This window comes from Balaenoptera ricei, chromosome 20, assembly GCF_028023285.1.
Source record: "Balaenoptera ricei isolate mBalRic1 chromosome 20, mBalRic1.hap2, whole genome shotgun sequence".
Taxonomy (NCBI): Eukaryota; Metazoa; Chordata; class Mammalia; order Artiodactyla; family Balaenopteridae; genus Balaenoptera; species Balaenoptera ricei.
In genome coordinates, this window is record NC_082658.1 from 11,068,094 (window position 1) to 11,320,127 (window position 252,034).

At 49.2% G+C, this 252,034-nt stretch overlaps 6 protein-coding genes and 1 long non-coding RNA gene across 37 annotated transcripts; 5 read left to right on the plus strand and 2 right to left on the minus strand.

The window, feature by feature from the left end:
* Positions 1-1,611: 1,611 nt before the first annotated feature.
* On the minus strand, positions 1,612-14,249 carry EIF4A3 (eukaryotic translation initiation factor 4A3). Its single transcript, XM_059906557.1, has 12 exons — positions 14,003-14,249; positions 11,881-11,953; positions 11,195-11,261; positions 10,453-10,515; positions 9,480-9,612; positions 9,200-9,280; positions 7,092-7,233; positions 6,492-6,630; positions 5,404-5,519; positions 2,251-2,358; positions 2,023-2,150; positions 1,612-1,837 (listed from the first exon to the last, which is right to left on the minus strand). The coding sequence occupies exons 1-12, from the start codon at positions 14,169-14,171 to the stop codon at positions 1,821-1,823; spliced, it is 1,236 nt and encodes a 411-aa protein (XP_059762540.1). The 5' UTR covers positions 14,172-14,249; the 3' UTR covers positions 1,612-1,820.
* Positions 14,250-14,350: 101 nt separating this feature from the next.
* On the plus strand, positions 14,351-17,882 carry LOC132354900 (uncharacterized). The gene is made up of 2 exons (XR_009499454.1): positions 14,351-15,076; positions 16,741-17,882. It is a non-coding gene; the product is annotated as an uncharacterized LOC132354900 (long non-coding RNA).
* An 11,249-nt stretch (positions 17,883-29,131) lies between these two features.
* CARD14 (caspase recruitment domain family member 14) lies at positions 29,132-52,652 on the plus strand. Of its 4 annotated transcripts, XM_059908707.1 has the most exons (21): positions 29,132-29,247; positions 30,699-30,926; positions 32,178-32,315; positions 33,246-33,571; positions 36,556-36,723; positions 37,717-37,836; positions 38,458-38,583; positions 39,093-39,248; positions 40,293-40,400; positions 40,932-41,074; positions 41,165-41,259; positions 42,902-42,962; positions 43,154-43,346; positions 44,898-45,024; positions 45,197-45,434; positions 46,474-46,537; positions 47,253-47,376; positions 48,246-48,419; positions 50,448-50,569; positions 51,636-51,751; positions 52,378-52,652. In XM_059908707.1, the coding sequence occupies exons 2-21, from the start codon at positions 30,716-30,718 to the stop codon at positions 52,571-52,573; spliced, it is 3,006 nt and encodes a 1,001-aa protein (XP_059764690.1). In that variant the 5' UTR covers positions 29,132-29,247; positions 30,699-30,715; the 3' UTR covers positions 52,574-52,652. The 4 variants fall into 4 exon arrangements, with proteins under 4 accessions (XP_059764690.1, XP_059764687.1, XP_059764688.1 ...); XM_059908704.1 differs by lacking the exons at positions 40,932-41,074; positions 41,165-41,259; positions 42,902-42,962; positions 44,898-45,024 and having other exon boundaries at positions 47,253-47,367; XM_059908705.1 differs by lacking the exons at positions 40,932-41,074; positions 41,165-41,259; positions 42,902-42,962; positions 44,898-45,024 and having other exon boundaries at positions 47,256-47,367.
* SGSH (N-sulfoglucosamine sulfohydrolase) lies at positions 52,617-60,236 on the minus strand. Of its 3 annotated transcripts, none has more exons than XM_059908713.1 (8): positions 60,096-60,236; positions 58,772-58,932; positions 57,210-57,315; positions 56,776-56,926; positions 56,270-56,426; positions 55,824-55,905; positions 54,766-54,969; positions 52,617-53,953 (listed from the first exon to the last, which is right to left on the minus strand). In XM_059908713.1, the coding sequence occupies exons 1-8, from the start codon at positions 60,190-60,192 to the stop codon at positions 53,394-53,396; spliced, it is 1,518 nt and encodes a 505-aa protein (XP_059764696.1). In that variant the 5' UTR covers positions 60,193-60,236; the 3' UTR covers positions 52,617-53,393. The 3 variants fall into 3 exon arrangements, with proteins under 3 accessions (XP_059764696.1, XP_059764698.1, XP_059764697.1); XM_059908715.1 differs by having other exon boundaries at positions 53,497-53,675; XM_059908714.1 differs by having other exon boundaries at positions 53,497-53,702.
* On the plus strand, positions 60,186-81,224 carry SLC26A11 (solute carrier family 26 member 11). Of its 8 annotated transcripts, none has more exons than XR_009499738.1 (18): positions 60,187-60,380; positions 61,551-61,765; positions 62,328-62,520; positions 62,913-62,998; positions 65,000-65,079; positions 66,188-66,330; positions 70,776-70,951; positions 71,394-71,466; positions 73,753-73,803; positions 74,917-74,977; positions 77,048-77,103; positions 77,300-77,440; positions 78,058-78,185; positions 78,515-78,614; positions 79,066-79,199; positions 79,536-79,608; positions 79,964-80,214; positions 80,389-80,477. XR_009499738.1 is itself a non-coding variant. In XM_059908709.1 (17 exons), the coding sequence occupies exons 2-17, from the start codon at positions 61,553-61,555 to the stop codon at positions 80,017-80,019; spliced, it is 1,764 nt and encodes a 587-aa protein (XP_059764692.1). In that variant the 5' UTR covers positions 60,187-60,380; positions 61,551-61,552; the 3' UTR covers positions 80,020-80,382. The 8 variants fall into 8 exon arrangements, 5 of the variants coding, with proteins under 5 accessions (XP_059764695.1, XP_059764692.1, XP_059764693.1 ...); XR_009499739.1 differs by having other exon boundaries at positions 79,964-80,219; positions 80,389-80,466; XR_009499740.1 differs by having other exon boundaries at positions 79,964-80,184; positions 80,389-80,453.
* A 7,288-nt stretch (positions 81,225-88,512) lies between these two features.
* Positions 88,513-203,680, plus strand: RNF213 (ring finger protein 213). Of its 5 annotated transcripts, none has more exons than XM_059908490.1 (69): positions 88,513-88,601; positions 90,944-91,085; positions 100,798-100,958; positions 105,700-105,849; positions 115,259-115,774; positions 116,054-116,176; positions 116,762-116,910; positions 117,504-117,662; positions 117,997-118,199; positions 123,205-123,488; positions 124,444-124,700; positions 125,858-126,055; positions 129,495-129,717; positions 130,517-130,572; positions 131,723-131,876; positions 134,578-134,748; positions 139,441-139,530; positions 140,673-140,795; positions 141,642-141,822; positions 143,773-143,946; positions 144,325-144,474; positions 146,998-147,587; positions 148,455-148,617; positions 149,759-149,976; positions 150,930-151,070; positions 151,188-151,355; positions 152,317-153,472; positions 154,160-154,353; positions 154,571-154,723; positions 155,372-158,977; positions 160,575-160,711; positions 161,125-161,220; positions 162,113-162,231; positions 163,549-163,668; positions 164,180-164,322; positions 164,875-165,010; positions 165,279-165,417; positions 167,871-168,062; positions 168,822-168,967; positions 170,025-170,179; positions 171,381-171,587; positions 171,928-172,109; positions 172,678-172,798; positions 175,230-175,330; positions 175,444-175,626; positions 176,370-176,539; positions 176,639-176,738; positions 180,359-180,470; positions 181,047-181,260; positions 181,507-181,697; positions 182,737-182,859; positions 183,656-183,766; positions 185,130-185,369; positions 185,698-185,779; positions 186,605-186,639; positions 187,982-188,076; positions 189,895-190,054; positions 191,927-192,095; positions 193,363-193,454; positions 194,220-194,471; positions 195,691-195,823; positions 196,174-196,257; positions 196,667-196,847; positions 197,118-197,319; positions 198,445-198,522; positions 199,466-199,660; positions 200,096-200,185; positions 200,279-200,457; positions 201,701-203,680. In XM_059908490.1, exons 2-69 carry the CDS (start codon positions 90,956-90,958, stop codon positions 201,852-201,854), a joined length of 15,660 nt encoding a protein of 5,219 aa, XP_059764473.1. In that variant the 5' UTR covers positions 88,513-88,601; positions 90,944-90,955; the 3' UTR covers positions 201,855-203,680. The 5 variants fall into 5 exon arrangements, with proteins under 5 accessions (XP_059764473.1, XP_059764470.1, XP_059764469.1 ...); XM_059908487.1 differs by having other exon boundaries at positions 88,551-88,653; XM_059908486.1 differs by lacking the exon at positions 88,513-88,601 and adding an exon at positions 88,964-89,014.
* Positions 203,681-206,880: 3,200 nt separating this feature from the next.
* ENDOV (endonuclease V) lies at positions 206,881-243,470 on the plus strand. Of its 15 annotated transcripts, none has more exons than XM_059909160.1 (10): positions 206,881-206,987; positions 207,305-207,476; positions 216,870-217,004; positions 217,213-217,252; positions 218,265-218,377; positions 219,254-219,322; positions 219,667-219,795; positions 222,309-222,382; positions 223,225-223,283; positions 238,788-239,053. In XM_059909160.1, the coding sequence occupies exons 1-10, from the start codon at positions 206,932-206,934 to the stop codon at positions 239,051-239,053; spliced, it is 1,113 nt and encodes a 370-aa protein (XP_059765143.1). In that variant the 5' UTR covers positions 206,881-206,931. The 15 variants fall into 15 exon arrangements, with proteins under 15 accessions (XP_059765143.1, XP_059765140.1, XP_059765144.1 ...); XM_059909157.1 differs by lacking the exon at positions 238,788-239,053 and adding an exon at positions 241,429-243,460 and having other exon boundaries at positions 206,897-206,987; positions 216,922-217,004; positions 217,213-217,400; XM_059909161.1 differs by lacking the exon at positions 238,788-239,053 and adding an exon at positions 241,429-243,459 and having other exon boundaries at positions 206,897-206,987; positions 218,301-218,377.
* The last annotated feature ends 8,564 nt before the right edge of the window (positions 243,471-252,034 follow it).

A 252,034-nucleotide genomic window follows, 5' to 3' on the forward strand; every position in this document is an offset into this window, starting at 1 on the left:
ACCACACAATTTTACCACTTTAAAATGTACAATTCAGTACTTTTTAGTACATTCACAGAATTGTGCAACCCTTACCTCTGTCTAGTTCCAGAACATTTTCATCACCCCCAAAGAAGCCCTGTACCCTTTAGCAGTCACTCCCTATTTCCACCTCTCAGCCCCCAGAAAACCACTAATCTGGGCTTCCCTGGTGGCGCAGTGGTTGAGAACCTGCCTGCCAATGCAGGGGACACGGGTTCGAGCCCTGGTTTGGGAAGATCCCACATGCCGCGGAGCAACTAGGCCCGTGAACCACAATTACTGAGCCTGCGCGTCTGGAGACTGTGCTCCGCAACAAGAGAGGCCGCGACGGTGAGAGGCCCCCGCTCGCCACAACTAGAGAAAGCCCTGGCACAGAAACGAAGACCCAACACAGCCATCAATCAATCAATCAATCAATCAATCAATCAATAAACAAACCACTAATCTGCTTTCTGTCCTATGGATTTACCCATTTGGGACATTTCGCAGAAACAAACATTCTGGCCTTTTGTGACTAGCTTCTTCCAGTTAGCCTATTTTCAAGGTTCATCCATATTGCAACGTGTCAGCACTTCATTCTTTCCTATTGTCAAATAATATTCATGTGTACTTACCATATCTTTCAGTCGATGGGCACTTGGGTTATTTCCACTTTTCGGCTATTATGAATAATGCTGTGAACATTTCTGTCTAACCTGACACACCAGCCCCTTGTTTCAACACTTAGCCACCATGGGTTACAGCTGAACCCACCTGACCTGTGACGCTAGTGGCCCCAAGCACCTGCCCAAGAACCTCTACCCATGTGCGTCAGTGCCAATGTCCCATCGCTTCCCTCCCCGAGCCCCCAGTGATGCGCACTCCTTTCCTGGTGCTGGAGGACACTGGTGAGCTCACCTGTGCAGTCTGCACTCCAGACTACTGCCTACGCAGATGGACGCCCTCAAAGGGAAGTATTCTGATTGCTCCTACTGCCCAAGAGCCAGGCTGCTTTCCAAAGTCTGTACCTACTGACGCCACCATCACGCCCCCCACACCTTCACCAACACTCAAGAGTTAATGGTTATGAAAACATAACACTTCTGAATCACCCCCAAGGATACACTTTTCCGTGGATGTTTGCATTTCTTTGTTACCTTACTTGACAGCCATCTCAATTAGGTTAAGTTTCTCAGGTGTCTTACCTTCTGGCTTGTTTCCTGCTTGCCCCTCCCTGAATCACCGATGGTGCCCTGTGCACAACCCCTCCTCAGCCGTGACTTGTGGGCTCATTAGTCCAGAGGAAGACTGGCTGGTGAATCCTTCCTCCCGGTTATCTGCCCAGGGCGCCATCCTGCCCCTCTGCATCTGGGCACACAGACCCAGGCCAACCCAGAGAAAAGTATTTATGGTCTCAACTCCCCCACCTGCCGTCCATAAGAAATGGGATTGGGTACCAATCTGGGTAAGTGTGGAGAGGCCAGGCAGCTTACCACTTCCATTTCACCATCTTAAAGATCAAAAAAGAGTGAAATGACTGCCCAAGATCATACAGACAGCAGGTTACTAGAAAAGCTGGGGGCAAACAAAAATTAGAAATACAAATTAGAGTTTATGGGAAAAGTTTTAAATGTTTAATGAAAAAGACTTAAAGCAATGCATTATTTACATGTGGGTAAGAAAAGGTGGCAGAATCTCCAAAGTTTGTCGTGGGGGGGCTTTGAGAAGGGAGTTCACATAAAACCCATTAAATAGAAACTGCCCCTAAATATTTCCAAATTGATACAAAATAGGTGAACAGGCTCCAGCAAGCAGATTGTTCAAATCAGATCAGCAACTGAAAGAGAAGATAAACAAGAAGGAATAATACAAACAAAGTGAAAATTTGTAAATTTAACTAAAGGCTCACAAAAGACTTCTCGAAAACAAAAGAAAAAAAAGCGGGAAAAACCTCAAGTGCCCCAAACCAGGAACCAGGAAGCTCTCTCTAAAACAATCACAAATACGGATTTACTGTCTTACCGTTCATGGGCATCTCGTCAATCTGAGTGGAGTAGTACTGCTCAATGTCTCTGAGGATTCGGATATCATCATTCTTCACAAAATTAATGGCCACACCCTTTCGGCCATATCGACCTGATCGCCCAATTCTTCAACAATAAAGCAAAATCACTTCAGTAAACATAGCAAAAAAGGTTTCAGTAAATCCATCAACAAGAGTGAAACCAAAGAAAAGCTTGTGCTGCCTACCTGTGTATGTACAGCTCTCTGTTGTTGGGCAGGTCGTAATTAATGATGAGGGACACCTGGGGCACGTCCAGCCCCCGGGCCCAGACGTCTGTAGAAATGAGCACTCGGCTGCACAAAGAAAAAGGGTCAGACCGGCTACGAACACATCAGGGCCCCTCACACTGGCCCCTCTGCAGGCTGAAGCACAAGGGACAGCACCAGAAAGCCCCGTTCAGAAGGCACGTTTGGTATATTTCATTACTTAGGTCATGTGTGCTGATAAAAAAAAAAAAAAAAATTGGCTATCCTTTACACTACTACATTTAATTTGTTTAGAACCAGTCCCATACCAATAATTGGGAAGGACATTTTACTTTTGTCTAGCAAAAACTCAAGTACAGCGGCCTCACTGATTTTGGTGGTGTTTACAGTATCTTCAAATTAGAAATGCAACTCACACCTCTCTGTCCTTCACACAGGACAGAATTTGACACACCACAGACCCACACTATCCAATGCTGAGGCCACCAACCCACCAAGCACCGGAGTGGCTGGTCTGAAATGAGATTGTCTTACAGTGTAAAATTCACACTCGATTTGAATACTTAGTACAAAAAAAATGCAAAAAACCTCATTAATATTTTTAATGTTGATTACATGTTGAAGTGATATGATATACTGGGTTAAATGACATATGTTTACTTGAATTATACTTCTATTGGACGTCGCTGGTCTAGAAGCATTCAAAGTCTGAAGGGACAGCAGAACAGGAGAAAATAATCCTGCCAGATAATCACATATAACTGGAGCCCTAGAGGAAGAAGAAAGGATGGAGCCAAAGCACCAACAGAGGGGTAAGGCCAAGAGTCACAAGTGCCAAACGGAAGGAATAAGACTGAATCAATCACACATGGACCCATCAGCGTGAAACCACAGAAACAAAACACAAACAAAACAGACCTAAGAAGCAGCCTGCAGAGAAGACACTGTTTTACATAAGCAGCAGCAGGTGACATCCCCACAGGACCAACACAACCAGGAAACACCAAATACAGAGGGCCGACTGCATAGGCCTCTTCATATAAGGGATTAGAATGTCTGCAGAGTTTGGTGTCCACAGGACTTCTGGGACCGATCCCGCTTGCATTGCCTCCTTCAACACGTCAGAAGGAGGTGTTTCAAGATGAAGCAGACATTTCCAAAGAAACTAAAACAGACATTTTGTTACCAGCAGACCCAAACTAAATACAGAAAGACATCCTTCAAGCACAAGGAAATGCATCCCTGGGACTTCCCTGATGGTCTAGTGGGTAAGACTGCACTCTCAATGCAGGGGGCCCAGGTTTGATCCCTGGTCGGGGAACTAGATCCTGCATGCATGCCGCAACTAAAGATCCCACGTGCCACAACTAAGACCTGGTGCAGCCAAAATAAATAAACAAATATGTATATATATGTATATATTAAAAAAAAAAAAAGAAATGCATCCCTGATGGAAGCTCAGAGATAAAGGAAAGACAGAAGAGTAACAAGTATGGTCAATATGCAGCATTCATTATATAAGTTTCATTATATAAAGCAAAAATTTCTTGTTGAGGTTGAAATATATGTAAATTAAAAAACATGACAACAGTGACAGAAGTCTGGGGGGGTCACTGAAGTCAGGGTTTCAAGTTCTCTGTGCTCTCAGGGGAGATGGTAAAAGTACCAAGCAACCACAGCTGCTGATGACTTTTCAGGGCGACCACTAAATAACATAAAGAAATAAACATTTTCCAAAATAAAAAGTGGGGAAAAGGAATAACAACAACAACAACAAAAAATCCAAACTAAAGAAAGAAAAAAGAACCACAGAAGAGAAATGACAAGTAAGATACACTTATAAGATGCTCAATTTAAAACCAAATATATCAGTATTTACATTAAACGAAACTGGACTAAATGTTCCAGTTAAAAGACAATTATGGGCTTCCCTTGTGGGGTAGTGGTTAAGAATCTGCCTACCAATGCAGGGGACACAAGTTCGAGCTCTGGTCCAGGAAGATTCCACATGCCGCGGAGCAACTAAGCCTGTGTACCACAACTACTGAGCCTGCGCTCTAGAGCCCGTGCGCCACAACTACTGAGCCTGTGCTCTAGAGCCCGCGCTCTAGAGCCCATGAGCCACAACTACTGAGCCCACGTGCCACAACTACTGAAGCCCACACGCCTCGAGCCCGTACTCTGCAACAAGAGAAGACACCACAATGAGAAGCCCGTGCACCGCAACGAATAGTAGCCCCCGCTCACCGCAACTAGAGAAAGCCCCCGCGCAGCAATGAAGACCCAACACAGCCAAAAATAAATAAAATAAATTTTAAAAAAAAGACAGCAATTATCATTAAATTAAAAGAGAAGGAAAAATAAAACCCAACCATATGCTGGTTGCATGAAATCCATCTAAAGCTTAAGTCTACAAACCAGACGTGAAGGAAGAAGGGTAGTACTAAGGAGACACCAAACGTTCAGAGCCGGTGCGGCTGGTCAGACAGAGCAGGATTCAGGACAAAAGCCCTAGTAGAGAAGGGCAGACACTTCCACAGCAAAAGCTAAATCCTCCAGAAATCTAGTAATTCTGAACTTGTACACTCAGGTGTCTGGACACATAACGCAAGAATGGACAGAACTCCCAAGAGGAAAACCAGCACTCTCAACACTGATGAAACAAGACTTAAGGGCAAAAGGGTAATGATGCAGGTTTGAGAAATACAGCTAGCAACTGAAATCCAACACCACACAGCACCCATCTTGTCCAAGCACAGAGAACGTTTGTAAAACGACCCCGTGCTGGGCCACAAAGCAAGTCTGAATACACACTGAGGGGATGAAATCACACAAAGCAGGTTCTCTGGCCACAGTGGGATTAAGCTAAAACCAATACAAAAAGATAAATAGAAAATCTCCATTTATTTGGAAACAGAAAAATACGCTTCTAAACAAGGCAACCGACCTACACAGTTAAGGCTAGTTCTCATCTCAGCCTAACCTATCACACCAGCAGCGGCTGCCCTGCTCACCAGCAAGTTGGTGACCTGCCCGAGCTCAACTGTGGGGGGGAAAACTCGGGTAACACCCCATAAATGCTGGCCCACAGCACCAGCACCAGGACCACAGCAGAGAGCTCAGCAAACCCACCTGGCGCCCGACCGGAACTCCTTCATGATGGACTCGCGCTCCTTCTGGGGCATGTCCCCGTGCATGGATGACACGGTGAAGTTGGCTTCCCTCATCTTCTCCGTCAGCCAGTCAACCTACAGATGGAATCAATAGATGCTGCCATAAGCTCACAAACCAGAGACTGTATACAGGATTTCACGTCAATTCCCTGCAGAACCAATTCGAATATTCATAAACAAGTGCTCTTAAAACTCAGGCTAGGGACTTCCCTAGTGGCGCAGTGGTTAAGAACCCGCCTGCCAATGCGGGGGACAGGGGTTCGAGCCCTGGTCTGGGAAGATCCCACATGTCACGGAGCAACTAAGCCCGTGCGCCACAACTACTGAGCCTGCGCTCTAGAGCCTGCGAGCCACAACTCCTGAGCCTGTGTGCTGCAACTACCGAAGTCCGTGCGCTTAGAGCCCTTGCTCTGTAACAAGAGAAGCCACCACAATGAGAAGCCTGCGCACCACAACGAAGAGTAGCCCCCGCTCGCCACAACTAGAGAAAGTCCACGCACAACAACGAAGACCCAGCACAGCCAAAAAATAAATATATATATATATATATATATATATATATAAACAAAACTCAGGCTAATCCTCACTGGCTGTGTAGAAAACTTAATTTTGCCCAGCAAATATTGGGGCAAAAATTCTCTTAAAAGACAATATGTCACTGTTCTCATTTGAAATTTAAGTTTGAATCTTTTTTGGAATGTGGTCCAAATCTTCTTCCTATTCCAAGGAGAGCTGCCAGGGTTCTCAGCTCTGCCGGCACATCAGCATCACCTGGGAGCTCAAAGAACACGTGTCCGGGCCCCACCTGAACCAATGACCCGGAGCCTTCAGTCAAGGGACCAGATCAACACCCTGCACATGTTCCCTGGATACACCCGCTTGTCCGCTCATCGTCCAGGGTGACTTTGAGCTAAAGGGCAGAGCCCAGTGGCTGCCCGAGGAGACCATGTACCCAGAGCCTAAAGCATGTAATTCTGGTCCTCAACAGAAAATACCTGACCTAAGTTCTATGAAAACCAACATTAAAGAGCCAGGATGGCCACGCACCTTCCTCTTGGTGTTACAGAAGATAACAGCCTGAGTGATGGTCAGCGTGTCATAGAGGTCACACAGCGTGTCGAACTTCCACTCTTCTCTCTCCACAGCCACAAAAAACTGCTTGATGCCTTCTAGAGTCAGTTCATCACTGGAGGACAAACACAATCCTGTCAACTCATCCTTCCAACCAAAACTTGAGGACGTGCGCAGGCCAGGCGCTGTTCCAGGCACAGGCCCGACCCCCAGCGGCCCAGGAGCCTGGGCATTAAACTCCCGCCCCTCCCGCCAGCCACATCCTCCTAGGAGTCGCCACTTCCACCGCAGGGGCCCAAGCCCTGGATCAGTATGAACCTTTAACCACACCTTATATATGGTTCTAAACAAAATGTTTGGCTGTTCAATAGTATACACATTTTACTGCCAATGGTAAATAATTCCATTGATAAGTAAATACTATCAGCAAATTTTTAAATTGGAATTACTGGATCAAAGGAGACTATATAAAAGCTGGCTTTTCAAAAGAGAAAATTAAAAAGAACTTTCATGTTTTAAAACCCAAATACAACTATGCTGTGTTTTAGTCCCACCTGAGAAGTAGGGCATCCTCACCGTTTCACCAAAATGCGGATAGGGTCGGTCATGAACTTGTTGGTCATCTCCAGGATCTCATGGGGCAGTGTGGCACTGATGAGCACCACCTGAGTGGCCGGGGGCAAGTACCTGTACACATCGTAGATCTGTTCTTTGAAACCTGGGATGAGGAATGAGACACATGGGGAATTTTTAAGGCTGCACATTTTGAAACAGAAGTTGCACATCAACTGTTCACATTTAACTGGATGCAGCACTGTGACTCTAAGGTGCAAGATTTCACAAGGAATCTTCTTACAGAGCTGAACCAAATTCTTGCATCCCCTCTCCTCTCCCTGGTGTACTCTAGGGATCAGAGCCCCACCCAAGAGTCCTGGATGCCAACAGGTAAAAGCAACAGAAACCTGAGCCCTGAGCCCACAGCCTCAGACCCCTGCAGGTAGCTTCACATCTCAGTTCCAGCTGCTGCTGCCCTGTGAGGGTATGCATCCACTGTGGCCAGATCTGCCACATTTTAAATAAACCCAGAGATCTAGATTTTCACCAAAAAAATCTCCACTTAAAAAAAAATCTCCCACAGATAATGACCCATGTTGTACACCTGAAAATGTTACATGTCAATTATACCTTAATTTAAAAACCTCCCAATTAAATAATTCAACTAGTTTACATTATTTCATATGGGACAGGCTGAATAAAACCCGCTGGCAAGGGCTTCCCTGGTGGCGCAGTGGTTGAGAATCTGCCTGCTAATGCAGGGGACACGGGTTCAAGCCCTGGTCTGGGAAGATCCCACATGCCGCAGAGCAACTAGGCCCGTGAGCCACAACTACTGAGCCTGCGCGTCTGGAGCCTGTGCTCCGCAACAAGAGAGGCCGCGATAGTGAGAGGCCCGTGCACCGCCATGAAGAGTGGCCCCCGCTTGCCACAACTAGAGAAAGCCCTCGCACAGAAACGAAGACCCAACACAGCCAAAAATAAATAAATTACTTAAAAAAAAAAAAAAAACCCCGCTGGCAAGCAGGACCTGGCCCCCGGGTCACCACACCACCACACCTGCAGGACGGGTTAGGAGGCCGGTGTGTGAGAAGGGGACAGGTGGCTGCGAGGTTCTGACTGCAGAGATCAGGGGGCCAGAAGCTACATTGCCGACACATTCCCAGTTGACATAGATGCCACTGGTTCTGGAGACCTCACTTTGTAGTAACTGTACCTTTAACTTAGCTGAAGAGCAGGGCCTCCAGGTAAGGGGCCCAAGATGGAGGTGGGGTGGAGGGCTGCTCCAAGGGGTGGCATCAGCCTCTAGGTTCCTGAGAGAACTGCTCAAGAACCAGGGAACAGGAAAACGCTTGGGAAGAACCCCATGAGTTACTGGTGACTCCTGAGAAGCAAAATATTCCCTTCACACCAGGCGACCCCAATGTCTAAGGGGACGACCCACCCGACCCCCTGGTATGGAAGTAAGACTGGAGAGGGGGTGTGCAGGGAGGGGAGGCGTGAAGACACCGTGAGGTACTGCCCGCAGCTGTTACTGAACCAAGGTGACAGCCGTCATTATGCATTTCCTAGTTGCTGTGCTAAGAGCACAACTGCTATGACTTACGGGTCCTCACATATTTGTCCTCATATGTTTTGGTAGAAATACATGAAATACAACCCAATTCTAGAAATTTATCTTGAAAAATAACCGATAAAAGAGTAAAAACAACCTGGACAACCAATAAAAAACAACTAGTGAAATAAATTATGGAACATCCAAACCACAAAATACCCTACTGCCATGAAACAAGATTTATTCAGCTGTCTGTTCCACACCTTCACCACCACCAAGCATCTCTGCACCACATCCCAGCTCCACGCCTCAGCCATCTGTGCTCACCCACCACACAACGAGCAGTACCCCATCAGTTTGGCTGAAATGCTGTTGTTCTGGTTGTCATCAGTCTTACAAACCACTACCATAAAAAAACCAGAGTTTTATGTTCCTAAGTGCACCCAGGGCATAACTGTTTTCCACAAAGAATATACTACTTACACTGAGTTCATTAGCTCCACATTTCAATTTTACACTGTGAAAATTTAAGAATTTTACATCAACAGAAAATGAATTCTTTTGTTACTCATACCTTTATTCAACATTTCATCAGCCTCATCCAAAACCAACATCTTGATAGCACGTGTCCTCAAACTTCTGCGACGAATCATATCTATAAAATCAGATTTCGAAATAAGTAGACCTCAGGCTATAAGTAAAGAGCCAGCCATTTCAACCAGTTTTCACAGCATTTCAGGGACCTTCCCTCCACTTCTTACAAGTTACTCAAATGCAAAAATCCACCATGTTGCATATCAAATTGAAAATGGTCCTCTATTGTTTAAGCACTTTTTATAGACAAAAGCAATTACCAAAGACACGCCCAGGTGTGCCAGCGACAACATGCTGTCCATAATCCAGTTTCCTGATGTCCTCCCCCACGTTGGTGCCCCCAATGCAGGCATGGCACTGGACGTTCATGTAGTCACCCAAAGCAAGCAGGCCCTGAATTAAAACACAGATTCATGTTCAAGGTCTGCCCCAAGACCGCTATGAAGTCTGAAACATCTGAGTTTCCCCAAAATGAAGATTGTTTCTGTTCTAGTTTAAGATGACCACCTGGTATTGTTTATGCCATTATTTCTATCATAAAACTACAGAGAGCCCAAGTCTCCTCCTTCCACTCTTTTCTGCGCCAGAATGAAGTCAGTTTTACTGTTTTCTCATTATAAAAACAGTATGTATTAACTACAGAAAAATAAGAAAATATATAAAATTCATAATCCCATCCACCCACAAATGCTATTAACATCTTAATAGATACACTTCCAAAATGTTTATACTATGAAAACAAAATAGTTACAATTATTTTTTACAATTATTTTTAATTTTTTTGAAAGTACAATCCTAAGATTGCAAAAAACTATTGGAATCACACAAGCTACACTAAAAATGACTTCATACAAACCAGCAACTCATATATGTGATTTATCACAAAATGTTAGGAATCAGGGGAAAAAAACCTGACAGAACAGAAAAACTGGATTAGATTAAGTCAATCAGTAGTTGGCTTGAACAGCGTGGGGGTTAGGGAGGGAGGTTAGGTATGCCGGCCTACCTACCGACTGCATACACCCCTCAACCCCAGCCTAGTCAGATATCCACACAGACTTTACAATCAGCCCTCCCTAACCTTGGATCCAACCAACTTCACATCATGTAGTGTTGTAGTACATATTCATTTTTTTAAAACCTGCAAATAAATGGATCCATGCAGTTCAAACCTGTGTTGTTTAGGGTCAACTGTACCTGCAAATACGACAGTGCCATCTTTAACTGTCTTACCTTCTGGATCTGTACAGCTAACTCTCTCGTTGGAGCCAAGATCAAAGCTTGGGTTTCACGAACCTGGTAAAGTAATTTGTCAGAAAATAGAGAATCTCAGTATCTTCAAGGTAGACTGCACTAATTCAGACTCAGATCTATTTTGAATATTATCTCAAGTTAACCACACATCTGATTTCAGGTAAGCGAACCTGAATGTTACTAAATTGCATATCCAGTGATAATGGGTATACTGGTCAGGATTCTTGTTTACAGACAAGAATTTCCACTAGTTAAAAAAATCTCCCAGTTTACAGACACAGAAAACAAACTTATGGTTACCAAAGGGGAAAGGGTGGAGGGAGGCATAAATTAGGAGTCTGCGATTAAAATATACACACTACTATGTAAAAAGAGAGATAACCAAAAAGGACCTACTGTATAGCACAGGGAAATATATATATATACATACATACACACACACACACATATATATCTGAATCACTTTGCTATACACCTGAAACTAACACAGCATTGTAAATCAGCTAAATTTCGATAAAAATTTTTAAAAAGACTATCAGTTTAAATAAAAAGGAATTTATGACAGAATATTAGCTCAGATATTAGTGTGCACTTAAGATTCTCTTTAAAAATGTGTTTAATCAGTACAACTAGATATATTTAAGAACTGTACTTCTTGAACACTGTAGTTACAGAAGGTAAAGGAAGTATTTCCTAGGATTAAAGAGAAGTTTAAGATTACCTGAATATCCAAACACTGGAGGACAGAAATACTGAAGGTGGCTGTTTTGCCTGTACCAGACTGAGATCTAGTAAAGAAAACAAAGATAAATGGGATTCAGAGTGATGGGCTACATGCCACTGCTCCCATTCATGTAACCCCCGCCCCAGCAGTGCTCTGAGGAGATGAGCTGCAGAAGCACTGGGCAGCTTCTTCCAAGTCGATTCCCCCCCACCCCGACCAATATCTTAACTGCAAGGTGGTGGGACTCAGGCATAACATCACAACTTTTAAATCACTGGTGATAAGAACAGTAAATGTGGCCTTTGCATCAGGGGGTGATAGAGCTGCAGAATCTATAGAATGGGTGTTATAGGCGGCAAAAAAAAGATTCCCCTTTATATAATTCTTTTCTATGATTTCAGACTTTTTTTTTTTGTAAATGAGTGTTTAAAAATTAGGCAAATAGGGAATAATGCTATTAAAAGAGTATTATATACAATTCCATATGCCAAATAATAGGTTAAGTAAAGCTGGCTTAAAAAAAAAAGAAAGCTTTCTAGAGTGGAGGATGCAAAACTAAAAACAAACAGCCCATAGCTAAAGTCAAGGCAAGAGTTGGTAACGGCATCTGAATGAAGAAGCACTGAACTACACACTGCTGTGCTAACTAGCACCTGACTCCGCCTATGCATGAGCAGACTTACTGTGCAATGACATCTCTCCCTTTAATTATCTGCTTAATAGCTCGCTGCTGGATTGCTGATGGTTTTTCAAAACCTGTAAATTAAAACAGAAAAAATGAGCTCTAACCACTAGGACAGCATACTTGCAACCATACACTGGAGCTCCTTGTGCCGAGGATGTTATCTTTTTAAAATCCCCCACCCCCTCCTAACCCAATGTCCAACATACTGAGCTCTCAAGAAACAGCTGCTGAATGAAGTAGGCTGAAGTGGATTTTTATACTAACATACCACCTTATTTATACAGACACAATCTCTAAGGAACACTGTTGCAAAATATAGACACCCCAGTTAGGTTAAAAAAATGTTGGTGGTTACTCTTGGGGAATGGGGTGAGGGAGGCTCATATTTTACTCCAATTACTTGTGTATTGTTTGACTATATTACAATAATCTGCACTAATGGGGTTTTTTTGGTATTACTTTTTAAGTTAAAAAAAGGAATATAAACCCATCAGTGCTGTAGTCACCACTCCCCACCAGCAGTAAGTCTGCAGGTTGTTTGTTATCACCTACAACCCCATTTCATCTACTCCTCCTGCCTTGATGCAGCTACATGAACTACAACACCACACCGCTACTGTCCAAGTAAACAAACAAAACTTTACATACAAATAATGTACTTTAATTAATTTTTGGTAGTCTTTTAAAATGTAGTACAATTTCCCATCTAACACAAAAGCAAATATAGCAGATGACTTAAACCCCTCAGGATGACTCAGCAAGTAGACGGGAAACTAAAAACAGTGTTTTAGGGCAGGGACGTCCCGGGTGCCAAGAGGCAGGCAGGGCTGTCGGCCACACTACGAGGGCCAGCTGTAATGGTTCTTCACCTCCCATTCCCTCCGCACCTTCTCTGTGCTAGACTGTCATGACATCAAGGACTGTTGGATAAAAAAGATGTCCGTCCCAGTCCCAGGCATTAAGCACAGATGCTGATCACGCCCGTCTACATCCTCAGCCCGACCTCTTCCCAACTGCCTCCTTGACATCTCCTACTGGATGGTTTACAAGTCCTTCAAGCTCTCCTCATTCAAGAAGAGCTCCCTCGAGTGCTCCCCGCCTGAGGAGAGGGCATCATCACCTGCCCAGTTACTCACACATCCAGGACTTTCGTCTCCTGCTCACATTCAACCCATCAGCAAACCCTGTTAGTACTCCATCTCCACCACAATACCATCATCACTCCCCTGGACTGGAGCAAAAGCCTCCTAACATCTCCCTGCTTCCTCTCCTGCCTCACCTCCCCCCATATCCAGACACCCAGGACCACCTCTGTGACTGTATATCTGATCCCATCATTTCGCTGCTTAAAACCCTCCAATGGCCTCCCACCGCACTTAGAAATAAAATTCAAACTCCATCACCTCGCACCATGCTTTTCAACATCTGCGCCCCCCCCCCCCAAAACTCGCCCCTAGGCTCCCAGGACAGGGAGATTCTTTCTGTTCCTGGAATGCATAAGGCTCCCGGCTGCAGGGCCCTGGCACCAGCTGCCCAGTTCTACCATAATCTTCTCATAACGGGTTCCTTAGTCCAGATCTCAGCTCAAATGCCAGCCCCTCCTGGGAGCCCCCTTACCTATGTGCTCTACTAGTTTAACTCTCGCCTCCCACCAATCACTCTTGATTCCGTTATCCCGCTTTATTTTCTTCGTAGCCATTACCACTGACTATATAATCCTTCTCCCAAACATAACAAGCTCCCTAAGGCCTGCCTGGTTCACTACTAAGCCGCTAGTGCCTAGAGCCGCGCACGTTCCTAGCACCTGGCAGGTGCAAGACAATCATCCGCTGAATGAGTGACTCCGGGGTGCAAGGAGGACCCTGCAGACCTCGCTGGACCCTGCAGCCCTCGCGGGACCCAGCACGGCGCCCCGCCGGGAGAACAACACCCAAACCGGCCGACACAGACGGGGGTGGGGACACGTGCTGGGGGCGGGGGTCGCCCTTCAGGGCCCCCGGGCTCGGCCTCAGCCCCGACCCCCAGCCCCGGAGCGGCCGCACTCCCAGTCTCGGGAACCACCCCCGGCCGGGCCCCCCCCTCCCCGCGGGCGCCCCAGCCCGCGGCCCGAGCTCACCGACCGTAGGCGTAGATGCCGCGCAGCAGGTCCTCCCGCAGGCCCATGGTGTCGAACGTGGGGGTCACGTCCACCTCCTCACTGGTCTCGAATTCCACTTTGGTCATGTCTTCCTCTTTGAGCAGCCGCTTCCGCGCCGAGCCCGAGGTCGCCATTGTGGCCGTAGCCGCCATAATGCCGAGCAGGCTGAGACCCAAGCCCGCGCCTCAGAAGAAAGCGGAAGCAGGGCCCCGCGCCGCTGCTGCCCGGAACTGACGACATAGCACGCGCGTGCGTGCGTGCGTGCGTACGAGCGTGCGTCTGGGCCAAGCCTCGGAAGGGGCGGGGAGCTCCTGGTCACGTGAAAGGGGAAAGGGCGCCTGCTGCAGGGAAAGGGGCGGTGCTGCGGCTCTTCCGCGGGAGGGGCTCCCGCGGGATCTCGCGGATTCGGACTTCGCCCACCCCTACAAACGGTGCGGAGGCGGTAGGGTGCAGGGATTCGTACTGGGTGTGGTACTCCCGGCCTGGCTCTCTGGCTGAGGTAGTCCTTTCCAGTTAATGGATCTTCCGCGCGGGACGGTAGACCTGGCGCCCCTGCAGACGGGCTGCGGACCGCGCCATGGCGACCCTGCTCCGGGCGGGGTCTCTAGGCGGCCCTGCTTCGAGTGGGAACCTGGGCGCGGGTCCCCACCTGTGCCCATTCTTTCGTGTGTACGCATGTTCCAACGTTGTCGCCGGCCGGGGACGCCGGCAAACGCATTACTACTCGTTATCACTGCCGCCCGATGGAAATCCTCACTGCACATCGTCTGCTTTTGGAAAGTCTGGAATCTTTAACTGCCTGCTTGTCAGCTCTCACTTTAACACCCCCAGGCCGGTTTTTAACCCCCTAATGGAAAAGCCCCTACCCGGGGTCGAGTGTGTTGGGAGAGTAAGGGTCCTGCGACGGCCCCCGGCACCAGGACCCCCAGAACTGGCCGCGTGACCTTGGGCCGCGCCTTGCTGGACTGTGCGTCTGTCTGTTCATTAAGGCCCTGGATTCCGCGTGTCTGGCGGAGGTGCTGATAAATCCCGCCCTGCAGAAAAGATGACCCTGGAGGTGATGGCTTTCGGTTGACCTGCAGAATATTTCCAGTTATGCCATGTTACCCTAAACTTCTTTAAGTGCCTCTAAAAATCTGGCTCCTGAACCACCGTCACCACCTGACGTGCGTTCATCTGTGTTGTGTGAAAATAGCGTTTTTAACTTTGTGAAACTTACACTTGCCCAAGTGCAAGCTCTGTCCTTTCTCATTGTTTGCTTGTCTCGCATCACTGGGCACATCTTTAATCTCTTAACAGCCTCTTTCCAGGACTGCTTGAACGCTCTCCTGTTGTGAAGGTTAATTTAGTGAAAACTTTTAGCAGTAATCATTTTATCCACTAAACCAGGCACACTTAGAATGCAGAGGTTTGCAGTATGTTGACAGCAAACAAGGAAATGAAGGGTCTTACTTGCCCTGAAGCTCTTGCCCTGACTTTGGAATATGTCCAGACCTTACAAGATAATTGACCTGATAAACATGCCTGATAAGGATGCCAGTATCAGTCAAATATTTATAAATTTGAATTTCTTTCTTAGACTTTAAAGTAAATAAAATGCAAATATAAGTTCTTATGTCTTCTCACTCCACAAAGAGTTATCCAGTACCCTCTCTGAAGTTGCCCACACTCTGTTTTGCAAGCTGTGCCCTAGGGCTGTGTTGTAAAATGCACACAGGTTTCAGACTTAGTATAAGAAAAGAATGTGAAAGACCTCATTAATCATTTTTATACTGATTATGTGTTGAAATGTCCATATTTTAGATACACTGAGTTAAAATGTTATTTAAATTAATTTCACCCATTTCTTTTTACTTTTTAAAATATGGCTACTAGAAACATTTTAATTATATGTGGTATTCCTATTGGATGGTGCTGCTCTAGGTACTAAACAGCATGTGAAATAACCTTGCCAAGGGTATGGGGAAAGAGTAAACTGAAGATCGCTGACTTTATGAATCTGATATCAATGGGGAGGGGATGAAATTATTGCACTCTTCTACTAAGTTTGAAGAGGATGATTGCCTCTTTTGTACTTATTGAGAGATTTTTGATCTTATTGATGATCCCCCTGGACTTGTCTCTTGCCTTCACACATTTATGATATTTTATGCCATTTTCCTGGCAATGTCCCTTTTGCTCAATGTCTGAATACACATCTTAAGGCCCTCTTCCTTTTGTTTGGCACCAATAACTTTTTAGGCCAGAGTCCATGAAGATGACAGGAGTCGGGTGGGCATGGGCGTGCAGTGTCAGGGAACAAAGGTCTCGAGCGAAACAGTGGCAACCAAGCAGACTTGGCCTTAGTACTCCTTGAGGTTCCTCTAATCAAAGGGGCTGACCCCTCCCCCAAGATAACGACAGAAGGGGCAGGTCCACCGGGAGGCCTCTTTGGGATGATAAGGAGTGTACCTTCACTCTTCCAGGAACTAGGAGCTGGCAGTGGGCACAATAGGTCATAGAGAGCCATGTTTTTATTACACAGGAAAGAGGGCTCTGGGTAATTGCAACCAGGATAAGAGCTCCTCTCAGAAGAGGTTTTGCTCTTTTTTTCTCAGACTCGGTGCCAATTTTCACAAGGCCTTTACGATGCTCACCAAAGGTCTCAGTGTCACTAAGATCTGAGATCCGAAATGCACTTTGCTTTTTTTTTTTTTTTTTCCTTTTTTTTGACCTCACCAGGCGGCATGCAGGATCTTAGTTCCCCGACCAGGTATCGAAGCCAGGGCCCCCCCACTCCCCGCAGTGAATGGATGCATGGAGTCCTAACCACTGGACCACCAGGGAATTCCCTGAAACGCGCTTTGCTTTATCAACAGCAGGTGAGAATAACCTAGGCAGTCGTGTGTTGGAACATGCCTGGCTCTTTGCCCTATTTGTTAAAATACTTGCTCTGCGTAGCTATGTTATGCTGGACCTAAGCCTCCACAGTTGACCCTTGAGCAACATGGGGGTTGGGGGCGCCAACTCCCTGCATACTCGAAAATCCAAGTATAACCTTTGACTCCCCAAAAACTTAACTACTAATAGCCTACTGTTGACCGGAAGCCTTACCCATAACATACAGTCGATTAACACATGTTGTATTTATATGTATTATACACTGTATTCTTACAATAAAGTAAGCTAGAGAAAAGAAAATGTCTTTGAAGAAAATCATAAGGAAGAGAAAATACATTTACGATACTGTACTGTAATGATCGATACTCCAAGTTTACATTGTCTGTTTGAAACAGAGCAGGACACAATGGTCCTTCCCCTCTGTCCTCCACCTGCCTTTTGTCTGTGGTAAAACTTTAGCTAAAGAATAAGTTAAGTCAGAGAAGTGGGAAAATGCAGAAACAAAAGAAAATTGTCCAAGACTAAATAATAAAAGTTTAGGCACTAAGCAAAGTCAAGGACCTTTTGTTCCTCCTCAAGGGCTATAGATAGTATTCTGAGCCGTGTCCTGTGAGCTGTCTTATAGATACTGAAACCCCCACCAGGTGGAAGAAGTTACATGATGACCAGACTGTAGCCATGACAGAAGCTGCCACAATCCTGAGAATTGGCCTCAAGGAAGTGGGAACAAACCAACCATGGAACTGAAGATTAACTGTACTTAAAACTATCAAGATGATGCTGGTCAGACCACCAATGACCAATTTCAAGATGATTGTCAGAGCTGACTGTGCTGCTTCTACACGTAGTCCCCTCCCTCTGCCTATAAAAACTCTTGCCCCCTGATTGTCAGGTGGGGGGAGTTGGCCTTTGGACAGGTGTCCGCCTCCCCCCCCCACCCCATTCTCAGCATCCAAAATAAAGCAAACTTTCCTTTCCACCAACCTTGCCTCTTTATTGGCCATTGAGCGGTGAGCAGCCGGACCCCACTTTCAGTTACATGTTTACAAGATGAATCATCCGTCTCTCAGTACCTACATCAATATTGTCTTATATGATATAAAACACTGTAGATGTTACCCGCACAGTTCAAACTCCTGTTGTTCAAGTGTCAACTGTGACTAGGTTCATCAGTACCACTTTTTAAAATTCCATATATATACATTGGCATACAGTATTTGTTTTTATCTTTCTGACTTCACTCTGTATGACAGATCCTAGGTCTATCCACCTCACCACAAGTAGCTCAATTTCATTCCTTTTTAGGGCAGGAATAAAGATACAGACGTAGAGAACAGACTTGAGGGCATGGTGGTGGGGAAAGGGGAAGCTGGGATGAAGTGAGAGAGTAGCATTGACATATATACACTACCAAATGTAAAACGGATGGCTAGTGGGAAGCTGCTGCATAGCACAAGGAGATCAACTCTATGCTGTGTGACGATCCAGAGGGATGAGATAGGGAGGGAGGGAGGCTCAAGAGGGAGGGGATATGGGGATATATGGCTGATTCACTTTGTTGTACAGCAGAAACTAACACAACACTGTAAAGCATTTATACTCCAATAAAGATGTGAAAGAAAAAGCTATCTCCTAGAAACTTCTGATCAGAAAAAAAAAAAAAAAAAAAGTCAAGTGTACTTACAAAGCAAGAACTGACAGCCCACATCAGCTGTCAGTACATAATTCCACTGCTTAAATGTCCAGATTAATGTTTTAATTTTTATCAGAAACCTCCATTACAATTTCAACTAAGGAGTGCAGGCATATATCTTGTCTTAATCATTTTACTGCTGGGAAAACTAATGCCCAGCCTGTTAAGTTATAAGTAACTTCCAGCGCAGCAAGGGGTAGAAGCTGCCCCACTCTGAGTCCCCGAAAAAGTGTGTCTATATGGCTTACCATGCCTGCATCCTTTGTCCCAGGGCTCTGGGGCACCCAGATGGACCTGCCTGTTACGTCTGGGCACAGCCCTCTGTCTCCTGCACCTCACTTCCCATGCTTTCCAAATCTGTGGGAGGGAGGTTATCTCTCCTGATTAGACTAATCTCAAGGAGGGCAGGCCCATGTCTGTTTTGTTCCCCAGCGCTGCCCTAGTACAGCGTGGTGTGCCTGGATGTCCAACGCAAGAGGGGAGGAGGAGCACAGGAACTCTCCCAGCTCACGCCGGAGTGGTGGGCAAGACAGGAGAAGCTCAGCGGGCTGCACCTGAGGAGCTGACCTGCCTCTTCCCTGAACCCTTACTGGACTCAGGGTGTACGCAATCAAGTCAGCTCGTCTTGTCTGGGATGGGTGGAAGTTTGGGTGTAGTGCTGCTGGGCTGGGCTGGGTTTCCATGAATCATCACCACAGGAGTTGATGTCCTGGATCCTAGGGGCTGTCTCCAAAGAGCGACTTCCTGCCAGAAACCTCACCTATCACCTGGTATTAAATGACAAACACTGTTCCTTTGTAGGCACAGCCACCTCTAACCCACCCAGCCAGGCAGGGCACCTTACTAAACATCACCAGATCCCACCCAGCTGGACCCGGGACTCCACACTGCTGGCATCTGACATTTTGGCCACAGATGTGCCTGGAGCATCTTCCTGGTGCAGGCGCTGTTCCAGGGGCTGTACTGGGCGGCAAACAGGACAGACAGTGCTGTCCTCATGGAGCTTGTGTTCCAGAGGAGGGCAATAAAATAATTGTAGGCTTTGTAATTTCTGTGCTAAAATGAGGCAAAGTGGCAGACTTAATGGGTTGCAGATTTACCAGGTGACTGGAGGAAGGTTCCACGTGAATTGCGAGAAGAGGTGGCTGTGGTAACGCCCCAGGTTCCAGGAAGAAGGCACAGGGAGTGTGGAGACCCCCAGGTGGACCGGGGATTGACACAATCAAGGGACAGAAAGCCAGCATGGTTGCAGCATCGAGAGTGTGGGCAAGAGGGGGAGTGGGAGAAGGGGTGAACAGGGCCAGATCATAAAAGGTCTTACAGACTGTGAAATAGAGTTTAAATGCATCATGGTTGCCGTAGGAGCCACTTCAGGGTTGTCTTTCTTTGTGGGGAGAGGATTCATTCTGATAAACAGTTTGGGAAGATGACCTGGCTTATCACTTTTCACCCTTTTGACTAAGATCAAGTGGAGAAAGATGACCTGGCTGCAGCAAGAGGTTGAAAGGTTGACGTGAAGGGGCCAGAGAGGGGCTGGGAGACCCGTTGGAGAGGTGGTGGTGGCTGCTGGAGCTGATGCAGTGGAGATGGTGAGAGGAGGGCTCAGGAGACATTCAGGACAGGGCTGACACATGGGATAGAGGGGGCTGTTAGGGTTTAAAGGATGAAAATTGACTCCTGGGTTTCAGGTGTGAGCATCTGGGTGGTACCATCGTGAGATGGGGAAGCCATGGGCAGCAGTGTTGTGTGGTTTGAGGGCAAAACCAACAGATCCAACAAACACATGTGCCCATGTGTTCATAGCGACAGGACTCACAACAGCCAAAAGGCAGGAACAACCCAGTGTCCACCGACAGATGAATGGATAAACACAACGTGGTCCACCCACACAATGGGACGTTATTCAGCCATTATGCTACATGAAAGAAGCCAGACCTCCAAGGTCACATATGTATGATTCCATTGATGTGAAATGCCCAAAATAGGCAAGTCCATAGAGACAGAAAGCAGCTTAGTGGTTACCAGGGAATGGGGGGAGGGGCTGCTTGATGGGCACAGGTTTTCTTTTTGGAGTGACAAAAATATTTTGGAACTAGATAGAGGAGATGGTTTCACAGCATTGTGAATGTACTAAATGCTACTGAATTGTTCACTTTAAAATGGTTAATTTTATGTTATGTGAATTTCACCTCGATTAACAAACATTTTTTAATAATAGATCTGTGCTTGAGCCCAGGATTTCATAGCACGCTATGCCAATCAAGTGTCCGCACTAAGTTCAGCATCAATATGGTGACCTCCCAGGAGCAGGGGACCACCAGGTTGTCTAAGGAGGGGTGAACTGGCCCAGGTCAGAAACGGAGCAGGTCAAAACTCCCGTGCTGATGAGTACTGGGATTGCTCCTGTGAATAACCATTGCACTCCAGCCTGGGCAACTTAGCAAGACCCTGTCTCTTAAAAAAAAAGGAAAAAAAAGGATCTGAGGGGCTTCCCTGGTGGCGCAGTGGTTAAGAATCCGCCTGCTAATGCAGGGGACACGGGTTCGAGCCCTGCTCTGGGAAGATCCCACATGCCACGGAGCAACTAAGCCCGTGCGCCACAACTACTGAGCCTGAGCTGTAGAGCCCGTGAGCCACAACTACTGAGCCCACGTGCCACAACTACTGAAGCCCACGCACCTAGAGCCCGTGCTCCACAACAAGAGAAGCCACCGCAATGAGAAGCCCGCGCGACACAACGAAGAGTAGCCCCCGCTCGCCGCAACTAGAGAAAGCCAGCGCGCAGCAACAAAAGACCCAACTCAGCCAAAAATAAATAAATAAATAAAATTAAAAAAAAAAAAAAAAAAGGGTCTGATTTCCATGGGTTAAATTTGAGATGCCTAAGTATCCAAGGGGAGTTGTCAGGTAGGCAGTTGCATGTTCAAATGTGAGAAGCAGCAGGGAATGACCGGTCTCACCTGTTCCTGTGGAAATTGCTGCTTCCCGACTTCCCCTGGTCCACTCCCCGCTTTGGTGCAGGCCGGGGTGGGTGTGTGGGGTGGGGGGGTCCGTGCTCCCATGCAGAGGCCAGCGAGCCACACCTCAGCCTGGAACCCTGTCCCCGGTTGCTCTCTGCTGCGAGTCTGAACTTTATTCCTACAGGGCCTTCCCTGTAGCACCTGCATCCGCAAGTGGTGTTAACATCTTGATTCCAAGGCAAACCCAGAACCCCCCACCAACTCCCTACATTTTATGGATAAGGTAGCACCCAGAGGCCCTCCACACAGTGCCCAGGGCGTTCACAATGACCGTCTATCGCTCACTCCTTGATCCTTTATTGATTGCTGCTGGGGGCTGTGCTCACCAGGTGGTGCTATCCTGGTGCCCCCTGGGGCTTGGGAGTTTCTCCAGGACATACTCTTCCCATTGAGCCAGGTTACCAAAATGCTGTTTGATTGACCCTAGAATTGTGTACACAGCTATAGTCCCGTGTCATACAGAATAACTGTCAGTCGGGGTCCTCCTGAAGACCCAGTGGTGACTAAGAAACAGTTTTTGCCCTCAGAAAGCTCACGGACCTTGGGGGTCTGGGGCTTTCTCAACTCTGGTCCTATAACGCTCGGAATTTCTGTTCTTAACAGAGGCTTAGTGAGGCTCTGGCCCCCTCTTTTACCTGCAAGGACAGCAATTTGAGTTTTTCATAACTATCTAGAACTTTCTATGCACCAGGCACAGAGAGAAGTGCTTTCCCACCATGAAGCAGGTGCCACTATTAGCCCCACTGGAGAAGTAAGAAAGCTGAGGCTTAGGGGTTTAAATAACCTGCCCCAGAGGGTAGCTGATGTGCAGCAGGGCTGGGGCTCTGGTCCAAGAACTTGTTTTCTTATCTGAGCTCGGACCTGTGTTCTTACCTACTCTGCCCCGAGCGGCCACAGCCCCATCCCTCTCACTCACCAGGAGGAAGAGACTTGGGTTCTGGTTGCTCTTCCTCCATCAGTTAGCTGTGTGACCTTGGGAACCTGCCTTTGTCAGGAGGATAATCCTTAAGGTCCTTCCTACTCATGTAGGCCATGGAACTATGATTGTCCCTTCTTTCTTGAGTAGTATATGCATCAGTGGGAACCAGACACCCAACCAATGCTTATTGATTCACCCAACTAGTATGCATGGAGCATCACTCTTCACAGGTGGGGGACACAGCAGAAAACAAGAAAGGCAAGAATTCTTGTCCTCTGGAAGTTTCAGGCTTGTCATGGGGAGGCAGGCAAGAGACAGATAAATAATTAGAATATATAATATGTTGGGGAGCAGTGCGTCCAATAGAGAAAAATGAAATAGGGAAAGGGGGATGGGGAGCCGTGTGGGAAGTCTACGATTTTATTTATTTATTTTTTTAAATGAGACCTTTTATTTATTTAATTTATTTTGGCTGTGTTGGGTCTTCATTGCTGTGCATAGGCTTTCTCTAGTTGCGGTGAGTGGGGGTTACTCTTCGTTGTGGTGTGTGGGCTTCTCACTGCGGTGGCTTGTCTTGTTGCGGAGCACGGGCTCTAGGCACGCGGGCTTCAGTAGTTGTGGCTCGCAGGCTCTAGAGTGCAGGCTCAGTAGTTGTGGCGCATGGGCTTAGTTGCTCCGCGGCATGTGGGATCTTCCCGGACCAGGGCTCGAACCCGTGTCCCCTGCATTGGCAGGCGGATTCTTAACCACTGCACCACCAGGGAAGCCCAGTCCTACGATTTTAAATAGAATGGCTAGAAAGGCCTCTCTAGGAAGGTGGCCCTTGAGTGGAGTCCTGAAGGAGATGGAGGAAAGACCATTGCAGGTAGAGGCAAGTACAAAGGCCCTGGGACCGGCATGTGCCTGGAGCAGTCAAAGACTAGCAAGGAGGCCCCATATGTGGAGCAGATAAATGCAAATGTGGTCAGCAAGTACCAGGAAATCAGAGTCTCACCTGTGAGGCATGGTTAGTCCTCGAGGATTTGTAGAGCAAAGGAAATGACATGACCTGACTCATCCTTTAGCAGGGAGGCCCTGTCTGCTGTGTTGAGAACCTGCCTCAGGAGGCATGGAGAAAGCATCTAGGAGGTCATTGCAGAGGTCTGGGTAGGCGCTGATCAGATCCCAGGAGTGCAAAGGGCGAGAGTGATCACATTCTGGATATATCTTAACATAGAAGAACCAAGACTTTCATTCAAATCTAAATAGTAATTATCAAATGTTGATTTTAGATGGATCTATTGGAACTATTTAGATACTTCCCAGAATTGCTCATGAGAACCAAAGAAGAGGTCCAGAATTTATCCTAAACTTCTTAGGACTTTTCTGAAGGATCTATGGGCTGACTGTTCACATAGAAGAGAAGATTCTATCCACTCCAAGATTTTCCATCATCTTCTCAATCACCGTCTTCTGTGGGTTGACCAGATACACGGGCAGTTCTCGGAAGGTTCCTGTGGTTCTCACAAAGGCAAAACAAACCCTTCACACCCATCCTCCCTGCTGTGGGAATGTGTTGGCGTTTCACTGATGCATGGAGGCTCGAGTGAGGCGCAGCTCCTGTGGGCAGGGCCCAGACGGACGCGTCTGTCAAACCTGCTTGTCTGCGGCTGCTCAGCCAAGACTGTGGCTGGTCAGCCATCGCTTCTCAAGGACAAGGAAGGCAAGTACACGGAGTCTGTCCCCAGGAGAGCAGGTCGTCATACCCAGGGAGGGTGGGTAGGCCAAGAATGGGGTCCAAGAGCTGCCTACAGGGGAATGAGAGGAGCCGGCTTCCTCCTTATAAGGCGTGGAGGGGGTGCCTGGTTTGGGTACGAGAGGAGAAAGCAGCTCGTCCCGTTTTGCTTGGTTAAATTACTTGAACATTCTCTGGCTGCTAAGTACCACCTTAAGACAGCGTGGGCCATGCTGGGTGAAAGGAATGCTCTGTTTAGTACTCTTATCTCTGCATCGTTGCCCAGGACAAAAGAAAAGGAAGGAAGGTTTCTAAGTTCAGGTATAAAGTGAGTAAGACCAGCTGCCTCCTATCTGCGGTAAGGGCATAGCTGGACATTTACAATGGCACTTCGGTGCCAGATTTTAGCTGAGGGGTGCAAGGGAGCACCCCTTTTGTGCTTGGTGAACTTCTGCCTCACTCACCATATTTGTGGGTCATCAATTCCCTTAAGCTTCCTCTAACTCATTCCCCCTATTCTGGAGTACTGTGCATGCCTCTGTGTGTGTGTGTGTGTGTGTGTGTGTGTGTGTGTGTGTGTGTGCGCGCGCGCGCGCGCGTTTATCCTTCTCCCCTACTTCACAGGCAAGGGAAGATCTGCACCTTGGGGTCTGAGAAGAATGCTGACATGGGAAAGGGTCAAATAGGAGGACCCACATCTTAGAGGCTCAGGGGTCTTATAATCTAAGACTCCCTCTAGAATTGCTGTAGGGTGAAAAGAGGATTTTATAGAGTTTAAAATATCCTTAGGGATCTCTGGGCTAAATTTTCTTTACTGTTAGGACTAACCCCTATTTACATTGGGGCTGAGTTGCAAAGAAACTCCCACATTTTAAATTCCCATTTGGGGACCTGTCTTAAGCTGCTTCACTGCATGAAGCAGGGACTAGCATGGCTTCTACTCAGCTACGCCCACTTATACTCAAACCCTGGTGTGGCTGACAGGTCCCAGGAGCCAGGGGTAGTCGGTTGAGGTTTAGAGAGTCCTAGAGAGACCTGTCTTCAGCTGTCCTGGTAAGGCAGCTTGTCGCTTGAGCTGGCCCTGATTTTCTGAGTTCACTTTGATGGGAGTGGGAGTCTGTGAGCAGTCAGGTGTTCCTTGGGAGTCCTGTGATGCTACGGTAGGCGGGGTCAGGGGTGGCAGTCGGACTAGAAGACGCTCCCAGGGCAGGCTGTCACCCCCTGTGACCCAGCCCAGGGAAGGCTTTCCAGCCAGTCCTGGTCGTCAGGGCATCCACGGAGACCTGGGCATCTGGAGCTCCCAGAGTTTGAGCTGCAGGCTGGAGATGTGCTCCCCGACCCAGACCCTTGGCAGCCATATCATATAATACCAGACAGCACGCCAGGGTGTAATCTACTAAAAATAAAAGTTAATATTCCGTGAGCCCAAGTTTTTGGGTCACTGTCTCCTTTGAGCCAACTAATCCAGGGCCATTGACCCCAGTCAAAGGAAGGCATTTAGGTTCACCATTCAGGGCCAGTGTATTTATTTCCCATCTGTTTTTGAATCTTCAGGCTCAGGCTTGATGCATATTAAGGTGGATATTTTATGAGAGATTTGTGGGGAACACAGGGTTTTATAAATGTGCTCCCCTCTCCTTTATTAAGTGGAAGGTTAAGAAATCCCGTCCTGGTGGTAAGAAGCAGTTCCCTTCCCCACTGATGCAGGACTGGGCCAATCAAGTCTTCTTCCCCCACGCCCCTGCCTTTTCCAGAATTTCCCCTCTTCAGCCAGCACCTGTCAACCTGGTCCGCTCCCACCATCTCTGTGCCCAGCACACATGAGGGTTGGCTCTTCCTTGCAGGACTGAGGGAAAAGCAAGAGAGGGGACGCCTCTACTGGTCTCTGATAGTTGGTCACCCAAACCATGTCACTTGTGAGAGAGAAAGGGGGGCACGGTGAATAATCATGCTTGGACAGGAAGTATCCCGGGTGCTCCAAGACTGATGGGCACCTTATCTGTGATGACTTCCCTCTCCGTTTGATCAACTGAGTTAATTTGATTGTTTTCTGAAACAATGAGTTTATGGTTGTTATTGAACCCATGCTTGCTCATTCTAAAAAGTTTAACTAATAGAAAGAAAGAAAGCAACAGATTTCCTAAAATTCTACCACCACAAATAACGAGTATTAGCATCAGGGAACAGCATTCCAGAATCTACCTGCTCTCTTTCTCTGTTTCTCTGTTTCTATCTCTTTGTGTTTCTCTCTCTCTCTGTCTCTCTCCCACACAATCAAGTGCACACACAAACACACATACACACACACTGAACAATAGACAGATGGACAGATTACACGGATGGATGGATAAGTATATGGATTGAGGGACTGCTAGAGAGATAGATACACTAACATCATTCAATAAAAATGAGATCCACATGTTTTCAAAGTAAAATTTTAGCTTTAGTTAATTTAAAATTAAATTATGATGAAATAGTTGAATGTAGTATAAGTGTTTTTCAACTCCAAGAACCATTACTTCCCTAAAAGTTCCCACTAAGGTTAAGAGATTATGATAACCACGACAAGGTAGAGGCTTTACATAAAATCGACATGCCTCCGTTGAGACCTGGTTTTGTCACTGGCGGCCCCGAGCCCCTTGACACCACTCCACCCATTGCGGGGCTCGTCTGATATTATGACATTTCTCAACGTTTGGGGGAAAAACTTGTTTATCTTTCCATCGTTCCTATTTTGTGGCTGCTGCAGCTTTTTTTTTTTTTTTTTTTTTTTTTTTTTACATTTTTTGGCTCATTTTGCGAGGCACTGGGGAAGAGAGACTCTGTGAGTCTGCTTCATTCAGCACCTTTCCCATTTGGACTGGTTCTATGTGTAGAATCTGACCCAGAACCTTTGAGATGGATGTGGCAGGAGTGGCTGCACTCATGACGTTGTCATCTGAGAAGGCGCAAGGGGAACACTTAGATGCCTCGGCACACGTGGCAATGCATTCCTGGGGGTCATGGGATCAGCTGAGGGGAACAGGATGCTGGGATGAGCGAGTGTAGGGATGGAACAGAGGAGGCCAGGAGGGAATGCAAAGCTTCCCAAGGGCAAAAGCACTCAGCTCCACTCAGGGCCTCCTGGGCAGGGGATGGATCTTGGCTGGGGGCGCTGGGCCATCAGGTGCCGGCAGGCCCCGCCTCCTTGGCCATGCACTGGGGCTGGGCACCTGAGATCTTATTGCTGCCCCACTGGTTTCCAGAAGGACAGGCAGGGCCTGAGAAAGCAAAGACCATGGCCTTCACCAGGCAGGGCCGGACGGGGCTTGGAAGGGCTGCTCCCGGAGTTGATTCTCTGTCCTGGGTCCTTGGGTGGTTGGCTAGTTAAAATCCTCTGCTATGAAGGTTGACCAGTTAGAATCCTGTCAGGGCCCCCAAGCCACCAGCCTGGCAGCTATGGAGAAAGTGGGTCCCATTTGGCCCTCCACCTCTTGACAAGCCCACTCGCACCTAGGTGCCAGGAGTGAATGTTTATTCCCCCAGGGGTATTTAAAAGAGAACCTCACAGAAGGGCAATGATCATCACAAAAGAATCACTTGGTCAAGACAGAGATTTAGGCATAAATTACTTAGTGGGGGCCTGGAGACCACTTGATCATGCAAAGCAGGGCCAGCTTCATAGGTGTAACCTGTCCCCAGGGCCCCGCACTTGGTTTAATGCTCTGCTGTCACTGTCTAGAAATTCTGGATACTTTTTAAACAAGGGGCCCATATTTTCACTTTGTACTGGGCTCTGTGGATTGTATAGCTGGTCCTAATGCAAGGTAGAAGGTCATCCTGATTTGGAGGGCCACACCCCAGTGATGCAAACTTCTACTGGGTAGAGATCCCAGGAGCTTGAGAGCCTTCCATTCAAGTGTGTGGTTGACAGCTTGGACGTGGCTGGGCACTCCAGGACTTGGGCAAGTTTCCAAATCCCCTTTGCCCCTATGTATTAGTTTCCCAGGGCTGACATAATACATTACCACAACAGAAATGTATTTGCCCTCAGTTCTGAAAGCTAGAAATCCAAAATCCAGGTGCCAGCAGGTCCAGTCTCCCTCTGAAGGTGTAGGGGAGAATCTGTTCCATGCCTTTCTCCGAGCCTTGGGTGTTGCTGGCAATCCTTGGCGTCCCTTGGCTTCTATGAGCATCGCTCCGATCTCTGACTCGGTTGTCACATGGCTTCTCCCTGTGTGTCTGTCTCTGGGCCTCTTCTCTTCTTATAAGGTCACTAGTCATATGGGATTCAAGGCCCCACCCTAATGACCTTATCTTGATCACATCTGCAATGATCCTATTTCCAAATAAAGTCACATTCACAGGTACTGGGGGTGAGGACTTCAGCATATCTTTTAAGGGGACACAATTCAGCCTATAAAGCCCTGATTCATGAGCATCCATTGACTGTTCCCTGAAGAAACCAGGAATGAACCGCCTAAGGACAGAACTCCTGTCCTCAGCTTGCTCCCCATCCTCCCTCAGCCAGTAAGACCCCTGGGCCCTTTCCCACCCACACCCCTCCTGGCAGATCCATCTCTCTGAGTACAAGACTTAGGGGAAGGGTGTCAGTGAATTCGGCCCCATGGTGACCAAGACGCACTGGGTAGCTATTGCACCTGCCCACTCTCCTTGGTATTCCAGGGTTCAAAGTTCAGTTTCCTTCTAGAAACCTGCTTCCAAGCCCCAAGGAAGCTTTTATAGTTACTGAATAAACAGTAAGGGTCAAAGATCTGTCGAATTATTTCCTGGATCAGAGTTTGCTTTTTTTTCTCCCCCTTGCATTAGTCTTCGGTGCCCAATCTTTGAGTTTTGGTACAAGTCACATGGCTTGAAATAGATATGAGATCATCTTAGCACTGGTCTTCGGGCTCTCCCCATCCAGCCCCGTCCTGCCAGCACCACACTTGGCCTCGGAGAGAACACGGGATCGCATCCCACTGTGAGGAGTGCCTGCAAAAACGAATGTGAGCAGCTTTTGGTGAGTCCTTGCTAAAGACTGGGCCCCTCGCGTGGATTGTGGGGGGCTGTTCATGGGGACAGGACCTCCAACAACCATCTCCTCTTTTTCTTAGTTTACAAGGGTTGATTTTCTCTGGTTTTCAAGCATTTTTCGTGTACAGGCCTCTTCAAGAGGTATTTGACTCCAGCGAGTCCAGCTTGTCATTCCAGATGAAAAGAACCAAATCATAGGAATTCGCGAGTCTGAGTGAAATGCTCCCAGCTGTGCCCAAGATAATGCACAAGGACGGTCACTGCGGCAGTGTGTTGGAGTAAAAGGCGAAATGCCCTAATGCCTGCCCACAGGAGCACCAACTATGGTTTCTTAGTATAATTGAATCCAGTAGTCAGTTAAAAAATATCTCAAGCTGCACATATCCATTTGCTAAACCTCAAAAACGGGCAGAGTGTAGGGCCATGCCCAGCACCACACTGTTTATGAGGTTCCTGTTGGCACAAAGAATCATGCAGAGGTGCCCTGCATTGTTTTAGACACGCTCATATACGGCACGTGGCCCAGCAGTTACCTGTGGGCAGAGAGCGAGGGGCAGGACGAGGAGACAACAGGACCGGGCTGTCACGAACTGCACTTCCTTAAAAAGGAGGCCAGGTGCAAAGTGTTAAGACAGGTTGAATCTGCATGGAAGGTACATGGATATTTTATATCATTTGCAGGACTTTTTTAGTATGCTTGAAACAGGCTACAGGTTAAAAGCATCTTAGGGTTATTTAGATGGCTCAATGGGCTAATGACCTTGTGCCAGGGCTGGAGGGAGGAGGGGCTCAGGCGGGGCAAAGTTGTGGAGGTGGCTCATTACAAAGCCGGGGGTGGGGGGTGTGTTCTGTGGCTGGCAGGCTGGGAAGGGGCCCCCTGAGGTCCTCTTAACAGAAGGTCTTGTATCTTAGACGTGATTGTGCCTACCCCCTCCCTAATCACCCTTTCATAAGATATTAACATCACAGGTACACTGTGTATCTGTTTATGCACACCTGTGCTTTATACACAGAAGAGTAAGAATTTTTGCTCAAGAATCCATTTTTGACCCCTTGGAAGCTCTGTCACTCCTGTTAAGAATGCACGTTCTAGATCCATCTGGTTTTTAATGTCACCCTCATTTGGTAAACCAATTCCCCAGGCCAGGGGCAGCTTCCTGAGTTTTAGAGGCAAATCCAGTCTCCTGAATCCAAAAGAAACCCAGTTCTTCTTGTTCTGCCCCAGGTAGAGGAATCGACTTGATATCAACAGTAAGAATCGATGGTGTCCTCTTGCTGGTCACGGGACACTAGGGCCGAATCGGGTGTCATGTCCTCTCCGAATTGGTCATTTCCTCCCTACTGGTGACGTGGGGAAGAGGGTTTGGATGGAAAGGTCCTCTGTACAGGAAGCTGTGTCCCTGATCCCAGCCCTCCATGGCTGCTCTTCCCATCCAGGGTGCTCAGGCCCAGCCATGGCAGAACTGTGCCGCACGGACTCCTCGCTGACCGCCCTGGAGGAGGAGATGCTGTGGGAGATGATGGAGGACCACCGCTGCAGGATCGTGCGCAGCATCTGCCCCAGCCGCCTCACCCCCTACCTGCGCCAGGCAAAGGTGCTGGACCAGCTGGACGAGGAGGAGGTGCTGCACAGCCCCAGGTTCACAAACACGGCCATGAGAGTTGGTGAGGACCTGCATCCCGGCCACTGTGGCCCCAGCAGGCCGTTTCTGCAGAGCCAGCTCAGTGCAGGTTGCACCGGGAAGGCCCGTGTGAGGGCATGGAGTGCAGGACTTTAAGGAACAACACCAAGGGGACCCGAGATCCAGTCATGGGGACTGTATTAGTGTCCCAGAGCTGCCACAACAAATGATCACAAACCAGGTGGCTTAAAACAGCCGAAATGTCTTCTCTCACAGTCTGGAGGCCAAAAGTCTGAAATCAAGGTGTCAGCAGGGCTGTGCTCCCTCTGAAGGCTCTAGGGGAGAAAATTTATTGCCTCTTTCTGCTTCTGGTGGTCCCAGCATCCTTGGTTTGTGGCCATATCACTCCAATCTCTGCCTCTATTTTCACGTGGCTTTCTTCTTTGCATCTTCTCCTCTTCTGTCTCTTATAAGGACACTTGTGATTGGATTTAGGGCTCACCTGGGTAACACAGGAGGATCTCATCTTGAGATCCTTACCTTAATTACATCTGCAAAGCCTTTTCCAAAAAAGGTCCCATTGGTATGTTCCTAGTGGACATAACTTTGGGACCCATGACTCAACCCACTCTAGATGTCTTTGGAGCTGATTCTGATTGTCTGGTTAGCTGTGTTTATTCGTTCAAAAACAGGGAAGCTAATAGTTTCATCAAATAAGGTTGTTAGGAGAATTGAATGGGTTACAATTTATCAGATACTCATCTCAAAGCCTGGGCCATGGAAAGCAGGCAGTAAGTGGTAGCTATCAATATGACACTATTTGTGCCTGTTGCCTTATGACCATTCAAGGAGAAATGAATTCAAGCTACTAATTCAAGCTGAGAGTGATGGGATCTGGGTGGGCTGGGAAGGCCCAAGTTTCTCTGGGACCCGGGCCCTGGGGCGCTGCTCTTTGCTTCTTTCCTCCCACCTGCTTTGTATACATGTGTCTGCATGTGTCCACCAACAAACCTGGGAAGTCTTGAGAGCAAAGATCATCCTCCTGAGTCTTTTATCCCCAACTCTTAGCACTTGGGTTGTAGCAGTTCCTCAATAAATATCAGCCTGGCCCTTCTCGAGACTGACCACCATCATGGGAATAAATGGAGCAGTGAGGGCCCCACCCCGGGACCCCTGGAAAACTGCTTTGACCTCCTGATCCCTAGATGTGCAAGGATGCCCTTCCCTGCACCCTGCTCCGCTCATGGGAAGCCCGCCTCGCACCTGGTCAGCTAACACTGTTCTCCCTCCAAAGGGCACTTGCTGGATTTGCTGAAGACTCGCGGGAAGAACGGGGCCATCGCCTTCCTGGAGAGCCTGAAATTCCACAACCCTGACGTCTACACCCTGGTCACTGGGCTACAGCCCAGCGTGGACTTCACAAACTTCAGTGGTGAGAGCTGGGTCTTTGATGTAACCCGGGGTGAGGGGGTGTCCCGCCTTGACTGCAGGCCGTTCCAGACATTCCCTGCTCCCTTCAGGCAGACATTCCTGTCCCTGTGCTCTGCACCCCCCCAACCCCGCACTCTGGGGGTGAGGAGACCCCCTACACACACACTAACCATAGTGGGGGTGGGTAGGCGGAGCCCATGACCTTGGGTTCTAAAAGAAAAAGTTTGTCCCTAACTATCCAACACCAAGAGAAGAACCCTCACAGGTCATGGAATCTGCATTTGAGAGGTGCAGGCAAAGAGGAAGTGTGTCATTTCCTAGAAAACCTTTACTTGGTGCTTGAGGTGGAGGGGAGCCCAGTCGCACCCTGTCCCACCTGGCTCTGGCTCTCAGGAGGGGCCGCCAGAGGGGAAAAGGAGAGGAGCTGCTAAGTAAAGGTTTACACCGGCTGGGTGGGAGATGAGGCCATGTTTATTAATTGAGTAATTTTAGGCTTCTCTGGAGGAGTTGCTGAAAGATTTAGGTATTCAAAGGAGCAGGCAACATCACTCAAAACCGTGGCTAGGAAAACGTTTCTGCCTGTTTGGCATCACAGGCAATATTTATGTGATTCAGAGTTCTGTTATACAGATTCTTTGCTATGTCTTCCTTAGGATGACATGAGAATGAGCGTCAAGCACGGCTCAGCTGACTGGGGGGAAGTTGGGTCTGAACAGCAGGGTCCCACAGGGAAGCCAAGAATGGGTAGTCCTTGTACCAGAATCGCCTGTCACGCTATTTATTTCACCAAAATATTCAGTCCTGTTGACCCTGGAAGCGTTTAAGGCGACCAACAGATTAGGGTGTGGGGGGGTCCTGCTTGAGAGTCTGGGCACAGGAAGCAAGACCCTGTTGGATGAGGAGCCCCTGGGCCCACTGCCCTGTCCCACAGGGCTCATGGAGACGTCCAAGCTGACCGAGTGCCTGGCCGGGGCCATCGGCAGCCTGCAGGAGGAGCTGAGCCAGGAGAAGGGGCAGAAGGAGGCACTGCTGCGGCGGTGCCAGCAGCTGCAGGAGCACCTGGGCCAGGCCGAGGCCCGTGCCGAGGGCTTGCGCCAGCTGGAGGCTGACCACAGCCGCATGAAGCGCGAGGTCAGTGCCCACTTCCACGAGGTGCTGAAACTGAAGGATGAGATGCTGAGTCTCTCGCTGCACTACAGCAACGCGCTGCAGGAGAAGGATCTGGCCGCCACGCGCTGCCGCGGCCTGCAAGAGGAGGTATCGGGGATGCCGCCCGGGGTGCCCATCCTGACCTGCTGCTCCCCACCCCGTGCCTCTGCACTCGCTGGTCCATCTCCTGGAACTCCCATCCCCACTCCCTGCGACGCCCCTGCAGGAAGCTGACCTTTCTCCTCCACCAGCGCCCCCTTGCATAGGCTATGTGGCCTCGAGCCCGCCCTGCCCTGTAACTGCCTGGTCTGCGAAGTACCCACCATGGGGACCCCGCCTGCCTATGTCTGGAGGCCCATCTGGCTATTCTGGGAGTGGTGGACCCACCCAGACCCCACTCCCCTCCGGCAGTGTCAGTAACCATGGGGACAGTGGACCTCTATGGGCCCCTACTTTGTCTTTCTCATCTGGTCCTGGATTCAGGTGGGAGAAAAGGAGTGTTGTTATCTAGGCCCCCTTAGACCCCAGCAGTCTTTCACTCATTTTTCTGTTGGGGATAATCATCTTCTTATTGACCTACAAGAGTTCTTTATGGAGGATATTCATTCCTTGTCATTTTCGCATTTGCTTTTGCTTTTAACTATGGCATTGTTTGATTTTAGTTTTTTAAACTTTATTTAGAAAGAATTTCTAATTTGCCCAAAAATATACACATAAAAATACAAAGGACTCCCACATACCCTTACTTCATCACTTGCGCTCTCTCTCTCTGTCGCTCTCTCTCCACACATACACATGCTTTTTCCTGAACCACTTGAGTTGCGTACATCATGGCCCTTTACCCCTAAACATTTCAGAGACTATTTCCTAAAAATAAAATATTCTCTTATATAACCGTAGTACAGTTATCAACTTCATAAAATTACATTGATACAATCCTTTAATCTAATCTACTGTACGTGTTCCAGTTTTATCAGTTGACCTAAATTACATCGTTGATGGCATTTTCCCTCCAGTCCAGGATCCAGATCAGGATCAGGTATTGTACCAAAATCGGCAGTCACACTATTACTCCCTGTAGCTAGTAAGCAATCCGGGGGTCAGGGGGAGGCGTTTTGAGGCCAGCAAGCACCCCTGCTCCTTGTCGACACTTCCCTCTGGACTTAGCCTCACCAGGGATTCTTGCTCGAGCATGTCTTTACTCTAGTGGCTGCAGAATGATGAGCCCCATCTCCAGTGTTTTCTCCAGTGACCAGTTTACCCTCGGCATCCTGACTGTGAGAAGGAGCCTTTCCTTTTCCCCACTTATGCATCTGTTATTGGCATAGACATGTGGATTCCTATTTCCAGTGATCTATAACATATTATTGTCCTAAGCGAGTTTGGAGCTCAAAGCATCCTAGATTTGGCTGTGGGAGCCCCATCAATCTGCTCTGCGTCCTGGGACATGCCCCCGCATTTTCTTAGCACTGACTTTCTTTGCATCATCACAAGATATTCCAGGATCATCTCGTACCCACCATGCCTCAGCTCCAGGGTCAGCCATTTCTCCAAGGAGCCCCAGTTCCTTTTAGAGACCAAGATCCGGTGTGCTCATTGCTACTGGGGTGTCTTTGCTTCTCGGCCCTTTCAGTGGACAGGGCTAGGAAACGTGCACGTAGATACACAAGTATACATACACATACAAATATGCATAGGCACATATGCACGCAAGTATGCATATACACGTACATGCACATGTTTTAGAAATCATGAGTTCACGCCCAAACCTCTAGTTCCAGTAGATCCTCCAGGGTTTCTTCTTGCTGTGCCCCACTCCATACTGTGTGCCCTTTCCTCAGTGAGAACCCTAGCTCCCACTTTAACACATTCCTCTCTTGCTCAGTCCTGTAATACATCTGAAATAGATTCAGAATTGCTTTGCCCATACCAGTACAGTGGACTAGACTAGGATTTGTAATTCTCTCCCTGCCACCACGCAACCCTGCCCAAGGCTGAGGGTCTGTAGTTAAATACTGTGTTCGTAAGTTATTGTGGCTGCCCTCCATCTTCTCTTTCTCTGCCTCTGCCTCACCCCCTTCTCTCTCTCCCTTCATGTGGTTACGGTATTAGCTTGAAATATAATTAGGTTCATTTGTTTGGTTTACTTTCAGTTTTAGGTCTCCTCCTTCCAGATCTTAATGATTTAATTTTACTTTTTGAATCTGGAGAATATGATATGCCTAACCTAGTTATTAGCCCATAGCAGGAACTTGGTAATTGCTTATGGAAAGTTTGCTAACTAGATGACAGAGGGAAAAAGTCCAAGCCCAAATGTTCTTCCTTCTCTGCTTGACCCCAACCCTGGAGTGAGTGCTGAACTCCACCCTGACATCCAGACCTCCTGGGTTTGCCTTACAGGGAAACTCCCCTCTTCCCAGGGATACCACACCTGAGATGGGGAGAGGCCAGGCCCATCAGCTCAAGGTGCAAGTTTCTCTTGGACCACTACCCAGCAGGACCGAGGCCAGCAGGACCTGGCCAGGTCGTTTACAGAGCTCATAGCCCTGGACATGCAGCCCACTGGGTGGGAGGCGGCTCAGATTAGCACACAGAGTTCAAGTGTGTCTGAATAGACCGGGTCCTGTATTCCCAGGCATCTCTGCTCTATTTGACTTGACTTTCCTCTTTTTTACTTACTGATTTTCATGAATCCAATTTCCCTTCATCTGATATGTTTAGCAGATTGTGGAAAGGCAGAGAAGCAGGGCCATGCTGGAGGAGGCTTACTGGACATTCATTCCCGGCTGTGCTGGCTGTCAGATCCAAGAGCTGGTGGCCAGAGCTCCTTGTTCTGTTCCTGGGGACCCCAGCCCAGTGATTTAACCCCTACACCTCATCTATAAAATAAAGCTAAAATGCCTTCCCGTCCCGCACGGACTGGAACTATTCATTAGGTAAAATCCTTTACTGGATTTTGAAATCTCGGGAGAGGGACCTCTTTGAGTATGAACAGCAACATCCTTAAGGAGAAAGGTTGAGAACCACAGCTGGCTCCTGGTCTAGTGGAGAAACAGCAGTTACATTCTCCCCCTTGATCTCCATCCTGGCAGCTGTATCTGATGAAGCAAGAGCTGCAGCGAGAGAAGATGTCTTCTTCATGTGAGCGGGAATTTCGAGAGCGGTCCCTGAAGATGACGAATGACCTGGAGCCTGGAGACGAGGAGCTGAGCCGCCTGAAGGAGGAGAATGAGAAGCTCCGCTCCCTGACCTTCAGCCTGGTGGGTCCTGGTGCCTCCAAGGGTCAGCTTCCTGCCCTGATCCCCTCAAGGTTCAGCTTCCTTCCCTGGTGGCCAGCGGGGAGTGTCCTTGACCTTGGCCTGTGGCCTCCAGACTGTGGGATTTCGGACAAGTGGTTCTATTGAGGTGTGGCTAAGGCCTGGGTGAGATGAAACCTAGTGACTCATCTCCACCGCTCCTTCTCACATCCCTCCTTCCTGCTCTTCCCAGCCCCCAAATGTTGGCAGAATTGATAGCTGTTGCACACATATTCAAAAGTCTTACTCAGCTGGTTTGCTGCTGCCCTGTTGTTTGGAATAGATGAGGCTGATTATAAATGATGGGATTAGCTTAAGGTTGTGGGAGCAGGGCAACGTTTCTGCCTGCAAAATATTCTGCCGTCCTGCCCATGCAGGCATGAGGGAGTGGGGAATGGTAGGATGCAGAGAAGTTAGTGACGCCAAAGCCCTGGAATTATGCAAGCCCTCTGCCTCTCCTCTCCAATCCCTTTCAATCAATAGATATCTATTTTTTGAACTAGTCCTTCAATAGACGTTCATGGGGTGTGGGGCAGGCCGCCGCCTGGCACTGCCATCCCACGGCCTGAACTGTGCCACCGCTCATAAAAGTGAGCGTGAGGAGAGAATGACCCACCCGTTGGTGTTCCCCCTCCTGGAAGCTCTGCTTGTGGATTTGTTGAAGGAGCAGCCTGAAGCTGCCTAAACGGTGGAGGTGCTATGCTACCCTCAGAGGCTTTCAGCTTCCTGTACTGTTTCCTAGCCATGCACACTTGGAGCTGAAATGTATGTTCTCCATTTTGATTGCTGACCTTGCCTTTTTTCCTGCCTGATGTGCAGTAATAAGGCTAAATCCATCCACACACCATCCTTGAAGCTTCCTGCCTCCTATCCTTGGGACGAGATGATGGGGATGCTTCCCCAGGGGCAGGCCTCTGGGGAGGTCAGGGTCCCTGGGCTGACCTCTCTTTGCACCAGGCGGAGAAGGACATTCTGGAGCAGAACCTGGACGAGGCCCTGGAGAGCAGGCAGGAGCTGGTGAACCGCATCCACTCTCTGAGGGAGCAGGCCATGGCCGCTGAGAGACAGCGAAAGCAGGTGACCCTTCTGGGCCGTGTTTAGGGGCCGGGCTGCCTGGGTGAGGAAGCAGATTCTTTAATCCACGCTGAGCTTAAAACCAGCTTTGCCTAACGAATGCATGGGCCTGTTCATTGATTCCTTTGTCAAAACTAGAGTGGGCACCAACTCACAGTCAAAGACTAGAGGTCACGTCTACTTTGCGGGGTGGGGAGAAAACATGTCAGGCAAACAAGTGATTAAAACACAGAGTGATTTCAAGTGCATAGGGGCCCCAGGGTGAGAGCCAGGGATTTCTTTAGTTGCTATAAAAGGCAAGGGGAGGGTGAGAGAAAGGAGACGGTGGAAGAGAATGAGGCAGGTAGAGGGAAAATATTTATGCATTTGGGACATGGAATAAACAAAACACAGATAGACATGCAGCACCCATGCACATTTTGATGACCAAATTAAAATATAATCAACACAGCAACTCTGTAGATGCACCTGGAATCTAGCACTTAAGAAATGAGCGTGAATTCACCTTATTTCCCCTCCAGAACCACCTCCCTCCCTCTCCCCGAGGCTCCCCCACCACCCATCCTCAGCCCCACCCTCACAGCCGCTGACCTTCATGGGCCATGTTTGTCCCCCTCTGTCCAGTACTGGGAAGAGAAGGAGCAGACCCTGCTCCAGTTCCAGAAAACCAAGGTGGACTGTGAAATCTACAAGGAGAAGATGAACGTCCTGCAGAGCCAAGTGGTCGAGCTGCAGAAGGAGCGGGACCAGGTACCCGGGAGAGGCAAGAGGCCGGCCTGGGTGCCGGGCTGAGGGGCTCGGAGAACAGAAGGTGCTGCCCCCGCGGAGTCTCGGGAGGTCGGGAGGCTCGGGAAGGCCCCGCCCCTCTGGGTGTGGCCGAGGGCTGGCCGGCCAGGTCACCGCCCTTGATGGCAGCAGGTTCCAGACTCGGGGTCTCTCTCCTGGTCCCTGGGAGGTTTCTTGACTCCCCTCGACTGTCATCTCCTGCCATGCCTGCTGTACAGCGTCCTCCCTCCTTTCATTTCTAGCAGGGGGTGCTTGTGTGCACCCCACCTATTGGGTGTTACTAAAACTACACACATTTACGTGAACTGTAAATGGAGGTAAGCTGCAGAATGAGCTGTGTATGGTGCGCAGCGGGGAAGTCCAGGATAACCGCAGGCCAGAAATGGGGGGGCTTTCTCTAGCTGGACTTCTGCGTGGTGGCGGCACAGCCTCTTTATCCTCTGGGCATCGGTCTGTTCTATCTCGGCTCGCAGGCCTACTCGGCGAGGGATGGATCCCAGCTGGAGATGTCTCAGAACCTGGCAGAGAAGGACGCTCTCCGCAGGAAGGTGTTTGAGCTGACAGACCAGGTCTGCGAACTGCGCCAGCAGGTCCAGCGGCTACAAGCGCAGGCCGAGTCGCTGCCAGGGGTGAGCTCTGCTGCTGCTCGGGTGGGGTGGTGGGGGGAGGGGAATGCAGGGTGTGCTCAGGGTGGGACCGAGCCGGCCGCATGGGCCCTGCTGGCACCACCGGATTCAGCTCCATACACCATGCTGGCTCCCGTGAGCAGACCATGTGGTCAGAGGTTGAAGGTACCCAGCTGGGCAGGTTGAGTCTCCTTCTACATTTCCTTTTATGGTAATACTATGCACGTCGTAGAAGGGGTAGCTTAGTGGAAGGTTCTGGAGTCTGTAATGTGTGGTGTTTGATGAAGAAAGAAAGCAGCGTATGAAGCTGTGCAGGCAGCCACTTGCTCTGGTGGATGATGCCTTCCTGGGATGCTTGAAAGTCAACTATCGGAGAGCTGAGTGATAGACACAGAGGGAGCTATGTTCTCAAAGAACTAAAATTACTGTAAAACCTCTGATTATGGTCTTGCCGGCAGCTCCAGCTCCAAGGCACCCTGGTGGGTGGGCGAGACTCTTCAGAGGTGCCCAGGGACCTGGGTGGGAAGGCACAACTAGACCCTCCCCTCCCTATGCAGGGGCCCTAGCCCTTCCTTCCTACACACTTACCACATCAAACATGTTCAAAAAATATACATATGTATAGAAAAAAGACTGATGGACAGATAGCAAACTGCTAGCTCTTCTATTGCTGAGTGTGGGAGGACGGGTCAATTTTATTTTCTTCTCTAATCAGCCTGTTCCTCCCCACCAATATTCTTTGTGGAGTATGTTTAGATATATTATACATATAGTATATATTATTTGTATAACCAGGAAAGAATAACAGATATTATCCAAAAGGAATAAAATGCAGTCACCAAGCTGGTTGCTGCATGTCCCCTTGGTGGCCAGCTCCCTCAGTGCTGGGTGTCCTAGGCTGGGAGGAGGGGACATAAATGTTTTGCCTTGAAGCCAATGAAAGGAAACCACTCGGGAGTCTGGAAACAGGGGTTGGGACTTGGTAGAACCCCAAGAGCAACCAAAGGACATTCCCTGAATTAACCAGCCTATCTGGGTCTTTGGCAGCCCAAGCAGGAGGTGGGAGCCAGGGAGCCCTGTCTGAAGAGGAAGCAGCAGCTGGTGCGCATGTTTGCCCTCTGCCCGTGGGACGACAGCGACGGCAGCTCCTCTGAGGTATGCCAGTGCCTCTGCCACTGCTGGGGCCAGACCAGGTGCACCCTCGTCTACTGGGACAGAAGAGGGTCTGGCACATAGTAGATGCTACAGAAATGCTTATTAGGTGAACCGAGGGGCTACACCTGGATCTACACATTTCACCTGCATCCTCCAATGCCACACTCTGCATCTTGCATGTTTACACCCTGTCAGCACGTGACCCTCAGTAGCCAGTAATTTGGCCTCTCTGGGGCTCAGTTGCTTTATATGTAAAGTGGGACAACGCTACCCACTGTATAGATTTATCATAAGAACTAAGCAATATAAAATATAGAAAGTAGTTAATAGAGTGCCCAGCACATAGTAGGTGCTCAATTAATGTGGCCTGGCTCTTTGCTCCTCCCTCCCTTCCCTCTTGCCTCCTCTGCCCTGTCAGTGGGAGGCTATGGTTTATCATCATTATACTCTTTACACAGTATGGCAGCAGGAGAGGTGTCCCAGGGGTCCCCCTGAGAGCCCCGTGGTGACTTCTGCCCCGTCCTCCTCCAGTCTCAGCTCTGGTCCGACCTGAGCGCCAGGTCCAGCCGAGAGCTGGTGGATAGCTTCCACTCCAGCAGCCCTGTGCCTCCCAGCCAGCAGTCCCTGTACAAGCGGGCCGCAGAGGACTTCTGGGAAGACCCCTTGTCTTTCAGGTAGAGAGGGACTGGTAAAGGGATTGGATGACTCCAGTCCCTGGCAGCTCACTGGGACATTGGCTTCCATCTTCTTCTTATGCTTTTCAGTGGCTGCCCCAAAACCCTGGAGGTGGACCAGGGAGGCTCCCTGGGTGCTAAGAAGGGTGATGCAGATTTGGATTATGAGATTGTAGACAGGGCAGGTGAGCATACCCCCCAACCTCTGCAGCCACCCCACCACCCCTGGGCTGGGCTGGCAGAGCCAGGCGGGGAAGTGAAGACAGGGATCTTCAGGGAGTCAGATGAGACACCCCAGTTTCTGTCCAGGGGATGGGCAGAGAGGAGTGAACTTGACTACTGCCCTGCCCTGGGCCTCTGGGAAAATCCAGACTAGCTGGCAGTTCAAACCAGTGTCCAGATGTGCTGTGCTTACTGGGTGTTCTTTTGTTTTCACCTGGAGCCTAAGGGAGTTGCATTCACCTCCACATCCAGCTCGGCATAAATGTTCAGACAGCTCCAGACACACACCTCATCTCTCTGTCCCTCCCTGCTCCAACCCATGGACACTTGGGCCTCCCAGTGATATCAGAGGGCAACAGGCTTCCATCCTCACTGTTCCTGGCCGAGGCACCTGCTAGGAACATTTCTCCTGGGTGTTGGCACCTGAGACATTCCCATTTCTCCTGTGGCTTATTCCTCATATTTGTCACTTAACTGGTCCTCCCTCCTTCTCAAGGCACAGGCCCCTCACGGGCAGCCTCCTTACTTTGCCACCACTGCACATCTGCCTCCAGCCTTGGGCCTTGCACACAGTAGGTGCTTAGCACCCTCTAGATTTCATCCTACGGCCACCAAGGGGCGCGCGTACCCCACGCTGTTCTGCCTAGCGGCACCTTCAGGACAGACGGCCCCAGGCTTTCTGTGAGTCACATGACCAGAAACCTTGCCTTTTGCAAATTCATTGCCATGTTTATTTATATTGGTGATCAGCTGAGAGGATCCACCCCAGGTATAATCAACCAGGATGTAAGAGCACGAACAGGAAGAGTCATTGCTCTTTTTTTTTTTCCTTTTGTCATTATTCCGCATAATGTCCTGGTTCATATAACTTTAGTGGAATTGACCTCAAATACATCAGGAGTGTATAATTTCACTTGGCTTTGAATGTAAGCACAAGTGGCTGTTTGCCTGTGAGCTGGGCACAGGCTGCCTGCAGCCGGCAACTCTTAGCTCTCTGTTGGCCCTCTGGTTCTTGTGAGCGGCTCAGGAGGTGAGAAGGGCAGCCTCACCTGGGCTGGGAGAGGTGTGCCATCTGCCTCACAGGACACATATAAAATACAGGCCTTGGAGAGACTCTGGGGACATCTAGTCCTAGGAGATTGCCAACTCAGAGGCCTGCCATGGCCAGCTGGGCAGCAGCGTGGCCTGGGGAGACAGGAGGCAGCCGATGGCCAGTGCCAGCGATGGCTGCCACACAGAAATACACACCCAGGGTTATGCCAGATTTGATTTCTCAAGTGAAGCCAGAAATCCAGATTCCAGATTCCCTATCTTGTAAAATGCTAGCAACTCATTCAAAGATCACAAAAGGAAACAATGTAGGTTAAACTCTGGCAGATGCAGCTCTCCACCAGCTACTCCTATTTTAGGGGAGGTGAATCAAGGTTCTAGGCATCAAGGAAGGGAGGGGCAAGAGAAGGTTCAGCCTCAGCAAAAGACAGAACAGGTAGGGGGTGCCTGTGGTGGCGGCACTGAGGTTGCACGGGTGAGCCAAAGCTCCTTCAGAAGGGTGATGACATTGAGGGGTAGGCTGGCTCGAGGCCTAAGCCCGTGGCTTCCTCCTAGACCTCCCTGAGTCCGAGAACAGCCTGCAGCTGTCTTCCGGGGGCCTCCACCTCTCCGCCAGGTGAGCAGAGGGCGGGGGCCAGGGCCAGCAGGTGGCAGAGCAGAGTGAGGACTGGGTCCTCACTATCAGCCTTTCTGAGGCCGGGGAGGGAGAATTCCAGAGCGATGGGACTAGGGGGGGCAGATGGGGAGATGGCCTGGCCCGACCTCTTGCTCTAGGATGCATGAGCTCTGTCCCCTCCCTTTCTGCAGCAGTGTCCCGGTGAGGCGGAGGCCAGCCCGCAAGATCCTGGGCCAGGTCACGGTGCTGGCCTTCCAGGGGGACGCGCTGCTGGAGCAGATAAGCGTTATTGGCGGGAACCTCACGGGCATCTACATTCATCGGGTCACCCCGGGCTCCGCGGCAGACGAGATGGCGTTGTGCCCCGGCACCCAGATTATGATGGTGAGTGTGTCACCAACCCCTCGAGACCCCAGGATCCTCTCAGGGGTGGGGTCAGTGGGAGGGGCAGGTAACCCAGGCAGCCACAGATTCAACTTGACAAAGATGTATTATTGGATAGGCCCGCACTCCTTCTTGGGCTGATGTAAAGCAGAGCGTCACACTTGTTTAGAGGAGAGTCCTGGTGATTCTCATCAAAACCCTGCACCCTTCTCCACCTTGACATCCTTGAACTCTGGAGGGTGAGCCTGTGAGCTGTTGTAGTCTGGACTATGCACCAGTTGAGAGGGCTTTGGGGATGCGGCAGTCTTGACCCAGGGATCTTCTGATAAAGGTTACATAAGATTCTGATGTGGGGCTTTTTTTTTTTTTTTACTGTAATGATCTTACCGTCACTTTGTGTGTATGCGTTAAAATACACATAATAAAATTCACCGTTTTAACCATTGGGGGCATCTAAAAATTTTTTTTACTGTAAAATATTCATTAAACTGCAAAAAACATAAATGTACAACCTAATTATTATTAAGTGAACATATGGGCAGGGAGGTGACTTTGATGTAGCCTAAAAGCAGAATTATTAAACATCAGGCCCTTTAAGAACGGCAAGAAATTCTCGAAACAGGTGTCACCCATTCCTCCCAGGGTAGGGGTGTGTAGGGTGTGAAGGCAAGCGCTGAGAGGGAGAGGGAGGGGCTGAGCCCTCAGTCAGGACTCCCTCGGACCCCATGGCTTCTCTCTCGCTGTCTGTGTGCTGAGCTGAGTTCTCATGTGTCTCGAATGACCACACACATAGCTCCTGACGTAAGCATCAGCCCACCCAATATGAAAGCCCTTCCCCATGGCTTCTCTCTCGCTGTCTGTGTGCTGAGCTGAGTTCTCATGTGTCTCGAATGACCACACACATAGCTCCTGACGTAAGCATCAGCCCACCCAATATGAAAGCCCTTCGTCACACTTCTAACAGTCCTCGTGAGATTCTCAGTTATCAGCTCATGTTGTGCTTAAAGCAACGGATCCCCTTTATGAGACAGTCCTGATATCCAAATGGGGCCAATTCAGTTCTAATAGCGTTAAAAACATATCTCATTTTTTTTTCTCATTATAAAAATATCTACTCTCCTAAACCAAAACAACACCGGGAATAAATGAATGGATGCGAGCCCTGCGGATTTCACAGCTGGGGAAAGGGTGGCGTGAGGGGTGCCCTGGCATCTGGTGGGTGGAGGCCAGAGATGCCACAAAACATCCTGCAGGGCCCAGGACAGCACCAAATGTCAATAGTCCCAAGCTGAGGACTCTGCTGCAGAAGGCTCTAGAATGGAGCATGTTGGAGAGCAGGCACTCAATGCCCAGTGGCGATCTCAATACATGATCCGGGGCAGGAATGTGTGTAACCAGGAGGCGCTGCACCAAGATGTCCCGACACAGGGCTCTGATGGGTGTGGGTGGGTGTCTGGGAAGGAGTGGGTCTCCTGCAGGGCACACGCCTGCACTCAGATCACAGCTGCAGAACCCTGGTCAACAGAGGTGACCCTCATGATTTGCCCTCAGGTGGATTATGAGGCAACAGAGCCCTTGTCCAAGGCTGTCCTGGAGGGCATGACCCTGGATCGGGCCGTCAGACTTCTCCAGAGGGTGAACGGCTTCTGCTGTCTATCTGTGAAGGTCAACATGGAGGGTACACACTCCCCTGTCCTGTCCTACCTCCCCCAGAGGCCACCGATGCCAGTGCTCCCAGCCCACTGCAGAGCCAGGCTGAGCCCCAAGTCTGCAGAGGCCCCCCAGGCAGAACTGTTCTCGTGGGGGATCACAGCCCTGGACTTACCTGTCCTCACGTCCTCTTTGATCAGGTTATAAGAAGCTGGTCCAGGACCTAAAGGCCAAAGTGGCCACGTCAGGGGACTCCTTCTACATCCGGGTCAACCTTGCCCTGGAGAGGCGGGCAGAGGGAGAGCTGCAGGTGCACTGCAACGACATCCTGCACGTCACAGACACCCTGTTCCAGGGCGGCAGCTGCTGGCACGCCCACCGTGTTGGCCCCTACAGCACCAAGGGCACCGAACAGGGCACCATCCCCAACTATGCACAGTGAGCAGCTGTTGTGGGCTCCCACACTCCAGAGAGGGCCCGGGGAGCTCCCCGGGGTGGGGGACATTGCCTGGCCTCACTTAGTGAGGAGGCCCCCTCCTGCCCAGGAGAAACAGCCTTCCTGAGGCTCCCTCTACTGCCCAGGGATACAGGGTGGGGCACCTCAAAGAAGTGGAATCCCCAACGTGCTACCCACCAAGTTCACTGCTTGGATGGGATTTCTCTGTGAAACGGGATGGACCTCAGTCCTAGAGCATTCTAGAGTATTTGGGACCAGTTCCTCATCCTCAGCACTATTGACATTTGGGGCTGGCTCACTGTTTGTCGTGGGGGACCCTCCTGGGCACTGTAGGATGTTGAGCAGCATCTTGGCCTCCACCCGCTGGAGACCGGTAGTGCCCCTGCCCCCCTAGTTGTGACAACCAAAAATCTCCAGACATTGCCAGTGCACCCTGAGGATAGGTGACTCATCGTGCTGGTGTGTCCAGGACTGCCTTGGTTTTAGCACAGAAAGTCCCATGTCCTGGGGAACCCCTCAGTCCTGGGCCAGATGGGACAGCTGGTCACCCTCCCTGGGAGCAACAGCACCGCTGCTCAGAACCATGTTCTAGATCAACCATAGGGCACAAAGCATGGTGTCTCATCCGGCTCCTCTCAAGCCTCATGGCAAATTCTGTCACCTGGAGATCAGACTCAGCAGGTGCAGGGAGAGGCCTGAGACTCTGCATTTCCAACCCCCTCCCTGGGTGATGCCAGGTTGAAGTCCTCGGGCCACACTGGGAGTGACGAGGTTCTGGAGCGGTGGCCTCGACCCCACTCACACTGTGTCGCCCGGATCCCGCCTGGGACAATTCAGTTAGCGTCTCCAGGGGTGGGCTGAGGCTCTGCAGGTTTTTAAAACCCCAGGGGACTATCATGGCTGCTGGGGTGGAGAACTGCAGTGGGGGCAGTGAGGGTCTCCCAGAGCACTGAGCAGGGGGCCCACCTCTCCTGTCCAGCCCTCCCTGCAGCTGGGCCGGGGCCTTCCTCCTCTGCGCAGGGCTCAGCAGCTGCTCATCGCCCTCATCCAGGACATGGCTCATCGGAGCACCATGGCCCGCAAGGTGAGGACCAGTCAGCCCAGGTCCTAGATGCGGGGTCCCCCTCAGGTGGGCCCTGCCTCTCTCCCCCAGCTCACATCATCTGGAGGGAGGGGCCCAATCAACCCCTCCTTCCACCCAGAGGGTCCCAACCCCACCTGGCGTGGGCTGGAAGACAGGTGGGTACTGGCTGAGGGTCCCAGGTGGAGAGTGTAGGCTGCTAACCTGAGGGAGGTGACCGGCGTGTCTCTCCCCCGGGCCCTCCAAACCTTCACCTGGGTCTGTGTGCCACCCAGCCTGCAAGCTCCTCTACCGCGTGCAGATACGTCATGTATGATCCCTCCATCTTGCTCCCTCCCTCACCCCATTTGCCTACCATCTGCCCCCCATCCTTATTCCCCACTGAGACCAGGCACTGTTGGGTTCTCCCGACATAGAGCACTCAGCTGTCCCTGAGCAAGGCGCTAGGGCAGCCCCCTGGATCATGGCAGGGCTAGGCTGGGGGCCCCTACTCTTCCCTCTTGCTTCCCACGGATGCCCTGCTCGGGAAGGGGGCTGGGGGGCTCAGCCTGAGGACCCTCTCCTGCCACCCTCTGTCACCTACCCCCTGGCAGGGGGTCTGGGCCTGCTGGCTGTTCAGCAGGCACAGCCTGGGAGTCCAGGGACCACCCTGGATTTGCCGGCGGGGGTGTGGTGCCAGCCCCCCAGCCCCGTGGGACATCCCTTCTCCCTCGTCCAGCAGCCTTCTGCGGGAGCCCAGAAGCTGGTCCGCATCGTCAGTATGGACAGAACAAAGGCCAGCCCTCTGTGGTCATCCTTTGACGGGGGCCAGTCGGACCCAAGCCAGGTAGAAGGTGAGGAGGGTGGAGCTGGTGGAGGGTCTTTGGAGGCTGCTGTGGTTGGTGAGCTGGGTCAGGGTGATGCCACTCATCTAAGCCAGAATCTGTCTTTAAGAACCATAACTGATGTCTACCTGCCCTTCTGGAGAGCAGCTGAGCTACACACCTTTAATGTCCTTTAACTGACACTCCTACTTCTGTAACCTGCCCCAATAAGACGGTCTGGAGCCACTGGTACAGTCATCTGGACAGCAGTCCTTTTAGAATATTAAAGTCTGAACACTCTCCAAATGCCCAACACTGCACAAACCAGTGGACCCTCAGACAACTGCTGAGTGACTGGTGTGGGCATGAGGCCGTGACAGAGGCCGGCATAGCACAGACCCCTGAGCAGGTAAAACTGTGCAATGAGATAAGCAGAAGTGAATTTAGAGAAAGGTAAATCGTTTTGAGTTTATTTTCTTCTTGAAAAGTGTTCTGAGTGCCTAATATAACCTGAATGACCAGGAGAGGAGATCAGGGACCAGGGAGGGAGGGTAGGACTGGGATCACGTGTCCCTTGAGGCTGAGGGAGGAGACACAGGAAGCTTCCAGATCGTTTGCAAGGATGAACATGGTTTCTCTATCCTCCCTGTGAGCCAAACAAGGAAAAGGTTTTAAACTGCAGCCTATGAAGCTGATCCTAGAGAAGCACAGGGAATAATCAACAGGTACAAAGGAATCAGCCAGAGCAGGTGTGGAGGGCATGGTGCATCGTGTGGGAGCCCAGCGTGCCCTGTGTTACTGCAGGTGCCAGGGCTGCAGTGGCGAGCAAAACAGACACAGGCCTTCCTGGGGGTGGGGGGCTGCTGCAGCCTGGCGCCCGGCCCGCTCACGGCTCCTTCCTCCCACAGACCCCTCCACCGTGTGCTTCTGGGCCGAGAGCTACTTCACCCTGGTGCCCTACACCCTGGTGCACAGCCACAGGCCCAGCCGGCCCCGGCCCGTGCTCTTCGTGCCCAGGGTGGTCGGGAAGATCCTGATGGAGAAGCTGTGCCTCCTCCAAGGGTATAAGAAATGCCCAGCAGGTACGCTGTCTCCTGGGAGTCCCACCTGACTGTCAGGTGGCAAGGCGAGGTATCTGCTTTCAGGAGGGCGGCACGACCAGAGGAGTGTCCTGGGGCTGCCGAAACAAAGGACCACAAACTTGGTGGGGGGCCTTAAAACAGCAGAGATGTGTACTCTCACAGTTCTGAAGGCCAGAAGTCTGAAGTCAAGATGTCTTTGCAGGCTGCACTTCCTCCAAAGGCTCCAGGGGGGAGTCCTTCCTGCCTTTTCCTGCTCTGGTGGCTGCTGGTGGCTTGTGACTGCATTACTTCCATCTCTGCCTCCTCGTCTGTGTGTCCCTCTGTCTTCACGTTACTTTCTTACAAGGAGCCAGTCGTGGGATTTAGGGCCACCCTACTCCAGTGCGACCTCACCTTAACTAACCACATCTGCAAAGACCTTATTTCCAAATAAAGTCATGTTCTGAGATTTCAGATGAACATGGATTTGGGGGGTGTGTTATTCCACCCAGTGCAGCTCTGCTGGCAGACAGGTTTGTACTTAACTGGAGTCATACAACCAAAGGGCTCCATCCACCTGCCCAAAGCCACTCAGCGTACAGCCATGGAGATGGACTGGCCAGTGGGAATCTTGGGTCCCAGTGGCCCTGCTCAGCAGGAAAGGTGGCTCAGCTGGTTGGAGAGTGGAGAGCAGGAGTTAGCTCCTTGGCTTTCTTCCATCCACCCATCACTGGTCGGTGGCTGCCACAGAGAGTTAGGCTACAAGCTGAGAGTGAATAGGGCCCTGTCCTTCTCCCCTGGAGTTCACAGAGGGGACAGAGAGAAGCAAGTGTGGCCCACGCTGTTCCTCCAGTGAGCACCTGCTGTGTGCTAGGCTCTGTGCAGCGGGCTAGAGAGTCCAAGAGGCCCTCAGGGTCTACTCTGCTCCTCTGGAGACAGACACCTAAAGACGTGGCAGACTGACCCATCTTAGCTCCACAAGTGATCCAGAGAGGGATTCTTTGGAGGGGGTGGAAGTGGGGCTGCAGTCTGACGGCAAGACAGGACAGGAGTTTGTGAGCAGAACCAGGAAGTCCAGGCTGAGGGAGCAGAGTGTACAAAGGCACCAAGGCACAGACGGCACCATGGGGAGGCGGTGGGTGCCCAGACGTGCCGTGTTCTGTGGTAGGCAAGGGGACACGATCAAGCCTGATCTTTGAACGCCCGTTTTCAAAGCAGAATAGAAGACGGACTGGAGAAGGGCTTGGCTAGGGGCTGGGCCAGAAGTGGTACAGCAAAGCCACAGTAGGGAGAAGAGGGCAGCCCCAAGAGCTGTCTGCCAGCTGTCTGCAGGATCTGGTGATGCTTTGGAGGGTGGAGGCTAGCAGGAGAGCACGTGCAGTTCTCACTTGGGAGACTGGGTGCTATTCAGGAAGAAGGGAAAAGTCAGGGTGTGTTTTGACATGTTTATACAGGGCAGAAGTTCTCAGCCTGGGCACGACATTTAGGCCTGGATCATCCTCTGTTGTGGGCTGTCCTGTGCATCACAGATAAGCAACATACCTGGGCCTCAACCCATTGGATGCCAGGAGCATACCCCCTTCCCAGCAGTTGTGACAGTCAGAAATGTCTCCAGACATTGCCAAGTGTACCTTGGGGGTAAAATTGCTCCTGGTTGAGAACCACTGATTTAAGGGATTGAAGGGATTTCTGGGCGTAAGAAGTTGCATATGTAAGTTCGGAGCTTGGGAAGTGATGGGAGAAGGGTTTATCTACATTTGTCCATCCTTTCTTCTTTCCCTCCACTCTTCCCTCGACCCAACCTTCCATCCATCCAGCCACATCCTGGCACTGACTAGGCACCTGCTGTGTCCAGTGGTTTAGGGTGAATGTGCAGGGCATGCACTCTTCCAAGCAGGAAGAGCAGGGTCAGGTTTATAAAGAGGACACCCTAGGAAGAACTTGCCCCAGAGCTGGTGGGGGTCCGTGGGGGCAGACCCATGGGTGTTCAGCATGGGCTCCTGGGGGAGCAGCTGGGTGGGTGACATCCCCATCAACTGTCACCTTCAGCATACTTGAGCCAGGAGGAGTACGATGCCTCCAGCCAGAGAGGGGACATCATCCAGGAGAGGGAGGCGTCTGGTGGTCGCTACTGTGTCACCTGCAGCGCAGTCGAGTCCCTCATGGGAAAGGTAAGGGGTGGGGTGGGGGCTGCGAGGAACTCCATCTCCAGAGGACGGCAGTGGGAGAAGGCAGGAAGTGCCAACCTCCAGGGCCCCCTGGACACCCCAGGTTGGTGCTCAGCTTGTCTCTGGCTCCATCATGGAAAGACCAAACCCCGTTTCTGCCATTTGGGGTCCATGTGACCTCGGGATGGACTTTTTTTTTTTTTTTTAACATTCTTTTTCCTTTAAACTGAAAGTTCTTTTTTTTTTTTTAAATTAATTTATTTATTTATTTTTGGCTGTGTTGGGTCTTCGTTTCTGCGCGAGGGCTTTCTCTAGTTGCGGCGAGTGGGGTCCACTCTTCAACGCGGTGCGCGGGCCTCTCGCTATCGTGGCCTCTCTTGTTGCGGAGCACAGGCTCCAGACGCGCAGGCTCAGTAGCTGTGGCACACGGGCTTAGTTGCTCCGCGGCATGTGGGAATCTTCCCAGACCAGGGCTCGAACCCGCGTCCCCTGCATTGGCAGGCAGATTCTCAACCACTGCGCCACCAGGGAAGCCCTCGGGCGGGACTTTTAACTCCCCTGAGCCTGTTTCCTCAACGCAGGAGATGTTTAATAAACATTTGCTAAATCAGTAAAATGGAGATAACAATCCATGTTTTAAGGCTCAAACAAATATATGAAAAGAAGCTCACTGTGAACTGTAAAGTTTTGTGTTGATACAAAGCAGCCAGGAACAGCCGTGAGTCAGAGGCACAATGGCCCCCCCATCCTTCACAACCCCAAAGAGGTTGATGGAGCCATCCAACTCCTAGGATTTGAGCTCCACGCAGTCTCCCTCAATCCCGATGGCCTATGATTTCTAAATTTCCCAGGCAAAAAATCAAACGGATGGAAACTTTTAAAACTGTACAGCCAGCAACCTCGTATACAAAAGGGCATTCCCGAATTCTTCTCCCCACCTCCTTTACAAACTTCAGTCTTGCCTGCACCCTTCTCACCCTTTTCTCCCTTCTCTCAGCGTCACTCCTGGGTGTGGGCTCCGCTCGCTTCCTCTAAGGCTGAGGCTCACTCCCCTCCCCTCTCCCCCCAGAACACCCACGCCCTCCTGGACGTCCAGCTGGACAGTGTCCGCGTCCTGCACAAGATGGAGATCTTCCCCATCATTATCTACATCTCCATCAATGAGAAGGTGGCAAAGAAATTCAAGTAGGTGCACCCCTGGGGGCTGGTGGTGAGGTTTGAATGGGCACCAGAAATCCCCATAAGGCCCATGGCGACCACGTCCAGAGCCCGTGATGGGGTTTCCAGGATCTCACCTCGTGCCAGCCTTGGAAGTGTCACAGGGCAGTTCCCCTAAAACATCCAGGACAGAGGTCCTGCAGCCCACCCCCAGGGAGCAACCCCGAGGACAGTAAGGTGAGACCCTAGAACCTGACTGACCTCGGCTGAGGCCACGTTTCCTGGGGTAGAGTTAACAGTCCATCTGTGTTAGGTAAGGACAGAGACTGAAAAACACTACTTGGTCCATTGCTGGGACAAGCCCAGATATCCTGCTGCCCCCTTTATAATTTGAGAACCAAAGTTGTAAACTAGATCCGCCATCCCACCCCCCCACCCCCGTTAGTGCAATGTCATCTAGGGCCCCAGTCACATCTTCTTCACAAGGCACTGGTCCCCTCGAAGCAGGCCATCTGTGTCTAGGGGCATCTGTTGCATCATTGGTCTATCCAGGTCCCTAGAATTCCAAGCTGGCAGCTGATTTCTGGGGCTCTGTGCTGGGAGGCTGGTGCAAGGCTCTCCCTGAGCCACCCTCCCATCTCCGGCTCTGGCAGGAAGGCTCTGCAGCAGCTCGGCACCACAGAGGACCAGCTCCTGGAAGCTGCCAGGCAAGAGGAGGGTGAGCTGGATAAAGTGCCCTGTCTGTACAGCAGCCTGGCCCCTGACAGCTGGAGCGACCTACATGCCCTGCTCGGCTGTGTCCGCCTGGCCATTGCAGATGAGCAGAAGAAGGTTGTGTGGACCGAGTAGAGGCCTTGCTGATGGCCCCTGTGTCATAAACAAATTCAGAAAATGAACTTGGTATATTTTACTAAAATAAAAAGCTTTTACAACGCTCTGGCCTGTGGCTTCCCCACCATGTCCTCCAGGATGGAGTTGACGGGGGTGGGAAGGGTGATGGGAGCCCATCCACTTGAAGGAGAATGCCCCCTTTCTGGGTTTTCCAGGCAGGCGGAGGCAGGGCAGGTCTGGAGCATTCCATGGGTACTGTCTGTGCTACAGACTTGTGTTCACCCGAAAAGAATTCACCCAACCAGAGGATGGGGCGGCTTCAGGCCTTGAGCAGAGACATCTTCATCCTTGGACACTCTCAAAAAGAAGGGCAAGCTCTGCCCATACAGACCCCAGGATGAAACTCGTCACTTAGGGAGCCTGCCAAGAATCAGTGGTTTCATGGAAACCCAGCCCGGGGCTCGGGAGCCTGATGGTGAACAAAGTGAAGAAAGAAGACAAGCCCAAGTTTCCTTCAAAGGCTCCCTCCAGACCAGGACTGACAAACAGACGCTGTCCCCACATGGAGTGCGGTTTGCACTCACCCACCACCCTCATGGCACACAGAAGCCCATCTCCTCTCAGGTGAAGGGCACAAGAACGTCTGTGGGTTCCAGAGAACCAAGAGGGACTGAAGCCCCATGTCCCAGACCCTTCTTCCTGCTGTTCCCCAGACCACCCTCACCTTGTCACAGGCTGGGGATCCTGCACCATCCTGGGTACCCCCCAGGGAATTCCTGTGCCAGGACACAGCTCAGACACAGGACAGTGGTCCCCCACTGTGGGGGTGGGGAGGGCCTCACAGTTCGTTGTGGAGTGGCCGGCACTGGGGAGAGAGCTTCTCCTCCAGCACCCCATTGGGAGCACATACCCAGGGGTCGTGGGTCTCCCACTGCCACTTGACCAGTTGGGTCTGAAGCAGTTCCAGAACCTGGGCATAGCGGGGGTCAGTGGCCAGGTTCTGGGTCTCGTGGGGGTCCTGGCTCCTGTCAAAGAGCTCCCAGCGCTCCCGGTAGTAGTAGTGATGCAGGTCCTTGTACCAGCCCGTGCGCCGGCCGGCTGTGGTGCGATTCAGGAGGTCCTGGAAGGTTGGCGAGATGTAGAAGTCCTGGTCAATGGGAAAGGGCATCTTGAAATGGAGGTTGTGCACAAGGTGGAAGTTCTGGTGGTGCACGGAGCGCATGGGGTAGGACATGGTGACCTCATGGTGGCTCTGGCTGCCAAAAACCGTGGTCCAAGGAGGCTCCGCCTCCAGCGCTGGGAGGAGGGACCGCCCAGCGAGCTGGACATTCTTTGAGCCAAAGATGGCATAGCTGGGGTAGGGGATAGAGAACCAATCCAAGATGGTGGGCGTGAGATCTGGAAAGGAGATGACATCTCAGCAGGGCGGGCCCTCCAGGGCACCAGGCCCACCCCCGTGCAAGGGCTGAATCCAGGCCACTCTGGAAGCTGGTGAGCCGCCTTGCACATCAAATCACCAACAGGAAAAAGCTGCTACAGGCCAACTCATCACTGCTGCGTCACCCTCTGGGCTGTCATGCTTTCAATGCCATGACAAGAGCCCCCAACTTGGTGACACCCAGGATCCTTCTAAAATCCTTCAGACCAGCGAGGAAGCCCCCACACAGGGCCCTATTCCTGTTCTGTGCTGTGGCCAGAACGCTTCCTGACCTTGGGGCCAAAGGGAGATGTGAGCCCTGAGGCACAGGGGGCCCACGCATGCTGCTGCCCTGACCCCTCAAAGTGGGGTCAAGGGGCATCAATATCACCTGGGAACTTGTCAGAAATGCAAATTTTGGGGCATCACCCCAGACCTACTGAATCAGACACTCTGGGGTGGGATATGTGGATACGAGCAAGTGCTCCAGGTGACTGATGCTCACCAGTGGGCCAGTGGAAAAATGACTGGCTTGAAGGCAGTGAGACCCAAACTAGAATCCAAGCTTGGTGCTTACAAGCTGTGTGACCTTGGGCTCCTAACTTCATGTCTCTGAGCCTCATTTCTGCATCTGTAGAATGGGGCTGACCATCCTTTCCTCACTGAGGTGGTGTGGCAACCGCATAAGGTAGTGGGTGAGGAGCTACGCCTGGTCGTGGTGGTCCCACTAAATGTCCTCTTCCTCCCCCACTCCCCCTCCTCGATCCCTGCTGCATGGAATGCAGAGTCATACCTAGAAGGCTCACGTAGGCCTCGCTGACCTGGCCCCAGCGTTTTGGGTGCTCTGGGGATGACACCAGCATGGGCTCAGCAGTGCCCGGCCAGTAGAGGTTGGTCCTGCCGCTGGGGAAGGGGATACCATTGTCAGATGTGAAGATCACCAGGGTGTCATTCAGGACACCTGCTCCACGCAGCTCCTGGAGCACGAGTCCAATCCCTGCAGGGTGTGGAGGGGATAGCAGAGCTCAGCCGCAGGCAGATGCGCAGTTGTGGGAATGCGTGTGCACTAAAGCATTTCTTCATCCGGCTGCTGAACCCTGCACCGTCATTTCCTTCAATCACCCCAGCCCTCCTTCCCACCAGCCAGGCCTCCCGCCCAGCACTCTGCCCAGGGCCCTGTCCTGGAGCAGGACTTGCACGGCCTCCACCTGAGTGCACCCCTCCAGGGACACTGGCCAACCTTGGCAGTTCCGTGTCACCCCTATGCAGCTGCTACCTGCCATGCAGTGGTTTCTGTGTTTCCTGGAATCTCCCCGTGGAGGTAATAAGGATGGTCTTGGGTGGGGCCAGAAGATAGGATTCTCTCTACACCCACCCCCTTCCCAAGTCCCCATGAACTAATGGTACCATCAGGGAAATGATAAAGGCACCAACCTCTCAGACTGGGTTGAATGGTGGTTCCCCTAAAAGATATGTCCACACAGAACCTGTGAATGTAACCTTATTTGGAAAGAAGGTCTTTGCAGATACAATTAAGTCAAGGATCTTGAGATGAGATCATCCTGAAATACCTAGGTGGTCCTTAAATCGAATGACAAGTGTCTTTAAAAGAAGAGGAGGGCCACAGACTAAAGAGAAAACACAGGGAAGGAGCTCATGTGACAACAGAGGCAGAGACTGGAGTAATGCTGCACAAGCCAAGGAACACTTGCGGCCACCAGAAACTGGAAGAGGCAGGAAGGACTCTCCCCCAGAGGGGACATGGCCCTGCGGCACTGTGATTTCTGGCTCTGGCCCAAGATAGGGGCCCAAGCTGTACCCTATCCCACCACCTGGTCTCCTTGAACCCACCTTGGTCCATGCGGCTGATGGTGGTGTACTGAGCGGCCAAGTCAGCTCGGGCAGCCGGTGTGTCAGGGACGAAGTAAGGCACCTGGATGGGGCAGGTGGGTGGAAAGTCAAGGTTAGAACAGATAGGTTGGGTGGAGGGGGCAAAGTGGCCAGCGCTTGAATTAGGGTGGGAGATACAGATGCCAGCCTTCCTCCCAGGGCCCAAAATCATCTCTCTTCCTGAATGGATTATCCCAGAACACCCACGCTTCTGGGTACATCATTCCATGTCTTTATGCTTCTCTCTGCCACCCCACGGATGGGGACCTGGCTCCAGTGAGTCAGAGGGTTTCTTCTTACACACCTGGGGCCAGAGCTGCAAACCCACGAGAGGGGCACAGGTCCCCAGATTTATAAGGTGGAGGAAGAAGGGTAGTTCTCGGAAACGTGGTGAGGGGTCCTCCTACCTGCACATCCTTCGGGTTGTAGGTCTGTGGGGTCCAGTCTGGGATCTGCCCCATGCCACTCTCCCCATTGCCAAACTTCTCGCAGAAGGCCCCGTACTGTGGCTGGGAGTGCCCGCAGCGGTGGGGGTCGTGGAAGGCGACATAGAGGAAGAAAGGCCTGCAGATGGAGGGACGGGCTTGAGCGTTGAGGTCAAGGTCAGATGGCTGACCCACCACTTGGCTTCCACCCTGGGGAGCCTCATCCTTTGGGAAGGAACACCCCTCAGCTTTGCCTACTCCCTTATAACTGAGAGCCTCCCCGTGATCCACACTGCCTCAGTTTCCCCATGTCCCCTCTTCTTCTGACCAGATCAACTTGAGCATCTGGAACCTTCTCCTCCACCCACACCCCAGCTGTTTGGGGACTCCAAGAATCCCAACCAAAGACTCTGGGATCTGCATCCAGTATTAACTGTCCAGAGGTCTGGCTGTGTGAGGACAGTAAGGGGGAGGGACCCTCCTCGCACCTGTTGTCCCGAGTCTGCAGGAATTTCCGGACCAGCAGTTTAATTCTAGTGATGTTCCGCCCCACCTGGAGGACAGAGCCATTCTCCTCCGTGTACGCAAAATCAAATGGGTACACCGTCTCCGGCCCCACGTGCTTCTTCCCAATGATGCCTGGAGTGGGGGAAATAGGCCTGTCCAGAGCCCCTTCGGTCTCCCACTCCCCTCTGCCCCCTTCTCTGCTCCCCAGGCCCTGTGTCTTGCTGTGGCCTCCAGGAGGGCAGCCGGGCCCTTGTTCTCGTGTGCCCATGGCCCAGCCAGGAGGCCCAGATTCCTTGGGGTCAAGTGCTCAGAGCAGGCAACACAGGGCCCATGGTGGCTCGGGACAAGGCCTTGCCCCTCTGGGGCAGGGAGGTAAGTTGCTGTCCTGCCCCTGTGGCTACACAAAGCCCCTCACCTGTGAGAACACCAGCTCGGCCCAACAGCAAAGGCAGGCTCTGCACCCGGTCGAAGGAGTTGAAGTGGTGGACATCCTGGTGCAAGCCATACATTCCGTTCTGATGCTGCCGGCAGAGATGCTGTGAGGCCGGGCGCCTCCTGGCAGCCAGGGTCCTGTCCCCCACCCCACCCCCAACGCTTCTGCTCTCCCAGGCTCACCAGCCTGGCCCTTTGTAGGCCCCTGATTTAGAGTCCTCAGAGAGGTTTTCTCCATCTCTCACTCCCCGCCCAACAGGCCCACAGGTCCCTGCCATGGGACCACAGCAGGAAATACAATAGACTGGGAGAATGTACACTAAAATTAGGGGTGGCTTTTATTTTCTTCTTTTCGTGTATCTGTACTTTTCAATTTTTCTATCAAGAGCACACATCGTAGAGTGAAAACCACACCAACAGGCATCTTTTTATTAGCTGACTTTATTTTAGAGTGTAAAAAAAATTGTTGTACGTGTTGCAAACTCAAACAGACTAGAGAGATGTAAGAAGGAAAAACCCTGTCCTTATTCCTGTGGCTCACTGCCCAGAGGTGAGCGTAGCCTACAGCTGCCTGATTAACCTTTCAGGAAGCTTCTGTGTACAGGCCACAGTCTCCTCTTTATGTAGGCCTCCTACTCACAGCCTCAGTCTCTCAGAAAGGGACGTACAGAGCATCCCCCCGATAAAATAACGCTGTGAGATAATACATCAGAAGTGCCCATGTACACCCAGGTTCACAGCAGCATTATTCCAACAACCAAAGGTGGAAGAAACCCAAGTGTCCACTAATAGAGAAATAGATAAACAAAATACGCTCTATCCACACCATGGAACATTATTCAGCCTTGAGAAGTAGTGAGGTATTGATGTGCTCGGGTGAAGCTTGGGGACATTATGCTCGGTGAAACCAGCCAGCCACAAAAAAGCAAATACTATATGATTCACAGAGACAGAAAGTTGAATGGTGGTTGCCAGAGGCTGGCGGAGCAGCGGGAATAGGGAGTTAGTGTTTAATGGGGACAGAGTTTGGGGTGATAAAAAAGTCCTGGAGATGGATGGTGGTGATGGTTGCACAACAATGCGAATGTACTTAACGCCACTGAACTGCAGCCTTAAAATAGTTAAAATGGTAAATCTTTCATTACATATACATTAGCACAATAGAGTAAGTGCCTTAAATGGCAGCTTTTATTGTCACAAAAGCTCCTGGGACAATATCATGAAAAGAGTTAACACTGGGCTGTGCAAGTACCTGCCAGGCACCTTGCTGTGAGCTTTACCTATAGAGAGTTAACTTGGCCAATCCTATAGTAATCCCAGGAGTGAGGTATTACTATCACTCCATCTTACAGGTGAGGAAATTGAGGCACACAGAGATAAGTGATTTGCTCACAGTCACACAGTGGTGGAGCAGGGCTGCACTTGGACCATTTGGCTGGGGGTGGGGGAGGGAAGGTGGGCACATCCCCAGGGAGATCAGGGAGGGGTTCCCAGCAGCAGAGGCCTTGGGGGCTCTCCCTCCTCCTGAACCCCTGCTGCCCTCACCTGAGGCAGGCCAGTGAGGAGGCTGGCCCGGCTGGGAGAGCAGCTGCTCACGGAGGTGAAGGCATTGCGGAAGACAAGGCTCCGGCGGGCCAAGGCATCCAGGTGAGGGGTGGTGATGGCACTGTTGTTGTAGGCACCACTCTCAAAGCCTCCGTCGTCCGCTGAGGAAGGAGGGAGACATAGAGGACCTGATGAGCTGGGCTCAGAAAGAGCAGCATGTGGGAGTGAGAGAGACCTGGGTCCTGCTGCAGTGGCCTGGCAGTGATGCCCAGGCGGGTATGATACCTCTGTAGACTTGATATCACAAAGGTGTGATTCCCAAGTGGGAATGACCCAGTGGGCATGATATTCAGCAGGCTTGTTACTTGAGTGGGAATGCCACCAGGCATGTATGAAAACTGGGTGAACATGTTAGTAGGCAGGCATAAAACTCAGGGGAGCATGAGATCCAAGCAGGCATGATTCGGCAGTCCTGGGCTCTGCAGACATGCCTGAGGATGTGGATCCACGTGCCGGTTCTCTGCCAATGCCCCTGAGATAGGGGGATTTGAAGGGAGCCGCTCTGTAGAGTGCTGTTTAAGTTACAATTAGCAGAAGGACCTGCCCCAGACCACAAAGTTAATCAGAAAGAGTGGCCCTGGCAGACAGCCAGACCTCAAAAGAGGAAAAAATCAGGTTGCCTTGTGATAGCTGGGCTCTGGTTACCCAAGCAGGAAGTCTCGTGAACAACAGGGCGCTAGAGGAACTTGGGGTTTCACGGAGGTGGGGAGGGCCGGGGGAGAAGGCAGGCAGGCGGGCGGGCGGGTGGGTGGGTGGGGGCTGCTCCCTTCAGCCAGGAGAAAGAAAGTTGAGCCACAGTGCTCTGGGGTCTGAAAAGGGAAGGGAAACGGGGTTATCACTGCTGGGGAGAAGATGAGAGATCCAGGGCACCCTGCTGGTCTCTGAGGACTTGGGCACCAGCCACTCTTCTGGCATCCCCTCTGCGATATGTGGAAAGCCGCCCAGCCTCCCGAGGTGAGTGGGGACCGCAGGCTTAGCCCTGGCTGTTCTGGTCACGGTTCGGGGTACAGGGTCAGGACCGGGGGCAGGAATGGGGTGTGAATGCTGGGGCCGACCCCTCCAGACCCCACAGTGGACAGGGCCGCCTCTGCTTGCCTCTACAAGCAGCCGACCACGAAGAGTCTGGGGCCAGCAAAAAGAGGAGTCGGGGAATGAACGGCAATGGGGCCTGCAGGGCACGGAGGGTTAGCGCTGGCCGCTTCTGGGCTTGACAGCCGGCGGCGGTGGAGGGCGGTGCCCGGGGTGCCGGCGGGTCGGAACTTACCGAGGATCAGCAGCACGTTTCGGGGGCGCGCCCGGTGCACACAACAGAGACCCACTACGAGGAGCAACACCCAGCAGGCCGGCCCGGAGCTGCACATAGCGGCGGCTCCGGCCGGGCGCCGCCCCGCGGTCACGTGAGCACTAGCTCTCCCGCCCCCACCCTCGGTCACGTGCACATCAGGACCCGCCCAGGACCCGCCCCGGCTCCGGCTCCCGCTCCCCCTACCTCTGCGGTTCTTGCAGACCCGCTGCGGAGACGACGGGAGACCCCGAGCTGTGGTGTCCGGTGAGTGCGTGGCTGACGGCGGCGGGGCCCGGGGTCGAGTGCTCAAGTTGCCAGGGCACGGGCCGGGGTCGCTGGTGGGCGGCCGACGTGGGGGGGGCGGCAAGTGGTCCGAGGGTACGGGCGCGTCCCGCGGGGACCCCGCTCCCTACCCACCTCATCCCCACCCAGGTCCCCGCCATCGTCCGCCTTGCTGGGGCCGGCAGGTCACGGACCGGCAGACGGTGTGGGGTCCCCGCCCGTAGACCCCAGCGTCCGGGGCAAGCGGCTTCGGGGGTGGGGGGCCGGTTCTGTGCAGAGCAGCCCCACCGGGGCTGGGGGTGGTTTGGGACGGGCTTTGCGCGCCAGGAGCACCAGGACCCTAGAGGATGAGCACCAGGACCCTAGAGGATGCGCGCCGTGAATTACTGGGGGAGCCTCTGACGTTCTTTCAGAACCAACTAGAATATCTAAGGCTCCTCTAAGGATATAGACGCCACAGGTGGGGGTTGGGGTGATGCGCAGCTTCAGGATGGGAGCCCTCCCACCACCGCAGCGCCGCAGTCTGCCGTAGTGGGTGGAGCCTGCTCTGCTGCGCACTTGGAAAACCTCAGGGCCTCCAGTCACCCCACCCACTCCTCGCCGGCTACGTGTGGGTATCTCCGTGGGCCTGCTTTTCTCTGCACTGCTCCCCGTTAAATTTCCTGGGGGGGGGAATAAAAAAAGGAAACAGATTCTCTTGGGAGGAGAAACCTTGAGTCTAATTAGTGATTAGTGTTTGAATTTCTCAGTGAGAAATCATTAGTGTTTGAATTTCTCAGTGAGAAATCATTAGTGATTAGTGTTTGAATTTCTCAGTGAGAAATCATTTATTTTTTCTGGCCAGAGTCGATGGAGGAAGAGAAGGCACCTAGGGTCTGGGCAGGTGGGGTTCAGGGAGAGCAGTCGGTGGCGGGGGGCACTCCACCTTTGGTTGACGCCTTCTCTGCACAGGCTGTTGGCTTCCTGACTCAGATCAGCAAGGTGAGGGGAGATTTAACGCATCTAGCTCCACCCCCCTGGGTGAGAAGAGACCGATTGCGCATCTCCTGATGTCCCTGGACCTCACCCTCACTCTCACCCTATTGCTGGGTTTTCTGAAGCCCAGGCACTGACTGCTGGTCTGTGTCCCCCCCCAACCCCGACTCTTCCTAGACATGTCATCTACTATGAAGCCGCCCAAGGGCTTTGCCCCGATGTCCTGCTGCTGGTCCACTGCGACCATGCAGAAGAGGCTGCCTTTCCTGGCCTGGCTGCCTGACTACACCTGGCACGCACTGAAGATGGACTTCATCGCTGGGATCTCAGTCGGGCTCACAGTCATTCCCCAGGCTCTGGCCTATGCCGAGGTGGCTGGACTCCCTCCCCAGGTGAGATGTGTGCCCTTGCTGCCCACCACATCCCTTCGCCTTAGCCTGACCCCACTCCAGGCCTTAGTGCTCACCCAGGAGCAGAGTAGAAATGCATGCATAGTGTTCCCTCCAGACAAGGGGGCACCCTGGGCTCCAGTCCCATGGGGCCCAAGAAGCCTTAGTTTACAACCTGGAGCGTGTGACTGCCTTTGGGCAGACGCGTGCTCCTGTAACCCCTCTTGTCATGCTTGTCACACACAGGCACCAAGCTAGTTCTGGACTGCCTGATGGGGCCAGTGGGATGACTCACTCTGGCTTTAAGAATGCTTTCTCAGAATCACAGACTCAGACATAAGGACACGAGGCCCCAGTTGGGTGTGGGTAGAAAAGAGGCCCCGTAGTCACTGTAAGTCCACAACCTTGGGTAACAGAGGGTGAGCAGTTCACCCCGCCTGTATGTGCTGCTGTGCCCAGAATACACAATGGACCACACAGATCCCTGTGCTTAACCAGCTACACCAGGGACCCTGTGCGGGTGCCGTGTGCCTCCTGGATATTCATTGCTTTCTTTGCCCAACAGTACGGCCTCTACTCTGCCTTCATGGGGTGCTTCGTATATTTCTTTCTGGGTACCTCCCGAGATGTGACTCTGGGCCCCACGGCCATCATGTCCCTCCTGGTCTCCTTCTACACCTTCCACGAGCCTGCCTATGCTGTGCTGCTGGCCTTTCTGTCGGGCTGCATCCAGTTAGGCATGGGGTTCCTGCGCTTGGGTAAGGCACTCAGACCTTCCTGTCATGGGGATGGGGGGTTGCAGTTCTGCTCTTCCTGGGGTACTGAGGCACCTCATTCTGGGGATGCCCTGCCTTCAGCGTTTCCTTCTTTGCCTTCCAAGGGCTATCCGTGTGTGTGTGTGTGTGTGTGTGTGTGTGTGTGTGTGTGTGAAAGAAGAGGGGTGGCTCTCAGCTCTCTATTGTGCTCAGAGGCCAGGACACTTGGAGAAGTGCCCCGGGCCTCAGTCCCTAGTCTCTTTCCTGCTCTCCAAACCAGCCCAAACAGGGTATGCCACTAGTCTTTAGACCCAATCCCACCTATACCACCTCTCCCAGCCCACACTGACCCAGTGGGGCTGGGACCAGCCTGGTCTTCCCTCTTGGCTGTCCAGGGTTCCTGCTGGACTTCATCTCCTGTCCCGTCATTAAAGGTTTCACCTCGGCTGCCGCCATCATCATCGGATTTGGGCAGATTAAGGTAGGCACCCTAGTTGGCCCTGGGGCATCTGCTGGCTAGCAGGACCAAGGCCAGGTCCTGATATGTGTGGGTCAAACTCTTGCTCTTTGGGGGCTCAGAGCCTGTCGTGCTGGCATGAGTCTCCATTAATAAAATCATCCTTTGGGAGAGATATTGAGTGATGGCCAAGTTCTATAACAGGTAATTTGGGGGACCAGTAATGACAGCCCCTGCTCTTGCTGGAGTCTTCATGCCTGAGTGCTTGGTTCACCTCACAGAGTCCTGCCCCTACTACATATTGAACCATTGGGCCTTTACAAGTCACGAGTGTACTGCCAAAATTCCGACAAGCAAATTGCTCCCCAAGCTAATTTAGCTAGGTGATTTCACTTTTATGTCTTTCTTTTCCAAGTTTTTGTTTAATGTTTCTCAAATATCGTGCTTTTTTATGTTTCTGTTTAAATACCTATGAGAAATATTGGAATCAGTGATCATCGGTTATCTGAGGATATCATTTATTCTCCTTCCATTGGGTTCTGCATACCGGGAAGGCAGGCACTGTTTTACTTCCAACGTGGTCGCCCGGAGCTGTGCTTGGGTGTGCAGAATGAAACTGAGCTGAATTGTACAGATTCAGGGAGACACACATACACACACACACACACACACACACACACACACACACACACACACGCCTCTCCATGGTGTGGTTCCCACAGTCAGGCTCTGCTTCAGTGTGGCCCGTGACAGTCTTCGCGGATGGAGGCCGAATGAGAAAGTAAGAACATGAAGCCTAAGAGGGTACGTGTGAGAGAGAATAAAGTAGTTGACACGTCACTGGGTGCTGGGTTAAACTCTCCCTATGTTTAGTTCTCAGAAGTTCTCTGGGAGGTAGGCTTATTATTATCTCCACTTATAGAGGAGGAAACAGCCTAGAACAATGTAGGTAAATTCGAACTATAGATTATGTACACACATATGTCAGGGTAAGCTTGGCAAGTGCTGTTTCGTGGGATGCTCTGTCCTTTATTCTGGAAACATTATCTTTCATTTTTAGTGTCAAGAATGTTCTTTTTTCATAACACAGTGAGAGGGTAGCTTCTTTATGCATTCGTATTTGGCAACCCTAGGCCCCTGTCTTCAAAACCTTGACTAGGTCATGACAGTCATCTGAGAGCCTCTAGGCTGGGGTGGGGGTCCTCTTGACCTGCCCACGCAGGAGTCCCTGTCCAGGACAGAAGCCGCTGTCCATGTCTGCCCTTCCCCTTCGGGGGCTGTGTACACGGTGGGTTTTGGGGTCCTTGGAGCCTGATTGCCTTGGGAGTCTGGGCCTCGACCTCCCCTTCTGAGCCTAACCAGATAAAGAACTAAAGTACAGAGTGGCGCCCTTTCTCCCAGCCGAGGACCCCCGACCTGGCGGGGTCCCCTCAGCGCTCCTCCCTGGAGAACCTCGGCACCCCCTCGACCCCCGGCCGTGCAGGTCTGCCCACCTCATGGCGAGACTTTCCCTTCCGACAGGGGGCGGTCCCCGATGGGCGGGCCTCCGAGTGACGGACGCGGCCTCAGGCCAATGGCGGTGAGGTCTGCGCTGTGGAGGGCGGGCCGCTGAGTGATGGACGGGATCGCGAACAGATGGCAGCCGGGCCTGAGGGGGCGGGCCGGGCCCCAGACCAGGGAGCAGTTGAACCAGTCTCCTTGGTTTGAGGTCGCCCAGACTGATTTTCCTCAGGAAAGTAATTTGCAAAGACGTGGGACAACATGAACATTGTGAAATACCGTCAGTACCCCCACTTCCCCCCGGGAGGGATAACTTTGATCTTCTGCCCTTGGGGACTTTGGGAATGGACAGATAGGCCCGGGAGAGCCAGGAGATGTTTTCCCCCAGGAAGGGCCCTTGTCGGGGGGGGGGGGGGGGGGGGGGGAGGGGTTCCAGGTTTGGAACAGTATTGAGATGCTGCAAGGGATGAGTTTCAGGCCTTTATATCGCAGAAGGCTGTCTAATCAGAATCTCTTGTTTGACAGAACCTGCTGGGACTGCAGCACATCTCCAGGCAGTTTTTTCTGCAAGTGTATTACACTTTCCACAACATCGGAGAGACCAGGTACCGGCTGGCTGTGTTTCTCCCCCCCGTCCCCATAAGTAAGCTCTTCCTTTTAGATCCCTCTCCCGGTTCCCTCCCCATTTCCACTCCCAGGTGACATTTATTCCAATTCTCTGGGATCTTGCTGCTCAAACAGGGGTCCCGCGAGCAGCACCATCGGCATCACCTGGGAGCTGGTTAGAAACACAGTCTGGCCGGCCCAGACCTGCTGAATCAGTCGGCTTAATAAGAGGCCCAGGTGGCACATTGAAGCTTGAGAAGCTCTGCTCTGGTCAGTCCAGTGTGCCAGTCAGCGTGGCCCCATGCAGGGCTTTCTCCTGTGGTCGAAGTGAGAAGAGACCATATGAAGGAAGGGCAGGTGGTCTCTCGTTCAAAGAGTTCATAGTTCAGTGAGCAAGAGAACCACAGGGCAAGGGAAGGCAGAGGCCAACAGACATGCAGGTGCCAGGGGACGGGCGGCAGGTGGAGAGAGTTCCTACCGCAAGCACATCACTCAAATGGAGGGGCTTCTCTCAGAGAGCAAGCAGGTTAAAGGGACAAATAGGAGATGCAGCTCGATGAGCCCAGCTGGAGGCCAGAGCACCTCTCTGGCTGGAGGAGCAAGAGGAAGAAGTGACCTGGGGGGAGCTGTAGGGGGAGCTGCCTGGAGGGAGTGGGGGAGACCCTGTGACCATTCTGTCCTCCCCTTTTGATCTGCTGCTGAGGTTTCCTGGCCCATAAGATGCACCTGGTGGGGGTCAGCCACGTGGGGGGTAGTGGAGATGGAGATGGACCGGTCAGAGAGCATCATAGGCAGTCAGGAGTGAATCTCCCAGTCAGGAGTGAATCTCCCTGAACTGACGAGACGTGTAGCCCAGAGAGCTATGTGACTAAAAACGTGAGCTGGTAGCGTGCCTACGGCTACCACTGTCATCTGGGCTTCAGCTCCCAGGGCCTGTGTACCTACTAAGTTTCAAATAAAGTTTTGAAATGGAACAGGGACACAGGTTACTTAGGGAAAAACAAAAAGAGCATTCGAGAGAGAAAGTTTTCCAGCAGAAGCAGCAACCAAAGGCCAGAAGGCCTGTGCTATCAGCAGGTTTGGGCGGTGACTGGTGTCTGTCTGCAGGGTGGGCGACGCAGTGCTGGGACTGGTCTGCATGGTGCTGCTGCTCGTGCTAAAGCTGATGCGGGACCACGTGCCTCCCGTCCATCCCGAGATGCCCACTGGCGTGCGGCTCAGCCATGGGTTGGTTTGGACTGCCACCACAGGTGAGGGGGCCTTCTGCCTGAGGGACCATTTCCAGATTTGTCCTACACAACCTGGCCCCACATTGTAGTCACCCCAGGAACCCGAATTCCACCCGGAGAGATCTTTACGTCACTCGCTAAGTGGTTCTGATGTGCATCCAGGGCTGAGAGCTCTGTTTAGCAGCAGAAGTTCTCAGCTGGGGATGATTTTGTCCCCCCCCCACCCCCGGGGGACATTTGGCAATGTTCAGAGACATTTTTGGTTGACACTACTGGGCAAGACTGTTTCTGGCTTCTGATGGGTGGAGGCCAGAGATTTTATTAAACATCCTGCAATGTACAGTCTCCCATGGCAAAAAAATGATCTGGCCCAAGATGTCAGCAGTGCTAAGGTTGAGAAGCTCTGGCAGGTCTCTGGAAGAGAAAACAAGTTCCACTGAGACAAACTGGTCCTGTTTTAATTGTGCAGCTGCAAAGGGTAAACATTTTGCTTCAGGCCTGGAATCAACAGGTTGAGTTGCAGTTAACCAGAGGATCTGTAAAGAAAGGCTGAAGTAAAAGGTGGCAAGATGAGGAGAGTTAGTGGAACCATTGGCTGGTTGAAGGGCCATCTCGGGGTGGGGGTGGGGATGGACATCTCTCCACTGAGCTGCCAGTAGGTGACACAGAGATAGAATGGCAGGTACAGCAAAGCAAGGAAGCATTGATATCTACTGAGCTTTTCCAGAGCTGAGGGGAATGGAAATCACCCCGCTTGGCCCTACTCCGCAGCCATGAAATCCAGCCAGTTGTGGGAGGGAGGAAGTGGCTAGATTTCAGCCCTTGAGTCACTTCCAGCTTCTCCGGCTGTCCCCAGTCCCAAGAGTCACTCACCAGACCCCATTCTGCAGCCCGGAGGCCATGGGTAAACGCTGAGCGCTTGGGAGGGTGGAAGAGCACTGGGTTTATGGTGAAACTACTGGTTTCAAGTCCTAGTTTAGCTACTTACCTGGCACTTGGCATGAGCCACTTGTCAAAATTTTATGAGCTTTAGTACAGTCATCTGTAAAATAGTGAAAACAGGCTCTATTGCCTAAAACGTGACACTCAAAGTGTGGCCTCTGACCAGCAGCACAGGCATCCCCTGGGAGCTTGTTGGAAATGCAGGTTCTTAGGCCCACCCAGACCTCTGGTGCAGAATCTGCACGTTAACATGCTTGTCAGGTGACGTGTGGGCACACTGAGGTCTGAGAAATGCTGTTCCAAAACCCTGTAGGCTTCTCAGGGACTACTGTCTTCTTTCTCTCCAGAATATGTGGTGTGTCCTTAGGAAACTAGTTACTGAACTCCCAACTATGTTTGTTAAAAAGTCACCGTTTCAGCTTGTATTTTAGCTGAGTGAGGACAGGTTAACCTATAGTAGTACCTTGTGTTTGTTTAGCAATTTGTAGAGAATTTGTTTAGCCCCAGAACACTATTGTGGGGTAGGTGGAACAGTTGTCATTTCTCCCCTTTTGCAGATGAAAAAGTAGAGACTTGCAGAAATTGAATGAGCTGTAATCTGACATACAGTGATGGATGATTTATAAAGCATTTTACAAACATCACTTCTTTTTTTTTTTTTTTTTTAATTTTATTTATTTATTTATTTATTTATGGCTGTGTTGGGTCTTCGTTTCTGTGTGAGGACTTTCTCTAGTTGCGGCAAGTGGGGGCCACTCTTCATCGCGGTGCGCGGGCCTCTCACTATCGTGGCCTCTCCCGTTGTGGAGCACAGGTTCCAGACGCGCAGGCTCAGCAATTGTGGCTCACGGGCTTAGTCGCTCCGCGGCATGTGGGATCTTCCCAGACCAGGGCTCTAACCCGTGTCCCCTGCATTGGCAGGCAGGTTCTCAACCACTGTGCCACCAGGGAAGCCCAAACATCACTTCTTTTGATTCTCATAGCAGCCTTGAGGGTGGGATATTATTTTCCCTGTGTTGCCAGTGAGGAAAATGAGGCTCTGAAAGGTAAAACAGACAAACCAAATAAGACTTCTCAAAGTCACAGAGCTAGGAGCAGGCAGAGTGAGGACTTGCTCCCAGGTCACTTGCCCTTTTTCCTGATCAATTGATCGAGAAGGGTATCGATTTTATTTATCTCACAGAAGCAACTTTTGATTGCATTGATCTTTCTGTTGCTTTTGTTTTCTCATTAGTAGATTTTGCTCTGATCTTTATTATTTCCTCGCATTGGCTGATTTTGAATTTACGTTTCTTTTTCAAATTCTTAAGGCGGAAGCTGAGGTCTTTGAGACCTTCCTTCTTTTCCAGTATAGTGATTTGGGTCATAAATTTCCCACTGAGCACTGCTTTAGCTGCATCCCACAATTTTGATAGGTTGTGTTTTCATTTTCACTTAGTTCTAAATACTTTCTAATTTCCATTTTGACTTCTCTTTTGAATTGTGGATTATTTACCCTTTGAACCAGGAGCCTTTTAGGAATTAGTTTCCAAATATTCAGGGATTTTTTAGTTAGTATTTTGCTACTGGTTTCTAACATAATTCCATTACGGTCAGAGAACAAACGTTGTATGTACATACATATGTAGGATTATAATTTTCTCTGGAAATGACCCCCTTTATCCTGGTAACATTCTTTGCTCTGAACTCTACTTTCATGTAGAGCTGCTCCAGCTTTCTTTTGGTTAGTATTAGCATATGTTTTCCCATCCTTTTACTTTGAACCTATTTAACTTATTTGTGTCTTTATGTTTAAAGTGTGTTTTTTGTAGGAAGCATATAGACGGGTTTTGTTTTTTAATACAATCTGATGATCTCTGCCTTTTCATTGGGGGGTGGGGTAATGTTTACATTCCATGTGATGATTGATGTAGCTAGCTTTAGATCTACCATATTGCTCTTTGTTTCCTATTGTCTCATTTCTTCTTTGTTCCCTTTTCCCTCTCTTTCTACCGTCTTTTGGATTGAGTATTTTTTGCTGATTCCTTTTTTTGTTCCCTTTATTGACTTATTGGCTCTAACTGCTGTGTGTGTGTTTTTGTTTTTGTTTTTGCTTGTTTGTTTTTGGTGGTTGCTTTAGGGTTTATCGTATACATCTGTATCTTAATACAGTATACATTCCAACTTCACGTTGATATAAGAACCTTATGATCAGATACATCCATTTCTCCTCTTCTAGCCTTTGTGCTATAGTTGTCATATATTTTTCTTCAACATGTGTTTTAAATCCCTCAGTCATTATTGTTTCCACTTTAAATATGTAGTTACTTCTAAAGATGTATAAGTAATGAGAACAAAGTCTGTTATATCTTCCCACATCATACATCTTTCTGGTGCTTTTCATTCCTTTGTGTAGATGCAGATTTCCATCTGTATCATTTTCCTTCTGCCTGGAGAACCTTCTATATTGTTTCCTGTAGTGCAGGCCTGTTGGTGATGAATTCTTTCAGCTTTTGTATGTCCAAAATAGTCAGTGTTTTACTTTCATTTTGGAGGGTAGCTTTGCTGGATATAGAATTCTAGATAGTTTTTTTCCTCCTCCACACTTCAAAAATGCTGTTCTCCTGTCTTCTGGCCTGCTTTGTTTCCTACAAGAAGTCTGCTGTCATTCTTTCATTCCTCTAGATGTGACCTTTTTCTCTGGCTGCTTTTAAGATATTCTCTTTATCATTGGCTTTAGGCAATTTGATTATGATGTGCCTTGTTGTAGTTTCTTTTTGTTTTTTTTCCATGTGTCTTGTCCTTGGAATTCACTGAGCTTCTTGGTTATGCAGGTTTGCAGTTTTTATCAAATTTGGAAAAATACTCAGCCATTATTTCTTCAAATCCTTGTGCTGTCTCCCCATGCCACTCCACGGTCTTTCTTTGTGGACTCTGACACATGTTAGGTTACTTGAAATTGTTCCACAGCTACTGACGCTTAGTACAATTTTTCAATCTTTCTTTTCTTCTGTGTGTTTCATTTTGATATTCTATTGCTACATCATCAGTTTCACTAGTCTTTTCCCTGTAATATCTAATCTGTCTTTAATCCATTCAGTGTATTTTTTGCCTCAGACATTACGGTTTTCATTTCTAGAAGGTCAGTTTGGGAGATATTTGGGTATATATACACAGACACTGTTGTTCCATATATTTTGTCCAGTTTTTAGTTGTTTTAGGCAGCAGAGTAAACCTGCTCTGTTTCTCCATCTTCAAAGTGGCATCACCTTGGGAGATCTGATCTCAAAGTCTTTCCAGCTCTGCCTTTGACCGTGCAGTCACTGGTGACCAGTAGATGATACGCGTGCTGGCCCTGTGTGTCACCACTCCTCTGTTTCCCCATTGTGCGTTTTTCATGGTGTCATGTGTTCATGCCTGCCATACGGTTGCTTGTATCCATGCTGTTTCCCAGGCTGGGGAGGGGTCTTCCACCTCCTGAGGTGTATTTGCCCCAGTTACCCAGACGATCCAGGTTTCACTGACAGTCTCTCCCCCTGTCCTAGCTCGCAACGCCCTGGTGGTCTCCTTTGCTGCCCTGGTCGCATACTCCTTCCAGGTGACTGGATACCAGCCTTTTGTTCTAACTGGGAAGACACCCGAGGGGCTCCCTGATGCCCACATCCCTCCCTTCTCAGTGACCACTGCCAACGGGACGATCTCCTTCACTGAGATGGTACAGGTGGGTAGAGACAGGGAGCCAGGCCAGCTTGGCTGAGGCCGCAGCGGCCCCTGGGCCTGGGTCTATCTCGTAATGCATTCGCTTAGTGACGGGCAGCTCTGAACTCAGCTAGGACTGCTGTCCTCAGGAAGGGGCGTCTCTAGTGCAGGGACAGGTAGGAATGAATTCCAGATTAGGCACAACCTCAAAGGACACCACATTTATTTTTCTACCTTGAGCCCAGGGGTGTTTCTGCCATCGTGGACGCTGGCAGAGCAGGAATTTGTTGTGTTCTGCTGTGTGTCGTGTTCCTTGCAGTGTGAGCTCACAGCCCTGCAGCTGAAGTATGTTTGCTTCTGTCAGACATAGACGAGTCAGTGCTTACCTTGTCAGGTCACTGACTGGTCAGACCTCTTCTGTCCTTTCCCGGAGGGTCACTCACCATCCCTGTCTCCTCTCTCAGGGCATGGGGGCCGGGCTGGCTGTGGTGCCCCTGATGGGTCTCCTGGAGAGCATCGCAGTGGCCAAATCCTTTGGTAAGATGCTCACCACCCACGCCCTCCCTGGCATCTCAACCCGGAGCCCAACCTGCCTTGCTTGTCTGCCCTCCTGCTTGCTTTTTATCTGCTTTGATTTTTAAAACTTTGATTTTTTATCCGAGTAATACATGCTTTTTTTAAAAAAAAAAAAAATCTACAGTAAAAATAGATTGTCAATGAAAACTCTTCCTGTGGCTGGAAATGTTTGACAGTCCGCTCTCTGTGGACATAAAAGGTCCTGCATTTAGCCTTTGCCAGTTGAACTTTCTGTGCATGGTGTAAACACTCCTCCTGCCAGGTGATTGCAAGCTGAATGTGGAGTTTGAGCATTCAAATCTTGTGGTAACATATGAAACAGCTACCATCCACTGTACAGATACAGCTAAATAACCTCATCAGTCAGAATGAAAGGTAAAAATAAATTAGAAACCGATACATTTTAAGTATTATCTTTGTTTTTAATATAATTTATTTAATTGACAGTTTTCATTTAATTGGTAATAATAGCTGTATTTGATACCGTGTTAGCAGAATTCCTAAAAATTTGACAAGGTGACCTTTCCAAGTGTCTGAGCACACCTGACCTGTCCCCTCCCAACCCCTGGGGAGGCTGGGAAGCGTTAATCTACTTATATGTTTGCTGCTCAATACTGATTCCTTCCACCTGAGCTGAGGCTGCCAAACCTTTCATGTGTCCCTGCTTCTGTCTTAGGTCCCTGGACTTTTGTTCTGTGTTGTCCATGAGCATGATGTGTTTCTTCTGTTCTATAAGAGGGTTAAGTCCTTTGTTTGGATTTAATTTGACTCTAAAGGTTAAAATTCAGATATATGACATGTATGTTACTATGACTACCTGAACTGTGTTCACTGCCCAGCCCAGGTTGTGCCAGGATTATGTTTCCTTCTCTGAAGTTCCAGCATCTGGATCCTTAGACCACTCCCAGGAGACTATAAACCAGTGTTCATTCTAAAGGGTTTTCCTTTCTAAACGCCAGCAGTTGCTCAAGACCACGCTGCATTTCAGTTTGCGACCTGTTCAGCTCACATCTTTCTTGTTCAGTTTCTATTTTTCTGATCCTTTTTTTTTTCTTTTTTTAATTTGGAGGGGCGTATCTCAGAATCTGCATGTGACAGATTTTACTCATCTATTATTAGAAAACTCTCCATTTTCTTTTTTTTTTTAAACTTATTTATTTTTGGCTGTGTCTTTGTTGCTGTGCGTGGGCTTTCTCTAGTTGCAGCGAGCGGGGGGCTACTCTTCGTTGTGGTGTACAGGCTTCTCATTGCGGTGGCTTCTCTTGTTGTGGAGCACAGGCTGTAGAGTGCACGGGCTTCAGTAGATGCGGCACGTGGGCTCAGTAGTTGTGGCTCATGGGCTTAGATGCTCTGCAGCATGTGGGACCTTCCTGGACCAGGGCTTGAACCCTTGTCCCCTGCATTGGCAGGCGGATTCTTAACCACTGTGCCACCAGGGAAGCCCTCCATTTTCTTTTGAAGTCAGCTGACTGCCTGTGCTCATTTGTAAAGCTTGTCATGCTTTTAAATCAAGGCTTAGTAAACCACAGCCTGCTGCCCATCACCTGCGAATGGCTTTTGCATTTTTAAATGTTTGAAAAAAAATCTAAAGACGATTTGGATTTGATGACACATGAAAAGTATATGAAATTTGTATTGCAGTTCACAAGTAAGGTTTTATTGGAAGATGGTCTCTTGTTCACTTGTTTCATGTTGTATGGTTGCTTTGTGCTATAACGGGGAGCTGAGCAGTTGTGACAGAGGGTGTGACCCTCAAAACCTAAAATATTGACAGTCTGGCCCTTTACAGAAAGTTTACCAACCACTGTTAAGATTCATGCCGCTCCATAGTTTCTCCCTAAATCTTCCCGCTTATGTCTCTGGGCCTCATCTGAGACTTTCTAGTCATCTTGACTTGCAACCAGAGAGCTTTTTAGTTTAAAACATCTTTCCCTTATTATAAAAGCAATACATGTTTGTTGCACAAGATATTGAAAGTTCAGAAATGGATTAAAAAAAACGAATCACTTGTAATGTCCTTCACTACCCCAATTAACATTTCGCTGTACGTCTACTTTTTTTTTGGTAAACACACGAAGACGTGTATACATTTGCATATATGTGTATATTTTATCTGTGTTTATACCTTCTATTTACAATCATAGACAATGCTGTAGGGAGAAATTGGTGGCCTGTTTTATCATTTCATGGACAGTTTCCTGATGATATATATCTAGTGACAGTGTTTTTATTGTCTGTTCTCTTTAGCTTCTCAGAATAATTACCGTATTGACGCCAACCAGGAGCTGCTGGCCATCGGTAAGACTCCAGTGGCGGGTGGCTCTCGGGGTCTGGGTGGTGGAGGTGCTGACACTCAGGGTGCAGAGCTGGCCTGAGTGGGGCCCATTTTCCCATCTCAGGTGGTTCAGTTTAATCCCTAGGAGTAGGGTGCCAACATCTAGTGTCTGACTGAGGCTCACTGAGCACCTGCTGTGTACCAGACCCTGAGGGCTGTGGCCTGTTCTGTGCCTGGGAATGCCTGGAATGTTCCACCTGGGCTGGGGGTGGGGGCTTCCAGGGCGAGGGTCAGGTTGCTGAGGAATGTGGCCAGGTAGGATCTCAGGTGAGCCTGCTGATTGTGTGGGATCTTGGCTGCCTGTGCCTCGCCCTGTGCCTCCCTCCAGGAGTGGCAGGCGGATGAGTAAGGACTCAGGTGGGCCCCAGGCTTCCTGACTGTGGAGCGGTGCATCCCAGGTGACACCTGAGCTGTCTCGAGAGCAGGCCTTGAACCTGTGACCAGTTGTGGGTTTTGTGGAGCCAAGGAGACCATGGTGGTCTTTGTGAAGCCCCCTGGGTGAGGTGGGTGCTGACGAGCTGATGGTGATGAACTTGGGCTAGTTACCTCCGTTCTGAGGTCCCAGCCAGGTTCCGGGCATGGGTGTGTCCAGTACAGGTTAATCAGAGGCACACAGGGAAGGCAGCTTACTGGCCATGACCTTCTGCCATTCACCTTGGCTGGTCATCTTGTGAAAGTGTGGGTTTGAAGGAACTCAGAGTAGGAGGGATGCCCGCAGGCGTACTGGGCACTTCAGGCCTGTCTGTGCACACTTGCCTTACTCAGCCATCCCCCTTTCTGGGCAGGAGGGATTCCTCATTCTGTTATACATGGGAAAAGGCGTATTTCACTCACACAGGCCAGGCTGGGGTCAGAACTGCTTTATAGCTAGAATCAACCTCAGTGCACTTGGCAAAGATCATGATTTGACTTTCCTAGAGGGAGAGAGAACCAGATATAGGATGCCCCACTGGGTAGTTCCTCTCACCTTCTGTCTTCCTGTTTCCTTTCTGGTTTTTATCTCCTTCCTCCCCCTCTCCTTTTTCTATTTTATGCTTCTCGTCCTGGATGAGCTTTTTCCTTCCGTTTCTCCACAGGCCTGACGAACATCCTGGGCTCCCTCTTCTCCTCCTACCCGGTCACAGGCAGCTTTGGCCGGTGAGTGACCACATTCCCCCTTCTCTGTGTCTCCAGGGAGGTCCCCGCCCAGGACAGAGGGTCCTTGTCCAGCTTGAAGAACCAGGTTCCCCCTGCGGGGCCCTTGCCCACGTCCTGAGGTCGTTTTCACTTTTTTCCACGTTGGTCCTCTCTCCCTTGGTCAGCTGTGACGGTGTCTATGGGGAGACAGGAGGGGGCTCCCTCTGCTTCCCTCACCATCTTGGCAGGTTTTCTTTACCCCGATACACAGTGCTGCAGTTTAACATTAAAAAGATCCCTGTGCATGGAAATGCTCCCAGCATCTTGGTGCTGGAGTTAATTCCTGAAAGATAGTGGAGGTGGGAGGGACTGCGGCTCTGCCTGAGGAAGGGGCAGACTCTCGAGTGGAGTTGCCATATGGCCCCCATGAAAGGCAGGAGGGCAGGGCGGGAGGGTGAAGGAGAAGAGGAGGTGTCATTGCCCGGCCCTCAGGCCAAGTCCTGGAACCTGACCCGACCCCGAGCACTAAACCTTCCCGACACCCCAAACCACCACGTCGAGGGGGCACAGGGCACACCGTTCGACCTCCCGCACCTCAGCATCCTCGTCTGTAAAGCAGAATCAAGACGGGGCCTGTCTCGGAAAGTTATTCAGAGGATTTAAAGGAAATCACATAGAACGATGCTAGTGACTTGGTAGGTGCTGTAATAGCGTTTATGTAGTAAAACCTCTGTTTTTCAGTTTAACTTTTTATATGCTCTTGTTGGCATAACTAGTTTGCGAGCCTGTTCAGTCAAGGTCATATTTTGTGTCCCCTGGTATCTAGCACAATTCCTTGTATATAGTGGGTACAGGAAAAGTTCTGTGAGTATTTAACCAATTAATGAAATTTCTGCCTAACTCCATAGAGGTTAAAGGTGACTTTTTAGAAGGCTTTCATGGAAATGTACAGACAACGTTTATTTCTGGAGGAATACGGGTGGGCACAGGTCACGGTTGGGGTATGGGATGCGTGGGGGAGGCAGAGTCCTGTACTGTCGTGGGAATCAAGTCGTGGTTCTCTTGTCATCTTGGCGGCGGCAAAGGGAAATGTGGCCTGAGGACCAGTTCTTCGGCAGAGAAAGCTCGTGGCATTTGGGTCTGAATATAGTTTTTCAAATAGGCAACGTGAAAAAGAAGCAACATTAACCTCTAATTCCACTGTTAGAATTATGGTGTTTCTCCTTTTATGTTTTTTATTGTTTATACGTACATACATATACACGTATGTGTACGTGTATCTACGTATGACTTATACATGTACATATATTCCCCCCCCCACTGGACAGATGATCGTCAGCATTTTTCCATATCAGTAAAAATAAGCGTCTGCATCCTCGTTTCTCGTGGTAGCGGGGGATTCCATTGTAAGGGGGTGTATTATTTTGCCAGAGCTGTCTTAAAATACCACAGGCTGGGCGGCTTAAACGAACATTTACTTTTCACAGTTTTGGGGGTTGGACATCCAAGATCAAGGTGCCGGCAGGGTTGGTTCTCCTGTGACCTCTCTCCTGGGCTTGCAGATGGCCGCCTTCTCCGTGTCCTCAAGTGGCCTTTCCTCTGTGTCTGTGCATCCTGGCTTCTGTGTGTCCCATTTTCCTCTTCGAATAAGGACACTGGAGTAGGGCCCACCCTAAACGCCTCATGTTAACTTAAACACCACTTTGAAGGTTCTTTCTCCAAATACAGTCACTTCCTGAGGTGCTCAGGGTTAGGGCTTCAACATTTGAATTGCGGGGGAGGGTGGGATGCAGTTCAGCCCGTAACAGAGTTTTAATTTATGGCTCCCCTGTTGGACATTTGGATTTACAACCAGGTCTCTCTCAGACGTACCGATCCATTATTTTGGGTTAATTGAGAAGGCCCAAGAGTCCCCCTGGAGAGAGGACCCAGCGCGCCAGTGTCTAAGCCTCTCCACTAGGTGGCGACGTTGGTGGGTCCTCCTATTCCCTCCGGATCCTGCATCCCAGGAGACCAGCCACAGCATGTGGGCCCTCGCCTCCCCTGCTCTTCCGGCCCGACAGCCACTAATGGGTCTCTGTTGCCTTCCAGGACGGCTGTGAATGCCCAGTCAGGGGTGTGCAGCCCAGCAGGGGGCCTGATGACGGGTGAGCACCCCTTTCACAGACACTGTGTTCCCCCTGTGTCCGCCGCAGTGAGATAGGAGGAAAGGAGCGGAGGGAGCCCAGGGTGTGGGTGCCGTCGGCTCTGGCGCCTGGCTGTGTGCCCCAGGGCAGGGACTCCTTGCTGGGTGGGAGTCGGGGCGGCAGGGCCATGAGGTCACAGCACCCCACGCCCCTGCAGGAGCCCTGGTGCTGCTGTCACTCGACTACCTGACCTCACTCTTCTACTACATCCCGAAGTCTGCCCTGGCTGCTGTGATTATCATGGCCGTGGTCCCCCTGTTCGACACCAAGATCGTGGGGACGCTCTGGCGAGTGAAGAGTATGTATGTCCTGTCCGTCGGCACCAAGGTTATTGATGGTCCTCCCTCTGCCATTGGCCGCTGCCCAGGCTGGCCCAGCTGGGGGAGAGACGGGGGCTTTGGGGTGACCAGCAGGGCCCATGTCATAGCCTCCCTTTCTCCACAGGTCATAGCGGCTCAAGGTTCCCCGGAACCTGCAATTCCTTTACTGTAACAAGTTTTTCTTCTCTTTTGTTTTTCGAAGTGGTTAAGGGATTTATGTGGCTTCTGCATCTAAGATAAGTCTTGGTGCCTCCCTGGTCCTCATATCCCTTTTTCCTTGGTCCCCTGAGAAGTGCCCACTGGGACCTCTTCCCAGGGGCAGGGGACCAGGCCGACCAGGCAGGTCTTAAGGGCCCCTCGCCCAGGTAGGGAGGGATTTCTTGCCTCTGACACATCCTTGAGCTGGCATGGCCTGTCAGAGCATCGGTCCCCAGGTCTCTGGATGGGGGTCCCTCAGGAGCTGTTTGGGGTCCACGACACCTTCACTGATTATGAGAAAAGCCACGCACGAGGTGTCTCTTGTCAGGGGGCTCGGGTAGCTGGGAGCCGAGCTCGCTGAGGATAGGCCATTCCTCAGCTGGACCCCCTCTCCCAGGGCTGGACTTGCTGCCCCTCTGTGTGACGTTCCTGCTCTGCTTCTGGGAGGTCCAGTATGGCATCCTGGCAGGGACCCTGGTGTCCATGCTGATTCTCCTGCACTCCGTGGCCAGACCCAAGATACAGGTAGCCCATCTGGTCTCCCTGAGGGGGACCTGCTGGCCTCAGGGGGCCGGTGGGGTGAAGCATGCCATGGGCAGACCCTTTGACCCTGCTGACTTGCATTTTGAGCTCTTGATGTGATTGTGGCCCGAGGCACTGCCAAGTGACCATTCACCTAGCGGATGGTTTGACCTTCTGGTCATAACCCCACAGTGCTGTCCTGCTGCGCGTGGGGCTGTGGCGCGGGTGGGGGTCCCGCCAGCTCTGCACCCTCCCGTCCACCCTAGGCCTGGAAGAGCTGCCCTGTTGAACTTGCCTCCAGGGCTCACTGGCTTCCCCCGCACTGTCCCCAGGTGTCAGAGGGCCCGATGCTGGTCCTGCAGCCGGCGAGCGGCCTGCACTTCCCTGCGATCGAAACCCTCCGGGAGGCGTTACTGAGCCGGGCTCTGGAAAGTACGTGGCCAGATGGGCTGCGGTCACCCCCAGCTCCCCGCCACCCTCTCAGCAGGGGTTCCTGCTGGACCCCAAGACCCTGCTCTCAGCTCTCAGGAAGGAGCTCGCCCGTCCTTGGGTCCAGGGGGTCTCGGGCGTCTCAGAGTGGCGTCCAGTGGACACCTGCCCACCGCGTTTGCATGCAGCAAGGGTGGCAGTTCCCCAACATGTGTCCCTGAGGGCCCACTCCTTCCAGGAGTTGGTATTTAGGGGAGAAAGGGGTCTGTTTGCCTGCCCTATGAAGGAAATGGTTGTTGCTGTCTCCAAACAGCTAATGTTTTGGGTTCTTGTCCTTTCGCCTTTCCGTCCCCACTGGGGAGGAGCTCCTGATGGCCTTGTTTGGCCCCATGCCCCTGGCCAGAGCCTTTTCTGGCAGCCTCTGCCTGGTGTGACCACTCCCCTGTCCCCCCAGCATCCCCGCCACGCTCTGCAGCCCTGGACTGCACCCACATCTGCAACATTGACTACACGGTGGTGCTGGGGCTCGGGGAGCTCCTGGAGGACTTCCACAAGCGGGGCGCCACCCTCGCCCTCATTGGCCTGCAGGTGGGTGTCGGCATCTGCTCTCAAAGTAGCCTGTGAGGTCTGTGTTGTCACCGTCCCCATGTCGAGGTGAGGATGCCAAGGCCCAGAGAAGCTGAGTGACTTGCCCAATGTCACACAGTGAGGAAGGCGGCTGGGCTCCTTTTTCGCGGCATCTGGCTGCAGAGCTCTGCTTGTGTCCGTTACATCATGTGTTGTATTTGCAGAGCACTCATCTCCATGTCCTTCAGAAAGTATTCACTTCAGAAGTGTTCCTCTTACAGAGATGTGGGTTAGCCTGTTAGACGTGGCTTGCTAGGGCAAGAGCATTCCCACCTGCAATCACCGTTTGTCCCACAGGTCCCCGTTCTCCGTGTCCTGCTGTCAGCTGACCTGAAGGGCGTCCTGTACTTCTGCACCCTGGAAGAAGCAGGTGGGTGCGGCCAGTCATCAGAGTGAGAGCCGTGTCAGCCTGGCTGCCCACACCCCACAGGGTCAGGACGGCAGGACGGAAACCCTGGGAGGTGGGAGGGTCGGTGCTTGAGTCCAAGAGCGGGGAGCACTCGGACGAGGGTGAGGCAGTGGACAGGTGGTCAGGGGGCCTTCTGCTCTGGGGTTTTATTTTTTAGGACTGTATGAGCGTTTTTAATTGAGGCACAGTTTACATACAGTGAAACGCACAGATCCTAAACGTGAGTTTGAGTCCTGACACATGGATGCAGTGGGCGTCCAGTCAGGATGTAGCTTGTCTCCATCGTTCCAGAAAGTTCCCTCTTTCTCCCTTCCAGTGACCCCCACTAGGGGTAAGCACTGCTCTGATTTCTTCCACCATCGGTCAGTGTAGCCTGTTCCGGAACTTCATCAGGAGGATTCTTTTTGTGTTTGGCTTCCTTGGCTCAACTTGATGTCTGTGCAGTTCATCCCTCTTGCTGCTAAAGCAGCCAGACGCTGATCCGCAAGAACTGGATAAGCAGATTGGGCCCAGCCGCACCATGGAACCCGCCCAGCAGTGAGGAGGGTTATCGTGGCATGGAGAGTGGTGAGGTGCTGGTGGAGACTTAGGTGAAACCAGCCCAGGGCTGGAGACATTGACCCAGGGACCTTAACTCCCCAGGCTTGAGGCCCCCAAAAGGCCAGCCTTTAATCCCATTCTGTGAACTGACCTATCGTCACTTCGCTTTTTTAGTGTTTGGAAACCTTGTGTTTTCTGCAGAGAAATACTTGAAGCAAGAACCAGGGACCCAGCCCTACAATGGCAGCGAAGACTCTGTTCCGGAACACAAGATCGCCCTGCTGAAGGCCTGATCGGGCTACCGATGGGCGCCCGACATCAGAGGGTCTCACGGAAGGTTCTGGTCACTGTGATGCCGGATGCCGCCTTGCAGCTGGATCTGAGAAACCTGAGTAGGTGTCCCAGAGGAGGGGGAGGGCAACTGCGTGGGGGTCCACAGGTGGGACTCATCCCTTCCTCTGAGATGATTGAAAAAGTACCTCCCTGCTCTTCCTGGTATGCGAACTCTTTTTTTAAAGAGTGGTTTGGAGAACACTTTCTAGAATGGCAGACCACTTGAGAAAGGAAAGGGCAGGGATTTCAACCTGGTCTAGGAGAGGAGACTTCTCGCCCCAGCTGCTTCCTGGATTTCAGGGGAAATGGGGAGGGTGGGCATCTCTCAGGTGGGTTCCCTTCTTGATGGCGGCGGCTGAGCTGTTGTTGAGAGGAAAACCAAGGTTTGCCAAATGACTTCAAGTGTCTATTAAAAATATCTTCGTCGTGTTTTCTAAATTAAAATAAGTAATAGCTTTGGTGTTTTTGTAAAAACCATAAATGCTTATTGTAAAAACTACAGGTAACCATCCCCCCCATCCACTTTGGTGATAGCTCCACACCTCCTCCCTCCAGTACACGTACATGTGTGTACATTAGCATGTGGGTGTGTGTTTACAGTCATGTAAATGGGATCATTTCATCCATGGTGCTCTGTGACCCACATTTTCATGCGGTCATTGCTGTGAATTATTTGTTGTGATAATAAACAGAATACATGATTATCAATGGCTACGTGATATTTTATTCTATATGCGTCATAATTTACTTAGCAAGCTCTCCATACATGACTTTCATGTTTTAAATTTCACTTCCATCAATTTTTAGAGGTAAATCCTAGCTGAGGAAAGTTGTGCTCCTGGACTCTCTTTGAGAAAGAACTCACCGTGCAGATGGCCCTGGATGCGGTGCCATAGGGCCACCAGTGTTCTGCCCAGGCCACCCTGGCCAGTATCTGAGCAGAGCAAGGGTCCAGGCCTGCCCATAATACACGAGTCTTTTCAGATTCCTTGTCCTCCATCTTCTGTTGCTTCTCCTTCCAGGACCCTGACCAGCCAGCTAAATGGTTCACCGCCAGCCCCAAGGCAGCCTTTCCTTACCTCAGGCAGTTTCTCTTTTTCCACAAGGCGAGTGTGTCCTGAAGCTCTGCCCGCTGGGCCACACCTGGCCAGAGCTGTGATGGGAGTTGTCCCTTTTTGGCCTGTGCCCACATTCTGAGACCACCCATTCTGGAACCCAGAGATCGTCCAATTCACAGTGTATCCAATTGATAACACTCAGGTGGGACCAATTTCATTGAAAACCCTCACCTTCTGTGACTCAGCAGCTCTGCTTCTTGGAAGCCACTCTAGCAAAACACAAGCCTGTCTCCCGGGAAGCAGACCAAGGACGTTTATCACAACCTCGTTAGCAATTTTGGAAAATGAAAGCAACGTTAAGTGTCTTGACCATGGAACATGCAAGGAATGGATTGGTGTAGGTACTAACAGATTTTTGAGTGAAAAAGGCAAGTTGCAGAGTGATACCCATCTTAAGATACCGTTTGTGTAAACACACCCACTAAATGATGGTATGATATATGTATGAGATTTTTAAAAGTTGTGGAAAGATAAACGTCAAACTCAACTGTGATTCTTGGGTTGACAGTAACCATATCTGTATGGTTTAATATTTCAAAGAACATTACATTGACGTATACTTAAAAAATAAATTTTAAAAAAAGAGAAAAGAGAAGTATGGAGAATTGCGTGGAAAGAATTTGGAACTTGGTGTCAGAAGATGCGGGGCTGGGTTCCATCATCCTTTCTCATCAGCCGGACAAGCTCTCTGAGCCTTGGTCTATAAACCGGGATCCATGTGACTGTACTGATGACACAGTCGATGGAGCCTTTCCTTACCACTGGCTGGCATGACATCACCACTTATGGCACTGACATCACCAACACCATTGCAGTTCCCTGCCTCCCCTGTAGTGAGTGTGGCCATGTGACTGATATCAAGTCAGTGCTGTCGTGCGTTGAATTGTGTACCGGCCCCACAAAGTTCATATGTTGAGTCCTAACCCGCATTACCCAGAATGGGACCTTATTTGGAGCTAGGGTCATTGCAGATGTAATTAGTAAAGTGCATATTTGCAGTAGGGTGGACCCTCATCCAATATGGCTGTGTCCTTATAAAAAGGGGAGGGTTGCCTAGTGGTTAGGCTTCTGGGCTTTCACTGCCATGGCCCGGGTTCAGTCCCTGGTCCGGGAACTGAGATCCTGCAAGCTGCACCATGCAGTCACAAAAAAAGGTCGGGGGCAGGTTTGGTACAGACACGCATATACAGGGAGACCACGATGTGAACATGAAGGCAGAGATTGGGGTGATGCTTCTGCAAGCCAAGGAATGCCAGCCATCACCAGCAAACCACCAGAATCCAGGAGGCAGGCCTGGAACAGATTCTCCCTCAGAGCCTCAGAAGGAACCAACCCTGCTGACACATTGATCTCAGACTTCTAACCCCCAGAACTGTGAGACAGTAAATTTCTGTTGTGTAAGCTACCCCATTTGTGGTACTTCGTCACAGCAACCCTAGCAGACTAATACAGTACATGGGGAGTGTGCATGCCATTTCTAACCTGGCCAATAGAAGCCTTCCGTGCTCCCTCCTCCGAGCGCTTTCCCCGTTTCTGGCTGGCTGGCATGGAGATGAGCTTCTGGGGGACCTGGTGAAGCCACATATCATAAGGGACAGAGTTTTGGTCAGCCGGAGTGAAGGAGGCCACCTGCCGAGCTGTGCCCTGGCCAGCACCGTTACATGGGCCAGAAGTAAGCTCTGAAGACCCCTTGTTACAGCAGCTGGTGGAGCCCTGACTACACAGATGATGATGATGATGATGGTGGTGATGTAGAACAGCGCTGTCCAACAGACAATGCAATACAGCAATACAACGCAAGCCCCAGTGTGAGCCACGCGGGTCATTTTAACATTTCAAGTAGCTTTACTAAAAAAAGTAACAAGAAACAGGTGAAATTAACATATCTTTTAACTGATAACATCTAAAATAAGTATTTTCAACATGAAATTTATGTAAAACTTATCAATGAAATATTTTACATTACTTTTCTCATACCAGGTCTTTGAAACCCAGTGTGAACTGTACACTCACAGCACATCTCAGCTTGGACCAGCCACACGTGGAGTGCTCAGTGCCACCTGTGTCTCGTGGCTGCTGTGTCAGATGATGTAGGTTTAGAATGTTCAAATCTAAAATGGTTAGGAAGCCTCATGTTGTTTGTTCAGAGCCTGGGCCTGTGTTTGTCTCCACTGGAACTCCGGAGATAATTGCAAGAAACTCTGAAAGTCACGGACAAGGAGGCAGCATGGTGCGGCGGGCTCAGAGAGAACTGAGTTTGAGTCCAGTTTGTTCTGATTTCATAACGCATGATGAGTAAATTGTCTACTCTCTCTGACCCTTAGTTTCCACATCTTCCAAAGGGTCACTGCACAGATTAAATTGAAGAGAAGAGTGGAGGCCTGGGGTGTATGTGTAGCAGGCATTTAAGAAGTAGTTGCTGCTGTCATGAATTGAACCTCCTCAAATTCTATTTGTCCTACCCTCCCCTGTTCTCACTCTCTCTTCCACATGAACTGAATGTCTAATGCAGTTCAGGCAGCTCCCCCTCAAGGTGTGGCTTCAATAAAAATTGTGTCTTTGGGGAAGTGGCCCTGGGAGGAAGCCGCTTGATGCAGAACCCTGATAATGGAGACAGAGAGGTTGGATGGGAGGCGGAAGGGGAAGGATTTAGGACTCAGGCTGCAATGCCAACATCACGTCCCACCCACGCCCCAGTAATCCATTTACTTGAAAATGAAAGAGGGCAGGAGATCTGGTGTGACTGCTCTGTCATGCCCGCTCTACAGCCTGAAGTCGTCCCGGAGCAATGCTCTCGGTGCCACCAGCCCCAAACGGCAGCAGCTGTGGGCTCTGCAGCCACATCCCTGCAGACCCCACACCCACTGGGCAGGGGAGGCTGAGGGTGCTCTGTGAGCTAATGCGGGGGGGGAGTGGTGGGCTTTCCCATTAGTGCTGGAGTGGGGTAGGGACCTCCATCTTTCTTTAAGATAAAGTCTACCTGGGAATTCCCTGGCGGTCCAGTGGTTAGGACTCAGTGCTTTCACTGCCGTGGTCCAGGTTGAATCCCTGGTCCGGGAACCGGGATCCCGCAAGCTGTGTGGCAAAAAATAAATAAATAAATAAATAAAGTCTACCTGGAGCAGGTCTAACCTGGGCTAACCTGGGAGTGAATAGCAAACCCTTTGCTGCCTGAAGTGTGATTATTTTTATAAAATCTGTTTTGGGTAGATCTATCTACCCTTTGTAAATTTAGCTGCTGATGCTGGCAAAGAGCCTGTTTCTCCCCTCCCCGCTTTTAAAATAATTTTAATCCTCTGGAAGGACCCAAGTTCATCCAAATCATGCAAATCTTCGTGCAGTGCCGACAGCTGAATCTTTTAGAGGACTTCTGGCAAAGCCCATGGAGCTGGTGCGTGTAGGGGGTTGAACTGTGTTCCCTAAAAGAGTTACATTCTTGATCCTAGGCACCTGTGACTGTGACCTCATTTGGAAATAGGGTCTTTGCAGATGTAATTAGCTAAGTTCAGATGATGTCATACTAGACTTGGGTGGTGTCCTTATAAGAAGAGAAGGCAGAGACACACATACAGGGAGGTGCTGTTGTGGGAGCCATGAAGTTATTCCCTTACGTTCTTCTTCTCACCTCTGCCCCTCCTGCCTCCCTAAACAAGAAAGGAAACATAGTTCCTTACCGCCTGCTCTTCCTTCTGTCTGGGCAGGCCTGCAGCCCAAGGTGGATGAACTCATTCAGTGCTGACAGAGGACCGAATTTTTGGCCCCCAGTGTTTTAACTTGGGGGACATCTGACTCGGGAACAGCTACTCCATAGGGTCCAAAGAGCATGATCCTCAGTCAAGAATACCCAGGCCCAGAAACCTGACTCCTACCAGCCAAACTTTGCCCCAACCACGTAGAACCCCAAAGCCCCATTAGTGAGACACTTAACGGCTGAGTCTCACTCCTGTCTTTCCGTGGGGAAAACAGCTGAAATGAAGATCTGGAGGCAGGCTGGGAAGTAGATGCGAACGAAGCCCAGAACTACAAGCCCTTCTTGTTCTGCACGGCTCTGGAGTTAATGTGAGCGTTCTATTCAGCTTGCCTGGTCACACAGGCCCTGCTTTGAGACGGCTGGATGCTCTCATCCGGGGCAGAACCGCGTCCCTGCCCTAGCAACCCCCACAAGGCCCTTCGTTCCAGCCTCTCCCCACACTTATCCTCCCAGCAAAGTGTGCCTCGGAGAGCGTCCTTTCTGCAGACGACCCCAGGATTATCAAGTTAGGCAGGCAAGGAGCAAGACTGGCCAAAAGGTGTGTTTGGGGCCCAAATGAATCCATTCTACAAATGCATGAGATTGAGGAAGTTTCAAGTGCTCCAATATCCAAGGGACCAGGAAGATATTCTATGCTGGGTTTGGCTGGATGGGCAGTGGGGCTAAGTCCAGGGGCTCCCCTGCTGTGTCATGCGGCTGACCTGGGGAATAATGACTGGGCAGGCTTTTCCCAAGCAGATCTTCTATGTGGAGGAGCCCGGGCCCTTTGTGAACAACGGATCAGGAAGAGAGGATGTCCAGATTCAAGCTCGCAGTGTCCACAGCACCATCTTTTTAGGGACAAAGCTGGAGGTGATGCCATCTGAAACCTTTCGTCAAGTCCTCTGGCTTCCTTGTCCCCTCCTTCCTTCATTCCACCACCCCACCATCCTCCTCCACCCTCCTCCTCTCTGCGCCTGGCTCAGCCCTGCAAAGTAAACTGCATCTACCACTGTCTTTGTATTTTGTTATTTTCTAATTACGTTAGATCATATATTACATTTATATACTATTTAATGTTATACTATTTTTTTATTTTTAAAAATTGTGTGCATGTTTCAATGCATACATTTATTGCATTGATATAGACTAGGGAATGTGAGGGGTTTTCTCTGTGAGTATTCAGGATGGGCTCCTAATACTGGCTTTTCCATCTTTTCTTGGTCTTTATTGGATGTGGTATGTGTGTTTTGACTTGGATCTTTGGGTTGTTAACCATCTTTCTGGTTTAGGAGACATGTTGACAGGGTCACTTACAAATAGGTCCTCAGCACCTGGAAGTGGACAGTGTCCAGAACCTCTACTTTGGAACACCTGTCGAAACAGGATGACCACACTGACCACGCCACATACTGACTTCTCAGAAAGTAGGAAGCTGAGGCCTCCTGCTATAAGCAGCTTCCTGCTCTGGAGATGTGAGTGTGCTGGTGTCACTCCGAACTCCACGCCTGGGAGTGCATGCTACAGCCACGGCCCTGGGAAGCCAGGTTACACTGGACGGTACAGGCTGAAGGAAGGCTCAGTAGAGGAGGTGACCTGATAATCCAGCTGGATTGTTCCACGTTTATCTTGAACCACAAACTAAATTGAAGGCAGGACAGCGGATTCCCCCCCCACACCCCACCATCTCTCTAAGGCTGGATTTTAAAAATCCCTTTACTGTTTCATGATTCCTCTAAGGAGTGGACAAGGACAAGGAGAAGGGGGTGGAGGGAAGATCCCCTGGTGGCATTAAAATGGCCTAAAGTCACCTCCCTTTGCAGGGCTCAGTCTCTCACTGGAAGAATTCTAATTCCTTAAGGCCGTGTTGGGTTTTCTTTCTTATTTTTTTGGGCCACTCTGCGCAGCATGTAGGATCTTAGTTCCCCGCTCTGGGATTGAACCCATGTCCCCTGCAGTGGAAGCGTGGAGTCCTAACCACTAGACCACCAGGGAAGTCCCTGTGTTGGGTTTTAAAATGAAAGATATTGCACCTGGCAGGTAAATGTGTTTTCTCAGGCCGTGTGATGTGTTCATTCTGACCCCACCCAGCGCAGTATTCTGACAGTGGTGCCCACTCTGTTGGTCTTTAGCGACTCCCTGTCACCTTGGGGCTGGCCCAGAATTCTGATGTGCACACCAGCGGGGTCCACAGGTCCCCACTCTGCCGGGCCCAGCCAAGCTCTGCTGGCATTCCCCCAAACCCTAAGCACTGCCTGAGCGCAAAGATGCTGGGGTTGAATGGCTGGGAGAAGCCAGCCCTGCAAGGGGCAGGCACTGCAGGAGGGGAACCCCAAGAAGGACAGAGCTTGCTGTTCCCAGCCCAGAGGAAGGACAGTGTGACTGGAGGGTGTGGGAAAGGAGGAAATGGTTGGAGAGGTGGGTGGGAGCCCTGGGCCCTTTTAATGTAACAATGATGCTCATCTTAACTGGCATTTGTAGCATCACATGGGCCTGAGCTAGGCTCCTCACAAATGCTCTCAGGCGGGTGCTGGCTGGGAGGGGAGAGGACAGTGAGGAGTAAATAAGCTGATGTACATCAAGCACTTTGCCCGGGGCCTGGAACACCAGCTTTCACTGTGATAGTAGTTCTCCAACAGCCCTAGGGCCGGATTACGAGCCTGACAGATGAGAAAACTGAGGTGCAGAGACAGGCCGGGGCAGTGGCCTCTAGGTTATCAGTGACCAACACAAGGCTGAGCGTGGGCCGCTGTGGTCACTTCATCCACACAAAGCCCCGATGCGATGCGGCAGGTGACCTCCACCTTGCATCTGAGTGGCTTGAAGCTCGGCTGAGTGACCAGCCTCGTGTCCTCGGGGCCCCTCCCGGGCTGGCCGCTGGCTCGCAAGGTCCTGGACACTGTCCAAGGGGCTGGGGCTGGACTGGGGATGCGCGCGCCCGGGCTCGGCCCACGGCGTGGGGGCCGCTGGGGTAGACCCACGTGCGAACCCCAGCCTCTGCCCGGCCGGAATCAGGGCCCCTCCGCCTCCCGCCCCGCGTGCGCAGCGGCAGGAGGCGCCTCCTCTGCGGCGGGCGACCTGGCCAGGCGCCGGGTCCACTGGGGGGCGCCACTCGACGGCCACACCCGAGCGAACCCTGCTGCGCCGGGCGAAGCGGGGGGAGGGGCAGGACCCAGGACGCCAGAAACGAAACCGCGCGGTCTGGCGGCGGTGTGGGCGCGGGAGCGGCGCAGGTGCGAGCTGGCGGGCAGGGCGGGGATTCGCAGTTGAGAGGCCCGGGCGCAGGTACACCAGACGCGGGTCTTGGCGGGCGGAGTGCCGATTTACAGGGAGGGATGCCGGGTCCCGTGAGTGCGGGGCGCAAGTTCCCGTGGGTACGGGCTGTCTCACGGGTCGGAGTGCGGGTCCCCTGGGTGCGAGAGGTTCCCACGGATCAGGGTCCCCGCCGGTCTGGGCCACGGTCGCGGAGGCGCGGCCCGAGGCGTTGCCGGGGAGCTCCGCTTGCGTCCTGATGCGCCGCGTCCGGCCGCCGTCCGCGCCGGGCCGCCCCTTCCTGCGGCGCTGAGTTTCGGTTTCGCCGCAGGTTCCCGGTCCAGCCCCGCCCCGCGGCACCGTGCATACCCTGTTCTCCGGCCGCGCGCAGCAGGTGGGGCTGGCGGAGGCAGCGCGCTTTCCCCGGGCCCCAGCTACATTCCCGGGGGCCCAGCCTCGGGTGCGGAGGACCCCCTGCGGGGAAACGCCGGTCGGGCTTTGAATCCGAGAGCACTGCCCGGGGAGGGGGCGCGGCGGGGCCTGATAGCGGACCGGGACGGGCCGACCTGGGGGCCTCTACCCGGGAACGGAATCCTTCACTTTCATTAATTGCAACAACGGAAAAGTGATGTTGCGAAAAATGCCCATATCTGTATTTCATGGTAACTTTTAGGAGAACGGCATCACTGCCCACATCACCGAGCCGCCCAGAGCGCAGGGTTCTCCCGACTTAGCAGGGGCTGCCTGTGGCCAGGGGCTAAAGGGCAGGTTGCCACCTCTCCGGTTTTGGCCTTGAGAGCCGCGAGTGGGACGCGGCCCTGGGGAGAAGAGAATGGGGGAGTGTGAGGATGGTGGGGGCCACCACCTGGTTCTCTTTGGTGGTGGTGGGCGGAATGTGGCTGGAAAAAAGGGGAAGGGAAAAGTCAGGAAGCTGATTGAATAGAGATGTGTTGGTGCCGCCCTCGCGTTTTCCCTTCGGCCCCTGGTGCTGGCGAGAAACAATAGGGCACTTGAGTGAGGAATTCTGATCCTTGCTGTGAGTTTTCTGGTCTGTGGGGAAGCAGAGCTTTGGAGAGAGGGAATACACCTTCGGAGAGAGGCCTGGGCCCTGGGGAGTCGTTGAGAGTATTTTAGTGAGAGAGTACCCAGACGACAGTGGTGGTTGCTTTAGGATGGTTGATTCAGGGGGCGTATGGAGGGGAGAGGGGAGGTGGGGACCAGGGCCCTGAGGATGACTGCGCACACTGAGTGCTTTTGGTCAGGCCCTGCCCCCCCCCCCCCAAGAGCCCACCATCAGGGAGACCAAGCTGGTGGTGGCAGAGGGGCACCCATGCTGCAGATGAAGTGAAAATGAGAATGGGATGCAGGCGCCGGTAGAAGGGCTGGGGCAGGGAGTCGCTGTTTGATGAGGGCCCTTTGGGTGCCCTCCCAGCTGGGGAAGGAGCTGACTTGGCCACTGCTCCAGCAAAGTTCTTGGACCTGAAGCCAGCAGAAATGGGTGGCCGGTGGATCTTTGTTCCCCAAGAGCCAAGACACCTGTCTCCACTCTCACCATGGATGCACTAAGTTGTCCCTGGAGGCTGGATATTCTCAGCCTGAGTCCTGGCCTTGGCATGACCCTGACCTTGGTTTGCTGCCAGTCCCACAGAAGGTGTTCTGAGGGCCAAATGGTCAATGAGAAGAGTGCAGGCTTAGCAGATGGCACTCCCCGTTATTAGGAATCTTGACCACTGGCCCCGTTATTAGGAATCCTGACTGCCAGCCGTATAGCCCTGGGCTGCCCTGTGCAGGCTGGTTCCTTTGGCAGGCTCTGACTCAGCCATTTGCTGCCAGCATATCTGCAGTGAGGCACAGAGAGTCTGAGTCCCTTGCCTGGGGCACGCAGCAGGTATCCCCACCCCATGTCTTATCTCGGGGTTTTGCACAAGCTGTGTCTCTGCTTGCTCCCCCACTACCCCCAGTCTCCACTCACTTGGCTCAGCTGACCTGGCTCCCAGTCTCAGCTGGGTGAGGAAATTTTTAGACTCACTGAGTGATGGAGAGTTCAGGAGGCTGGGAGGGGCAAGCCTGGTGGGGGCAGCAGAAAAGGAAGTGGGTGCTGGAGCCACTGGGGGCTCAGACCAGGAGGGAGTTGGAGAGGGAGGTTGGGATAAGGCAGGCTGGAGCGCCTCAGGGGCGGTGATCAGGCTGATTTTCAGTTGAACAAGGAGAACTTCTAGGCCACTGCAATTTCACTTTCCCAGAAATGAAACTGAAGCAAGGCTGTGGTCACATGACAGGTGGTGGGGTATAAAGCTGGCTGCCTCGGGACTCTTGCTTCCAGATCTGCAGAGGCATGCCAGACTCAGGAATTCCCCTCCCTGGAGGTATGGAGTGTCCTTCCTGCCGGCATATCTCCAAAGAGGAAGCCCCGAAGTTCTGCAGCCAGTGTGGACAGAAGCTGCTTCCTGCAGCCCCTGTACCAGGTAAGGCCCTGATGCGGCTGGGAGCCCAGTGGAGCTGGCGGTAGTGGGGCAGTCGGCTAAGTCCCACCTCCCTCCCTAGCAATGGAGACCTTGGTCAGCCGTCAACCCAGGCCAGCAGTGACGTCTTCTATGGCTAAAGAACTCTTTCTAGAAGAAGCACTTTTCTTAGAAATACAGTTTTATCTGGCCCTTTGCTGGAGGCATGTGTCACTTTTTACAGAATTTCAGTTTCATTTCTTGGAGAGAACTTGGGGTTTTCCTTCTCCCTTGGGAGTGGGAAGTGTTGGGCTGAGCTGAGCAGTCTTAGAGGATTTCAGAGGATGCTGCATAGTAGCGGTATCCTAGGCCCACTTGGTGGGGGAGGGGTCCCCACAGCTTGCATAGGCCCCTTCCTGGTGAGGGGCGGCCGGTAGGTGCATGAAGGTAGAACCATGCCAGGTGGGCCTCACCTGCAGACTCTGGTCGGTCCTTGATTCTCTCGGTGTCCGGGACCTTGGACTGTCTCCCTGCCCCTCCTAGTACATACTAGACATGCTCTGAGCGCAGGACTTTTGCACTGCCTTTTCCCTCTGCCTGGAACACACCTTTCCTCAGAGGGCAGCACATCTCCCCCATACCCTCCTTCCAGTCGTTGCTCAACTGTCTCCTTTTTTCTGGAGGCCCACTCTGACCATCCAGTTGAAAACTGTGCTCGCCCCTCCCCTTCACTCTGAATTGCACTTCCCCAGGCTCTTTGTCCTGGTAGCACTTGGACCATACCAGGGTGGGGCTTCAGAGACATTTGCTCTCCTTTTTTTTTTTTTTAAAGAACCAGCTTTTAGTTTTATTGATCTTTGCTATTGTTTTCTTTGTTTCTATTTCATTTATTTCTGTTCTGATCTTTATGATTTCTTTCCTTCTGCTAACTTTGGGTTTTGTTTGTTCTTCTTTCTGTAGTTCCTTTAGGTGTAACGTTAGATTGTTTATTTGAGATTTTTCTTGTTTCTTGAGGTAGGCTTTTATAGCTATAAACTTCCCTCTTAGAACTGCTTTTGCTGCATTCCATAGGTTTTGGATCGTTGTGTTTTCATTATCATTTGTCTCTAGGTATTTTCCGATTTCCTGTTTGATTTCTTCAGTGATCTCTTGGTTATTTAGTAACGTATTGTTTAGCCTCCATGTGTTTGTCTTTTTTACATTTTTTTCCCTGTAATTGATTTCTGATCTCATAGCGCTGTAGTCAGAAAAGATGCTTGGTATGATTTCAATTTTCTTAAATTTACTGAGGCTTGATTTGTGACCCAAGATGTGATCGATCATGGAGAATGTTCCGTGTGCACTTGAGAAGAAAGTGTAATCTGCTGTTTCTGGATAGAATGTCCTATAAATATCAATTAAATCCATCTGGTTTATTGTGTCATTTAAAGCTTCTGGTTCCTTATTTATTTTCATTTTGAATGATCTGTCCATTGGTGTAAGTGAGGTGTTAAAGTCCCCCACTATTATTGTGTTACTGTCAATTTCCTCTTTTATAGCTGTTAGCAGTTGCCTTATGTATTGAGGTGCTCCTACGTTGGGTGCATATATATTTATAATTGTTATATCTTCTTCTTGGATTGATCCCTTGTTCATTATATAGTGTCCTTCTTTGTCTCTTGTAACATTCTTTATTTTAAAGTCTATTTTATCTGATATGAGTATTGCTACTCCAGCTTTCTTTTGATTTCCATTTGCATGGAATATCTTTTTCCATCCCTTCACTTTCAGTCTGTATGTGTCCCTAGGTCTGATGTGGGTCTCTTGTAGACAGCATATATATGGGTCCTGTTTTTGTATCCATTCAGCAAGCCTGTGTCTTTTCATTGGAGTATTTAATCCATTCACGTTTAAGGTAATTATCGATATGTATGTTCCTGTGACCATTTTCTTAATTGTTTTGGGTTTGTTTTTGTAGGTCCTTTTCTTCTCTTTTGTTTCCCACTTAGAGAAGTTCCTTTAGCATTTGTTGTAGAGCTGGTTTGGTGGTGCTGAATTTTCTTAGCTTTGTTTGTCTGTAAAACTTTTGATTTCTCCATCGAATCTGAATGAAATCCTTGCTGGGTAGAGTAATCTTGGTTGTAGGTTCTTCCCTTTCATCACTTTAAGTATATCATGCCACTCCCTTCTGGCTTGTAGAGTTTCTGCTGAGAAATCAGCTGTTAACCTTATGGGAGTTCCCTTGTATGTTATTTGTCATTTTTCCCTTGCTGCTTTCAATAATTTTTCTTTGTCTTTAATTTTTGCCAATTTGATTACTATGTGTCTCGGCGTGTTTCTCCTTGGGTTTATCCTGTATGGGACTCGCTGCGCTTCCTGGACTTGGGTGGCTATTTCCTTTCCCATGTTAGGGAAGTTTTCGACTATAATCTCTTCAAATATTTTCTCGGGTCCTTTCTCTCTCTCTTCTCCTTCTGGGACCCCTATAATGCGAATGTTGTTGTGTTTAATGTTGTCCCAGAGGTCTCTTAGGCGGTCTTCATTTCTTTTCATTCTTTTTTCTTTATTCTGTTCCGCAGCAGTGAATTCCACCATTCTGTCTTCCAGGTCACTTATCCGTTCTTCTGCCTCAGTTATTCTGCTATCGATTCCTTTAAGTGTATTTTTCATTTCAGTTATTGTATTGTTCATCTCTGTTTGTTTGCTCTTTAATTCTTCTAGGTCTTTGTTAAACATTTCTTGCATCTTCTCGATCTTTGCCTCCATTCTTTTTCCGAGGTCCCGGATCATCTTCACTATCATTATTCTGAATTCTTTTTCTGGAAGGTTGCCTATCTCCATTTCATTTAGTTGTTTTTCTGGGGTTTTATCTTGTTCCTTCATCTGGTACGTAGCCCTCTGCCTTTTCATCTTGTCTATCTTTCTGTGAATGTGGTTTTTGTTCCACAGGCTGCAGGATTGTATTTCTTCATGCTTCTGCTGTCTGCCCTCTGGTGGATGAGGCTATCTTGATATTTGCTCTCTTGTTCACTGCTTTATCCCAAGTCTCTTGTGTGCTCCCTGGAACACAATAGGTACTCAATAAGTAATTGCTGAATGAACCAAAGAAGGTGCACTTTGAGGCAGGGATGAGATGGACACCCCCAGTTCTTTGATTGATCCTGTTTCTGCTGTATTTGTACAAAGTGCTCATGTTACAGATGCTTTCTTTGGACTGTAAGAGGTATGGAGAGGTGGCCACTTTTTGTTGTCAGTTTTTTATTGATTTTCTTTTGCTTCTAACCCTTCGGGAGGAGCTTGGTGGACAACTGAGTGTCCACTCTTATCATTGATTCCTGGTGCAGATAGTGAATCATAGCATGGCTGAGCTATTGGTGTCCAGGCAGAATTTCCCACCTGCCAGGGCTCCCCACCCTGGTCACTAGAACATCCGCCTGACTAGGTGGCCTTGGGAGGAGGGGTCTTTGGGACCTCAGAGACTAAAAACACAAATAAAACCAATCAGCTAACCTGTGATTTGCCTGATCCTGTGCTAAATATTGAGGGAGGAGCTATCATCAATCCCCATTTTAGAGATGTCAAGACTGAAGCACAGAGAGGTTAAGTAACTTGCCCAGAGTCACACAGCTAGCAACTGGCAGAGAAGGGATTTTTGAACTCAGGAGCCAGAACCAGTACCCTGGAAGGAAGCTGTGGTTGAGGTCTTACTGGCCTAGCATGGTCAGGGAGGAAGTTTTCCTCTACCCTTCTAGGTCCTTCTGGTTTGTCTAAGAATTAAATTGACAGACAGATTAACGGGAGAAAATCAGAACTTCATTTGAGTCTCATGTCCTGTGCCTGGCACCTGCTGAGACTGACCCTTTTGGGAGGGCCTCCAGGAAAGCTTGCTCTCCCCTGCCACCCTTTAATTTTGTGTGAGGGGCTTTCCCAGGGCTGCTGAGAGCAACTGATGTGTTTTCCAACAGAACAGGGAAAAAAGCCTTGTCTGAGAACCCTGGTCACCTTCTAGTGTCCTGCCTGTCCAGGCAGGTAGGGAGAGCAGGCAAGGCAGCTGTCTACCTCGGCCTGGTCAGAGGTCACTCCAGGGCCCCCAACCGTTAGTAGGGCAAGGTCACTACCAAGATGGACAGCCCACGCCTCTGAGATGCTTGGCGTCTCTGCCAGCTCCAGGGGCAAAGGCTTTGAGAGCTGTTGGGGGTTTGCTGGCTTCTGGGCTGCCTGCTTATCCTCTGTGAGCACAATGAGTGCTGGACAGGGCCATTGTCCTTAGGGCTGGCTTGCTGGGGGCGGTCCCTTACCCGTCACTGGGGGTCGGGGGTAGGGACCAGGCCCTGGTCACTCAGTGTGGGTCACACAATAGGGCTGAGGACCCAGGTGTTGAATGGTGAGTCCTGCCTCTGACCCACACCCACTTCCTGCCTACCGATTTCTCTGCTAACTCACACGCCAGCCAAGCCTCTATTTTTACAGGAATGGAAACTGAAACCAAAATGTTGGGAGGCTTGGGTGAGCTGCAGAAGGAGTTATCTCCAGCTTTCAGCCACTTGTAGGTCTGCCAGGCCGCCCGGCCTCTGAGCCCTGGGCATCCTGGATGCTGGGCTCCCTCTGGTGCTGCAGGTGGGGCCCGTTCCTCTGGAACTTGAGCAAGGTTGGGATCCACGGAGCCAGGAGAGGCTGCAGTGCAGGTGCCAGAGGTGCCAGGACACTTGGGTCTGGGCGGTGGGGGGAGTGGGAGGCCACGCAGATAAAGGCGTGAAAGGGGAGTGTGTGGAGAGTTCCAGGCCACCCTGGGCATAGGTGGAGGGCGACCGGCTTTGCCAGGGGTGATGTTGGTGCGGTCTGATGGTAGAGCAGGGGTGATGTTCGTCTGGTCCGATGGTGGAGGGTTTCCAATGCCAGTAGGTTCAGCGGGGCAGGGGGTAGGGGGTGGTCAGGAGCCCCTCCCCCACCCCAAGTCACCCCTGTTCTGGTAGGTGCCCCAGGGAATCCAGGTGGGACTTCCTCCTTGATTGCTAGAAGGTTATTTTGGTGGGGGGGAGTTCTGGGAAATGCATTTTTTCTTTTGTTTTCTGCATTTCCAAGTTTTTCTTGTCGATGGTTTTTTTTTTTTTTTTTAATTTTTAAATTTTATTTATTTATTTTTGTCTGTGTTGGGTCTTCATTGCTGCACGCTGACTTTCTCTAGTTGCGGCCAGTGGGGGCTACTCTTTGTTACGGTGCGCGGGCTTCTCATTGCAGTGGCTTCCTTTGTTGCAGAGCATGGGCTCTAGGCACACGCGGGCTTCAGTAGCTGTGGCACGTGTGCTCAGTAGTTGTGGCTCGCGGGCTGTAGAGCACAGGCTCAGTAGTTGTGGCGCACGGGCTTAGTTGATCTGTGGCATGTGGGATCTTCCCGGACCAGGGCTTGAACGCGTGTCCCCTGCATTGGCAGGTGGATTCTTAACCACTGCGCCACCAGGGAAGCCCCGTCGCTGTTTTTATAATGGAAAAAAGTAAGATAAGCAGGCTGAGACCCCTTAGGAGTCCAGGAGGGGCTGGGGGCCGCTGGGGGAGCTCTGGAGGCAGCTGCGGTGGGCGAGGGGTGGCCCCAGGGTTTGAATGTAGCTGTGGAGGCCTCACTGGTCAGGGAAAGAGCCGCCCGCCTGCCAGCACTTGTGGGTCCACTGATGTGGCCACTTGGTTTCTGTGGCTGCCTGCACTGGCCTTCGAGTTTGTGCTGCAGGGAAGGATAACATTTCCCTCTTCCCTCCTAAATTCTTTAGCTGGTCTAACAATTAAATTGATAAGAGACAGATTAACATTTCATGTGTACGGGAGCCCCATAAAAATAGGAGACCCAAAAGGCAGCCAGGCAATTGAAGCTTCTGTAACACCCTTACTTAAGGAGAGGGGTAGGATCTGGGGCTGCAAAGAGGAGGGCTTTTCACAGGAAGGCAGAGGAGAAGTTTGGAAAATAGAGGTTGCTCTATTATGCAGATAAGTTTTTTGGTAAAATGGTAACTATAGTAATGGCTCTCTTACTGGTATAGACCAGGGTATAGACCTAATTTAGGTATAGACCTAAATTTTCTGTTGTAAATTTAGGCCGTTGAGGGGGAGGCCAAGAGCTTTTCTTGAATCTGCTTAGTTTTAATTGTCTTTAGCACAAAATCATCCTCGTGCCAAAGTGACATATTTGGGGTGGGAAATTCTGCTCCCCTTCAATGCCCACCGCACCTGACCCAGGGACTGCCTGGTGGTGGGAGGAGTGCGTGGGCTGAGAGTTGCGTTGTTCTATGTGGTGGTTTTAATTTTTTAAAATTGTGATAAAATATTTAAAACAAATGATGGAAGAGATTTTCACAAACTGAAGTATGGGGAAGTTGTTTGGGCTTATACATGATTCAGCCTGAACTTTGTGTGAACTGGAACAGCCTGACTCATGGCCTGTCAAACATACCTCACACATGTGCTTTAACCATTAGCGACTCCACTTTGAAGATAAGGATAAATGCCTCCCTTGCTGTGGCGCCCACATCAGCACCCCCCCAAATTTAAGGTTCACTTCCCAGACACCAGGGTCATACTGACTTGCAGTGTACGTGCTAATCTACTTCATCTGAAACTTTGAAATGATGTACCCCTGTCATGTTTGGTGTGTGTTCTTTGTTCTGACAAGATATAAAACTGCTGAAAACCATGCTTCAATGGAGCAGTTCCTCAGAACTACTGAGAGGCTGCCTCCTGGGCTATAGTCCTCAGTTTTGGTCAGATAAAACTCTCTTCTGTTCCATATTATAGATTGATTATTGATTATTTGCACTGACACAAAATTTACCATTTTAACCACGTTTACGTGGACAGTTCAGTGGCATTAGGCACATTCACAATGTTGTAAAACCATCACCACCATCCATCTCCAGAACTTCTTCCTCTTTTCAAACTGAAACTGTCCCTATTAGACACTAACTGTCCCTCCCCCTCCCCCAACCCCTGGCATCTGCCATCCTACTTTCTGTCTCTATGACTTCTACTGCTCTAGGGACCTCATATAAAAGCTTGAGGCATGCAGTACTTTCTTTAGCCTTCAGGACAAGGCAGCTGCAGCCCCTGTTTTCCAGCTGGGGATTGCTGTGGGTGGCAGACCCAGAGCTGCTGTCAGGGCTCATTTGGGAGCCTAGGCGTGGAGTCTGTGCAGCTGACTGATTCAGGTTGAACTAATTTTGTAGCAGTGATTTGGGGTTGCCTGTGAGATCCCTGCCCTTCTCCCCTATTCATGTGCTAATCAGCCATTGACTGGATTTGGGATCTGTCTGAAGGGGAGCTCAGACCCTCTTAGCCCTCTCTGGATACCTGTGTGTCTGTTACCTGCAGGCACACCTGTCTGCAGGGGCGCTGCAATGGGAGGTCATGGTGCCCAGCGTGCATGTACCTCGTGAGCGCATGCTTCATGGGGCAGGGACAGGAATTTGCTCTGATTCAGCCACAGTCCTGGGGGAAGGATCATGGCCCTAGCGCTGTCCCTGGGGCCTATCCTGGCCTCTGAGCCTGGGTTCAAACCCTGCTCGCCCCCTTGCCAGCTGGGGGCCTGAGCAAGTCACAGCGTGGCTGTGAGTACTTGATGGGTTAGCATGCAGAGTATCCAGTAGGTGCTAGTTAAGTTTTGCTCCTACTGAGTCCTGCTAGTTTCTTGTTTATTTTGATAATTGTAGACGAAGTACATGCTGGTGCGAACGACCTGCATGTTACAGGAGGATATAAAAAATGGTAAAGCCCCCTCAGCTTACCCCCAGCCCAGGCCCTTCACACCCCCCATCAACACAACACCATTAACTGTTTGGTGTATCGCCTTCCAGATGTTTCCTCCGCGTGGAAACATGCACACACGCACGTGCGTTTCTATAAGCTGGTGCACTCTGCTTCCCTCATGTGGCACCGCTCCGTGGCCTCTAGTTGAGACCGGTCTCAGCTCTGCCATGCAGCAGCCAGCCCCATCTTGGACTCCTGTTCTTTTGCCACAGATGCACAGGGCTGGGCTGGATCCTTGCACGGGATCTGCCCCGAGGCCAGTCTGTCTGGAGGACAAGCTCCAAGGAGCGGCCTGCTGGCCCCAAGGGCCGGTGCATTTACAATGGAAACCTTCAAAACCCCCCACACAAGGCTTCTTCCGGCCCCTCTTGTCTGCAGGGTCTTCAAGGTTTCATTTCCAGCCATACCCTATCTAGGTTTGGGCCAGTCAGATGGGTAGAGACGGGTACCTCTTGGGTTCCACTGTCACTTCCTTCATTGGTAGGGAAACTAAGTGTCTTTTCAAGGGTTAAGAGCTCACTTATAATTCTTTTTCTTTGAACTGCCTCTTTTCTTTTGGGAAGATCCTTTTCTTCCTTTTTTAGTTTATTCTTATTGATTTTCACAGTCACTGGGGCTGTTTATATTGGAGGCAACTAGAAACCCAGCTCCCTGCTTCCTCGGCAGGAGGAGTACACTGGGCCGCACGCGCTCGTGTCCAGACCGAGCTCTACAGATCTACACAGAGCTCTGCATCTTTCTCAGGTCCCGACAGCCCCGCTTTGTCCTTATGCTGCTGCCCTCATGGAGGCAGACTGGTCGTTTCCAAGCATAGGGTCTGTTTGTCTGACTGGGAAGAAGGAGTGGATGAGTTCGAAACCCCAGTAACCAGCCCTGGACCCCTGCTATACTTCTGCCAATCACTGGGGCCACGGAAATGCCAGGTTCTGATTGGATCAGGCTAATGGGGGGCCACCCCCCGCAGTGGAGGCTGGGGGAAGAGAGAGGAGGTCAGGACGCCCACAGTTTATCATCAAAGGACAGTGGCCCCGGGCTGTCGTGTGTTACAAATACTCTCCCAGCTTTATTTAGTTCTTTGGCCGTAAGGTTCAGAGTGTGTTTGTAGATGTTTAATGTATTTGTTAGAAATTCTGATTCCTGTTAATTGAAATCATCCAGCGAAGGCTCCTGAGGGGCTTTTGTTCCAGGCGCTGGGGACTCCAAGAACAAGGCCACTGGTCCCTGCCTTCCAGAACTTACAGAGTAGGAGGGCGGTGATATGACTGGGCACCGGGAGAGGGGAGTGGAAGGCGCTTTTGGAAGGTTCACCCCCCTCCCCGCATGGGCCTGGGGCCTTGGGGATCAGTCTAAGGGAGGCTTCCTGGCAGAAAACCATCTGGAGTGTGTGTGTCTCGGCGGGGAGTGGGGGGCATCGAGACCCAGGTTTGAAAATAGGATCTCTGAAGGATTCAGTGTGTGGGTCACTGTATCAGGCTCTTGGTGCTGTGGGTGACAGCTCTAAACGGGTGTGATTTTGGAGGCAGACCAATCCCCAGGACACACGGATGGATGAGTGCAGGGAGGTGTTGGGAGACCCCTGGGCCCTGCTGGGAGAGGGGCTGGGAAGGGGGAGCCCGCCCCTGGGGAGAGAGGGGGGCTGCTTTTGGGAGGGAGGGCCGGGCGGCAGTCCCGGTTTGGAGCTCTGTAGAGTTTGAGGTGTCGCTGAGACATCAGGGTCTGGGGCTGTACTGATGCAGACACCGGGAGGAGCTGGACTGTGGTCTCTTGCTCGGCTGGGGCCGGGCTCCCGGGTCCCTTTCGCCCACCAGACAGCAGAAATTGTACCAGGCTTGCCTCACCACACGCAGGGCAGGACCTCGAGTGGGGAGAGGGCTAATCTTGGACAACGCTCGCGGGAGGAGTCCAAGTTTTCCTTCGTGACGTTCACTTGTTTTTCCGAGATGTGACCCATGTGCATCTGCCTTTGTAGATTCTGAGAACAACCTCGAGGCGACATCGGCCCCGGAGGGAGAAATGGAGTATGGACAAGAGCTGAGGGAGGACAGCAGCCCTATCTTGTCCCTGGGCCCAGGTGATTGGCAAGAAAACCCAGATGAGCCCTGTTCGGACGTCTCCTGGCAAATCCAGAGAGTGAGTGCCTGGCCCCTGGGGAAGTGGGTCTGGGAGGAGTGGTTCTGCCCATCCACCTGCTCTGCAAGGACGCTGCTTCCTGCTGTGGTTTCATCAGTGGCTGAACAAGGTCCCACATGTCCCCACAGCATCCTCTCCAGTACAACCTTATTACTCTGATGCCCAGCCCGTTGGCCCCTGCATGCTGGGCTGTGCCAGAGCCGCCCCTTCTGTGCCTGATTCATCGCAGGGTCTCTGGTTTCCCAGCCCCCTTCCTTTTCCTCCCACCATACCCAGCACGTCGTGTCTCCCAGACGCTGTGCTTGGGCTGGGTCTGGGTGCCTGAGTTTCTGCCACATGGGTATCTGGCTCTTCTCTGGGCGTTTTGCATGGACCAGGCAGTCCCTAAGGTGCCTCCAGGCTCTGAGGCAAGGGGGGTGCTCGGGAAATGCCACCATTTACCCAGACGTTCTTCCTCGAAGGGGAAGCCAAGCCATCTGGTCTCCCTGTAAGTGTCAGACCCCGAGAGAGCGTCTCCTGAGTAAGTGACCAGGCTGGAGCCCAGGCGAGGCTTGCAGAGAGTTACCTGGACAGATTCAGGGAGAATGATGGGGGAGAGCTCCCCACGCTGAAGTCTAGCCTGTCCAGACCCAGACAGCCGGGTCTGTTCCCACGTTTCTTACTGAGAGGGACATTGTCTCTCTGCCTGGTAGGGGCTGGTTTCTTGTCTGGTCCTCAGTTGTTCTTTGTGGTCAGACAGTGTGGGAGGTGCTGCAGCTGGCAGTGTTGCAGCCCTTTGTGAGTGTGTGTGTGCATGCATGTGTGAACAAATGTGTGTACATAGTATATGTGTGTGCACTCGTATGAGAATGTGTGTGTGGTATATGCGTGTGTGTGTGTGTGTGTGTGAGTGTGTGAGGTAGTTGTGATGTGTATATGTGAGTGTATCCTTCCCCTTGGACAGTAATCCTGTCCAAAGCAGGATGGCCAGCTCCCATCCTGGGCCACGTGGGACACTGAAATTTGAGATAAACTCTTTTTTTTTTTTTAAAATAAATTTATTTATTTATTTATTTATTTTTGGCTGCATTGGGTCTTCGTTGCTGCGTGCAGACATTCTCTAGTTGCAGTGAGTGGGGGCTTCTCTTTGTTGCGGTGTGTGGGCTTCTCATTGCAGTGGTTTCTCTTGTGGAGCATGGGCTCTAGGCATGGGGGCTTCAGTAGTTGTGGCGTGCAGGCTCAGTAGTTGTGGCACGTGGGCTCAGTAGTTGTGGCGCACAGGCTCAGTAGTTGTGGCATGCAGGCTCTAGAGTGCAGGCTCAGCAGTTGTGGCGCACGGGCTTAGTTGCTCCATGGCATGTGGGATCTTCCCAGACCAGGGTTCGAACCTGTGTCCCCTGCATTGGCAGGTGTATTCTTAACCACTGTGCCACCAGGGATGTCCCTTGGGTACACTCTTAAAGTGAGTATCAAGGAACACACACCATTAGGAAGTAAGTGTATGACACTGATTGAAAATGGTATTGAGCCCAGCAGGATTAGGGCTTTTTTTTTTAACCTTGACTGAGTAAGTTTAAGCTTCTCTTGGAAGAAAAAATGAGCAAGAATAACCAAGAAAATTTTTAAAAAGAAAAGCCTTGAGTGGGACGTGATGTATTAGATGAACAAAAACATGTTTCAAAGCCAGTCATTAAAACAGTGACTCTTGGGAGGAGTCAATGTACCAGAATAGCTAACCCAGAAACAGACCCTAATGTGTATAAAAACAGTTGGAGAAAATATACATAAATATTTATCTGACCCATGGATGGGGAAAGATTTTCTAGTAATTAAAGCAAAGGTGAAAAATACAAATAAAAGATTGGTATATGTGACTCCAGAAAAAGTCTTAAAAGAATTAAAAATCTCATATCATGAGTACAAATGAAGGGCAAACAGTTTAGGAAAAATATGTATTTACATATTTGTGTGTACATAAAAAGATTTGTATTTACATAACATTTTTTTTAGCAAAGAGTGAGTTGCCTCAATATGTCAAAAGCTCTTAGAAATCAAGTAGGAAACAGTAACCAACCCAATAGAAAGATGGGCCAACAATAGATATAGTCCACAATAGAGAAGATAGAAATGGCCATTAAACGTATAACTGTCCCACCTCTGAATCAAACACTCAAAAGAGCTGCAGGGTTTTATATTAAACCTATCAAACTAACAAACTGACTAAAAGTCAGCATTTACAGCGATGGGGCAGTTTTCTCCCTGTAGGTGAGAGTAATGTGGTGGGACCCCCTGTGAGGCAGGTGCCCTTTGACCTGCTCTTCTGCTTCTCTACTGTCTTTGTCAGAAAATAACCTCAGGCATGTGAGAGTTCATTTGAGGATTTTATCACAGCCTTAGTGTTTTATGGCCAAATGTTGGAGTCCACCTGAATATTCCACCCTGGGGAGTGTCACTTGTATCATCCTTACGGCAGAAAGTACTGTGGCTTCCAACTGTTATTTCTGTCAAAGATTAAAGATATGAGGGAATTCTTGTAATCAAATCCGATAGATAAATAAAAAGATAAAGAACAACGTATAGTAGAGTGATATCAGCAAAAATGGCAGAGAAGGGAACTCCGAGGGCCTGTCCCCTCAGAGAAACACCCCAATAAGTGAGAACTGTAAAAATAAATTTTACTGGAACTCTGGAAAATAGTCTGAGGTTTGCAGTAACCAAGTGAGCGCAGAATCAAGAAAAAGGGGCTTAACCTGGTAAGAGAGCTTTGTGGTGCCGTAGCTCAACCTTAACTCAGCCGTGCCCTCCTCTCCCACGTGCTGGTGATCTGAGGATGACAGCCTCGTTCTGATGTTCTGCTGTGGGCTCCCCGTTCCGGAGGGGGCCGAGCAGACCTGTCCCCAAGGAAGTATGTTGTGACCTGTCTGGGAGTTCCCAGAAGGAATAACACAGGGCACTTGCCTTTTTTACACCTTACTTGGAACTAACTCTCTAAGGGTGGAAAAGCAGCTGTGCAGAGGGTGTTCCTCAAAAGCACTGAAGGCAGATGGAAAGGTGCTACCTGCGCTCCCCCACCCCCGGGTGGAAGGTTCCAGCTGGGGTCACCAGCAGATGTGCCGGAAGCCTGGGGTGAAAAGCCTGAGAAGTTTCCTCTGGGGAATAAGATTTTGAAACAGCTACCAGGATTGGTGAGGAATCTGGAAAAAGCCACGCAAGTGCCCGGAGCTCCCCCAGGGGCTGGGTACAGGGTTCCTCCTGGTGGGACGAGAATGATTGAGTTACATGGAAGCGATGGTCATACAGTACTAAATGCCACTGAGTTGTGCACTTTAAAGTGGTTAACTTTAGGTTATGTTATGATCTTCACCTCAATATAAGAAAACTGTGTAATATTGTCATAGAAGGGGATTTAAAAACAAAAGCCTGGATGCACACTTACCCGTACAGGAGAGGAAGCCAGATGCGGTGAACACGGGAAGGCTGGGGGGTGGTCTGGTGATTAGCTCCTGAGGGCTTCTGTGACTGTTGCCAGTCCCTGCAGTGACCTTACATAATCCTAGTAGACAGTGGTGTGTGCGTGGTCGGAAGGGCCTGCAGGCGAGACCATGATGTTCTAACAGTGGTGGGATGACATGCAGGGGCCCAAGGGAAATGGCCAGAACCAGGACCCGGACCACTTGGCCTCATCCCCAGCCGCTGAGTGAGTGGGCCCTTCACCCGGCTGTCGTGCGATGGGTGCAGGGGTGTTGGGGTTACGGGCCGTGGGGAGCTCCTGTCCCTACCTGCCCTTCCTGTGGTGGCCCTTTGGTGCTGACTGACCGGGCGGCTTTGCTGGTTCTTGCTTCCAAATGGATTCGTTCTCCCCCTGGGACAGCTTCCCCCGCCCTGTGAGGAAGAGGGGCACCGGATGGAGCCCGGAGAGTTGGGTTGAAGGTGCCTCCTGACCCTGTGGTTGCTTCCAGTGTCGCCTCGGTCCTGTCGTCGGCTTCCTTCTGGGAGGGGATGGAGCCAGCCTGGGTACCTGGCGCTGACTGGGGTGGGCTTTGCGCCTGGGCCACCCACGTGCTCTGACCCGTCTCACCCACTGGGCCTTTCCAAGTGCCCCTCGGAGAACTCCCCTTCCCTTTCCACGCTGACTGCCTGCCCTCCCCAACACTCAGTCAGAGGCTCGTGGTCTTTCCCCTTGTCCGTCCCTGAGGACAGTGCCAGCCATGAGGCCCCCATGTGGGAGGCCCAGGTACCCTCCCCTGACCTGCACCCAAGGGGGATGGCACAGGGCTGGCTCTGTGCTGCCTGGGGTGTGCCATCCAGAGGGGTTGGGCACTGCCCTGCGTGCCCCCGTCCCCGAGAGCCCCCTCAAGGCCTGGCCTCAGGTGCTGGACTGCCTGCTCCTCCAGGAGTGTCCCCGCAGCTGCATCTGTGTGGAAGCACCGGCCTAGGCATTGTGATGGAGCTTAGGGAACCAGGGCCTGGGCCTGCTTGCATGGGAGGTCCAGTGTGCCAAGGCTTGCAGGCACCAGCTCTAGCATGGGGCAGCTCGCCTGCATGGATTTGCTCTGCCTGCCACCTGCAGGACCCTTTCTTGGGTTCCCTACACCCGGGACCCTGTGCCTGCTGAGCCTGGACACCCCGGGGGCTGGGGGGCTGGCTCAGTCCTCACTCGAGAGCATCTCTCTGCCCGGGCCTGAGTTAGGGGTCCCTTAGGTCCTGATGGAGCGGTGCCTGTGGTCACCCTGTCCTGTCTGAAGGGGTCATGTTTCAACAGGGAGTTGCGTCAGAGGGTTTTGTAGATGCGGCAGACGGCGCATCCACATCCGATGAGCTGGAGGCTGCTAGTTACCCTGCCTGCAAAAGAAGAAAAGAGGATGCAACCCCGTTTGAAGTCCCTGACGCGTGCTCTCCAGACTCTGAGCAGGTAGTTTGCATAAATAGTGGCACACGATGCCTCCCGCCAAGGCTTGCATGAAACTGAGCCCCACACCTTCTCTGATGCTGAGGATAGCTGGTGGGGAGGCGCTTTTCACTCCTACCTGGGCTGGTCTAGGAAGGAGCCATGCCTTTAGGTGTCAGCTCTTGTGACTCTGAGGATGTTCTACTAACATTGAATTTCAGCTTTATTGTATGTGGCCCCCTACCCCGCTTTTCCATCCATCTTTTAATTTCTTGTGCAGCTATCTTCTTTGGTTCATGGGAAAACTTACCCCGAAAGCTCCACAGGCCATACAGATTCTCTTCATGGAAAAGAGCAGGGGGGGCTGGGTTTTCCGTGGGAGCTGGGACCAGGCTGGTGGGGGTCAAAGGCCGAGCCTCTGCTGGGGCTTAGAGAAAACCCCCAGTCCCGGCAGCTGCCAGCGCCTGAGGTTATGGGCTCATGTTCTGAACCCCAGTTGTGCAGAGGAAGCCTGCTAAATTTAGTCTCTGGTTTCTGGAAGTTCAAATCCTGACTTCTTTCATTTTCTATAGCATCTGTGAGTCTTGTGGATTTCACTAATAATATCAAAAGTGAAACTAGCTAATATATGTAATGGAAGTATTTTTGCTTATGAGGAAAAGCAGTGAGGCTTCAGACATTGAAGAGTGATGTTTGTGGTGTTTAACTATCAGTCTTTTACAGAGTGGTGACTTTTTTCCTGAGTAAGATGGCCATTGATTCATTTAACAAAGATTTATTTGAGCAGCTGCTGCGTGTGGGGCACTGGGTGCTCGGTGTGAGGGGGAAGCCTGTAAACCAGGTGTGGTCTTGCCTCTGGGCTTGGGTTTGTTGGTTAGTTAAGAACGGAAGCACCTTGGGAATTCCCTGGAGATCTAGTGGTTAGGACTTGGTGCTTTCACCTCCTGGGGCCGGACTTCAATCCCTGGTTGGGGAACTGAGATCCCACAAGCCATGTGGCACAGCCAAAAACAAAAACAAAAAAAGCAAAAGCACCTTGTAAATACAGCGGACATCAGGGTGCGAGCACTAACAGAAAATGGGGGTGGGGGGTGGGTGGAGAACCCCTTCATGATCTACACAAACAGGAAAACCAAACTGCAAATAGATTTTCCCAGAAGGAAGGTTTAATATTGTAAAGATGTCAGTTCTCTCCTCAGATGTATACATCCAATTAGCCAGTTAATGTGTAAAAGTAGTATTGTTCCCAGTGGGTTTGTTTTTGTTTTTGTTTTTGTTTTGAAATAGATAAAAGACTCTAAAGTCCATCTAGAGTATAAATTGGCAAGAGTTCCTATAAAGAATGTGGAAAGGTAGAACAATAAATGGGAGATTTGACATCAAAATGTATCATAAACTATAAACATAGCAATATAACATCCTAATGGAGTAACAGAGACCCATCAGGGAGGGTTGACATAGAACATCCAGATGCAGATGTGAGCATTTATGGCAGTTGAGCACGTGCTAAAGGTGGCATCCTGTATCACAGAGTGAAGTTGTGTTAAGTAAGGGGTGTTTGAACCGTGGCTAACCATTTGGAAAAAACGGTTCTTTACTCATACTAAACACTAAAATATATACCAGCTTGGTTGACCATTTTAAAGTAAAATACACCCTAAAAGTTCTTGTAAATATAGGTGACTATTTATAAAATTATATAGATATTCCTAAGGCTCACCAAAACAACCCCTTAAATGCTGATAGGGGCACAAAAATATTCCAGATTCTGAGTTAGAGGGGACCATTCAGCAATAACGTGGAAAAGCAGATGGCTAGAAAACATTTGCAACATATGACAAAGGGTTCACAACTGGAATACCTAATCAATTCTCTCAAAGAAATAAGACATCCAGGCACTAACAGGACAGTGGGTGAAGGACACAAAAGGCAGTTCCCAGGAGAAAGAGATAAGTGGGCAGCAAATGTGGGGGAGTTCTCCTGGAGGGGTGATCAGGGGAGAGCACATGCCCACCGCCCGGAGGCTGCCCTGTTGCCTCTCAGATGGGTGGGGTTTGGTTTTATTTATTTACATATTTTATTATTATTTTTCAAATTGAAGTATAGTTGATTTGCAGTATTTCAGGTGTAGAGCAAAGTGATTCAGTTATGTGTATATTACATATATATATTCTTTTTAAGAATCTTTTCCATTATAGGTTATTACAAGGTATTGACTATAGTTCCCTGTGCTGTACAGTAGGTCCTTGTTGTTTATCTATTTTATATATAGTAGTGTGTATCTGTTAATCCCAAATTCCTAATTTATCCCTCCCCCACATTTCCCCTTTGATAACCATATTTGTTTTTATGTCCGTGAGTCTATTTCTGTTTTGTAAATAAGTTCATTGGTATCATGTTTTTAGATTCCAGGGTTTTGGTTATATTAAAAAGAGGGTTTGGGCTGGTGGCTGCTGCCACAGGTGTGGTGACATCCACCAGTCTGCTCTTGGGGGCTGGGGTGTGGTCTGGGGTCCGCGTAATGGGCTGTTATCATCGTGTCACCCTTTCTCCCAATGGTTGTCTTCCAGGAACTGGGTGACGCCCCTCCAGGGGTCCGTCTTGCATTTACTGCCATCTTTACACAGCCGTACCTCTCAGGCCCTCCTGGTTCTGCGGGGTCGCCTACCTCACTGTGGTGTGTGCTTCCTTGTTCTTTCCCTGCTGACAGCGCCCTTCCTTCTAGAAGGCAGACCTGATCCATGTTCCCTGGGGAGGGCGGCTGGCACCTGTTCATGAGGTCAGAAACCTCCTACCACCTTCTGTGATGACCAGAAGGCATCTGGTCACACACTTGTCGCAGAGGGGTCCTCCTGTACCGTGCCATGAATGATACAGGAGCCCTGAGGATGCTGTGGCCCAAGTATATCTACCAGAGCCTGACATCTTATGCACCAAAGCTGTTAGAACATTGATTACCTTGACTTATTTGGGGCTTCTGTAAAAACGAAACAACCTGCTTGGAAGTTTGAGTATTTTAACCATTAGAAATCTTTTGGTTGCAAATAATTGAAACCCAGCTCTGGTAAATTAATACAATAAAGGGAATTTGTCACTCACGTAACTGAGAAATCCTCGGGTAGACCTAGCTGCATGCGAGGTTTAATCTGGGCACCTAGATGATATTCCCAAAGTCCGGGTATGTCTCTGTGTCTTTGCACTGCCTTCTTCATGTCAGTTAGCTCCTTGGCCCCTCAGTAGCGGTCTCCACCACTGTGGACCCTTCCACAGTTATCCACTTCCCACTGCATCATTCAGGGGACGAGAGAATGCCTCCTTCGGGGGCTTCCAGAGAAGAAAGAGGAAGCGTCTCCTTCCCAGGGGAAGCTGTCCTCAAATCTCAGTGGCTGTGATTGGAATACATACCCATCCCTAAACCAATCACTGTGGCCAGGGTGGTATGCTGACCCTGCAGCTGGAGTAGAGTTAATCCTGCTTGAACCACTTGGCTGAGAACGGGAGGTTCAGGGGACCATTTCCTGGAGTGGGGGAGTGGGAGCAGGGCGCCAGGCAGCTGGCGGGGCAGGGATGGTCCGAGCACCTCTCCAAGGCTCCAGAACTGGTCCAGTCAGGCTTCCTCAGCAAATCCAGGAATCGTGTGGTTCCCTTAGTAGAGATTCTTGTTGGACTTTTTCCTGATGGCCCCTCACTTCCTCCTCGGCATTCCCTACTATAGAGTCTCGGTTCCCTTTTGCAGTTGGCTAGCGTCTAATTGAGAGGCCGGCCCTGGTCCTAATGATACCACTTGTTGGGACAGGTGAGGCTGGGGGTCACCCTGATCTTCCTAGTTCTCATCCCAGTTTCTTTCCTCTTGCTGCTTCTGCAACGCCCACCTTATGTTTGTAGACAGACCCCCACCCCGCTCCCCCTACCAAAGCACTGCCCACGTGTGTCATCCCAGTTTTACAAAAGTGGAAACTGAAGCTGAGAAAGGTTACTTGGGTCTGGAGATGGCGGAAAGGAAGGCTGCAGAGAGGGAGCTTGGGCAGTGCCTGTTTACTAGAAGGAAGTGCTTGATCAGATGCCAGGTGGAAAGGTGACACTCTCCTCAGCCCTGCCGTCCTCCCTGAATTGGCAAAGCACTTCCTATTGAAACCGCACTCCTTCTCGGATTGGACTTGAACCCAGCTGCACCTCAGATTGGGCCTTGAACCCACGATCCCTGACTTAGGAGGGGACTCGAACCCACTGTCTTTTAACTGAAACTGCTCACCTGGTCTCAGGACTTAATGAAACTCAGGTCCTTTTGTCTCATCACAGAGATAATTCAGCATGAGGCAAAGCAATAGACAAAGAGTGAGTTTGTTAGCATAGGACACTTGTGACAGATACAAGTGGGCAGGCAAGGGAGCGCAGCCCCAAGAACAAAGAGGGCTACATTTTTATAATCAAAGAAAAAGTGGGGAGAGGAGAAGACCACCTTCTTCCTCATTTTTAGGTAGACATCAAGGCTTACATCATTAGTTCCTCCTTTGACCCTATATATGGTCTAACGGGGACAACATGGCACTATTTAAATCATATATGTGTTAGCAAAAGGATGGTAACATACACTAAAATATTGTAATTCATCTGAGGTTTCAGTATAGTGTCCTCTTTCACCTAGTTTCTTCCCCCCCTCACCTATGCTCCTGTCTTGACTACATGCAGAAATGCCACTCTTCGGGGACCATTAACTCCCTGACTTCAAGTAACAAGATTCAGACCCCATATCTATTGTCTTGTGTTTTAACTATCAGGACTTGTGGCTTGAGTGTGCCTGGTGCTTGGATGCGCCTGGTTTTCCTTCAGCGTAGCGCAGATTATCGCTAGGTTACTGGATTCTTTTCTTGAGTGGTCATTGGCCTGCAACAGTTTCCTAAGCTCCCTTAAAATTCCTTTTCTGTCTTTAATCCCCTAGTGGGATTTCTAAACTAACTATTTAATTATTCTACTCTCTCCCTGTCACTATCAGTGCAGATGAAGGCAGAGGACCCCTGGGAAGTGGGGCAGAGCTAGTGGGCCCACTTAGCCTCCAACATGTCAGCTTTTGTCAAGCAGCTTCACTGACTTTCTGTCCAACGAGTCAGTGTTCCCACCTGTCACCCCCGCATCCTGCCATAGGTACCTTTTCAGGGTCTGCAGCACCACCCTCATGTGTGCTCCTGACCCAGCACTCAGGTGAGTGAAAGAGGCTGGCCTGCCTTCCCCCAGACTGAGGTCTCCTCTCTGCTCTCCCTGTGTGGGAGGCCTTTGTTCTTTTGATGGAGAAACAAAGTGATGCTCATTATAAAATCAGAGGTGTATTCTGACCAAACCCCCACCCCCCCCAAGAAGTAGCAAACTGTTGTTTTTTCTAATTAATTCTCTTTGGGCAGGAATAGGAATAGCCTTTATGTATGCATATAGAGCTGGTGCAGTGTAGCTTTTTTTTTTTTTTTTATAACGTACATTCTTTTTTTATAAATTTATTTATTTATTTATTTTTGGCTGCATTGTTGCTGCGCGCAGGCTTTCTCTAGTTGTGGCGAGCAGGGGCTACTCTTCATTGTGGTGCACGGGCTTCTCATTGTGGTGCTTCTCTTGTTGTGGAGCACGGTCTCTAGGCATGCAGGCTTCAGTAGTTGTGGCACGTGAGCTCAGTAGTTGTGGCCCATGGGCTCTAGAGCACAGGCTCAGTAGTTGTGGCTCACGGGCTTAGTTGCTCCATGGCACATGGGATCTTCCCGGACCAGGGCTCGAACCCATGTCCCCTGCACTGGCAGGCAGATTCTTAACCACTGCATCACCAGGGAAGCTCCCGCAGCGTAGCTTTTGAATTGAGGTATAATTGGTATTGAGTGAAATGCACAGGTCTTCAGGGCAGAGCCCCCTAGATGTTCTGCTGTGTGTACAGCCTCGTCACCCCCACCAGATCCAGAGACAGGACATTGCAGTCCCCAGAAAGCTCGGTAGCATCCCTTCCAAGTCAATAAACTCTTCATTTAAAAAGTGTTTTAATTAAATATTATGCCCACCATAAAGAGTATGTATAACATAAATGCAGGATTAACTAAGTGAATACTCATCCCCTACCATCCATTGTAAACATGGACAACTATTGGGGTCTCCTCCCAACCACCCCCATCCGCTGCCCACACCCAGAGGTCGTGACCCACGTCCGTGCATGCATTCCCAATCATCAGTGTTTAGTTTTAGTGTGCATATTCCTGACTAATGCGGTCAAAATGACAGACCACAGTAATTAGGAGTAGGTAAATATGTAACAACTATAATACATATAAACTTGATTTTTGTCAAGGAAAATTTTAGACTTTAGCCTCGAGCCTTGCTATATGGCAGGCGTGCCAGCAGCCTGAGATCTGCCAACATCCCAGTCCTGTCTGTAGACCCGAGAGGGGGCTGGGCACTCACGTGCCCCCATAGACGTGTGTTGAGAGAACTCTAAGTCACCTGTGCAAAATCTAAATCTTATTCTAAGGGTTTTTTTTTTCTTTTTTTAAGAAATTATTTATTTATTTATTTACTTATGGCTGTGTTGGGTCTTCGTTTCTATGCGAGGGCTTTCTCCAGTTGCAGCGAGCGGGGGCCACTCTTCATCGTGGTGCGCGGGCCTCTCACTGTCGCGGCCTCTCTTGTTGCGGAGCACAGGCTCCAGACGCGCAGGCTCAGTCGTTGTGGCTCACGGGCCTAGCTGCTCTGCGGCACGTGGGATCCTCCCAGACCAGGGCTCGAACCCGTGTCCCCTGCATTAGCAGGCAGACTCTCAACCACTGCGCCACCAGGGAAGCCCTATTCTAAGGGTTTTGAAGCAGCTTATAAAAAGAACAGTTAAATAGGGATAAGAAAAGGAGAAAGCAAGGTAAAGGGGAGAAAGGCAAATTGGAAATCAGAAGTCAAAACCTTTTGTTCTTGGATCTGATCACAGAGCCGACAGAGGGGTGTGGGGTCCCAGGGGGAGAGGAAATGTGCTGGTGCTGCAGGGAAACACGGGACTTTCCAAGGAATTTATTTAATGAGACAGAAGTGGTTAGGCACCTATAGGGGGTCAAGGGTTGTTCTAGACACTGTGAATGCAGCAGTGAAGAAAACAAGGACTTCCTTCCTGGAGGGGAAAGAAAATAAAGACATATTTAGTTGACAGTGGCTAAGGAGGGAAATAAAGCAGATGCGGGGCTGTGAAGGTTTGCTTTCCTACTGAGGGTGTCTGGGTGGTCTGCTGAGGGGTGTGGGGCAGAGGACTAAGTGAAGGAGGTGTCTGGGGAAAGACGGAACCTGAGGCAGGAGGCGCCCTGCTCGTATAACTGGTGATGACACGAGAGGTCAGTGGTACTTACGGATTCCAAGAGGGGGGCCACGTCCACAGGGCCCCACGGGAGGGAGAAGGAGCAAGGGGAGAACGTGGCCCAGAGCCTGCCTTGTGGGGAAAGGCAGGCAGGTTTGAGCAGGTTTAGGTTTGGCTGGTTTGAATACTCTTCGTGGGCTCTGGGCTATAGGGTTGTCTAACTGTCCCGTACTTGGCCCTGCGGTGATTTAGTGCAGGGAATGTTGGCTTGGAGGGAGAGTTTGATAAAGGAGGTGGGGGGCAGGGCTCCATGTTAGTTGGTTTGCAGATGAAAGATCTGCTCAGATCTTTCATCTGCTCAGAGAGATCCCTCTCTCTGGGAATTAGCTAGCCCCGGGAGGGGCAGTCTCTCCAGGATTAGCAAAGCCCCCCCAAATGCCAGAGCATCCTAAAATACAGAAAGTAAAAAACAGGATTAATACTGGAGACCAGGGGATGAGGTTAGCAGGCAGTGAGGACCAGTCATGCAGGGTCTTCCGGCCACACGTACACTTTGATTCTGGATGGGCAAGTCAGCATATGAGGCAGCCTGTGGCTTTGGCCACCTTCAGATGTGTAGGACCCGGGAATCTTTGCCGAATGGATGAAACTGCCTTCTTGGCCTTTGGTGGCTTTCAGACTCAACCTGCGCCTCTTCCCTGGGAAGCCTGCGAGTCCTTCCAACATGCTAAAACCATCTGTTTTTAGTCTTTCTCTCCTACTACACCATCAGCTTCATGGGGGAGGAACATATCTTACTTTCTTGTTCCATGCGCTTAGGACAACGTTCCAGGTTCCTTGGTAAATCAGTATAGAACTAAGAGACTTGATTTAAGCCAGCCTCACGCTGAAAAAGGAGGAGATTCTGCAAAGGGCTTGGAGCCGTGGGGTCTGCACACAGCTTTCTGCTGGTCTGACCTGTGGTTCCCAGTGAGGTTTCACGTCAGGACCACCAGGAAAGCTAATGGAGATGCTGGTGCCCGTGCCCCCAGGCCAGTCGGATCAGAGTCAGGCGCCTGGGGTAGGGAGCTGCTTGGTCCTCGTGCTCACAGAGCAGGCCTGGTCTGGCAGCAGCACCATGGAAATGTGGAACCTTGGGTCCTCCAGACGTGCTGAGTCACCATCAGTATGTTGGCAAAATCTTCAGAGATCTGTACGCCCTGGAAGCTGGGGAAGTGACTGCCTCGAATGACCTTTCTTAAGCCTCTTTCTACCGCGATGTTAGCGGGGGTCAATGTCAGGCTGGGAAATTGCCATCCGGGGTGGCCTGTGTGTCGTGTTGCCTGTTTTGAGCAGATGGGCAGGAAGTTTGGTCAGGATTCTTGGAGAAAATCTGGAAGCTGACCCAGAACAAGACTGCCCCACCCCACGTGCAGAGAAACTCCGAGGCCTTCCGTCTCTCTCTCCCGGGGACTCAGCCCAGGCATGGGGCGGGACGGCAAGGCCTGGGCCCACACCAGGCTTCAGGGGGGTCACGGGTTACTAGCACTTAATGAACCAATCAATACTTGCTCCAGAGCAGAACCCCCAAGCGTGCAGGGCTTCCAGCCCCATGGGGTCCTCAAAGGGTCCTGCCACACCTGCTTCTCACAGGCTCCATCTCTGATTCTGAAGTTGAGGACTCTTGCCTTTGAGCAAGGATCTCAGGCAGAGGTGTAACATGCCAGTGTGGGTGCAGGAAGGAACTACTTAGACTTCTGTTCATTTTTCCGTCTCTATTTTGTACATAATACGTATATGGAGTAGAATGTGTGGGGGCCTGTACCTGCTTTCTAACATTTGAAAGCCATCCTTAAAGGATGTCCCATGGGAAGGAATTCCATGTGAGGGTCTCAGCTTGGATTGGACAGAACGAAGCATGTGACCATCACTGCTCCCCACTTGTCCCTCAACTCTGTTCACCACTCCCATTCACTTTGTGTCTCAGTTTCATTCTTTACAAGGTAAAGAAATGGCAGATTTAACAGATGTAAGGTGGTTTGGTCGAGCTACACTTGACGTACTTCAGAAATTGAAAGGAAATTGGAGGAAAACATTGGTGAGAGTATAGTAAACCTGAGAAATAACATGAGTGTCTCTTTTTCTGTTTAGAGGAAAAGGAGAAAAAAGAAGAAAAAGAATCAGAATGCTTCCACGTCTGCAGAGCTGGATTCCTTGTCCCCATCCCTCTTGGGCCCCTGTAGTCTGAGTTCGCTTGCAAACCCTGAGCTCCAGGACACAGCCCCACCCCAAAGCCCAGCTCAGCAGGGTGGTCCCACCCACCAGACAAGCCAGCCCCCAAGTGTGGGCAAGACGCCGCTGGAGGCTGTGGGCCGCCCTCTGCAGGGCCAGGTTGCGAGAGGAGCAGAGGCAGCTGCGGACGCCGAGTCTCTGAGCAGCCCGGTACCCCAGGACCAGCCTCTGGGAGGAGCCTTCCCGGAAGGGAAGGACCTCCACTCCCCGAACCCCTCCAAGGGCAAAGGCCTCCCCACTTCTGCCAGTGAAGGCCATCCTAGGGAGAAAGATGCTACTCAGGAGCTCCCACTGCCTGAGCCAAAGGGGAACCAGTCCAAGCCCGGGAAAGAGCCGCGGGCCACTGGGCAGCAGGCCAGGGCCCCTGCCTCTGGGGTGAGTTGTTAGCGGAGTGACGACCGGGGTTGGCCTGCCATGTCTCGACACCTTGCTGTGCAGTGCGGTTCTGACAATACTTCACTGTCTGGGAAGGGTGTCCACTGGGACTTGCTCCCTGGGAAGGGGGGCTGTGGAAGGGGCTGCCCTTCCACCCCGAGCTGCTGACCCCTGTCACTGGGCTGGTGGCAGATGCTTACCCTTATGCCATTGAATCAGAGTTTCCCTGTCCATTTTGTCCTCTTGGCCCTGATGTTTTGGGGTATTTATTTCTTCCAGGCAAGTGTTGCTGCAGCTGAGCCAGCTGGTGCAGGGAAAAGAGTTGGGAAAGAAGTTAAAAATCAGACTGAGAAAACGAAACAGCCTCCCACAAGTGTCCCTGCTTCCCGAGACAACCACCGGGTAAAGCGTCTCGTTCCTACCTGGTCAGCTTTCCAGGAAGCCGTCCCCGTCCTTGCTGTCTGTCCCATGGGCTGCTCCTTTTGGCCCCGTTCCTTCCACAGCTCAATTTAATCATTTGGTGAATATGTGTTAGGTACTGGGGGTGCAGCCTAGCATTTGAAATGAGACCAGCTCCTGCCTTTTGGAGCTCACATTCTAGTGGGGAGAAAGACAAAGCAAAGTCAGGCTGTGAGAAATGCCGTGGAGAGAAGTAGGGCGAGGGGCTGGGGTGTTGGAGGTGGGTGCCAGGCAAGGCCTTCCAAGGAGATCTGAAAGAGTGACAGGCGAGCCACGTGGCTGTCTGGGGACGTGCAAAGGCCCCCAGGTAGAGTGTGGTGGGCCTGTTCAGGGAGCAGCAGGAAAGAGGGGCCATTGACAGTGGTGCGGAGAGGAGTCCTGGGAGGCTGTGGTAGGTAGACCAGAAGGCATTAGAAGGTTCTGAGCAGGGAAGGAATGTGGCCACTCTGGCGGCTATGAGAAGCATCCCCTGTTGGGGGCAAACGTGGAGGCTGGTCATCAAGGTTGGGGTTTGGGTGCTTGTTCCAGGAAGCTGCAACCAAGGACCAGACGGGTGTTTCTGGAGGAAAAGCAGGTGAAAATGAGAAGGCCAAGCCGAAGGACCCGAAGAAGCCAGAGGGGAATAACAGAAATAATGCAACCACTGTGAAAGATGAGAGGGAGCAAAGGAACCAGAGGTAGAGCGCACATGGAGCTAAGGAGTGGTGGGTGTGACCCGGCTCGGGGCGGCACAGGCCTGGCCCCCACCCTGAGCGGGGGCTGGAAGGGGCCAAGCCACCCCAGAGGAGATTCCCACGTTGCCCTCTTGTTGACTCTTGGGGGAAAGGGAAACACTCGGGAGGTAGGCAGTGGAGGGGCACCTGTCCCAATTCCTTGCTCAGTTGAAATGCTCCATAATATGGTTCCTGGGGTCCCGGAGGCAGCACTGGCCTTACAGAAGTCAGGAAAGAGGCTGTCATGTGCCAGAGTACTCAGCCACCCCCTCCTGCCACAGCCCGCAGCCCCTCGGAGCTGGGCAGAGATCGCCCCCCACACCCCGCACCCACTGTCCTCCTCCACTGTAGAGGGAGAGCCGAGGGCACCCACATGGCAGACAGCCTGTCTGAAGTGTGGACGCTCTTGCACGTCGTTGGGGTGTGTGTTAGTGCACAGCCAAGAAACAAGGATCCTGTGTGCACACACGTGTGTGTGTGTGTGTGTGTGTGCGCGCCCACAGAGAGGTAGACAGATCCGGATCTAATCGGTGTTTTCCTCCGTGGCTTTCCCCCAGCCCACTGAGCTCCTTGGAAGGAATCACGGTGTACTTCCATGCAATCATTTCAAAACATTTCCAGTTCAACCCCAGCCAACACAAAGTATTTGTCAGGGGCGGAGAAGAATTTGGGAAGCCCAGATGGAATCATGATGTTTGCGAGATGTACTACACCAAGTGAGTATATCCCAGTAGGCCCGTAAGGAAATGTACAGAACATCCAGTCTTTGAAATATATTGAAATCATAATTTTTATCAAGTTGATTAATCCTTAGACCTTTGGGAAGATGAATATTTCAAACAACTCTTCCCTGTAATGCACTTCTTTGTCATACTTCACCTTGGCCCGTTCTCTGTCTCTGTGTGAAAACCGTGCCTTGTTCTGGAAGCATCCTCTCGGTCAGCATCGATTTATAGCTCTGGGTCTGCACTCCGTGCTGTGTTTGAGAAGAATGAAGATTTCTGGGAGAGGATTTTTTGGATAACAGGCTGGTGTCCTGTTTATTCACAGAGACCTACATGAGAATGGGTCCCTCATTGAAGGCAGCACCATCATTTCTAAGCAGCACCTGGATAAACCCATTCCATACAAGTACGTCCTCTGGCGAGGCAAGGGCCCTGTGGAGTATGAGGTCATCTACAAATGTCAGCAGAAGGAAGGCGAGCACGTGAACCGCTGTCTCCATGTGAAATCTTCCCTTCTGGGCTCGGGAGGTAAGCCTCAGGCTGGGCTCCTGATCGGAGCTCAGAAGGCTGCACGTTCCTCCTTGGGGATCAAAGGCTTTCCTTGGCCCGTGTGGGTCCTCTTTGCTTGGCATTGGCCCTGCCCTACCCCCCAGCTCTATGTTTCATAAACCTGAGCTTGGAAGCATGTTTCTGATCAGGTTAGCTTAACCACTCACAAGAGTAAACAAGCGAAAGGATTTTTACTAAGGGAAAGGAGAGAAGATAGAGCCGCTGGGAAGTAAGGGGACTGGGGCCTAGAGGGGCAGCAGTGAGTGGGGGCAAGGGCAAGGGAAACAGGGCTGCCAGGACCACAAGCCCTTCCCAGATTTCCAAATGGCGACTGTGAATAAGACATCCAGCAGAAGCCATCAGGGGCTGGATCCACTGCCCCCTGCTGTCTGTCATAAGTGTCACTCTTCTATTTTCTTTTTTTCACTTTATTCTGTTTCTCTTTCTTTCTCTTATCTGTTATCTAATTCTTTTATCTGTGCTCTGTTTTCTACTCACTGTATGCAGTGTGTGTGGTGTTTGTGTGTGTGTCAGGTGTGTGTGTTCGTGTGTGTGTCCAGTGTGCGTGTGTATTTCTGTGTGTGTGTACATGTGCATGTGTTCTAAATAGAGAGTCTATATGGGTTCTACTTTTAGGAATTTGCTTAGATCTTCTTTGTGGCTGACTTCTTGGTCTGTCATAAATATTCCACGTATGCTCAGAAAGAATGGATAATCAATTTTGTGGACTCAAAAGCTGTATGTATATCTATTAGCTGAAGCCTGTTTAATATTAAAGTCCTTGTTTAAAAAGATCGATCTGTCAGCTTTTGAGAGAGATGTTCCAGTCTGTCACCAAGACCAAGTGCTTTGTTTATTTATTTATTTGTTTTTTTATACTCATGACTTGTGTGGGTTAGGAGTTTGGATGGAGCACAGCAGGGCTGGCTGGTTTCTGCTCTCTGATGTCTGGGGCCTCAGCTAGGAAAGCCTGAAAGCTGGGAGTGATTTGCTGGCTGGGCTTTGGAATCATCTGGAGGGGTCTTTGCAGTTGATGCTGCCTGTGGCCAGGACCTCTGTTGGGCTGACAGCGATTGAGGTCGGTGGGGCAGGTGCTTGGTTATTTTGAACTGGCCCAAAGAGACAGAGGAGAAACTAGAGTCATGCTCTCTTCTTAAATGTGCCCAAGTGTTGACTCGATCGCCTCCAAAAGACTCTATTCTGTATGGGCTTACCAAAGAACAGAGCCCTGCGATACTTTCTGGTTTTGCCCTGTACTTGCTGGATGATCCAAACTGGCTGTTTCCATGCTTGAGGTGACCCCTCATCAGACAAGAGGTGATGCTGATCTAATCTTGCTGGAGGAGGTGGTAGTGATTTGGGATAGCAGGTCCTATTTGCTCTTATTTAAGAAGCACTGCCTTAGTCACTTCAGATTTTATCTGGCTGGGTCCTGGTACTTAAGCTGTCAAACCAGATAGAGATGCACTTTTTAACACAGAGACAATCATTTCAAAGTCCTTTAAAAAGATTTTCTTTCCCTTTCTTCCTTTCTTCCTTCCTTCCTTTCTTTTTCTTTCTTTCTTTCCTTCCTTCCTTCCTTCCTTCCTTCCTTTCCTTCCTTTCCTCCCTTTCTCTTTCATTGAAGTATAGTTAGTTGTTGTGTTAGTTTCAGATGTACAGCAGAGTGATTCAGTTATATATATATATTTTTTCAGATTATTTTCCATTATAGCTTATTATAAGATATTGAATATAGTTTCCTGTGCTATACAGTAAATCCTTGTTGCTTATCTATTTTATATGCAGTAGTGTATATCTCTTAATCCTATACTCCTAACTTATCCTTTTCCCCCCTCACTTTCTCCTTTGGTAACCATGTTTGTTTACTATGTCTGTGAGTCTGTTGCTGTTTTGTAAATAAATTCATTTGTATTATCTTTTCGATTCCACATACAAGTGATATCATATAATATTCTTCTTTCTCTGTCTGACTTATTTCACTTAATATGATATTCTCTAGGTCCATCCACTTGCTGCACATGGCAATGTTTCGTTCTTTATTAATGGCCGAGTAATATTCCATCACATATATATATAGATATAGATATAGATATATATAGATATATATATATAGATAATGTTTTCTTTATCCATTCATCTGTTGATGGACACTTAGGTTACTTTCATGTCTTGGCTATTGTAAATAATGCTGCAGTGAACATTGGGGTGCATGTATCTTTTCGAAATAGAGTTTTCATCTTTTCTGGATATGTGCCCAGGAGTGGGATTGCTGGATCATATGGTGGCTCTATTTTTAGTTTTTTAAGGATCCTCCATACTGTTTTCCATAGTGGCTGCACCAATTTACATTCCCATCAGCAGTGTAGGAGGGTTCCCTTTTCTCTACACCCTCTCCAGCATTTATTTGTAGACTTTTTGATGATGGCCATTCTGACCAGTGTGAGGTGATACCTTATTGTAGTTTTGATTAGCATTTCTCTAATAATTAGTGATGTTGAACATCTTTTCATGTGCCTGTTGGCCATCTGTATGTCTTCTTTGGATAAATGTCTGTTTAGGTCTTCTGCCCATTTTTTGATTGGGTTGTTTGTCTTTTGATATTGAGTTGTATGAGCTGTTTGTCATTAAACAGATTTTTAGGTTGTAGAGTAACTCAGGATTGCCAAGTAACTTTATTTTCAGATGCTTTCTTAATCATGATATTGTTCTAGTGTTTTTCAATAATTATACTTTGCAAGCTTTTTTAAAAAATGAGTGTTAAAGCTTTTTCCTTATGGTTGCACAGGCACTTTAACTGCTTACTTCTCGGTGTGGGCCGTCCTATTTAGATGCCCTGTTGGTAGGTTGACATTGGAGCTCCCTGGGAGATGGTACCCTGGTCAGTTGGGTTAAATCAGGAGTTTTAAGCAGTAAGGAGGTGAGTCATAGTAACCAATGCAAGGGCTGATGGGAAGGCCAGAGAGGGCCTTCGTTGGTTTCCAAGGGTCTGGAGGTCACTGCTTGAGCCCAGGTGGGGAAGTGCCCCAGCCCCTGACATCATCAATGCAGGTGATTTGGGAGGAGTGTCTGGAAGGCACTCTTGCTGATTGAGAAGTTTTGTGCTTTGCTTTATTTGGTGTGGTGGTGGTTTATGTTAAATAAATGTAGTTTTCATCAATCCCAATAAACAGAGAGAGAGATGACTTCCCTCCCCTCTTCCTCCTTCTAAGCCTCCTGTGAGCGCTCTCATTGGTAGAACCCACTGTGGCAAGGCAGGCAGAATGGAGGTTCTGGGCTCCAGCCCTGTGACGTGGGGGAGACCCAGACGGCAGATGTGTGTGCTGGTGGCAGAAACAGCCATCACTAGCACTCTATCCCTTCCAGTGCCTTTTTCCTTGTGCTGTGTTTTGCCTAAAACTGATTCTGCTGTGTCTGCATTTCTTGCCTACCCTCTTAGCCTCTTTGCTTTTGTCCCAACTCTTGCTGTTTGCTCTCAAGTTCAACTCTTGCAGCCCCGTCTCTGTTTCGCTGGACTGTTGTTGGTTTGTTTTTTTTTTCTTTCCATTCAATATGATCATCATTTTTTTTTTCTTTTGTCCGTGCCACATGGCTTGCTGGATCTTAGTTCCCAGACTGGTAATCGAACCTGTGCCCCATGCAGTGGAAACGCGGAGTCCTAACCACTGGACCACCAGGGAGTTCCCAATCTAATCATCTTTAATGGGTGAATTTAGCCCATTGGCATGAATTGATACTGTCAGTGGAAGACTCACTTTTGACAAATAATCATGTCTTTTCTCTCTACCTTGTTTCCTTGTTCTTTTTTGTACTTTTTCTAACTTTTGGATTTTCTTTCTCTTTTCTCTGGGGGTTTGGAACTTAAATATTTTGTTTCTGTTCTTCTAGTAGATTCTTCAAGACCAAGACCGTTAATGTCCTTCCCTGTCCCACCATCCCGGGGTCGAGGGTATCCCATGCCCAGGACACTGATTGGCGCTCCCTTCACCTCCACGGCACTGGCCATCCCAGGCCAGCAGCTCTCACTCACATTTTGTCTGGAAGAGCGTTTTTATAAAACCGAGAGAGAGCCATTGTGTCCCCCACCTGTGAGGGACATATGGAGCAGGAAAAGCTTCCACAGGAGGTGATCCAAACAGTTTGAGGTCAGATCCAAACAGTGATTCCAAGTTATCGCCGGGCAGGGCCGGGATGGGGCAGGGATGGGTGAGTGGGGACTTCCAGCAAAGACAGCAGACTGGACATTGAGGAGCAGGAGGCCTGTTTGGAGGCTGGACTTTCTGATTTTCATGGCTATTTTTATGTACTTGTGTTGCCTCTGGTGCCTTACTGACCTCTTTGCCTTCTAATTATTTGACAATTGATTTTCCTGGGTTTTCTAGGTCCATACTCATATCATTTCAGCTGGTTATAAGAGCAGCCATGGGTTCAGCCCTTGCCCCATGTCGAGGGCTGTTTTGTCTGTCATGTGACCTGTACCATCCTTCATGGAGTGGGCACCACGGTTCCCAGGACAGAGGAAATGAGCACTTGCACCAAATAACATACCAAAATGGTGCACAAGTGCTAGTGAGTGATGCAGTTTCAGCATGAAATTTTTGACCCCTGTGTGGTCATTTTCTCAGGAGCTCATGTACCAATTGTGCTGAACCGTCTAGTTCGACAAAGACATGTTTCAAGTATTTTCAGGGCAGCTGAATCGTGTGCCTCACTCAATTCACTGTATGGTGTCCAGGTTACTTGTCCTAAACAGCCGTGCTCCACCCAGGGGCCAGGCCCCATGTTGTTTATCTGTGGATGGGTACCTGGATGGAGCAAGTGTTGCTGCCTTCCGTTTACCACGTTCTGTGGTGTTCCTGTCTTTCTTCCCTTCCTTGGCTCCTTCATCCTATTTCTTCTGGTCAAGATCAGCCTTCCAGGGTGGAGTATCCAGGTCTAGTGGGTTTTGATGCTCCTAAGTATAACATTGCTCTTTTAATCTTAGACTGGCACCAGTACGATGATATAATTTGTAGGAAGCCCCCTGGGAGGTGGCAGAAATTGATGGATTATGTAACAGATGGTACAAGGAAAAACTTGGTGAATGGGAAGCAGATCGCGGCTGCGGTCATGCTGGACCGCATCTTCAGCATCCTCGAGACCTGGAATGCCATCAATTTAAAGAACTTTTTCACCCAGTTCCAGCAGTTTTATTCTGTCGTTCGGGTGCCCAAGATCTATGAAGGAGAAGAACAGCTGTGGAGCACTCTGCAGTACGAAGAGAAGGAGGTACCGGGTCTCAGGGGTGTCAGCAGCAGCTCCCTTCTCTACCTCCTGGGCACTCAGCATCACCCCACCTCCTAGTGGCCAGATGACCCCTAGAATCAGTGCACCAGGTGGATGGGGGCAGGATATTTCAGTTCCTTTTCTCCTAGTGCCACCTCTAGGGAATTCTTTGTCCTCCCCATTTTCTTCCTCCTCCCACCTCCTCACCTGGCCCCACCTCCACCACTGATCCCATCTCCTCACCTGCTCTCCCCCACTGGTCCCACCTCCTCACCTGCCCCCCTCCACCACTGGTCCCACCTCCTCACCTGCTCCCCCCCCCCACTGGTCCCACCTCCTCACCTGCCCCCCTCCACCACTGGTCCCACCTCCTCACCTGCCCCCCTCCACCACTGGTCCCACCTCCTCACCTGCTCCCCCCCCCCACTGGTCCCACCTCCTCACCTGCCCCCCTCCACCACTGGTCCCACCTCCTCACCTGCCCCCCTCCACCACTGGTCCCACCTCCTCACCTGTCCCCCTCCACCACTGGTCCCACCTCCTCACCTGTCCCCCTCCACCACTGGTCCCACCCCCTCACCTGCCCTTCCCCTCCACCACAAGAAGGCTGGCGCCCTTCACTGCATCTCTACCTGCTCTGTGGTATGGCTTAGGCGTTTTTGAGACAGACCTGGAGCCACACCTGAGATGACCAGTATACCCTTATAAGGCTCAGGACCCCCACCTGATAGCCCCTCCATCATGCTGAGGCCTCTGGACATACCACTGGTGGCGCCTCCCGAAGACCCAGGACGAGGGGGATGCTCAGGGTTTAGTGGGGAGGCAGGCAGTGGGTGACCCCTCCACACGGGCTTCCCTGCCCAGCTGATGGGGAAGTAAGCATAGTGATGGGCAGCTCCTGACACCTCTGGTGGTTTCAATGCCATGGTTCTGTATCTTCCTTTTCTCCTGGGAGCAGGTGAGAAAACACCTGTGGGAATGTTTGACAAAGAAAATGGCACCATTTCTGGAAATGAGTGGGAACTCTCTGCCTGAAGACTGCCCAGTGAGGAGTAAATTGAGAATGGGCCTGATTGTCCTTTTCTCAGTGGAAAAATTTCACTTTCTCTTATCGGAAAGTGACCTGGGCTCACTCTGTTGCCTCCTTTGCTCGAATGCCAGTTCATCAGATGCCCTTCGCAAGGATCTGATCCACATCCTTGAAACGTCTCAGAGGTAGTGTGTGTGTGTGTGTGTGTGTGTGTGTGTGTGTTTGTGTGTGTAAAGATTTTCTAGCTCTCTAATGGTTTTTATCTGATTATAAAAATAAGTGCTTGTCAGAGAATGGATGAAAACATGTAAAAAATAAAAACTACCCGGAATTTTACTACTCACTGTTGTCATTTCAGTGTTTATCCCGCTAGCCTTTTTCTAGCCTATGTACTATTTTTCATTTTATTACATATTCTCTTGAATACCCTGCTTTTGAGCAGCTTTAAAGTGTATCATAACTCAGCCCCACGTGCGTGTATTTGGGGGTGGGGGGGTCATGGTAAGACAACGAAGCCGGACTTGAGGATGTTTGTGGAAGTACTGTGGGTGCCCTCCCCGTGGCCTCTGCAGCTGCCGTGCCCAGTTCACGAGCCAGGGCGTCACTGCGCTGGGCCCGGAGCACTCGTGGGGTGGAGGCCGCGGCCTGTCCTGAAGGCACTCACGTTTCACTGGGTGGAGGTGCCGCCCCAGAACCCTGTGATGGTCCCAAGGTCTTTTTTCTGGAGCTGTTTGAATTGAACTCAAGGGTAATATTGGGCAGCCTTCTCTGAGCAGTCAGTCTTATGGGACACCTGCCTTGTGGTTTTACAAATTTAAAACACCCAGTTAAACCCCGTTCATTTTGAAAGAGAGAAGAAATGCTGGCAAATGTACAAGTGTTTCCAGGTCTTAAGAAACATCCATGTTTTGTGATTGTAGGGAACATGCCATGTATTATTTATAGGCTCCTTCCTTACATGTAAAGAGTTGCTTTATATGTAGATTTACTGTTGCCAGCTGACCTGGGTTCAAGCCCCAGCTCTGGCACAGGGGGCCTTGCGTAGATCACATGCCTCTCTGAACCTCTGTCTCCTCCACTGTCAAGGAGGATGGAAAGATGCCACCAGGAGTTTGCTCTGGGGCTTCGAAAGGGCCAGTTCAGTGCCTGATGCTTTTTGGGGGTGCCGAGGGGGCCCCTGAGGTTTCTCCCTGGCCTGGTCACTCTGTGCTCAGACACCCGAAGCACTCTTATCTTATGCTCTGTGTGAGGAGCTGTCCCTTCCCTGGTGGGTGTCGAACCCCTGGGGTTGGCCTGACACTGGCCGTGCTGGGCTCACGTGAGATCTCTGTTCCCTTTCTAGCTGGCGAGCATCCCTGGTAAACCTGTGCCAAATGTGCATGGACAAAAAGGTTGACCGTTGGGTGTGTGCCCTGCCTGTGCTGCACCACTGCATGGACCTGTCCCCGCCAGCCCAGGACTCAGGCATGCAGCCTGAGGACACCTGGGCAGCCCTTGAAGGCATCTCCTTCTCGGAGTTTCGGGAGAAAAGAGCAGATCAGTAAGTTACAGACCTGCACTTATGTATGTAAATCTTGGAATCATAACTGTGCTTCCAAGATCTCCAGTGGACTTTTAGTACCCACTCATTCCTGCTTTTAGTGACGGAAGTAATGTATCACTTCTTTTAAAATTACTTCTTTTAAGATTTTAGGGGATTTCCCTGGTGGCTCAGTGGTTAAGAATCCGCCTGCCAATGCAGGGGACACAGGTTCGAGCCCTGGTCTGGGAAGATCCCACATGCCTCGGAGCAGCTAAGCCTGTGCACCACAACTACTGAGCCTGCGCTCTAGAGCCCACGAGCCACAACTACTGAGCCTGCGTGCTGCAGCTACTGAAGCCCACGTGCCTAGAGCCCGTGCTCCACAACAAGAGAAGCCACCACAATGAGAAGCCTGCACACTGCAACGAAGAGTAGCCCCCTCTCCCCGCAACTAGAGAGAGCCCGCGCCCAGCAATGAAGACCCAATGCAGTCAAAAATAAATTAACTTAAATTAAATTTTAAAAAAAATAGAATTTTAAACAAGCAAGAAATACAAAGAAAAATACAAAAATGGCCTGCAACCCCAGAGATAATCATTGCTGTTAACACTTTGGCCTGTGTATTTGCAGAGTTTTGTCCAAATGTCGATACGTGGGTGCTTTATATGCTTAAAAATCAACCACAGAAGATAGATTATGTATTTTTCTTTATTTTTCTTACAATTTTATTGAGATATAATTGACCTATAGCACTGTATAAGGTTAAGGTGTACAGCATAATGATTTGGCTTACATCACGAAATGATGATCAATGATAAGTTTAGTGAACATCTATTATTATCTCATAGGTACAAAATTAAAGAAATAGAAAAAGAATTTCTCCCTTGCGATGAGAACTCTTAGGATTTCCTCTCTGAACAACTTTCATATGTAACACACAGCAGTGTTCATTATATTTATCATGTTGTACATTATATCCCTAACATTTACTTATCTTATATCTGGAAGTTTTGCACCTTTTGTCTGGTTTCATGCAATTCCCCCCTGCCCCGCCTCTATGATAGATTATTTATTCTGTTTTATCCTGTTTTCCAACCTTCTTTTTTTCATTTAACAGTATATTGTGAACGATTTTTTTCGCAAGTAAATATACACCTACTTCTGTAATGACTGCTTAGCGTTGCAAATTTTATTTAGCTGGTTCTCTGTGCCTGGACACTTGGATTATTTCTGCACTTTCGCTTTGTAAGCATGCTTTGATGCACTTCTTTGTAATTTTCCTTGTCCAATTATTTCCTCAAGATAAATTCCTGAAAGTAGAATTGCGCAGGTCAGAGGCTTTGCACATTGTAGGTGCACATCTTGAGGTAGTGAAGTACTGTTTTGAGGCAAGGAAAGATTTCTGAGAGAAGACACAGAAAGCACAATCCATTAAAGAAAAATGGTAAATCAAATTTAAGTACAAAAGCTAAATAAAAAATACAAATTCAGTACAAAAAAATTAATACTAACACTTATTTCCAAGCACAGATAACATCCCCCATTTACTTTGTTTTTTGTCAAAGAAACTATTCCAAGTCTCTCATCTGCCCTCCCCGCCCCTAATCCAATAGGATCTAGCCTATAGGTTTTTAGGGATTGAAATAGTGAGTAAGCTGAATTAAGTTATTGCTTCTTCACTATTATTGGAACGTTTTGAAATTAAAGCCAAATTAAGATTATTTATATAATTATATATATTTTAAATGCCCTTCAAGGGGCATTTATCTAGAAAACTGACTATCTAGAAGAAATTTAGCTGGAGAATGACAAACATTAGCATTGGTCTTAAAGATCGTGTCTTTTAGGCAAAAGTGGCCTTTAGTATGCAGTGAAGCTTTATCCATCCATGTGTTTCGCGTAGCCTCTGTCGCTTCTGTGGCACTTGGCTGTATTTACTTTCCCATTGTCATCTTTTCGGGTCTCCAGGACGGTGTTACAGAACAGCATAATTTAAAGACCTTCCCCGGACTGGGTTTGCGTAGACTGTTTGATCCAGGGCACTTGCTTATTCATGCATCAACATGCTTAGTTCATAAATTATTGCACCCACAATGGAAAACAGTATCAAAAGTTAAAAAAAGAACTGCCATAGGATTGCCATAGGATTGCCAGCAGTCCTACTTGTGGGTATGTAGCCCAAGGAAATGAAATAAGTATCTCAAAGAGCTATCTGTACCCCTGTGTTCATTGCATCATTATTCACAATAGGCAAGATGTGGAAACAACCTACGTGTCCATCAACAAATGAATGAATAAAGAAGCAGTGGTGTGTATATGTGTGTGTGTGTATACATATATATGATGTATATATACTTGTGTATATCATCATATATATGTATATATGATGCAGTATTATTCAGCCACAAAAAAAAGGGAATCCTGCCACTTGCAACACATGGATGGACCTTGAGGGCATTATGCTAAGTGAGATAAGTCAGATAGATAAAGACAAATACTGTATGATATCACTTATATGTGAAATGTAAAAAAGTCAAACTCACAGAAGCAGAGAGTAGATTGGTGATTACCAGGGGCTGGGTGGTGGGGAAAAGGGGCAATGTTGGTCAAAGAGTACAAACTTCAGTACTCTGAAGACAAATTAATTCTGGGGAGCTAATGTACAGCATGGTAACTATAGTTAATAATACTGTATTGTTTACTTAGAAGTTGCTAAGAGAGTAGCAACTTTTAAATGTTTTCACCACAGAAAATGTTTTCACCACAGAAAAGAAATGGTAACTATATGACATAATGGATGCAGGTATCAAGTAATGCTATGGTGGTAATCATTTTGCAATAAGAAAGTGTATCAAATCAACACATTTTACACCTTAACCATAACACAGTGTCATATGCCAGTTGTATCCCAGTAAAGCTGGAAAATGCTTAATTTTTGGTGGATTCTTTTATTATTGTGATAAAATATACCTAACCTACAATTTACCATTTTAATCATTTTAAGTGTACGGTTCAGTGGCATTAAGTACGTTCACATTGATATGCAACTGTCACCCCCGTCCGTCTCCAGAACTTTTCATCTTGTAAAACTGAAACTGTGTCCCCATTAAACAACAACTGTCTATTCCCTCCCTCACTACCAGCCCCTGGCACCCACCACTCTACTGTCTGTCTCTATGAATCTGGCTCCTCTAGGGACCTCACATAAGTGGAATCAGAGTATTTGTCCTTTTGTAAGTGGCTGATTTCACTGAGCACCATGTCCTCAGAGTTCATCCATGTTGCTGAATTCTTAATGTATTATTGTTTACCTCTCATTTGATTGAGTTCTTAGCATTTAAATCATTTTTGAAATCAGAACTTTTTAGATCCCTTCTAACATAATTTTAACTAACTTGGTCTCTTTTACTGATCTCACTGTTGCCCTTTTTTTCTGTTCCAATTTTCCCTTATATAGGAAACAATTACTCCAGATAATGGGAAAGAATAGACATTTGCTATATGTGGATGAGTATTTGTTCCGATCCTGGTTCAGTTTGCTCCCTCTGAGTGACTTGGTTCATTACATGGAAGACCTCACCGACTACCTGAGTTACTCACCCCCTCGTGTCCTGGACTGTCTTCTAGGGACTTGGTACCGGCTTGAAGGACTTGAGGAAATCTCCAACGGAAATATCCAGGTTTGTTGTCTGGAATCGGCTCTTGAGTCCTTGCTTAGCAAAAGCAGATCAAAAACGAATCAGTCAGAGTGTGTGATTCTCCTTTTCTGAAAACCTGACAGGGTAAAGCATTTAGAAAAAAGAGAACCAGGAGGGGTCAATATTTCATAGGGTAAAGGGTTGATTTACTTGAGTTATTCTGTTTCAGTAAATAGAATTCAATAAAACAGTAGCCTTTGGGTATGTGTGATTGTGCAAGGCAGGGCTAGAAGTTATTCTGAGTGTTGGTCCACTTCCTAATTGCTCTCTGTCCTTTCCCATTTTGGGGATGGATAAAACGGTATTATTTTATTTTATTTTTTAAAAAATATTTATTTATTTATTTATTTATTTATGACTACTTTGGGTCTTAGTTGCGGCATGCAAGATCTTTTGTTGCTGCGTGCGGGCTCTTTGTTGCAGTGCACAGGCTTCTCCCTAGTTGTGGCACATGAGCTCAGTAGTTGTGGCGCAGGCTTAGTTGCCCTGTGGCATGTGGGATCTTAGTTCCCCAACCAGGGATCGAACCTGCGTCCCCTGCATTGGAAGGCGGATTCTTAACCACTGGACCACCAGGGAAGTCCCCAAAATGGTATAATTTTAAATCCTGTGTTTTATTTGTAGAAGGTATAAGATTAGTACTTGAGCCCCTTAAAATTTGTTTATAGAAAGAAAATAATTATTATGCTCTATTTATGTTGGATTTTTTGGGGTCTGTTTTAGCAAAGATGGTGGCATCATGATTAAATCCTCCCTTTTTTTCTTTTCTTCCCCACCCTAGAGTATTACGAGTACTTTTCAAATGCTGTTGCACCTCCTGGATATGTATCAGGAAAAGTAAGTAGAAAAGTAAAGTGTAGTCTCTCTCTTGCACACGGTTATCCCCTAATGATTGGCTGTATCCCATATTTGCTGTCATTAATGGAAGGTCATAAATTAATATATATCCCACTTCTTTTTTCAAGGTATTAATGTAATCATCCTACTTTTTCAAAAAGGGAAAAGCGTAGAAATCAGCTGCTAAGATTTTGGTTTATTTCCAACTGGTCTTTTTTCCTGTGCATTTTTGTCATTTATTTTTAAGTGATCACCATCATATTACATATTCATGCTTGTGTCCTGCATTTCATCAGCATTTAGTCTTCAAATTTTTTTTGCAAGTCAGGGAAGTTGAAAATAAAAATCAAAGTTAGCTTTCCATAATTATCTGAAATTATTTGCTCCTGCAAATTTGTGTGACCTCTGATACCCAGAAGGCACAGTGTACAGAATGCAGAACAATAGACATGTACCTGTGGGAGAGAAGGTATTTTCTGAGATTCTTGGAACACTGCCAGGATCACCTCATCTGAATTAGTAGGGTGTTCAGGATGGAGGTGGGGGTGTCAGGTCTTCATTAACATCAAGCACCTGGGGCTTCAGGGACCCCACCTAATTCTGTGTATTACACAATCGCCCCAGTAATTCCTTTCTCATGCTGCCTTCTAAACCCCACTCTGATCAACTCCCTAACTCTCAGCTCTGGTCATGTGTCAGCCAGTAAGCAAGTCCACGCAGAGCTGGAAGAGATTTCATGCACAGGGTATCCCAGGATATATTCTTCTAGCATTTCTTTCTCTTTCTCCCTCCCTGTATCTTCCCGATTTTTAAAAAAATTTGTATGGTATTTGAATCTTTGGTAATATGCATCCCTAAGATTTTTTTCAAACAAAGGAATACACTTGGAAATAGTTTAACTTGCTTTTGTTAAAATAGTTCAGACCGTGGAGGCAAACCAAAAGGACTTTGTTTCCTTTTTATCTTAGTCACAAGTTCAGGATAGATGGAAGTTCAAGATAGATGTCCTGGATGTTAACCTATATGGGATCAAGTACGTGCCTTCCTTGTAGGTGTTTTAAAGGGAAGGAACTCGTCATGGATAAGGGGTACTGTTTTCTCATTCCTCCTAAATTACTTCATTGATTTCTTTCAACTCTTTGTGGGGTAGGATTCTTGAGGAGCCCTTGATACAGTCCTACTTGACTGTGTGCCTGAAACTTCACGAATCTACCTGCAGAATAACAAAACAACACACGTTTTATGAGATGCCTGCCTTATCTGCTGAGATTGTTTGCAGAATTATTATACTTAAACTTCTAGTGGTAAGTGGAACACATACACATAACGTTGTACCCAGGAGAGCTATGGAACCTGAAGCATCCTCAGTTCAAAAAGGAGATAGGCTAATTCTAGGATTGCTAGAATGACCCAGAGTGGCTGATTGTGTCATCAGATATTTGTCAGTACCTACTTGATGCCAGGTTTTGTTCTGTGCATCGAGGCTATTTTGGTGAACCAGGGTCTGCGTGCTTGCCCTCCAGGGCTTGCGTTGGAGGGAAGGAGGCAGTGCAGGATCTCAAGTGTAGAGTATCGGCTGTGACTGGGTTAATTCAAGAGCTCTGCAAGTGGCCGGGACTTCAGGCAAGGACCTCCCCACCCAAATGCATGTTCATGCCTAGTCTTTCCCACCTGAGCTTTATTCCTGTTCACTGAAACTCAAATACAGTAGCGAGGTCCACACACCTAAGTGCACACCTTACAGCCTTTCCACACAGGCTCCACTTCCCTCATCAAGCTGTAGGGACATCCCAGAGCTCTGTCCCCCCCTTGCTCCACACCTCCCAGAGGTAACCACTCTCCTGATTTCTGCCACCACGGATTAGTTTTGCCCGTCTTTGAACTCTTTCCTTTTTGTGTCTGGCTTTCTTCACTTGACGTGACATCTCTGAGATCCATCCATGACGTCGCATGTTGTCCGCAGCTTATATTTTCCCATTGTTGTGTGATCTTCACCAGCTTGAGTTTGAGCTTCCACATGAAGGTGATAGATGATTTCGTATTTAGATCGACCATTTATTTGTTAAGCATTTGACAAGTCAGAACTGGGACATTAGTGATATAAAATAATTAAGTATATGTTTTAACTTGTTCCTTTTCGTTTTTCTTCTTTAAAATACCAAGGATACATTTAAAAATAAACATTATTGGTAAGATGATTGCTTTCTCCTGAAGTGGGTATTATTTAAACCATCATAGGCAGGTGCCAACGTCTAGATAAACTGTGTTCAAGAAATCTGAAATTTGTCAGTTACTTAGGGTATATGTTCCTGTAGAAATAACTATCTTAAATGTTGGTTGGGATCTCAGATTAGTGCAATCCACAGTCTGATCCAAATACTCTACCTGTGCCATAAAAACAGAAAGCTTTGCAAAACTGAAATTAAATAAAACCAAAGTATATGAAGAGTTTTTGAAAAGCTTTTGGTTGCGTGCTGACATAAAGGGTTGATAGGATTGTTAGGACATCAGATGGAGAAAAACAAGGAGCAAAGCTGAAGTTTCTAGAGTAGATTTTCAGACTTGGGTTGTTCACTTACGTCCATCATCTGTGCTGGGTGAAGGGGACACCCAGATGGAGAAGACAGGTCCCTGGCAGCAGGGTTGCGTAGGTGGGGGACCATCCTGTGAGCACATAATTGCAGCACAGTGGCTTAATGCTAAGCTGGAGTGTGGATTAGGTGCCCTGGGAACAAAGGGCCTTCGGAGGGGCTGGCGTTCCCACAGGGCGAGAGAGCAGCCCGTGCAGTGTCAGGGAGGAGAGGAGCATGCCGCTCCGGAGGGCCCACGGGTAGCCTAGTGTGGCTGGAGATGGAGCTGAGATCTAGGCAATGCCAGATCACAGATGGCATGCACACCCTGCTAAAGCTTCCAGGTTGTTCTAGAAGCTGCTGCACCATGCGGGGATGTTCAGCATGGGTCAGCATGTCCTGCTTTCAGCTCAGAACTGTCGCCGGCCCTTGCCACCCACATCCTGAGTGCTGTGCTCCCGTCACACCTGTACCCCAGCCCACCCTTCCCATGCTGCCCAGAGCTCCCCGAATCTTTCCGGGAAGAACCACCCCCACCAGGCTGGGTACAGCACCCTTTATGTGCCTTGAAAATAGCTTGTGCTTTCTCATTTTGGCACTTGCCCTGGTTACTGATTGTGCTGTCAGCTCCTTGGGCAGCCGCCTTGCCACTGCGTCTTTAGCCCTTGGGCCAAGCATCTCTGGAGGGAGGGAGTGACACCAACAGATCCAGTTTTGAGGGGTCCTGACAGTTACACAATTTGAGGGGCTCAGTTGAAGCAAAAGAAAACACACACAGAACTGGGAGAGGCCTCTGTCTAAGTGGGGCTAACGGCTGGGCTGTATCTGCTTTGTGGTAAAGGTGCTTCTGGTGAGAAAGAGAGGGAGGGAGTGAGGGAGGGAGGCATCCCTAGAACCCTTGACCCCGGGGAAAAGGAGCTTTTCAGGGAGAGGGAATGAAGGGAGAACCTCACGGAAAGAGCACCAGTGGTTAGGGACGTGGGTTTACCTCCTGGCCCTCAGACCAAACATGTCACTAAGGGGCAGGGTTTACACTAGCTCGGCTTCTCTGAGCTGCTGGAAGCTCCGAGCCCTTGGTGTCTCCTTCTCACCCTGTCCGGAGGAAGCTTGTCGGCTCTTCCTCAGCTCGGAGCCCAGGAAGTCTGTGCATTGGCAAAGGCAGAGTTGCCTCTGTTAACAGTTGCCTGGGGTCGTTTGATGAGGCGTCCATGCCACTCCTTCTCCTGCCTCGTCACCCCATGCTGCCCACCCAGAGTGAAGCTGAAACGCTCTGGGGAAATGAAAGTGCTATGAATGTGCAGGCTCTGGCAGCGCCGGTGAGTCTGAGCGCACAGGTGGCATCGGGTGCACAGGGGGGAAGGGAGTGGCATCGACGATCCTTTGGGTCCACGGCGCAGGGACGATTAAACTCTCTGTCTCTCTCTTGTGGTGACAGGATTCAGCAGGAGGGCAGGGAAATGAAACTGGAAAGAAGAATTCAGTAAAAACAGTCTTCCAGGGGACTCTCGCTGCTACAAGATCTTGGCTTCAGAGAATTTTTCGAAAGGGCGTGTTCCTGACTGGGTATATATTTTCTGTCACCTTCGCTTACTGCGAGGAGATTAAGGTAAGCCCTGCCGAGTGCAGGGAACCCAGTGGGTCTTGTCTGCAGAATGGGCAGCTGCTCCCCTAACAGGACCCAAGGGCACGGGCACCCTGGTGGGTGGGCCATGGTCCCCACACCGATGGTGAGGCTGCTGAACGGTGAGGACAGACCTTGTTGGGCTGACGGGGAGGGGCATTCGAGTCTGATCCAGTGCTGAGGTTATGAGTCAGGTTTATGATGTTGAAAGTAGAAGAATAAGATGGAAGCTACTTGAAAGGGAAACTGGACAGAGTGGCGTCTGAATGTGAGGAAACTGGAAATCAGTCCCAAAAGGTTGGGAGGCAGGGAGGGCTTCCAGAAACCGAGGTGTGGACAGAATCTTGTGCCACTGAGGAGGAGGAGGGAGGGCCTAAAGACTGTTGGCTCCAGGACGAAGTTCTATAAAGTGATATAAGCAAACCAACCAAATGGCCCTCTGACGTCATCAAACCAGACTTCAATAGGCTGTTGCCTTCCAGGGATACTTTAATGGAGTCATCATAAAATCACATAGCTGAGACTGTGCATGAACAGAGACAAATGACTCTCACTCCATCTCAGACTTCTTCAGACTTATTACCTATCTACACAGAGGGGAGAAGATCATTAATCCAAATACCCAGAGCCCAGAACTGTGACCACTCACCCTCACTGGGACAGAGTCTAAGGTCAAAACGAGGAAAACATACATAAATCTTGAACTTGGTTTAGAAGTTTTGTTGTTGGCAGTGGAATGGGTGTAGCAAGTCTGGAGCTATGTTGTGTGTACTCTAAGGCTGAGCAGATGGACACAGGGTTGCTGCTGTTGGAAGCCCAGGTTCTTTCTCACTGAAGGAGGGATGTGTGGACCAGGGGAGAGAGGAGGAGGTCTGTGGTTTGGAAGGAGCTAGAGGTATAGTGTGAACTCATGATTTAAAAAGCAACAACAGGTAAAAGACCTGTACTCATAAACCTATAAGACACTGATGAAAGAAATCAAAAATGACACACACAGATGGAGAAATATACCATGTTTTTGGATTGGAAGAATCAATATTGTGAAAATGACTGTACTACCCAAAGCAGTCTACAGATTCAATGCAATCCCCATCGAATTACCAATGGCATTTTTTACAGAACTAGAACAAAAGATCTTAAAATTTGTATGGAGACACAAAAGACCCTGAATAGCCAAAGCAATCTTGAGGGAAAAAAACCGAGCTGGAGGAATGAGACTCCCTGACTTCAGACTATACTACAAAGCTACAGTAATCAGGACAATATGGTACTGGCACAAAAACAGAAATATAGATCAATGGAACAGGATAGAAAGCCCAGCGATAAACCCATGCAACTATGGTCAACTAATCCATGACACAGGATGCAAGGATATACATGGAGAAAAGACAGTCTCTTCAATAAGTGGTGCTGGGAAAACTGGACAGCTACATGTAAAAGAATGAAATTAGAACACTCCCTAGCACCATACACAAAAATAAACTCAAAATGGATTTGAGACCTAAATGTAAGACCGGACACTATAAAACTCTTAGAGGAAAGCATAGGAAGAACACTCTTTGACATAAATCACAGCAAGATCTTTTTTGACCCACCTCCTAGAGTAATGGAAATAAAAACAAAAATAAACAAATGGGACCTAATGAAACTTAAAAGCTTTTGCACAGCAAAGGAAACCATAAACAAGACGAAAAGACAACCCTCAGAATGGGAGAAAATATTTACAAACGAATCAACGGACAAAGGATTAATCTCCAAAATACATAAACAGCTCATGCAGCTCAATATTAAAAAAACAAACAACCCAATCCAAAAATGGGCAGAAGACCTAAATAGACATTTCTCCAAAGAAGACATACAGATGGCTAATAGGCACATGAAAAGCTGCTCAACATCACTAATTATTAGAGAAATGCAAATAAAAACAACAGTATCACCTCACACCGGTTAGAATGGCCATCATCAGAAAATCTACAAACAACAAATGCTGGAGAGGGTGTGGAGAAAAGGGAACCCTCTTGCACTGTTGGTGGGAATGTAAGTTGATAACAGCCACTATGGAGAACAGTATGGATGTTCCTTAAAAAACTGAAAATAGAATTACCATATGACCCAGCAATCCCACTACTGGGCATATACCCTGAGAAAACCATAATTCAAAAAGACACATGCAAAAAAAAAAAAAAAAAAAAAGACACATGCATCCCAATGTTCATTGCAGCACTATTTACAATAGCCAGGTCATGGAAGCAACCTAAATGCCCATCGACAGACGAATGGTTAAAGAAGTTTTGGTACGTATATACAATGGAATATTACTCTGCCATGAAAAGGAACGAAATTGGCTCATTTGTAGAGACATGGATGGACATAGAGACTGTCATACAGAGTGAAGTAAGTCAAAAAGAGAAAAACAAATATCATATATTAACACATATATGTGGAATCTAGAAAAATGGTACAGATGAACCGGTTTGCAAGGCAGAAATAGACACAGATGTAGAGAACAAACATATGGACACCAAGGGGGGAAAGCGGGGGTGGGGTGGTGGTGGTGGTGGGATGAATTGGGTGATTGGTATTGACATACATACACTAATATGTATAAAATAGATAACGAATAAGAACCTGCTGTATAAAAATAAATAAATAAATAAATAGCAACAACAGGGGCTTCCCTGGTGGCACAGTGGTTGGGAGTCCGCCTGCCAATGCAGGGGACATGGGTTCGAGCCCTGGTCCAGGAAGATCCCACATGCGGCGAAGCAGCTGAGCCCGTGCGCCACAACTACTGAGCCTGTGCTCTAGAGCCCGCAAGCCACACTACTGAAGCCCACGTGTCTAGAGCCCGTGCTCCGCAACAAGAGAAGTCACCGCAACGAGAAGCTGTGCACCGCCACAAAGTGTAGCCCCTGCTCGCCGCAACTAGAGAAAGCCCGTGCACGGCAATGAAGACCCAACGCAGCCAAAAATAAATAATTTTAAAAAAATTTAAAAAATTAAAAGCAACAACAATTCCTGACTCCATCCACTGAAAGGGCCTAGAGATCGTGACATCGAGGTCCGTGAGCACACCCAGAGCCCTAGTCATGGCTTCTAAATGTCATTTCCCCTAAAAAACCAAACCAAACCAAAACAAAAACCCCCCAAACCTGTGCTTCTGGAAAGAACAGCAAATTCTAGAGGTGGGGCTGAAGAAGTGAAAGGCCAGCCTGAAACACCTTGTATTGCCAGACAGTAGAAGTGCTTGAAGTCGAGTGGTGACATGTCACAGGGAGACAGGACTAGATCCAAGGTGATATCCTAGGTTAGATCCTGGATGGTAAAAGGATGTTCATGGGAAAAAAGTGGTGAAATCCAAATAAAGCCAGTGGTTTTGTTCATGGTAATCTAGCAATGCTAATTACTTAGCTTTGACAACTGTACTATGGCTACGTAACGTGTTAGCACTCGGGGAAATTGGGCTGAGAGTATCTGGAACTCTCCATACTATCTTTGCAGTATTTCTGTACATCTAAAATGATTACATTTTTTAAAAAAGGAGACAGAAGCTAGCTTGCAGGGGTTCCCACTAGCCAAATTTGAGGCAATTTGAGTATCACAATGAGTAATGACCAGAAGAGGATTATCATATTAGAAATTATCATATTAGGTGGAGTAAATCAGACAGAGAAAGACAAATACCATATGCTATCACTTACATGTGGGATCTAAAATACAACACAAATGAACTTATTTACTAAACAGAGACAGACTCACAGACGTAGAGAACAGACTTGTGGTTACCAAAAGGGAAAGGGGGTCTGGGAGGGATAAATTAGGAGTTTGGGATTAACAGATACAAACTACTATATATAAAATAGGTAAACAACAAGGCCCAACTGTATAGCACAGGGAACTATATTCAATATCCTGTAGTAAACCATAATGGAAAAGAAAACAACGTTGTCATCATCATAACAGAAGGGAAGACAGAAAAGGCCGGAGAACTCTTCTGGAAAAGAGACATGGTAACTAAATGCAGTGTGTGCCCGTCAGTTGGATCCATGACCCAAACAGTCAGGAAGGACACCTGTGGACGATGAGAGAAATGTGGGCAGGGACCCTTCCTCGAGAAAGGTCACACCCACGTGAACTGGCCTCAGAGTGACACCTGTACTACCACGTGTAGCAGAAGGCACACAGTGTTGGGGATGCCTGCCCAGGACTTAGGGGCCAAGGGGCATGACATCTGCAACTTCCTTCCAATGGTTCAGCAGAGACAATGCCTATTTCTAGAGAGAGACTAAAGGGAGCACAAAAGAGAAAGAGATAAAGCAGTCACTTTAAACGCTGGGGAGTCTAGCTGAAGGTATATGAGTGTCCTTGTGCTGTCATTGCAACTTTCTGTTACGTTTGAAATTTTTTGAAATAAAACAATGGAGGGAAATCCTTTCAGGTTAAAAACCAGTTACACGGTGGAAGGGACTGTAGAGGTGACCTGTCCCAGTCAGGACCCTTCGTTTTATAAGGCTAAGGTGGATTGCCCTGACACGCCAGTGACACAGCAGACCATTGACAAAGATGAGTCAGAACCCAGGTGTCTTCGAAGCGCTGTGCATAATCATCTTCCTTCATAGAATTACACTGTGGCATCTAGGTGTCTTAGTGGCTGTCCCTTACATGTGGGTTTTGCAGGTCTGGAGGCGACTGGTGGAAATAAACTTCCCTGCAGAGCATGGCTGGAAGGAATCCTTGCTGGGGGACATGGAAGGGAGGCTCAAACAGGTACTGAAAGTCGGGGGATGTTCTTTTTGGAAGTCGGTAAAACCAGACCGTGAGAAGCAACTAAGACATGTGATGACTGCATTTGAATGGACAGGGCATGGGGTTCATATGACTCTGTGTTTCTGATTCAGCCTTAATAGTTTGACCGCAGATGGTATTCCAGAGAAGAATAAGGGCACAAGGTCGGGGCACCAGGGGAACCCTCAGCATGCATGGGGTTCTAATAGGCACTAACCCTATATGCTGTGGCTCTAAGTGGCCTGTTGGTGACAAGAGCCCTATTAAACCCAGTGACAAGTGGGGACAACACAAAAGTGCTCCCCATTTTTAATTAAGGCCTGTGACCCTAGAAAATTCGGGTTTTAAAAAATGTGATATGAGGGTTTTCTACGTAACTGTTAAATGGATCTTTTTAGGAAAAGAGAAGCAAAGAAGAAACCTTTTTAAATTAATTAATTAATTAATTAATTTAAAAAATTTTATATTTCTGTTATACATTTATTTTATTTATTTTTGGCTGTGTTGGATCTTCATTGCTGGGCGGGCCTTCTCTAGTTGCGGCGAGTGGGGGCTGCTCTTTGTTGCGATGTGTGAGCTTCTTATTGCGGTGGCTTCTCTTGTTGCGGAGCACAGGCTCTAGGCGTGCGGGCTTCAGTAGTTGTGGCATGCAGGCTCGGTAGATGTGGCACGCAGGCTCACTAGATGTGGCTCACAAGCTCTAGAGCGCAGGCTCAGTAGTTGTGGTGCATGGGCTCAGTTGCTCCACGGCATGTGGGAATCTTCCCTGACCAGAGCTTGAACCCATGTCCCCCGTACTGGCAGGCGGATTGCCAACCACTGCGCCACCAGGGAAGCCTTTTTTTTTTTTTTTTAAATTTACCTGTTTTTGCAAGCTGCTGTGTCGGATGCTTTTTCTGCGAAGTGGGAATTTTAGCCTTCTTGGTCTGGTTTGAATTTTTGCCTTGTTGGTCTAATGGTTAGAGACAGGGAGGACATGCTTAGCGTGGGATGGGAAGAAGGTCAAAGTAATGGGGAGCTGATACAGTCGTAGGAAAGTGAAAATTACTAGGGTGTTTTCATTCCATAGTGTCTGAGAGTGCAGCACGCCAAACCTCTCACACCCTCATCTTCCTGTCTTGCAGGAGAAGCCTCTCTCCCAGATCTCTGCCTTCTGTAGCACTAACTGGGATGCTGGAGGCGCAGAAGACAGTGTATCGAAACGCTTTGAGATGTGTGCCATTGAAGCCGTGGGCTCGGTCTGCCAGGTGAACAACCTTCCCCACTCAGGAATTGCGTTTGGGTTCACACCTGCCTTCTGTCGTCATCAGCTAAAGGCTATGAAGCGCCGCTGGTTCTGAGACCCTGCACTGATGCAAAGAATGGGCTCTGGCATCCCCCTCCCCAGCCTGAAATCCAGTACCCTGTACCCACTCCTTGAAATGCCACTCAGCTTCCTGCCACTGCATGGTATCATAGCAACTCACAGGTGACCTCCAGAAATCTCACAGGCTGCTCCTAAATGCCCCATTATTATCATTGCCACCTACCCAGCCTTTGTTTTATTGCTTGCTAATGACACTTGCTTAGCATGCAGTAAAAGACCCCAAAGGTTAGCAAAGCATTATGGAAGAAAAATGTATGAAGTTGAAAAGATTTTATCAATTCACTTAGAAAGAGAATTAAAATTTATGTGTTGTTTGTAGGCAGCTTTAAAAGAATTACAGTTAGGAATACAAAGGATACCAGTATTAATGGTTTACTTGTATTATGGTTGATGTTTTTCATAATGTGAAAGTCCCAAGAAAAATGTAGAAACTGGCATTGAGCCAGAGGAAAGGGGGGTGACTTGTGGGTTGTGTCTGTATCTGTCTGTCGGTACCTGTTTCCGCATCCCCAGTGTTCATCACTTACGGAGACAGTGCACAGGAAAATGGACATGCCCTAAGAAAAGTTAAGCATTTTATTTACAATTGGTTTTTTTGAGGCTTTGTAAAAGTAGTTATGAGGGATTTCTGAAATGCTGTTGGGTGGGTAATTTACTTCTGTTACTCAAAAACAAACCAACCAAAAAAACCTTCTAAATATCCCTCTCTTTATTCATTTTCTTGTAGTCTCAGACCAGTATCCTTGAGAAAATCTCTTATAATGACTTGAGGAAATGTGGCACCCTTGTGTCTGCTGTGATCACTAAGTCCTGGCCGAGAAGTAGAGGGGAATTTGTAGATGACTTAAGTGAGGTTTTGAATCACCTGCTCACTTGGCCAGAAATCAATCATCTCTTCAAGTTGTATGGTATGTTCACAGAGGGCGCTGGGAACATGTGCTCTGTCCAGTGGTGCCTCCTGACCCAAGGGTAGGGCAGAGTATTTGACCTGTGAGTCAGTTCGAATGGGTTGATGTTTGCCAAAAGAAGCAGCTTGGATGGAAAGACCCAGGAAGGTTCATAGTATCTTGTATTGTAATTGAGAACTAATACTGAAAGCCACCATTCATAGAATACCTGCTGTACACCAGCTACCATGCTGATGTCTTATACTTGAAGTGGTCCTGAGGGTCCTCAGACAAAGAAACTGAGGTGGAGAATGTGATAGGACTTACCCAAGGTCTTGCCAAGAATAAGTGTTAAGAACTGAAATCAAAACCCAAGTGTGTCTGAGTCTAAAACCCTCTCTTTGTTATTCTGAGATCCATATAAATGTCCGATCCAATACTGGTGACCTTAGCAAAAACTAAGTACTGCCTGATTTTTCTACCCGTACATTCCATGACCCAAGCGTTTGTGACCAAAGAGAGGGAGATGTGTATTTCCCTAAAAACATTATATTCAGGTTTATGTGTGAGTCTTTAGATTCAGATCTAGTGGAAAAGCACCACAGTTAGGTTATTTTGCGTCTCAGTTTCATCAAATTACTGGGACAGCCATAAAACAAAAAGCTAAGTTTCTTCAATGGCAGGGTTGTTGTAGCGATAAAATAAGATTGATGTGGAATTCCTATGTAATGATTAAAAACTACTCACTTGAAAATATTACATTTGTGTCTTTTAAATTAATAGACCTTATATTTTAGAGCAGTTTTAAGTTGATAGAAAAATTGAGCAGAAAGTACAGAGATTTCCCATATTTAGCCCCTCCACACACACAATTTCCTCTATTATTAATGTCTTGCTTCAGTGTGGTACGATTGTTACAACTGATGAGCCAGTATTGATATGTTATTAATAACTAAAGACCAATGTTTACATTGGGTTTACTCTGGTACTTTCTGCGGGTTTTGACAAATGTTTAATGATGTGCATCCACTATTACCGTATCATACCGAATAGTTTCACTGCCCTAAAACCTTGTGTTCCACCTGTTCATCCCTCCCCTCTCCCCTCTTCTACAGTTGTGCCTTTTGCAGAAAGTGATATGGTTGGAATCACACACTCTGTAACCTTTTCAGATTGGCTTCTTTCGCTTAGCAACATGCATTGAAGGTGCCTTTTCATACCTCACTTCTTTTTACTACTGAATAATATTCCATTATGTGAATGGACCACAGTTTGTCCATTCACCTACTGAAGAACATCTTGGATACTTCCAAGATTTTGCAATTGTGAATAAAGCTGCTTTATTTGCTTTTAATGGCATGACCCAACTGTATGACCCTAGTATGACTGGGAGAGAAACCTTCTGGTGGTTAAGTATGTTTGAAAATTTTGCCCTCTGAATTGATCCTAAAATTCACATTCAAAATTTTGCAAGATAGCCAAGATGTGTAGAGTATAGCCATCACACTGATGTTTATCTTGTTTCCATGTGCTGTGAAGATGCCTCCTTAAGACCACGTAGATAACCCTCACTGGGTGTCAGTGCATCCCTAGTGCAGTTTATTCTTCTCTAAGCGTTCTCAAGATGGGAGATTTTAAAGGCGGTGATGTCTAGTTTAAGAAAGATATTTAGTATACTGAGGAGGGCACAGGTTTAAAATAACTGAGAAACGTGGTTCTCCTGGCTGACTTTGGTCATTTGAGGAATCGTCTTCATGAAGCAGGAAGTCCTTTGGGAGATGAATTTGGGTGAGATGTAAACCTCCTGGGCAAAGCAGAATCGAGGGATGTGAGAAGCACATCTGGAAACACAGAATGACTGCTTTATTGTATGGAAGTTGGGTCAGGGCAATGAGGAAGTTACTGGGAATTCAATAACATGGGAAGGAAGTGGGGTGCCCACCGTTTTAACTCTGTTCTTAACTTGATCAGGAATCAATGAGAAAATATTAGAAAATATTACCGATGAAGGCAAGAAGTTGATGGCCACTGCTGACTCTGTGTTCAGAAAAGTTACTAATGACCTCATCAGTGGAGCGATTTTAGTTGGACAACTGGAGCTGATCATAAAACACACGAATCAGTTCCTTGACATCTGGCAGTTAAGTAAGTTGAGATGTGGACTTCAGGCTCATGAGGGGTTAGACGATAAGAAGCGTCTGTGTTTGCCTGTGTGTCTTGTAGAGGGGTGATCTTTGTCGTCTTTATGATTAGTGGCTCTTCTCGCCAGGAAGTTGACAGGCGATGGCTTCTAATCCATAGGAAAATAATGGGAAAGTGATAAGATACTGACCGTGTCAGAGCACTGGCTGTTTTTATTCCGTGCTGCTGACACGGGGACGTCTTGGAGTGGCCCTGCACGCAGCCCCCTGCGTCACCCTCCACATAGCTCAGCACGTCGGGCGTGTTCATGTGGGTGGAAGAAATGTCTTGCCACAAGCGGATGTTTGTGTGTTCTATTGGTTTCCTTTTCTTTTTTTTCAGAGAGTACAAGTCTTCCAGCCCAGGAGAAAAAACACGCTATGAAGGAAGTGCTGAGTCTCAGAAAGAATGAACTAGTCACTCTAAAGAATGAGAAAACATATGTTGACTCTCTCCTGAAGTTGTATGGGAGGGTAAAAGACCTGATTAAAGGTGATATTCTTAAGCATTAAAATAAACAAAATTGAGGTGTCCCCAGGGGAGAAGGGTCAAAATAGAATATGATAAAAGTGTATCACAGTAGCAGCCTTTTATCTTGGAGGGGAGGCTTTTTTAAATGTGTTAATTTTTAACAGAGTTAAAATTTTTTTGGTGATTACTGCCATATCTCTAAATAGCATGCTTAAATATCTCCTTGATTTTTCAGGTTTAAGCATTATCCATTGTGGAAAATTAGGATTAAATCTCCTTGTTTTTCCAATTTCTGCCATACACACATAACCTGTCCAACCTCCCTTTCCTCCAATTTTATCATAATTTTAATTAGATCAGTCCTCAGGGTTTAAATAGTCACGACTGTGTAAATGCACTGTTCATAACCGAGCCATGAAACATACCATGATTCTCTTCCATTTCTTCTGCAAACTGTTTTCTCTAGATTTAAAATTCTTGTCTTGTCCTATGCCTTGTTTTCAATGTATTTGTTTTTAAATTCAATCCCAGACTCTTTACCAACCGTTTGAATTTCCTCACAAGGCAATCAGTTTGATTTTTCAGAAGGACTCTCCCCAAACTGGAGGGATGCAGTCCTAGGGCTGTCCTGCTTCTGTCCTCAGCTGGATCTGTGTCCTGGGTCCCATGACTCCCTGCTCTCACTCCTGTGTTTTAGTGAAACACACCCTCTGGTCCCTCCTGAGAAGGGGGCACAGGAGTCCTTGCCTGTCTGAAAATGTCTGCCCGTACATGAGATCTGTTGTTTGGTGCAGAGGTACAGACTGGAAACGTTTTCCTTCAGGATTTGGGATTTGTGGCTCCATGGTCTCTGCAGGGTTGCTGTTGAGAGTCAGATGTGATTCTTAGCCTTTGTGGTTGACATGTTTTCTCTCTCAGGAAGCTCTTGAGATCTTTTTGTCCCCCTTATTCTGAAATTTCCTAATGATGTGCCTTGGAATGGGTCTGTTTCCCATCTGTTGTACTGGGCATAATTAAGTGGGTCTTTCTAATCTGGAAATCCAAGTCCTTGAGTTCTGGGGAAACTTCTTGTGTTAGTTAAGTGATTACTTTTTCTCTTGCTGGAATTCACAGTTGGATATGTGACCTCCTGGAATGGTCATCTAACTTCCATACATTTTCTCTCCTATTTTCCATCTCTTTGTGTTTTGTTCTGCTTTCTGAGCAGTTTCCTTAATTTGACCTTCTAACCTTTCCAGTAAATTTTTAAATTTCTCTTCTTATGTATTTAATTTACAAGAACTCTTTTTTTCCTCTGAGTGATCCTTTTTCTCTGCTATCCTGTTCTTGTTCATGGTTGCAGTATCATATCTTTCTGAGATTATTGATATTTTTGATTTAGAGGGTTTCTTTTTCTTTATCTTGAATAGTTTCCTATTTCCTCCGAGTTGCTTTTATCTCTTGGTATGTTTTAATATCTATTTTTTATGTTAGAGACTTTCCCCATCTGTCTAGAAATTCTTGTTTATCTGTTTATATTAAGAGAGGTGCCTGACACGCTAATGGAGGATTCTGAGGGTGGTGTGGCTAGGCTTTGAAATAGCCTGTATCTTTAGCTCCTCTCTCTTGGGCTACTTAGATCGCCAGTCTCTTGCCTGGAAGGTATAGGCCCCGCTGCCAGGTTTTGGGAGTCAAGAGAGAAATGAGGTCTGGAGGGTTCTCAGCGTCCAATATGTATATCTAGTCTTACTGCCTTCCTTCTTCCTGTATCCTCTGTTCTCCTTTCTTCTTAAATTTAATGGTACATACCGTCTGTTAGCTTCCTGACAAAGCATACGTGCCTGGAAATGCCTTTATTCTGCCATATACCTGAGACCCCCAATCCAGAGAGCCCTCCGTGTTATCCTCTCTAAAATATAAACCACCCATTGCTTGCCAGGGTGGAACGAGGTGCCATCAACCTGCCGTATGGAATGGGTAGGGATGAAAATGAGGCTATTTGATGACTTCTTAAGCAGACTTTCAGCCCAGTCCTCCTTATTTTATCACCACCTCCCAAATTCCAGTTACCTGTGCAGCCAGTGTCTGTGCATTGGGGGAAGTCTGTGACACCAGACACCTGGCAGACTCAGGTTTCCCCACCATGGGCTAGGACCCCACGTTCTGAGGCTTAAGACATCATTTACCCCCTAGCACATCTGCTTTTCAAGTTCCCAAATTTTGTTGCTGTGATCTCCTTTTCTATCCTTCCCAGCCCTGTTGCTTTATGGCTTTTGAAAAACAATCTCTTTTCTATCATTGGAACAGAATGTGGGGAGGGAGTGGAAGCATGTGCAGATGTCAGACTGTCATCTTCTCCCAGAAATTGCAAAGCTTTCTTTGTCATGAAAATTGACGAGCAAGGTGAGGGTGGAGACTTAGGGATTCTTATTGAGAACAATGCCAGCAAGTGTGTTCACTTGCATTTCCTTAAGAGCAGCGAGGGGAGTAAAAACTGGGAAAGTAAAATGAAATGATATCATGACTAGAGGTTTGACTTCTGACATTCTCTTATGGTTTCAAAAGTGGATTTTGGAGAGATTGCTGAAAGACATTCGGAAGACCTCAGCGGGAAAAGATTAAACCAAGTCGTGACGGTGAGCTTGTCAGCCACCTCCCTCGACTCGACGTGGACAACACATTACAACCTGAGCCCTGAAGTCCAAGAAATGGCCAGAAATGCAGACTTGCTAAAGGACAGCCACATCTTCCAGATCTTCTGGAGAGAAGCCGCCCAGGAGCTGAGTGAGCCAGAGGAGGAGTTGGAAAGGAAAATATTTCACCCTGAAGAGATGTATCAATATTTATATGGTCCTTGTTTCAAAAGGTTTACGCAACTGTATCAGGATCTGAAGTCAGGGGAGGTCACCTTTGGGGAAATCGATGACATCTTCAAAGACTTTGTGAATAAATACAGCGACCTAACTAAAGACCTCCAGACCATGTGTGCTCTGTACCCCAGTGACCAAAAAGATTGGATCAAGGAGCGAGTCCGGCAGATCGAGGAATACCATCACCTGCATCAGGCTGTCGACTCAGCCAAGGTCATCTTGAAGGTCAAAGAGAATTTGGCCCTGACCGGCGACTTTGGTGTTCTCCACACCTTACTAAGCTTTGTAAGTTATTTACTGGGGACTACTGTGGGTGGGGGTGGCGGGGGTGCCGCTCTCAAGCTCTTAAAAACTGGGCAAGATGATGTTGCAGCTTCCTTCAATGTTATTTGCATTTTATTCGATGCCTGAATATGCCAAGGGCTTTGTTTTTACCTTTGTTTACCAATAGTGTGACTGTTTTGGCTAGTGTGGGTTTCCTTGGATCGGCAGGAGGATCATGAATTTAGGAAAAGGCAATGATCCTCTTTTAGTCATCTGATATTTGTAAAGAGTCACCTGAGCTCTTTAGGTTCTAGAAGCCAAAAAGCCATTTGTTTTGTCAGCTCTCCACATCTAGTGCTTAGCTGGGAGCGGCACATGGTAAGTTACCTGTTACAGTTAAGAAGTGAGTCTTTTGCTTTCTGATTTTTTAGGTGAGCGTTTATAAGGTATACGGTGACCTATATTATTGTGTAGACAGGTATGATGAGGACTAAAATTTAGCACAAAATTTGGAATTTGGCACATGTAAGCTTGAAGCCCAGCAGCGTGTTCTTGAGTAGGTCACTGTCCTGGTCCTTCTTTTCTTTACCTAGAAAATAGAAAAAATTACAAGGTGCACCTGGCAGGGTTCTTGTGTAGGTTTACTTAGCAGAATGCCAGGTGCAGAGGAACTGTAGTTACTATGGATCGAGGGGGGACAGCAAGAGCGGCTACAGTGTCCAATCTGGGATAAGAACTTCAGGCACCTGCCAATCCCGGAAGTTTGGTGGGAAGGACTGTTGGGATGGTCAACATTGTTGTTTTGGGGGGTCCAGGAGCCAGCTCCAGCGCACATACAACCTTCTCTTGCAGACTCTCTTTGACAACTTTCTTTGATGACTTTCTTAGACTGTCTTGGACAACTTTCGCCACGAAAAACTGGACCGGATCAACCAGCAGCTTATCCGTGCCAAAAAGCTGCTGCAGGACGTCAGTGAGACCCGGTGTCAGTGTCTGAAGGAGCTGTCCCGGAGGAAGGAGTTCATCAGCTGGGTCCGGGAGGCTCTCGGAGGTACAGTCCATCACTGTGGTGGCCGGAAGTCTGGAGCATATTTAGATGGTTCATAGGGTGGTCTTCCTAAACTTATGGGCGGCCCCTCCCCTTGATCATGTTCTGAGTAAAGGACCATGAGATGCCATCTGCATTTTTTTAATTAAAACATTTTAATTGAAATATATTTGCCATGTAGCATTGTGTAAAGTTAGGGCGTATGGCACATTGATTTGATACATTTATATCTTGTAATATGATTGCCATTGTAACAATAATTCGCCCCACTATCACGCCCTATAATTCTCCTTTCCTCTTAGTGATGGTAATAATTAAGTCTAGTCTCTTAGCAAGTTTTCATCTGTATTCTTTGGTAAATGTGCAGGGTGTGCCTCGTTGATTGTAGGTAGCATTTATATCAGGACAGTATAGCTCATTTTCTGGTGTAAAAACTATTTCCTTGGCTACTTTTTTTCCCTCTCACTCTGGATGCTTGCTGTGAACAGCAAGGGATCATTTTCTTTAAAATTGTGTCCCTTTAGCTTTTTCCTCCGGTTGATTTTTACTAGAAGCCAAGGCGAGCTTGTCTTGGCTTAATCACATCTACCTGTTGTTGCGCAAGGGCTTGGCAGTCTTTTTAACTCTGTGGCTTTGGTGATTTTGGCAGAATTAATTCATGGAGGGGAGATGGAGCCAGGGAAGAGGGAAGGTGGACAGCCCTGGTGTGCAGGGACAGGGGAGGGGCCGCCTGCTCATCTCATCACAGACTCGCTGCTTTCAGCTGTGGGCTCCTCGGGCCACAGTGATGCACAGATTTCGATTAGTGAGCAGCCGTTTTTTATAGATAACTGTCAACATGTTACTGTCTTTTTCGTAACGAAATGGCAATATTGTGTGATTACATGAAGTAAGATACACAAAAGCCCCATGCAATGCCTGGACATTGATGCTGTTCAGTTAGGTCAGGTATTGGTCAGCAGTATCAACATAAATGGCAAAAAAAAAAACAATGCCCCAGGTTCTTATCGAAAGCAAAAAGTGGATAAAAACCCTAAAAATCCACTGAATATCCATTTATAGCTTCAGTAAGGACCATTGTCCCGGATTTGAGGCTCATGTCATCACGGGGTAGCCCTGCACTCACCTGCCTCTCCCTCCCCAGGCATCACGGAGCTGAAAGTGTTCGTGGACTTGGCCTCCATCTCTGCGGGGGAGAATGACATCGACGTGGATCGGGTGGCTTGCTTCCACGATGCTGTGCAGGGCTTTGCACCCCTGCTGTATGAGCTGGACACGAGTGCGGGTTTCGATGAATTCATGCAACACCTGAAAGAGCTGTGGAAGGCTCTGGATAATGACCACCACCTGCCCCAAAAACTGGTGAGTCTTATTTCTGGCTCCAAAATAGATTAAGTTTAATAAAGCATCGCTTAGAAACACTAGGGGCATGACTGCCAACTATTGCACTCTCACATGGCAGGCTTTTAATGCAGTCATTTAAAAGGATGTTTAAAAACAGTTTCTTCCTATATGGAAATGCTTTCTCTGTCTTATTATGTTAGAAAATTGGATACAAAACTGCATGTAAATTAGAGTGATTTCTACTATGCGAAAAGAATGGGAAAAAAAGACTGAAAGGAAATATGTTAAAATGTTACCAGTGGCTTTCTCTGAATGGTGGTAATTGTTACTTAATTCTCTATACTTTTTGGTATTTTCCATGCTTTCCACAATTGGTACAGATTCACTTTTAATCAGAAAAAATAAACATTTCCCTGTAAGTAAACCATCTGCACAGGGCCCAAGCAGGCCCATAGTATTGGGTTGGCCAAAAAGTTCGTTCGGGTTTGTCTGTAAGATGTTCGGAAAAACCCGAACGAACTGTTTGGCCAACCCAATACATAGCTTGTGTAACAGGATGGTTGGAGCCCCACAAGGGATGGGGGAGCAAAAGAGGAATGGAAGGAGCAGCAGAGCTCACAGCCTTGTTACAGCCAGCATCATCCCCAGCTGGGGGCCCGGCACAACGCTGCCTTCTCACAGAGAGCTGGGTTCATGCCTGTCCCTCCCCATCCATGTATCCAGGGCACCGGGTGAGAACACAGGGGAGCAGCCCATTGCAGCAACACCTCCTGACAAGTGTCCCAAGAGGGAGAGCCAAAGCCCGTGGCAGTGGTGGGCAGCAGATGAGGGAGGCCTCCCCTGTGGGTGATGGCACGCTGAGCCGGAGAAGGGGAGGAGGAGTTTGCCCCTGGAAGGCAGAGGTGGAGGGAGTGGCAGGAAGAAGATCAATTGTAAGCTGCGGCCCATTTTCTCTCCTTCTGTCCCAACAGTGTGACTCTGCCCGGAACCTGGAGTGGCTGAAGACAGTGAAGGAGAGTCACGGGTCTGTGGAGCTGTCATCCCTGTCCCTGGCGACAGCAATCAACAGCAGAGGCATCTATGTGATCAAGGCTCCCACGGATGGCCAGAAGGTGAGCCCCACATCCCAGGCACAGCTGCAGGTGGCTCTTACAGGTTGCTGTCCTCAGGGGCGGGGGGGGTGGTCTCTGCCTCTCAAAAATGACCTCTGATTGTGTACTGTTCCACAGATTTCCCCAGACACAGTTCTACACTTAATCCTTCCTGAGGGCCACGGAGGCCACGAGGAGGTGCGAGACTACTCTTTAGAAGAGCTGAAGGAGCTTTTGAACAAATTGATGCTGATGTCTGGCAAGAAAGATCACAACAATGCTGAAGTCGTAGAGGTGTTTTCTGAGGTAAGGATTTGTATCTATGCTGGAGCAGGTGTCCTATTCCCATCTGTTTGGGCTGAGGACTCTCACTGCTGAGGTGCCTGGGAAAGTCGGAAGAGTTTGAGTTTGTATTTATTTATTTATTTTTAAAATTTATTTATTTTATTTATTTATTTTTGGCTGTGTTGGGTCTTCGTTGCTGCGCGCAGGCTTTCTCTAGTTGCGGTGAGCGGGGGCTACTCTTCGTTGAGGTGCGCGGGCTTCTCATTGCGGTGGCTTCTCTTGTTGTGGAGCACGGGCTCTAGGCACACGAGGCTTCAGTAGTTGTGGCTCACAGGCTCTAGAGCGCAGGCTCAGTAGTTACTGCACACGGGCTTAGTTGCTCCGCAGCATGTGGGATCTTCCCGGACCAGGGCTCAAACCCGTGTCCGGCTCAAACCCGTGTCCCCTGCATTGGCAGGCGGATTCTTAACCACTGCACCACCAAGGAAGCCCTGAGTTTGTATTTAATTCATAGGAATCACTCTGCTCTTAAACCCATGGAGAGTGGAGCCAGTGGGTCTGCAGAATGCATGTATTTGGAATTCATGACCCAAAGAGATGTTGATTTACTCTGTAAATCAGCAAGCATCCCAAAATACTTAAAGATGTAAATGTACATCCTTCATGAAAATCCAAAGTAATCATAATGATAAAGGCGTATCGGTTTATGTAATGGTCTCTCCTTTTGGTTATGAGTTTTTTCCTTAAAGTTCATTTGTATTTTATAAATGGTTTCCTTTATCTTTACAACGTATTGATTCCTAAAGAAGAGACTGTGGAAATGAGGAAGGAAGGCCTTCTGTGATCAATCTTGTGCTCGATATCACACAGTGAACCGTGGAGAAACACGAACCCCAGCCCTTCAAATTATCAATCTGTTTGTGTTATTCTAGACTGATGTGTCAGCTCTGTGACGTCTGCCTCCTGCTTCCATTTGCAACAGGTGTTTTGCAACGTGCAGCGGCTTGTCCAGTCCTTTATAAACCTTTACTCTGCTGGAAATATGCTGTTCAGGGCCTGGACGGCCAAGGTGTACTGCTCCCCCCAGAAGGGTGCCTCCATCCAGATGGACTTCGGTCTGGAGCTCGTGAGCCAACTCGTGGAGAGCGGGCCAGTCGCTGAGCTGCTTGAGACCCTCTGCCGGCAGATGGAGGACTTCCTGGACCGCTGGGAGAGATTCGTGGCAGAGAAGCGAGCTGAGCACTTTTACCTCAACTACTATACTGCCGAGCAGCTGGTTTACCTGGGCTTGGAGCTCGGGAAGCAGGTGCCCAGCAGTGCCGCCCTCACCATGCTCTCCTTCATCAAAGGCAACTGCACCTCAAGGGACGTCTCGGAGGCCTGCCGGGGGCCCGATGGCAGGGCCGCCACACACCAGGAGAGTACAGTGGTTGAAGGATTGCCACTGTTGCTCTTCTCTGAGCCCAGACTGGTGGACAAGCTGAGGGTCATCATGAAGCAGTCGATGACGTGCATGAGTGTCCTCCTGCCTCACTGCCTGGACCTGGAGGCCCTTGGCCACTGTCTGGCTCGCCTGGCGAGGATGGCTGGGCCCCCTGTGCAGCGGGAGCTCCCCAGAGGCCTGCAGGACGGCCAGCCGAATCTCATCGTCTGTGGCCACTCTGAGGTGCTGCCAGCCGCCCTGGCCATCTACATGCAGGCCCCGAACCAGCCCCTGCCCACCTACGACGAGGTGCTGCTCTGCACCCCAGAGACCACGTTCGAGGAGGTGGCGCTGCTCCTGCGTCGCTGCCTGACCCCGGGCTCCCAGGGACTCAGGGTCTACAGCCTACTGTACGCAGACCAGCTGAGCTACGAGGTGGCCTGCCGGGCGGAGGAGCTCTTCCTGAGCCTGTGCCTGCAGCGCCACCAGGAGCACTACCGGCTCGTGATGGTGTGTGACTGTGAGCGGGAGCACTGCTACCTCCCCTCGGCCTTCAGCCAGCACAAGGTTCTTGTCACCCCCCAGGCGCCCCTCAAGGACATCCAGGCCTACCTGGCTCACCACTTCCGGGTCCCGGAACAGACCCCGTCAGCTGCTGCCGCGTTCCGGGACCACATGTGTGTTGGGATCGTGGCCTCGCAGAGAGCGGGTGTCGGTAATGATGGCTGCTGGGTCCCTGAGTCCCAGGGACCACCTGATGGCCCTTCCCTGTCCAATGGGGTGGGGGGGTGAGCTCAGATGAGCCCTTTTGCAGGTGGGGAAACTGAGTCTCCAGAGGACTGACTCACCTGAAGTTGTAAATCGGGACCCGTACTGGAGCGGGACACCGTTTCTCACATGGTTTCCAGCTTGGCTGAGCCATCTTCCTCCTTTAAACTAGCATCTCTGCAGTTTCCTCTTTTTTTTTTTTTTTTTTTTTAAGTCCATTGGCTACTTTGGGGTTGATGTGGGTCCTGAGCAGGCTGAGGTATAATTACTCCGTCTTGAGAAGAAACGGATGCCTCTGCCTTCAGTCAGCATCATGATTTCCATTCTGTTGACTGTATCCCTTTAATGGTACTACCTTCTTTCCAGTGAAACTTGCTCCCCGCCCCCGGGAGCGACCTCTGCTGTTTCTGTCCTTACGCTCAGACTGCCATCCTTAGTCCCGGGAAGCAGCAAGGATGGTGGGTGGGTAACAGCAAGGAAATCTGAGGGTTCGAACGTGTGTCCTTTAACCCGATGTTAGGTGCATCAGTTCTGAATTTTGTACAAAGAGAAACGATTTGTAGTGACTCTTTCTGGACATTCTCACTCTTGATCCGCAGCCCTGGCACCTAATTTTTGTATGTTCACGTCACAGGAAGGTCTCTCTTTGTGAAGAGGTTGCACGGCCAACTGAAAATGAAGTTTAATGGAGAAAAAGTGCCTCTAAAAATTATTCGATTGATCAACCCTCAGGTGGATGAGAATGAAGTCCTGGGCTCCCTCCTGCCTTTCCTGGACGCCCGGTATCGGAGGAGACCCATTGTATTCCACTTTGACGTGACCTCTTCAGTAAGTGCCCTCAGGTTCTAGCTGAGTGGCCGCGCTGGGAAAGACACAGCTCCCACATCCTGCCCTACCCCCTCCGCAGTATAAAGACTTGCTTCTTTGTACATGTATTGATACTCACTATCATCATATCAAAGAGCTGGATAAGAGGGTCCTTAGGGTTGGGAGGGTTGGTGTCTTTTGTGTAAGTATTTACAGACCCACGTCATTCTGTCTTTAGGTGCAGACTGGAATTTGGGTGTTTCTTTTCAAACTCCTCATTCTCCAGTACTTAATGGATGTAAATGGGAAGATGTGGCTTCGGAACCCATGCCACTTATATATCGTTGAAATCCTGGAAGGGAATTCGCTGCCACGGAGGCCTTTGAAGCTGGTGTGTATCAGGGCACTTTCATGTTACTGTTGGGGTGGGGGCTTTGATACGTTTTTGTGATTCCCCACTTTTGCCTTAGCAAAGTAGCTGAGTGCAATGTTAGTAAAGACAAATCTTTAAACTTATTTTAAAATTACGCCTGGAATAAAAAGATTCTTTTATTAATTAGCAGTATCTTAGATTTGTTTTGTTCTCATCGGGATGGATGCTATATGTCTGGGTTAAATGCCAGTGGTGCTCGGAATGCAGAAAACTCATTTGCTAGGAGGAGCACCATCTTTCCTAATGGTAGCTGACAGGGAAAGGAGACTTTCATCATATCAGTTTCTTAACAAAAGGGAGTTTTATGTGGACACACACACACACACACACACACACACACACACACACACGTATGTACTTGATGGAGAGATTTAGTTCCAAGAGGTTGGGTAGAAAAGGGCTTTGTGATCGACAGTACAGCTCATATGATGCCTGAATGTGCAAAAGGTAACACCCCATGCAAAGAGGAATCTACAGAAGTCCCTTCATGGAAAGTGATTTTTCATAAAGGTCCATGCAGTCTAGACCATGTGGAGGATTAAAACACAAAAACATTTTTTAGGAAATTCAGCCATAACTCATTTCATTTGTGTCTCTCCTTTCCAGAGTACACTTGTCCCCCAGTTCAATTTTCTAGACATCTTCCCCAAAGTCACGTGCAGGCCTCCCAAAGAAGTGATCAACATGGAGCTGGATCCTCAGTGGAGCTATGAAGAGCCAGGAATGGATCAGAGAGCGTTCTGCAGTGAAACACTCCAGAGACCTTACCAATATCTAAGGCGGTTCCATCAGAAAGAAAACCTAGACACATTTCAGTACCGAAAAGGCTCTGTTGAGGGCAACCCCGGTGAATGCATCCAACATCTCCTGATTTACTGTGGGGTGATAAACCCATCCTGGTCAGAGCTTTGGAACTTTGCTCGGTTCTTGAACTACCAGCTCCGAGATTGTGAGGCTTCTCTCTTCTGCGATCCCAGCTTTGTTGGAGACACTCTGGTGGGCTTCAAGAACTTTGTGGTCACCTTCATGATCTTCATGGCACGAGATTTCGCCACACCTACACTTCACACATCCGACGAAAGCCCAGGGAAGTACACGGTCACCATGGACGGGGTCAAGGAAAAAGATCTTGCCCCTTTCTCTCTCCGGAAGAGGTGGGAGTCAGAGCCCCACCCGTATGTGTTCTTCAACAGTGACCACACATCCATGACGTTCATAGGCTTCCATTTCCAGCCCAATCAGAACGGCGGTGTTGACGCCATTGACCGCTTGAGTGGGGAAGTAATCAAGAAGGATGTTATGACAGTGCAACTGTATGAAGGCCTGTTGCTTCAGAGGGTGCCCTTCAATGTGGACTTTGACCAGCTGCCCAGACATGAGAAACTTGAAAAGCTGTGCCTGGCATTGGGGATCCAGTGGCCCATCGACCCTGATGAAACATACGAGCTTACAACGGACAATATGCTTAAGATCCTTGCCATTGAGATGCGTTTCCGGTGTGGCATCCCTGTCATCATCATGGGAGAAACCGGCTGTGGGAAAACAAGACTCATTAAATTCCTCAGTGACCTGCGGCGTGGGGGTGCTGACACTGACACCATGAAGTTGGTCAAGGTTCACGGAGGAACAGCTGCCAACATGATCTATTCCAAGGTCAGGGAGGCCGAAGCGCTCGCCTGCTTCAATAAGGACCAATTTCAGTTAGACACCATCTTGTTCTTTGATGAAGCCAACACCACGGAGGCCATAAGCTGCATCAAAGAGGTCCTGTGTGACCGCACAGTGGGTGGCAAGCCCCTGGTTAAGGATTCTGGCTTGCATATCATAGCAGCCTGCAACCCTTACCGGAAGCACACCCAAGAGATGATCTGCCGTCTGGAGTCAGCTGGATTGGGATACAGGGTTAGTGCAGAAGAGACGGCGGAGAGGCTTGGCTCCATCCCCCTGAGGCAGCTGGTGTACCGCGTTCACGCTCTGCCGCCGAGCCTGATCCCCCTGGTGTGGGACTTCGGACAACTGAATGACTCTGCAGAAAAGCTCTACATCCAGCAGATTGTCCAGAGACTGGTGAACTCCATCGTGATGGTGCAGAGCGAGACTCGTGTGATCACCGAAGTGCTTTCTGCCTCTCAGGGTTTCATGAGGAAAAGACAAAATGAGTGCAGTTTTGTCAGCCTCAGGGATGTAGAGCGCTGTGTGAAAGTTTTCAAATGGTTTTACGACCACAGTGAGATGCTCTTGTCTAAGCTGGATTCCCTTCCCTGCGAGTCTGGTGTCATCCAAAATGACTTTGAGAGAGATCCCATCCTCTGGTCCTTGGTGCTGGCCATCGGGGTATGTTACCACGCCTCTTTAGAGAAGAAGGAATCTTATCGGAAAGCCATTTGCAAGTTCTTTCCAGAACCATATAATGATAGCAGGATTATCCTGCATGAGATAACACTAACCCAGGATCTTTTTCTGAATGACGTATCTCTGAGGAAAACCATCGCTAAGAACTTGGCTTTGAAGGAGAATGTCTTCATGATGGTTATCTGCATCGAGCTCAAGATTCCTCTCTTCCTGGTGGGCAAGCCTGGCAGCTCCAAATCTCTCGCCAAGACCATCGTGGCAGATGCCATGCAAGGCCAGGCTGCGCACTCGGACCTATTCCGGAGCCTGAAGCAGGTCCATCTGGTGTCGTTCCAGTGTAGCCCTCATTCCACCCCACAGGGCATTATAGGCACCTTCAAGCAGTGTGCCCGCTTCCAACAGGGGAAGGACCTGGAGCAGTACGTCTCCGTGGTGGTGTTAGATGAGGTTGGACTGGCAGAAGACTCGCCCAAAATGCCTCTGAAGGCTCTGCACCCACTGCTGGAAGATGGATGCATTGAAGACGATCCCGCCCCCCACAAAAAAGTTGGCTTCATAGGCATTTCCAACTGGGCCCTGGACCCCGCCAAGATGAACAGGGGTATTTTTGTGTCACGTGGCAGCCCCAACAAGAGAGAGCTCATTGAGAGCGCCAGGGGAATTTGCTCTTCAGAGCCCCTCGTCCAAGAAAGAGTCCGAGGATACTTTGCATCCTTTGCCAAAGCCTATGAAACGGTATGTAAGAGGCAGGACAAGGAGTTCTTTGGGCTTCGTGACTACTACAGCCTCATCAAAATGGTGTTTGCCGCGGCAAAAGCCTCTAATAAAGAGCCTTCCCCTCAAGACATTGCACAAGCTGTCCTTCGGAACTTCAGTGGCAAAGACGACATCCATGCCCTGGATATTTTTTCATCCAATTTACCCGAGGCAAAGTGCACAGAAGAAGTCAGCACCATGCATTTGATCCAGCAGAACATATACGGTGATCTTCAGAAGGCGTCTGGCAGAGAGCTGGACGACTCCGAATCCCGCTACCTGCTTGTGCTGACCAGAAACTATGTGGCCCTGCAGATCCTGCAGCAGGCATTCTTCAGTGCAGACCAGCCAGAGATTATTTTTGGATCCAGTTTTCCCAAGGACCAAGAGTACACTCAGATCTGCAGAAATATCAACCGAGTGAAGATATGCATGGAAACCGGCAAGATGGTGGTGCTGCTCAATCTACAGAACCTCTATGAGAGCCTCTATGATGCGCTCAATCAGTACTACGTCTACCTCGGCGGCCAGAAGTACGTGGACCTCGGTCTGGGGACCCATCGGGTCAAATGTCGGGTTCACCCAGACTTCCGCTTGATAGTCATTGAGGAGAAAGATGTCGTCTACAAACATTTTCCCATCCCCCTCATTAACCGGCTGGAGAAGCACTATCTGGACATCAACACTGTTTTGGAGAAATGGCAGAAGAATATTGTGGAAGAGCTCAAGGTCTGGGTGGAGAAGTTCATAGATGTGAAAGCAGAGCAGTTTCTAGCCAGACCCAAATACAGCCCTTCTGATGTCTTCATGGGCTACCACTCAGACACGTGTGCCTCTGTGGTGCTCCAGGTCATAGAGCGGCTAGGGCACAAGGTCTTGACTGATGAGCTTTACCAGAAGGTATCTGAGCAGGCCAAATTGGTGCTGCTGGATTGTGCCACACCTGATGCTGTGGTTCGGCTGAACGCTTCCTCGCTAGGCCTGTTCACCGCACAGTCCCTGTCGCAAGTATACTATTACAAGCAGCAGCATAACTCCTTTGCAGACTTCTTCCAGGCTCACCTTTGCACGATGGATTCGGAGCGCCGTGCCGTCTTCACAGAGGTGATTATCTTTCTATATTTTACCCTTTTTCTCTTTTACCTCAGGGTCCTTGACTCGCTAGCATCAAGAATTCAAGATTCTTTGCAAGTCAGTGTATAGGAACCGTAAATGAATGTGTTGAGACTTTTGGTTCCTCTCCATGGCAAGTGCAAGGAGACCTGTATATTTATACATGTTAGTTTAACCAAGTTTTGAGTGCCCATTTTTGTGCAGTGCTGTGCACAGTGTTCACTTCAACAAATGAGGTACCACATTCGAGTACTCTGGGGATATAAAGATGAATTAACACAGGGCTTGTCCTTGGTCTACATACAGTGTAAGGTGGAAAGACACTCATGAACGGGTACTGTTGATATCCTATGATAGTGCTATCCACAGAGGCAAAGAGGAGCAACACAGATCAGGATATGAGGTCGCATGAACCCATCTTTAAGAGATGACCGTCAAGCTAATTGTAAAGTATGGTTGGGAAGGTATTATAGGCAGAGGACCTTATTTGAGCAAGGATGTCAAGGTTTAAAACAACACAGTCTGTGCAGGAAACCAGGAGTCAAACGCTGATGAAGCTTAAAGTTCAAGGCTGCGAGTGCTGAGAGATGGGGATGAGATATAGCCGGAGAGACTTCATGGAGGGTCTTGTCAGTGGCACCAAGGAGCTTTTTCTTTCTTGTATAGAGGGGAGTGATGGAGAAATGTGTGTGGAGATGTGTCCCACTGCCTGAGAGAGGGAGGAAAAAGTCCGATAAAAGACTCACAGAAAAGATAGACCAGTAGGGAGGCTGCAGTACCAGTTCAGTCAAAGTAGAGGATGGATGGGTGGAATTGAGACATAGTAAGGATGCAGATTGGCAGAGGTAATGATTGATTCCATATAGCGGCTCTGGGAGATGGAGGAGGCTAGACATTACTCCCTGGATTCTTCCTTGGATGACCAAAAGTTTGGTTAATCACAATCTAGGTATGAGCAACAAGTTTGGCAGAGGCAGTGGTGAATTCCATTTGGGATGGGCTTTGATGTTCCTGTAACATCTAGGTAGACTATCATGCAGTTGGATATAGGAATAGGAAGCTCAGTGGTAAGGCCAGCCTGGAGATAATAATTCAGGACCTAGGATATCAGCATGCCCTTAAGGAGTGTATTTGTTGCACTGTGCGGTGTGATCCAGTGGCAGGGGAGAATTGCTAACAGCTGTGGGAAAAAAGGGACATGAATGACCAACTCCATCTGAAAGTATGAAGTAAGATTGCAAAGGAGAAATGGCATTTGTTCTGAGCCCTAAGGTATCATCAGAACTGTCAGTAGGATCCAAAGTAGGAAAAGACACTGGAGTCTAGGAAGAAGACTTGAAGACATCTTAGGGACAGGGTGACTCTTCTCTCCAATACGTTTGATCCTGTAGGTTCTGTTTACCTCAGCACTGCCTCATTTTGGAAAACTCCACTGGGTTTGTATTCTTTTCTCTGTGTACCAACTGCACAATGAGGAGCCCATAGAAGATATTTGCTGAACATCCTCATGTTTCTGGGATCTAAACCTAGCGGATGTGCGACGCTTTCTTGCATTCCAGCAAATTATTTGCATTTCCTGCCTTTGCAGATCACAACGTTCTCCAGACTGCTAACCAGTCATGACTGTGAGCTTTTAGAATCAGAAGTAAAGGACAGGGCTCTGAAACTCACCATCCTGTCACTGCAGCAGTTTGACACTGAGTACTCCTTCCTCAGGGAAGTTCGGTGAGGGTCCCTGCCTTCCCCTCCCGTTCCTCTCCCTCCTCAGGATCCATCACTTTGTATTTCATATGTATGGCTATGGTAACCACTGGTGTTCTCACCAGTTTTGGTTAGTGAACCTTGAGGACATGTGACTCTGAAAAGGATGTCGTTAAATTCTCCAGGTGTCCTTCTCATCTCTGTTATCCTCTGCGAAAACAGCCCTCTCTGAATCCAGCATCCTTATGCCTCATTGGGAGGCATTTATTGGGGCTTTTTTCTTTCTCCACTGGATTGTCTACTCACCTTACTTACAGAGGAAAATCCCACCTGAATAGTTTTTCTATATACCCCCTCTATTTCCCATCACTTTGGAGAATATTATCATCAATTTTTAGGACAGAAAACTCACTTGGATAATTTCCTTTTTCTTTCAGAAACTGCTTAGCTCACAAAGCCAGTTATAAAATCCTCATTATTCAAACAAATTTTGAAGATGGAATTCACAGTGCTCAGCTCATCGCTTCAGCAAAGTATGTTTTTGTTATTTTTCTCAGAAACTACGTAGGAAACTCCAAATTTATTCAGGAGCTCCTAAAGAATTTCTTCCCTGAAAACTGTATAGTATCAGAATAAACATAAAAATAAGAATAAAAATTATTCTCCCTTTTTATTCCTCTAAATGTGGACTAGAGAAACAAAGAGAGAAAAGGCTCATAACAACACAAAAATAGCCAAATGCAAGAAGTGTAAATAACAGAATATTAGCAGGATATAAAAGAGTATCCTTGGAACATATGTTAGCAGACATAATTTGGTCATTATTCATTTTAAATTACATGATATGAATTTATTGCAAGTTGAAGGGCCATAATGGTATTTAAATGCTTTCAGTTGTATTTGTTGGGCAGCTTTATATTGTTTGTAGGGGAAATTTGATACTTTTAGAATTAACTACGTTCCCTTATTACTTGATGTTAAAGTAAAAGTAATTTCTGGACCTTCTAAAGCATTGGAAACCATATTTCATATCTTGGTTGTCTTTGGCCATTGGTTGTCTGTTCACAGAACTCTGTTTCTTGAAATGGAAAGGTCCGCCAGCCTTACCTTAGTAACATCAGAGCAAGCCCATCAAGGATTGTAAGATAGGGTTCCTGACCAATAAAAAAAAAATGCCATTTCAAAGCAGAGAGATGCAAGAATGGGGGAAAGAGATGAGCCTACTTAGAGAGGTCTTGCTCCCATTCTCTTGTAAGAGAGGATAACAAGCTTGAGGGTATGAAATCTATTTAAAGCTAAAAAAATGTGAGATGGAACTTGACTGCTCCGAGGACACCCTTCAGCCATTTTACAACATCCGTTTTGTTTATTTTCTTGGTTTTTGTTTTGATTTATTTTGTCTTTGCTTGTTTGTTTTTAAAATAGGTATTCTGCTATAAATGAAATCAACAAGATACAAGGAAATAAGGACTATGTCTTAGTCTATTTCATCACAAAACTGTCCCGGATGGGAAGTGGAACGTCCTATGTAGGATTCCATGGAGGTAGGACCAAAATATTAGTGAATATGTTTGTTTAATGATGTTTAAGTTATTTCCGATTTGGTCCTATGATGTACAAGGTCTGACATTGGAACATTAATATTAATCTCAACAATATTTTTTTCAGATGCAATTTAGATTTCTTACTGCTGATTAATGCAAAAAACACTCATCTTTAGACTGGCTGTTCCAACATATAGCACTTCTTTCATCACTTGTCGATAAACACTTGATTAATCTCTGGTTCCTCACCTTTTACTATATGGATAATGCAGAGAGATAGTTCCAGCTAACAGTGTTATGAATGCATGGATACTTTATGCCTGCTTCTGGGGTGGGGAAACGCTATCTTAAATCTCTCTCTCTCTTTTTCCTGAGGAATGAGCCGCCAAATATTTATTACACAGGCACACCTCGTTTAATTGCACTTTGCTTTATTACACTTCACGGATACTGCGTTTTTTACAAATTGAAGGTTTTTTGGCCGAAAGGCCAAGTCTTTCGGTGCCATTTTTCTGAAAGTATTTGCTCGCTTCATGTCTCTGTGTCATATTTTGGTAATTCTCGCAATATTTCAAACATTTTCATTATCATATGTTCTATGGTGATGTGGAATCAGTGACCTTTGATGTTACTGCTGCGACTAGCTGAGGTCTCAATGAGGGTTAGCTTTTTTAGCAGTGCAGTATTTTTTTGGTTGTTTTATGTTTTTGTGTGTGCAATACAGTATTTTTTAATTAAGGCATGTACATTGTTTTTTGAGACATAATGCTATTGCACACTTAATAAAATACAGTATAATGTAAACATAACTTTTATAGGCACTGGGAAACCAAAAAAATTGTGTGATTCGATTTATTGTAATATTTGTTTTTTCGTGATGGTCTGGACCCGATCCCAAAGTATCTCCAAGGAATCCCCTGTATGAGAAAATTAGTATTCTAGAAATAGGCAAATAACAGTTTACTTTAATAATTTCATAGTTAATGGGGGCAAAGCTTGCCATTGTCTCACACCTCTCTACTAATTATGATACAGCAAGTTTAATAACAAATTTATAAAAGAATCACAAGCCTTCTTCAAATACTTTTTTACAAGGTAGTCATTTCAGTTCTTAAAACTGATTTTTATGCTAAAGTTGCTAACAGCTATAGCATGACATCTATATGGTTCCTGTGTATATTGAAGAAATTAGACTTCAGGATACAAATCGTTCATTCAGCAGTGTGTTGAAACATCGGGTTGGTAGTGTATCCCTGCTTATGACTGACAGGAAGAAACCAGAGGAGACAGGGAAGCTTCTGGGGCTTGTTTTCCCAGGGCTGTGGCAGTCTGTACACATCGACGACCTCCGGAGATCCACAGTCATGGTTTCGGACGTGACTAAATTGCAAGATGTGGCCATCAGCCAGCTGTTTAAACCAGAAGATCAGCCTGAGTGTGAGTGTGGAGGAGAGGTCCTCGGGGAGACAGGATGGTGGGAGTGGCTGCAGGGAGGTGTGTGCGGCGCCGCGAGGACGGGACCTTAGGCCACCGTTCCCTTGGGGCCAACACCTGCCCCTCGGCAAGAGCTCGGGACATGTTTGCTGAACTGAGTGATGATGAATCGAGGGCACTGTCTACTGCTTTCCAAGGCCAGGCGAAGACAGTATTTCCACAGAAAAGGTAGGTCTTTGCAGGTGCCTGTGGAACATGTCAGATTCTGTGTGCCCTGGCTCCCAGATCAGCCATCCGAGCCCAGGACGGAGGTTCGGGTTGCACTGGTGGACCACATCCAGTGGGCGGACAGAGGCTGATCTGCATGACTGACGGCCTCTCCTTTGGGGACCCTCCCCTGAGCTGGTGCCGGGGAACTCCCGGTGGTTAGAGCCCCAGCACACCTTGTAGAGGCTGTTGCCAGCACTCCCTTTCCACCTCTGAACAGTAACTCCATTGTTTTGCTTCTTTGCAGTGGAGGTGGAACACAGGGCCCAAGACGATGGTGAGGAGGTGATGGAAACTGAGGCGGCTACATCAGGGGAAGTGGCAGAGGTGGAAATGGAGACAGAAGGTTCTGAGGCAATGGACAGCCCGACCTCTGGACCAGGCAGTGATGTGAGTTCTTGCTCTTGCTAGTCCTCTGAGCCTCCGTGCTGTTGGGCTGCCCTTCCTTAGACGTGTCCCCAGGGTTCTGAGGAGTGGACTCAGCTGTCCAGGGCTTAGCCCGGCACTCCTCCCCCTGCCACTGCAAGTGCAGGTGAATTACCAGTACCAGATCTGACCTTGGCTTTTCCTGGTGTCCCCTGGTCAGTTTTGCTCTGATCCTTGACCACTGATGGGGTCCCCAGGCACACGGGATCATCTTGCAGTGGTTTCCTTTTTTTTTGGCTGCACCACGTGGGTTGTAGGATCTTAGTTCCCTGACCAGGGATTGAACCCAGGCCTACAGCAGTGAAAGTGCCCGAGCCTTAACCACTGGACCGCCAGGGAATTCCCTCACAGTGGTTCTAAGGGGAACTTGGCAAGGGCACGTGGCGGGAGCTTGGGCAGGAGGAACGCTGTGCCCCCTGCTCACAGCGCTTAGACCTTGTCTCCCATGATGTGTCGCCTGGCTTCTCCTGACTTGTAAGTGACAGAAACGGAAGGCTTGACTGTCTCTGTCGACAGACGCAGATCCTGGACACCACCAGGCTGCTGAGAAGCTGTATCCAGGGCGCCGTGGGCATGCTCAGAGACCAGAACGAGGGTTGTCAGCGCAGCGTGCGGAGGGTGTCCATTCTCCTCAGCCTCCTAGATGAAGATGGTGAGTACACAGGTGTGGGGCCCCTCTTGCCCGCACCCCAGCCTGGGCTCCTCCTTTGGACCATGAATCATCGCCCCGCTGCAGCTTTCTGTGGCTCCCAGAAGCAGCTGGCCCCCTGGGAATCTAAGTGCACCTCTGGGATTTCTGTCGACTTGGCCTGCCCAAAGGAAACGGGCTTACCCTCCTGCTGGGGCGGGTCAGGGATGCAGAGCCTACCACTCGGTGCCCGGGGATGTGCTGAATGCACATCTGCTCTGCTTTTCCATAGCCGCTTTCTTACGGGTCGCCAAGATGCGCCTCTATGTCCTTTTAAAGAAGCAAGAAGAGAACTACATCTACAATGTGAAGGACTGGGTGGTGAGGGAAGCCTCCAATCAGGACGCTCTGCAGGAAGCCGGCACGTTCAGGTACTGCCGTGTAAGGAAACCAGGGCTGGCTGTGGGGTGGACGCGTGGCTCTGCCAGCCAAGGAGACGCTTCTTTCCAAACCTCTGAGAAATTCAGAGCTGTCAATATTTTTTCCCCAGAGCACAAGATGGTCTGGGTGGCAGTTACATGGGGTTTGCCAGACTCTTTTCTCTACTTTTGTGTGAGTTTCAATTTTTTCATAACACAGAACAAAACAAAACAACCCAGAACATCTGTTCTTGTTGGATGTAAACTTGTACCAGCATGTCCATTACCATAGAAATGGGTGCCTTTTTAGGTTAGTAAATTAAGGGAGGGAAGCGAAGTTGTTTTCCCAGGCCTCCTGCGTGAAGTTATTTGATAACTACAAAAATAAGACCCAGAGTATTCATTTGTTGTCCCTGCTCCTTTTTCTGCAAAACTTGACATTGTTTTCAAGACTAGCCCATGACAACCTCTGCGGCTGAGACAGGGGGCACTTGCTCTGGATCCCAAATGGAAGATTCCACCCACCCCTGTCGGCAGGGTCGTCTTGACCTGTGACTTCACCACTCTGGCCCTCAGTTTCTTCATCTCTGAGAGAAAGGTTAACTCATCCGGAGGCTTGGATTCGGCAGGGGTGTGTCGCCTTCATGCCATTGGCAGGGGGGACACGTGGGAACATCCAGGGTTAAATGGACCACGTGAGCTTATTGATGTTGCGTTTGTGACTGTAGGGTTTTTCTGCTTCTGTGTTTTTCTGTAGTTACCCTTAATTTCTTTCCTAATTATACCTTCTGAAGGAACTTTATAAGATTAGATTTGGACCTAGAATTATTTTCATTTCCCTTGGTTCCTCTGTATGGATTTTACTAAATGCTTGATTTTACATAAATGCTTCTTAAAACATGTATTTTCAGTGTACCCTTGACACCACCCCTTCACTTACTGAACTTCCCACATTTGCTGGTGTTCAAAGGGTGTTCAGAGTGGCAAGGGCGGCCCCACTTGTCACTGCTGTGCTGTTTGCTGTGCGTCAGGACTGGCCTCCTTGCACTCAGGGGCCACCATGGGATCCGACCAGCATCAGAGTCCAGGTGGAGCTCTGGGGCCTGCTGGCCCATTCTCACAAGGCTTTGGAGGCTAACTGCTCCCCGTCTGTGTGTTTTGGATTTCATTCATTTGCCCTGTTGGCATTAACTAATCCAAATTGGGATAGTCTTTACACAGTCAGCCCTCCATATCCTCAGGTTCCAAATCCACAGAGTCAACCAACTGCAGGGCAAAAATGTTCGGAAAAAAAAAATCCAGAAAGTTCCAAAAAGCGAAACTTGAATTTGCCACATGCTGGCAACTACCTGCATAGCATTTACCTTGTATTTACAACGGTTTACATAGTGTTGACTTTGTATTAGGTGTTATAAGTAATCTAAGGATGACTTAAAGTGTAAAGGAGGATGTGCATAGGTTATATGCAAATGCTACACCGTTTTATTTAAGGGACTTGAGCATCCTCAGATTTTGTATCTGTCAGGGTCCTGGAACCAACCCCTTATGGGTATGGAGGGATGACTGTACTAGGGTTTTTCTAGCACCCAAAGTCTGCACACGTGACCAGGTACAGCTTCCCCCATTCCCCCCTGCAGCCAGCTTTTACCTTTCACTCTCACAGTTTTCTGCACATTTCTGGTTCAATATTCTTAAAAAGTATTTCTTTTTCTTTTCAAAATGGAACATGCATTTTTCTCCCCAGTATTAATTACCTAGTAGTAGATTTCTTTGGCCTTACCATAAGAATTTTTAAATGACTTAAGTTTATTTTTATTAAATAAAATATATTTTATTTTTATTAAATAAAATATATAAAATATATTTTATTATTAAATATAATTGTAAGTGTAATGAGTTAATATAAGCAGTCAAGTTTATATATATGTGTATATACATATATATAAATATTCAGATCTAATGTACAAAACCATCAACAATGAAAACTAAGTTCTAGATATAGATATGCTTTCTTGTTTAACGTACCTAGAATGAATTTACTTTGGTCTCTTTATCATGTTCTATTCCCAACTGATTTTTTTTTTCTTAAAATAATATTTTTTTCAAATGAATTTGGTCATTCTTTTCTTTATTTATAGAGTCTGGATGACTTGTTCTGGAAAACAGCTATATAACAAAATAAAACAAATACTACTTGGCCTTTTCAACGAAGTAATTCCAGTTTATTAGAGGTAGAATTAAGGACCTTTCCAGTTCTGCCTCTAATCTTATTTCGATTTGTAAGTCTCTCTTCTAGTACTTAAAAATGATGTAAAAAACATGAAAAACACAGCTATAGTGTAGGAATAGTAGAGCAGATGTTTTGTTACTGCCAAGAAGGCACAAAATGTGAAAAGGATGCAGGCATCACAGTGTGATCTGTGGTCCCTCAAACCTGAGCGGGCCTGCTTCTCTCCCACACATAGGCAGACCATCTGGAAGCGGGTCCAGGGTGCTGTGACTCCCCTCCTGGCGAGCATGATATCTTTCTTGGACAGAGATGGCAACCTTGAGCTGCTGGCCAACCCACATTCTCCGTCCTGGGCAAGAGATCTTTGGATGTTTATTTTCAGTGACGTTAAGCTTCTGAACATTCCTCTTGTGGCAAATGATACAAGGTGAATAGAAGACTTTCTGTTCGTGGGAAGGGAAAAAAACCCATAACATAGCAACAAACTTAATAGGCTCTCCCAGGTGTTTGATGAAATATAGTTATGGGTTTTAGAATCACATTTAAGTTGGCTCTTTTTGTAGCCTGAAGGGTCATGGCATTACAGTAACAAAAGAGTTGACGCGAGTTCTGAGAAATAGGTTTTTCATTCTCGGCTTTCCTCATTTCCCCGTTCTCAGAGCACCCTTTGCAGTTAAAATGGCCAGCTTCCACCTCGTCTACACTGGCGAAGCTGCACGTAGGAGAGCGTTTGTGTTGATTTTCCTGCTCCTCCTGCCAGTGGCGGCAACCACAAAGCCTATCCCTAGACCCGATCTTGTGTAACTCAAGCTCAGCTGGCCTGCCAAAACCTTCCTGTTTGGATTTCAGGGGGCTTCGATTCTCTTTGCGTAGGTATAGGGTAAGGGTGGGTTCAGACATCACCAGACTGGTTCTGCCCAAGACTTCAAGCAACCTACTTGACCCCTTCCAGCCGTGGTTTGTTTTTGTTTTGTCTGTAAAACCAAGAGATGACATAAGATCATCCTTGAGTTCCTTTATAACATAAAGCTGAGCTGTTCAGTAGACCAGGGGACTGTCTTTGTAGCCCACTAAGCCTCCCAGTTCTTAAGGATGGAGAGGAATTGGCATCAGGAGTGGATCTCGTCTTGTGTCTTGAGCGCCATCTCACTAACCACATTCTTGGTCCTTGTTTGGCCTATTGCAGGTCTAAAGGGGAGATGTCCTACATCATGGTGCAGAACTACATGAACCTCTCGGAGGACACTTCCAACAGTGTCCCATTTAGCTGGAGAATCAAGGACTATCTGGAGGAGCTGTGGGTCCACACTCAGTACATCACGGGAGATGAAGGTGAGCCCAGCGATGGTGGGAGGGGACGTGTTCTGGCAGGAGGAGACCCTGCTACCCTGTCATAGGTGGTCACCCACATTCTGAGTTCCCTGGGCAACTAGGGCACCAGGACTCAAGATGTCCCCAGCTGGGCCCTTCTCAGCAACTGCCAGTGACCAGAGTAGAGTAATACCTTTGCCCAAACTGAGCCATCAGTGTCCTCCTGAGTCACAGGGCACCTTGCTTTGTTGTCAGGTGCCAAGTAGTCTGGCCACAGACATTCCAGGAAAACCAGTGGTCACACAGCACTTTTGGGAAAGTCATCTTTCATGCATGAAGTAATCTTTTCAAAGTTTATGTATAGTATTGCTTTTTAAAAATACAGGACAAAGATGGTTACTAGACTTGTGGTAATCATTTCATAAGGTAGGCAGATGTCAAATCACTGAAACTAACATAATATATCAACTATATTTCAATTTTTTTAAAAAAAGGAAAGATTTCTTAAAAAAAATACTGGTCAAAATACTTGAAGATGAACTTATTTTTCTAGGTAAGCATTCTGCCACTCTTTCTGAACAAACCTGAAGCAGTCTCTCTCCTGAAGAGAGAGTATTTCTCTTTCTCATACCATATCCTAACAGACCTTACTTTCCTTTAATAGCATGTGACTTGGGGGCCAGCACCCTATCCACTAGAAGGCAGATCTTTTTGGTTTGAGCAGCGTATGACCCCAGCCCCTGGAGGGCAACCCACTCATTCCTGGTTCGCTTGGGTCCGGGGTTCCCAAAGCACATTATGACTTGGTAGAAATAAACTTGGTCTATCCCAGATTGTGTTCTCTTTGGGGCTAGCTAGGCTTTTATGACCGGAATGGAACATTCCTTCTGACTTTGTTTCTGTTATTCCACTGGGAAGATATCTAAAGTGTCCAGAAATGATGATAAAAAATGATGATTAAAAAGGCAGGCTTTTTAGAACCATGTCCATGTCCCTGCATTCAGTGGGTAAGAGGAGTCATGGTCAACATCCTCACCCCAAGCCGTTCTCCATCTCCCCCCTCATCCACCCCCGGCAGGACTGGCAGAGAAGTTAGTGGAGCTCTTTCAGCAGACCCCACTGGGCAGGTTTCTTGCTCAGCTCACTGTAGACCAGCGGCAAGAACTTCTTCAGTGCTACCTGAAGGACTTCCTTCTCTTGACCATGAGAGTGTCCACTTGGGAACAGTTAAACGTAAGTACTGACTAGGGGGCAGGGTGAGGCTGGTATAACGTGGACAAGATGCCAACATGGGAACTTTTCCTCAACTACTGGAGCTGTAGTGTTCGTGGAACAGAATGTGGTCCAAGAGGACAGTGGTATGAGAAAATGCCACTCACAGCCTCAGAACCCTCGGGGCTGGATGCTTAGCCCACTGCCCAGCGCCCCTAAAACATGGAGCTTTTATTAACAGGAAGAAGACCTCCGATTTCCTGTGACACCTTCTTTTTAAATGTTTAGTTTTTCTTGAAGAAACTTAGGTAAATATTTAACTGATCACAGCAAGGTAATAATAATAATAACCAAAATTTCAATGGAAATATTGAAGATTTCAAACTTCAGTACCTAAAAAAGGAAACTGACAGATTTGAGGAAAACATACTTACAACCAACATGATTAAGGGTTAATAAAGTATTCTTAGGCTACAATAAGAAAATCTAATTTTTAAAAATGAGTGAAAGTTATAAATTAACTATTAACAGAATAATTATACAGATATCCAGAAAACACTGGAAAAAGTGCTCAGCCTCACTAGTAAATTAACAAGGCATGAACAACTTTTAGATACGATCTTTACTTGTCCTTGTGGCAAAACTGGTTTTTAAAACAGCCAGGAGTTCCTCCATTGCCAATGGCAGTGTGAACGGCGTGGTGCTTCTGGAAAACCATCTGTCGGGATGAATGGAGAACTTCACAAAATCTGAACTGGAGATTCTGTCCTGAGAACATTGTCGGAGACGTGGACAAATATTTTATTCACGGGAATGTTCTTTGCAGTTTTATTTCTAAAAACAGAAAATTAGAAACAGTGTAATTATCTTAAAATAAGGGTTGGACAAATATTTGTACAGCCATTTGACTTGTTATTGCGCGGCCATTAAAAACGATGTCTTCGAGCATGCTTGTGATAGAGAAATGCTTATAATGTAAAGTGGAAAAAAATCAGGAATACTCTGTGACCCTAATTTGGGAACCACAGGGAGAAGAGGTATGGATCCAAAAACGTCTAGAAGGGACGACACCAAAAAGTAAACGAGGGATACTAATAGTGTACATCGTTTTTTATTTTCTTTTTTGTCATTTTTGAATAGTTCTGGTTTCCCACAAGGAAAATGTATCTTTTTTAAAAAAATAATTTACAAGTATATAGTAAAAGCTTGTTTCTCATCCCAGGTTCTGCAGATGGCTCTGGGGTCCTGCATCAATCAGCTGAAGGCAGGAAGGCCAGCGGAAGAGATCTCCTTACCGTCCGTGCACCTTGCCTACCAGCATTTCAGGAGCCGGCTACAGAACTTCTCCAGGATCTTGACCATCTACCCCCCAATTCTACAGAGCCTTACAAAAGGCACCCGGAACCACAGCTGGGCCGGACATGAGATGGTATGGCCCCTCTTAGGGACATCACGTGCCTGCAGCCAGGCTTGGCCTCCTCAAGCGAGTGGACGGTTGCTCCCACCGCCACCCTGGGAAGGGAAAGCTTATGGACCACGTTCCAAATGGGAAACGTCTTCATGGGGCACACATGTCAGTGTGGCTTCTCAGTTAGAATGCATCTAACTCATGCTTCCTAGATCCCAAGACAATGAAAGGTGAAGCTACAAGCCTGGAACACAAGAACACACTGGGCTAACAGCCAGGGCCTCCGACTTAATGGTTAGAGCAGCCCAGTGGGGGTCGGGGGACAGGCTGCTCAGTCACGGGCCTGTTCTCTGCTCCCCAGAGTCTGGATGTGTTCGCAGCAATGGCCTGTACTGAAATGCTGACAGAAAACCTCCTGAAGCCCAGTCCCCAAGCTTGGTTACAGACGGTGAAGAATCTTTGCATGCCGCTGGAGCTCCTCTGCTCAGATGGGTACCTGCAGGGCAGCGGGATGGTGGCCAGAGCCATCCTCAGGGACGTCAGGTGAGACCCAGGAGTCCCGGGCACATCAGAGAGAGAGCAGATGCTCCTGCCGCAGGAAGTGGGCCTGTCCTCATTCATTCTTTAACGTCTCTTGAACCCTTACTAAACGCCAGGCATCATGATGATCTTAGAGAGCTGTGCGTTCAGGGAGTGCGTGGAGTGATGGGGGTGATAAAAAGGCGAGCAGATTATGATGATCCTGAGGGAGAAGAAACAGCTGCAAAGGACCCCAGCAGGGCAGCAGAGAGGGAACACACAGGCTAGACTTCCCAGGGGACAAGTCCTGTGCTGGCCTTTAAGGACGAGGTGGGACTCACCGGACACAGGCAGAGGCGTAGAACTTGAGATGTCCCAGCTGAGAGTCTGAGGGGAGGGGTGGAAAGAGACGAAGTGTGTGGAGGCCAGGGAGCACATCACAAAGGGCTCCTACCTAATTCTTTCACCCACCTTCACGCCCGGTCCTTTTCTTATCTTTCAACTCCTGTGCCTTGGAACTGCCTCCCTGCCCCTCTTCATTCGTCTCAGGCGCTTTTGTCAGAGCTGAGTGAGGGACCCTCTCTCTCGACAGAACCCACTGGAATCGCATTTTCTCCATTGCGCTCTTTGTGGAGCATGTGCTCCTGGGGACCGAGAGCTATATTCCCGAGCTGTGCAAGCTGGTGACGGAGTATGTCTTCTTGCTGAACAAGGTGAGCGCGAAGGCTTGGCCTGTCAGGCACTGGTCTGCCTCTTTGTTAGACAAAGAACAATTGAAACATGACCTGACTTTTATCATCTTGGTGGTATATCCCCTTTCTGCTCTGAGAGTTTTATCTGGAAGTGTGAAGGAAAGTGATTTCATCACATAGGCCATTAAAATTTTGGTGTTTAATATTTTAATATTTACCCTCTCCTGAGTGTTAAGTCAGGGTGTGTCATTTAGGGTTCCTTGCAGGAAAAGGAACTATTCATGCAGCAAGTACACTTGGGAAACCTTTGGGAGGACTGAAGGGTGGGCTCCAGCCAGGCCTCCAGTGGCCCCAGACCAGATCAACAGCCTGGCCTGCGGAGGGAGCTGCTTCCCACTGCCACGGTCAGGAAGGGTGTAGGAGAATGCCGCTGGGCCTGTGGACTTCCAAACACAGTGCTGTCGGTGGGACCAAGGAGACAGGAAGCCCATGTCTCTGCCCCTCTACACCCTTTATAAAGTTGGTGACACACAGGATAGTACCCTGTAGAAAAAGTGACTGTCGTTTCAGCATCAGTGGCCACTCAGGGAAGACACTGTCTGCCCACTGGGAACCTCACACAAGCACTGCCAACAGCTTTGCTGTACAGCCTTTGAAATGTCCTTTTGTGACTGGCTTATTTCACTAAGCATCATGTTCTCAGGGTTTATCCCCATTGTAACAGGTGTCAGAATTTCCTTCCTTTTTAAAGCTGAATAAGATTCCACTGTATGGATAGAGCACATTCTGTTTATCCATCCATCTGTTAATGGACATTTGGGTTGTTTCCACCTTTTGGTGATCGTAAATAATGCTGCTCTGAACCTGGGTGTACAAGTATCTGTTTGAGTCACTACTTTTAATTTTTGGGGGTGTGTACTTAAGAGTGGAATTGCTGAATCATATGGTAATTCTATGTGTGACATTTTGAGGAATCACCATACTGTTTTCCACAGTTGCCACACCATTTTACTTCCCCACCAGCAATGCCCCAGGGCTCCAATTTCTCCACATCCCTGCCAACACTTGTTATTTTCCATTTTTTTAAATAATAGCCCTCCTAATGGGTATGAAGTGATATCTCATTGTGGTTTTTGATTTGTATTTCCCTAATGACTAGTGATGTTGAGCATTTTTTCATGTGCTTATTGCCTATTTGTATATCTTCTTTGGAAAATGTCTATTCAAGTCCTTTGGCCTTTTTTCAATCTTTTGATTAACAGATCAAATTTAGCAGGATATTAAAAACTAATATCATTGCCAAGTAAGATTAATCCTGCGAATTCAAGGATAGCTCAAAATCATAAAATTGATAAGCATCATCAGTTACGTAACAAATTAAAAGAAAAACTCCAAACGATTATTTCCAAAGGTACAGAAAAAGCATTTGATAAAATTTATAATTTGGTACAAAGATACTCTTGCCAAACTAGGAATATATAGGAACTCTCCTTCAGCAGATAATGCCCAAGGGGTATACCTAATAGAAAAACATCTATAGCAAGCATCATACCTAACCAGAAAATTCCCTAAGCACAGCCATTAAACTCACTATCTTATATCATTAAAGATGTGCATTTCCTAAGAAACAGTGTTTCCACTTCTAAATATATATCCTAGAGAATTTTCCCATTTGTACTCAGACACATGGAAGAATGCTGGGTGCAGAAATGTTTGTAATTGCAGGAAATTGGGAACATTCTAAATGTCCATTAATGGGAAAACAGGTGACCAGTATATTCATCAACAGGTACCATACAGCAGTTAACATGAATGATCTGAACCTACTTGTATCAACAAAAAAAGCAAGTTGCAGAAGCTTAGGTACAGTGTGATGTCCCTGACAGAAAGTTTACAACATTCAAAGCAACAAGATTTTTATGCATGCATCCAAATCTAGTGGAAGTGGGAATTTAGGAATGTGATTCTCTGGGGCTGGGTGAGGGGTGGGGGATGGAAATATGATCAGAAAAGGATACACTTGGAGTTGAAGCTGCACCTGTAACGTTTTGTTTCTTTAGAAACTGATAAAGCACATATTCAAAAAAATGCTATGATTACTTAAAGTTTGGTGGATACGCAGATGGTCATTATATTATCCTTTATAGTTTGAAATATCTCATAACGGGAGGAGGGGAATAGACCTTAAAAGAAAAAGAGGAAGAGGGGAAAAATCAGAAGCCGAGAATATCGACCTTCTCCCCAAAGCAGCATAGTCACAAAGGGCATTCAAAGTTAAAGAAACTGCTAAATAAATAAAAAAGGCCTTGCACTGCAGACACCAGAGCCCTAACTGCCCAGCTTCGCCAACAGCAGAGGGGATGTGTTTTGTTGCCTTTGTTGCCTGGCTGACTCCTGCCCTTCCTCACTGCTAATTAGCTTCCCTCCTCCTCCCGCTGCCTTTCTCCTTCAGTGCCTGCAAGAGGACTCTGACATCAAGACTCACAGGCCTTTCGTCGCAGTGATGACCACTCTTTGTAAATGTAAGGACCAGGTCAGCAAGAGCCTCACCAGGTAAGATCTTGGGTTTGAGATCTGCAAAGGAGAGAATTCAGAACCTTTTGTATTTTTTGCTTCTCATGGCCAGCTTCTCTGCTTCAGAATTGGTCACCCTTCTTGGCTTCTAGGTTTGGGGTGAAGCCGTGCCCCATCTGCCTGGGAGATGCACAGGATCCTGTCTGCCTGCCCTGTGACCATGTATTCTGCCAGCGCTGCGTCAAGGTTCACATCACCCAAGGGCAGATGGGATGCCCCTATTGTTTAGCTGACTTGCCAGACAGCTTCTCTCCTTCTGTTTCCCAGGAGCACCGGTAAAACACCCTTTCTCTTGAGAAAGCTTCCTCTTTTTTCTTCCTTTTTTGCAAATACAGTGTTCAGAAATATAATTATTAATCTTAGAAAGCCTGACAGAGAAGTGTTCTAAGAAAGACAACTAACTACTTATGTACCTTTATGAACACCTAGTGTCTGAAAATTATCCTCTCCTCAAGACATACATGTGTACAGATTAGGGAGATAGAAAAATTAGAGGAAATAAACCAGAAGGTCGTAAACTAAATAAAGCCATCACAAGAGACTCAAAGAATTTAGATGCAACTGGTTTATCCTCTTGATATGTAAATTTGTATCCTCTTGATACGTAAACCTATTCCATGTTCTATGTCCTGAGGATAAAGCTAGCTCTTATCTGGCTAAGTGCCTTTCAAGGCAGTAGTTAAAATTAGCCTAAGTGGTTGGTTTTCCTTCCCATTTCCCTCCATTCTGATGCCTCCTGAAAGTGGAGCCCAAGGCAAACCCAGTGGATGGGATCTCTGAGAAACTCTTGGGATATGAAGGCTATTGCTAGATGGTCCAAATGATCAAAGTGTTTCTCAAAAGAGCCAAGTGTATGTACTGTCTGCAGTTTTGGAGACTGGTTCTAATCAATGTAAGGAGATACTTGCATCTTTTAATTAAAAAAAAATTGCTGTCCAAATCCCAAAGCACTCTGTAGGGAGGGATTCTGGAACACATTCTACAAGCCTTTTGACTGTGGTTTTCAATGATTCCCAAGGGAGGTCATCGAGAAACATGCTCGCTTCCGGCAGATGTGCAATAGTTTCTTTGTGGACCTAGTTTCCACCATGTGCTTCAAAGACAATTCTCCACCTCAGAAGGATGTGGTCGATGTTCTGCTGTCTTTACTCTTTGTAGAGAAGGAGCTCTTTCGAGAGGCTTCCCAAAGTGAGTGGCTTTCTTCCTATAGACTTAAAAATTCAGTTCTTCATCTCACTCTTTATGTCTGATGTGAACGATGATCTACCTTTCTCCTTCTGGTTTAAGGACGCCGTGAACACACAAAATCTCTTTCTCCTTTTGATGACGTTGTGGATAAGACCCCTGTCATCCGCTCAGTGGTACTGAAACTGCTTTTGAAGTACAGGTGAGCACCATGAACTTGGATTTGCCTCTAGCACGCCTTGACTTCTTTTTATTCTCCTCGTGGCTTTTTCTTTGCTGCCAAGCATTCTTTGCAGAACCTGTAGCTAGTTCATGATTTGGGGAAGCTTTTTCAGCAAGAGACCCCCTTGTTCCTTTATCTGTATGGGTTGTGTCCTTGACATATTCACATACTGGCTATGAGTTCAGTATGCCTACAAGCACGTGGTTAGGAAGAAGAAGACAGATTTGGGGGAAGGGTGCAAGGTGTTGTGACATGTGCGGGAAGTCGGGAGTCAGGAATCTGCGGTTCTCACCTCAGTTCCACAGCTACAAAGTTTTGTGTTTTTTTGGATGATAAGTTAGAATCTCCCCTCACCCTCCTTGCCCTTGATGTTGTCTAAGTTTTGCTTCAGCTCTTAAGTTTCTCTGATTCTATAAATGGACAGAGAAGCCCATATGGTGCTTCAGCTCAATGGTCTTGTCAAATTATGCTATTTTAGAAAATTCTTAGAAAGCTGATCTATAGGGGGCTTCCCTGGTGGCGCAGTGGTTAAGAATCCACCTGCCAGTGCAGGGGACACGGGTTCAAGCCCTGATCCGGGAAGATCCCACATGCTGCAGAGCAGCTAAGCCCGTGCACCACAACTACTTGAGCCTGTGCTCTAGAGCCCACGAGCCACAACCACTGAGCCCGTGTGCCACAACTATTGAAGCCCGTGTGCCTAGAGCCCATGCTCCGCAACAAAAGAAGCCACTGCAATGAGAAGCCTGCACACCGCAACAAAGAGTAGCCCCTGCTCGCCACAACTAGAGAAAGGCCGTGCACAGCAACAAAGACCCAACGTAGCCAAAAATGAAAGAAAGAAACAGAGAGAGAGAAAGAAAGAAAGCTGATCTGTATTCAGAAGGCTCTCTTGGAAGATACTCAGTATCCTCAGCCTGTGTTCTGACTTGATAGAGTACACCTCGAGGTGATGGCAAAATCAAGATGCTGGAAGAAAAGTTCCAATAGAAACAACTGTTTCTAACTTAAATGTCTGACAGGTGACTCAGGATAGAGATTAGATTTACATTTAAGCATGGATCTGCTGCAGCCTTGTCCACGGACATTTTATTTTGCTTCTATTTTTTCCCCCCATTATTTCTGAAATAGTTTTTTCAAACAGGATTCCTGGAGGATTTTCAAATAAATTACTCTTAAAATACATTTTCTGGGCTTCCCTGGTGGAGCAGTGGTTGAGAATCTGCCTGCTAATGCAGGGGACACGGGTTCGAGCCCTGGTCTGGGAAGATCCCACATGCCGCAGAGCGACTAGGCCCGTGAGCCACAACTACTGAGCCTGCGCGTCTGGAGCCTGTGCTCCGCAACAAGAGAGGCCACGATAGTGAGAGGCCCGCGCACTGCGATGAAGAGTGGTCCCCGCTCGCCACAACTAGAGAAAGCCCTCGCACAGAAACGAAGATCCAACACAGCCGAAAATAAATAAATAAATAAATTAATTAATTAATTAAAAAAAAAAAGAATCAGTCCAGGGCTTCCCTGGTGGCGCAGTGGTTAAGAATCCGCCTGCCAGTGCAGGGGGCATGGGTTCGAGCCCTGGTCCGGGAAGATCCCACATGCCACGGAGCAACTAAGCCTGTGTGCAGTAACTACTGAGCCTGCACTCTAGAGCCTGTGAGCCACAACTACTGAGCCCGCGTGCCTAGAGCCCATGCTCCACAACAAGAGAAGCCCCCGCAATGAGAAGCCCGCTCACCGCAACTGGAGAAAGCCCGTGCGTAGCAATGAAGACCCAACGCAGCCAAGAAGAAAAAAAAATCACTCAGACCAGACTTAGACATACTTTGTGGAAATGTAGGCATCCATTCCTTAGGCAGACCCGTGCGTGGGACAACATTGACGAGACTGCAAATAACACTAAGATATTATCTGGCTTTTTCAACGTGTTGATATTTGTTGATATTTAATGTTACTAAAGTAATGAAGGGTGAATCTGCTAGCATCTTAGCATGAGGAAAACCCTGGTAGTGGCCATTGTTTCCGTCACCACCAAGCACATACAGTTTTTAAAAATGCCAATTTCACTTAATGTCCTTGACAAAGCTATAAAAATTCTTAATTTTATTAAATCTCCACCTTTGAGGATATGACTTTTTAATATTCTGTTGAAATGAGAGATACACACGAAGCACTCCGGCTGCACACCAAGGTACAGGGTTATCTCAAGGAAAACCACTCATGCGGTTTTTGAGTTACATGCTAACTTGGCTGCTTTTTCTGTGGAATACCACTTGTACTTGAAAGAATGACTGACAAACAACACTTATTCAGACTTGGGCATTTGGCAGGTGTTTTCTTGAAACCAAGTGATGTGAGCCTGTCACATCAAGGAAGACAACTGATGGTTTTGTTGCTAATGATAAAATTCAAGCTTTTAAGCAAATATTAAAATTTTGGAGGGAATTCCCTGGTGGCCCAGTGGTTAGGTCTCCATGCTTTCATTGCCAAGGGCCTGGGTTCAATCCCTGGTTGGGGAACTAAGATCATGCAAGCCATGCAGTGTGGCCAAAAAAATAAATACATTTAAAAAAAATTAAAATAAAAATTTGGAAAACTTGTATCCTCCACCGGGAGCCTATCAGCTTTCTAATACGTACAGACCTTTTGATGATAATAAATGTGAGGTTTTTTAAAATATATCATAAAATAAAAATGTGTCAACATTTGCCAGGTCTGCACAGCTCAGTGAGCCGGTATTTTTGAAGTGACTGATGCTTGATGTCAGAGAATTTTGCATTGATCAAAAAGAAATCCATTTGGAGTGCACTGCAGACCATTTGATTTTAATGTAGTTGACTGTGAATAGTGCATTGATAGGGTTTCAGATCGCACATTGCAACTAACCTTTAGAAATTATCATTTATCAAGTTTTGGTGTAGTGTCAAAGGAGAATATTCACAGTTACCTGAAAATGCTACTAAAATATTTCTCCCTTTTCCAGCTACATAATGTGTGAGACCAGATTTTCCTCATATAACTCAATATAGTGCAACCAATTAGAAGCAGAAGCAGATTTGAGAATCTAGCGAACTTCTGTTAAGCCAGGTGTTAAAGAGATTTGCAGGAATGAAAAACAGTACCCCTCTTCTTACTAATGAATTTTTGTTTTGGAAAAGCTTTTTAAAAATATTATTTATGTTAATATGTAATGAGTTTAGTATGGTTATTTTTAATGAATTGATAAATAATTTCAAATTTTTTCAGTTTTAATTTCTAATACTGTAAATATCAATAGATGTAATCCACAGAAACAAAAGCTCTCTGGGGTTCTCAATAATTTTTAAGTCTGTAAAGGATTCCTGGAGCCAAAAAGTTTGAGAACAGCTAGTCTAAAGTAGGGAATTTTATATTCCTCCAAGTTAGTGCTAGAATAGTCGTCATAAAATCGTGTTACAAACTATACATACACATGTATGTATGTATATATATATAATTATACAGGAAGGGGGGGATGGATAACAGGCAGATAGATACATACATACATACCTTTTTTTTTTTTTTTTTGGCAAAATGAGTTTCCAGACCTGAACTAACCAGGTATAATATTTCTCCTTCCATAGCTTCCGTGAAGTGAAGGATTATATTCAGGCTTATTTGTCCCAGTTAGAAAAGAAACCATTCCTGGCTGAAGATAAAGCTGAATTGTATGTGCTCTTTAGCAACTGCCTGGAGGTAAGCTGATTATCACCTCCCTGCATTTCTTTTTCAAACTCTCCAAACCATGTGGTTTATGTGATGGAATAGTGTTTTTCTGAAAATTTACAGAGTATAAATTAGGTGGTAACATTAACAGATGCTCTGCTCCATGCAGGGGAAAAAAAGTTTCAAAAACATTGCTTCTGCCCTCAGCAGTTGTATATATTGGCATTTATGTGCATGTGCATGAGGGGAAAAAAAAGCATAGAAGAATATGCCACCAAAGTTGTCTACAGGTGGTGAGATTGTGAATACTTTTAATTTTTATTCTCTTCATATTTTTCTTACTCCCAAAAATCTTACAATGCGTATGAAAAAATAATATTAGATAAAAAATTTTTTCATCATAGCTTTTCTTTTTCCCCTCCTTCTTGCCACTAAAATAAAAAGGGGTATTAGTTTTCCGTGACTCAAAAAATGTACACTCAAACCCACAGCACTGTTCTTTATCCTTCCTGCATTATCCACAACCACACTGTAGAAATTGCGAAGGTGGGGGACTCGCAAATAGAAAAGAATGATATCCTTTCTTTCTGGTTCTATGTTCCCTAGGATTCAATACATGAGAGGAATAATACTTTCTTCATAAGTGATGAATTGAAATACCTAAGAGAGGAAGGCCAGTTCCTTAAGACGTACCGCCCGGTGAGATGCAGCCGAGAGCCCGCTGGCAAGGCCGCGGTGGAGTACCTGCAGGAGATGGCCCGCATCCGCCTCTGTCTTGACAAGGCTTCTGAGATCCTCTCTGAGCTTCAGGACGGCTCAGGCAGGTCTTCTTCCCAAACTTTCCTGACCACAGGCCGGGAGCCCCCATGATTTAGAAATTCAGGAAGTGTGGGAAGCTGGTTCTCAGAGTAATACTGGTCTGTACCGTGTCCCCTTTCTTCTAGATTAGTTCTTTCACTGTGAATTCCTAAAGGGGAGGCCCCGGAGCTTTTACTAGCCTCTGTTCCAGACAGTTAACTAACAAGTACCCTCAGCCGTCACTCAGCCTTTCTTGTTGGCTCTGCAGAGATGGCGGAGGAGAAGCGTCGCTACCTGCGGCAGGTGGAACACTTCTGTGCCCGGGTCCAGAATGACTGGTACCAAGTATACCTGGTGAGGAAGCTCACTAGCCAGCAGGGGATGGAGTTTGTGCAGAGCCTCTCGAGACAGGGCCATCCGGCCCACTGGGTGTTTCCCAGGGGAGTCATTGCACAGCAGGTAAGCAGGGTGGTCCCGGCAGTCCCTGTGCTGTCTCAGCTCCGCTGCCCGCCCCCCAACCCCAGGAGCGGGGCTGCTGCTCCTGCATTCCTCCCCGACCTTCTCCCACATCCATCACGGAAAATGTGTGCATCTGTTCTGGTCTTCTCCTCTGTCTCTGTGCTTCAGTTGATTGACCCAGCTCATGATCACGTTTAGACCGCCTGCCTAGGGGAAGGATATGTGTGTGCGCGCGTGTGTATGTGTGATGTGTTTGTCACCTACCTGCACAGCATATGTAGGCATCACTTCTGATAGAATTTGACACAGGGAAAGCAAAAGAATGATTCTGTGGCTTTGGCTTTTAGCAAATTAAAAGTCATTCAGCCAGGGATTTCCCTGGTGATGCAGTGGTGAGGACTCCATGCTCCCAATGCAGGGGGCCCGGGTTCGATCCCTAGTCAGGGAACTAGATCCTACATGCATGCCGCAGCTAAGAGTCTGCATGCCGCAACTAAGACCTGGCACAACCAGATAAATAAATAAATATTAAAAAAAAAAATTCCTTCAGCTTTCAGAATAAGCCCTTTTTATCCTTGGCAGGCGAGATAGGAAAGGACTAAGGATGACAGAGTTGCAGCCATTTTGGCTTCAGGGCTGCTCAGTGGTCCTTTCCTAGTGCTCAGAAATGAATGAATTTTTACTGTCCTGGTGTTACAAAAACGGCACTAAAAATCCTGGCTTTTTGTTTGCTCCCAACTGGAGCTTAGGGCTAACGTATTGAAGTCCTTCGGTGCTCTACTCTGAGTGCAGAAGGAAAGCAGCCACAAGGTCACCTCCCCCAGATTTTCACCCACTCCCCGCTCTTCGTCTGTTGAGGAGGAGGTGCTTCCCAAACAGCAGTGGGATGTCATGCCTCGGTCTGGACCTGGAAACCGGGTTCAGCTGCCTTTAAACCTCTAACGATTGCCTGGTTCCTTTACCTATCAAGAAGGTTCTTTCTTAAGCATTCCTCACGCTGTCCCCACCATGATTAACCCCTGTGTTCCTGGGGTTGCAGAAGGACCATACAGGCCAGATGGATCAGTATCTGGTGCATGGAGACAGCTACAAGGCTCTCCGCGACGCAGTGGGCAAAGCCATTCTGGAGTGCAAGCCCCTGGCCATTGAGACTGCTCTGGAGGTATGTCGAACTGGGGGACTGCTCTGTGTACACAGTGGCCCCTCAGAGCCTAAATCTTGTCTTGTTGATGTCAAATGATGCAGCGAAAGAGGCCCCACAGGGTGACATGCTGCATCAGAAGTCTTACGCTCACGGCCTCACGGGCTCGCCTAGCAAACAGGGGAGCGGCAGTGGTTGATTTGGGCTGGTGGGTTTGCACGAGGCCACCGGCAACTCCTTTCTGATTCATTTATGTCCATTACTTTCTTTGAGACCCTGCTAAAAAGTCACTTCCTCCAAGATTCCTCTGCTCTGATACGTGATGGCACAGGAAGCAAAACCTATATCTGTGTAGCCTCATAATTCCCATAGAGGCGTATGCATGTGTTTATTTTAGTAGATACAGGGCTTTTAGAATCTAATCTGTAAATTGTTCTGGTCGTGTTTCCTTTTTGAGTCCTTGTTTACCCTGGCATTTTGCTGGGAAAAGAGGAAATAAATATCTCTGCTCAGGAAAAGTTTCTAGGACCAGTGAAGTAGTCAGAAAGAGAACAGATGGTGATCTCTGTTACTTCTATTGTAAGCTATCTGATAAATACGCATTGAGTTTAATATTAGGATGTTTATGAACAGTTGTTTTTCCAGAACATGGTCCTTGAGGTGCAGGGTCCCAGGCGCCCAGGGTCTTGGGAAAGGCTCCCTCAACCTTTCCAAGGCTTAAGGGCTGATCTCATTCAATATTCATATACGAATCACATGGGATTCTGGCCCTGAGCTAGATTTTTAAAAGTCTCACTTGATGTCCTTGCTTTTTCAGGCCTGCAGGAGCTCCACAACTCAGCAGGCCGCCCACCTAATGTTAGCACTTTTTAGAGAGGTCACAACCTTGTACAGATCCCACAGTGCAAACCTCCATCCTAAGCCACAGGTAAGTATCAGCCTTCAGGGCTGTGTTCATAGTCTCATAATTTGGAGGGACTATAGAGGTAAAAGTCACAAACACCAGTTATATCCCAAATTTTTAAAATTCTAGGATTGGGGTTTCCAGCCTTCTTATGTGGAGCAACTACTTTCTGTTTCATCCAAAGCTTTTAGAGTAACAGTTAAAACACAGTCAAGAACATAAGATAATGTTTTCCAAAATTATGAAGACTAGTGCTTGGGTATGTGGTTTCTGTGTTTGTAGAGGAGAGTTCTCTTCTCCAGATAATTTCCCTTCAAACGGCAACCATTTAGCCATCCTAACCTTGATTTAAAAAAAAAAAAAAAATCAAAGTTATTTTAATGCAAATAACTTTATCTATCTATTTATTTATTTATTTTTGGCTGCTCCACACGTCTTGCGGGGATCTTAGTTCCCCAATCAGGGATTGAACCCGCACCGTCAGCAGTGAAAGCACGAAGTTCTAACCACTGGACCACCAGGGAATTCCCCTTAACCTTGATATTTGATAGGTATTTGCTATCAAAAGTGTATGAGTCAAATAGAACTACCATACGACCCAGCAATCCCACTACTGGGCATATACCCTGAGAAAACCATAGTTCAAAAAGAGTCATGTACCAAAATGTTCATTGCAGCCCTATTTACAATAGCCAGGACATGGAAGCAACCTAAATGTCCATCAACAGATGAATGGATAAAGAAGATGTGGCACATATATACAATGGAATATTACTCAGCCATAAAAAGAAATGAAATGGAGGTATTTGTAATGAGGTGGATGGAGTTAGAGTCTGTCATACAGAGTGAAGTAAGTCAGAAAGAGAAAAAGAAATACAGTATGCTAACACATATATACGGAATCTAAGGAAAAAAAAAAAAAAAAGGCCATGAAGAACCTAGTGGCAAGACGGGAATAAAGACACAGACCTACTAGAGAATGGACTTGAGGATATGGGGAGGGGGTGGGGTGAGATGTGACAGGGTAAGAGAGTGTCATGGACATATATACACTACCAAATGTAAAATAGATAGCTAGTGGGAAGCAGCCACATAGCACAGGGAGATCAGCTCGGTGCTTTGTGACCACCTAGAGGGGTGGGATGGGGAGGGTGGGAGGGAGGGAGATGCAAGAGGGAAGAGATATGGGAACATGTTGTATGTGTATAACTGATTCACTTTGTTATAAAGCAGAAGCTAACACACCATTGTAAGGCAATTATACTTCAATCAAGATGTTTTAAAAAAAAAAAAAAAGTGTATGAGTGACATAAGAGCAAACCTTTGGTTTTCTCTCACTATTCACATGATATTCTGCTTTGTTGTATTTTAATTTCTTTCCTGTCAGCAATGTGAGGCTATGGAGAAATTCATTGTGGAAAGAAAGACCTTGTCTCCTGATATCAGACGTTTTGCAATATCCCTTGTGAACAATGAACTACCCCTGCTGAGGACGGGTCCTGGGGACAACAGCCTTGAAAGGACAGTAATAGAAATGGCTGTTCATGTTGCAACCATCCTTCTCTGTGGACAAAGCAAAGTCTTGGAACCCCTGAAGAATTTGGCCTTCTCCCCAGATCTCATGGCGGTAAGATTGGGATATGATTGCATCCGCGTTCACAGGAAAATCTTTAGAGACCCAGCCGGTACCTCAGAAACTGTTGAACCTGTTTATCTTCTAGATTCTCCATCTGCCTCTGTCTCACTTGACCCTTTAGTCCACAATGATGGTGAAAAACTTGCCTTGCCCTTTGTTATCTCACAAGGAGCTGTTCTGTGTTCTTCATAGAGAGCTTTTTAGGTCAAGAAGAAAGAAAATCAAGGTCACGTTCTTACTCGAGGCCTCTTGCTGATCAGTGACAGCGCATCGATATGCTCACTTAGCTAAAGCCAGCCCTGTTCTTTTGACTTTTCAGAATGCCTTTCTTCCAACGATGCCTGAAGACTTGCTTGCTCAAGCTAGGGAGTGGATAGGTCTGGAAGGAGTCCACTGGTACAGTAAGTGTTGGCCTGAGGTGGAATCCCACTCCTGAGCTTTGAAGAGCATCCTGAAACCACATGAGACATTGTTATAGAATTGGGGTCCACGGGTTTGTCCCCGAAGGTCCTAATGTGCCTGCCTCCTTCTGCCGTGGTTGCCTTTGCAGAAATGAACAGCCTGCAGGAACTGGTACCCTTCTGACTGTAGATGAGTCAGATTATTTTTTTCTTAGTCACAGGGAAAGGGTCCTTTAGGGTGCACTTCTGTTCCCTGGAATATGCCCTTTGGGGAGAAGGGGGTGCTGGGAACCACATGAGAGGCTCAGTCAAGGGCCAGCTCACAATACAACCATGTTTTTGACCCAAAGATAGTTCTTTTAGAAATATAGAACTGAAGGAGAAAATAATATAGCCCATGACTTTATGTAAATTTTGCTGTTGCCTTGAGTAGATAATCTTTTAAAACTAGTTTTAAAAGTTGTTATAAAACCTGCTCATAGCAAAAAGAAAAAAATCAGAGAGTGAATAGGAGGGTATAAAATACTATCCACCCTGCCTCCAAAAGTAACGCCCGGTATGAACCTGTAATCTAGTTTCTCTTTGCTTTGTGAAATTAAACACAGACATTATTTTTCAGTGATACCAGTTGAGCTCCTGGTATGTGTCAAATATCTAATGAGTTCTAATATCTAGCAAAGTTCAAGATTTCTGGTAATGTGCTTGGGACATCAAGTCCACATCAGCATTTGGTTAGACCAGAGAGGAGGGAGTTAGCTTTCCCTTTTAACCGTGGGTCATTAGGTGAAACCTCACCAGCCAACATGTGTCTTGTTCTTTTAACAGCATGTCCCAATGGTCACGCGTGCTCTGTAGGCGAGGTGAGTCTTGGTATTCAGGGTAGGGTTTGGGGGGTTCAAAATGTGTGTTCCTCCAGGTCTGAGGAGGGGAGCTGTGGAGGAGGAGGTTGGATAATGAGGGTCTGGACCTTTCGGGGGAACACAGACTCATTTTGCCGGCTAGTCTAGGTATTATGACTAAACATCCAAATGGTACTAAGGTTTTCCAGCCAGGGTTTCTCATTCTCAGCCCTGTGGACATAATGCCTTATTGTGGGGCTGGCCTGGGCATTATTGGAGGGTTAGAAGCATTCCTGGCTTCAACTCACCAGATGGCAGTAGTATCCCATCTCACACAGTGTGACAAACAAAACTGCCACCATACATTGCCAAATGTCCCTTGAAAGACAAAACTGCAGGACAGGAACCACTGCTGGCCGTCCTTCCTGGCCACTGCAGCACAAGATCAGTGACACAGGTCTTTATGTGACGACAAAACGTTGACTAGACTGTAGGCTGGATTACTATCCCAGGGGGGAGATAGGGTCTAGATACCAAAGGATAGGAAAACGAGACACATAGCTTGTAAGCCTGTTGGGGGAAGATCTGTGTATTGTTCATCTCTGAATCCCAAAGCATCTAGCCAGAACCCTTCATAGTGTCATCCATACTTGCTCAGAACAGGCTATTGAATTGAAACAGACAAATGTTATTTAATAAATAAATAAGCGACCTGGAGGATAAACCTGATATATGCATTTTACTTTATCTTTCTGAGCTTCTCACTTCCTTGTCCGTGAAACAGGATTAAAATAGATCCTTCCTAAAACTGCTCCTGAAATTCTGTGGTCTGGGAATCTGAGACTGGTTTGGTTTGTGATAGACTGTTATTCAGTGTATATAGTAGCACACAGTCTGAGTTTGAAAAATGAGCCTTTGGAAGTAGTGAATCATATGGTTACATTTTTTAAAAATAAAAAAGTCCAAATGGCGTTAGGGAAATCAGTTTGGAAGCTACTATAGTATTCCTGGCGTTAGATAGTAAAGCAGTAAGGCCAGTGTGATAGGTGGGGGAATGAATGGAAAACAGTGATGAATATGAGAAAGGAAGATTGAGTTTTATATATTTGTCTATAGAGTGACTATTTAGGAATAAAACTTAAATTGTCTCTATTTTTAAAAAGTCTAAATTTGCCCACATACAACATAGTTGGCATGGAGTGCCTGCCCTGTCTCCCAGAGCTCCTGTAGCCCCACCTGACACACACATAAGCTAAAGGAAGCAATCGTAGTGGCGTCCGCTACCTCCTGTGGTAAGTATGTGCTCATTTGCACAATGGCATTTGTCCAAACTGAGCTGGGGTCACATTTGTGTTTATCCTAGTGTGGCTTGCCGATGGAACAGAGCTTTTGTATTGACTGTGGTGCTGCAGTTGGAGGGATTGATCACAAACCAAAGGATGGATTTCATGTTATCGAGTATGTAAGATGCTATCTCCTTTCTAAGTAGTCAAACCATGGGCTTTGGGGCTGTTTCTATTCCAGCTGATAAATCAGTACTAAATATAGTATCAATTGCTATTGTACATTTGGACCTGGGTCTTGTTGATATCAACGCCAAGGTCCCTGTGGTCATTCAGTATTGAGGCATTTGATTTGTCATTGGCTAACTGGGCTCTTAATGCAAAGCAGACCATGCGTTAATACTTGTTAATTCAGATGTCTTCCATTTGAATCTTGGGCACAACCCCTGTAGAAATTGCTTGACATAAACAGGTGACCAAATTCAGAGGCACATTTAAGTCTGTCACTTATAAACTCTCTTAGCTTACTCTTTTTTTTTCAGAAAAATAGAGGAGACATAGTCAATCTTATCAAATACTTCAGAATCCAGCTAAAAATCTGATCTCATAATCCCACACTTGCTCATGAGATGAGTATGGTTACACATGCTCCCTTAATAGGAGGTGTGACCTCTCTACGTTCATCATATATTCTAGCTCATTTAGTGCTGTCACAGTTGAAAATATGCTAATCTGTTATCTCCATAAACGATCAGAATGTCCTAGAATCTCCAATAGCTTTGCAACTGAATGTACCCATCACACTATACCTCCCATCTGGGTGTGATGCCAAATCCTTTGCCAGACCTTGGATCCCAGTTTTTGATTTGGGAAAAGGAGAACAGTGTGTACATATTCCCATGGTAATGTCAGCTATTCCAAACTCTGACTGTCCTTGGCCTGCCTGCTCCCCCCACCCCCCACAATGATTCAGTGGAAGAAGCAGGTCCAGACCTCCATCCTGACACATGGCCCCAGGACTAGCACAAACAGCCAGTTTTTTATGCTTTCAAATTTTTTTTTTTTTTTGGCTGTGTTGGGTCTTCGCTGCTGCACGCGGGCTTTCTCTAATTGCGGTGAGCAGGGGCTACTCTTCGTTGCCGTGTGAGGGCTTCTCATTGCGTTGGCTTCTCTGGTTGTGGAGCACAGGCTCTAGGCGCGCGGGCTTCAGTAGTTGTGACGCGCAGGCTCAGTATTTGTGGCGCACAGGCTTAGTTGCTCCGCGGCATGTGGGATCTTCCCGGACCAGGGATTGAACCCCTGTACCCTGCATTGGCAGGCGGATTCTTAACCACTGCACCACCAGGGAAGTCCTTCAAGATTATTATTATTTTTTAATTGAAGTATAGTTGATGTACGATATTATATAATTTATAGGTGTACAATCTAGTGAGTCACAATTTTAAAGGTTATACTTCATTTATAGTTATTATAAAATATTGGCTATCTTCTCTGTATTGTGCAATATATCCTTGTAGCTTATTTTATACATAATAGTTTGTACCTCTTGACCCCCTACCGTTACACTGCCCCTCCTCCCTTCCCTCTCCCCACTGGCAACCACTAGTTTCACAAACAGCCACTTTACACTGTTGTGGGCTTTTAGTCAGCCAGAAAGGTCAGTCTATAAAGAAGAAGACTCTTAGGACAGTGGTCTAGGACTTCCCTGGTGTTCCAGTGGTTAAGATGCCACGTTTCCACTGCAGGGGGCATGGGTTCAATCCCTGGTCAGGGAAGTTCCACATGCCGCATGGTGTGGCCCCCCCGCTCCCCGAAAAAAAACGTCTTCTAATATAGGAAAGTAGTCTAGGCTTAGTAGAATATGTAATTTAACATTGTTTTCTTCAAAACTCTGAACCTGGTCTCCAGGTCCTAAGAATGGGAACTGTGCCCCCAGAGCTGAGAAGAAATGGTGATCTTCAGCCTTCACCCTGTCTTCTCTTGTCCTTTCCAGAAACAAGATGGACAGAACTCAGACTGGCCATGTGCTGGGAGACCCACCACCGAGAGGCGAGGCCATGGTATCTGACCGAGAGCTGTCCCCAGTGGTCTTCCTTCTTATCCGGCTACTCACTCATTTGGCTATGCTTTGGGGAGCCGCCCAAAGTCCCCAGGTAGAGCATTGTACTGCCGAACCATGTGTTTAGTTTCAACAGTAATTTTTTTCACAGTGAATCCTTTTGTCTAAAAAGTCCTAGCCAGTTCTTGGGAAGGCCCTACAGGGTCCTGCTTGGTTTCATTGTGACTAAACCCTTTCCCGCTCCAGAGTTCTCTGATTTTGCCCCTTGAAACACAAGACTACTTCCTAGGTTTGAATGCTGTGAGGTTTGTGTGTTGTGCCCTTACTGACATCAGAGGCAGAAACTATTTAGGGAGTATGGGGAAGATCTGAGTGGCAGAGTGCTTGGGTAAGGGAAAAGAGATTAATGAATTTGTCCACTCCTTCCTTTCAGAGAGTATGAATGTACTGCTTCTCTGATAACTAAGTATCCTTAGTTAGGATACTTAGTAGAAATAAGTAACTATTTTCTTACTCCTCTTTGAAGGTCCAATTTGTGGTTCTAGGTGTTCTCATGGATTAGAATATTATTGGCAATAGTAACACACAAGGAATGCTTTACAATATAAAACAAATCTTATTAGCTTACATTTATTAGTGCATGTAGGTCCAGATGAAACATGTTGAAGCCTGACATGAATTCTTTTTTTTTTTTTCCATAGGAGGCATAAGGTTTATTCTAAAAGTAACTCGTTGAAAGTTTAAAAAAGGAAATAATTGTAAAAGATAACCAGCAGGGTGGTATCAATATGACCTCAAGTTAACTGTATATGATACCAATTCTTTACTTTGACAACTAGATGGATATCGAACATTAGAATTAAAACACTTAATACGAAAATATTTTTTATTTATTTATTTTTTAAATTTTATTTATTTATTTATTTATTTTTGGCTGTGTTGGGTCTTTGTTGCTGCGCAAGGGCTTTCTCTAGTTGTGGCGAGTGGGGACTACTCTTCGTTGCGGTGCACTGGCTTCTCATTTGGCAGTGGCTTCTCTTGTTCTGGAGCACGGGCTCTAGGCACGTGGGCTTCAGTAGTTGTGGTGCGTGGGCTCACTAGTTGTGGCTCACGGGCTCTAGAGTGCAGGCTCGGTTGTTGTGGTGCACGGGCTTAGTTGCTCCGCGGCATATGGGATCTTCCCAGGCCAGGGCTCGAACCTGTGTCCCCTGTATTGGCAGGCAGATTCTTATCCACTCTGCCACCAGGGAAGCCCTGAAAATATTTTAAAAGGTTTAATTAAAATCAAAATTGAAATAAAAAATTTAGCATTATTTAAACTATTTTGGTCTGAATTTTTAATTGTCATTCTTATAATTTGTACTTTGACTTTTAAATTTTAATAAATCATTTAAAATGTTTAATAAATCATTTAAAATAGTTGAAAAAAATAAAAAGTTCTAGCCACCTGTTGTGGATTTCAAATATGTCATTGTTACCTAATGCAAAACATAATATAAAATTCACATATCCTAATTTTTCTCACTGTGGTCTATGGTGGTAAGGGGGAACTACTTGTCAGATTATGTAAAATCAATTTTTAATGAACAGCTCTATGTCTCCGGTCCACACCTGGGAATGGAGAGGCTAAAATAACCGTGATTTTACCTGTCTTTGCTGCAGCTCTGGGGAAGAAAGAGAGCAGGCTGCATTTCCTCTAAGTTAATTAACCGTGATAGCAAAAAGTTCAGGCTTTGAAAATTCTTTATTTCACACTGAGGATATAGAAGGCACTTGTTTTCAGACTGTGGTCATCTCTGCTCCTGAGCCTTCTCTCGCCACCGCTGTTTGAATCACACTGACATCCCTCCTAGAGACTGTCCTCTGGCTCGGGGCTGGTTCTTCACCCCGTCCTGACCTCTCCTGAACTTGCCATCTCCTCCACAAACAAGATCTTGCTTGACATTTTGTCCCCTTGCCCCCACAGGCTTTGATGAACATCATTAAGCCTCCGGTGAGGGATCCAAAAGGGTTTCTGCTGCAGCATATCCAGAGAGACCTGGAGCAGTTAATGAAGACGCTGGGGAGGAGCGCAGACGAGACCGCCAGCGTGGTGCATCTTGTCCTCAGCCACCTCCTCGGAGAGCAGGGCCACAGTGAGGAGCCGGGCATGGGGCCGAGGGGCGTGGGGCACAGCCAGCAGAGGAAGCAGCGCCCTCGTCCTGACCCCAGAGGGAGAAGAAGGGGAAGCAGGAAGACATGCACCTTCCAGAGAGTGGGGGAGGGGAGGACCTGCCGGGCCTTTCCATTGATCCCCTGCTGGGTGTGCTCAGAGTGTTAAATGCCAGTGTATTTGGGAGGCTTTAGTTTCAAAAGCCAGCCTTGGTTGTAGTTTACCCACTGTATGGGGAACGTATTGTTGTCGTCCAAAACAGGTGATGTGTGTTAAAGAAACATCACCATCAGAGAGACCCATGTTTGATAAGTGCTTGGAACTTGGTCTCTTTGTACATCTGTCCTGTTTTAGGGGGGCAGCATCTGCTTTTCCTAAAAAATACTGCAGTTGTGGGCTGACTTAATATATGTACGTGTCCATAATTTGTTAACATGAAAAAGCAGGCTATCTATTATGTTCGCTGAGCGAATTTTTCTATTTTAAAATTTAAAATCCACACAGAAAGAAAAGGTCTGTAAGACAAGTTAGTAAGAGGGTTATCTCTGAGTGGTGGAATTAAGAACAGTTTTGTTTTCTTTTTGCTTATCTGCAAAAATCTTTTAAAATTACCACTGTAATGACAATGTTATTTAAAATAATAACAATAGCAGTAAAAAGTTCTGCTACTTCACAAGAAAATCCATTCCCACTTCAGGAGCTTTTTTGCCAGAAACCAACATCAGTATATATTTTCCATTTAGCAAAACTTTATTTTATTTTAAGCCTCTCATTCTAGTGCAATTTCAAACGAGGTAAGCTCACCCAGTATCATACTGACAAAGTGACCAAATTCTAGAAGCATGCCAACAGTTTCCACAGCACTCTGCATCACGCGGACATCCACAGGGTCCCACCTCCGTCCTCAAGCCCAGGTGGCAGCAGCTGAGGCAGCTGGTGCTACCACTGGCCACCATTATTTTGCCCCTGGGCTTCTGATTTAAAGTACTGTCCTTTCAGTAATTTTGTTCAGAATGGTTTTAAGATGATAATTATGTGGGTTAGAGTTTTTAGAGTTCTAAGTTTCTTCATGAAGATCATGAGGTTGGTGGTAGCAGCAGGAACCATTTTTAAATGCTCAGGTTAATTTAGGAAGATATACCCGCCCCCACCCCCGCCTCCAAAAGGAGCATTATTTCAATTTAACATTTATTTAGTGTTTATGCAGACTGCTTTTGTTTCTTGGGTAACAGACACATTTTTCTTTGTAGGGTCTTTAAATTTTGGCGCAGAATTGTCAACCAGAGAAGAGAGGAACAACTGGGAAAAGCTTGTTGAGACTATTATTCTGCCTGAACTAAAGGTAAGTGATGCATAGCTACAGGGCTACTTTGGGAAAGTGTGGGAGGGTGTTTCCTGGGCCTCTACTGAGTGCTCGGTCTGTTGTCCCTTCTGGAAGTGTCCCTTATTGAAGCCCTAGGCTAAGCCACAGATTTAGGTGTTCTCTATGCGGTCACCCCACCCTCCTGTTGCCCTCCCCCACCCCATCCTGTCCCCTCCCAAGGCTGGTCAGTGTGTCAGGTTGAGGAATTACTGGGAGTTCAGAAAGTGCAGGCACTAGTTTTCTCTCCGTTACTTTTTACAGCAGAATGTGAGAGCAAGAGGCAGAGAAATAAACCCTGTCAGATAAGAATGTTACTGAGAGTAACTAGGCCCATCAGGAAATAGAAGTCATCAAGTAAAATAATGGTAATAAAATAAAGGTCTCTGAGGAATTCCGTGGCGGTCCAGTGGTTAAGACCTTGCCTTCCACTGCAGGGGGCACAGGTTTGATCCCTGGTCGGGAAACTAAGATCCCACATGCTGTGTGGCAAGATCAATAAATAAATGAATGAATGAATGAATTAATTAAATATAGGTCTCTGAGACTTATTCTGTTTGGGGAGACAAAAACCTACAAATAAGGATCACATAAATTATAATAAAAGATGGCAAATATGAATTTTTGATTACGGGCTAAAACGAGGAGGGCGGGTCCCTGAATCTGCCCACTGGTAAGGTCACTAGGTGTCCAGCCTGTCTGCAGTAGCATCTCATTTCCTGATCCCATGTCGCTTTCCTTACCTAGCATCTAGATAAAACCCTCCTGGCAGTGAACACTCGGATCAGCCAAGATGAGCGCATCAGCTCCAACCCTGTGGCCAAAATCGTGTACGGTGATCCGGTGGCCTTCCTGCCCCACCTGCCCCAGAATAGCGTGGTTCACTGCTCTAAGATGTGGAGCTGCAGGAAAAGGATCACCATTGAGTACCTCCAGCACATTGTGGAGCAGAAGAATGGCAAAGAAACAGTGCCCATCCTTTGGAAGTTCCTACAGAAGGTGAGGCTGCCTCGCCGTGAATGCTGCCTACATGTCCCCTGGAGACCTGAAGGCCCCACTCTCATTTAGTCTGATTAGTCCTGAGGATGGGACAGCCATCAGACTACTTTGATTTTTGAATAGAATGTCTCTGGCAGAAGACTCAGGGATAGAGCAGACATCTCTAAACATATCAATCTGTATGAGTTGTTTGAAACATAAAGTCACAGGTGAAATATGTACACGAGTTGGAATTAGCAGGTATCTGTAAAGAACTTGAGGGCCAGGAGGGTCTCTCCCAATCACTCAGCAAGAAGGAATACAATGAAAATGTTTCCTTTGTCTGTTCATCTTCACCCCTGCCCCCAGTGCCTGGAGCAGTTAGTCACCAATGAGTGTCTGTTGAATAAAAAATCTCGAGTTGAGGATGCACAGCCGAAATCAAACAAACACAGAATCTTCCCTGTTCCTGAACCACTCGGAGTGAGGGTGGTGGTGGGATTGTGGGGAGGAGAGCAGTAAAGTGTGTGTCATATCTTTTAGAACCAGAGTTACACACGGTTCCTAACTTTAATCCATTTGAACTTTTATTCTCTACAATAGATTTTCCAATCATTTCCCTCCATGGACCAATGTATGCAGTCTAGGAAGAAGTAAGATGGCTCAGAAATTTCTGTGGGTCAGATAATGAAAATGAATCCCCAGTGGGAAGGCCATTGTGTTAATACTGTGATCTGTCACTGATGTGCACAGGTCCATTAAACTGAAGAAGCTTAGGTCCTAGGTCTTCAGAACGACACCGGAATAGCGCCAGGCATCATTGCCTAAAAGCTTGGTCTTCTTGCTCTCAGCAGCTCCTCTCCACACCTAGCCCATCTCATGGGCTCAAGAGGCTGCTTTCTTTCATCAGCTTCTGGCAAACACACTTGACGTGTCGGCCCTACGGATTTGCTCCCCAACCTCTAGAGGGTAGAAGAACACTGGCCAACACGTTGTAAGCAGTCACTAGGTACTTGCTGACATACTGGTGTGGCCTGTTCCCCATTCTCAAGTATGTGTCATCATGTAAAATGGCATGTTGACCAGATTAAACTACAAATACATGTCCTGAGCCAGCCTTGAAGTCTGTTTCCCCAGTACATTAAAAGGTGTTCCTGATTGACATGTATACACTGATGTGTATAAAATTGATGACTGATTAAAAAAAAAAAAGTGTTCCTGGTGGTCTTCCCTTCTCTAGGAAGCAGAACTGAGACTGGTGAAATTCTTGCCTGAGATTCTGGCCCTGCAAAGGAATCTAGTGAAACGATTCCAGAATGTTTCAGAAGTTGAATACAAATCCATCAGAAGTTTCATTAGCAGTCACAATTCAGGTAGGTCTCTGCTCTTATAGGGGATCAGGACGATCCATGTTGTGGTTCAAAAGGATCAGTCCAACTCGGAGACTCCAGTTCAGGGTTAATGTGAGCTCTGTACCCTAAGCTTGTAGCATAAAGCAGTAGGTGCTGTGAATCCCTGGGACACATTAGAGGCTTTTGCTGTAACAGACAAGCACCTCCCTCTCTGGTTCCTCAAACTCAGCTTTAGCTTAAACAGCATTTAGAACGTGTTGATGATGGCATGAAGGTAGGGGTCAAAGAGCAAGTAACTCTGTTGGTTTGACTAACAGAGTTAGACAGGGTAGGTGTTATCTCGGAGTTCTAACAAGTGTTTTGTTTGACAGATGGGCTGAAGCAGTTATCCTGCAACAGAATCAGTATCTTTCTGTCGACATGGAACAAGCTGAGGCGATCGCTGGAGACCAATGGTAAGTGTCAAATCCCCTTTAACACTAAACATTACAGGAGCACCTCTCTGAAGGCCCTTTCTCTCCAGCCTAACTCTTCTTGTTCCGCGTCTGCACAGTGCCATGCCGTGTGCATCTAATGCTGGATCTGAGGACTCTTGGTGGGGTGTCTGAGATGAGGGCATAACATATCAGGAAGAGCAAACCCTCAGTCCTCTTGAGTCTATAAATACGGTATCAAAAAGGAGTTGAGAACATTTGAAACTTATCAGCACATAAAATAGAGATGGGACGCAAAAGCACCCCTGGTTCCCAGCTCTGTTCTGTTGAGGTGGCTTCTGCGTTGCCCCCGCTCCCACCGTGGTGGGCTCCCAGTCCTGATGATGTGAAAGAAACAGCAGGGAGGTGACTGCCACTCTGTCGTTTAAAGGTGAGATCAAGCTGCCTAAAGACTACTGCAGCTGCAACCTCGATCTGGACACTGACTTTGAAGTCATCCTGCCGCGCCGCCAGGGCCTGGGCCTCTGCTCCACCGCCTTAGTCAGCTACTTGATTAACTTGCACAACGAAATTGTCTACGCAGTAGACAAGTTCTCCAAGGAAGACAACAGGTGAGTGTGCAGGCCCACAGCAGGGGACGCCCTTTCAGCCCAGGAAGTCGTTTCTGAGGCGGCACAAGCAGGGAAGCAGGGTCCCCAGGCCTGGGGACAGCAAACCAGGCTTCAGGTCTTTCTCGAACAGATACCCTTCGGCCACGCTCACAAGTGTCACAGATTTGCATGTCCCTTCACCTGCACAGCCCGTGGCAACATCAGACAGGAGCTGACTCCGTATCCCCAGGCCATGACTGGAGTGCTGAGCTCTATCTATCTGTCCCCCAGCTACTCCATCGATGCCTCCGAGGTCGCCGACCTGCACGTCATCAGCTACGAAGTGGAGCGGGACTTGATTCCGCTAATTCTCTCCAACTGCCAGTACCACGTGGAGCAGGGCGGGGAGACCTTGCAGGAGTTTGACCTGGAGAAGATCCAGCGCCAGATCATCAGCCGCTTCCTGCAGGGCAAGCCCAGGCTAACCCTCAAGGCAAGGCTGGCCTGCTGTATTTATGTGGTCGGCGTGTCTGTTTTGCAAAAGTTGCCCTGAGTGTGGCTTTGATCACAGTGGTTTCAAAGTGAGGAGGGACCAATGGACCCTTCTTCCACACCCCCAGTGTCCATGACCACCCCTGCCATCGGGGCTGACGGCTCTCCGGAGCTGTCTATGCATCTGAATCCACACTTCATTACCCCAAGGGTGTCTGCAGGTCTCAATGGACTCATCGTCCGGATTTCTATGCCATAATTAATGGCACCACCAAAACCTCATTGTTTTCCCCCTTTTCCTTTAGTCTGCACACACAGTCTGTAATCTGGCGCCCCCGTTTTACCACCATAGCCATCAGGCACCCCTGTTTCACCACCAGAGCCCACTGCTCCAGTTCAAAGCATCTGTCCTTAAGTTCCACCGCTACGGTAGCTCCCAACTGGTCCCTGCCTTCAGGCTCTTTAGCCCACATTTCTTACATCCAGATCTGCATCCCACCACCCTGTTGGATAACCTTGATGCGCATGTGGCACAAAAGGCCCTGTGGCCTTGCCCTGACCCTGTCTCGAGCCACTTCCCCACGTTGAACCCCATAACCTCACATACTGGATCACTCTCCCTCCCCTGAATGCACCCTGCACTTCCCCATCTGTTCTTTACCTGGGTTGTACTTGCTCCTTCCAGGTCCAGTCAAGGGTATGGTACTTCAGTATATTTATGCTCCTTCCCTGCCCGCAGTTAGACTGAACTGTTTGAGCTCAAGGCTGCTTTTAATTCACTCTGCTCTCCCTGTTAGCAGAGTGCCCCCTCGTTCAGTCTGTGCTCAGTGTCCCACTGGGAGGTCCTCATGACCTACTTCCCTGGGCGGTCTGCAGGCCACAGTATTCTATGTGACAGTATCTGCTTGGCCACAAAGGCCAGGCTGGGTTCCTCATGTCACTGTTTCCATAGATTACGGGTTAAACACGGACATCACGTGGCAACAAGGAGCTGCCTGCTTTGCCTGGTGATGCACTGAATAGCATGGGACTACATTTGAGTTTCTGCTCAGGCATATATTGCCATTTGATGGAAACCTCCACAGTGGATTCCATTTCCAAAGACTTTTTTTCTTTCTCACTTTAGGGAATACCCACTCTGGTATACAGACGTGACTGGAACTATGAACGTCTCTTCATGGACATCAAGAACAAAATGCCACAGGTGATGATGATCAATCTTATTTGCATGTGCCTCTGTCTTATCAGAGTGTTTCCATCCATGTTAGGACTCTTCCACCCTCACTCCGGGCATTTGCCATGAGCACCAAAGAGTTTCAGGGCCTCCCTACGTTCAGAGCCCGGTGCTTTTTCCAGAGGGCAAACAGGACAGCAGATCAGCAGAAGTTTTCTTGTTGAGTATAAACAGATTGAAATCTTGTGCTTGTAGTTTTTTAGCAATGATGTCATGACTGTGTATGCTGATGCAAAAGGTCCACAGAACTTAGTTATTCCTGCTTTTCTGGTTTATGTTTGTTGTGTGTGTGTGGGGGGGGTGTCTGTGTGACGTATATATGTGTGGTTTGTATGTATGTATATGTCCATATGCATATCTTCACAAAGTTAATTTGAGGATTCAGTGAGTTCATCTCTCTTTCTGTAACATACCTAAATACTGCTGACACTTAACAAGCACCAAGTGTTAACTACTGCTGTTTTGGTTTTTTTTTTTTTTTTTTTTTGGCTGCTTTGGGTCTTTGTTGCTGCGCGCGGGCTTACTGTAGTTGCGGTGAGCAGGGGCTACTCTTCATTGCGGTGCGTGGGCTTCTCATTGCGGTGGCTTCTCTTGTTGTGGAGCACGTAGGCTTCAGTAGTTTCAGCACACGGGCTCAGTAGTTGCGGCACACAGGCTCAGGAGTTGTGGTGCATGGGCTTAGTTGCTCCACGGCATGTGGGATCTTCCCAGACCAGGGATTGAACCCGTGTCCCCTGCATTGGCAGGTGGATTCTTAACCACTGCGCCACCAGGGAAGTCCTACTGCTGTTTAAGTTAGAGAGTCTGTCCCATTTTGTGGCCTTAGCAGTGAAGAAGGTAAGCACTCTTATCAAGTAGCAGTGCACAGGAAGCCCCCCCAACCATGAACTCTATCCTGCTTTTGACTTCCTAGAGCCCCCTCCCCAGCGTGGCCATCAGTGCCATCAGAGGACAACTGCAGTCCTACAGTGATGCCTGTGACGCTCTGTCTGCCATAGAAGTCACGTTGGGGTTTCTGAGCACAGCTGGGGGCGATCCAAACATGCACTTAAATGTGTATATCCAAGACATGCTGCGGATGGGTGATCAGGCCTCACAGGTTTCAAAGGTGGGTCTCATGTCAGCCTCTCTCCAAAGGAAATCAGCATTGTCCCCCTCCATCGTCTCCCCACTTCCTACTGGGATACCACCACCCAGGGAGTACTGATCTAAGCAGCCCCTGAAAAGGAGGGGAGGCAAGAACACCCCCTCCCCCAGCCAGTCCACAGTGTAATCAGAACACACTGATGGGAAAGGCGGAGATGTGCTCGGAACTTAAGAATCTAGACTCAGTGCCACAAATATGCGGAGGCGTGCCTGCAAACTGCATGCCGCTGGTGGACCCCGAGATGTTGCAGCGGGGAGAGGGCTTTCAGAGACGTTCTGGAGATGAGGCAGGGAATTAGTGGACGAAGCAGAGGTGCCTCCATAGTGAGGGAGGTGGAATCAGTGCAGGGCCAAGTGAAAACAGCACCTCCTATTCAGGAGTTCTGTTCTCTTTCAGGCCTTAAACAGATGCCAGTTAAAACACACCATCTCCCTCTGGCAGTTCCTCTCTGCCCACAAGTCTGAACATCTGCTTCGACTGAGAAAAGTGAGTCTGGCCTCTTCCTGTCCACCTGGACCAAGGGAGCCGCACGCTCCCTTCCCAGGCTTCCGTGTGTCATGTGTTGTTATTTCATTCCAGGAGCCATTTGGGGAAATCAGTCCAAGGTACAAAGTTGATCTCAGCCCTGAAAATGTTAAGCTGCTCAACACCTTCCTGAATCAGATTGGCCTGGATGCCTTCCTCCTGGAACTTCATGAAATGATGATCTTGAAGCTGAAGAACCCCAAGACCGCGGAGAATTTCAACCCTGAGTGGAGGTACAGGCTTGTAAGCCTGCTGAGCGAGGCACACACACAACATTCTGCCACGTCTCCCGAGATCTTCCACAGACATGAAAATCATTCTTATGTTACTGCAGAAATTGGTTTCCTGCTGATTTACCATTACCAATTGCAAAAAAGTCATATATTCTCATTGTAACAAGTGGACTTCCTACATCAGAGAGATGTGCATTTTAAATTTGATAGAAAAAGCTACGCCAATGTATAGTGTATAAGAATACCCAACATTGGATATTATTCATCTTTTATATTTTTACCAATCTAATGGCCCAAAAATGGTATCTCATTTTTGCTTGTATTTTCCTATTTACTGGTGCAGCTGAAAATATTTATCAGCCGTTTGTATATCTTCCTCCAAATTGCCTCTTGATATCTTATGATTATTTTTCTTTTGGGCTGTTTGTCTTTTTCTTAATCTTTTATCTGTTATGTTACAAATGCTCTATCTTTAATTTTATAAAGCCAAATCTGACAGAATTTTCCTACAAGGACTCTATAGGAAAAATATACCTGTAAGAGTCTTATCCCAAGGTTATAAAATATTCTCCCATGTTTTTTCCTGTGCTTTTATAGTTTTATATATTACATTTGTTTTGTTAACCAATTATTTTTATGTGTGGCCTGAGGTAGGGATTTAGCTTTACTGTTTTTCTAAATAGATAGTCAAACTCCAGTTTTCCTCACCAACACACTTCGTAATTGCTATTTTCCTCCATTATGTATATGGCATATGCCTATTTACATTTGTATTCTTTGAACTTATTCAAGAAGTCTTTACTATCCTGGACTTTTAGTGTAGGGAAAGAAGATCCCTTTTCTAGAGAATTTACGATCTTTGTTAATACAAATCATGAACTGGATACAAATCATGAACAAATCAACAAATCATGAACATGAATATAAGCTTGTTTTGAATGGCGAGGCTTTTTTTGTAAAGCAGATGTATTACTAGAGTGCTTAGAACCATCCGACGGGGCCCCTATCAAGGGGAGCTCCATCCCATAGGGTATGTTCACTGCAGTGTGGGGAGCAGCAGGGATGTACTAGAACCTTGAACCCAGGATTCTAGTGCCAGGTCAGTAACTCAGCAGCTGGTTGACTCGTTATTTCTGGCCTTCACGAGCACTTTGGTTCTCTGACGACCTGAAAAAGTGACCAGTGATGGTCTCCTTATGTCACATGACTGTTTAACGCTGTCTCTTGTTCCTTGGTTTTTCAGCCTGAGAGACACGCTGGTGAGTTACATGGAGACTAAAGAGAGTGAAATTCTTCCCGAAATGGAATCTCAGTTCCCAGAAGAGATACTGCTGTCCAGTTGTGTCTCTGTGTGGAAAATGGCTGCTGAACTGAAACGGAATCGACAAACAAGATAGAATCATTTTCTATCTCTGCAAGAGACTTGGGCAGAGAAGGCTCTTGCCTCCTCACTGGTGGGATGGGTTCCTTTGTGGGCTATCGCCTTTGTGCGTGCTTAGAAGGAAAGCTATTGGCACAGTACTAAATTTGAGACCAAGATGTGCTGTCCGGCTGACAACTCTTTGAGAGCCAGGCTGTTTCAGGAACATGTGTATATTCTGAAACTATCTTCTCATATTCTGAATACCGTTCATTAGGAGGTGAGAATTGAAGATTATATGAAACTAGAACAAACCACCATCCTCTGCATTCCAGGAGAGACCAAAAAATAGCTTCTCAGCTTCACATATAGGAATCTTTGCCTCAGATGTCCTAGCTTCTTACCATGCACTTACCCAGCCCACGAGCCCCTTCTTCCTCAGACCACTACATAGTGACAGGGAGGGAAAATGGGGTTATTAATTTGTCTTCTTTTCTAGTTTATTCTGCACTCACAAACGAGAATCTGGCTTTCTTCTTTCTTCCATTCCTTTAAATTCAGAGAATTGTACAAATATTTCTAGGTTTCCAAGAAGATATGAAAAAGTGCCAGACTCTTTTTTGTCTTGTCACAAATACAAGTCAGGGCATTATGTGAGTGCCGTGAGGCCAAACTAGCCAGCCCTCACCCAAGCCTGCAAATGAGTCACTGCCAAATTTCAAGGGTCAGAGCCCACAGGCTTTCATTGTGAAGAGTGCTGGGCCAAGAGTCAAGGACACTTTTCAGTGTCTTAGTTTGATTTCCTTCCAGTTCTAGTATTCTAGTAAATTCTAAATGAAAGTTTATCAGTGTAAATTTGGATCAAAGGCATGGTTCTGGCATTTCTTGGGGAAGCTTTTGCCTCTCTATCATTCTGCCAAATAAACATGAACTCTTAGTGTGGTCTTGATTTCCCCAAGTGTATGACTATCTGGTCCTTTCTTTGGGTCTCAGCCAAGGCATAATAACACTCAGAGAGAATATGAAACCAGTCACATTTCTGAAAAAGGAAATAAAGAATAGTCAACACACCCTGATCTTGTGCTGCTTTTCTCACTGTGTTGTGCCCTTTTTTCAAAATCTACTTGATGCTTCTGACCTCTCTGGACTAATTCCTACTCCTAGGTAGCTCAGCACCTGTTAGCCCTGGGATGACAGTTGTTTACAAGTCAGAGGTAAATGTCTTTTCATACATATTCTGAATGAGATGATGACTCAATCAACTTGAAATTGGGCCCATGGAATGGGGAGAGCTACAAAAATAGAAAATGCTCGCCAAGGACACCATGGGCCCTTCAGCACCACTGGAGGGAGCCGTAGAAGAATCCGTGCTCCATTTCCATTATTTTGGTTTCTCTTCACCATGTTTGATAAAGGGGAGCACAGGAATCCAGGATTTGATACAGTATCCACTTGCATGTAGTAACCTATGATTGTTGAATCATTCCATGCAAAGGCACTCTGCCACAATATCAGCTGGATTGTGCGTTTAATGGATGTGAGAGTGGGGGAGTTGCTTGTTCATCCCTTCAGTTTGCACTCGGAACTCCTTTGATACCTCAGAGTTGGGATGGAGCTGGCCAGCCTGTGAAGACCTCCTTTGGTGGGTGGGAGGGAGAATTTTTTTTCCCACTTTTATGAAGGGTTTTTTTTTTTTGATGAAAATACATTGTTTTGTATGCTATGCTTTCAAAGTGTTAACTGTCATTATCTAGCATTATCTTGTTGTTTGTACAGAAAAACACTGGCCTAGCACAGGCCGATGTAAACTTTGTTATACTTGTCATAGCTGTTTTAATAAACTTGAGTTTTGCTGCTAAAGAATCCTCTCTGGGGAAGAGGCTTTGGGGAATGGTTTCATGTGTTCGTGGAGATGTCCTTGCAGGGGTGTCCATACAGTGGAAGGTTCTTTTTTTTTTTTTTTTAATTTATTTATTTTTGGCTGCGTTGGGTCTTTGTTGCTGTGCGTGGGCTTTCTCTAGTTGTGGCGAGCAGGGGCTACTCTTCGTTGCTGTGCACAGGCTTCTCATTGCAATGGCTTCTCTTGTTGTGGAGCCTGGGCTCTAGGCGCATGGGCTTCAGTAGCTGTGGCATGTGGGCTCAGTAGCTGTGGCTCACAGGCTCCAGAGCGCAGGCTCAGTAGTTGTGGCGCATGGGCTTAGTTGCTCCGCGGCATGTGGGATCTTCCCGGACCAGGGATCGAACCCGTGTCCCCTGCGTTGGCAGGCGGATTCTTAACCACTGCGCCACCAGGGAAGTCCCAAAGTGGAAGGTTCTTGACAGAAAACATACACTCTCGTTTAGAATGTGACAGGGTAAACTTTTCCTGTGGACAAAATGACAGGAGAGCTGAGGTGGAGTTTCACACTGCTCCCTGGTCGCCAGGCTCAGGGGCTAAAGCTTAATCCTAGAGGGCTGCCCTCCCACTCCCTGCCTAACAGGACTTTCCTGGAGGATAGCAGAGCTCCAGCCAATGATGAGTAACAGCTGACTCTGTCAGGGGGCTGGGCTGTGGGATGGGCAAATAGCACCTCAGGAAAAGGAAATAGACACGAGAGAGAAACAGTAAACTTCCAGCAGCCCACTTTCGTTCCAGTGGCAAAACACTGCTTTAGGGGAAAATTGCATTTTCCTCTTCTAAAATGAAGAGGTTCCTCCAGGAGAGAACCCCATGGTCTGGAACCGCAGCAAGGAGAAGAGGCGCTGGTTCACAAAGGAGACGTGCCCCCAGCCCTGTGTCTTCTTCCCCACAGCGTCTGGGTCAAGTCCACCTACTCTCCCTTCCTCAGTAGCTCCTCACTGACCCTGACCTTCCCCTCTAGCCCTGCCTACTCATTCTCGTTTCCATTCATATTCTGGATTTTTCCTGCTCCACAGTTCTGTCTGCTTTCAGCCCAGGAAGAAACATTCACTAGGTTGGTGATGACTTAATCTGAAAATCTTCACAACTGATCACTGTCTCCTTCTTTCTAAGACCTTACTATGTGTGTAAATTATTTACCTTTCATTAATGGCTGTAGGATTTCGTCACGTGTTAACTGAGACAAGTCATGAGCTATTTCAGTCACTCCTAGGTTCAGGCAATTCCAACCCGGAAACAAACTTCTAGTGATAAACAATCACTGTGAAGAAAGGGCTTTGCTCAGTAGGTAAAGCTACCCATGTCCAGCCCCACGCAAGGGCACTGCTATATCTCTGACTTCATATGTTCGCGCCAAGTGTAAGGTCGCTGTATCAGCTGGGCCTAGAGAGACACTAGATGAGAAGGTAGAAGAAAGCCTGAGGCCTTGAGCTGAATAACAATCCATCTGACCATGATTAGCATTTTTATTGCTTCCTGCTCTTTCTAATCCCTCTCTTCACTAATTAAACCCGTGCTCAAACATTATGAATCTCATTTCCAACTGCAAAAACACCAGGAAAGTGCCTTCTCCCAAGAAAGCAAATGCTGATAAGATTCAAACCTCATCAGACTGAAGTGTATTCTGGGGACAGCAGGACTGTGCTTCCTTCTGAGGAGCTGGGATTATTTCGGGAAGCCATCTGGGGCAAGAGCACAGAGAAACTGGAGGGGAAAGGGCCCAGCTGGAGCACATGGAAGCCACCCCTGCGACTGCACATCCTATAAAGGCCTGCCTTCCACCCTGCTCCCCTTCCTTCACACCTAGGCCCACTTGGAGTGTTCCACATTCCCCAGCATTCCTTCCCCATCACCACGCCTGTACCTTGAAGCACATCAGAACCTCAACCCAGAGCACTGCTCCTTCCTCAGCACCCAGTAACTGCCTCCTGTGGAGATGGAGTGACTCCTGTGGAGTGAATGACTCCTGATTACTAAATCGAAATGCCTCTGTGTCCTGACTGCTCTGTAACACAACAAGGCTGACACACAGTACAGCCCATATGGACCTCAGAGTAAATCTTGGCTCTCCCATTTGCTGCCAGTGGTCAAATGCCATATGAAGCTTTTCCTGAACCTCAGACTCCAATCCTGTATTTTCCTCTTGAGGTCTATATTCAGACTAGATTACTTATCCATATACTTCTCTTAATTCCCCTAGTAGAATATAAACCACAGGTTAAATCGCTACACTTCAGCCTAGCTGGCTGCCTTTCAGTACATCAAATATACCAACCTCTTTGCTACCTCAGACCTTGAAATGCTCCCATATTATTTTCACTCCAGCACTTAACACAATTGCAGTTCCACCATGAGGAAGCTGTAACCCCAGCATCTCACACAACACCTGGCACAAAGAGAATGGAATTACTCTTCATTCAGTTGAAGAGCAGGGGTCAGTCAATGTTCCACAGGTTGTCCGTAGTAAGTCTTTCTGCTCACCAAGATCCACCGGGTCAAATTTACGAGTCTGGCCCCACTAAGGACTGTGTCCTGTCCTCAAAAAGAGCCACTGAAATGGAGGTCAAGGTGCCATGTAAGCGGCAGATGCCTGGTGATGGCGTTCAGGACACACTAGCAGCAAGATCACTCCTGCTTCTCCCATTTTTCACTCCAAATCTCCCACGTGAAAGGTCCCCTCCCTGTACCAGGAGGGAGAGAGACATTCTCATCACCAGAGACAGGGCGTTTAAGGCCAAGAAGGTGAGCAAACCTCCATCCGGTTTCACCATTTACTACCCACAGCCCAAACCCCTCTGCCTTAACAATTCTTCACAAACTCATTGTTTCTTTATCCAAAAGGTATAAAGCTTCCCGCTCTGGTCACTTCTTCAGGTCTCCACTCTCCGGTGAAAGGTCCCATGTACATGTAGAAATTCAGTAAAATGTGTACACGTGCTTTTCTCCTGCAGACCTGTTTGTCAGTGTAACTTTCAGTTCCTGTCAGGGGCCCTGGACGGGGACCACTTTCCTTCCCCCACGGCTGCGGGGAAAGGCTGACTCTAATGGTCGGCGGCCGCTACTCCCGAGCCGCTGGTCGCCAGCAGGCCCTCCGGTCACGAGGCGGCGACGCCCCAGACCCCCACCGAGCGCCGCCATGGCAACGACGCGGTCCGGCGCTTGCGCGCGGCGCTCCGGAAGTGACGCCACGGGAAGGGGCGCTCAGGGCCGCGCCATGGCCCGAAAAGTGGTTGGGAGGCCGCCGGAGGAAACACTGTCGCTCTGGAAACGGTAATGGGGCCAGAGGACGCGTAAGATCCGGGGACTGGAGCGACGAGGTTCCGCGCGGACCTCCGACCTCGTAATCCCCGGCTTGGGGCCGCGGGGGCCTGCGACCGTTTCCGGCGTGCGGGCGAAAGGGCGTTCGGGAGCTGTAGCTTCCGGCGACGCGTCTGGGTCCCAGGGAAGGGAGAGGGTGAGACCGGGAGGGTCCCCGGGTAGAGCCCCGACCCCCGGGCCTGGACGCTCCGCGTGTGGGCGGCCGCAGCCGGACCGCGGGGTGGGGGCATCTGGGTTGGGCTGCCCGCTGGACCTGTTTCTGCCCTCAGGGAGCAAGCCCTGTTGAAGACACTTGTCGTGGACCGGGACACGGAGGCGTGGCAGCGGGACCCCGCTTTTTCGGGTCTGCAGAGGGTCGGGGGCGTGGATGTGTCCTTTGTGAAGGGCGACAGTGTCAGCGCCTGCGCCTCCCTGGTGGTGCTCAGCTACCCTGAGCTCGAGGTAACCCCAGGGGGACGCTGGCCAGGGGCCGCTCCGCTGGGCCCCGGGGTGCATTAGTGAGAGAGGTGGGGCTCTGGACAGGGAACAGTGTTAGGGTAGAACCCCGCTTCTCCTTTCGTGGGAGTTCATTAATGAATTGGGAAGCCTTTGAAAAAAAGAGGATAGGGGACAAAATCTGAAGTCATTCTGTGACTTACGTCCAAATAAACTCATGATCTCCAAGTTTGGCCGTTATCTTGGGCTCCCCATGTCAGGGACCCACAGCAACACACCCCCAAGTTGCCCAAGCTGGAAATCTCTGTCTTCCCAGACCCCTCACAGCAGGTCACACACGAACTCCATTTTTTCTCCCCCTTAAAATCACTGGAGTCTTATCTATCCACTTGTCTGCATCGCTGCTGTCCCTTCCCTGGCTGTGCCACCGTCACCTCTCCTGTAGGTGACAGGCAGAATCTTTCCTGGGTCCCTTCTCCATGCTGCCATCAGAGCAATTTTTCCAAAAACCAAATGTGAGCAGGTCACCACCTAGTCCACTTAAGACACTTAAGTGCCTATTCTGTGATCTCATGGTAAATAAAAGTAACACTCACGGACAAGGCATAAAGGCCCTTCGTGATCTGACCCCTGCTTAACCTAACTCCCTGTAGGCTCACCTCTGGCTACCACCCGCTCCTCCCCTACTCCCCACTCCGGAGGCCTTTGGCTTCCTCAAACACGCCTTGCTGTATCTGCCTGCCTGACCTTAGCAGTGATGTTTCCTCTCCTGGAATGTTCTTCCTGGCTAACTCCTCCTCATCTCTTAGGTCCTCCAGTAAGCCCCCCTTCGTCCTGCAAGACCAGGAGTTGCTCTCAGCACCCTCTCATTCCTCTTTATCACACTGGGATGGAATTGGCCTGTGTGTCTCTCCTACCAGAATGTAAACTCCACAATGGTAGGAACCATGCTGTCTTGCCCACCGGTTGTAGCCTCTGCACCTAGTTCAATGCCTGACACATAGAAGACGATCGAATAGATCCGTGAATGAATGAACAGCGTGCCCACGATTCCTTTGGAGTCAACAGCTCAGGAAGCCTTGGCTAAAGAAGAGCTTGACGAGGAAACCTCTGCTCTGCAGCTTCAGCATTTCCCCCTCCCTGCTCCTCTGCCTGCTCCCAAAGCTACCACCTTCCTGCCTCAGCGTCTTTGTGCTTTACTTGGAAGATCCTTTAGTCAAAATTCAGCAGAAATATATTGATACCTGACTCAGAGTTTGGTGAGGAATAATTGAGATCATGCATGGAAAGCAGTTAGCATAATGGGCGTGTGGTAAGCCCTCAAAAATTAAATGCTAAGCCACTGTTAATTCTGAGGATGACTTCTCGCTTCTCAAGACCCAGTTCACTTGTTCCTATTGCTCTATGCCTTTCTGTACCTGCAGAATTAACCACCCCCTCGTCTCTGTCCTAGGCCTGTTTCTTATGCATGTGCTATTACAGTACTTCGCACACTGTATTAAAGTTATCAGTTTAGGAGGTACTCGCAGATCTTACAGCCTGTTAACAGAGCACTCTCATTTTGCAGTAGTCTTCCTCCCCTCATTGCAATAATAGTTTTGAATAGTTCCCCTTATCTCAAAGAAAAGTTATTGGTATATTCTGGTTTTCCCACCATCTGTAGGTTCTGAAAGGCAGGGTTATACTGTATTTCTTTTGGAGCCCCAGCACTGAGCAAAGTGCTTGCTACTTGGATGTAGTCAGCACTTGTCATCCTGTGCTATGGAAGCTTAGACTAGGGAATGATCTTGGAATAGTCTGGTCCAGTGACTCCAAAATGCCCAACCATGGATCTATGCAATGAGAGTCGCCTGGAAGTGCATTTAGAAATATGGATTCCATAGACAAATCCATAGAGACACAAAGTAGATTTGTGGTTGCCAAGGGCTAGGGAGTGGGATGGAGGGTGACTGCTAATGGGTATAAGAATTACCTAGGGGTGGTGAAAATGTTCTAAAATTGGATTATGGTAATGGTTGCACAACTCTGTAAATACCAGAAAGCGTTGAATTATACTCTTCAGGTAATTTTATGGTAGTAAATTATATCTCAATAAAGTTGTTAAAAAAAAAAGATTCCAGGGCCCCACTCCCTTTACTGATATTTACATTTTTAAACAATCCTTCCTGTGATTCCAAAGCAAAGCCAGGCTGTGAATCACTGGTCTCCCTTTAGCACAGCCAGGAATCCTTTCCTCACCATCCCTGACAAATCGTGGCCTCACGCCAGAGCCCATTCCATAGTTGGAAGCCTGGTTCGTATGTTCTTTTCCACATGGAGCTGAAATTTCGTTGTTTGTGACTTCTGCCGTAAGGTGCAGAGCACAGGACAAACCTTTCCTACCCTCCTATTTGAAGACTGTCCTGTGTTCTCCTGAGTCTCACGGAGGTGATTTCCAGCTCCTTCACTTGCTGCTTGCCCTCCAGCCTGCCCTCAGTGAGCAGGGCCCATTTGTACATCCAGCACCCAGAACTGAATCGAGTACCTCAAGTGCAGTTCAGCCTTTTGGTTCAACCGTTTGGTGGGCCTAATGCACAACGCCAGCTTAGGTTGAAACTTGCATATCTTCACAGAGATTACTGACCAGATCATGCCCACACGCTAACTATACAACTGATCTTTCCTTCTCCCAGAATTTTTTTTTAACATCTTTATTGGAGTATAAGTGCTTTATAACGTTGTGTTAGTTTCTGCTGTATAACAAAGTGAATCTGCTATATGTATGCACATATCCCCCTATCCCCTCCCTCTTGCGTTTCCCTCCCTCCCACCCTCCCTATCCCACCGCTCTAGGTGGTCACAAAGCACCAAGCTCATCTCCCTGTACGATGCTGCTGCTTCCCACTAGCTATCTGTTTTACATTTGGTAATGTATATATGTCAATGCTACTCTCTCATTTCATCCCTTCTCCCAGATTTTTAACTTGAAAATATGTGCACATACTGAAAAGTTGAAAGAATAATACATTGAACACCTGTATACCCTCTGCTTAAGATTCAACTGATTTTGTGGTCTTTTGTGTGTGTGCGCACTGAGATTCAAGAGTGCCTCCTAGAGCTTGTGACAGCTCAGCAAACCTGTCCTAGAATGATATTTTCCTACATAATGGCAGCGTCATTATCACACCTTAAAATATACATACATTATTCCATCACCACCTGAATCCCATTCCATAACACATTTCCCCAGTTGTCCCCGTATGTCTCTTAAAGCTGGTTTTGTATTTTGCTCTGATCTGTAAAACTTTGACACGTGTTATGTTATAGTTGCTGTTGATAGTAGATTATGATTACTGTGGAGATTTTTTTTGAGGGGGGTCCAGTATATTGCTGTTTACTTTTTTTTTCCCACTAAGATACATTTTTTAAAAATATTATTTATTTATTTTTTATACAGCAGGTTCTTATTTGTTATCTATTTTGTACATATTAGTGTATATATGTCAATCCCAATCTCCCAATTCATCCCACCACCACCACCGGCCCCACCTCCCCTTAATTTCTTAATTTTCCTTAATTTCTCTTTCTGATATTTTGTTGTTAGTGTATAGGAATGCAAGAGATTACTGTGCATTAATTTTGTATCTTGCAGCTTTACCAAATTCATTGATTATCTCTAGTAGTTTTCTGGTGGCATCTTTAGATTTATCTATGTATAGTATCATGTCATCTGCAAACAGTGACAGTTTTACTTCTTCTTTTCCAATTTGTATCCCTTTTATTTCTTTTTCTTCTCTGATTGCCGTGGCTAGGACTTCCAAAACTATGTTGAATAATAGTGGTGAGAGTGGACATCCTTGTCTCGTTCCTGATCTTAGAGGAAATGCTTTGTTTTTCACCATTGAGAATGATGTTTGCTGTGGGTTTCTCGTATATGCCTTTATTATGTTGAGGTAGGTTTCCTCTATGCCCACCTTCTGGAGAGTTTTTATCATAAATGGGGGTTGAATTTTGTCAGAAGGTTTTTCTGCACCTATTGAGATGATCATATGGTGGTGGTGGTGGTGGTGTTTTAATATTTATTTATTTATTTGGTTGCACCGGCTCATAGTTGTGGCAGGTGGGCTCCTTAGTTGCAGCACATGGGCTCCTTAGTTGCAGCACATGGGCTCCTTAGTTGCAGCATGCGGGCTCAGTAGTTGTGGCACATGGGCTCCTTAGTTGCAGCATGCGGGCTCAGTAGTTGTGGCACATGGGCTTAGTTGCTCCGTGGCATGTGGGATCTTCCTGGACCAGGGATCAAACCCGTGTCCCCTGCATTGGCAGGCAGATTCTTTATCCACTGCGCCACCAGGGAAGTCCAATCATATGGTTTTCAATTCTTCAGTTTGTTAGTATGGTGTATCACATTGATTGATTTGCATATATTGAAGAATCCTTGCATCCCTGGGATAAATCCCACTTGATCATGGTGAATGATCCTTTCAATGTGTTGTTGGATTCTGTTTCCTAGTATTTTGTTGAGGATTTTTGCATCTATATTCATCAGTGATATTGGTCTGTAATTTTCTTTTTTTTGTAGTATCTTTGTCTGGTTTTGGTATCAGGGTGATGGTGGCCTCGTAGAATGAATTTGGGAGTGTTCCTTCCTCTGCAGTTTTTTGGAAGAGTTTGAGAAGGATGGGTGTTAGCTCTTCTCTAAATGTTTGGTAGAATTCACCTGTGAAGCCATCTGGTCCTGGACTTTTGTCTCTTGGGATATTTTTAATCACAGTTTCAATTTCATTACTTGTGATTGGTCTGTTCATATTTTCTGTTTCTTCCTGGTTCAGTCTTGGAAGGTTATACCTTTCCAAGAATTTGTCCATTTCTTCCAGGTTGTCCATTTTATTGGCGTAGAGTTGCTTGTAGTAGTCTCTTACGATGCTTTGTATTTCTGTGGTGTCCATTGTAACTTCTCCTTTTTCATTTCTAATTTTATTGATTTGAGTCCTTTCCCTCTTTTTCTTGATGAGTCTGGCTAAAGGTTTATCAATTTTGTTTATCTTCTCAAAAACCAGCTTTTAGTTTTATTGATCTTTGCTATTGTTTTCTTTCTATTTCATTTATTTCTGCTCTGATCTTTATGATTTCTTTCTTTCTACTAACTTGGGGTTTTGTTTGTTCTTCTTTCTCTAGTTCCTTTAGGTGTAAGGTTAGATTGTTTATTGAGATTTTTCTTGTTTCTTGAAGTAGGATTGTATTGCTATAAACTTCCCTCTTAGAACTGCTTTTGCTGCATCCCATAGGTTTTGAATTGTGTTTTCATTGTCATTTGTCTCTAGGTATTTTTTTGATTTCCTGTTTGATTTCTTCAGTGATCTCTTGTTTATTTAGTAACGTATTGTTTAGCCTCCATGTGTTTTGTGTTTTTTACGTTTCTTTCCCTGTAATTGATTTCTAATCTCAAAGCATTGTGGTTGGAAAAGATGCTTGATATGATTTCGATTTTCTTAAATTTACTGAGGCTTGATTTGTGACCCAAGATATGATCTATCCTGGAGAATGTCCCGTGTGTACTTGAGAAGAAAGTGTAATCTGTTTTCAGATGGAATGTCCTATAAATATCAATTAAATCTATCTGGTCAATTGTGTCATTTAAAGCTTGTGTTTCCTTATTAATTTTCTGTCTGGATGATCTGTCCATTGATGTAAGTGAGGTGTTAAAGTCCCCTACTATTATTGTGTTATTGTCGATTTCCTCTTTTATAGCTGTTAGCATTTGCCTTATGTATTGTGGTGCTCCTATGTTGGGTGCATACATATTTATAATTGTTATGTTTTCTTTTTGGATTGATCCTTTGATCATTATATAGTGTCCTTCCTTGTCTCTTGTAACATTCTTTATTTTAAAGTCTATTGTATCTGATATGAGTATTGCTACTCCAACTTTCTTTTGATTTCCATTTGCATGGACTATCTTTTTCCATCCCCTCACTATCAGTCTGTAAGTGTCCCTAGGTCTGAAGTGGGTCTCTTGTAGACAGCATATATATGGGTCTTGTTTTTGTATCCATTCAGCGAGCCTGTGCCTTTTGGTTGGAGCATTTAATCCATTCACATTTAAGGTAATTATCAATAAGTATGTTCCTGTTACCATTTTCTTAATTGTTTTGGGTTTGTTTTTGTAGGTCCTTTTCTTTTTTGTTTCCCACTTAGAGAAGTTCCTTTAGCATTTGTTGTAGAGCTGGTTTGGTGGTGCTGAATTCTCTTAGCTTTTGCTTGTCTGTAAAGCTTTTGATTTTTCTGTCAAATCTGAATGAAATCCTTGCCGGGTAGAGTAATATTAGTTGTAGCTTCTTCCTTTTCATCACTTTAAATATATCTTGCCACTCCCCTCTGGCTTGTAGAGTTTCTGCTGAGAAACCAGCTGTTAACCTTATGGGAGTTCCCTTGTATGTTATTTGTCATTTTTCCCTTGTTGCTTTCAATAATTTGTCTTTAATTTTTGTCAGTTTGATGACTGTGTGTCTCAGTGTGTTTCTCTTTGGGTTTATCCTGTATGGGACTCTCTGCACTTCCTGGACTTGGGTGGCTATTTCCTTTCCCAAGTTAGGGAAGTTTTCAACTATAATCTCTTCAAATATTTTCTCAGGTCCTTTCTCTCTTCTCCTTCTGGGACCCCTATAATATGAATGTTGGTGTGTTTAATGTTTTCCCAGAGGTTTCTCAGGCTGTCTTCATTTCTTTGCATTCTTTTTTCTTTATTCTGTTCCGCAGCAGTGAATTCCACCATTCTGTCTTCCAGGTCACTTATCCGTTCTTCTGCCTTAGTTATTCTACTATGGATTCCTTCTAGTGTATTTTTCATTTCAGTTATTGTATTGGTCATCTCTGTTTGTTTGTTCTTTCATTCTTCTAGGTGTTTGTTCTTTAATTCTTCTAGGTCTTTGTTAAACATTTCTTGCATCTTCTCCATCTTTGCCTCCATTCTTTTTCCGAGGTCCTGGATCATCTTCATTATCATTATTATGAATTCATTTTCTGCAAGGTTGCCTATCTCCACTTCATTTAGTTGTTTTTCTGGGGTTTTATATTGTTCCTTCATCTGGTACATAGTCCTCTGCCTTTTCATTTTGTCTATCTTTCTGTGAATGCAGTTTTTCATTCCACAGGCTGTAGGATTGTAGTTCTTCTTGCTTCTGCTGTCTGCCTTCTGGTGGCTCTTCACTAAGATACATCTTGAGTTGACTTCCATGTCAGTTTCCCCAAGTTCCCACTTGGGTCTTTCAATATGTGGGGTCAGATCTTCTTTTATTTTTGGAACGTTTCTTAGATTGTGGTTTTAAGTATTAGTTATATTTATTATTTCAGCTCCATAGTTTTGTTTCTCTTCTTCAGTCATGCATATGCTGGGTTTTCTGTCTTGTCAGGTTTTTTTGTGTTTCTGTTTTTATTTCTGCCAGGTTGTGCTCTCTGTCTGCCGTTTAGTTAACTACCTCTGCTGCACAACTGGTTGGGGGCAGCATTTCATCAGCTCACAAGGTTTGATCATTGCCTTCTGAGTTCTTGTAGTTCTCTGTTCACTCTAAGTTGTACTTAGGGACTTCCCTGGTGTTCCAGTGGCTAAGACTCTGCACTTCCACTGCAGGGAAGATCCTGCATGCCACACGATGTGGCCTTAAATATATATATATATTTAAACAGGAAACTCAAGGGCCAGGGGTTTGGGTGCCTCAGTGGGTTTCTTAAATCATGAGGGACAGTGAAGTATAGTCGTGCCAATAAATGGCATCCTTTTCAGAAGCAAAGACGGCCAGTGTCTCTTCTGATTCTTTGATACTCTCATTTCCAAAGGACCTTACACTTCTGGCCTCGCTCTCTTCTCCACAAGCCCCCAGGGCTCACCTGTGTCTCCCCAGAGCAGCATCTTCCTGATAAGGCTGGGGCTGCCCCCCAGGTCTCATTCCATCAGGCTCCCCACCACTAGACCCCACCACACCCCCTGCCCTTGCCCCTTCCCCACCTGCCTTTCTGGCGAGGGGCCCAGAGCTGGCTCTGTGAGTCTGGGCTGTTTATTTCCGCCCGTAGGCGCACACCGTTGCTTGTAATTGGCTTGTCTCCCAGTCACGCTGTGGGCATGGGGTACAGGGGGTTCACCTCCTCTCCTGTGGATCTCTGGTTCCTGGAGCTTGTGCAGAGGGATTCAAACATAAGCAGCCACCATCATCCTGTGGGAACTCAGGCCACACTTGAACTTCACTCATGTCCCCGTTAAGAGTCATCCTGTTGCATGGGGTTCAGCACTCCAGCCTGCCGGGTTCACTGAATCGAATTCTCTGGTCTGTCATCCGGATGGACCCTGCCCACTCTAGGTCATTGGCAGTTTGATGAGTTTCCTGTGAGTCACTGATAAAAATGTTGGAAGTACGAGCCCCTTCCTCCATGCTAGTAGAGTAATCCCTTCACTTAGGTCATTATGACCTAGCTTCAAGGGAGAGGTAGAAGTATGATTTTGAAAGCTATCACCAAGAGATTGGGGGGTGGGTGGGATGGTCAGTAACAACCCAGGACATCCGAAGGTTCTGGAGAATGTGTGCTTAGTGGGAAACGTTCTCACCTCCGGACGGTCTGGCTGTAATGAAAACTCAAGGTTTAAGGGGCTTAGGGCTGCCGTCCTGTGCTCTGAGCAGGTCTGTTACATTCTAATAAGTACCAACAGGGCCTCCTCTTCCATGCTGTTAGGACTTTTCAGTTTGAAGAACAGTCTGCCAGAGCGTGTGAAAATTCTGGGTGGTCCCCAGCAGACTCCTGGCCCTCACTCCTCCCAGCGTGAGCCAGGCCTTTTAGCACAATATCCCCAGGGGTATCCCCTCTTCTCTCTCTGGGGTTATTTGCAGGTGCAGCCTCAGAATTTTTCTTTTTGGACTCTCCCATCCCTTGGGACCCAATTCTCTTCCAAACTGCCTCACTCTGAGATCGTGCCTGTCCTTTTTCTGAAATATTTGTAATCTCTTTTCTTAAAGCCAGAGTTGCCCTTCTTGCTATTGTAGCTTCTATGAAGACTTGGCCTCTTCTTCCCCAAGGCCCCTTCTAATATGGCACTATGGTGTCTATTCACAGGTGCTTCTTGTGCTTTGTCTTCTGTGAACCTCCAAACAGCCTGGCAGCAGGGTGGGGTGGGGAGGCGATAGGGGAGGGCCTGATACAGACCCGGTGTGGCCAGTACCTTTGAAATGGCAGCATTTGAATCCCCACTGCCCATCTGCAGGGTGGATCACCTGTCTCCAGATAGTGAGGCAGGGAAGGGGGCGACTTGGGGGTGGGCCTGGGAGACAGAGGGAGTGACAGGGATTGTCAGATAAGGGCCAAGGGCATGCGAGGGTGTGGGGGAGGTGGCCAGGGCCGCACGTGCCTAGTGACCTGGGTGCCTGGTGGCAGGTGATGTATGAGGACTGTCGCATGGTGAGCCTGACAGCCCCCTACGTGTCAGGCTTCCTGGCCTTCCGAGAAGTGCCCTTCCTGGTGGACGCGGTGCAGCAGCTGCGGGAGAAGGAGCCCCGCCTCATGCCCCAGGCAGGTATCTCACTGGGCTGGAGGAAAGGCCCTCCACAGGCCCCACCCCATTGCTGGGAGAGATCCCATGAGCTTCCTGGAGAAGTGCTTTTGCCTCAAGAGGGATCAGACCTAAAGAGCTGGGCCCCTCCTCTTGCTCTGGGATGCCCCAACCTGATGGGCAAGGGGCACTTCAGCTGACTGTGACTTTCCCCTGTGGCTCTTCCAGGTCCTTTTTGTGGATGGAAATGGGGTGCTCCACCACCGAGGTAATCCTGCTCCCAAGACTGCCCGAGAGGGCTGTAAGAGCGAGGGACCAGGAGGGGTGCAGTCCGCCTGCACCAGGCCCCAGGCCCTCTGCCACCAGCCTGGCCTTGCAGCTCCTTCTGGCCTTGCTTTCCTTGTCAAGACCCCCTAGTAAGGAGCCCCTACTTCTCTTCACCCCTGCCCCTTTCCTGCCTGCCTCCACCGCCTCTGCTGGCCTAGCTCAGGTACCAACATCCAGTTTGGACCTGACGCTTCCAGAAGTCTCAGGCGCTGAGCCCAGCTAGCCTGTCCCACTGGCGGCCTGCCCTGTGTCCTAAACAGACCCTTGCCTGAAACCAAACAGGAACAGACAGGTGTGCCTGTTCCCCACCGACACAGGGAAACCCACACCCACCTGGGTGCTAGAACATTGACCTGGGGAGAACCACCAAGGGGGAGGGGCTGTCTTACCCTCAGATACAAACCTGGGGGTTGGGTGGCAGAGGGAGTCAGGAAGGGGTGGCATTGTGATTTTAGCCCCGGCCCTGGGAGCCTGTGGGCCCAGAACCACCCTGGACGCTAGTGCAGGACCAGCAGGCCGGCCCTGGGCCTGGACCCCAGTCACTGCAATCCTTGCCCCCTGGCAGGAGCCCCAAAGTTCTGGGGGAGTTAAGGGCAGAGATGGAGAGGCCTGAAGGTGGCCACAAAGGGGAGGGGAGGATGAAAAGTGCCAGGAAATGAAAGAAGCAGGTGAAGCACGTGAGCACGCTAATTATAATCAGGCTCCTAATCTTGTCAGAACAGGGGGAGGCATCCTCCACCCAGCCTGCCAGCCCGGAAGTCAGGGTAGAGGGCCATGTCCGAGGTCAGGGTGGGGCTTAGAGCCCTGTCCCACAAGTCCTTGCCCAGCGACAGGCCTCTGCTCACATAGAAAAGTTCAGCGAGGCTCTGGTGTGGCCCCCATCCCCACACTGTCTCTAAACTGCTGGGCTCATCGCCTCACCTCCCCAGCCTCATCCTCCTCTGCCCCTGCAGGCTTTGGGGTAGCCTGCCACCTTGGTGTCCTCACAGACCTGCCCTGCATCGGGGTGGCCAAGAAACTCCTGCAGGTGGATGGGCTGGAGAACAACGCTCTGCACAAGGAGAAGGTGAGGGGGCCAGAGTCCGCCCCGCTGCAGACCAGCTCCACCTGGGACGCTCTCCTCCCAGCCTGGATTGCTGGCCTGGAGTGAGGAAGACCAGCTTTCTTTGCGCGCCTTGTGTTCCTTGTGGGTGGTGGGTCATCTCGGGAGACTCGGAGCTGCTCTCCCAGCCTCTGGGCGCACACTTGCCTCCTCTCCGTCCCTGCCTGCGTGCTGCTGCGGCACCCCATGTGGGGGCAGAGCCTCCAGGTATCGGGGACCGGGCATTTGGGGCCTGTACAACACTCTGTACTTTTCCGCCTGCGGTGCCACCCCCATCTGCCTGGGGCATCTCCCTCCTCTGGGACCCCCTCTGGCGGGAGCTGGTGACACACGTGGCTCTCTAACCTGGACGGCCAGCTCTGAGAACGGGTCAGTTGCATCTGTCTCATCCTTTCAGCTCCCCCATGCCTGTGTGGAGTGCCTGTTTGTTGAGTTGACAGGGTCCCCTGACCCACCCAATGGGCCAGTCCCCACCACCACCACTCCAAAAAGTTTGTCAGGTTGAATCGGAAGTGCTCAAATTTGTAGCAGGAGAGAAAGCAGCAGGAAGTAAGTGGCCTCGAGTGGGTTGTGGCCCTGTGTGTGCACCAGCCTGGCGCCTCCACCCTGCAGCACTGGGGCCTGGGCGGGCTGCTGTCTCTTGTCTGCTGCAGAATGGGGAGGAGAGCACCTCGTCAGGGTGAGATGGTGCTGCAGGCCGCACTTGGACGCAGGGTCCACTCGCGATGGGCCCTTCCATCTCCTTGCCCAGCGGCTGCTCAGGTTTTAAAAGTGAGCAGGCTTGCCTTCAAGCCTTTCACCAAGAAAGGTGTTTTTCCAAGTCTTTTTTCTGTTTTCCAGATACGGCTCCTGAAGGCTGGAGGAGACTCATTTCCTCTGATGGGAGGCTCCGGGACCGTCCTGGGCATGGTGAGTGGCCAGGGGCCTGCACCCCACCGAGGCAGACCCCTCAGCTGAGGGCCAGAGGGGGCCAGGGGTCAGCACCCACGTACGTGCACGCCCCAGAACCCGTCCACCTCTCCCTATCTTCCTGCCACTCTGGCTGACCCTGCATCTTTATTTCTTCCCCTCCCCCACTGTGCTGAGGGGGCCTCTGGGCCCTCACTCGCCCCACCCTGTCCCTCAGACAAACAGCAGGAAGGTGCCCCAAGGGTGCTGCCAGTCTCCCAAGCTCCCGCCCGCCACCCAGGACATGTCAGTCCTCCAGCCCACAGAGCTTGCCCAGTGCCCTGACCTCGCCCTCCCTGTCACAGGCCCTGAAGAGCCACGACCACAGCACCAAACCCCTCTATGTCTCTGTGGGCCACAAGATGAGCCTGGAGGCAGCCGTGCGCCTGACCCATGGCTGCTGCAAGTTTCGGATCCCGGAGCCCGTGCGCCAGGTGAGTGGGCTGCCAGGTGGGTAGGCTAGGGCACGGCACCTGCTCTTCCTGTACTCCCGGGCTGAGGGTCCACAAGCACCTGTGGGAGAGTCAGTTTGGGCCACACTAGGCTCCGGAGGGGAGGAGAGGGGCCTGGAAGACGCAGAGGCCTGCCCTGCCTGGCCCGGGGGTCTGCTGTGCCCCTGCACTCAGCCTTTCAGCCTCTGGCACCCTGGGTCATCGGGAAAATCAGCTGATGTCAGCTCAAATGGCAGAGTGGCCTGCCAACCCCTGAGGGCCCAAGGTGCCCAGCTGGCCTGGGAGTGAGCGGCCGTCCTCAGCTCGGGGGCCCCTGCAGGGCTGCTGGGCACTGCTGAGGAAGACTTGGGCCAGGGATGCCAATCAGGAGACTCCAGGGTGTGGCCACGCCAGGCACCCAGCACCTAACTTGGGGCCCAGGGGGATCAGAACTCTGGTGAACGAGTCGGCTCAGCTAACCTCATGCAGGATGCCCTTGGGCCGCCTTGGTGGTCTTGGCCATGACAAGGTGCAGAGCGGGTGCAAGTCCCAGGGAAGCCCATGAGGCGAGGATCTGTGAGAAGCTGTCCTCAGGGAGAGGCCTGCTGGAAGAGGGGGGAAGGGCAGTCCAGGCCTGAGGACCAGCATTTGCAAAGGCCCTGGGGCAGGAAGGAGTTGGATGCCAGAAACTCAGAGGAACTTGTGGCTGGAGCCCTGGTGGGGGTGAGCGGGCGGAAGCCTGTGTGCATTGCAGGGGGACAGAACTTCAGGTTTACCACAGGGCCTTGGATGTGAGTTGGGAGGGGACACCATCAGATTTGCCTTCCCAGCAGGGACTGTATATCGCCTGCTGCTCCGTGTGTCCCTGAGGCCTGTGCTGCGTCAGCTAGAGGCAACCTGGCCTAGGTGCCACAGGCCCCCTCGGTACTCTCAGCTCAGCACCAGCTGGTGACGCCGCAAACCTGAGGGTCCTGGCTCTGCCTCGACCACCCCAAGAGCCCCGTAGCCACCACCTCGGGGTTTGGGGCCTCCCGGCTGCTGGTGTGCAGGGCAGCCTCCAGGTGGCAGCAGCAGCACGCACGCAGCTGTGGCTCTCGGCCCCTGCCAGCAGCTCTCTGGGCTGCGAAGAGTCAAGGCCTCTAGGGTGGCTTCCAGGGTGGACTTTCTAAGTGTCCACCAGCCTCAGCCTCCTTCCCTCCCCGTACAGGGTTCGTAGGGGCACAAGCCTGTGACGTGTCCTGGCCCCAGGAAGCCTTTCCTCCCCCATTCCCATCCACCTGTGCGACCTTGGGGGGTGGGGGTGACGACCCGAGATTTCTCCACAGGCCCTCAGAGCCAGGGACTCCGCTGAGCTGGTACGGTGGGCAGGTCTCTGTTCCTTCTGTGTCTCGCTTTGCCCCAGAGTGGATGATAGCTGTGTCCTTGCAGGTGGGGGGATGCCCTATAAAGTGCCGTGAGTCCCTCAAAGGTGGGCAAGGACCGTGTGTCTGCCCTAGAGAAAAGCCAGACGTCTGCACCCAGGAGTCCACCAGCCCCATCGCTTCCAGGAACGGGGTGTGGCCCTGTCCAGTGGCACTGGTTATCTCTTGGTCCATCTTCTTCCTTGGCCCACTCACCTGTGTACACTTTGCCCTCCTGACTACTTCTGTAAGCTCTGAGGAGAAGCTGAGAGAGCGGCTTAGGGCCCGCTCCATTGGTCACAGGCCCGCTGCCCCCAGCTTCTGGGCCAGGCCGGGACAGGTTGCTGCAGGGGAAGGCGGGAGGTGCTGCCTTGCGTCTCCGGGGCCTTTCTCCCGGAGCACCCTGCCGCCCACCCTGCCCGCTTGCCCGTTCACTCTGAAGTAGAAACAGTTGGGGGGGATTAGCTGTTGTGTCCTGTAGTCACACAGCCCAAAGCGGGGCTGAGCCATCTGAGCCGGGATCAGGGGCCTCCCTGAGGCCAGGCCCCCTGGAACGGGGAGAGCCTGTGGGAGAACCTGAGCCGCAAGGTCCTGGCGGCCCCACTCAGGCCTGTTCCCCTCTCCCCAGGGTGTGCCCGGATCCCAGCCTGTGGCCCACAAGCCCCCTTTCATTCCGGTGACTCTGCAGAACTTTCCAGACACTTCTCCAGGGACAGAGGTTGCAGCTGACACTAGCCAGGGAGCCAGATGAACCAAAAGTGAGGACAGACAAGCTGGGCTGAGGACAGCCTTCAGAGAAGAGGGCTTTAGCAGAGAAACTGTTGGCTCAAGCAAAACCTACAGGGAAGCACAAGCTATAAACCCACTGAAAGCCGACTGAAACAGGAGTGAGGCACCCAGCCCATTTCCTCAGGCCCTTCGGGGACATGCTGTCAAGCACCTCGACCAGAGGGCCTGACATCCTGGCACCCACGCATGATGGGGCTGCTTCTTGTCCCTAAGGCTGGGCCTCCGTGGGCTTTTCCAGGAGGGGCCACCCTGTCGGGTGGGGACTGGTCCAGAGGCCAGCTTGGGACCCCAACCATCCCCTCTCACTCGAGCCCTCCCTTTCCTCAGGCTGACATCCGCTCCCGAGACTACATTCGCAGGACCCTGGGAGTCCAAGGGGCCCCTGCCTTGCAGCCGGAAAGGTGAGTGCTGGGGTGGCTGGGTCCTGCCCCTGTGGGGCCACTTCTGGTGGCTGGGCCTCTCTCGGCGGTGGCGCTGTGGCTCAGGCCAGACAGGCAGGGCCAGGCAGGGGGCGCAGGGTTCCTGAGGGGACAGGAGAAGAGCCAGCAGAATGCTGGGGGCCAGTGTGGACTCCATGTTCAGTGGGAGCTGCCCAGCAACCCCCAAAGCCCAAAGCTCACCTCCCACCAGGCACCCCCTGCTTACCTTGGTCCATTTATCTGTGAGGCACTGGGGTGTTGTGGTCTCCACAGAAAGGGTGAGGGAGTCAGATGGTCCCGGTTCATGTCCTGGCTGTGCACCTGCTGTGTCGTTTACGCTCTCAAGCCTGTTTCCTCACCTGTGTGGTGTGCACAGTGATTCTCATCCCACTGTGCTGTGGTACAGTCACAGCCAGCAGTGGCTGGTTACTTAATCCTGACGGCACTTACCGTGAGACAGCCACTGTGATCACTTTGCCGATGAAGAGACTGAGACAGCGAGGTTTCCGTTGGCAGCTTGGACATCAGGCCCATCCTCTCCCACCCGGAGTCCTTGCAAGCACGGCGTTTCCTTTGTGCTCCCTTCTCCTCCAGGCCCGTGCTGGCCTGGGCCTGGCTAAGCTGCTTTGAGAACTGTGCGAAGGTGTGGCTGGGACCCCTGAACTCTCCCAGGGGTGGGGGCTGGCCGTCGGGATCTGCCTTGCCCTCTGGCCTGGGCTCTTGCACCCCTGAGGATCCAGGTCGGCGCAGCTTCCAGGGACCACCTGGGGATCGAGGGGGGGGCTCTGACGTTTGATGCTGTCCTTTCTTGATGTCATTACCAGGAGCAAGAAGGCACAGAGGCCAAAGGCGTGCCCCCAGGGAGTCTCAGAAGAGCCCGCAGGTAAGGACAGGCTCTGCGAAGCCCACAGCAGAAACCCCAGGACACACCGGAAAGCCCCAGGCCCAGGAGCCCAGGGGCCGTAGGGCAAGGGCTGGGGCTGGCACCGAGCTGGATGCCAGGAAGACTCTTGGGCCGCCTGTGGCCCTGCTCCAGCTCGTCTGTAGGGACTGGGGGAGCGGCCGCCACGTCAGGTGGGGCACCCTGGCCCGAGGACATGGGGACGCAGAAGGCACAGCCCTGCTCGCCCAGGAGCCTGGAGAGAGCTCAGTGGAAGACAGAGCTCACACGGCAGAGCGCCAGGCCCAGAGAGCACATGACGTTAATTTCTCAGGAGCACAGGAAGGGATTCAGAGTTCATAGGGGATTTTCTGGTGTTTTTTTGTTTTGTTCTGAAAGCGCCCAGGTGGGCTTACAGCCGCCAGACTGCACATACGTGCACACCTTCTCCTTGCCTATCTGCTCCTCTGCGTACGTGTGCTGCTTTCACTTTGTGTTCGTTTATAAACCAGCACGTCCCTCCCTGCCGACCAGCTACACTGAGCCGCTTCTGCCCTGGCCGTGGAGGGTCCAGACTGGGGTGGCTGCTGTCAGGCTTGGCCCCTGGCTGCCCAGCCGGTCTCCAGCCTGCCTGCTGCTGGGACGTGCAGGGCCAGGAGGAGGGGAGAAGAGCAGCGTCTGAGCCTGGAAAAGGCTGAGGGTGGGGGGACATACAGGGGCAGTCTGGGCTGCAGGGGTGGGGTGCCAGACAGAGGGCCGGCACCCATACCCGAGGAGATGGGTGTTGGGGTCTGCTGTCCTGGCCACGGGCCCTGAGGACGGGCAGCCCACTGTGTTCAAGTGCCAATGGCTCTCCCCTGTTCCTGTCAACCCGACGCACTCCCCCCCGCCAGTCTCTTCACCCAGAGGCCGAGCCTCAAAACGCGTCTCCGCTGTGGGAGGGCAGCCCTGACTCTGGCCCCCTGCCTGGCCAGTCCCCTTGGTGTGAGCTAGAGTCCCAGGGAGGCGCACGGCCCCACCCACAGCCCCTGGGTGCCTCCCAAGCAGCCCCAGTCCTCCACCTCCTCCCAGCTCACCCCCAGGTTCCCTAAGGACTCTGGGATCTTTGCTGAGTGGTGTGAAGAATCCTCGGAGGCTTTTCTTGCCGTTTATCCTGCCTCTCAGGAAGGAGCTGCCTGTCATGGTTTGACAGCCTGGGATGGAAGCCCAGGGAGGCCCCGGGTCGCAGCGCTCCTTCCACGCCCCGCTCTGGTTTCTCTCCTTTCGTTCAGAATGAGAAGGGAGCTCTCCTCCAGAGCCTGGGCTCCTGGAAGAAGCAAAGGGGACAAGTAAGCAAGGCAGCCAGCTATTTGGGGTCAGCTGTCCGCCTTCCCCTCCCGCTTAACCCGTGCTCCCAAAACCCTTTGTAAGGCGGGGCCAGGGGCTGCCCCACATGGTGGTAGTAGCCCCTAGTCAGGACATTGCAATAGGAAGCGGAGCCATTCCAGGGCAGGGGGCTTCGGGGTACAGAGGGCCTACTGGGGCCAGGTGGGCTGCTGGGTGCCACCCACATGCTTATGGGCTCCACTGGATGGCCCACTGGGCTCAGCAGCTTCCGGCATGTTCCACAGGTACCTTCAAGGGGACTCCTTCAGGCAGGAAGGCCTATCCCATGTTCTGATATGTGGTCCTCCCCAGATGTCCTCGCTGGCACATCTTTTTTCTCACCTCAGCTTCTACTGTCCACCCAATCCTGAGACTGAGAAAAACCCCTGCTCTTCACAGCCGGTGGTACACAGGGAACCCCAGCTCACCCCACCCTCCCTAGCAGGCCCTGGGCCTTCTGCCCACTCACCCCGGGCTCTGGGATGCTTGTGCCTGTGGCTTTAGAAGCTGCACCTCAGTGCCTGCGGCTTTTGGCTCCCCTGTGCCGGCAGTGCCCCAGCTCTCCCTGCCTCTGGACTGAGGCCCGGGTCTGTGTCCTGGGAGAGAAGGTGGAATGCGGCGTCTGATGGTGCTCGGAGAGGGACCGGTCCTCCCTCTCGGAACCTGTTTTCTCGCGGGGATACAAGCACCTGCTTAGTCCAGTTGGGGGAGTGAGTGTGAGGACCCACGTGGAGTCCCTGCCGGCGGTGGCACAGTCACTTCCCAGTTAATGAAGGATGGGGGGCGTCCAGCACCAGCTGGGCTCCACACTGAGACATTAGTGGTCAGAGGCAGGGACAGCGTGGAGTCCCGTCTGAGGCGTGCAGGAGCACGGGGCCATGGCGAAACCATCTCCCTAAAATCCCTGATGGTCACTGGGCACAAACAGGCCTGGGCAGGGTTCCACCGGGGGGTCACAGCTGGACTAAGCACAGCCATAGTCCTGGGGGCTGTCCAAGGACAAGGGAAACAGTGGCACTTGCCTGGGGCCCCAGGCAGCTGCTGCCTCATTCACACCCCTGCTGAGTGCAAGGGTGCTGAGCCACCCCAGATGTGCCCCGAGTCTGGTGCCCAGGACTCTGTGCCAGGGTGGCCCTCAGGAGACTCAGTCCCAGCCTGCCACCCATGCAGGCCCTGCCTGGCGCTCCACAACCACTGCCCTCCTAACTTCTTCCAGGTCTCTCCCTGCCCAGAGTTCATCAGGACCAGGGGGTGGGGGGGACTTAGGAGTGCAGGATGGAAGCCAGGCAGAGCTGGCTGGGCCTGACGGCTTTGTACTGACTGGCCTTGGGCAAAGCTTCGGGCCTGTAATGGGGATCATACCTGTGCTGCCTCCCCGGACAGCTGCAGCCCTGTGTGGAGTGGCCGTGGCACAGAGCCTGGCACGCAGTCAGTCCTTGCAAAGAAAGTGACAAGGTTTGGAGAAGTGGGGCCCACAGGGGCCAAGGTTGATGGTCATCAGTCTGCAAGGCTGTGCTAACTGCACCAATGGGAAGGGAGAAACAGGAAGTAAAGGTCCTCATTTCCTACCGAGCTCCTCCCACCACCCCAAGCCGCCAGAATGCAGGTCCCGCAAGGGCTGGTCAGGAAGGACCGTGACTCCCTGGGCCCAACTGCACCTTCCCCTTCAACGCCTGCCCCACGCACATGCCAATAGGAGAGCTTCCCATGGTGCCGGGAGGCTCAGGGTGATGTCTGCAGCAGCATCCCCTGGGGACCCATCTCTAAGACAGGCACAGAGATGGCCGAGACCTCCTACTGGGGTGGGACTGGGGCTCTGCTTAAAGCCACTGCTTCCTCACTGACCAGAGGAGTCAAGTGGGCCCCCTGGGCTGAGGCATGGACTGCTGTGGGGACCCTGTCCCCTCCACTTCAGTGAGAAGCAGACAGAGCCTAAGATCAGTTTGCAGACAACTGAAAACCTGAGTGGCTTTTGTTTGTTTCAAGGTTAAAGTCATGTAACAAGTCACCATTTTAACATCTTTAAGTGTACTGTTAATTGGCTTTTAGTATATTCAGAATCTTGTGCAGGCACACCACTATCTAGTTCCAGAACTTTTTCATCCCGTATCCATTAGCAGTCACTCTCCTCCCCCCCTCCCCCCCACCCCAGCCCCTAGCAACCACTGATGGGCTTCCTGTTTCTGTGGACTTGCCGATTCTGGGTACCTCATAGGAATGGAGTCACACAAAGTATGTGACCTTTATGTCTGGCGTCTCTCCTTAGCATGATGTTTTCAAGGTTCATCTGTGTTGTAACATGGATCAGTACTTTTTTTTATGGCCAAATAATATTCTGTTGTATGGATAGGCCACATTTTGTTTATCCATTCATCTACTGATGAATATTTGGGTTATTTGGGGCTATGATGAATAATGCTGCTATGCGAATCGACGTACAAGTTTTTGTGTGAACTTACGTTTTTAGTTCTCTTGGGAGTGGAATTTCATGATAACTCTCTGTTTAACTTTTTGAGGAATAGCCATACTATTTTCCTACTGTTTTCCGCGGTGGCTGCACCTTTTTACAACCCCACCAGCAACACAGGGTTCTAAGTTCTCCACATCCTCACCAACACTTGTGATTATCTGTCTTTTTGATTCTGGCTATGCTAGTGTATGTGAAATGGTATCTCATTGTGGTTTTGATTTGTATTCCCCTAATGGCTAATGATCTTGAGCCCCTTTTCATGTGCGTATTGGCTATTTGTATGTCTTCCTGGGAGAAATGTCCACTCAAATTCTTTGCTGTTTTTAAAATTGGGTTGTTTGTCTTTCTGTCATTGAGCTGTACGAGTTCTTTATATGTCCTGGGTACCAGACCCATTTCAGTTATATAATTTACAAATAGGTTCTCCCATTTTGTGGGTTGTCTTTTCATTTTCTTGATAACGTCCTTTGAATGAAAGTTTTAAAATTTGATGAAATCCAGTTTATCTGTTTTTCACTTGTTGCCTGTGCTTTTGGTGTCATAACGAAGAAACCATTGCCGAATCTCATGTCACAAAGATTTCCTCCTATGTTTTCTTCTAAGAGTTTAATAGTTTCAGCTCTTACATTTAGATCTTTGATGCATTTTGAGGTAATTTTTGTATATGGATATTTGGGTCTCTTGCAATTCCATATGAATTTTAGAACCAGCTTGTCCATTTCTGCCCCCAAAAAAGGCAGTTGGAATTTTGATAGTGATTGCACTGATCAATTTGTAGAGCATTGCTGTCTTTTTCTTCTTTAATAAGTTATTTTTTTAAATTCATTTTATTTATTTATTTTTGGCTGCTTTGGGTCTTCGTTGCTGCGTGCGGGCTTCTCTCTAGTTGCAGCGAGCGGGGGCTACTCTTCGTTGCAGTGTGTGCGCTTCTCATTGTGGTGGCTTCTCTTGTTGCAGAGCACAGGCTCTAGGCGCGCAGGCTTCAGTAGTTGTGGCACGCAGGCTCAGTAGTTGTGGCTCATGGGCTCTGGAGCACAGGCTTAGTAGTTGTGGTGCACAGGCTTAGTTGCTCCGTGGCATGTGGGATCATCCCGGACCAGGGCTCTAATTTCTTTCAACGATGTTTTGTAATTTTCATTGTACACGCCCTGTACTTCCTTTGGTAAAATTTATTACTGAGTATTTTATTCTGTTTGATGCTATTGTAAATGGAATTGTTTTATTCGTTTTATTTTTGGATTGTTCATTGCTAGTGTATAAAAATACAATTGATTTTTGTATCCTATATCTGGCAACTTTGCTGTATTCATTTATTAGCTCTAATAGTGTGTGTGTGTGTGTGTGTTCTTTAAGGGTTTTATATATCAGATCATGTCTTATGTGAATATAGTTTTATTTCTTCCTTTCCAATCTGAATACCTTTTATATCTTGTTCTTGCCTGGTTGTCCTGGCTGGAACCTCCAGTGCAATGTTGAATGGAAGTAGGGAGAGTAGACGTCCTTGTCTGGTGCCTGATCTTAGGGGGAAAGCTTCACCAGGGTATGACGTTAGCTGTGGGTTTTCCATAGATGCCCTTGATCAGGTTGAGGAAGATCCTTCTATTCCTAGTTTCTCTGTGTTTTTATCATGAAAGGGTGTTGGATTTATCAAATGCTTTTTCTGCACCTATTGAAATGATCATTTTCCTTCATTCTGTTAATGTGGTGTGTTATATTGATTGACTTTCATATTTTGAACCACTCTTGAATTTATGGAATAAATCCTTCTCGGTCATGGTATATAATCCTTTTACTAAGCTGCTGAATTTGATTTGCTAGTATTTTGTTGAGGATTTTTACATCTATATTCATAAGGTATACTGGTCTGTACTTTTCTTGTGATGTCTTTGTCTGGCTTTGATATGAGGGTAGTACTGGCTTCATAGAATAGTTAGGAAGTGTTCCCTCTGAGAAGGATTGGTGTTGATTCTTGTTAAACCTTTGGTAAAATCACCTGTGAAGCCAGCTGGCTCTGTGCTTATCTTTGTTGGGAGGGGTTTTGATTACTGATTCACTCTCTTTATTTGTTATAGGTCTATGAAGATTTTCTATTTCTTCAATCAGTTGGAAGTTTGTGTGTTTCTAGGAATTTGTCCATTTCAACCAGATTATCTAATGTGTTGGCCTACAATTGTTTGTGATATTTTCTTTCTATTTCTATAAAGTTGGTAGTAGTGTCTCTACTTTGCTTATTGACTTTAGTGGGTTAGTCTGGCTGTGAGTGGTTTTTCTAAGGAGCCCTCTCCCCACCCCCAAGATGCCACTGTTAGTGCCCCTGGCTTGAGTGGGGAGTGGGAGGGCAGAGTCCCCTGCAAGATTCAGAGGGTCAAGACTCAACCTACCTCTGCTTTCAAGAGTTTCCAGCTCTTCCCACAAGCCCCAAAGGGTGTAAATCCCACCCCATCAGAAACTAATTATGGCCCCAATAAATCCTGGGCCTGACCTCAGGGGGGGAGTAGGGTTCCAGGAGAACCAGTTGGAGGATAGCAGAGACATTGTATAACCCTGGGTGGGCTGAGTGGGGGGGGTTAAGCCTGGCATGGAAGGCTTGTGGGCAGAGGTGGGGGTGTCTGAACCTTAAAGGGACGAGAGTTTCAGCTACAGCCTGATGGAAGAGAATCTGCAGCAGTGCGTGGTGCCATTGGCCCCTTGGCCCTGTCTACTGGCTACACCAAGGCCGTATCAGAGATAAGATGAAGAGGTAGAGCATGTCAGCAGCTTGCTGGGACCCCTGGCTCACCCCAGGGTGGTGGGTGTGGCTATAGCCCTGAGCATCTTGGAGGGATGGACCATGCTGAGAGTTCATGTGGAGGGGTTGGGGAGGCTGTGGGAGTGCAGAAGCAACTAGAAGGGGCTGAGGTGGTGCCTGGGGACCTACTGGCTGGGGTCATTCATGGGAGAGCGGGAAAGCAGTGGGACTGGGAATGGGGAGGGGGCTTGGGGGTGGCATGTCCTGCCCACCTCTATCCCCCACCCCCAGAGGCTCTACCCTGCAGAAGGCTACACAGGAGCCCTAAGTGCAGTGGTGTCTGGCCTTCTTCTCACAGAACCTTAAAAATAGGGCCGAGATGATATCCATCTTCGCAGATCACAGCCCACCCCAGAACCAAGAATAAATCTCGAAACACTCAATAATTCAAGTTGGATCCAAATAGATTTTTCTGTTAGCCTGGCAGCCTCTGTGCCCCTTCCCTGCGTCCCCAGGGGCTGAGCCTGAGAGGCTCCCACGAGGTGGTGGGCTGGCCTGACCATTGCAGGTCACACCCAGGCCCCTCAGGACACCTGCCTCCAGGACCCCAGTCTGCCCACGCTCCCCTCACCTGGAGGAGTCAGGAATGGAGGACACCCAGGGCTGGGAGTCCTTTATGATCAGGTCAAGGAGGAGGCCCAGCCATGTTCCTAGCTGTCCCAAGGATACCTCCCTTGCCCCCCTACTTTCTGATCACAGGCATTGGCCTGTTTGAGCTTGGGTCTGAGCCAGGCTTCTTGGCCCCTTTGACCACACCTCCCCTCCCCTCCTAGGCTCCTGGGGTCTCAACTTTCCAAGGCTCAAGGGCCAGCCTGGGCTCCAGGGGAGCAAATCCCCCCACTTAGGCCCCAGTCACTGGTGCACACACACCCCTCAGGGTCTACATTCCTGCCTCCTCCTGGAAGGGTCCCTAAAGGGGCTTCACCTGGGGCTCTGTGGCCTGGTGTGAACAGCTGGGGCAAGGAAGCAGGGCCCAGGTTCCCACCCAAGGCCTCTGCATTTGCTGGAGGTGGGGGGGTCCTCATTGGCCTGGCCCACCCACCGCAGGTTTGGCCCAGCCCCAGCAGTCCCTGTTGCACTGCCCTGGCCAGGCCTGAGTGGAGTTTTACCAAATTATTAATTAAAGGCACAGGCACGCGGCAGCTCTGACATCCAAATGAATAACACACTGGGTAATTAGGAGAGGTGTCAGGGAAATGATGGAGCATGGCCCGCTATCCCCAATTCACCTCCCTGGGAAGCAGGAGCAACTTCTCCGTTTCCTGCCACGATGGGCGGTACTGGAGGCGGGGTAGGGAGTGCAGGCCAGAGGGGCCAGGGCACAGCTGTTGCTTGTGGACAGGGCTGGGTCCTCCCCGGTCTGGTTGCTCTCCACCCAACCGGGAGAAGACCTGGGAACAGGGCGCAGAAGGCGGGAGGTGGGCTAATGGAAGAAGGATGCGGTCCCAAGACAGATAGGCAAGCCGACCTGGAGCGACTCAGAGAGAAAGAGAGAGACTGGGGGAGACCGCTGGAGGCCCGTCGCGGGGCAGGGGAGGAAGGATCCAGACCCGACTCCAGCACACTGGGGGTCCTGCCCTGGAAGAAGAGACGGCTCCCTAGGCCCTTCCTTGGGGCTGCAGGGGCCTGACAGAGAGCAGGCCGGAGTAGTTTTGTCTTTTAGTTACTCAAATTGCACTGGTGTTTTGGTGGTGTTTTTTTTTTTTTTGATCAAGGTTATAAACGTACATAGTTTAAATAGTCAAATAGTTCTATAAGACTTGTAACGAAAACCCAGTAGCTCCTTATTCACCCACCCCTCTCCTCTCCTGACTTCCCCTGCTCAGAGGCAAAATTTTGTTATTTTAGTTTTCTTTGGTGTGGGGGTTTTTCATATTTACTTCTAAATAACATGCTGATGCTGCCTTTCTTTTTTTTCTTTTTCTGTTTTTTTTAGATTTAGAAATTATCCATTGACTTTCTGCCATGGAGGTTGAGAGTTTGTTCCTTCTCACGTAGCCTCTCATACACTTTCCTTCCACCCATCTTCTCATTTTCATTGAATCAGAATTCAATGTCTGTGTTATTCTTTCTTTGCACATACTGTTCATAGCTGAGTAATGTAATGTAATTACATCTCCTTTTTTGTACAACCTCTTGTTTTTCCTGCACGTGATAATTGCCTCATGTTTTGGATTTGGTTTATTTTCTGTGTATCCATTACTTATTCCCAAACCCTGCAATGAAATATAAATCTCTTTTTGATACATTCAAAGCATCAGGCCATCTTGAATTTATTTTTTTCTCAGAGCCTGTGGTAGCCAGCTTCCAAGATGGCCTCCTGGGGCTGGTGTAGCCCTGTGGCCACACTGAACCAGGTCCGTCTGTATGACCAATGGAGGTGCATAAGTGAGGGTGTGTCATTTCTGATACTAGGCCTAAAATACATTGGGACTTTTGTCTTGATGGTGCCCCCTCCCTCTCTCTCCCCCCTCATCATTCACTTTGAGAGAAGTCAGCTGCTGTGTTGTAAACTGCTCTGTGAAGTCCACGTGGCAGAGAACTGAGCCCACCTGCCAGTCACCATGTGAGGGAGCCATCTTGGAAGTGCACCCTCCAGCCCTGCTCAAGCCTTCAGATGCCCCCAGCCCTGGCTGTCATCTGACTGCAACCTCATGAGAGACTCTGGGACAGAACCAGCTAGCCAGTCTGCTTCCAGGTTCCTATCCCTCAGAAACTGTGAGATAATAGACCTTTGTTCTGGAATAATATTTTTATGCAGCAAAACATAACTAATACAGAGCCACTCCTCCCATACCCACCTGTCCTGGTTGCCTTGTATACCTGATTCACATCCATCACCAGGGACCTCTCTCCACCCTCAGTTTGCTCCGGCTCCTTGTTATAATGGTATGCGTCATCTAGTGTCTTCTTGAGAACTACAACCCCACCCTAGCCCCACCGTAGAAACTGGGGAGACCTTGGAAAGGGGCTTTTTTAAGTACCCAGAAGAGTCCTTGTTTCTAAGGCACAGGGACACCACGACGTCTTTCAGGAGTCTGTCAGTAACCTCAAGATGGGCCACATTGTCCTGTCTCTCCCAGGTGGGTGGGAAATCTGTTCCCTCCTCTGGGCCTGCAGCGCTGTGTGGGGCAAGGCCACCGCTGTCCACGGTGCTGAACTCAACGCCGTCATGTTGGCCTCGGGTGCCAGCCCCAGATGCTGGGTGGCCTCGGCTCTAGCTTTCCTCCTCTTCCACCCAGATCCCCTCTGTCCAGGCCTCACCTTTCTGCACTAGGCTGTCTTCCTGCTCAGGGCTCCTTCTCGCTCTTGTAAGCAGACCCCACATGGGCTCTGCAGACAGGCTTGAATCCTGAAGTAAGATCCTGTAGGTGCTTGAGCTGAGAACTCTCCAGATTACATGTGACAGAAGCAAACTTAAACCACCTTAAGCAAATAATAGGGGCTTGTTAGTTCACTCCAGGGCAGAGCTGGCTGTGAGTGGCCTGGCTGCAACATACGTCTGCCCTCTCCCTCTGTGCCGTTCCCAGGGGGCCTCCCCTCTGGGTGCTGGATGGCAGGCAGCAGCCCCAGCTTACTTTCTCCCCTGTGGTGTTCCCAGGCAAAGTGCAGCCTCTATCCTAAAGGCTCCATCCAAAGCCCCAGGCCCTGGGTTCTGGATGGACTGTTATCACTGCTTAATGTTATCACTGTGGCTGGAGGGGAGGGGGGACCATGTGTGCCTGGAGCCGGGGAGTGGAGTCAGCCACAGCGCATCTCATGGAGGGGCGTTCCTCAGTGGGCAGAGCACTGTCACCAGAAGAAGGCACACCTGGTTGGGGAAACTGAGGGGAGGGGACCCCAGGCTCTCTGAGGATGCTCTGTTCCCAAGGCCCTAAGAAAGCACCGTCTCTTCCCAGCAGTGCCCCATCTTGTCTCCGGGCAATTCTCTTCCCATACCAGCAGGGAATGGCATGATTAAGGCTCCATTATTAACTTGCCAATCTTATTTCTGGGGCACAGATGCTGACGGCTTAGGGGACCCAGTTGGCATATAACGAGGTCTCTGTGACAAATTACTTGGGTGTCAATTAACTATCTAGAGAAATGTCAAGCGGGATCTGTCATGCTGGTGGTGAGGGGCAGCCAATTAACCCGGAGTGGTTAATCCAATCCACGCAATTGCCTGCCTCAGCCTCCGGCAGGGCTGGGAATGAGGAAAAAGGCCTAGGGTGTGGGGTAGGCGGGGCCTGGCCTCCATCTCCCTGGGACACACGTCTGCAGTCACACTGGGGTGCTCAGCACATGGCTCTTGCCTTGCAGCCTGACTCTGTCCATTCTTTCATTCATTCCACAGCCACCTGCTGGGTCAGGCCTGAACTGGTCACTGCTGGTCAGGGGGTGGGACAGTGCTGGGGAAGGACAAATGTGCAGACAGGTGTCCATGACTTGCGTGGTCTCCACAGGATCCAATATGGATAAGAGTATCCTCAGGGAAGGGTAAACTCTAAAGGGGTGAGGGCAGGGCAGGGAGGTGAAGGAGGAGTGGCCAGGTCCCGGGTGGCAGTCAGGTGGAGGGCACCCAGGACAGCGCAGACACAGAACAGTACCCCGGTCCCAGTGCTCGGAGCCTTTGGCAATCAACTGGTAGACCTGAGCACAATCCAGCTACCCGACTCTGAGCCATAGGACTTGGAGACAGTTTCTTCAAACTTTTCTAAACCTGTTTCCTCACCTGTAAAATGGGGCTAAAAGCCCCCAGTTCCCAGGAGTGTTGTGAGAGCGAATGGGGCCCTGTGTAGACATGCCTGGCCCAGCACAGGTGCTGGCTGAATTTGCATCCCCCTCCTCCTCCCTGCAGGTGAAGCCTTGGTCCCCAGCTCACTAGTGGGAGGCTCAGATGGAGCACGTGCGGGGAGAGGCACAGGATGAGGCATGCAGCCTGGGAGGAGAAGGGCATCCTGGAGGGGGTGGTGTGGGCTGGCCAGCGGGCCCACAGGCAGACACGAAGCTGAGGGGCAGGGTTCAGGGACTCTGGCTACCCCACACGGTCACACCATGCCATTTGGGTTTTGCTTGTTTTCAGGAAAGCACACTGGTCACTTGGAGGTGGGTCCCTCTGGTGAGGACCAGTGACCATGCTCTGATCCCACCCTCTTCCCATGCCTCTGCCCACACCATCCCCCCACCTGGCCCGCCCCTCTGGTAGTGGTGACCCCACCCCCACCCCACCCTGTGGTAGCCCCCACCCCATGTCTGCTCGGCAGGTGATTGGCAGCTGCCACTTCCCAGCCCCCCAGCTACAGCGCCTCATGCTTATTCATGACACTGACATATGGCACCTCCGTGGGGGGGGGGGATCGGAGGGAGCTGCCAATTGTGAGAGTGCAGCGTGTCCCCATTCGAGCCCTGCTGAAGGAAAACAAACGCAAGATGTGAGGGGAGCAGAGGCGGCCTGGGGGCGTGCGTGTGTGTGCGTGTGCTTGCCTGCACCGCGGGGGCGCTGGGAGGAGGGGAGGAAAACAAAGGGTGAAGGTGGGGGAGAAAGGGAGGCTGCAGGGCTTGGAAGTGAGCTTTGTTTGTCATGGCTTCTGCCGTCTCAGTTAACGGGGTCCTCAGAGGCCAAGCTGTCCATCCCTCTGCCCCAGGCAGGCTGGCTCACACCAGCCTAAGACCCCTTTCACCTCGCTCCCCCTCACCTCTCACATGGGACACTGGGCTAGAGGCCGTGAACAAGATAAGGGCTCAGCAGCCAGCAGCCCCATTTGCAGATCGTTGAAATGTTCTAATTCTTTCCAGAATCAGGCAAATTTAGCTAATGTCAAGCCAGAGTCCATAGGGCTCCAGACTTAGCCAATTTATTTTCCTGTTTTTATTGAGGAAGAGTATGTGCATCACCCCCCAGCAGTTCCCCTCCCCCAGGCTGGGCTGGCCCTCCAGTGCTCTGCTGGCCACCCACGGGCTACAAAGCTCTGTTCCTTGGCTGGGGAGGGCAGAGCAGAGACAAAGGCCGAGCTCTCGGGGTCCTCAGCCAGCCCCTCCTCCTGGACCCAGGGCTGGAGGCTGCTACCATGGAAACGAGGCTCTTTGCCAACTGGCCACGTGCATCCTGGAAACAGTAGGTGAGTCCAGGAGTCAGTGGGTCCAGGAACTGTGACCACCTCCCAGGAGGTCCAGCCCTAGGGTCCCTTGACCCTGCTCTGCCATCTACCCCCATTGGTTGTAAGAACTCAGGAGAGAGAGAGAAGCTTGCTGAGGGAGCCTGGGATGAGGCTGGGGCCAAGAGAGAGTGAGGAGCCCCATGAGGCCCAGCCGAGGGTCCCACACTTGTACAGGAGCTGGATGCTCTGAACCCTCTTCCACAAGCCTTCACACGCGCTTTGTGCAGTGGCTGACCCTGTGGGGTCTGTCCATGGAGTCCACCAATCCCCTCACTTTAGGCCTTCCCCAGGGAGTCAGGGAGCTGGAGAAGCCTGTCCCCCAAGGGTGCAGCCTGCTAGAGAGCTGCCCATCCAGCAACTCCCTCCCAGGACACTCTGATTCCGGCCTCGGACACCCTGGTCCCCAGCCCTGGTAGGCTGTCTGGGTGTCCTGACCCCCTCCTGGCCCAGCCTTGGATGAGGGGCCCCTGCCCCAGCCAAGTGTCACGTGAGCCCTGCGCTGGGCTGGCATGCTCTCGTCCGGCAGGCGCAGGGCCGCTGCGCTTCAGGCACCGCTGTACATAGAGGCATCTGCTGTTCACTGTCTCCGGGCAGATGGGCTGCCAGTGAGCTAAGTGTGTGCGGGGGAAGGGGTGCCATAGGAACCCCTTCCCGCGGTAGCATGGGGGCGGGAGAGGCAGGCGCCTGCCTAGGGAGAGCGGGGAGCACACAGGAGGGAGGGGCTAGGATCGCATGGGCTCCCCGTTTGGGGTGAGCCCTGTGGTGCTGGTTCCTGGGCACGGAAATCCCAGCAGGACCGCCGAGGGGAAGGGAAGCCTGGAAGCACTGGCCGAGGCAGGGGTCCCCCTGTCACCACTGGCTGGCTGGCCTTGGGCAGGTCCCTTTCCTCTCAGGGCCTGAGGGAATGGGTTTGGATTGTCTTCAGGATGCCTTCCAGTTCCTAAACCCTGAGCTTCGGCAGGATGGGGGCAGCCTGCCATCTGAGGGACCTCCTGCGTGGCAGGGGAGGCGGGGACGACACACCAGCACAGTCTGCTGTGGCTCCTAGAGAGGTTAGGGTAGCGCTGTGTGTCAGGTGAGGTCACTCTGCAGAGTGGGACTCAGCGCCGGCTTTTGCAGCCCTGCCTGGCCGCAGCGGGAACCACGCAGTGTGGGTCCCGGCAGGTGATGGGGGCAGGATGCCGGCTGAGGTGGGAGCCCTGCCCTGATACAGACCTGGCTGCCCCAAAGCCCAGCCTGCTGGACCTGGACCTGGGGCCCATGAAGGGGGAAGTGTGGGAAAGTCGACAAGGAAACAGCCCAAGACCACCGACAGCCTCGGAAACGCACCCATGGGGCAGCAGGAGGGCCTAGGGCAGGGGTGGGGGAGGTCCACTGGACAAACCCCAGAATCCTGCTCTGGGAAAACCTAAAGGCTCCTCATTCATAATGATGGTGAGCAGAGCCACTGGGGCCTGGCTCAGCACCCCTTCGTGTGCCAGATGCCACCCTGAGCACTTGGCACCGTGGCCTTCAGTAATCGGCCCAGTAGCGGGGGAAGCAGTCATTACCCCACTAGACAGGGGTGGAGACTGAGGCTTAGAAAGATTACGTGGCTGGCAGAGGCCTGTGGGCCAGTTGGTGGCTGAGCTGGGAATGGAGCCCGAGGCCAGCTGGCTGCACAGCCCTGATGGTCAGCTCGACCCCCTGGGCACCCTGCTGCTAGGTGCCTTGACCCTCCACAGCTCCAGAAGCCCAGGGGAGAGTGCCAGGTGCCTGGTGTCCCCTCCTCCTTCCTCCGTCCCTGGGAGGCCCCCACCCCACCCCTGCAGCCGCCTCCACCCGCCTGGCTGCAGTGTGACTCAGCTCAGCTGTTCCTCAGCCACTCTGCTGGCTGGTGCTTGCCTTTCTTCTTCTTTTCCAACATGTGACATTGCCACTGTGCTGTGGCACAGTGACTGCCTCTGCCCAGGACTGTCCGTGGTGGCCCCAGCTTGAGGTGGCCAAGGTGGCCAGGTGGCCGGGCCTCACCCCCAGACTCTGGTCATGGGCAGAGAGACTGTCACCTCCAGAGCGGGCACAGTCCTCACCTTAGTTCCGCCTGACTCGGGCACAGTGCCAGGGGACACCTGTCCAAAGTCACCCTTCGCAGCTGCCTCAAGGACCTGTGTCCTTGACATTGTAGGTTGGGCATCAAGAGGCCAGAAACCCTTCTAGGGAGGGTAACCCGGAGGGGATGGCCAGAGCCCCACTTTTCAAGAAAGGGGTAAGAAATGGAGAGATGTGTCCTGGAGAAGACTGGGGCAGGGGCATTGCCCATTGCCAAGGCGGGGGGTGGGGGAGTGAGTTACACGAAGAAGGAAGGGCTTTCCCTCAATGAAGGAAGACTCCCTGATACTTGGGACTGTCAGTGGAATTCGCTGTTTTGTTAGGTGGTGAATTCCCTGTTCATAGGAAGATTGAAGCTGTGACATGGACAGGATTCTTCATGGGGTTGAGCCCAGTGTGGTGGAGTTGGTGGGAAGAGCATTAAAAGCTGGCGTTAGACATTTCGGGTTTGAGTCTCAGGTTTGTGTAAACTCAGGCAAGTCATTAAACCTCTCAGAGCCTCAGTCTCCTCTTCTGTAAAATGGGATTAGTATCTCCTTCACAGGCAGTAGTGAGGATCCCAGGAGACAGTGTAGGATAAAGGGCAGTGTAAACTGCAGAGTGCACACAGATGTTTTTATATTCTGGTTCTGACCCATGCATCTTGCATCTTGAAGGTTCTCCATCTCTGAGAGCATTTTCTGCCAAGGATGGGAATGAGCCCCATCAGAAGAAATGGCCCAAACTCCAACAGAGAATTTGGGGAAGAGGAAAGGAAGCGCTTTGGGAGGTGGGAAGTCAAAAGATGAAGGGATTGTGGGACCCACCCTTCCCCTTGGGCAGGAGGGGCAGGGCAGCTTCTCCTGCCTCCTGGACTTGGAGATCTTGGGGGTCTGAGGCGCAGGGGGGCCTGCGAGCCCTCAAGGAGATGGGGTGTTCATGATGCCTGGCCTTGGGGAAAACACAATGATGGGGATATGGGAGGTGGTGGGAAGCTCTGTCTGGGCAGCCACAAGCTGACTTGGGGTTTGAGTAGCAAAAGGAGATTCGACAGCCCCATGGATGCTGGGCTGGGGCAGCTGGTTTCCCCTGACCGAACGTCCCTTTGCACCTCACCTCTTCCTCTTCTCCCTTGCTCCCTTCTCAGTGCCCATTTCTTATGCCTCTTGGAGTGGTTGAATGGCTGGGTGCCCAAAGATGGAATCCTAGAACCTCAGAACGTGACCATACTTAGAATAGAGTCTTTGCAGATGTAACCAAGTTCAGGATTTTGAGATGAGATCATCCTGGATTAGAGTGGGTCCTAAATCCAGTGTCAGGTGTCAGAAGAGAAAAGCAGAGGGAGATTTGAGACTTAGACCCAAGAGACGACCGTGTGAAGTTGGAGGCAGAGACTGGAGTGGTGCGCCCACCAGCCAAGGAACACTAAAGATGGCCAGCAGCCACTGGAGGCTGGGAGAGAGGCCTGGGACGGTTTCTCCCTCAGATTGCAGCAGCTGCTGGGAGTTTGGGCTCTGTGAACTAAAAGGGGTTCTGGGGTGGCTGCTACCTTGCTGGTGTTCTCTGGCTCCCTTGCAGTTAGAGTGGGGGAATGTGACCTGGGCTCCGCCAACCAAGATTCACCTGAACAGACTGACTCAGAAGCAGCCAACACCAGAAAGCAGATCCCCCCGCATCTCTTTTCTAGCAGCGGTGGGGGTGGAAGGTCCTGGCTTCTGGGCAGCAGTGCCCTATCACGCGTGGGCTGCTGGGTCTGTGCCCAGTGGTGGAGGCCGTGTGGTTGGGGCCTTGCTCCTGGGCGTGTGGCCACTGAGCAGAAACTTTCTTTGCCATTAAGCTAGCCAAAGTGTGTCCTGCTGGTTGTGAGCGGTATAAGGGGTAAGGAGACCTCTGTCCATGGGGCAGGGAGTTCATGCCCCAGAGAGAAGCTCCTAGAAGCCCTTCTCCTGCTAATCCTGGCTGGATGAGAGCCGAACTCTGCCCCAGGGACTGTGGGAGTGGAGCTGGCCGAGAGGTCCGTGGGGATCAGGAGGAGGAAACACAGCCTGGGCTGGAAGCACCGCGGTCAGGACAAGGTGGCCCCCACTTTCCCCGCAGCTTTTCCCTGGGCCTGGCACCCACTCTCCCCCCTCCATCCCTACTCAGGGCCCCTGTCCTCCCTCCCTCTGTCCTCCTTCTCTCCCCTACACCCTTCTTGGAAATGAAGTCATCTAGAAAAATAATCAAAAAATAGAAAGGAAAAAAAAAAGCTAAGAAAATGGGATTTTTTTCCCCTTCAAACATTTGGTAAGACACCTCCCACACGGATGAGTGTCCACCGGGGCCTGTTTTTGTCCGAGGGAGACTCGGGCTTGAACGCCTTGGGTGGTGTAAGCCAGGTGGGCCTCCCAACTCCCCACCGTGGGGGTCCGCGCTGGGCCTCTTCCTGCAGACCGGCCAGGGTCAGCCCCTGAAGCCTGAGACCCCAGGTGATGCCTTCAGCAGAAGGCCCACGAGCCCCTGAGGCAGAGGCAGGGTGGGGAGAGAGGACAGGAGGGTTCAAGTTCAGGGGGGAATATTAGCTCCTAAGTGAGGTCTCTGCCTCCAGTCTCTCCCGTCTTCCCACCAGCCCACGCCTTGCCTTGCTGCAGAGTTCTCGTTTGTTTATTTATAATTTAAACTCAGCCTGCTTCTAAGAAGGCTCAAGGCACTTGCTAAAAAGCTGCTTCCGCGAGCTGGGTCGCGCTCCCTCAGCCTTGGGCTCAAAGACCATGGACACTATCCCGTTACTCAGCCTGACTCCCAGGGCCCCCTGGCCCTGGCCCCCATGGCAGCCTGTCCCACCACCCGGTGTGCACCCGGGTTTCAGACACACCCTTCCAGGGCAGCTTGCTGGGGTGACCGGGCCTGGGGTGCCCCCTCCCATCTTGGAACCAGCCCCTTCCTCCCTGGCCCCTGTGGAGGGACCTGGGGACGTCTGTACCTCTCTTCTGCCCCTCGGCCATCTGTTCTGTCACAGTCACCTGGTACAGGCTGCTCCTTTTGCCCCCAGCTGGACTCGCCCGGCCCTTGAAGGGGTGTGACCGAGTCATGTCACTGTTGACAACGATGGATGATACGGTGGTGAAGGAGGGGGCTCCCCTCTGCGTCTGGAATGGCATTAGGCCTGCGGTGCCATGTCTCTCGGGCATAGGTTCCCACGGTTGATGTAAAGGAAGGGAAGGGCCTGTGGGGGAAGGCTTGGCAGGGGAGCGCCTGCAGAGGAGGGCAGGGGTCACCCTGATGGTTTCGTCTGAACCCCAGGTAGAAGCCAAAGATGCCATTTTCTCATTTCTTCAGGATCCAGTGACCAAGTGCGACTCCATCCACCAGGGAGGGGCAGGGCACCCACCACAGTGAGGACCCACATTGCTGCACTTGGCGTCCTCATTCGGAACTTCCCAGCCCAGCTGGGCCTCAGGACTTCTTGCTTCCTGCAGGAGGGTCACCTTGATCCTGGGTCTCCCTTCCCTCAGCCTTGCATCTTTGGGCTCACTTTTCCATCTTGTGGCAAAACAAGCAAGCGTGGGCACTGCCCCGGCTCCTTCTCAGATCCATGCCATCCCGGGCCAGATAAGGGGCTTACCAGGACAACTGGCAAACAGCACTTCATTTCTCCAATCCCCAGTTCCTCCTCTGTAAAACGGAGCTAATGACGCCGACCTCAGCCCTGCAAACAAGATAAAGCCCACTGAGCACACATTTGCTTCCTTCCCCTCTGAGAGCCTCAGTTTTCCCATCTGTAAAATGAAGCCCTCTCTCAGGCTGTAGACCCAACTCCTGCAGAGCAGGCTGGATGCCTCTGCCAGCTGGAGGGCGCATCATGGGCAAGGGGCAGGGGCTGCCCTCCTCTCCTACTATTTACAGATTCAAGATCCCACTGGCCTGGCATCATCAGTTGTAACCAGTGTCCCTCCCTCCCTCCACCTGAGCGGACACTGCCTGGCAGAAGGATCCCTGACAAGGAGGGCCCTCAGGGGTTGCCCTCAGTAAGCCTCAGTGGAAAGGGCAATGCCAGGCGGGCCATGCCAGGAATGCTCGGCCACTTGGCGATCACAGTAGGGTACGGCCTTCCCCTGGTTCCGGCTCTCCTCCTTGCCACTGCGTTCCATGGGGCCACAGATGCCCTGGCTGCGGGGGCTGAGGCAGACCAGATGTCCATTCCAGGCCACCATGCCCCATGCCAGAAGGACAGTGCAGCATGGCCCCGTGCTGACACAGCCCTGGAACCGTAGACTTTGGAGCTGAGAGGGAGGCAGGAGCAGGAGGGCGGGTGGAGAGGAGCCAGGTGGCTCCTCTCCTGAAGGAAACGCCTTTGAGCCACAGCCCGGCCCAGGAGCATCTGGCTGCCGGGGTGGCCTGTGCCCTGCTCCCCACAAGGCTGGCGGCATATGGCTGCCCTGGCTCACCCAAGCCACACACCATGCAAAGAGCTCCTCTCCCAGTGCCCACACCCACAGGGAAGCCAGTTGTCTGGACACTTGGATGCAATTCTGGGCAGCCCTGGATGCTTGTCTGGCTTCCCGCTTGAGCAGCAGCATTGGGCCCTGGGAAGAGCACAGCCTTCTCAGCCACAAAGAGCTGGATCCCAGGAATCGCATCAGCACAGAGCAGACAACCAGTGATTGTCGTCCACAGTGCACACTTCACGCCAGAAGGGCCTCCAGGGACCACCGGGAGGAATTCCAGAGGCCCCACTCTGGACGCTGAGCCCACCCTCCTTACGCTGTGCCTCACACGCCCGGCCTCAGCACTGCCCTCCGCATGGTGGTAATCACTCTCCTCTGTCCCACCAGACTGAGAGCCTTGAGGGCAGCACCAGACTTTCTCACCCAGTTCACCGAGCAGAGTGCCAGGCACGTGGGAGGGGCTGCCGGCACCAGCCAGCGACATCTGGAGCCCAGAGGATTCTGAGCTGAGGATGACGGTGTTTGGAGGATAGGGCTCCCTGAGACGCCTTGGGCCTCCTGCAGGAATGGGAGGCTACTCTTTGGGAGTGAGATATTGAAAGTAAGGCACTTGGCATGTGGGCAGTCATCCAGTCCTGGCCGGTTCTCCTTCCAGAGAGGGTGACCCAAGGGATTCACCACCCTTCTTGGGAAGGAAAAGAAGACCCCTCTTCCACCTGCTCAGTCTACAACACTTACTGAGTACCTGCTCTGGTCTAACAAGACAAACTCTTGGCCATGGAGCTTTCAGACGACATATAAGTACATTATCAACTCTGTTGGATGGTGATAAGACCTACGGAGAAAACTCAGGGCAGGGAGTTTGGGGAATATGGGGTGTAACTTTAAGCAGGTGGGTCACCTCACTGAAGAGGCGAGCATCCTGCTAACATCTTGGGGAGGCGTGTCCCAGGCAGAAGGACCAGCAAGTCCAAAGGTGGGGTGGGGGGAGGGGCGGGGTATGGAGCAAGGTCAGTCAAGAGTCAAGCAGTCAGCGAGGCTGAAGTGGGGGAGCAGGGAGGGGGAGGCAAACGGGGCAGGGCCTTGACTCTCTTGAGGGAAGCAGGGCACCACAAGATGACACGGACTGAAGGGCGGAGCTGGGAGACCCGGCGAGAGGTTGGGCAGTATTCTAGGCGACTAAAGGTGGCCCAGACCAGGGTGGTCGCAGCGGAGGAGGGAGAAAGTTCCTGTTCTGGGCACGTTTCGGTGGCACAGCCAGCAGGGTCGGCTACCACATGGTACGCGGGAGTAGAGTCCAGGTGACAGCCTAGGCCGGAAACTCTGCCCCACGCTCCCTTGGCCCGAGCCGACCGGAAGCCGCGAGGCCGAGCTCTCGCGGGAGCACCTCCCGGGCCCCGCCTCTGCGTTCCGCCAATCGCCGCGAGCTCGAGGGCGTTGCCGTGGCAACCCCGCCCGGCGTCTGGGTCCGGAGGTTCTGTCCCAGAGCGTGGCCTCCGGGCCTCGGTACCCAGGTCCACGTGTGGTCTGGGTCCCGCCGTTCCCGCGCTCGGGGTCACGGGCGTCCTCCTCCCCAGGGCGCCCTCTCAGGAGGGTTCGGGGGCAGGAGACCGCAGAAAGCCCAGTCGACCCTTGTAACGTTGTCCGAACATTTTACACCCACTGTCCCGGAAGTTGAGCCAAGGCCGACACCCACGCCTCCTGGAGGGCTACCCCGCCTCCCTCGGACACCACCCACCCCGGAACATGCTCGCCGCCCCTTGCGGAGGAGCGGGTCGTAGGGAGAGAATGCTCCTAGGCTGCAGACTCTCTGAGGACGGGGACCCCGGCCCAATGCATCGATTGTCTAAGGAAGGAGGAATGAAAGCACGAGTATGAAGTAGTGTGAACTTGAGAGGGAGTCGTTGTTTTAGGTTCACCCAGAAATCCAACTCAAAGGAAAGTTACTGCAACTGGGGAAGAGCACAGTTGGCTGGAGAATTTGGTTTAAATATAAATAAATAAAATTTAAATTACATAACCAACACATGTTTGGTGTAAAACACGAAAGTATAAAAATCCTTGATCCCATCACTGTTGACACTTAAGAATATTTTCTTCTAGTCTTTTTTTCTCAATATATTGCATACACATTTTTTTTCAGATAAAATTTATGCATGTGCTGCAGTGCCCCATGGACCCTTATGTGTGAATGGGAATGGAGGCTCCTGATGTGATTGCAGGGTTTTCCCTCCGCAGTATCCCAGTTTCTCCCCCAACACACAAACAACACTCAAGGGCACACACATGTGCACTGATGCAGCTGATACCAGTGTAGCTTCTAGTTCCCAGAACACCACCTTCCAAATGCAGAGGGGGTCCTGGGGGTGACAGCAAGCTCTCCATGCTCCATGTTTGTTTCTACAGTCCCAAGTTCTCTCCACCTTCTTCTAGGTTAGGGGCGCTGCGGTGGGAGACAGGGTCAAGCTGAGGCTTGAGGAACCCACCAATCCAGGTGAGGGAGGGAAATTCAAGCAAGCAGGCCTAACAGAGGGCTCCACCTTCCAGGCGTGAGAGGGTCCTGGGAGAAATAGGAGAAGCAGCCAGGTCAGATGGGGAGGCAGCAAGGGGCCCAATACAAACACTTTGCCTCTGCCCTCCCTGGGGACCACTGGGCATGCTGTTGGACCAATAACCAAAGGAGGACCACACACACACACACACACACACACACACACACACACACATGGTTTCACCGGACAAGGGGACACGTTGTAGCCTGGCACCTTGGAAGAAGCCCCCCAGCTAGCCCACCCTCCCGGGCACAAGTTGGAAGCAATGTGTATACGCACTGGGGCAGGGGAGGTGGATAAACCTCCTCATCTGAGCTCCCTTCCTAAGCTAGGGGCCAGTTATTCACAAGTCTGACCCCTTAGCCCTCCTGGCTGAGCACACACAGGGTCATGGGAATGACGTCACCATCCATCCAGACTGAAACATCAGACATCTGTGTAGAACCTTATGCCCTTGGCTTCTTGGCACCTGCAGGTGTGGATTGATTTTGTCTTTTCCACAAAGTCTTTTTTTTTTTTCCTTTGGCCGCTCTTTAGTTCCCCGACCAGGGATCAACCCAGGCCCTTAATAGTGAAAGTGTGGAGTCTTAACCGATGGACCGCCGGGGAATTCCCTCCACAAACTCTGTCTTAAAGGGTGTCTTGAATGTGGTGGCCCCCCTGCTCAGAAAGGGGGTGGGTAGGCGCCTCTGCACTGTCCACTAGAATGCTTGTGTCCCTGGCTGCCTAGAGCTGATGCAAACAGCCCTGTGTAGCTCACCGCAGCTGAATTCTTATCTCAGAAGCCCCTTAGAAAGTGGTTCTGGGACACAAGGGCCATCCGTGTGCTCTCATCCTCCCTTCTTCCTGCGCTGGAGGCAGAAGGAGCTACCTCCCCCACCGAGTAGCCACAGGGAACGCTGCTTCAGATGCGCTCCAGACAGAGCCTCCTAATGGGTCTTCCAGAACATTTCTTTTGAAAATCGCGGCACACTTCTCTGCTTAAAACCATCCAGTGGCTTCCCGTATGATTCAGAGCAAAACCCACAGTTCTTTCCATGGTGTATGAAGTGTCAGTTACCTTCCATCCAAGGACCCCCAGGAACACAACTGCAGTGGAATGGAGTGATGGCAACAGCACACCGTGGGGAGCTGGGGTGTGTGTCCGTAGGAGGTGTTAGGAAGGACTCTGGAGACGGGCTTGTGCTGGGGAAACTGGGGCTGGGGTAGAGGCCGTCGGGAAGCAGGGTTGATGCCACAATCGGCTATCTTAATAATTTGTGTCTAGAAGGCAGGAGAACAGAGCAAAGCTTAGGCTGAAATTGGTAAATCCACACCAATCAGCAAGGAAAGGGGACCAGGGCCCATTTTTAGGTCTGGACAGTGTCCACATTCTGTGTTCAGATATGACTGCAGAGGCCTCTTGTCTCTGTCTCCATCCATCTCAGTCACAGAGTGGCTGTGTCTGATGACAGTGACATTGGTTGTTGTTGTTTTTTTTAAGATTTATTTATTATTTATTTATTTAATTTATTTTTGGCTGCGTCGGGTGTTAGTTGCAGCACGTGGGATCTTCGTTGCTGCGCATGGGCTTGTCTCTAGTTGTGGCATGCGGGTTTTCTCTTCTCTAGTTGTGATGCGCAGGCCCCAGGGCTCGTGAGATCTGTAGTTGTGGCGCGCAGGTTCCAGAGTGTGTGGGCTCTGTACTTTGCAGCGCGCAGGCTCTCTATTTTAGGCGTGCGAGCTCAGTAGTTGTGACATGAGGGCTTAGTTGCCCCGCGGCATGTGACATTTAGTTCCCTGACCAGGGATCGAACCTGCATCCCCTGCATTGTAAGGCGGGTTATTTACCACGGGACCACCAGGGAAGTCCCGACAGTGACACTGTTGAGCCATGCAATTGTCAGCACAACACCGAGGCCAGGTGTTTTTCTTCTCAAGCCCCTGTGTGACCTGACCAGCCCCCCAACCCCTGCCCGCCTCCAGCTCTGTGCTTTCCTGCCATGTTGCTGCCCCTTCAGGCCCTCTGCCCGGTCCCTCTGCCCAGGAACCCTTCCCTGTCCCACCTCACTCTCTGTTCCTTTATCCTGCTTTGAGCTCTCACCATTGCCTTCCCTTCTGCTAAGGGAATTCTCCATCCTCTGGTCCCTCCTCATCTCTTGCTCATCTCCCCAGGCCGCCACCAAATCCACAACAGGGAGAGTCTGGTCACACGCCAGGGTGTCACAGTACTGGGGGCAGGGGATGGTTCTCGGGGGCAGCTCTTGTCCTCCCAAAGCACTCGGGCGTTTTCCGGGGTTGGTGACCCCACTCTGCGCTGCCGTCTCTGCTGCAGCACTTAGAGACCCAAGCTGGCTGTGGTGGGTGTGTGACATGCAGAGGCAGTTTTGACCAGACGGCTTCTCAGCCTTCCCTTTCTACTGCCAGATGCCAAGGGGCCAACAGTCTGGTGACCCTGAGCCCTAAAGAGCAGAGAAACTGGAGCTCGGAGGCTCTGCCCGAAGCCGGTCTGGCTCTTTCTGCTGGCGGCATAGACCCCATGCTAGCCAGGGTCAGCTCCTGATGTTCCCAGCCCTCCAGCCTTGGGGCCTCCCATTCCTTTGCTCTTAAAACAGAAGGATGTTAGTCCCTCCATTCATTTCTTGGGCTGCCATAATAGGATACCACAGACAGGGGAGCTTCAGACAATAGAAATGTATTCCCTCACAGTCTGGAGGCCAGAAGTCTGAAATCACGGTGTCAGCAGGTTGGTTCCTTCTGGAGGCTCTGAGAGAGAATCTGTTCCAGGCCCCTCCCCAGCTTCTGGTGGCTGCTGGCGATCCTTGGCATCCCTTGGCTAGTAGACACATCATCCAGTCTCTGCTCTGTCTTCACATGACCTTCTCCCTGTGTCCCTGTGTCTTTGATCAAATTTCCCAATCTTTGAATTAGGGCCCCCTCTAATCCAGTAGGATTGCATCTTAACTTGATGACACCTGCAAAGACCCTATTTCCAAATAAGGTCGCATTCACAGGTTCTGGGTGGATATGAATTTTGGGGGGACACTACTCACCCCAGTACAGCCCCCATCCATATAAGGTGGAAAACCCAGAGTCCCATGAGGATCCCCACGTTTCTCTGGGTCATCTGCCTTCACGTTCCCTGCTTCTGCTGCACACTCGATGCGGGGGGGTCTACACTGGACACCACCCAACTTCTTGGTTTGTGCAAAGCATGGTTCACATGGGCCCTTCTGGGAGCAGACGTTCACCGGTGTTTGGGGTGATGGAGCAACTCATTACAGATGACAACACAGGCATTTCTGGCCAACCGGGCTTTCCCCCTTTGGCCTTTCTCCACCCCGTCACGTCTTTTCTCTCCCCAGTTCTCTGTCCTGCAGATTCTCACCTCTTCTCTCCCAGGATGTCTGTGAAAACCACAGTCCCTTTTGCTGCTGTGCAAGCAGCTCCCTTCACCTTTTCCTTCCTGCCTCGACCCCTGCAGGCAGGGGAGAGGGTGAGTTCCCCTTCCAGACTAACAAAAGCCATTGGTGTATTTTCCTAAACTGAGTCAAGCCAGCCTGTGTCACGTACCAGCTCCCCTGGTGCATGAAAGCAGTTGGTTCTTATTTCAAAGAGCGTTTCTGGTTTTTTTCTTCTTTCTACATCTGCACTAACATTCTGTGATTCTTAGAGAACCAGAATTCTGAAGAGTAAAGCCCAGAGCCAAGAATGTTCAATCCAGAAGGGGCTTCTAGGAGGAAGGAAACAGACACGACCTCTGCCCACTGGGGTTCTGGGTTGGGGAGACTCGGAGCTGTGCAGACCAACTGAGCGCGGCTGGCACTGCCAAGGGAACACAGGTGCAATGAGACAGGATCACAAGGAGGACTAATTTACACCGGGCAGGGGATCAAAGATGAGTAGGATTTAGTCTAGCAAATTATTTCTTGGATATGACACCAAAAACACAGTGCAGAGGCGGCTTTGACCAAAAAATAGCTAAGCTGGACTTCATCAAAATAAAAAACTTTTGTGTGTCAAAGGGTACTATTGAGAGAGTGAAAAGACAACCCACAGTATGGGAGAAAATATTCACAAGTCATATATCCAATAAGGGATTGATATCCAGAATATATAAAGAACTTCTATAACTCAACAACAAAAAACCAAGCACCCAATTTTAAAATGGCCAAAGGGTTCAAAAGGACATTTTGCAAAAGAAGATACACAAATGGCCATAAGCACATGAAAATCAGTATATCAGGGCTTCCCTGGTGGCGCAGTGGTTAAGAATCCACCTGCCAATGCAGGGGACACGGGTTCGAGCCCTGGCCCGGGAAGATCCCACATGCCGCGGAGCAACTAAGCCCATGTGCCACAATTACTGAGCCTGTGTTCTAGAGCCCGCAAGCCACAACTACTGAGCCCATGTACCACAACTACTGCAGCCCGCATGCCTAGAGCCTGTGCTCTACAGCAAAGAGAAGCCACCGCAATGAGAAGCCCGCGCACCGCAATGAAGAGTACCCCCACTCACCGCAACTAGAGAAAGCCCACGCACAGCAACGAAGACCCAACACAGCCAAAAAATAAATAAATAAATTTATTTAAAAAAATCAGTATATCACTAACATTTTGTGATATCACTAATCATTAGGGAAATGCAAATCAAACCCATGTAAGATAGCATTTCACGCTCATTAGGGTGGCTACAATCGAGTAATAACAACAGCAGAAATAACAAATATGGGTGGAGACGTTGGAACCTAGTACGCTGTTGGTAGGAATGTAAAATGATGCAGCCACTGTAGAAAACTGTGTGGCAGTTCCTCAACACCCATACATAGAATTACCATATGATTCTACTCCTAGGTATATACACCAAAGGATTGAAAGTAAGGACTAAAACAGATACTTGCACACCCATATTCTTAGCAACACTATTCACAAAAAGGTGGAAAAAACTCAAGTGTCTATCAACAGGTGAATGGATAAATAAATGTGGTCTATCCATACAGTGGAATATTATTCAGCCATAAAGGAATGGCATTCTGACACAAGCTGCAAGATGGAGGAACCTTGAAAACATTATGCTAAGTGAAAGAAACCTGACCCAAAAGGACAAATACTGTATGATTCACTTATATGAGGTCCCTAGGATAGGTAAATTTTGAGAGACAGAAAGTATATTAGAGGTTACCAGGGGTTGGGGGAGGGAGTCGGGAGTTAATGTTTAATGGGTACAGAGTTTCTGTTTGGGGTGAAGAAAACGTTTTAGAAATAGTGGTGATACTTGCACAACGTTATGAATATAATCAATACCAATGAATTGTACACTTAAAAATGGTTAAAATGGGACATTTTATGTTATATATACTTACCACAATTTTTTAAAACTAGTAATGTAATATACCAAAAGCCATTGAGCTGTACACTTTAAATGGGTACATTTTATGGTATGTGAATTATACCTTAATGGAAGTATTAAAAATGAGGGGAGCCCTCCCCCCATGCAAGTCCCATGCAAAGACCCGGAAGTTTTAGGCAGGGGCTTGATGCATTGGAGACACTGGCGGGCCTGAGGCCTCCCAAGGATGGGGCAGGAGCAGGGGCGTCTCCCCAGCCCTCCCTCCCTGCACCCAGCCCTGCCCGCTGCCTCTAGCACCTCCTCTGCAGGCTGGTTCTGTGCTGAGTGCACAGCCTCCCCTCAGAAGCCAATTTTCTGCATAGCGAAAATGTTTTCTCTGTGTCCACTTTAGCAGATGGCCCCCCACCTTGGCCTGAATTGAGAAGCGCAGAAATCAAACAGCAGACAGACGGCTTCCTTAGCAATGCCTTATAGGCACATAAGCATGCAAGCTCACACCCGCCCTCCTCCCCCTCCCCCATCCTCCGGCACCATTTGCCTTCGGTGTTTCTAAGCCTGAAGCTGGCCCAGGTGCCTGAGCTGAGCCTTCTTCTTCCGCCCCTCAGACCACCCACCGGGCACCTGGCCCAGGTACTTGCTCATGGTAGGTGCTCAGGAAACAGGTCCTCGACAAGTGAATGAATGCATGAATGTACGTTTTTCTTTATTTCTCTTTTTTTTAAACTGGAGTATAGTCGATGTACAATATTGTATAAGTTACAGTTGTACGATATAGTGATTCACATTTTTTAAAGGTTATATTCTATTTATAGTTATTATCAAATATTGGCTATATTCCCTGTGCTGTACAATATATCCTTGTAGCTTATTTTGTACATAGTAGTTTGTACCTCTTAATCCCCTACCCCACGTTTGCCCCTCCCCCTTCCCTCTCCCCACAGGTAACCACTAGTTTGTTCTCTCTCTCTCTCTTTTTTTAAAAAATATTTATTTATTTATTTGGCTGCGTCAGGTCTTAGTTGCGGCATGTGGAATCTTTTAGTTATGGCATGCGGGATCTTTAGTTGCGGCATGTGGGCTCTTAGTTGCAGCACGTGGGATCCAGTTCCCACACCAGGGATTGAACCTGGGCCCCCTCCACTGGGAGCATGGAGTCTTAGCCACTGGACCACCAGGGAAGTCCCTAGTTTGTTCTCTGTATCTGTGAGTCTGCTTCTTTTTTGTTATACTCACTAGTTTATTGTATTTTTTAGATTCCACATATAAGTGATATCATAGAGTATTTGTCTTTCTCACTTCACTTGGCATAATGCTCTCCAGGTCCACCCATGTTGTTGCAAATGGCAAAATTTCATTCTTTTTTTATGGCTGAGTAGTATACATATACATTTATATACACGCCACATCTACTTTATCCATTCATCTGTTGATGGACACTTAGGTTACTTCTGTGTCTTGTCTTGGCAATTGTATATAATGCTGCTATGAACATTGGGGTGCACATATCTTTTCGACTTAGTGTTTTTGGTTTTTTTTGGATATATACCGGGAGTGGAATTGCTGGGTAATATGGTGTTTCTATTTTTAGTTTTCTGAGACCTCCATACTGTTTTCCA

Excerpts from the sequence above, each read along its gene's own strand:
- EIF4A3 (XM_059906557.1), bottom strand. The coding sequence starts at position 14,171 with ATGGCGGCTACGGCCACAATGGCGACCTCGGGCTCGGCGCGGAAGCGG. Across the intron at positions 10,516-11,194 it reads TCCAGTGTTTGGATATTCAG|GTTCGTGAAACCCAAGCTTT; the intron begins GTAATCTTAAAC and ends TTACTTTACCAG. Across the intron at positions 9,613-10,452 it reads TAGCTGTACAGATCCAGAAG|GGCCTGCTTGCTTTGGGTGA; the intron begins GTAAGACAGTTA and ends GTTTTAATTCAG.
- CARD14 (XM_059908707.1), top strand. The coding sequence starts at position 30,716 with ATGGCAGAACTGTGCCGCACGGACTCCTCGCTGACCGCCCTGGAGGAG. Across the intron at positions 33,572-36,555 it reads GCCGCGGCCTGCAAGAGGAG|CTGTATCTGATGAAGCAAGA; the intron begins GTATCGGGGATG and ends CCATCCTGGCAG. Across the intron at positions 41,260-42,901 it reads TGAGATTGTAGACAGGGCAG|ACCTCCCTGAGTCCGAGAAC; the intron begins GTGAGCATACCC and ends GCTTCCTCCTAG.
- SGSH (XM_059908713.1), bottom strand. The coding sequence starts at position 60,192 with ATGTGCAGCTCCGGGCCGGCCTGCTGGGTGTTGCTCCTCGTAGTGGGT. Across the intron at positions 58,933-60,095 it reads AAACGTGCTGCTGATCCTCG|CGGACGACGGAGGCTTTGAG; the intron begins GTAAGTTCCGAC and ends CTCCTTCCTCAG. Across the intron at positions 56,427-56,775 it reads CTGCAGACTCGGGACAACAG|GCCTTTCTTCCTCTATGTCG; the intron begins GTGCGAGGAGGG and ends CTCCATCTGCAG.
- SLC26A11 (XM_059908708.1), top strand. The coding sequence starts at position 61,553 with ATGTCATCTACTATGAAGCCGCCCAAGGGCTTTGCCCCGATGTCCTGC. Across the intron at positions 73,804-74,916 it reads CCAGGAGCTGCTGGCCATCG|GCCTGACGAACATCCTGGGC; the intron begins GTAAGACTCCAG and ends GTTTCTCCACAG. Across the intron at positions 78,186-78,514 it reads TGGCCAGACCCAAGATACAG|GTGTCAGAGGGCCCGATGCT; the intron begins GTAGCCCATCTG and ends CACTGTCCCCAG.
- RNF213 (XM_059908490.1), top strand. The coding sequence starts at position 90,956 with ATGCCAGACTCAGGAATTCCCCTCCCTGGAGGTATGGAGTGTCCTTCC. Across the intron at positions 147,588-148,454 it reads TCCACACCTTACTAAGCTTT|ACTGTCTTGGACAACTTTCG; the intron begins GTAAGTTATTTA and ends TGACTTTCTTAG. Across the intron at positions 200,186-200,278 it reads ATCTGCTTCGACTGAGAAAA|GAGCCATTTGGGGAAATCAG; the intron begins GTGAGTCTGGCC and ends ATTTCATTCCAG.
- ENDOV (XM_059909157.1), top strand. The coding sequence starts at position 206,932 with ATGGCCCGAAAAGTGGTTGGGAGGCCGCCGGAGGAAACACTGTCGCTC. Across the intron at positions 219,796-222,308 it reads TCCCGGAGCCCGTGCGCCAG|GCTGACATCCGCTCCCGAGA; the intron begins GTGAGTGGGCTG and ends CCCTTTCCTCAG. Across the intron at positions 222,383-223,224 it reads CCTGCCTTGCAGCCGGAAAG|GAGCAAGAAGGCACAGAGGC; the intron begins GTGAGTGCTGGG and ends TGTCATTACCAG.